Source organism: Lonchura striata, chromosome 29 (assembly GCF_050655825.1).
Source record: "Lonchura striata isolate lonStrDom1 chromosome 29, ASM5065582v1, whole genome shotgun sequence".
NCBI classification, from domain to species: Eukaryota; Metazoa; Chordata; class Aves; order Passeriformes; family Estrildidae; genus Lonchura; species Lonchura striata.
Genome location: NC_140731.1, coordinates 1,176,543 through 1,434,633, shown reverse-complemented (window position 1 = coordinate 1,434,633; position 258,091 = coordinate 1,176,543). Strand labels below are relative to the sequence as shown.

General features: G+C 63.8%; 14 protein-coding genes across 30 annotated transcripts; 7 read left to right on the top strand and 7 right to left on the bottom strand.

Annotated features, from left to right (window-relative positions):
• Positions 1 to 680: 680 nt before the first annotated feature.
• ITGA5 (integrin subunit alpha 5) lies at positions 681 to 27,906 on the bottom strand. Its single transcript, XM_085562770.1, has 30 exons — positions 27,646 to 27,906; positions 26,484 to 26,611; positions 25,534 to 25,646; positions 24,755 to 24,881; positions 24,179 to 24,240; positions 23,482 to 23,527; positions 22,727 to 22,852; positions 22,330 to 22,374; positions 22,152 to 22,195; positions 21,669 to 21,725; positions 21,282 to 21,334; positions 19,963 to 20,165; positions 17,760 to 17,951; positions 17,080 to 17,125; positions 16,462 to 16,569; positions 15,806 to 15,861; positions 15,204 to 15,373; positions 13,352 to 13,489; positions 12,885 to 12,952; positions 12,119 to 12,269; positions 11,653 to 11,745; positions 11,073 to 11,152; positions 10,434 to 10,514; positions 9,547 to 9,649; positions 8,328 to 8,480; positions 7,098 to 7,166; positions 6,523 to 6,636; positions 5,192 to 5,293; positions 3,159 to 3,281; positions 681 to 2,587 (listed from the first exon to the last, which is right to left on the bottom strand). The coding sequence occupies exons 1-30, from the start codon at positions 27,840 to 27,842 to the stop codon at positions 2,504 to 2,506; spliced, it is 3,132 nt and encodes a 1,043-aa protein (XP_085418896.1). The 5' UTR covers positions 27,843 to 27,906; the 3' UTR covers positions 681 to 2,503.
• Positions 27,907 to 35,725: 7,819 nt separating this feature from the next.
• GTSF1 (gametocyte specific factor 1) lies at positions 35,726 to 41,211 on the bottom strand. 3 transcript variants are annotated; one of them, XM_085562833.1, is made up of 5 exons: positions 39,654 to 41,205; positions 38,595 to 38,721; positions 37,401 to 37,481; positions 37,221 to 37,299; positions 35,728 to 36,115 (listed from the first exon to the last, which is right to left on the bottom strand). In XM_085562833.1, exons 1-5 carry the CDS (start codon positions 39,744 to 39,746, stop codon positions 35,845 to 35,847), a joined length of 651 nt encoding a protein of 216 aa, XP_085418959.1. In that variant the 5' UTR covers positions 39,747 to 41,205; the 3' UTR covers positions 35,728 to 35,844. The 3 variants fall into 3 exon arrangements, with proteins under 3 accessions (XP_085418957.1, XP_085418959.1, XP_085418958.1); XM_085562831.1 differs by having other exon boundaries at positions 35,726 to 36,115; positions 37,221 to 37,481; positions 38,344 to 38,721; positions 39,654 to 41,211; XM_085562832.1 differs by lacking the exon at positions 35,728 to 36,115 and having other exon boundaries at positions 36,187 to 37,299; positions 38,344 to 38,721; positions 39,654 to 41,209.
• A 963-nt stretch (positions 41,212 to 42,174) lies between these two features.
• On the top strand, positions 42,175 to 60,953 carry NCKAP1L (NCK associated protein 1 like). 3 transcript variants are annotated; one of them, XM_077788581.2, is made up of 31 exons: positions 42,175 to 42,360; positions 42,819 to 42,929; positions 43,504 to 43,596; positions 43,990 to 44,046; positions 44,418 to 44,560; positions 45,250 to 45,340; positions 45,417 to 45,554; positions 46,255 to 46,303; positions 47,091 to 47,244; positions 48,228 to 48,284; positions 48,733 to 48,829; positions 49,338 to 49,447; positions 50,530 to 50,662; positions 50,742 to 50,823; positions 51,121 to 51,179; positions 51,588 to 51,733; positions 52,080 to 52,212; positions 52,290 to 52,409; positions 52,926 to 53,065; positions 53,337 to 53,468; positions 53,598 to 53,816; positions 54,626 to 54,756; positions 54,840 to 54,937; positions 55,684 to 55,771; positions 55,868 to 55,950; positions 56,433 to 56,513; positions 56,599 to 56,692; positions 56,773 to 56,889; positions 58,329 to 58,438; positions 59,179 to 59,268; positions 60,148 to 60,953. In XM_077788581.2, the coding sequence occupies exons 1-31, from the start codon at positions 42,259 to 42,261 to the stop codon at positions 60,265 to 60,267; spliced, it is 3,378 nt and encodes a 1,125-aa protein (XP_077644707.1). In that variant the 5' UTR covers positions 42,175 to 42,258; the 3' UTR covers positions 60,268 to 60,953. The 3 variants fall into 3 exon arrangements, with proteins under 3 accessions (XP_077644707.1, XP_085418892.1, XP_085418893.1); XM_085562766.1 differs by having other exon boundaries at positions 42,179 to 42,360; positions 43,507 to 43,596; XM_085562767.1 differs by lacking the exons at positions 42,175 to 42,360; positions 42,819 to 42,929; positions 43,504 to 43,596; ... (1 more) ...; positions 44,418 to 44,560; positions 45,250 to 45,340 and adding an exon at positions 45,898 to 46,018 and having other exon boundaries at positions 45,467 to 45,554.
• A 3,457-nt stretch (positions 60,954 to 64,410) lies between these two features.
• On the top strand, positions 64,411 to 80,326 carry PDE1B (phosphodiesterase 1B). The gene is made up of 16 exons (XM_077788695.2): positions 64,411 to 64,560; positions 65,680 to 65,815; positions 68,562 to 68,675; positions 69,828 to 70,013; positions 70,993 to 71,059; positions 71,709 to 71,825; positions 72,608 to 72,748; positions 74,289 to 74,389; positions 75,209 to 75,334; positions 75,422 to 75,523; positions 75,619 to 75,739; positions 75,812 to 75,893; positions 75,981 to 76,107; positions 76,193 to 76,329; positions 76,969 to 77,082; positions 77,314 to 80,326. The coding sequence occupies exons 2-15, from the start codon at positions 65,685 to 65,687 to the stop codon at positions 77,064 to 77,066; spliced, it is 1,650 nt and encodes a 549-aa protein (XP_077644821.2). The 5' UTR covers positions 64,411 to 64,560; positions 65,680 to 65,684; the 3' UTR covers positions 77,067 to 77,082; positions 77,314 to 80,326.
• A 306-nt stretch (positions 80,327 to 80,632) lies between these two features.
• On the bottom strand, positions 80,633 to 87,037 carry PPP1R1A (protein phosphatase 1 regulatory inhibitor subunit 1A). Its single transcript, XM_077788598.2, has 7 exons — positions 86,877 to 87,037; positions 83,402 to 83,462; positions 82,953 to 82,990; positions 82,800 to 82,863; positions 82,259 to 82,408; positions 82,041 to 82,183; positions 80,633 to 81,366 (listed from the first exon to the last, which is right to left on the bottom strand). Exons 1-6 carry the CDS (start codon positions 86,955 to 86,957, stop codon positions 82,041 to 82,043), a joined length of 537 nt encoding a protein of 178 aa, XP_077644724.1. The 5' UTR covers positions 86,958 to 87,037; the 3' UTR covers positions 80,633 to 81,366.
• A 1,810-nt stretch (positions 87,038 to 88,847) lies between these two features.
• TESPA1 (thymocyte expressed, positive selection associated 1) lies at positions 88,848 to 96,322 on the top strand. Its single transcript, XM_085562743.1, has 9 exons — positions 88,848 to 90,828; positions 91,572 to 91,729; positions 93,098 to 93,308; positions 93,851 to 93,904; positions 94,282 to 94,318; positions 94,401 to 94,505; positions 94,593 to 94,801; positions 95,034 to 95,584; positions 95,876 to 96,322. Exons 3-9 carry the CDS (start codon positions 93,119 to 93,121, stop codon positions 96,320 to 96,322), a joined length of 1,593 nt encoding a protein of 530 aa, XP_085418869.1. The 5' UTR covers positions 88,848 to 90,828; positions 91,572 to 91,729; positions 93,098 to 93,118.
• A 3,510-nt stretch (positions 96,323 to 99,832) lies between these two features.
• On the top strand, positions 99,833 to 102,644 carry LOC110481650 (uncharacterized). Of its 2 annotated transcripts, none has more exons than XM_085562804.1 (4): positions 99,833 to 99,997; positions 100,224 to 101,477; positions 101,984 to 102,109; positions 102,237 to 102,644. In XM_085562804.1, the coding sequence occupies exons 1-4, from the start codon at positions 99,940 to 99,942 to the stop codon at positions 102,245 to 102,247; spliced, it is 1,449 nt and encodes a 482-aa protein (XP_085418930.1). In that variant the 5' UTR covers positions 99,833 to 99,939; the 3' UTR covers positions 102,248 to 102,644. The 2 variants fall into 2 exon arrangements, with proteins under 2 accessions (XP_085418930.1, XP_085418931.1); XM_085562805.1 differs by having other exon boundaries at positions 99,834 to 99,997; positions 101,984 to 102,077.
• An 8,581-nt stretch (positions 102,645 to 111,225) lies between these two features.
• Positions 111,226 to 116,226, top strand: NEUROD4 (neuronal differentiation 4). The gene is made up of 2 exons (XM_085562808.1): positions 111,226 to 112,055; positions 113,347 to 116,226. The coding sequence occupies exon 2, from the start codon at positions 113,376 to 113,378 to the stop codon at positions 114,333 to 114,335; it is 960 nt and encodes a 319-aa protein (XP_085418934.1). The 5' UTR covers positions 111,226 to 112,055; positions 113,347 to 113,375; the 3' UTR covers positions 114,336 to 116,226.
• Positions 116,227 to 127,604: 11,378 nt separating this feature from the next.
• On the bottom strand, positions 127,605 to 136,794 carry ENDOU (endonuclease, poly(U) specific). The gene is made up of 9 exons (XM_077788696.2): positions 136,707 to 136,794; positions 132,397 to 132,531; positions 132,220 to 132,255; positions 131,180 to 131,351; positions 130,897 to 131,096; positions 129,661 to 129,774; positions 129,477 to 129,583; positions 128,538 to 128,680; positions 127,605 to 128,016 (listed from the first exon to the last, which is right to left on the bottom strand). The coding sequence occupies exons 1-9, from the start codon at positions 136,762 to 136,764 to the stop codon at positions 127,902 to 127,904; spliced, it is 1,080 nt and encodes a 359-aa protein (XP_077644822.1). The 5' UTR covers positions 136,765 to 136,794; the 3' UTR covers positions 127,605 to 127,901.
• Positions 136,795 to 138,051: 1,257 nt separating this feature from the next.
• Positions 138,052 to 154,148, bottom strand: RAPGEF3 (Rap guanine nucleotide exchange factor 3). Of its 2 annotated transcripts, none has more exons than XM_021550371.3 (27): positions 153,897 to 154,148; positions 149,110 to 149,163; positions 148,786 to 148,892; positions 148,582 to 148,703; positions 148,318 to 148,492; positions 147,679 to 147,763; positions 147,406 to 147,466; positions 147,225 to 147,301; positions 146,019 to 146,165; positions 145,780 to 145,889; positions 145,388 to 145,479; positions 144,400 to 144,478; positions 143,844 to 143,994; positions 143,667 to 143,749; positions 143,005 to 143,044; positions 142,808 to 142,889; positions 142,593 to 142,739; positions 142,408 to 142,505; positions 142,153 to 142,278; positions 141,700 to 141,881; positions 141,388 to 141,478; positions 141,169 to 141,219; positions 140,846 to 140,933; positions 140,702 to 140,766; positions 140,480 to 140,534; positions 139,970 to 140,041; positions 138,052 to 139,552 (listed from the first exon to the last, which is right to left on the bottom strand). In XM_021550371.3, exons 1-27 carry the CDS (start codon positions 154,146 to 154,148, stop codon positions 139,434 to 139,436), a joined length of 2,811 nt encoding a protein of 936 aa, XP_021406046.1. In that variant the 3' UTR covers positions 138,052 to 139,433. The 2 variants fall into 2 exon arrangements, with proteins under 2 accessions (XP_021406046.1, XP_077644824.1); XM_077788698.2 differs by having other exon boundaries at positions 145,388 to 145,476.
• Positions 154,149 to 159,076: 4,928 nt separating this feature from the next.
• LOC146765003 (uncharacterized) lies at positions 159,077 to 164,477 on the bottom strand. Its single transcript, XM_085562793.1, has 2 exons — positions 162,440 to 164,477; positions 159,077 to 161,671 (listed from the first exon to the last, which is right to left on the bottom strand). Exon 1 carries the CDS (start codon positions 164,475 to 164,477, stop codon positions 162,522 to 162,524), a length of 1,956 nt encoding a protein of 651 aa, XP_085418919.1. The 3' UTR covers positions 159,077 to 161,671; positions 162,440 to 162,521.
• Positions 164,453 to 178,049, top strand: SLC48A1 (solute carrier family 48 member 1). 4 transcript variants are annotated; one of them, XM_021550376.4, is made up of 4 exons: positions 164,453 to 164,614; positions 170,231 to 170,398; positions 171,246 to 171,396; positions 177,910 to 178,049. In XM_021550376.4, the coding sequence occupies exons 1-3, from the start codon at positions 164,476 to 164,478 to the stop codon at positions 171,380 to 171,382; spliced, it is 444 nt and encodes a 147-aa protein (XP_021406051.1). In that variant the 5' UTR covers positions 164,453 to 164,475; the 3' UTR covers positions 171,383 to 171,396; positions 177,910 to 178,049. The 4 variants fall into 4 exon arrangements, with proteins under 4 accessions (XP_021406051.1, XP_085418962.1, XP_085418964.1 ...); XM_085562836.1 differs by having other exon boundaries at positions 164,453 to 164,697; positions 170,278 to 170,398; XM_085562838.1 differs by lacking the exon at positions 177,910 to 178,049 and having other exon boundaries at positions 171,246 to 172,296.
• Positions 177,382 to 253,967, bottom strand: HDAC7 (histone deacetylase 7). 8 transcript variants are annotated; one of them, XR_014950370.1, is made up of 26 exons: positions 236,182 to 236,334; positions 205,868 to 206,058; positions 204,434 to 204,524; positions 203,291 to 203,402; positions 203,081 to 203,196; positions 202,021 to 202,143; positions 201,424 to 201,533; positions 200,892 to 201,008; positions 200,077 to 200,275; positions 199,154 to 199,353; positions 196,802 to 197,005; positions 195,405 to 195,615; positions 194,700 to 194,833; positions 193,751 to 193,871; positions 193,565 to 193,614; positions 192,157 to 192,264; positions 191,314 to 191,369; positions 191,079 to 191,166; positions 190,741 to 190,860; positions 189,804 to 189,901; positions 189,579 to 189,697; positions 189,100 to 189,233; positions 188,590 to 188,674; positions 187,837 to 187,975; positions 186,627 to 187,346; positions 177,382 to 186,564 (listed from the first exon to the last, which is right to left on the bottom strand). XR_014950370.1 is itself a non-coding variant. In XM_085562758.1 (25 exons), exons 1-25 carry the CDS (start codon positions 253,682 to 253,684, stop codon positions 187,301 to 187,303), a joined length of 2,991 nt encoding a protein of 996 aa, XP_085418884.1. In that variant the 5' UTR covers positions 253,685 to 253,966; the 3' UTR covers positions 177,382 to 187,300. The 8 variants fall into 8 exon arrangements, 5 of the variants coding, with proteins under 5 accessions (XP_085418884.1, XP_077644823.2, XP_085418883.1 ...); XR_014950371.1 differs by having other exon boundaries at positions 177,382 to 186,545; XR_014950372.1 differs by having other exon boundaries at positions 177,382 to 186,647; positions 186,774 to 187,346.
• On the top strand, positions 178,061 to 184,401 carry LOC110481645 (twist-related protein 2). Its single transcript, XM_031507201.3, has 2 exons — positions 178,061 to 179,812; positions 184,260 to 184,401. Exon 1 carries the CDS (start codon positions 179,334 to 179,336, stop codon positions 179,805 to 179,807), a length of 474 nt encoding a protein of 157 aa, XP_031363061.2. The 5' UTR covers positions 178,061 to 179,333; the 3' UTR covers positions 179,808 to 179,812; positions 184,260 to 184,401.
• Positions 253,968 to 258,091: the final 4,124 nt, after the last annotated feature.

Here is a 258,091-nt window from a genome sequence, read left to right as displayed (position 1 = left end):
GTTTGTCCCCATGTGTGTCACCGTGTCCCTGTGCCCTGTCCTTGTGCGTGCCACCGTGTCCCCTGTCACCTGTCCGTGTGTGTGTCCCCCCATGTGTGTCACTGTGTGTGTCCCCCTGTCCGTGTGTCCCCCTATCCTCATGTCCCCATGTCCTTCTTGTCCTTGTGTCCCGGTGTCCCCACGTCTGTCCGACATCCCCATGAGTGTCCCCCTGTCCCCGAGTGTGCAGCAGGGACAGCCCTGGCCACCCCCTGCACCTCCCGATGTCCCCAGTGTCCCCTGGGTGTCCCTTGGGTGTCCCCAATGTCCCCAGTGTCCCCAATGCCCCCAGTGCCCCCAGTGCCCCCAGTGTCCCCAATGTCCCCAGTGCCCCCAGTGCCCCCAGTGTCCCCAATGTCCCCAGTGTCCCCTGGGTGTCCCTTGGGTGTCCCCAATGTCCCCAGTGTCCTCCAGTGTCCCCAATGCCCCCAGTGTCCCCAATGTCCCAGTGTCCCAAATATCCCCCAATGTCCCCAATGCCCCCAGTCCCCCCAGTGTCCCCAGTCCCCCCAGTGTCCCCAGTCCCCCCAGTGTCCCCAATGTCCCCAGTGTCCCCAATGCCCTCAGTGTCCCCAGTGTCCCCCTGTCCCCGCATGTGTCCCCCTGTCCCCGATTGTCCCCAGCTGTCCCCACGTCCCCTCGGGGTCAGACTCATTTATTGGGGGGCCCCGAGGCCGCCCCCCCCCCAATTAAATACAAACCGCAGCCGCCCCCCCACGCCCCCCGCCATAGTGCAAACCCCCCGTGACACCGGGGACACCCCTGGGACACCCCGGGGACACCCTGGGGACACCCGGGGACACCCTGGGGACACCCAGAGACACCCTGGGACACCCCGGGGACACCCTGGGGACACCCCGGGGACACCCTGGGGACACCCCTGGGACACCCTGGGACAGGGGATCGAGGCTGCCCCCCCAAACTCGGGGTCAGTGCAAAGTGAGGTGGGGGGGGGCAGTGCAGGGCGGTGGCATTTGGGGACAGCGGGTGGCAGCGGGTGGCAGCAGGAGCGGGTGGCAGCGTCCCCGGGTCGCGCTGGGACAGGGTGACACCGTGACACCGTGACACCGTGACACCGTGACACCGTGACACTGTGACACTGTGACACCGCCACCAGGTGCCAGTGGGGCGCGGTTTTCCCACCCACAGGTCCTGTCCCGGGGGAGGTGACAGCGCTGGGGACGTGTCCTGGTGTCCCACGGGTGTCCCACGGGTGTCCCACGGGTGTCCCCTGCGGTGGCCCGGTGTCCCAGCAGTGTCCCTTCAGTGTCCTGCCGGTGTCCCCTGCCGCGTCCGTGTCGGTGCCAGCTCGGTGTCACCCCACGTGCCAGCAGCTCCCGGTGCCGTGGTGACAATTCCCGGTCTGGAGGTGACAATTCCCAGTCCCATGGTGACAATTCCCACAGGTGACAGTTCCTGGTCTGGCGGTGACAATTCCCAGTCCCATGGTGGCAATTCCCACTGGTGACAATTCCCATTCCGGTGGTGACAGCTCCCATGGTGACAGTTCCCGCTGGTGACACATCTCGGGTTGTTCCCAGTCCGGGGGTTCCCAGTTTGGTGTCCCCAACCCGGTGGTGGCAGCTGTGCCTTGAGGACACATCCTGGTGGTTCCCCAGGGCGGTGACAGTTCTGTGACAGCGTCCCCAGGGCGGTGACAGTGTCCTGAGCCTGGTGACAGTTCTGTGACAGCCTGGGGACAGTTCCCGGGACAGTGTCCCCAGGGCGGTGACAGTTTTGGGACAGTGTCCCCAGCACAGTGACAGTTCTGTGACAGTGTCCCCAGGGCGGTGACAGTTTTGGGACAGTGTCCGCAGCACAGTGACAGTTCTGTGACAGTGTCCCCAGGGCGGTGGCAGTGTCCTGAGCCCGGTGACAGTTTTGGGACAGTGTCCCCAGGGCGGTGGCAGTGTCCTGAGCCCGGTGACAGTTCTGTGACAGTGTCCCCAGGGCGGTGGCAGTGTCCTGAGCCCGGTGACAGTTTTGGGACAGTGTCCCCAGAGTGGTGACAGTGTCCCCAACGCGGTGACAGTTCTGTGACAATGTCCTGAGCCCGGTGACAGTTCTGTGACAGTGTCCCCGGTGCGGTGACAGTTCTGTGACAATGTCCCCAGCGCGGTGGTGGCCGTGCCAGTGTGGGGATGGGCACCGTGGGTGTCCCGGGCCAGGGCTGTGGAGTGGGGGATGTCACCGAGGCGGGTGACACGGCCACGCAGGTGACATTGTCCTTGAGGGGGTCCCCAAGCTGTGGGGTATCTCCAGGCCACGGAGTGTCCCCAAACCATGGAGTGTCCCCAGGTCGTGGGGTGACCCCAAGCCCTGGGATCTCCTGAGGTTCTGGAGTGTCCCTCACTGTGGGTGTCCCCAAACTCTGGGATGTCCCCAGGCCCTGGGATGTCCCCAGCTCTGGGATGTCCCGCCGGGTGTCCCTGTCCCGCCGGGTGTCCCTGTCCCCGCCGGCCCCTCAGGCCTCGGAGGCCGCCTGGGGTTTCAGCTGCGCCTTCTCCATGGCGGTGCCGTAGGGCCCCGAGCGCTTGAAGAAGCCCAGCTGGGGGGACAGGGGGGTCAGGGGGACCCCAAAGTGTCCCCGGGACCCCCCGGTGCCACCCCAGTGTCCCCCAGTGCCTCCCAGTGCCCCCTTCAGTGTCCCTCCAGTGCCACCCCTGTGTCCCTGTGTGCTTCCCCAGTGTTCCCAGTGCCCCCCAGTGTCCCACCAGTGACTCCCCCGTCATCCCAGTGCCCCCCAGTTCCCTCCCAGTGCCCCCCAGTGCCACCCCTGTGTCCCTGTGCGCTCCCCCAGTGTCCCCAGTGCCTCCCCAGTGCCCCCCAGTTCCCCCCCAGTGCCCCCAGTGCCCCCCAGTGCCACCCCTGTGTCCCTGTGCGCTCCCCCAGTGTCCCCAGTGCCCCCCCAGTGTCCCACCAGTGACTCCCCCGTCCTCCCAGTGCCCCCCAGTTCTCCCCCAGTGCCCCCCAGTGCCACCGCAGGTCTCCCAACCCCCCAAGCTCCTCACCCCCACCATGCAGAGACCCCCCGACCCCTCTGAGCTCCCCCAAATCCCCCCCAAACCCCCCCAAATCCCCCCCCAGGCCCCCCAAACCCCCCCAGCCCCCCGGCCCACCTTGTAGAGGCCGTAGCAGAGGAGGCCGAGCAGGAGCAGCCCCAGCAGCACGGCCAGGACCACCGCCCACACCGGGACCCCCGCCCCCGCCTCGGGCCGCGCCCGCGCCAGCGCCGTCACCACCTGGGCAGGGACAGGGGCACCCAGTGTCACCCTGAGCCACCCTGTGTCACCCACAGTGTCACCCTGAGCCACCCTGTGCCACCCAGTGTCACCCTGTGTCACCCACAGTGTCACCGTGTGTCACCCACAGTGTCACCGTGTGTCACCCAGTGTCACCCTGAGCCACCCTGTGTCACCCTGAGCCACCCTGTGTCACCCACAGTGTCACCGTGTGTCACCCAGTGTCACCCTGAGCCACCCTGTGCCACCCAGTGTCACCCTGTGTCACCCACAGTGTCACCGTGTGTCACCCAGTGTCACCCTGAGCCACCCTGTGTCACCCACAGTGTCACCCTGAGCCACCCTGTGCCACCCAGTGTCACCCTGTGTCACCCACAGTGTCACCGTGTGTCACCCACAGTGTCACCGTGTGTCACCCAGTGTCACCCTGAGCCACCCTGTGTCACCCTGAGCCACCCTGTGTCACCCACAGTGTCACCGTGTGTCACCCAGTGTCACCCTGAGCCACCCTGTGCCACCCAGTGTCACCCTGTGTCACCCACAGTGTCACCCTGAGCCACCCTGTGTCACCCACAGTGTCACCGTGTGTCACCCAGTGTCACCCTGTGTCACCCACAGTGTCACTGTGTGCCACCCTGTGTCACCCAGTGTCACCCTGAGCCACCCTGTGTCACCCTGAGCCACCCTGTGTCACCCAGTGTCACCCTGTGTCACTCACAGTGTCACCGTGTGTCACCCAGTTTCACCCTGAGCCACCCTGTGCCACCCAGTGTCACCCTGTGTCACCCACAGTGTCACCCTGTGCCACCCTGTGTCACCCACAGTGTCACCGTGTGTCACCCAGTGTCACCCTGAGCCACCCTGTGTCACCCAGTGTCACCCTGTGTCACCCACAGTGTCACCCTGTGCCACCCTGTGTCACCCACAGTGTCACCGTGTGTCACCCAGTGTCACCCTGAGCCACTGCCCACACCGGGGCCCCCGCCCCGCCCGTGCCAGCGCTGTCACCACCTGGGCAGGGACAGGGGCACCCACAGTGTCACCGTGTGCCACCCTGTGTCACCCACAGTGTCACCCTGAGCCACCCTGTGTCACCCACAGTGTCACCGTGTGCCACCCTGTGTCACCCAGTGTCACCCTGAGCCACCCTGTGTCACCCACAGTGTCACCGTGTGCCACCCTGTGTCACCCAGTGTCACCCTGAGCCACCCTGTGTCACCCACAGTGTCACCGTGTGCCACCCTGTGTCACCCACAGTGTCACCCTGAGCCACCCTGTGTCACCCAGTGTCACCCTGTGCCACCGCCCACACTGGGACCCCCGCCTTCCTCGGGGCAGGACCGTGACAGCGCTGTCACCTCCTGCCACCCCCGACCTCAGCGTCACCCATGGTGTCCCCCCCATGTCCCCAGTGTCCCCAGTGTCCCCATTGTCCCCCCGGTGTCACCTGCAGCCGGTGGCGCGGCAGCCCCTCGGGCCGCAGGCGGTACGGCAGCCGTGTCACCCCCATGTCCCCCGTGTCCCCCGTGTCCCCCATTGTCCCCAGTGTCCCCCATTGTCCCCATTGTCCCCAGTGTCCCCAGTGTCCCCATTGTCCCCAGTGTCCCCAGTGTCCCCATTGTCCCCCCGGTGTCACCTGCAGCCGGTGGCGCGGCAGCCCCTCGGGCCGCAGGCGGTACGGGAGCCGTGTCACCCCCATGTCCCCCGTGTCCCCAGTGTCCCCCGTGTCCCCATTGTCCCCAGTGTCCCCATTGTCCCCCCGGTGTCACCTGCACCGGTGGCGCGGCAGCCCCTCGGGCCGCAGGCGGTACGGGAGCCGTGTCACCCCCATGTCCCCCGTGTCCCCCGTGTCCCATGTGTCCCCATTGTCCCCAGTGTCCCCAGTGTCCCCATTGTCCCCCCGGTGTCACCTGCAGCCGGTGGCGCGGCAGCCCCTCGGGCCGCAGGCGGTACGGGAGCTGCAGCACGCGGAACTCGGCGTCACAGCGCAGGGACAGCGGCCACGGCTGCGGCTGGAGGGGACACGGGGACACGGGGACACGGGGACAGCCTCAGTGACAGGGACACGGGGACACGGGACACGGGGACAGCCTCAGTGACACCCTCAATGACAGGGACACGGGGACAGGGGGACAGGGGGACAGCCTCAGTGACACTGTCAGTGACAGGGACACGGGGACACGGGGACAGGGGGCAGCCTCAGTGACAGGGACACGGGGACAGGGGGACACGGGGACAGCCTCAGTGACACCCTCAGTGACAGGGACACGGGGACAGCCTCAGTGACACCGTCAGTGACAGGGACACGGGGACACGGGGACAGGGGGACAGCCTCAGTGACAGGGACACGGGGACACGGGGACACGGGGACAGCCTCAGTGACACCCTCAGTGACAGGGACACGGGGACAGCCTCAGTGACACCGTCAGTGACAGGGACACGGGGACACGGGGACAGGGGGACAGCCTCAGTGACAGGGACACGGGGACACGGGGACACGGGGACAGCCTCAGTGACAGGGACACGGGGACACGGGGACAGCCTCAGTGACACCCTCAGTGACAGGGACACGGGGACACGGGGACACGGGGACACGGGGACACGGGGACAGCCTCAGTGACAGGGACACGGGGACACGGGACACGGGGACAGCCTCAGTGACACTGTCAGTGACAGGGATATGGGGACACGGGGACAGGGGGACATGGGGACAGCCTCAGTGACACCCTCAGTGACAGGGAACACAGGGACACAGGGACAGGGGGACACGGGGACAGGGGGACACGGGGACAGCCTCAGTGACACCCTCAGTGACAGGGACAGGGGACACGGGGACAGGGGGACACGGGGACAGGGGGACACGGGGACAGCCTCAGTGACACCCTCAGTGACACCGTCAGTGACAGGGACACAGGGACAGGGGGACACGGGGACACCCCTGAGTGCCACCAGGACACCCAGGGCACATGTGGGAACACAGGGGACACCCAAGGGCCACTCCTGGGGGGGGTCCCAGGGGATCCCGGGGGGTTCTGGGGTCCCGGGGCAGTTTTGTTGTCCCTGGGAGGGTCCCGGGGCAGTTTTGGGGTCCTGGGGCAGTTTCGGGGTCCTGGGACAGATTCGGGGTCCCGGGGCAGTTTTGGTGTCCCCAGGGCAGTTTTGGTGTCCCCAGGGCAGTTTCGGGGTCCCGGGGCAGTTTCGGGGTCCCCGGGGGGGTCCCGGGGCAGCCCGGGGGTCTCACCTGGCGCAGGGGGGGGGTCCGCAGGCGGAAGCTCAGCCGCAGCGTGACGCGCTGCTGCCGCTCCAGCCCCCCCGAGGGGCAGCTCAGGCGGAAACACTCGGCCTCGGGACAGCCCTGCGGCCACCGCGGGGTCACCGGGGTCACCTCGGGGTCACCGGGGTCACCGCGGGGTCACCGGGGTCACCGCGGGGTCACCACGGCCACCCCGGGGTCACCACGGCCACCCCCAGGGTCACCGGGGTCACCGCGGGGTCACCACGGCCACCCCGGGGTCACCACGGCCAGCCCCGGTCACCCCCCGTCACCTCCGGAGTCACCATGGTCACCCCGGGGTCACAACGGTCACCCCCAGCCACCCCCGGGGTCACCCCGGCCACCCCCAAGGTCACCATGGTCACCCGCGGCCATCCCCGGGGTCACCCCCAGGGTCACCATGGCCACCCCCAGGGTCACCATGGTCACCCCCGGCCACCCCCGGGGTCACCCCCGGGGTCACCGCGGCGCCCCCGCCTTGGGGACACTGTCGCGGCGGTGACAGGGGAGTGGCAGGGGGACAAGGGGACAGTGCCACTCACCAGCGTGTCCCCGGTGTCCCCGGTGTCCCGGCGCTGCAGGACATGCGGCCCGGGGCTCTGCTCCCGCTCCTGTGGGACAGAGGGACACGCTGGGGACAGGGGGACAGCGCTGGGGACAGGGGGGACACACTGGGGACAGCCCTGGCCACCCCCAGCACCTCCCGATGTCCCCAGTGTCCCCAGTGTCCCCACTGCCCCCAGTATCCCCAGCACCCCCATTGTCCCTGATGTCCCCAGTGTCCCCAATGTCCCCAGCACCCCCAATGCCCCAAGTTTCCTCAATGTCCCAGTATCCCCAATGTCCCAGTGTCCCCAATGTCCCAGTGTCCCCAGTGTCCCCAATGTCCCCAGTATTCCCAATGTCTCAGTGTCCCCAGTGTCCCCAGTGTCCCCAGTGTCCCCAGTCCCCCAGCGCCCCCAGCACCCCCAGTGTCCCATGTCCCCAGCACCCCCAATCCCCCTGGTCTCCCCGCTGTCCCCATGTCCCGGTCCCCCCATGTCCCATGTCCCGGTCCCCTCGTGTCCGTGTCCGTGTCCATGTCCGTGTCTGTGTCCATGTCCGTGTCCCATCCCCCCGTGTCCATGTCTATGTCCGTGTCCGTGCCCGTGTCTGTGTCCCGTCCCCCCGTGCCCGTGTCCATGTCTGTGCCCGTGTCCGTGTCCATGTCCCGTCCCCCCGTGTCCGTGTCCGTGTCCCGTCCCCCCGTGCCCGTGCCCGTGCCCGTGTCCGTGTCCGTGTCCCGTCCCCCCGTGTCCGTGCCCGTTCCCGTGCCCGTGTCCGTGTCCCGTCCCCCCGTGCCCGTGCCCGTGCCCGTGTCCGTGTCCGTGTCCCGTCCCCCCGTGTCCGTGCCCGTTCCCGTGCCCGTGTCCGTGTCCCGTCCCCCCGTGCCCGTGTCCGTGTCCGTGTCCGTGTCCCGTCCCCCCGTGTCCGTGCCCGTTCCCGGGCTCGTTCCCATGTCCGTGTCCCGTCCCCCCGTGCCCGTGCCCGTGTTCGTGTCCATGTCCGTGCTCGTTCCCGTGTCCGTGTCCCGTCCCCCCGTGCCCGTGCCCGTGTCCGTGTCCATGTCCGTGCTTGTTCCCGTGTCCGTGTCTGTGTCCGTGCCCGTGTCCGTGTCCATGTCCGTGCTTGTTCCCGTGTCCGTGTCTGTGTCCGTGCCCGTGCCCGTGCCCGTTCCCGTGCTCGTTCCCGTGTCCGTGTCCCGTCCCCCCGTGCCCGTGCCCGTGTCGCACCGCCAGGCGCAGCGGGTCGCTGCCGTGGCTGGCCGAGCAGTTGGGCAGCCCCGCGTGGCCGGTGACGTAGAGCAGGGGGTGGCCGCGGTGGCCCAGGGGACAGCGCAGCTCCAGCGTGCCCTGGCTGATGGCACCGGGACCCTCGTTCACCACCTGCCACACGGGGACACCGCGTGTGGGGACACCGCGTGTGGGGACACGGGGACACGGACAGGGGCGCTGGGGACACGGGGACATGGGGGGATACGGGGACACAGGGGACATGGGGGACACGGGGACACAGGGGACACAGGGGACACGGGGGGACACGGAGGGATATGGGGACACGGGGGACACGGGGGACACGGGGGACACGGGGGGATATGGGGACACGGGGGACATGGGGGACATGGGGACACGGGGGACATGGGGGACATGGGGACACGGGGGACACGGGGGGACATGGGGGGACAGGGGACATGGGGGACATGGGGACACGGGGGACACGGGGGATACGGGGGACACGGGGGACATGGGGGGACACGGGGGACACGGGGGGATATGGGGACACGGGGGACATGGGGGGACATGGGGGGACAGGGGACATGGGGGACATGGGGACACGGGGGACACGGGGGATACGGGGGACACGGGGGACATGGGGGGACACGGGGGACACAGGGGGATATGGGGACACGGGGGACACGGGGGACACGGGGACACAGGGGACACGGGGGACATGGGGGACACGGGGGACATGGGGGACACGGGGGGACACGGACAGGGGGTGGCATTGGGGACACGGGGGGACACGGGGGGGGACACGGGGACACAGGCACAGGGCACACTGGGGACACGGAGGACATGGGGGACACGGGGGACACGGGGGGGACACGGGGGGACACGGGGTCAGGACCTGGGGACCCCCAGGGCTCGGGGATGGGGGGACAGCCCCGATTTGGGGACACAGGGAGCCCAGGATTGGGGACATGGGGACCCCGGGGTTGGGGACACAGAGACCCCTGGCTGGGGACACGGGGGGGTGGGGACATGGGAACCCTGGGGTTGGGGACATGGGGGAACCCCAAAATTAGGGACATGAGATCCCAGGGCTGGGGACACGGAGATCCAAGGCCGGGGACATTGTGACACCAGCCCGGTGGCACTGTCACCCCAGCCCGGTGGCACTGTCACCCCAGGCCGGGGCCGTGTCCCCCGGGCCGTGTCACCGTGTCCCCACCTCGTAGACGTGCTCCACGGGTGGCCCCAGGTCCTGCAGCCGCTGGGGGGGGTCGGGTCCCCAGCCCCCCTCGGGGACGGTGACAACGTCGGGCCGGGACACCCTGAGGGGACACCGGGGTCAGCGCCGCGCGTGTCAGCTCCGTGTCAGCTCCGTGTCACCTCCGTGTCACCTCCGTGTCCCTGTGTGTCCCCTCTGTGCCCCCTGTGCGTCACCTGTGTGTCCCACCTCATGTCCCCTCGTGTCCCCTCCATGTCCCCTCTGTCACCCCAAGGCACCCGGGGGGGATGTGACAGCTCCCAGGGCCACCCTCGTGTCCCCATTGTCCCCAGGCTGTCCCCGTGGCCCCATTGTCACTCACCCCAGCATGGACACCCTGGCTGTCCCCATGTCCCCAGGCTGTCCCCTGTCCCCATGTCCCCAGTGTCCCCAATGTCCCCAGTGTCCCCAATGTCCCCAATGTCCCCAATGTCCCCTGTCACTCACCCCAGCATGGACACCCTGGCTGTCCCCATGTCCCCAATGTCCCCAATGTCCCCAGTGTCCCCAGTGTCCCCAATGTCCCCAATGTCCCCGTGTCCCCATGTCCCCATGTCCCCAATGTCCCCGTGTCCCCATGTCCCCAATGTCCCCAATGTCCCCGTGTCCCCATGTCCCCAATGTCCCCAATGTTCCCAGTGTCCCCATGTCCCCAATGTCCCCAATGTCCCCCCAATGTCCCCAATGTCCCCATGTCCCCGTGTCCCCTGTCACTCACCCCAGCACCGACACCCTGGCTGTCCCCAGTGTCCCCATGTCCCCAATGTCCCCATGTCCCCAGTGTCCCCAATGTCCCCATGTCCCCAGTGTCCCCATGTCCCCCTGTCCCCGTGTCCCCTGTCACTCACCCCAGCACCGACACCCTGGTGGCCGCCCTCACGGCCAGCGCCACGGCCACCACGGGGCTCTGCGAGTTGTTGGCGTTCTTGCTGCGGGGGGAGGGGGTCACGCCCGGGCACCCCGGGGACCCCCCCCACCTTGGGGACCCCCCCCACCGTGGGGACCCCCCCACCTTGGGGACCCCCCCACCGTGGGGACCCCCCCCACCTTGGGGACACCCCCACCGTGGGGACCCCCCCCACCTTGGGGACACCCCCACCTTGGGGACCCCCCCACCGTGGGGACACCCCCACCTTGGGGACCCCCCCCACCGTGGGGACACCCCAGCCCCACAAACCGGGGGTGCCACCCCCCTGTTCTCCTCCCAAGCCCCCAAAACGGGTTGCCAGCCCCTCCTGACCCCCCAAACTGGGGGTGCGCTCCATGCCCCCCAATGCCCCCCGTGCCCCCCGTGCCCCCCAATGCCCCCCGTGCCCCCCAATCCCCCCCGTGCCCCCCGTGCCCCCCGTGCCCCCCAATCCCCCCGTGACCCCGTGCCCCCCATGCCCCCAATCCCCCCCCGTGCCCCCCAATGCCCCCCGTGCCCCCCGTGCCCCCCATGCCCCCCGATGCCCCCCAATGCCCCCCGCGCCCCCCGCCCGCCCCACCTGCGGATCTGCAGCTCGAAGGTGACGCTGTCGCTGCTGTCGCTCAGGTGGGGGAGGGTGAAGCGCAGCCCCCCCCGGATCTGCGGCCGTGGGGACACGGGGGGGGGTCAGCCCGGACCCCCCCAGAGGCCCCCAAACCCCCCAGAGACCCCCAAACCCCCCAGAGACCCCCAAACCACCCAGAGACCCCCCAAACCACCCAGAGACCCCCAAACCACTCAGAGACCCCCTAAACCCACCCATAGCCCCCTAAACCCACCCACAGACCCCCAACCCCCCCAGAGACCCCCAAACACCCCCATAGCTCCCCAAACCCTCCCCAGCCTCCCCAAACCCACCAGAGCCCCCCAAAACCTCCCAAAATCCCCCAAAGCTCCCCCAGACTCTTCCAAAGCCCCCCAAACCCCTCCCAAATCCCCCCCCGGATCCCCCAAAACCCTGACAAACCCCTCCCAAAGCCCCCCAAAGCCCCCCAAAACCCTGACAAAACCCCCCAAACCCCTCCTAAATCCTCCCAAATCCCCCCCCGGATCCCCCAAACCCCTCCCAAATCCCCCCCAAAGCCCCCAGCCCCACTCACGCTGGCCCCCGCCTTCATGGGGTTGCCCAGGTCGCAGACCAGGGGGCTCGAGCCGTTGCCCCCCCCCAGCTCACAGCTCAGGGCCGAGAAATTCTGGGGGGGGGGGAGCGGTGGTGACCCCCCACCCATTCCTGGGGACCCCCCCAGGCGCTTCTGACCCCCCCCCAAGCCCCCAAAGCCCCCCCCCAACACCTCAGACCCCCTCCCCAGCCTCAGGGTGAGCCCTCAACCCCCCCAAGCCTTGTCCCCCATCCCCTCTAGCCCCTCCCCACCCCGGGGTGCCCCCAAACCCCCTTCCCCATCACCTTTAGCCCCCTCCCCACCCCGGGGTGCCCCCAAACCCCCTTCCCCACCCCCTCCCCACCCCGGGGTGCCCCCCAAGCCCCCTTCCCCACCCCCTGCCCACCCCGGGGTGCCCCCCAAGCCCCCTTCCCCACCCCCTGCCCACCCCGGGGTGCCCCCTCACCCCGTGGGGCCGCAGCACCCCCGAGTAGAGCGCGCCCGGGGGGGGCCGCAGCAGCAGCTCGGCCTCGTAGGCGCCGCCCTCGCCCACGTTCCGCGCCACGAAGGTGACGTTGAGGCTGTTCCTGTCCCCCAGGAACACGGCCCGGCGGTCCCTGGGGTGACATTGGGGTGACATCCATGGGGACATGGCCAGGGACACCCCAAATCCCCCCAAAACCCCCCCAGGAACACGGCCTGGCGGTCCCTGGGGTGACATTGGGGTGACATTGGGGTGACATCCATGGGGACATGGCCAGGGACACCCCAAATCCCCCCAAAACCCCCCCAGGAACACGGCCCGGCAGTCCCTAGGGTGACATTGGGGTGACATCCATGGGGACACCCCCAAAACCCCCCCAGGAACACGGCCCGGCGGTCCCTGGGGTGACATTGGGGTGACATCCATGGGGACATGGCCAGGGACACCCCAAATCCCCCCAAATCCCCCCAGGAACACGGCCCGGCGGTCCCTGGGGTGACATTGGGGTGACATTGGGGTGACATCCATGGGGACACCCCCAAAACCCCCCCAGGAACACGGCCCGGTGGTCCCTGGGGACATCGGGGTGACATTGGGGTGACATTGGGGACATCCATGCGGACACCCCCAGGACACCCTGGGCACGGCCACCCCTCCCCAGCCCCCCGGTGTCTCCGTGTCCCCCGATGTCCCCCCGTGTCCCCGTGTCCCCGTGTCCCCTGTCCCTGTCCCTGTCCCTGTCCCTTACGCGCTGGCCTCGAGCTGCAGGTCGGGGACGCAGACGTTGTCCTCGCCACAGTCCAGCTGGATGTGGGCCTGGGGACACAGGGGACATCAGGGGGACACTGGGGACACTGGGGACACTGGGGACACAGGGGACATCAGGGGGACACTGGGGACACTGGGGACACTGGGGACACTGGGGACATCAGGGGGACACTGGGGACACTGGGGACACTGGGGACACTGGGGACATCAGGGGGACACTGGGGACAGAGGTGACACAGGGGACAGCTGGGTGATGAGGGACACAGGGGACACCCAGACGACACTGGGTGACACACAGGTGACACAGAGGTGACACAGGTGACACACAGGTGACACAGGTGACACGGGTGACACAGGCAGCACGCAGAGGTGACACAGGTGATACAGGTGACACAGGTGACACACAGAGGTGACACATGTGACACGGGTGACACGGGTGGCGCTGACCTTGGCCTCCAGGCGTGTGCGCGTGGCCGGGGCCAGCAGCGGTGACAGCCCTGGGGGCGGAGGGGACACGGCCGGGTCCAGGGCCAGGCTCAGCGACACCGGGATGGGCGACAGCTTGTCCCGGAACTCGGACTCGTTCTGGGGACAGTGAGGGGACAGTGGGGACAGGGACAGGGACACCGCAGTGACAGCTTGTCCCGGAACTCGGACTCGTTCTGGGGACAGTGGGGACAGTGACAGTGGGGACAGGGACAGGGACACCGGGATGGGCGACAGCTTGTCCCGGAACTCGGACTCGTTCTGGGGACAGGGACAGTGACAGTGGGGACAGGGACAGGGACACCGCAGTGACAGCTTGTCCCGGAACTCGGACTCGTTCTGGGGACAGGGACAGTGACAGTGGGGACAGGGACAGGGACACCGCAGTGACAGCTTGTCCCGGAACTCGGACTCGTTCTGGGGACAGTGGGGACAGTGACAGTGGGGACAGGGACAGGGACACCGGGATGGGCGACAGCTTGTCCCGGAACTCGGACTCGTTCTGGGGACAGTGAGGGGACAGTGGGGACAGGGACAGGGACACCGCAGTGACAGCTTGTCCCGGAACTCGGACTCGTTCTGGGGACAGTGGGGACAGTGACAGTGGGGACAGGGACAGGGACACCGGGATGGGTGACAGCTTGTCCCGGAACTCGGACTCGTTCTGGGGACAGTGAGGGGACAGTGGGGACAGGGACAGGGACACCGCAGTGACAGTGGGGGACACCGTGGGGACAGCGAGGGGACACCCCAGGGGGACAGCTTGGGGCAGTTTCGGGTCAGTTTTGGGTCAGTTTCGGGTCAGTTTTGGGTCAGGTTTTGGGTCAGTTTTGGGTCAGTTTTTGGGGCAGTTTTGGGTCAGTTTTGGGTCAGTTTTGGGTCAGTTTTTGGGCAGTTTTGGGTCAGTTTTGGGTCAGTTTTGGAGCAGTTTTTGGGGCAGTTTTGGGTCAGTTTTTGGGTCAGTTTTGGGTCAGTTTTGGGTCAGTTTTGGGGCAGTTTCAGGTCACTTTTTGGGTCAGTTTTGGGTCAGTTTTTGGGTCAGTTCTGGGGCAGTTTTGGGGCAGTTTGGGAGCAGTTTGGGGTCAGGTTTTGGGTCAGTTTTGGGGCAGTTTTGGGGCAGTTTTTGGGCAGTTTTGGGTCAGTTTTGGGGCAGTTTTGGGGCAGTTTCAGGTCACTTTTTGGGTCAGTTTTTGGGGCAGTTTTGGGGCAGTTTCAGGTCACTTTTTGGGTCAGTTTTGGGCAGTTTCTGGTCACTTTTTTGGTCAGTTTCAGGTCAGTTTTGGGTCAGTTTTGGGTCAGTTTTGGGGCAGTTTTTGGGCAGTTTTGGGGCAGTTTTTGGGCAGTTTTGGGTCAGTTTTTGGGTCAGTTTTTGGGCAGTTTCGGGTCAGTTTTGGGGCAGTTTCAGGTCACTTTTTGGGTCAGTTTTTGGGTCAGTTTTTGGGTCAGTTTTGGGTCAGTTTTTGGGCAGTTTTTGGGTCAGTTTTGGGTCAGTTTTTGGGCAGTTTCAGGTCACTTTTTGGGTCAGTTTTTGGGTCAGTTTTCGGGTCAGTTTTGGGTCAGTTTTTGGGCAGTTTTTGGGTCAGTTTTGGGTCAGTTTTTGGGCAGTTTCGGGTCAGTTTTTGGGCAGTTTCGGGTCAGTTTTGGGGCAGTTTTGGGTCAGTTTTTGGGTCAGTTTTGGGTCAGTTTTTGGGTCAGTTTTGGGTCAGTTTTGGAGCAGTTTTTGGGTCAGTTTTTGGGTCAATTTTGGGCAGTTTCGGGTCAGTTTTTGGGTCAATTTTGGGCAGTTTCGGGTCGGTTTCGGGGTCCCCCTTACCCTGAGGAACACGGCCAGGGTTCGGCAGCGCGGGGTCCCCCCGTTGGGGACCTCCAGGGTCAGGTTCCGGGTGGGGGAGGGGGGCGCCCCCCCCGCGCCCCCCCCCAGGAACAGCGCGCGCCGCGCCCCCCCCGCCTTGGCCCCGTCCACGCTCAGCTCCAGCGCCAGCCCTGGGGACAGCGCGGGGACAGCGTGGGGACACGTCGGGGACACGTTGGGGACACGTCGGGGACACGTCGGGGACAGCCCCGGTGTCCCCTCCTGTCCCCAGGGCTGCAGTGCCACCCCCTGGGGACACGGGGACACGCGGGGGGCATCCCCGCTGTCCCCTGTCCCCCCCTCTGTCCCCTGTCCTGTCCCCTGTCCCCCTCTGTCCCCTGTCCCTCTCTGTCCCCTGTCCCCCCCCATCCCCTGTCCCCCCCTCTGTCCCCTGTCCTGTCCCCTGTCCCCTGTCCTGTCCCCTGTCCCCCCTCTGTCCCCGTCCCCCCCTCTGTCCCCTGTCCTGTCCCCTGTCCCCCTCTGTCCCCTGTCCCCCCCCATCCTCTGTCCCCCCTCTGTCCCCTGTCCTGTCCCCTGTCCCCCTCTGTCCCCTGTCCCCTCACCGATGGGCCCGGGCAGGTGACGTCCGGAGGCGTTGAGGCAGAAGGTGACATTGATGCTGGCGGGAGGTGACAATGAGGTGGCACCACGTGTCCCCTCAGTGTCCCCCCGGCCACCCCTGGCTGTCCCCAGCACTGTCCCCCTCGGTGTCCCCCCAGCAGGGACACCCAGGGACGCCGCAGTGTCCCCAGCGCTCCGTCCCCGTGTCCCCTTCCAGTGTCCCCCATCCCCTCTCCATTGTCCCTGCTCTGTCCCCCCGTGTCCCCGTGTCCCTGTGTCCGCTGTGTCCCCACTGTCCCCCCCGTGTCCCCTGTGTCCCCGCTGTCCCTGCTGTCCCCCTGTCCCCCCTGTCCTCGTGTCCCCGTGTCCCCCCGTGTCCCCACTGTCCCCCCCTGTCCCCTGTCCCCCCGTGTCCCCATGTCCCTGTGTTCCCCTGTCCCCCCGTGTCCCCCCTGTCCCCCGTGTCCCCGTGTCCCCGTGTCCCCCCGTGTCCCCCTGTCCCCCATGTCCCTGTGTCCCCCGTGTCCCCCCGTGTCCCCCCGTGTCCCCCTGTCCCCCCGTGTCCCCCCTGTCCCCCCTGTCCCCCCGTGTCCCCCGTGTCCCCCGTGTCCCCCCGTGTCCCCCGTGTCCCCCGTGTCCCCTGCGTGGTGCCACCCACCAGGCCACGTGCTGGCCGCTGCCCGGCAGGACGCAGCCGCGCTCCTCGGGGTTGAACATGGTGGGGACGATGGCCAGGCTGGCGCTGGCCTGGACAATGGGGCGGCCCCTGGGGGGACAGCGGGTCAGGGACCCCGGGACACCGGGACACCGGGACACCGGGATCCCCGGACACCGGGACACCGGGACCCCCGGGACACCGGGACACCGGGACCCCCGGGACCCCGGGACCCCGGGACACCGGGACACCGGGACCCCCGGGACACCGGGACACCGGGACCCCGGGACACCGGGACACCGGGACCCCCGGGACCCCGGGACACCGGGACCCCCGGGACCCCCGGGACCCCCGGGACACCGGGACCCCCGGGACACCGGGACACCGGGACACCGGGACACCGGGACCCCCGGGACCCCCGGGACACCGGGACACCGGGACACCGGGACACCGGGACACCGGGAGCCCCGGTGGCGCTGCTGACAGCAGGGACACGGAGACACGGGGACAGTGGGGACACGGGGACAGTGAAGACACGGGGGACACGGGGGACACGGGGGACAGGGGGACAGGGGGGGACACGAGGGGACACGGGGGGACACGGGGGACAGTGGCACTCACCTGTAAACCACGGCGGCGTCCGCCCCGAAGGCGCCAACCAGGAGATCTGTGGGGACAGCGGGGTCACTGGGGGGACACGGGGACACCGGGGGGACATGGGTGACACTGGGGGTGACACGGGGGGTGACAGGGTTGACACTGGGGGTGGCACGGGTGACACGGGGCTGACGGGGGTGGCACAGGTGACACGGGGGTCACACAGGTGACACGGGGGTGGCACAGGTGACACGGGGGTGGCACAGGGGGTGACACAGGTGACACGGCGGTGACACGGGGGTGACACGGGGGTGACGGGGCTGACGGGGGTGGCACAGGTGACACGGGGGTGGCACAGGGGTGGCACAGGTGACACGGGGGTGGCACAGGGGGTGACACGGGGGTGACACGGGGGTGACACGGGGGTGACACGGGGGTCACACAGGTGACACGGGGTGGCACAGGTGACACGGGGGTGGCACAGGGGGTGGCACAGGTGACACGGGGGTGGCACAGGGGGTGACACGGGGCTGACGGGGGTGGCACAGGTGACACGGGGGTGGCACAGGGGGTGACACAGGTGGCACAGGTGACACGGCGGTGACACGGGGCTGACGGGGGTGGCACAGGTGACACGGGGGTGGCACAGGGGGTGGCACAGGTGGCACAGGTGACACTGGGGGTGACACGGGGGTGGCCCTCACCCGGGTAGCCGTTGCCGTCCAGGTCGGTGGCCCCGCGCAGCGCGGCCCCGAAGAAGTCGGGCTGGCCGCGGGGCGCGCCCAGCCCCCGCAGCAGCTGCGCGGGCCGGGGCCGCAGCCCCGCGCCGCCGCCGCGGAAGATGAACACGAGCCCGCGGCGGCCCTCGGCCCCCAGCGGCGCCCCCACGGCCACGTCTGGGCACGGCGGTCAGCGGGGCGCCGGCGGCCCCGAGCTCCCCGTGCCCGGTAACGCCCCCGGAGCGCCCGGGGCCGCCGGTGCCCCCATGAACCCCCATGAACCCCCATGAACCCCCATGAACCCCCATGATCCCCCCATGAACCCCCATGAACCCCCAGGAACCCCCAGGAACCCCCATGAACCCCCCACGAACCCCCCACGAACCCCCATGATCCCCCCATGAACCCCCCACGAACCCCCATGAACCCCCATGAACCCCCATGAACCCCCATGAACCCCCCACGAACCCCCCACGAACCCCCATGATCCCCCCATGATCCCCCCATGAACCCCCCACGAACCCCCATGAACCCCCATGAACCCCCATGAACCCCCATGAACCCCCATGATCCCCCCATGAACCCCCCATGAACCCCCAGGAACCCCCATGAACCCCCCACGAACCCCCAGGAACCCCCATGAACCCCCATGAACCCCCCACGAACCCCCAGGAACCCCCATGATCCCCCCATGAACCCCCCATGAACCCCCATGAACCCCCCATGAACCCCCATGATCCCCCCATGAACCCCCCATGAACCCCCATGAACCCCCCATGAACCCCCATGATCCCCCCATGAACCCCCCACGAACCCCCCATGAACCCCCCATGATCCTCCCACGAACCCCCATGAACCCCCATGAACCCCCATGATCCCCCCATGAACCCCCCATGAACCCCCATGAACCCCCCACGAACCCCCCACGAACCCCCATGATCCCCCCATGAACCCCCATGAACCCCCAGGAACCCCCATGAACCCCCATGAACCCCCATGAACCCCCCACGAACCCCCCATGAACCCCCATGAACCCCCATGAACCCCCATGATCCCCCCATGATCCCCCCATGAACCCCCCACGAACCCCCAGGAACCCCCATGAACCCCCCATGAACCCCCCATGAACCCCCCATGAACCCCCCATGATCCTCCCACGAACCCCCATGAACCCCCATGAACCCCCATGAACCCCCCACGAACCCCCAGGAACCCCCATGATCCCCCCATGAACCCCCCATGAACCCCCATGAACCCCCCATGAACCCCCATGAACCCCCATGAACCCCCATGAACCCCCCACGAACCCCCATGAACCCCCATGAACCCCCATGAACCCCCATGATCCCCCCATGAACCCCCATGAACCCCCATGAACCCCCATGATCCCCCCATGAACCCCCATGAACCCCCATGATCCCCCCATGAACCCCCATGAACCCCCCATGAACCCCCATGAACCCCCATGAACCCCCCACGAACCCCCCACGAACCCCCACGAACCCCCATGAACCCCCATGATCCCCCCATGAACCCCCCACGAACCCCCATGAACCCCCATGAACCCCCATGATCCCCCCATGAACCCCCCATGAACCCCCATGAACCCCCACGAACCCCCCACGAACCCCCCACGAACCCCCCATGAACCCCCCACACCCCCGTTCCCCCCGGTCTCGTTCCCGGTACCATTGTACCCGTCCCGGTACCACCCGGTACCCCCGTTACCACCCCCCCCCCCCCGGTGTCTCCCCAGTGCCCCCCGTTCCTGGTACCCCCCGGTACCCTCCTTCCCGGTACCCCACATCCCGGTACCCCCGTTCTGAGTACCCCCGTCCCGGTACCCCATTCCGGTACCGTTGTACCTGTCCCGATACCCCCCGTTCCCGGTACCCCCATTCCCGGTACCCCCATTCCCGGTACCCCCGTTCCCCCCGCCCCGGTGCCCCGTTCCGGTACCGTTGTAGCCGTCCCGGTACCTCCCGTTCCAGTACCCCTGGTACCCCCGTTCCCGGTACCCCCGCTCCCCCCGCCCCGGTGCCCCGTTCCGGTACCGTTGTACCCGTCCCGGTACCCCCGTCCCGGTACCATTCCCCCCGCCCCGGTGCCCCGTTCCGGTACCGTTGTACCCGTCCCGGTACCCCCGTCCCGGTACCATTCCCCCCGCCCCGGTGCCCCGTTCCGGTACCGTTGTACCCGTCCCGGTCCAGGTCTCCGAGCGCGGCGATGGCGCTGCCGAAGCGGCCGAACTCGTGGGTGCCGGTGAGGGCGGCGGGCGCGGCGGGGCCCCGGTCCCGCTGCAGGAACACGTACACGCGGCCGAGCTCCCGCGCCCCGCCGCCGCCGCTGCGGGCCATGAACAGCGGAGCGCCCACCAGCAGGTCCGACAGCCTGGAACGGCACCGGGAACCGGTCACCGGGGAACCGGGAATGGGTCACCGGGGGAACCGGGAATGGGAACGGGAATGGGAACGGGACCGGGAACCGGTCACCGGGGAACCGGGAACGGGAACGGGACCCGGGAACGGGAACGGGAACGGGAACCGGGGAACCGGGAACGGGTCACCGGGGAACCGGGAACGGGAACGGGACCCGGGAACGGGAACGGGAACGGGAACCGGGGAACCGGGAACGGGTCACCAGAGGAACCGGGAACGGGAACGGGAATGGGACCTGGGAACGGGACCAGGAACGGGTCACCAGGGAACCGGGAACGGGAACGGGAACGGGTCACCGGGGGAACCGGCACCAGCACTGGGACCGGTCAGTGGGGGAATCGGCACTGGGAACGGGTCACCGGGGGAACCGGCACCGGCACCGGGACCGGTCAGTGGGGGAACCAGGACCGGCACCGGGAACGGGTCACCGGGGGAACCGGCATCGGGAACGGGACCCGGGAACGGGACCGGGAACGGGTCACCGGGGGAACCGGCACCGGGAACGGGAACCGGGAACGGGAATGGGAACGGGACCGGGGGAACCGGCACCGGGACCGGTCAGTGGGGGAATCGGCACTGGGAACGGGTCACCGGGGGAACCGGCACCGGGAACAGCACCGGGAACGGGACCGGGTCAGTGTGGGGAACCGGGACCAGCACCGGGAACCAGGTCAGTGGGGGAGAACCGGGACCGGGAACAGAACCAGGGCACCGGGGACACCGGGACCGGGAACGGAACCGTGTCAGTGTGGGGAAACCGGGACCGGCACCGGGAACCGGGTCAGGGTCAGGGAACTGGGAGCTGGGTCAGTTTGGGGGCACCGGGACCGGGAACCGGGGGGCACCGGGGGGCACCGGGGCACCGGGAGCACCGGGCACCGGCTCAGCGGGGATGTCCCATGGGGTTTCCCGGGGGGTTTTGGGGATCCCGGGGGGGTCCCGGTGGGGTTTCACGGGGGTCCCGGGGGTGCCGGGAGTCCCGGGAGGGTCCCGGGAGGGTCCCGGGGGGGTTTCACGGGGGTCCCGGGGGGGTTTCACGGGCGTCCCGGGGGTCCCGGGGGTCCCTCACCCGTCGTTGTTGACGTCGGTGGCGGCCACGGCGTAGCCGAAGTACGAGGCCATCTTGGGGGGGGGGACAAAACGGGGTGAGGGAGGTGAGGACCCCCCCAAATCCGTGCCCCCCCCACCCCTCCCTGAGGACCCCCCACCCCATTTAGAGCCCCTCCCCCATTTCCTCCCCCCCACCTCGGGTCCCTTCTGGGTACCCCCGGACCCCCCCAGACCCCCCCAAACCCCCCTGGGACCCCCCAGGACCCCTCCTGGAACCCCCAAAACCCCCAAGACCCCTCAGGATCCCCCCCAGACCCCTCCAGGACCCCCGGGACCCACCCAGGACCCCCCCAGACCCTCCCAAAACCCCCCCGGGCCCCCCCAAACCCCCCGGACCCGTCCCCACCTGCTCCCCCGAGAAGTTGTACAGGGACCTCATGTTGGTGCCATTGAGGATGGTGACCTGGGGACACCGAGGGGACACCCAGGGGACACTGAGCCAGCGGGGGGGGGACACGGGCACTGCCACCGCCCCGGTGCCCCCCGTGTCCCCTTTGTGTCCCCAGTGCCCCCCGTGCCCCCCGTGTCCCCTCCGTGTCCCCAGTGCCCCAGGATGGAGCCATTGTGTCCCTCCCCGTGTCCCCAATGTCCCCAGTGTCCCTTTTGTGTGTCCTTCCATGCCCCCCCATGTCCCCCCAGTGTCCCCTCTGTGTCCTCCCGTGTCCCCTTTGTGTCCCCTTTGTGTTCCCCACTTTGTGTCCCCCCGTGTCCCCCTGATGTCCCCTCTGTGTCCCCCCAGTGCCCCCTCTGTGTCCCTCCAGTGTCCCCCCATGTCCCCCCAGTGTCCCCTCTGTGTCCCCCCAGTGTCCCCTCTGTGTCCCCCCCTTACGTAGCCGTAGGTGAGGTTGCCCTTGGGGACACCGGCCACGAAGTCTGTGGGGACAAAGGGACAAAGGGACAGGGGGACAAAGGGACAGGGGGACTCTCTCAGGTGGCGGCCGGGGGTGGCTGTGTCACCCTCGGTGTCACCCTCGGTGTCACCCTGGGTGTCACCCGCTGTCACCCACCTTGTGTGTTGTCACCACTGAACTCCCCGACTGCCACCGAGTAGCCTGGGGGGAGAGAGAGTGTCACCTGGGTGTCACCTGGGTGTCACTGCCCATGTCCCCCATGTCCTCATGATGTCCCCATATCCCCGTGTCCCCATGTCCCCATGTCACCCATGTAGCTGTCCCCGTGTCCCCATGTCCCCATGATGTCCCCATGATGTCCCCGTGTCCCCATGATGTCCCCCTGTCACCCATGTAGCTGTCGTCGTGGCTGGGCTCCGCCTGCCGTGTCTGCAGCTGTCCCCGTGTCCCCATGATGTCCCCGTGTCCCCATGATGTCCCCGTGTCCCCATGATGTCCCCCTGTCCCCGTGTCCCCATGATGTCCCCGTGTCCCCATGATGTCCCCATGTCACCCATGTAGCTGTCGTCGTGGCTGGGCTCCGCCTGCCGTGTCTGCAGCTGTCCCGGCACCTCCTGGATCAGGTACTCGGGGAAGTTCCCGGCCGCGATCTGCGCCTGCGTGGCCGACAGCACCTGGCCTGGGCGGGGGACACGGGACATGGGACACGGAACACGGGACATGTGAGAACCTGGCCTGGGTGGGGGACACGGGACACGGGACACGGGACACGGGACATGTGAGAACCTGGCCTGGGCGGGGGACAGGGGACACGGGACATGGGACATGGGACAGGGGACTTGGGACAGGGGACATGGGACACAGGACATGGGACAGGGGACATGGGACATGGGACATGGGACACGGGACACGGGACATGGGACATGGGACATGGGACAGGGGACATGGGGACACCTCAGCGCCTGGCCTGGGACACGGGACATGGGCACACGGGACAGAGGACATGGGACATGGGGACACGGGACATGGGGACATGGGACACTGAGAACCTGGCATGGGACACAGGACATGGGGACATGGGGACATGGGGACATGGGGACATGGGGACATCTCAGCACTGCCTGGGGACAGGGACACCCCACTCCAGCTGGGGACACCACCCCAGGCACCACGGGACAGGGACAGAGGGGACAGGCAGGGCACACTGGGGACACAGGGGACACGGGTGACACAGGAGGTGACACAGGAGGTGACACGGGTGACACGGGTGACACGGGTGACACGGGTGACACGGGGCCAGGCTCTCACCTTGCCAGAAGAAGCTGCCCGGCCCCCCCAGCAGCACCCGGCCGGTCTGCAGAGACAGCGGGGACCCCTCAGCTGGGGCTGCACCCAAATCCGGGCACCCCAAAAACCCCAAAAAACCCAAAAAACCCCAACCCCGGCACCCCAAAAACCCAAAAACCCCAAAATCCCAAACCCCGGCACCCCAAAAACCCCAAAAACCCCAAAAAATCCCAAACCCCAGCACCCCAAAAACCCCAAATACCCCCAAAACCCCAACCCCAAACCCCGGGACCCCCCAAACCCCCCAAACCCCCGGGACCCCTCAATCCCCCCAAACCTCCCCAGGACCCCCCAGGACCCCCAAACCCCTGGGACCCCCCAAATTCCCCCAAACCCCCAGGACCCCCAAACCCCCAGGACCCCCAGGACCCCCCAATCCCCACAAATCCCCCCAATCCCCCCAAACTCCCAGGACCCCCCAATCCCCCCAAATTCCCCCAAACCCCCGGGACCCCCCAGGACCCCCAAACCCCCAGGACCCCTCAATCCCCCCAAACCTCCCCAGGACCCCCCAGGACCCCCAAACCCCTGGGACCCCCCAAAACCCCAGGACCCCCCAAAACCCCCAGGACCCCCAAACCCCCAGGACCCCCCAAAACCCCCAGGACCCCCAAACCCCCAGGACCCCCAAAGCCCGCCCCCCCGGCCCCGCGCCCACCTGGGTGAACTCGGCGCTGAAGCCGCCCTGGCAGAAGCCCTGCCCGGCCGCCGAGCTCAGGTCTGGGGGCACAGGGGGGGTTTTGGGGTTTTTTTGGGTTTTTTTGGGGTTTTTGGGGGTCCAGGGGGGCGGTTTGGGGTCCCACCCCCTCCCCACGGTTTGGGGGAGTCACCCTGGGGGTACCCGAGGGGTCTGGGGGCATCTTTGGGGGTCCTGGGGGATCCCGGTGGAGTTCTGGGGGTCTCGGGAGGGGTTTTGGGGGTCCCAGGCTGTTTTTGGGGTGGTTCTGGGGTCCCGGGGGTGTTTTTTGGGGTATTTTTTGGGGTGTTTTTGGGGGTATTTTTGAGGTTCCGGGGGTGTTTTTGGGGTATTTGTGGGGGTATTTGGGGGGTGTTTTGGGGGTATTTTTGGGGTATATTTGGGGTATTTTGGGGGTGTTTTTGGGGGTGTTTCTGGGGTGTTTTTGGGAATTTTTTGGGGGTATTTTTGGGGGTGTTTTTGGGGGTATTTTTGGGGGTGTTTCGGGGGTGTTTCTGGGGTGTTTTCGGGTTGTTTCGGGGTGTTTTGGGGTCCCACCTGAGCGGCAGGGCGCGTACTCCACGAACTTGGAGAAGTTGCCCAGCGAGAGGAAGCAGGAGCCCACCGGCTCCCGCGCCCCCCCCTCCTCCTTCGGGGGGCTCCAGCTGTACAGGGGGGCGCAGGCCTGGGCCGGGGGACACGGGGGGACACGGGGGACATGGGGTGACACCCCTGGGGTGCCCCCATCCTCCCAATGTCCCTCCAGTGTCCCCAATGTCCCCCCGTCCCCCGTCCCCCTGTCCCCCTGTCCCAAACCAGGATGGAGCCATTGTGTCCCCCCAGTGTCCCCCCTGTCCCCAGTGTCCCCCCTGTCCCCCTGTCCCCAATGTCCCCCTGTCCCCCTGTCCCCCTGTCCCAAACCAGGATGGAGCCATTGTGTCCCCCCAATGTCCCCCCTGTCCCCAGTGTCCCCCCTGTCCCCAATGTCCCCAATGTCCCCAATGTCCCCCTGTCCCCCTGTCCCAAACCAGGATGGAGCCATTGTGGGCCCCCAATGTCCCCCCTGTCCCCAATGTCCCCAGTGTCCCCAATGTCCCCCTGTCCCCCTGTCCTGTACCAGGATGGAGCCGTTGTGTCCCCCCAATGTCCCCCCTGTCCCCCTCTCCCCAATGTCCCCCCTGTCCCTCTGTCCCCCTGTCCCATACCAGGATGGAGCCATTGTGGGCCCCCAATGTCCCCCCTGTCCCCAGTGTCCCCAATGTCCCCCCTGTCCCCCCTGTCCCCCTGTCCCCCTGTCCCCAATGTCCCCCCTGTCCCCCTGTCCCCCCGTCCCGTACCAGGATGGAGCCGTTGTGGGCCCTCACGGTGGCCCCGAACCACTGCAGGGATTTGAACTCCACGGGCTCGGGGCCCTCGCTGCTGTTACCCCCAAAGTCGTGGGTGCGGGTCCCTGGGGGGACAGGGACAGGGACAGGGATGGGGACAGGGACAGGGACAGAGGGACGGGGACAGGGACAGGGATGGGGACAGGGAGAGGGGACAGGGACAGGGACAGGGATGGGGACAGGGAGAGGGGACAGGGACAGGGACAGGACAGGGATGGGACAGGGATGGGGATGGGGACAGGGACAGAGGGGACAGAGGGGACAGGGACAGGACAGGGGCAGGGACAGGGATGGGACAGGAACAGGGACGGGGTCAGGCCACCCCCCTGTCCCCCGGGGACCCCCCCGGCCCCCCCGGCCCCGGGGTTGATCATTAACGGGAGCCAAGGCCAGCGGGGGGATGGGGACAGGGACAGGGGACGGGGACACGGAGCTGCCCTGGGGGGCTCCTGGGTGTCCCCCGGGGGTGTCCCCATCCCTGTCCCCACATGCCTGGGGGGGGGTCTGTCCCCCCGTCCTGTGTCCCCATCCCTGTCCCCTGCCCATGTCCTGCTGCTGTCCCCGATCCTGGGGGTTGTCCCTGTCCCTGTCCCCATTCCTGGGGGGTTTGTCCCTGTCCCTGTCCCCATTCCTGGGGTTCCTGTCGCCACCGTGTCCCTGTCCCCATTCCTGGGGGGTTTGTCCCTGTCCCTGTCCCCATTCCTGGGGGGTTTGTCCCTGTCCCTGTCCCCATTCCTGGGGTTCCTGTCCCCACCGTGTCCCTGTCCCCATTCCTGGGGGGTTTGTCCCTGTCCCTGTCCCCATTCCTGGGGGGTTTGTCCCTGTCCCTATCCCCATTCCTGGGGGTCCTGTCCCCACCCCACACGTGTCCCCCCGTGTCCCCGTGTCCCCGTGCCCCTCACCGATGTGGTCGAAGGCGATGGGGGTGCAGCCGCCGCGGGGGGGCCAGGGGCAGTGGAACACGGCGCCCCCCTGGGTGACGTTGGGCTGGCTCGTGTTGGCCTTGGGGGCGCCCACCAGGATGCTGACACTGGGGGGGACGGGGGACTCGTCACCCACGGGGCACCCACGGGTGCTCCGGGACCCCTCCCGGCCCGGGGGGGGAGCACCGAGACCGGGAGGAGGGGGGGACACGGCCGGGGGGGGCCCCGGGACCCTCACCGGGCACTCCCCGGTTCGTCCCGGGACCCCCGTGGGGTCACACGTGGGGCTGGGGGGGCGGCAAGGCTGTGCGTGGGTCCCCCCCAGATGTTCGGGTCCCCCCCCAGATGTTTGGGTCCACCCCAGATGTTCGGGTCCCCCCCAGATGTTCGGGCCCCCAGATGTTCGGGTCCCCCCAGATGTTCGGGTCCCCCCGAGCCCCCCGGGGCAGCTCCCGGCTCCGGTTACAGGAAACGCTCCGGGCCCGGGGCAGCGGGGCCCCGGGACCCCCGGCGGGGCCGGCGCGGGGGGACCCCGGGGGACCCCGGGGGACACCGGGGACCGGGGCTCGGCCCCGCTCGGGACCCCCGGGCCGGACCCCCCCGGTTCCCGTTCCCCGGCCCCGCTTCCTGCTTCCCATCCCCGGTTCCCCGGCCCGGTGTCCTGGCCCAGTCCCCGGGACCTCCCCGTTGCCCGGGTCCCGCTCCCACTCCCCCGTCCCGCTTCCCGCTCCCGGTTCACACTTCCCGTTCCCTTTCCCGGATCCCGCCGCCCCCGCCCGCTGCCGTTCCCGGCGGCCCTTCTCCTTCCCGGTTCCCGCTGTCCCGTTCCCGTTATCCCGCTCCCGGTGCCCTCCCTCCGAGCCCCGCCCCGCTCCGCGGCCGCTCCCCGTCCCACCGGGCCGCTCCCCTCCCGGGCGGCCGCTCCCGGTGCCGGTGCCGGTGCCCGGTTCCCGTTCCCGGCGCCGGGACCGCTCCCCTCGCTCGGTCCCTCCGCTCCCGTCCCGCCGCCCTCCCCGCTCCCGGCGGCCGCCCCCGCCCCGTCCCGTCCCGGTGCGGTTCCCCGCGGGCGGTCCCGGTTCCCGGTGCGGTTCCCGGTGCGGTTCCCGGTGCCGTTCCCGGTTCCCGGCCCGGTTCCCGGTACCTGCGGGGCTCGGGCAGGTAAAAGTCCAGAGCGAAGCCGAAGAAGGAGCCGGGGGCCCCGCGGAAAACCTCGGGCCGCGACGCCTCCAGGTTGAAGGCAGCGACCGGCGGGAGCAGCAGCGGGAGCAGCACCGGCAGCGGCACCGGCAGCGGCAGCCGGGGCCGGGGGCGGCGCGGCGGGGCCGGGGCCGGGGCCATGGCGGTCGGGGCTGCCCGGGCTCGGCGCTGCTCCCGCTCCGAGTCCCCTCGGAAAGTGCCCGGGGGGGGCCCGGGGCCGCCCCGCCCCGCCGTGACTCACCGGGGAGGAGCCAGAGCCCCGCCGGGCACCGGCACCGGCACCGGGAGCGGCGGCGGGGAGCCCGGGGGGAGCGGGACAGAGGGACAGGGACACCCCCGGGACACCCTCGGGACACCACAGGGACACCACGGGGGCACCGGGACAGCGGGGACAGGGACACCCCCGGGACACCGGGACACCACGGGGACAGGGACACGGCCGGGACACCGGGACACCCCGGGGACAGCGGGACACAGCGGGGACAGGGACACCCCCGGGACACCGGGACACCACAGGGGCACCGGGACGCGGCGGGGACACCGGGACATCAGAGACAGGGACACCGGGACGCCCCCGGGCCACCGGACACAGGGACAGGGACACCCCGGGGACACAGGGACACCCCGGGGACACCGGGACATCCCGGGAACAGCGGTACAGAGGGACGGGAACACCCCGGGGACACCGGGACACCCTGGGGACAGAGGGACAGAGGGACAGGCACACCCCGGGGACATTGGGACACAGGGAATGGGACACTCGAGGGACGCCGGGACACTTCAAGGACACCGGGACAGACCGGGACAGCCCAGGGCCGTGGGGACATCAGGGGTGGGGACACCTGAAGGACACCCGGGGGACATCAGGGACACCCTGAGGGCGATGGGACAGAGGGGACGGGGACCCGAAAGGTGCCGGGACACCCTGGGACACCGGGACACCGGGACATTGGGACACCGGGACACCGGGACACCGGGACATAGGGACACCGGGACACCGGGACGTGAGGGACAGGGACACCGGGACACCGGGACACTGGGACACCGGGACATTGGGACACCGGGACACCGGGACACCGGGACGTGAGGGACAGGGACACCGGGACACCAGGACATTGGGAGACTGGGACACCGGGACACTGGGGGCACTGGGACATTTGGGGACATTGGGGGCATTGGGACACTGGGACACCGGGACACCGGGACACCGGGACACCGGGACACTGGGGGCACTGGGACATTTGGGGACATTGGGGGCACTGGGACACCGGGACACTGGGACGTGAGGGACACTGGGACACCGGGACACCGGGACACCGGGACACCGGGACACTGGGGGCACTGGGACATTTGGGGACATTGGGGGCACTGGGACACCGGGACACTGGGACACCGGGACACCGGGACACCGGGACACCGGGACACTGGGGGCACTGGGACATTTGGGGACACCGGCACACAGGACAGCACGTGGGACAGGCACAGGGGACATGGGGGGACATGCGTGACACTGCAGGACACGACACGGGGGGACAGGAGCGGGCCAGGCCAGGGGGTGGCAGGGCCGGGGACACCGCGGGAGGAAGGGGACACCGAGGGGGACACGGGGGAGGAAAGGGACACTGAGAGGGACATGAGGGGGAAGGGGACACGGCGGGGGAAGGGGACACCGCGGGGGAAGGGGACACGGCGGGGGACACGGGGGGGGGCCGGATCCCGGCGCCGCTTCCTGGAAGGGAAGAGCGGAAACGGGGCCGGGGCTGGAGCCGTTCCCACGGAGGGGCGGGACCCCCACGGGGGACACGGGGGGGCGGGACGGGACTCCCGGGGAGGGGACACCGGGGGGGACAGGACCCCCACGGGGGGACACGGCGCTGGCACCTCCGTGTGGGGACATGAGGGGACAGCAGGACCCCCCCAGGGGGACCCGGGGGGGGGTGCGGGGACACGCGTGTGCAGCCCCCCCCCCCCGGTGCTGGTGCAAAGGGGGGGACACGCGGGGACACGCGGGGACACCCCCTGGACCCGTGCGGGGCGCGCGGCCGCGTGTGCAAGGGGGGCCGGGGGCGTGCAAGGCGTGAGGGGCGTGCGGGGATTGTGCAAGGGGGTGGGGGGCGTGCAGAGGGGGGCAGGGACGTGCAAAGGGGGCGTGCAAAGGGGGCTGGGGGCGCGCAGGGGTGGGGGGCGTGCAAAGGGGGCTGGGGGCGCGCAGGGGTGGGGGGCGTGCAAAGGGGGCTGGGGGCGTTCAGAAGGGTGGGGGGCGTGCAAAGGGGGCTGGGGGCGTTCAGAAGGGTGGGGGGCGTGCAAAGGGGGCTGGGGTGGGGGGCGTGCAGAAGGGTGGGGGGCGTACAAAGGGGGCTGGGGTGGGGGGCGTGCAAAGGGGGCTGGGGGCGCGCAGGGGGCCGGGGTCGGGGGCCTCGCCCGCAGCCGCCGCATTCCAGCGCCGCTGATGCAACGGCGGCCGCGCAGCTGGGCCGGGCGGGGGGCTCGGGGGACTCGGGGGGCTCCGGGGGCTCGGGGGACCGTGGGGACACCCCCGGGGACACCCTCGGGACACCCCCGGGACACCCCCGGGACAGCACCGGGACACCCCCGGGGCAGCACCGGGGACACCCCCGGGACACCCCCGGGACACCCCCGGGACACCCCCGGGGCAGCACCGGGGACACCCCCGGGACACCCCCGGGACACCCCCGAGACACCCCCGGGACACCCCCGGGACACCCCCGAGACACCCCCGGGACACCCCCGGGACACCCCCGGGACAGCACCGGGGACACCCCCGGGACACCCCCGGGGCAGCACCGGGGACACCCCCGGGACACCCCCGGGACACCCCCGAGACACCCCCGGGACACCCCCGGGACACCCCCGAGACACCCCCGGGACACCCCCGGGACACCCCCGGGACAGCACCGGGGACACCCCCGGGACAGCCCCGGGGCAGCACCGGGGACACCCCCGGGACACCCCCGGGACACCCCCGGGACACCCCCGGGGCAGCAGCGGCCGCTCCCGGGGTGGGGGGCTCGGGGGGTGGCAGGGAGCGGGGGCCGGGTGTCCCCCCCGCGTGTCCCCGCGTGTCCCCGCGGGTGTGTGCCCGCCGTGCCCCCGTGGGGACAATGGGGACGTTTCCGTGGCCGGCGGGGAAGTGGCGGCGCGGGGGGGGGAACAATGCGCTGGCGCCGGGGCCTTTCCTGCCCCGCACCGGGACCGGGGGTGGCACCGGGGCCGGGGGTGGCACCGGGGCCGGGGGTGGTGGCACTGAGCTTGGTGCGGTGGCACCGGGACTGTGTGTGGTGACACCGCAGTCGCGGGTGGTGGCACCGGGATCGGTGACCGTGTGCCGCGACACCGTGCGGTGACACGGTGACCGTGTGCCCACGCGTGTCTGACACGGTGACCGTGTGTCCACACGTCCAGTGACACCGTGACCGTGTGCCCACGCATGTATGACACGGTGACCGTGTGCCCACACACGTGCAGTGACACGGTGACCGTGTGCCCACACGCGTGCAGTGACACCGTGACCGTGTGCCCACGCGTGCAGTGACATGGTGGCCACGGGCAGGCCTGGCACCGTCCCCTGGAGCACACGCGTGTCCTGGCTGTGTCCCCGTGTTCGTGCTCATCCCCGTGTCCCTCACACCCACAGCCCTGTGTCCCCGTGTCCCCAAAGCCCCAAATTCCCCAATTCCTGAATTCCCGAATCCTCAGATCCCCAAATCTCCAAACCCCCAAATCCCCCAATTCCTGAAACCATGAATTCTCAAATCCCCAAACCCCCCCAAATCCCCAATTCCTGAATCCCCGAATTCTCAAATCCCCAATTCACCAAACCCCAAAGTTCCCCAAATCCCGGAATCCCCAAATTCCCATATCCCTGTGTCCCCAAATTCCCCAATCCCCCAAACCCCCAAATTCCCCAATTCCCGAATCCCCAAATCCCCAACCCCTGCCCCTCACTGTGCCCCCCTCCCCCCGTGGGTGCCCCGTGGGTGCCCCCCTCCCCCGTGGGTGCCCCCCCGTGCCCCCCTCCCCCGTGGGTGCCCCGTGGGTGCCCCCCTCCCCCCGTGGGTGCCCCCTCCCCCGTGGGTGCCCCCCCGTGCCCGTGCCGGTCCCTGAGTCACCGGGGGGGCCCGGGGGGGCCGGGGCTGACTCACGGCGCCGCCAGCCCCGTATATAGCCCGGCCCGGCGGCGGGGCGCGGCCCCGGCCCCCCCGGGCTCCCCCGGGCCAACCGGGCCCCTCCGGGCCCCCCCCGGGACAACCGGGCCGCGCATGGGGGGTCCGGGGGCGCCGCGCCCCCCCCCGAGGGGCCGCTGCCCCGGTGTCCCCTCCTGTCCCCTCCCGTCCCCCCGGTGTCCCCCCGGTGTCCCCCCGGTGTCCCGGGGGGGTCGGGGCTGGCCGGGAGCCCGGGCGGGCGCGGGGGGGCGCGGGGGGGCCCCGGCAGCGGCGCTTCCCAAAAAGGAGCTGGAGGGTGCGGGGGGCGGGAGCGGGGCCGGGGGGACACGGGGGACACGGGGGGACAATGGGGGGGGGACATGGGGGGGACACCGGGGGACACGGGGGAACACGGGGGGGACACGGGGGGGGACACGGGGGGACAATGGGGATAGGGGGGACACGGGGGACACGGGGGGACACGGGGGGGGGACATGGGGGGGACACCGGGGGACACGGGGGACACGGGGGGACACGGGGGACACGGGGGGGACACGGGGGGACATGGGGGACACGGGGGGGCATGGGGGGGACACGGGGGACACGGGGGGACAATGGGGATAGGGGGGACACGGGGGGGGGACACGGGGGGACACGGGGGGGAAACGGGGGGGACACGGGGGACACGAGGGGGGACACGGGGGACACGGGGGGGACACGGCGGGGGACACGGGGGACACGGGGGGGACACGGGGGACACGGGGGGGACACGGCGGGGGACACGGGGGACACGGGGGGGCATGGGGGGGATACGGGGGGGACACGGGGGGACACGGGGGGACAATGGGGATAGGGGGGACACGGGGGGGGGACACGGGGGGACACGGGGGGGACACGAGGGGGATACGGGGGGACACCGGGGGACACGGGGGGGGGACACGGGGGGACACGGGGGGACACGGGGGGACACGGGGGACACGGGGGGGACACGGGGGGGGACACCGGGGGACACGGGGGGGATACGGGGGTACACGGGTGGGGAAACGGGGGGACACGGGGTGACAGCAGGGGGTTTGAGTGTGCCCGGACGTGCCGGGACAGGGACACGCCACACGCGTGTGCTGGCTGTGCCCGTGTCCCCATAACGCCGTGTCCCTGTGTCGCTGTGTCCCCATGTCCCTGTGGCCTCATGTCCCCATGTCCCCAAATCCTTGTGTCCCCATGTCCCCAAATCCTTGTGTCCCCGTATTCCCATGTCCCCGTGTCCCCATGTCCTCTCTTGGGGTCACCCCTCTTGTGACCCTTCCCACTGCCCCATTTGGGGTCACCGCGTGTCCCCCCGGCCCCATTTGGGGTCCCCCCCGCCATCCAGCGGGGCATTTTTGGGGCCAAACCCGGGATTTGGAGGGGATTTGGGGGTGCTCCCCCGTCGCTTTTTTGGGGTGGAAATGTTGGGGTTTGGGGGTGTTCCTTGTTTCCCCCACAAATCCCTGCCTCGGGCTCTTCTGGGGGTCCCGGCAGCCCCAAAATCCGGGATTTCGATCCCCGGCCATCAAAACCCCCCCGCAAGACCCCAAAAACCCGAGAAATCCCCCCAAAAGTACCACGGGCAGAATTCCCTCTGGATCTGGGGACAACGAAGGTGACAGCGGGGGGTGACAGAGATTTGGGGTGCCACCAGAACATTCCAGGCCCTCCCTGCCCAGGGAATTCCCGACCCGCGGGACAGGGGAAAGAAAATCGCCGTCAAAAATTGGTGGAAAAGCGGGAGCCGCCTGTTTTTTTCCCAGCCCATCCCGATTTTCCAGCCCCCGCCCGGATCCACCCTGGCAGGAAAAACACCGGGCCAGGCCCGGGACACGCAGGGAGCACTGGAAAAGCTGGGAAAATACAGGAAAAAATAGGGAAAAACTGGGTAAAATTGGGAAAAAATAGGAAAAATTGAGAAAAAAATGGGGGGAAATTGGGAAAAAGGGGGGGAAATGGGGGGGGGAATGGGGAAAAATGGGGGAAATATGGGAGAAATCTCTCCTGGAGCTGGGTGGGATTTGGGGGATCCCGCTTGGGGTGTAGGGGGGATTTGGGATGGGGCGAGCGGATAAATCCCGCTGGAGCGTCCTGGCGGAGCTGGGAGGGGTGGATAATTCCCCCCAAAAATAGGATTTGGGGGGATTTTGGGGGGAAATCCCGCGGGATGAAGCCGGGAAGGGAGATCGGGAATGGGAAAGGGACGGGCCGGCAGCGGCGGGGCCAGATGTTGGGATCGGGGCGGGGGCGGCGATCCCAAATCCCCGATCCCGCCCCGCAGCTGCGAGCCCGGAATTTCCACAATTCCAGAACCTTCCAGGCCCCCCCGGCGATCCCAGCGGGGGGAACCCCTGGGAAAAGGGGGGGAAAGGGATAAAAAGGAGATTTTCCCCCCAAAAATCCGGCGGGAGGGGAGGGGGGCGGGGGCCGGAGGCGGCGGTGACACAGAAATTCCCATTTCCACTTTTTCCGCCCCAAATCCGGCGGCTCCGAGCTGAGCTCAGCTCCCGGCGCGGGGGGAGGAGAGAAGAAATTTGAGGGGGGGGGGGTGGGGATCTCCCCATTCCTGGGGGTCCCGGGGGAGTCCCGGGGGGGATCCCGGGGTGGGGACAATTTTTGGGAGGGATTCCGAGGGTAGGGGGGTCGGGGGTCAAGGTGGGGTGTGTCCCCCCTCCCCAGGATGGGGACCCCCTCTGTTGTCCCCCCCTCAGGGTGGGGACCCCCCCCTGGTCCCCCCCACCAAGGGGGACCTTGCGCAAGATGCCCCAAAACGGCCCCGCCCGAGCCCAAAATTCCTCCTGGGAGCGGCGGATCGGAGGGAAAGGGAACGGGGGGGGACAGGGACACGGGGGGGACAGGGACACGGGTGGGGACAGGGACACGGGTGGGGACAGGGACACGGGGGGGACAGGGACACGGGTGGGGACAGGGACACGGGTGGGGACAGGGACACGGGGGGGACAGGGATAAGGACACGGGGGGGACAGGGACACGGGAGGGAAAGGGAACGGGGGGGACAGGGACACGGGTGGGGACTGGGACACGGGGGGGACAGGGACACGGGGGGGACAGGGACACGGGGGGGGACAGGGACACGGGGGGGGACAAGGACACGGGTGGGACAGGGACACGGGTGGGGACAGGGACACGGGTGGGGACAGGGACACGGGTGGGACAGGGATAAGGACACGGGGGGGACAGGGACACGGGAGGGAAAGGGAACGGGGGGGACAGGGACACGGGTGGGGACTGGGACACGGGGGGGACAGGGACACGGGTGGGACAGGGACACGGGTGGGGACAGGGACACGGGTGGGGACAGGGACACGGGTGGGACAGGGATAAGGACACGGGGGGGACAGGGACACGGGGGGGACAAGGACACGGGGGGGACAGGGATAAGGACACGGGGGGGACAGGGACACGGGGGGGACAGGGACACGGGGGGGACAGGGACACGGGTGGGGACAGGGACACGGGGGGGACAGGGACACGGGTGGGGACAGGGACACGGGGGGGACAAGGACACGGGGGGGACAGGGACACGGGGGGGGACAGGGACGGGGTGGGGGACAAGGACACGGATGGGGACAGGGACACGGGGGGGGACAGGGACACGGGGGGGGGACAGGGACACGGGGGGGACAGGGATGGGGACAGGGACACAGGGGGAGACAGGGATATTGGGGGGACAGGGACACGGGTGGGGACAGGGACACGGATGGGGACAGGGACACGGGGGGGACAGGGACACGGGGGGGTACAAGGACACGGATGGGGACAGGGACACGGGGGGGGGACAGGGACACGGGGGGGACAGGGACGCCGAGGAGGTGACACAACCCGCCCGAAGTGCGGTCCCTCCACATGGGGGTGGCACTGTCCCCAGCCCCGGGGCTGCGGGGACACGGCCACCAGCGCTGCGGGGACACCGCCAGGCCTCGGGGCCATTTTTATTTCCGCAAAAATTTAAAAGCCGGGGCGGCCCCTCCGGCTCCGAGCCCCCCCCGGGCCCCCGGGACCCCCCGGGTCCCCCCCGCCACCTCCGGCCAGGCTCCCGCTGTCCCCACGCGAGCTCCGGCTGTCCCCACGCGAGCTCCGGCTGTCCCCACGCGGGCTCTGGTTGTCCCCAGGCGCGCTCCCGCTGTCCCCAGGCGCGCTCCCGCTGTCGCCGGCCGCGGCTTCCTCGGGGACAGCCCCTCCGGGGGGGTGGCGGGGTCGGGGCTGGGGGACAGAGGGGGCGAGGGGGTCACTTCAGCTGTCCTGGGGGGGGACAGCTGAGGGTGGCACTTGGGGACACAGACACGGCTCAGGGTGGCACTTGGGGACACAGACACGGCTGAGGGTGGCACCTGGGGACAGTCACACACACACCTGGGGACAGTCCCACACCCCAGTGTGGCACTTGGGGACACACAGACACAGCTGTGACACCAGGGCACACTCCCACACCCGAGTGTGGCACTTGGGGACACAGACACGGCTCAGGGTGGCACTTGGGGACAGTCACACACACACCTGGGGTTCTGGTGGCACCTGGGGGCACGCACACGGCTGAGGGTGGCACTTGGGGACAGTCACACACACACCTGGGGTTCTGGTGGCACCTGGGGGCACGCACACGGCTGAGGGTGGCACTTGGGGACACACAGACACAGCTGTGACACCAGGGCACACTCCCACACCCGAGTGTGGCACTTGGGGACACAGACACGGCTCAGGGTGGCACTTGGGGACAGTCACACACACACCTGGGGTTCTGGTGGCACCTGGGGGCACGCACACGGCTGAGGGTGGCACTTGGGGACAGTCACACACACACCTGGGGTTCTGGTGGCACCTGGGGGCACGCACACGGCTGAGGGTGGCACTTGGGGACACACAGACACAGCTGTGACACCAGGGCACACTCCCACACCCCAGTGTGGCACTTGGGGACACAGACACGGCTGAGGGTGGCGCTTGGGGACAGTCACACACACACCAGGGCACACTCCCACACCCCAGGGTGGCACTTGGGGACACAGACACGGCTGAGGGTGGCGCTTGGGGACAGTCACACACACACCTGGGGTTCTGGTGGCACCTGGGGGCATGCACACGGCTGAGGGTGGCACTTGGGGACAGACACACAGACACAGCTGTGACACCAGGGCACACTCCCACACCCCAGTGTGGCACCTGGGGACACAGACACGGCTGAGGGTGGCACCTGGGGACAGTCACACACACACCAGGGCACACTCCCACACCCCAGGGTGGCACTTGGGGACACTCACACGCCCGAGTGGCCCTGCGGGTGGCACCCCTGTCGCTGTCCCCTCCCTACCTGCCGCAGGGGACGGGCAGGTCCCCCTTGGTGACGCGCAGGACGAACGGGGGCGGCTCCTGCTCCAGCTCGCCCAGCTCTGCACGGGGACACGGCGGGGACAGGATGGGGACACGGTGCGGACACAAAGGGGACACGGCGGGGACACGGGGACAGGGTGGGGACACCGCGGGACCTCACCTGCGTCCCAGTCCTCCCGGCACGGGGGGGGCTGCCAGGCCTGGGCGGGGGCCCAGGCTGGCCCGGCCGTGTCCTCGGGGTCTGCGGGGACACGGGACAGGTCAGGGGACACCTGGGGACAGCTGGGGACACCTGGGGACAGCTGGGGACACCTGGGGACGGATGGGGACACAACTGCGGATACAGCTGGGGACAGCTGGGGACACCTGGGGACGGATGGGGACACAACTGCGGATACAGCTGGGGACAGCTGGGGACAGCTGGGGACACCTGGGCACACCTGGGGGCAGCTCCAGGGGCAGCTTGTCGGGGCAGCAGCTGACACCTGGCAGTACCTGGGCACACCTGGGGGCACACCTGGCACAGCTGGCACACCTGGGGGCAGCTCGAGGGGCAACAGCTGACACCTGGCAGTACCTGGCCGTACCTGGGGGCACACCTGGCACACCTGGCACAGCTGGCATACCTGGGGGCAGCTCGAGGGGCAACAGCTGACACCTGGCAGTACCTGGCCGTACCTGGGGGCACACCTGGCACACCTGGCACAGCTGGCATACCCGGGGGCAGCTCGAGGAGCAGCTTGTCGGGGCAGCAGGTGACACCTGGCAGTACCTGGGCACACCTGGCAGTACCTGGCCATACCTGGGGGCACACCTGGCACAGCTGGCGTACCTGGGGGCAGCTCCAGGGGCAGCTTGTCGGGGCAGCAGCTGACACCTGGCAGTACCTGGCAGTACCTGGGCACACCTGGCCATACCTGGGCACACCTGGCAGTACCTGGCCATACCTGGGGGCACACCTGGCACAGCTGGCGTACCCGGGGGCAGCTCGAGGGGCAGCTTGTCGGGGCAGCAGCTGACACCTGGCAGTACCTGGGCACACCTGGCAGTACCTGGGCACACCTGGCCGTACCTGGGCACACCTGGGGGCACAGCTGGCGTACCTGGGGGCAGCTCGAGGGGCAGCTTGTCGGGGCAGCAGCTGACACCTGGCAGTACCTGGCAGTACCTGGGCACACCTGGCCGTACCTGGGCACACCTGGCAGTACCTGGCCATACCTGGGGGCACACCTGGCACAGCTGGCGTACCCGGGGGCAGCTCGAGGGGCAGCTTGTCGGGGCAGCAGCTGACACCTGGCAGTACCTGGGCACACCTGGCCGTACCTGGGCACACCTGGGGGCACAGCTGGCGTACCTGGGGGCAGCTCGAGGGGCAGCTTGTCGGGGCAGCAGCTGACGTGGCTGCGCAGGTGCCCGCGCGGGACGCGGTGCCGCGCGTTGAAGGGACAGGTGGCCAAGGCGCGCGACACCTGCGGGTTGTTCTGCCACCCGGACGGGGGTCAGGGACACCGGGGCCGAGCCCGGAGCCCCCAGACCCAATTCCCGCAGACCCCAATTCCCACAGACCCCAATTCCCACAGACCCCAGACCCAATTCCCGCAGAACCCAATTCCCACAGACCCCAGACCCAATTCCCACAGATCCCAATTCCCACAGACCCCAATTCCCGCAGACCCCAATTCCCGCAGACCCCAGACCCCAATTCCCGCACACCCCAGACCCCCGCAGACCCCAGACCCCAATTCCCGCAGACCCCAATTCCCGCAGACCCCAGACCCCAATTCCCGCAGAACCCAATTCCCACAGACCCCAGACCCCAATTTCCACAGATCCCAGACCCCAATTCCCGCAGACCCCAATTCCTGCAGACCCCAGACCCCCGGAGCCCCCCACCCCAATTCCCACAGACCCCAATTCCTGCAGACCCCAGACCCCCGCAGACCCCAGACCCCAATTCCCACAGTCCCCAGACCCCAATTCCCGCAGACCCCAGACCCCAATTCCCGCAGACCCCAATTCCCGCAGACCCCAGACCCCAATTCCCGCACACCCCAGACCCCCGCAGACCCCAGACCCCAATTCCCGCAGACCCCAGACCCCAATTCCCGCAGACCCCAATTCCCGCACACCCCAGACCCCCGCAGACCCCAGACCCCAATTCCCGCAGACCCCAATTCCCACAGACCCCAGACCCTTATGGTCTCCCCTGGCAGGTCCTGGACCCCAAAACCGAGGGACCCCTCACAGCTCCTGCTGTCCCCCCCCGTTCCCGGTGTCCCCCCGGTGTCCCCCCGTTCCCGGTGTCCCCTTCCATTCCCGGTGTCCCCCCGTTCCCGGCGTTCCCTCCCATTCCCGGTGTCCACCCCGTTCCCGGTGTCCCCCCGTGTCGCCCCGGTCCCGGTGTCCCGCGCACCTGCTGGCAGCGCACCAGGTGATACGGCAGCCGGGACACGCGCACCTGGTGGTTCCGGTCGTACGGGCACTGCACGAGCGCGTCGGGCTCCATAGCCGGTACCGGCGGGCACGGTTCGGTACCGGTTATGTCCCGCCGGGCACGGTTCAGTCCCGGTTCGGTCTCACCGGTCGTAGTCTGGTCCCAGCGGTCCCGGTTCGGTGCCGGTTCGGTGTCGGTTCGGTGTCGGTTCGGTCCCAGCAGTCCCGGTTCTGGCCCGGTCCGGTCCCAGCGGTGCCGGCCCGGTCCCACCGGTCCCGGTTCTGGCCCGGTCCGGTCCCGGCGGTGCCGGTCCGGTCCCGGTCCGGTCCCACCGGTCCCGGTTCTGGCCCGGTCCGGTCCCGGCGGTGCCGGTCCGGTGCCGGTCCGGTCCCGGCGGTGCCGGTTCTGCCCCGCTCCGGTCCCAGCGGTGCCGGTTCGGTCCCAGTCCCGTCCCACTGTCGCAGTCCGGTCCCAGAGGTCCCGGTGCTGTCCCGGTCCGGTCGCGCCGGTGCCGGTTCTGCTTTACGGCAGCGTCGCCGTTCCCATGGCAACGGGCGCCGCTCGCGTCCGCCGAGCCGCCGGGGGGCGCCGCGCGCCGTCGCCATGGCAACGCCCTGCCCGAGCTAAAAGATAAATCCCGAATTGATTAAAAATTAAAAGTTTTATCCCTAAGTTAAATGAAAAACTCATTGAAAACTCCAGATTAAAAGGCCTTAAAGTACAAGAGCCTGGCCGGGGCTCAACCCGAGCTGGTCACAAAATGGCCTAAAAAAAAATTTTTATTTTTGTGTTTTCACACTTTTCTAAGTTTTGGTTCATTTGCATATTGGGGTTGATTGTCTAATTACGGCTTTTGGGTTATGAAGCTCCATCCTCCTGCTTCGCTGTTGTTTACAGTTTTTGGGGTTGAGGCTCTTACAGTGTCCTTGGATTTGGGGATGGAAAGGGTTGTTTTGGTTAACTGAAAACATTTTATGAGTTAAAAATTACAGCATCGATGGCAACAGGGGAGAATTTGGGGTAAATGGGCCCAGATTAGGGTCAAAAAGACCCAAATTGGGGTTTTATGGGCCTGGTTTAGGCCATCTAGGCCCAAACTGGGGCAAAATGGGCCCAGATTGGGGTAAATAAGCCCAGATTGGGGTAAAATTGAACAAAATTGGGGTAAAAGGGCCCAGATTGGGGTAGAAGTGTCCAGATTGGGGTAAAATTGGACAAGATTGGGGGAAATGGGCCCAGATTGGAGTAAAATTGACAAGATTGGGGTGAAATTGGACAAGATTGGGGTAAATGGGCCCAGATTGGGGTAAAAGTGTCCAGATTGGGGTAAAATTGGACAAGATTAGGGTAAAAGGGCCCAGATTGGGGTGCCCTGAGTGGGGATAAATGAGACCAGTTTGGAGGTAAATGGGACCCTAAAGGGGGACAAATACGAGTGAATTTGGGTTCCACGGACCCGAATTGGTTCCATATAGGGCTGTGACCCCGGTTTAGGGCCCAGACCCCGGTTTAGGGCCCAGACCCTGGTTTAGCAATGTGACCCCGGTTTAGGGATGTGACCCCAATTTAGGGCCCAGACCCCAATTTAGGGCCCAGACCCCAATTTAGGGCCCATATCCTAATTTAGGGCCGTGACCCCGGTTTAGGACCATGACCCCAATTTAGCGCCCAGACCCCAATTTAGGGCCATGACCCCGGTTTAGGACCATGACCCCAATTTAGAGCCCAGACCCCAATTTAGGACTCAGACCCCAATTTAGGGCCCAGACCCAATTTAGGGTCCAGACCCCAATTTAGGGCCCAAACCCTAATTTAGGGCTGTGACCCCGGTTTAGGACCCAGACTCCAATTTAGGGTCCAGACCCCAATTTCAGGCCCAGACCCTGGTTTAGTACCCAGACCCCGGTTTAGGACCGTGACCCCAATTTAGGGTCCAGACCCCAATTTCAGGCCCAGACCCTGGTTTAGTACCCAGACCCCGGTTTAGGACCGTGACCCCAATTTAGGGCCCAGACCCCAATTAAGGACCATGACCCCGATTTAGGGCCCGGACCCAATTTAGGGCCCAAACCCTAATTTAGGACCGTGACCCCGGTTTAGGACCATGACCCCAATTTAGGGCCCAGACCGTGGTTTAGGGCCATGACCCTGGTTTAGGACCGTGACCCCAATTTCGGGATTAGACCCCATTTAGTACCCAGACCCCAGTTTAGGACCCAGACCCCAGTTTAGGACCCAGACCCCAATTTAGGGCCCAGACCCCAGTTTAGTACCCAGACCCCAGTTTAGGACCATGACCCCAATTTAGCGCCCAGACCCCAGTTAAGGACCATGACCCCAGTTTAGTACCCAGACCCCAGTTTAGGACCCAGACCCCGGTTTAGGACCCAGGCCCCGGTTTAACTCTGTGCCCCCTTTGGGTCCCCCTGTCCCCGCGGTGTCACGGGGTGCTGGCAGCTCCGTCACGTGGCCCCGGTGGCCCCGGCGCCGCCGGGCCCGGCCCAGGAAGGGGAAGTTGGGGTTTGGGGCCTTTCGGGGACTCTGGGGGTGCCACCGCCCAGTGCCGCCAGCGAGTGCCACCGCCATGTCCCTGCCCTCGGTGTACGGGGACAAACTGGCCGAGAAGCTGACGCTGCTCAACGAGCGGGGCCGGGGGGTCCTGGTGCGGGTCTACAACCTCAAAAAGGTCGGGGGACGCTCCTGGGGGACACCCGGGGGTCCCCAACACCGCCCGGCCCACGGGGAGCAGCCGAGGGCATCGGGGGAGAGAGGGACGGGGGGGTTTGGGGGATTTGGGGAGGGGGCACAGCCCAGGAAGGGTTTTAGGGGAGGTTTAGGGGGGCCCTGATCAGGGAGGGGCTTGGACAGGGGGGGTTTGGGGGGTCCCAGCCTTGAAGGAGAATTTTGGGGGGATCTGAGGAGGGGGAGGGCTCAGTTTTGGGGGGGGGGTTGGGGGTCCCAGCCTTAAGTGGGAATTTGGGGGTCCCAGCCCTGGGAGGTTTGGGGTGGGTGGGGTTTTGGGAAGGGTTTGGAGGGGATCTAAGGTTAGGGGGGGTCTCAGTTTTGGGGTTTTTTTGGGGGTGTCCCAGCCCTCAGAGGGGTTTTCGGGGTCATTTCGAGGGTTCTGATGCGGGGGTCCCCCAGACATTCTCGGACCCCCGTACGCGGCCACCCTTCCTCGGGGACAAGGCCATGGAGGCCTCGGCCAAGTTCATCCAGAAGAAATTCCCGCACCTGGACGTGCGGAGCTGCACCGTGAGCCACTGTCCCTGTGTCCCTGTGTCCCCGTGTCCCCGTGTCCCCATGTCCCCATCTCCCTGCTGTCCCTGTGTCCCTCTGTCCCCGTGTCCCTCTGTCCCCGTGTCCCTCTGTCCCCGGGTCCCCATCTCCCTGCTGTCCCTGTGTCACTCTGTCCCCGTGTCCCCGTGTCCCCGTGTCCCCGTGTCCCTCTGTCCCCATATTCCCGTGTCCCCGTGTCCCCGTGTCCCTCTGTCCCCATATTCCCGTGTCCCCGTGTCCCCGTGTCCCCGTATCCCCGTGTCCCCTTCTCCCTGCTGTCCCCATGTCCCCATGTCCCCATGTCTCTGTGTCCCTGTGTCCCTCTGTCCCCGTGTCCCCATCTCCCTGCTGTCCCCGTGTCCCCACTGTCCCCACCCCTGTGTCCCCACCCCCTGTGGGGATGTGCCACCCTACTCTGGGTGTCCCCATTGTCACCTCACCCTGGGTGTCCCCTCCTCGCACCCCTCCCCACTGTCCCCGGTGCCACCCTCTGTCCCCAGTGCCACCCCGCTGTCCTCTGGTGCCACCCCGCTGTCCCGTGTCCCCGCAGCAGCAGCTGGGCCCGGTGCACAGGGACAGAGGGGACATCGTGCGCGTGCTGGCACCGTTCTACCAAACCTTCCTGGACGTGCTGGAGTTCCGGGTGACCGCGACGGGACACCGGGAAACGGGGGGGACACCGGGGGGACACCGGGACACGGGGGGACACCGGGACACCGGGGGGACACCAGGACACGGGGGGACACCGGGACACCGGGGGGACACCGGGACACGGGGGGGACATAGGGGACAGGGGAACAAGGGGGACACCGGGGGGACATTGGGACACAGGGGGGACACTGGGGACAACGGGACACCGGGACACGGGGGGGACAGGGGGACAGGGGGACAGGGGACATAGAGGACACAGTGAACACAGGGGACACAGGGGACATGGGGGACACAGGGGACAGGCAGGGTCCCTCAGAGCCAGTGACACGGTGTGACATGGTGTGACACGGTGTGACACGGCGGTGACACGCGGCGCTGTCCCCAGGACCACGTGTACGAGCTGCTCAACACCATCGACGCCAGCCAGTGCTTCTTTGACATCGTGAGTGCCACCCCCTGTCCCCACGTCCCCTCTGTCCCCGTGTCCCCTCTGTCCCCTCTGTCCCCTCTGTCCCTGTGTCCCCTCTGTCCCCTCTGTCCCCGCTGTCCCCGCTGTCCCCTCTGTCCCCTCTGTCCCCGCTGTCCCCGCTGTCCCCTCTGTCCCCACTGTCCCCACTGTCCCCACTGTCCCCTCTGTCCCCACTGTCCCCACTGTCCCCACTGTCCCCTCTGTCCCCACTGTCCCCTCTGTCCCCTCTGTCCCCACTGTCCCCACTGTCCCCTCTGTCCACACTGTCCCCACTGTCCCCTCTGTCCCCTCTGTCCCCGCTGTCCCCGCTGTCCCCGCGGCCTCACGCTGTCCCCTCCCGCCAGCACATCAACCACGAGCTCACCAAGGCCTACCTGGACCTGGTTGTCACCTACGTGTCCCTGGTGCTGCTGCTGGCCCGCGCCGAGGAGCGGCGGCTGCTGCTGGGGCTCTACCACTGCGCGCACGAGATGAGCCACGGCGCCAGGTGCCACGCTGTGCCCACTGTGCCCGGTGTCCCCGGTGTCCCCGGTGTCCCCCGGTGTCCCCTGGTGTCCCCAGGGCGGTCCCTAGTGTGTCCCCAACACCACAACTGGCCCTGGGGCTGTCACCAGTGCCAGGGCTGTCCCCAGCGTGTCCCCAGTGCCAGGGCTGTCCCCAGTGTGTCCCCAGTGTGTCCTCAGTGCCAGGGTTGGCCCCAGCATGTCCCCAGTGCCAGTGTGGCCCCAGCGTGTCCCCAGTGCCGGGGTTGGCCCCAGCGTGTCCCCAGTGCCAGCGCTGTCCCCAGCGTGTCCCCAGCATGTCCCCAGCGTGTCCCCAGTGCCAGGGCTGGCCCCAGTGTGTCCCCAGCGTGTCCCCAGTGCCAGGGCTGGCCCCAGTGTGTCCCCAGTGTGTCCTCAGTGCCAGGGTCGGCCCCAGTGTGTCCCCAGTGCCAGTGTGGCCCCAGCGTGTCCCCAGCGTGTCCCCAGTGCCAGGGTCGGCCCCAGCGTGTCCCCAGTGCCAGGGCTGTCCCCAGCATGTCCCCAGCGTGTCCCCCAGTGCCAGGGCTGTCCCCAGCATGTCCCCAGCGTGTCCCCAGCGTGTCCCCCAGTGCCAGGGTCGGCCCCAGCGTGTCCCCAGCGTGTCCCCAGCGTGTCCCCAGCATGTCCCCGCCGTGTCCCCGCCGTGTCCCCGCAGCGAGCCCGGCTTCGCCCGCCTGGCGCAGATGGTGCTGGAGTACGAGCAGCCCCTGAAGAAGCTGCCCGAGGAGTTCGGGCCCCACACCAAGGTGGGTCGGGGGTCCCGCTGGGCGGCGGGGCCAGCGCGGCGGCCGGGCCGGTGTCCCCAGCGCTGGCTGTCCCCAGGCCGTGAGCAGCGCGCTGCTGTCCCTGCGGGCCCCGTTCGCGCGGCGCTGCCGGGACGCGGAGCTGTGGCGGCAGGAGCAGCTGCTGAGCCTGCTAGGACCCACGGGTGACCTGCTGAGCCCGGCCACGAGTGACAGCGTGAGTGACACGGGGATGGGGACATGGGGACAGGGACATGGGGACATGGGGACAGGGCTGGGACCCACGGGGGACAGGCTGAGCCTGGCCACAAGTGACAGTGTGAGTGATACGGGGACATGGGGACATGGGGACAGGGACATGGGGACATGGGGACAGGGCTGGGACCCACGGGTGACCTGCTGAGCCCGGCCACGAGTGACAGTGTGAGTGACACGGGGACGGGGACATGGAGACAGGGACATGGGGACATGGGGACAGGGCTGGGACCCACGGGGGACAGGCTGAGCCTGGCCACGAGTGACAGCGTGAGTGACACGGGGACATGGGGACATGGGGACAGGGCTGGGACCTGCTGGGGACACGCTGAGCCTGGCCACGAGTGACAGCATGAGTGACACGGGGACATGGGGACAGGGCTGGGACCCGCTGGGGACAGGCTGAGCCCGGCCACGAGTGACAGCGTGAGTGACACGGGGACGGGGACACAGGGACAGGGCTGGGACCCACGGGAGACAGGCTGAGCCCGGCCACGAGTGACACTGTGAGTGACACGGGGACGGGGACACGGGGACAGGGACATGGGGACATGGGGACACATGCCACGGGCACCGGGGTGTGCCAGCAGCCTGGGGATGGTGACACGGGGACACAGGGATGGGGACATGGGACAGTGGTGTGGTGGCACTGCTGTCCCCAGATGGCCTGTGAGTACCTGTCCCTGGAGGTGATGGAGCGCTGGATCATCTGTGAGTGCTGCCACCGCCCGGGTGTCCCCAAACCCTGGGCAGGGTCCCCAAACCCCCTGGGCAATGTCCCCAATCCCAGGCAGTGTCCCCAAACCCGTTGAGCAGTGTCCCCACACCCTGGGCAATGTCCCCAAACCCCCCGAGCAGTGTCCCCAAACCCCCTGGGCAATGTCCCCAATCCCAGGCAGTGTCCCCAAACCCGTTGAGCAGTGTCCCCACACCCTGGGCAATGTCCCCAAACCCCCTGAGCAATGTCCCCAAACCCCCTGGGCAGTGTCCCCACACCCTGGGCACTGTCCCAAACCCATGGTGCCCGTTTTGGGGTCCTTGGGTGTCCACTTTGGGGTCCCCGATGGGTGGGTGCACGTTCTGGGGTTCCTGGTGCCCTTTTGGGGTCCCTGAGGGTGGGTGCCCGTTTGGGGTCCCTGTGCCCGTTCCGGGTCCCCGTGCCCATTTTGGATCCCCGTGCCCATTTGGGGTCCCCGTGCCCATTCCGGGTCCCTGAGGGGTGGATGCCCGTTTTGGGGTCCCCGTGCCCGTTCCGGGTCCCTGAGGGTGGGTGCCCATTCCGGGTCCCCGTGCCCATTCCGGGTCCCCGTGCCCATTCCGGGTCCCCGTGCCCATTCCGGGTCCCCGTGCCCGTTCCGGGTCCCCGTGCCCATTCCGGGTCCCCGTGCCCGGTCCGGGTCCCCGTGCCCATTCCGGGTCCCCGTGCCTATTTGGGGTCCCCGTGCCCGTTCCGGGTCCCCGTGCCCGTTTGGGGTCCCTGAGGGGTGCGTGCCCCCAGTGGGGTTCCTGGTGTGCCCGGGGGCGCTGGCCGCCCCCCCGTGCCAGGAGCTGTGGCGCCAGGCGCTGCGCGGGTCCCTCGTGGTCACCCTGCTGCGCGACGAGGCCATCGCCGTGCACAAGGTCACCGAGGAGCTGCTGGGGGGGCTCAGGGGGTGAGCGGGGCACGGGGACACGGGGGACACGGGGGACACGGGGACACGGGGGGACACGGGGGACAGCGGGGACACGGGGGACACGGGGGACACGGGGGACACGGGGGAACACGGGGGGACACAGGGACACGGGGGACACGGGGGGACACGGGGGGACACGGGGGGACACGGGGGACACGGGGGACACGGGGGACAGCGGGGACACGGGGGACACGGGGGGACACGGGGACACGGGGGGACACGGGGGGACACGGGAACACGGGGACACGGGGGGACACGGGGGACACGGGGGGACAGCGGGGACACGGGGGGACACGGGGGGACACGGGGGGACATAGGGGACACGGGGGGACACGGGGACACGGGGGGACACGGGGGACACCGGGGGGACAGTGGGGGTGGCACTGCCCGGGGGGACACGGGGGGATAGTGGGGGCACGGGGGGGACAATGGGGGAATGGGGGTGGCACTGCCAGGGGGACAGTGGGGACACCGGGGGAGACAGTGCCAGGGTGGGGCTGGGGGTGTTCGGGGCACTTTGGGGGTGCCCGGGGGTCTCGGGGGTCTCGGGGTGCCCGGGGGGCTCGGGGGTCTCGGAGGTCTCGGGGGCCCCGGGGGTCTCGGGGGTCTCGGGGGTCTCGGGGTGCCCGGGGGTCTCGGGGTGCCCGGGGGGCTCGGGGGTCTCGGGGGTCTCGGGGTGCCCGGGGGTCTCGGGGGTCTCGGGGGTCTCGGGGGCCCCGGGGGTCTCGGGGGTCTCGGGGGGCCCGGGGGTCTCGGGGGTCTCGGGGGTCTCGGGGGGCCCGGGGGTCTCGGGGGTCTCGGGGTGCCCAGGGGTCTCGGGGGTCTCGGGGGGTCTCGGGGGCCCCGGGGGTCTCGGGGGTCTCGGGGGGCCCGGGGGTCTCGGGGGTCTCGGGGGTCTCGGGGGTCTCGGGGGGCCCGGGGGTCCCCCAGGGCCGTGCCAGGTGCCCGGTGCCCCTCGCCAGGTTCGGGAAACGCGTGGCCGACGTCAAGGAGTGCCGGGAGCACGCGGCGGCTCACAGGTCTGCAGGGGATTTTGGGGGTCCCGGGGGTTCGGGGGATCCCGGGGGTTTGGGGGAGCTGCGAGGTCCCAGAGCTCCCCAAAACCGGGGGGGGGGTCTCTGCCTCAGTTTCTCCCTCACCGCCCCCTTTGCCACACTCGCTGTCCCCTGGGGATGCCCGGGGGTTCGCGCGGGTTCTGGGGTGCCCGGGGGGGTCCCCGGGGTGACCCTGGCTGTGACCCCCCCCCTTATCCCCCCCTGCCCCCATCCTGAGCCCCCCAAATCCCCTCAACCCTCCCCCATCCCCATGGGGCCACCCCGGGGTCCTGCGGGGGGTTCTGCCCCCTCCCCCTGTCCCCCTCGGCTCCCCCCGAGACCCCGCGACCCCCGAGACCCTCAGGGACCCCCGGGGACCCCCCGAGACCCTCAGGGACCCCAAGGGTCCCCCCAAACCCGCCGTGCCCCCCAGCCCGGCGCTGCACCGGGGCCAGCGCTCGTTCCTGCGCGGGGCCGTGCGGGAGCTCGCGGCGCTGCTGGAGGATCAGCCCGGGCTGCTGGGACCCAAGGTGGGCTCCGGGGGGATTTGGGGGAGTTTGGGGGGGATTTGGGAAATTTTGAGGGGGTTTGAGGAGATTTGGGGGGGATTTTGAGGGGCATTTGAGAGATTCGGGGGGGGATTTGGGGAGATTTTGGAGAGATTTGGGGAGATTTTGGAGAGATTTTGGAGAGATTTTGGAGAGATTTTGGAGAGGTTTGGGGAGATTTTGGGGGGATTTTGGAATATTGCGGGGAGTTTAGAGGGAATTTTGGGGGATTTGGGGAGATTTTGGGAGGGCTTTGGGAGATTTGGAGATTTCGGGGAGTTTGGAGGGGATTCGAGAGATTTTGTGGGGTTTTTGGGAGATTTTGGGGGATTTTTAGGGGAATTTGAGAGATCTTGGGGAGATTTTGGAGATTTTGGCGGTTTTGGGGGGGGGGTTGAGAGATCTGGGGGGAATTTGAGAGATTTGGGGGATTTTGGAGGGGAATTTGGGGCGATGTGGGCGGTCCCGACCCCCTGTCCGTCCCCCCCAGGCCCTGCTGGTGTTCGTGGCGCTGTCGCTGTGTCGCGATGAGCTGAGCTGGCTGTCGCGACATGCCGAGCATGTGACCAAGAGCAAGAGCCCCGAGGACTTCAGCGACAGGTGGGGACAGAGGGGACAGAGGGGACACTGGGGACACTGGGGACATTGGGGGACAATGGGGACAGTGGGGATATTGGGGACACTGGGGAACATTGGGGACACTGGGGACAGGGGGGACATTGGGGACAGGGGGGACATTGGGGACAGGGGGGATATTGGGGACACTGGGGACATTGGGGACATTGGGGACAGGGGGGACATTGGGGACATTGGGGACAGGGGGGACATTGGGGGGACACTGGGGACAGGGGGGACAGGGGGGACAGGGGGGACATTGGGGACATTGGGGACACTGGCGACATTGGGGACATTGGGGGGTTGGAGACATTGGGGACATTGGGGACAGGGGAGACATTGGGGACATTGAGGACACTGGGGACATTGGGGACATTGGGGGGTTGGAGACATTGGGGACATTGGGGACAGGGGGGACATTGGGGACATTGGGGACACTGGGGAACATTGGGGACATTGGGGACATTGAGGACACTGGCGACATTGGGGACATTGGGGGGTTGGAGACATTGGGGACATTGGGGACAGGGGGGACATTGGGGACACTGGGGAACAATGGGGACATTGGGGACATTGAGGACACTGGGGACAGGGGGGACAGGGGGGACAGGGGGGACAGAGGGGACGGGGGGACACAGAGGACAGGAGGGGACAGAGGGGACATTGGGGACAGAGGGGACGGGAGGGACAGAGGGGACAGAGGGGACGGGAGGGACAGAGGAGACGGGGGGGACAGGAGTGGGGACCCCTCGAGTTTGGGGGGGTTTGGTGGTTTTTTGGGGGTGCCCCGGGAGTCCCTGGAATGGGCTCAGCAGTTTGGGGGTGCCCGGGGGACCCCTAGATGCGCTCAGCAGTTTGGGGGTGCCCGGGGGGAGCCCTAGATGCGCTCAGCAGTTTGGGGGTGCCCGGGGGGACCCCTAGATGCTCTCAGCAGTTTGGGGGTGCCCGGGAGGAGCCCTAGATGCGCTCAGCAGTTTGGGGGTGCCCGGGGGGAGCCCTAGATGCGCTCGGCAGTTTGGGGGTGCCGGGGGTCCCTGCCGGCCCGGGGGTCTGACCGCCCCGCTCAGCCGCATCGCGGAGCTGCTGTTCCTGCTGGAGCGGCTGCGGGCGCTGCTGCGGCGGCACCGGCGGCTCCTGCGCCGCTACCACCGGCACTTCCTGGCCCGCTTCGACGCCCTGGTGCTCAGCGACGTCGTGCAGGTACGGCACCGGGGCTGGCCCCGTCCCCCGAGCCCCCTCCGGGCCGGCGCCGTGCCCTGAGGCCGCCGTGTCCCCGCAGAACCTCCCGGTGTGTCCCGAGGAGGAGTCCGTGATCCTCTCGTCCTTCGTCAGCTCCCTCTCGGCGCTCTCGGCCAAGGAAGGTGCGGGGCTGTCCCCTCCCAGCTCGGGCTGTCACCTCCCGGCTGGAATTGTCCCCTCCCGGCCCGGGTTGTCACCTCCCAACTTGAATTGTCCCCCCTCAGCTCGAATTGTCACCTCCCAGATGGGATTATCCCCTCCCTGCCCGCATTGTCCCCTCCCAGCCCGAATGTCCCCTCACCGTGCCCCGCTGTCCCGGGAGCTCTGGGACAATCCCGGGCACCCCCAAGGGTGGTGGCTCCAGGGGGGTCCCCTGCGGTGGCACTGCCACCCCCAGCGCTGTCCCCGTGTCCCCACAGTCGATGACCAGGAGCAGTTTGACTTCACCGCGCTGCGCCTGGACTGGCTCCGGCTCCAGGTGGTGGCACTGTCCCTGTCCCTGTCCCTGTCCCTGTCCCTGTCCCCATCCCTGTCCCATCCCTGTCCCTGTGCCCATGTCCCCGTGTCCCTGTCCCTGTCCCATGTCCCTGTCCCTGTCCCATCCCTGTCCCTGTGCCCATGTCCCCGTGTCCCTGTCCCTGTCCCATGTCCCTGTCCCTGTCCCATCCCTGTCCCTGTGCCCATGTCCCCGTATCCCTGTCCCTGTCCCTGTTCCCATGTCCCCATCCCTGTCCCCATCCCTGTCCCATCCCTGTCCCTGTGCCCATGTCCCCGTGTCCCCATCCCCGTCCCTGTCCCTGTGTCCCCATCCCTGTCCCCGTGTCCCTGTCCCCATGTCCCCATCCCTGTCCCCCTGTCCCCATGTCCCCCTGTCCCCCTGTCCCAGGCCTACACCAGCGTGGCCAAGGCGCCGCTGCCGCTGGTGTCTCACGGGGACGTGGCGCGGGCCATGGGCCTGGTGGTGTTCCACACGCGCCTGCTGGACCAGCCCGAGGAGCTGCTGGAGGAGACCTCGGACCTGTCCCAGCTCTGGTGAGCCCGGCCGGGCCTGCTCCTTCCACCCCAGATCCCATATTCCCACCTTTTCCCACCCCAGATCCCATTTCTGCCCCTTCCACCCCAGATCCCATATTCCCACCTTTTCCCACCCCAGATCCCATTTTCTGCCCCTTCCACCCCAGATCCCATATTCCCACCTTTTCCCACCCCAGATCCCATTTTCTGCCCCTTCCACCCCAGATCCCATTTCCCCACCCTTTTCCACCCCAGATCCCATTTTGCTGCCCTTTTCCCATCCCAGATCCCATTTCCCCACCCCATAGCCCATTCCCACCCCGTATCCCATTTTTAACCCCTTTCCCACCCCGGCCCGGCGCAGTTTCCACGCGCGCTCCCTGGAGCGGATGTTCTCGGCGGCGCTGGACGAGCCGTCCATGCTGCGCTTCGCCATCGCCTTCCCGCTGCTCTGCGCCCACTTCTCGCGCTGCCCACACCCCATGTGCCCCGAGGAGGTGGGTGATGCCCGGGGGGGTCCGGGGGGTCCCCCGGCCCCGTCCCGGCTCTGAGGGGTCCCGGTGTCCCCCCCCAGTACCCCCAGCTGGAGGCGGCGGCGCTGGGGCTCTGCCACAAGTTCCTGGAGGAGCTGGCACGGGTGGGCAGCGCCTGTGTCCTGGACGCCTGCGCCGAGCAGCACAACCTGAGCCAGCAGGTCTGGGGGCCTCGGGGTCTGGAGGGTCTGGGGGGTCTGGGACCTTTGGGGGGCTTGGGAGAGTCGGGAGGATCTGGGACTTTTGGAGGGATTGGTGATCCCTGGGGCCTTCAGGACCTTTGGGGTCTTGGTGGCCTTTGGGGTCTCCAGGATCTTTGGGGTCTTGGTGAACTTTGGGGGTTTCAGGACCTTTGGGGGTTTCAGGATCTTTGGGGTCTTGGTGGCCTCTGGGGTCTCCAGGACCTCTGGGGTCTCTGTGGCCACTGGGGTCTCCGTGGCCTTTCTGTCCCCTCGTCCTCCTGTCCCCACCAAACCCTCGGGATGGGGAAGTTCCTCCATGGGGGCCAAACCTGCTGGGGCATCCCTTGTCCCAGCCTTGGGGACGGTGGCCTGTGGTCATGGTGGCCCCATTTGGGGTGTCCCCATGTCCCCATGTCCCCATGTCCCCATGTCCCCACGGCCCTGTCCCCATGTCCCCATGCCCCATGTCCCCATGGCCCTGTCCCCACCCCGCAGCTCCTGCCCAAGCACTGCGCGGCCACCATCAGCAGAGCCCGCGTCAAGAAAACCCCGAAGCAGCCGCCCCGCAAGGGGGACCCCCAAAGGGACAAGCCGGGCACAGAGAGCCAGCGGCGGGACCGGACCCTGACCACCAAGTGAGCGTCACCCAGGGCAGGGATTGTCCCCAGGGTCACGGGTCTGGGGACTTTGGTGGTCTGCAGAGCCTCTGGGGGCTTGGTGGCCTTTGGGGGCTTTGGGACCTTTTTGGGCTTGGTGGCTTTTGGTGGCTTCAGGAGCTCACCTGGAGCTACCAGAGCTTGGGTGTGGAGTGGAGACATGGTGTGATTGTCCCCATGGGACACAGATTGTCCCCCCGGGGTCACACTATGATTGTCCCCCTGGGGTCACACCACGATTGTCCCCCAGCATGGACAAGCTGCACCTGACCCTGTCCGAGCTGGCCCTGAGCTTCAACCACGTCCCCAACTTCACCGTGTTTGGGCACACGGTGACACCGGCCGAGTACCTGAGCAGCCACCTGGAGACACGCCTGACCAGGTGGGGACACGCCGGGGACACGCAGAGGACACACGGGGCCGGGGGGAAACACGGGGACCAGGGGACATGTGGGGGACACACGGGACTGAGGGGACAACGCCATGTCCCTCACCCCCTGTGTCCCCGCAGGGCCATTGTGGCCATGGCTGGCTACAGCCAGGCCACGCAGGAGGTGGCCCGGCCCTCGGAGGTGCTGGCCGGGCTGGTGGCCTACATGGGGCAGGTGCAGCGGCTGGGCCAGCTGGTGGCCCTGGACACGGGGCGGCTGCTGCGCGCCGTGCTGCTGCAGCAGAGCCAGCCCCGCGACGCCGGCGGGCAGCCCACGCTGGCTGCCATCTACACCGACTGGTCAGTGCCACCACGGGGGGACACGGGGACGGGCGGTGAGGGTCACCCATGGGGGGGACACGGGGACGGGCGGTGAGGGTCACCACGGGGGAGACATGGGGATGGTATGGTCAGTGACACCACGGGGGGACACGGGGACGGGCGGTGAGGGTCACCACGGGGGGACACAGGGACGGGTGGTCAGTGACACCACGGGGGGACACGGGGACGGGCGGTGAGGGTCACCACAGGGGAGACATGGGGATGGTATGGTCAGTGACACCATGGGGGGGACACGGGGACGGGCGGTGAGGGTCACCACGGGGGGACACGGGGACGGGTGGTGAGGGTCACCCATGGGGGGACATGGGGATGGTATGGTCAGTGACACCATGGGGGGGACACGGGGACGGGCGGTGAGGGTCACCATGGGGGGACATGGGGATGGGTGGTCAGTGACACCACTGGGGGTCACGGGGACAGGGTGGTCAGTGTCACCCATAGCTGGGGGACATGGGGACAGGGTGGTCAGTGTCGGGACGGGGTGGTCACGGTCACCCACAGGGAGTGGGGACACAGGGACGGGGTGGTGGCAGCAGGGACACGGGGATGGGGGTGGTGGTGGCAGCAGGGTGACGCTGCTGTGGGGTCATGGTGGCAATGCCGAGGGTGACACTGCCATGGGTGACAGTGCCAGTGCCATAGGTGACACTGCCATGGGTGACAGTGCCATGGGTGGCACTGCCATGGGTAACAGTGCCATGGGTGGCACTGCCATGGGTGGCACTGCCACGGGTGCCATGCCGCGGGTGCCAGTGCCGTGTCCCCAGGTACCTGGAGGCCCTGCTGCGCCAGGCCAGCACCGGCGCCGTGCTGCTGTCCCCAGCCCTGCAGGCCTTCACCACCGTGCCCCGCGAGGAGCAGCCCCCGTTCAGCGCCGCCGAGTTCTCCGACGTCTCAGGTGGGGTTGGGGGGCTCGGGGGGGCTGTCCCCACCTGTCCCCACCCTGTCCCCACCTGTCCCCACCTGTCCCTCCCACGGCAGAGCTGCGGGCGCTGGCCGAGCTGATCGGGCCCTACGGGATGCGGTTCCTGAGCGAGAACCTGATGTGGCACGTGGGGTCCCAGGTCACTGAGCTGAAGGTACCGCGGGGCTGGGACAGGGACGGGGACAGGGACAGGGACAGGGACAGGGACAGGGACAGGGACAGGGACGGGGACAGGGACGGGGATAGGGACGGGGACAGGGACGGGGACAGGGACAGGGACAGGGACAGGGACAGGGACAGGGGAGAGGGGACAGGGACAGGGACAGGGACAGGGACAGGGATGGGGACAGGGACAGAGACAGGGGAGAGGGGACAGGGACAGGGGAGAGGGGACAGGGACAGGGACAGGGACAGGGACAGGGACAGGGACAGGGGAGAGGGGACAGGAACAGAGACAGGACAGGGACAGGGACAGGGATGGGGACAGGGACAGGGACAGGGGAGAGGGGACAGGGACAGGGACAGAGACAGGGGAGAGGGGACAGGAACAGAGACAGGACGGGGACAGGGACAGGGACAGGGATGGGGACAGGGACAGGGACAGGGGAGAGGGGACAGGAACAGAGACAGGACAGGGACAGGGACAGGGACAGGGATGGGGACAGGGACAGGGACAGGGGAGAGGGGACAGGAACAGAGACAGGACAGGGACAGGGACAGGGACAGGGGCTGGGACAGGGGATGGGGCTGCTGGCACCATGACAGGGCAGGCAGGGCCACCCTGGTGCCACCCCAGCCCATCCCTGCACATCCCCTGGGCTCAGTGGGAGGGTTGGAGATGCCAGGTCCAGCTGTGTCCTCCAGTGTCCCCAGTGTCCCCGTGTCCCCGTGTCCCCGCAGAAGCTGGTGGCTGAGAACATGGACACGCTGGTGCAGCTGCGCTGCTGCAGGGCCGAGCAGAGGCCGGCGCTGCTGCCCCGCCTGAGCTGTGAGTGTCACCCAGGGGTGTCACCCAGGGGTGTCACCCACCCCCACTCGGGGGTGTCACACGTGTCACCCCGCTGCCCCTCGCGTGTCCCCGCAGCGGCTGAGAACGTGCTGAAGCGCATGACCATCATCGGGGAGATCCTGAGCTTCCGCGCCATGGCCCAGCAGGGCCTCCGGGAGGTGGGACCCCCGAACGGGGCACCCCCGGACCCTGGCACCCCCGAGACCCCCCAGGACACGCCCGGACCCTGGCACCCCCTGGGACCCCCCCAGGAAACTCCCGGACCTTGGGACCCCCGATCGGGGCACCCCCGGACCCTGGGACCCCCTGAGACCCTCCAGGACCCCCCAGACCCTGGGACCCCAGATCGGGGCACCCCCGGACCCTGGGACCCCTCGAGACCCCCCCAGCACACCCCTGGACCCTGGGTCCCCCCGAGACCCCCCAGGACACCCCCGGACCCTGGGACCCCCTGGGACCCCCCAGGGCACTCTGCACCCGGGACACCCCCAGACCTGGGACCTCCCTGGGACCCTCAATCCCCCCATTTGGGGACACAGGACCCCCCTCATTTGGGGACCCCAGACTCCCGTGACCCCCATTTGGGGGCCCCGGGCCCCATTTGGGGCCCCCGGCCCCCCGTGACCCCCCGGCCCCCCAGGTGTTCTCCCAGCACTGCCCCTTCCTGACGGGCCCCATCGAGTGCCTGGCGGAGCTGGTGACCCCCGACACCGACATCCAGGTGGGGACAGGGACACGGCCGTGGGGGTGGCGCCGCGTGGCACCGCGTGACACCGCATGTCCCCTGTCCCCGCGTGTGTCCCCAGGTCACCCTGAGCATCTTCGAGCTGGCCTCGGCCGCGGGGGTCCCGTGCGAGGTGGACCCGGCGCTGGTGGCCGCCCTGGCCAGCGGCAGGACAGGTGGGGGTGGCTCTGGGGACACGGCGGGGTGGCACTGTCACCCGGGTGGCGCTGTCACTGGCTGTCCCCTGTCCCTGCAGAGGGCTCGTCCCCCGAGGAGGAGTACAAGGTGTCCTGCCTGCTGCTGGTGTTCGTGGCCGTGTCCCTGCCGCTGCTGGCCGCGGACCCCGCGTCGCTCTACAGCCCCGAGCTGGACGGTGAGGGCTGTGTCACCGTCACTGTCACCGTCACTGTCACTGTCACTGTGTCACTGTGTCACTGTGTCCCCTCTAAAGCCCCGAGCTGGACGGTGTGGGCTGTGTCACCATCACTGTCACCGTCACTGTCACTGTCACTGTCACTGTCACTGTCACTGTCACTGTGTCCCCTCTACAGCCCTGAGCTGGACGGTGAGGGCTGTGTCACTGTCACTGTCACCGTCACTGTCACTGTCACTGTGTCACTGTGTCCCCTCTACAGCCCTGAGCTGGACGGTGAGGGCTGTGTCACTGTCACTGTCACCGTCACTGTCACTGTCACTGTGTCACTGTGTCCCTTCTACAGCCCTGAGCTGGACGGTGAGGGCTGTGTCACTGTCACCATCACCGTCACTGTCACTGTCACTGTCACCGTCACTGTCACTGTCACTGTGTCACTGTGTCCCCTCTACAGCCCTGAGCTGGACGGTGAGGGCTGTGTCACCGTCACCGTCACTGTCACTGTCACTGTCACTGTCACTGTCACTGTGTCACTGTGTCCCCTCTACAGCCCTGAGCTGGACGGTGAGGGCTGTGTCACCGTCACCATCACCGTCACTGTCACTGTCACTGTGTCACTGTGTCCCCTCTACAGCCCTGAGCTGGACGGTGAGGGCTGTGTCACCGTCACTGTCACTGTCACTGTCACTGTCACTGTGTCCCCTCTACAGCCTTGAGCTGGACGGTGAGGGCTGTGTCACCGTCACTGTCACCACCACTGTCACCACCACTGTCACTGTCACTGTGTGACTGTGTCCCCTCTACAGCCCTGAGCTGGACGGTGAGGGCTGTGTCACCGTCACTGTCACCGTCACTGTCACTGTCACTGTCACTGTCACTGTCACTGTCACTGTCACTGTCACTGTCACTGTCACTGTGTCCCCTCTACAGCCCTGAGCTGGACGGTGAGGGCTGTGTCACCGTCACTGTCACTGTCACTGTCACTGTCACTGTCACTGTCACTGTGTCACTGTGTCCCCTCTACAGCCCCGAGCTGGACGGTGAGGGCTGTGTCACTGTCACCGTCACTGTCACTGTGACTGTGTCACTGTGTCCCCTCTACAGCCCCGAGCTGGACGGTGAGGGCTGTGTCACTGTCACTGTGTCACTGTGTCATTGTGTTCCCTGTCCCTGTGTCCCTGTGTCACCGTGTCCCCACGTCCCCATGCTGGCCGTTCTCACCGTCCCATTGTCACAGCAGAGGGTTTGGTGGCACATGGGGACACCGGGTCTGTCACCGAGGCAGGTGGCACAGCGGAGACTCTGGGCTGTCCCCAACCCCCTCCTGTGTCCCCAACCCTCCCCTGTGTCCCCGGCCTTCCCGAACCCCCAGTCCCCCCAGTGCCACCTTTACTCACTGCCGTCCCCGCGTGTCCCCGCGTGTCCCCGCGTGTCCCCAGGCCACCAGAACAACGTGCACTGCCTGGCCAAGGCCATCGTGCAGCTCTCGGCCGCGCTCTTCACCGTGCACGGCAAGAACATCGAGACGCACCTGAAGGAGTTCCTGCTGGTGAGCCGGGCTGTCCCTGTCCCCTGTCACCTCCTGTCCCTGTCCCTGTCCCCTCTTGTCCCCTGTCCTGCTGGTGAGCCGGGCTGTCCCTGTCCCCTGTCACCTCCTGTCCCCTGTCCCTGTCCCCTGTCCTGCTGGTGAGCTGGGCTGTCCCTGTCCCCTGTCCCTGTCCCTGTCCCCTCCTGTCCCTGTCCTGCTGGTGAGCCGGGCTGTCCCTGTCCCCTGTCACCTCCTGTCCCTGTCCCCATGTCCCTGTCCCCATATCCCCAATATCCCCATGTCCCCATGTCCCCATGTCCCTGTCCCCTCTGTCACCTCCTGTCCCTGTCCCCATGTCCCTGTCCCCATATCCCCAATATCCCCCTGTCCCCATGTCCCCATGTCCCTGTCCCTGTCCCCTGTCACCTCCTGTCCCTGTCCCTGTCCCCATGTCCCCATGTCCCCATGTCCCACTGTCCCCATGTCCCCATGTCCCCACTGTCCCCATATCCCCAATATCCCCATGTCCCTGTCCCCTCTGTCACCTCCTGTCCCTGTCCCCATGTCCCTGTCCCCATATCCCCAATATCCCCCTGTCCCCATGTCCCCATGTCCCTGTCCCTGTCCCCTGTCACCTCCTGTCCCTGTCCCTGTCCCCATGTCCCCATGTCCCCCTGTCCCCATGTCCCCATGTCCCTGTCCCTGTCCCCTCTGTCACCTCCTGTCCCTGTCCCCATGTCCCCATGTCCCCATGTCCCCAGCTGGCCTCCAGCAGCCTCCTGCAGCTGGCCCAGGAGCCGGACAAGGCGCGGGCACGGAACCAGGACTCGGTCGTGCTGCTGCTGCACCTGGTGGGCACCGGGCACTGGGGGGCACCTGGGGGGCTCTGGGGGGGCATCTGGGACAATTGGGGGACACCTGGAGGACACCTGGGACACCTGGGGGGCTCTGGGGGAGCACCTGGGACAATTGGGGGACACCTGGAGGACACCTGGGACACCTGGGGGGCTCTGGGGGGGCACCTGGGACAATTGGGGGACACCTGGAGGACACCTGGGACACCTGGGGGGCACCTGGGGGACACCTGGAGGACACCTGGGGGGCTCTGGGGGGGCACCTGGGACAATTGGGGGACACCTGGGGGGCACCTGGGACACCTGGAGGACACCTGGGACACCTGGGGGGGCACCTGGGACAATTGGGGGGCACCTGGAGGACACCTGGGACACCTGGGGGGCACCTTGGCACAAGGGGGGCACCTGGGCAGCACCTGGGACACCTCGGGGCATGTGGAGGGACACCTGGGGACACCCGGGGACACCTGGGGGGGCTCTGGGGGCACCTGGAGGGCACCTGGGGGGGCTCTGGGGTGGCCCTGGGCCGTTCCCCATGTCCCCAGGACCATTCCAAATGTCCCCAGGACCATTCCCGATGTCCCCCGGCTGTGTCCCGCTGTCCCCGCGGGTGGGCTCAGGGATGTCCCCGAGCATCCTCCAGACCCCCCCCCCCGGGATTGTCATCCCGGGCCGGGCCGGCTCGGAGCAATTGAAATGCAAATATTTAAATATTTCAAATATTTATTGCAAATATTTCAAATATTTCAACCTGAGCCGGGCCGGGAGAGCCGCGAGGGGTCGGGAGGAGGAAGGGGGGGGGTCGGCAGGAGCGGGGGAGGGGTCGGGGGTCGGAAGGGGGGTGCTGATGGGTGCCCCCCTCCCCCCAAAATAAAGATCGTGGCCGAGTCGTCCTTCCTGACGCTGGACATGCTGGAGAGCTGCTTCCCCTACGTGCTGCTGCGCAACGCCTTCCGCCAGCTCTGCCGGGAGCCCCGGCCGGGACCCCCGCGCTGAGCGGGACCCCCGAGCCCCGGCCGGGACCCCCGAACCCCCCGATCCACACCGGGACCCCCCCGCACCGAGCGGGACCCCTGAGCTCCGGCCGGGACCCCCGAACCCCCCGATCCGCACCGGGACCCCCCCGCACCGAGCGGGACCCCCGGAGCCCCGGCCGGGACCCCCCCGCACCGAGCGGGACCCCCGAGCCCCGGCCGGGACCCCCGAACCCCCCGAGCCGCACCGGGACCCCCCCGCACCGAGCGGGACCCCCGAACCCCCCGATCCACACCGGGACCCCCCCGCACTGAGCGGGACCCCCGAGCCCCGGCCAGGACCCCCGAACCCCCCGATCCACACCGGGACCCCCCCGCACAGACCGCAGCCCTCAGACCCCCCCGATCCGCACCGGGACCCCCGTGTTCCACCCCGAGACCCCCGCGGGACCCCCGTGTCCCACCCCAAACTCCTTAACCCATCCCCCCCCCCGGAACCCCAAATCCCCTCCCCAAATCCCCCAACCCGACCCCCTCAGGACCCCCGACCCCAAATCCCCACCCCTGTCCTCCCCAGGACCCCCAAATCCCAAACCTGGCCCCCCAGGACCCCCGTGTCCCTCCCCAAATGTCCCCAAATGTCCCCAAATGTCCCCAGCTGTCCCCCCGCTGTCGCCGCTGCCACTAAAATCCTCTTTTCACCCCAAATTCACCTCTCGGGAATTTTTGGAGTCCGCAGGCGCCGCCCACCCCGGGACCACCCCGGGACCACCCCGGGATCACCCCGGGACCACCCCGGGACGTCCCGGGGGCTCTGGGGAGGGGGTCCGGGGTGTCTGGGGGTGTCCGGAGTGTCCGGGGGTGTCCGGTGATGTCCGGTGATATCCAGTGATGTCCGGGGGTGTCCGGGGGTGTCCGGGGGTGTCCGGGGATATTCAGAGTGTCCGGTCATGTCCGAGGCTGTCCGGGGGTGTCCGGAGTGTCCGGAGTGTGCCTCAGTTTCCCTCCTCCGTCTCAGCGCCGGGGCCGTTTCCAGGCACATCCTGAGCCCCCCCACGCCCCGCCGGGGTTTTTAATTTTATTTTTAATTTTCCCCCATCTCCTCGCGGTTTCATTTCCCTCCCGTGCGGCGTTTTTGGGGGATCCGCCCGGGGCGGCGGCGGCCGCGGCCGTTTCCATTCCGTGCACGGCGGCGGCTCCGGGCTGAGTCACCGGCACCGGCACCGGCACCGGCACCGGCACCGGCACCGGCACCGGCACCGGCACCGGCAGCGCCCCGGGACCCCCCCGCGACCCCGACCCCCCCCAAAACCCGGCCTTGGGGGGCGCCCAGAACGCGTCCTCCAAAAATCGCGATAAACGCAAAAAAACCCCAAAAAAAACCCCTAAAACAAAGCAAAGCGACCAAAAAAAACCCCAAAAATGACAATCAACCCTCCCCCCCCAGGCGGGGGAGGGGCGGAGCGGCCCCCCCGCCCCCGGCCGCGCTCCCGGGGGGCTCGGCCGCCCCCTCCCCGCTCCCGGCCCGGGTTTATTTCGGTCCCGTCGATCACGAGCCCGAATCGTTCCCAGCGAGCGCCCCCGACCCTCCCGAGCCCCCCGAATTCCCCAGAACCCCCCCAAATCCCCCCAACACCCCCCGAGCCCCCCCGAAACCCCCCGACCCCCCCCGAGCCCCCCCCAAACCCCCCCAACCCCCCCCAACCCCCCAACCCCCCCTCTCCTCCCGCTTTTGTCTCGCGCGCGCCCACGGACCCCCCCGGGACCACCCCCACCCCAAAACCCCGCCCCCCCCCCCCCCGCAACCCAAAGTTTCGGCAGAGAAAAGAGAAGATTTGGGGGAGAAAAGAGAAGATTTGGGGTTTTTTTTAATTTTTTGGGGGTTTTTTTTTTGGGTTTTTTTGAACCCCAAATTCGACTCGAGGAGCCCGAAACGAGCGGTTCGGGCACCCCGAAAGTGATTTTAGGGGCCCTAAAATTGGTTTGAGCAGCCCCAAAATGAGTTTGAGAGCGCCAAAATCAATTCGAGGACCCCCAAAATCACTTCGAGCACCCCCGAGTTTATTTGAAGACTCCCAAAATTAGTTTGAGCACCCCCAAAATGAGTTTGAGAGCCCTAAAATCAGGTCGAGGATCCCCAAATCGGTTTGAGAACCCCCAAAATGCGTTTGAGACCCCCAAAATCTGTCCAAGGAACCCAAAATCACTTTGAGGACCCCCGAGTTTCTTTGAAACCCCCCCCAAAAATGAGGGGGGGACCCCCCACGAGGGGCTGGAGGAGCCCAAATTTGGGCTTGGAGACCCTCAAGGTGTCCCCGGTGGTGCCCGGGGGGGGGTCTCGGCCCGGGGGGGGGCCCAAGGGTCCAAATCCGGGGGGGAGGGACCCCCAAACACATTTTGGGGGTTAAACAGAGGGACCCCCCCCGAATCAGCGGCTGCAGGGCCTGGGGGGGCTCTGGGGGCTCGGGGGGGCTCTGGGGGCTCGGGGGGGGCTCGGGGGGCTCGGGGGGCTCGGGGGGGCTCGGGGGGGCCCTGGGGGTGTCGGGGGGGCCCTGGGGGTGTCGGGGGGGCTCTGGAGGTGTCGGGGGGCTCAGGGGTTTCTGGGGGGGCTCGGGGGGCTCTGGGGATATCGGGGGGGCTCGGGGGGCTCTGGGGGTGTCGGGGGGCTCTGGGGGGGCTCGGGGGTTGTCGGGGGGGCTCGGGGGGGCTCTGGGGGTGTCGGGGGGGCTCGGGGGGTGTCGGGGGGCTCGGGGGGCTCGGGGGGCTCTGGGGATGTCGGGGGGGCTCGGGGGGCTCTGGGGGGGCTCGCGGGGGCTCGGGGGGCTCTGGGGGGGCTCGGGGGGGCTCCCCAGGGTGGGGCGGGGCCGCGGTGGGCGCTGCTCCCACCCACGCCGTTACATAAAGGCTGATGAATATTCCCGGGGGCGCGTGCCGGGGAGCCCGCGGGGGGGGTCCCGCACCCCAAAACCCCCCGGGACGGCCCGAGACCCCCCCCGGGCCCGCCATGGGGTCCCCGCACCCCAAAACCCCCCGGGACGGCCCGAGACCCCCCCCGGGTCCGCCATGGGGTCCCCGCACCCCAAAACCCCCCGGGGCAACCCGAGACCTCCCTGGGCCAACTCTGGGACCCCCCCCACGTTATCTCTGAGGTCCCCCCGCCCCAAAACCCCCGGCCCAGCTTGAGACCCCCCCCCGGGTCAGTCCTGAGACCCCCCCGGGCAAACCCTGAGGTCCCCGCGCCCCAAAACCGCCCCCCCGGGCCACCCCTGGGACCCCCCGGGCCATCTCTGGGACCCCCCGGACCACCCCTGGGACCCCCTGGGACATCTCTGGGACCCCCCGGGCCACCCCTGGGACCCCCCGGGCCACCCCTGGGACCCCCCGGGCCATCTCTGGGACCCCCCGGGCCACCCCTGGGACCCCCTGGGACATCTCTGGGACCCCCCCGGACCATCTCTGGGACCCCCCGGGCCAGCAGCGCCCCCGAGGGGCTCCAGGGGGGCTGGGGGCGCAGGGGCGGCACGGGGGGGGCCGGGGGTCCCCTCAAGCTCCAGGTGCCCCCCCCAGCCCCGGGGAGCGGCCGCGGATTTTGGGGGGGGGCTGCTGACCCCCCCTCCCGATGGGGAGGGGACAAAGGGGCACTGCCGGGGGTCGGGCACCGGGGGGCACCGGGGGGCACCGGGGGGGTCACGGCCCCTCCCTGGGGGTCACCGGGGGGCTCGGAGCCCTCCCCCCGCTGCCAAAAGCGGGGGCGCCCCCACAACCCCCCCGGGGGTCCCGGGGCGCCTCCGCCTCCCCCTGGGGGTCCTGACCCCCACCCCCCCCCCGGAGCTTCAGGTGGTTTTGGGGTCCCCTCCCTCCTATTGGGGTCCTGACCCCCCCCCCCGGAGCTTCGGGAGGTTTTGGGGTCCCCCCCCCATTGGGGTCCTGACCCCCCCCGGACCTTCAGGAGGTTTTGGGGTCCCCCATTGGGGTCCTGACCCCCCCCGGAGCTTCAGGAGGTTTTGGGGTCCCCCCCCATTGGGGTCCCCCCCGGAGGGGTCCCGGCTGCCCCCGGGGGGGTCCCGGGCCCCTCCCTCCCCCCGGGGGTCCCGGCGGCGCGCGGGGCTGGGCGGACCCCCGGCCCCCCCCGCTCCGGTCCCGGCCCCCGCCCCCGGCTCCCCCGCCCCGCCCCGCCCGCCGGTGCCGGTGCCGGTGCCGGCTCGCGGAAAGTTGCGGCGAGCCCCGGTCGGCGGCGGCTGAGCCGGCGGCGGCGGGGGACCGGGGCACGGCGGCGGCACCGGCGGCACCGGCGGCACCGGCCGAGCATCCCCCGGTAGGAGCGCGCAGCATCCCCGCTCCTCCGCTCCCCAGCCCGGTTCTTCCCCGCTTCCCCCCGGTCCCGGCGCTCCCGGTTCTCCCCTCCCGGTTCTCCCCTCCTTGTTCTTCCATCTCGGTTCTCCATTCCCGGTTCTCCATCCCCGGTTCTCCCCTCCCGGTTTTCCCATCCCGTTTCTCCATCTCAGGTTCTCCCATCCCGTTTCTCCATTCCCGGTTCTCCTCTCCCGTTTCTCCATTCCCGGTTCTCCTCTCCCGGTTCTCCACCCCGGTTCTCCGTTCCCGGCTCTCCGTCCCCGGCCCTCCCCGGTTCTCCATCGCGGTTCTCCGTTCCCGGCCCTCTCTTCCCGGCTCTCCCCGGTTCTCCCCCGCCGCCGCTCCCACCCCCGGTGCCCGGATCCATCTTGGCTCCGGTGCTGCCTGCGCAGCCGCCGGCTACCGGGGGGCGGGGGGAGGCCGGGCCGGGGGGGGCGGCCGCCGGGGCTGCGGCCGCTACCGGGGCCGGGGGAGCCACCGGGGCCGGGGAGCCGAGCACCGGGGCCGGGAGAACCGAGCACCGGGGCCGGGGGAGCCACCGGGGCCGGGGAGCCGAGCACCGGGGCCGGGGAGCCGAGCACCGGGGCCGGGGGAGCCACCGGGGCCGGGGGAACCGAGCACCGGGGCCGGGGGAGCCGAGCACCGGGGCCGGGAGAACCGAGCACCGGGGCCGGGGGAGCCGAGCACCGGGGCCGGGGGAGCCACCGGGGCCGGGGGAACCGAGCACCGGGGCCGGGGGCTCCGGGGTTAACGGGAGGCGCCGGGAACCGGCTCCGCGGAAAGCAGCGGCGGCGGCGGCGGGAGGGACCGGGGGCTACCGGAGGGACCGGGGGCTACGGGAAGGATCCAGGGGCTACCGGAGGGATCGGGGGCTACCGGAGGCACAGTGGGCTACCGGAGGCACAGCGGGCTACCGGAGGGACGGGGGGCTACGGGAAGGACCCGGGGGCGAGCGGCGGGACCCGGAGCGTACCGGAGGGACCCGGGGCGTACCGGAGGGACCCGGGGCGTACCGGAGGGACCCGCGGCGTACCGGAGGGACCCGCGGCCGGGCCGGGCTGAGCCGGCCGCCGGTGCCCAGGGGCGATGGAGCCGCCGCGGAGCCTCCCGGGGCTGGAGCGGGAGCGCGGCGCGCTGGACGCGGCCGGGGGCTGCCCGTCCCCGCTGGACACGCGCGCCCTGCCCGGCAGGAAGGTCTGGGTCAAGCTGCGGGCGCTGTGAGTGACCCCCGAGCGCGGGACCCCCAAACCCGGGAGGGACCCCTGAGAGCCCCCCAAACAAAGAGAGACCCCCAAACAGAGACACCCCCGAGCGCGGGACCCCCAAACCCGGGAGGGAGCCCTGAGAGACCCCCAAACAGAGACACCCCCAAACAGAGACACCCCCAAACAGAGACCCCCAAACAGAGACCCCCAAACCCGGGAGGGAGCCCTGAGAGACCCCCAAACAGAGACACCCCCAAACAGAGACACCCCCAAACAGAGACCCCCAAACCCGGGAGGGAGCCCAGAGAGACCCCCAAAGAGAGACCCCCAAACAGAGACACCTCCAAACAGAGACACCCCCAAAGCGGGACCCCCAAACCCGGGAGGGACCCCAGAGAGACCCCCAAACAAAGAGACACCCCCAAACAGAGACACCCCCAAAGCGGGACCCCCAAACCCGGGAGGGACCCCAGAGAGACCCCCAAACAGAGACACCCCCAAACAGAGACACCCCCCGAGCGCGGGACCCCCAAACCCGGGAGGGAGCCCTGAGAGACCCCCCCAAACAGAGACACCCCCAAACAGAGACACCCCAAACAGAGACACCCCCAAAGAGAGAACCCCCCAAACAGAGACCCCCAAAACCCTGGGAGAGCCCGGGAGGGACCCCAGAGAGACCCCCAAACAGAGACCCCAAACAGAGACACCCCCAAACAGAGACACCCCCCGGCCGCGGGACCCCCAAACCCGGGAGGGACCCCAGAGAGACCCCCAAACAGAGAGACCCCCAAACAGAGACACCCCAGAGAGAGACCCCCCCCAAACAGAGACCCCCCCCAACCCCCCAAAGCGCGACAGCCAAACCCCAACGCTGGGCCCACAAAGCGAGACCCCAAACCCCAAACCGGGACCCCAAACCCCAAACTGGGACCCCCAAACCCCAAACTGGGACCCCCAAACCCCAAACCGGGACCCCAAACCCCAAACCGGGACCCCCAAACCGGGACCCCCAAATCGGGACCCCAAATCCCATGCGAGGATCCCCCCCCCAGCCAAGCCCTGCCACCCCACTTTGGGGACCCCCACCCTCCTCTAGGACCCCCCCCCCAGCACCCCCGCCCCAAAAAGTCCCGCTGGGACCTCCGGGTGTCCCCAAGGACCCTGCGGGTGTCCCCAAGCCTCCATTTGGGACCCCTTGGGGACAGCCTTGAGGGTCCCCCTCCCCCCGCGTGGCACTCTGGGGGTGTCCCCCTCCCCCTGGGTGCCACCCTGGGGTGACACAGGTGTCCCCGAGCCCGTGGGGACGGCGCAGGCGCCGCAGGTGGCACCTGCGGGGGGGCAGCGGGGGGTGCCACCCCCTCACCTGTGTCGCGGGGAGCTCACGTGTCCCCGCGCCCACCTGCGGCACGTGCGTGGGGACACGCGTGGGGACACGTGTGGGACGCGGCGGGTGGGGGGGGGGGACAGGCGGGGCAGGGTGGCCGTGTGGCACACGCGGGTGACACACCTGGGCCGCGTGTGACACACCTGAGAGCGCCAGGGGACACGCGGGGGTGGCACTGCGGGGGTGTCACCCGGGGGGTGGCACTCCGGGGGTGTCCCACGCGTGTCCCCACGTGTCGCTCCCACACGTGGGTGACCCCTGTGTCCCCACAGTGGGGGCGGTCCCCTCCTGAACCCCCCCCCCTCCCCATTTCGAGGTCCCTGAGGCCACCCCGTCACCCGTGGGGTGGCCCTGGGGACACGGGGGTCACCGGCAGGGTGGCCCAGGGGGTGCCACCCGGCAGAGTGGCACAGCCCAACCCACCTTGTCCCCACGAGTGACACGGGGGTCCCCAGGGCTGGGGTCCCAGGGGGTGGCCGTCCCCGGGGGGGTCCCCGGGGGTCCCCAGGGGGGTGGCCGGTCGCGGGAAGGTGACAATCGCCATCCCCAAGGTCACCGCAGCGCTGGTGACGTCTGCGCCCCCCCGCTCCCCCCGGCCGCCCCGCTGTCACCGCGGCCACCGTCACTGTCGCTGTGACCGGGGGACGTGGTGGCCCCTCCCCGGCGAGTGGTGGCCGCGGTGGCCGCACGCGTGTCCTTGCGCTGTCACCACCGCGGGTGTCACCACCCTGTGCCACCTGTGCCAACCCCCCGTGCCGTTCCGTGCCACCTGTGCCACCCTTTGTGCCACCTGTGCCGCCCCTTGGTGCCACCCGTGCCAGCCCTGCGGGGGTGGCACTACCTGAGACCCCCTGTCCCCAGCCTGGGGGGGCTGTGACCCCTGTCCCCAACCTGGGGGCTGTCCCTGCTGTCCCCAGGGGTCAATGCCACCCTGTTCCCCCCCCCGGGGGTCAATGCCACCCTGTCCCCTCTGTCCCCAGAGGTCTCTGACCCCCTGTGTCCCCTCGGGGTGTCCCCCCGGGGGTCTGTGACCCCCTGTGTCCCCCCCGGGGCTGTTCCTTCTGTCCTGGGGGTCTCTGACCCGCTGCCCCCCGAGTCCCCCCGGGGGTCTCTGACCCCTGTGCCCCCCCGGGTCCCCCCGGGGGTCTCTGACCCCTGCCCCACCCCGGGCTGTCCCCCCGGGGGTCTCTGACCCGCTGCCCCCCGAGTCCCCCCGGGGGTCTCTGACCCCTGCCCCACCCCGGGCTGTCCCCCCGGGGGTCTCTGACCCCTGCCCCCCCTCGGGGTGTCCCCCCGGGGGTCTCTGACCCCTGCCCCACCCCGGGCTGTCCCCCCGGGGGTCTCTGATCCCCCGTGCCCCCCCGGGCCCCCCAGGCTGCGGTACCTGGTGAAGCAGCTGGAGTCGGGCGAGGTGAACGTGGAGGAGCTGCGGCGCAACCTGGAGTACGCGGCCTCGCTGCTCGAGGCGGTGTGCATCGACGAGACCAGGTGCGGGATAGCGGGGGACACGCGGGACGGGGGACACGCGGGGACACGCGGGGACAGCGCGGGGAACAGAGGGACACGCGGGGACAGCGTGGGGACAGTGTGGGGACAGCGTGGGGAACAGGGGGACACGCGGGGACAGCGTGGGGACAGTGTGGGGACAGCGTGGGGAACAGGGGGACACGCGGGGACAGCGCGGGGACAGTGTGGGGACAGCGTGGGGAACAGGGGGACACGCGGGGACAGCGCGGGGAACAGGGGACATGCGGGACGGGGGACACGCGGGGACAGCGCGGGGACAGCGTGGGGAACTGGGGGACACGTGGGGACAGCGTGGGGAACAGGGGACACGCGGGACGGGGGACACGCGGGGACAGCGCGGGGAACAGGGGGACACGTGGGGACAGCGCGGGGACAGTGTGGGGACAGCGTGGGGAACAGGGGGACACGCGGGGACAGCGCGGGGAACAGGGGACATGCGGGACGGGGGACACGCGGGGACAGCGCGGGGACAGCGTGGGGAACTGGGGGACACGTGGGGACAGCGTGGGGAACAGGGGACACGCGGGACGGGGGACACGCGGGGACAGCGCGGGGAACAGGGGGACACGTGGGGACAGCGCGGGGACAGCGTGGGGACAGCGCGACACGCGGGGACATTGGGACACGTGGGGATAGCCTGGGGACAACCCCGAGGGACAGCATGACACGTGGGGACAGCCCCTGGGGACAGCCCCGGGACAGCCCCAGGGACATGCGGGGACAGCCCCTGGGGACACGTGGGGACAGCGGGGACAGCCCCAGGGACACGTGGGGACAGCGGGGACTGCCCCGGGGACAGCGGGGACAGCCCCGGGGACACGCGGGGACACTGGGGACAGCGGGACACGCGGGGACAGCGGGGACAGCCCCTGGGGACAGCCCCGGGACAGCCCCAGGGACATGCGGGGACAGCCCCTGGGGACACGTGGGGACAGCGGGGACAGCCCCGGGGACACGCGGGGACAGCGGGGACTGCCCCGGGGACACTGGGGACAGCCCCGGGGACATGCGGGGACACCGGGGACAGCCCCGGGGACACTGGGGACAGCCCCGGGGGCACGCGGGGACACCGGGGACAGCCCGCGGCCCACTCCCAGCGTGGCGTGTCCCCAGGCAGGCGCTGGACACCGAGGACGAGCTGCGGGACATGGGCTCGGACGCGGCCGTGCCCTCCGAGGTGCGGGACTGGCTCGCCGCCACCTTCACGCAGCAGGCGCGGGCCAAGGGGCGCCGCGCCGAGGAAAAACCCAAATTCCGCAGCATCGTGCACGCCGTGCAGGCTGGCATCTTCGTGGAGAGGTGACACGGGGACACGGCCGGGGACGCGGCCGGAGGGGCACGGCGGGCACGGGGAGGGCACAGGGGGGACAGGGACACCCTGAGCAGGGTGCAGAGGGGACAGGGACACCCTGAGCAGGGCGCAGAGGGGACAGGGACACCCCGAGGAGGGCGCAGAGGGGACAGGGACACCCCGAGGAGGGCGCAGAGGGGACAGGGACACCCTGAGCTGGGCGCAGAGGGGACAGGGACACCCCGAGGAGGGCGCAGAGGGGACAGGGACACCCTGAGCTGGGCGCAGAGGGGACAGGGACACCCCGAGGAGGGCGCAGAGGGGACAGGGACACCCTGAGCTGGGCGCAGAGGGGACAGGGACACCCCGAGGAGGGCGCAGAGGGGACAGGGACACCCTGAGCTGGGCGCAGAGGGGACAGGGACACCCTGAGGAGGGCGCAGAGGGGACAGGGACACCCTGAGCTGGGCGCAGAGGGGACAGGGACACCCCGAGGAGGGCACAGAGGGGACAGGGACACCCTGAGAAGGGCACAGAGGGGACAGGGACACCTCGAGAAGGGCACAGAGGGGACAGGGACACCCTGAGGAGGACACAGAGGGGACAGGGGCACCCCGAGGAGGACACAGAGGGGATAGGGACACCCTCAGCTGGGTGCAGAGGGGACAGGGACACCCTGAACAGGGCACAGAGGGGACAGGGACACCCCGAGGAGGGCACAGAGGGGACAGGGACACCCTGAACAGGGCACAGAGGGGACAGGGACACCCTGAGAAGGGCACAGAGGGGACAGGGACACCCTGAGGAGGACACAGTGTGTCCCCAGTCCCCGTGGGTCCCCAGGGTGTCCCTGGGTGTGTCCCCAGGGTGTCCCCAGGGTGTCCCCAGCCCCGGGGTGTCCCCAGGGGTGTCCCCAGGATGTCCCCAGGGTGTCCCCAGCCCGGGGGTCCCCAGCCCCCCAGCCCCCCCAGCCCTGCCTCCCCCCAGGATGTTCCGCCGGACGTACACGGCCGTGGGGCCGAGCTACTCCTCCTCCGTGCTCAACTGCCTGAAGGTACCGGGGCGCCCCAGACACCCCAAACACCCCAAAAACAACCCCTAAACACCCCAAAACAGCCCAAACACCCCAAAACAACCCCAAACACTCCAAACCCAACCCCTAAAACAGCCCAAAACAGCCCAAACACCTCGAAACAGCCCAAAACACCCCCAAACAGCCCAAAACCAACCCCTAAAACAGTCCAAAACAGCCCAAACACCTCGAAACAGCACAAAACAGCCCAAAACAGCCCCAAACCAACCCCTAAAACAGCCCAATAACAACCCAAAAACCCTGGGGGGTTGCTGGGAGCCAGTGGAAATCTCTGGAAATCAACGGGAATAACTGGAAATCAATGGGAATCAGTCTCTGGGAATTACTGGGAATCACTGGCGTTTTACTGGGAATCTCTGGGCACCCCTGGGATTCCCGGGCACCCCCCAATGTCCCCGACATCCCCAATGTCCCCAATCCCCCTGATGCCCCCAGTGCCCCCAATCCCCCCAGTGTACCCCCAGTGTCCCCGGTGTCCCCAGTGTCCCCGGTGTCCCCAGTGTCCCCGGTGTCCCCAATCCCCTCAGTGTCCCCGGTGTCCCCAATCCCCCCAGTGTCCCCGGTGTCCCCGGTGTCCCCAGTGTCCCCGGTGTCCCCGGTGTCCCCGCAGGGCCTGGACCAGTGGTGCTTTGACGTGTTCTCTCTGCACCGCGCGGCCGAGGAGCACTCGCTGCGCACGGTGGTGTTCGAGCTCTTCACCCGCCACAACCTCAACAGCCGCTTCAAGGTGTGCCCAGGACCCCAAAACTCCCCAAAATACCCCAAAATAACCCCAAAATACCCCCACAACCTCAACAGCCGCTTCAAGGTGTGCCTGGGACCCCAAAACTCCCCAAAATACCCCAAAATAACCCCAAAATACTCCCACAATCTCAACAGCCAGTTCAAGGTGTGCCTGGGACCCCAAAACTTCCCAAAATACCCCCAAAATAACCCCAAAATACTCCCACAACCTCAACAGCCGCTTCAAGGTGTGCCTGGGACCCCAAAACTCCCCAAAATACCCCAAAATAACCCCAAAATACTCCCACAATCTCAACAGCCGGTTCAAGGTGTGCCTGGGACCCCAAAACTTCCCAAAATACCCCCAAAATAACCCCAAAATACTCCCACAACCTCAACAGCTGCCTCAAGGTGTGCCCAGGACCCCAGAATACCCCAAAATAACCCCAAAATACTCCCACAACCTCAACAGCCACTTCAAGGTGTGCCCAGGACCCCAAAACTTCCCAAAATAACCCCAAAATACCCTCAAAACACCCTCACAACCTGAACAGCTGCTTCAAGGTGTGACCTGACATCCAAAATCCCCCAAAACACCCCCCAAAATCCCAAAACAGCCCCAAAACTCCACCCCAGGACCCCCAAACTCCACCCCAGGACCCCAAACCTCCACCCCAGGACCCCAAACCTCCACCCCAGGCCCCCCAGACTCCCCAGGCCCTCGGGGACACCCCGGGGACCCCTCGGGGACGCCCCGGCGGTGTCACCGCGCTGTCCCCGCCGCAGATCCCCGGCGCGTTCCTGACGGCGCTGCTGGAGGCGCTGGAGGGCGGCTACGGAAAGTTCCGGAACCCCTACCACAACCAGGTGCACGCGGCCGACGTCACCCAGACCGTGCACTGCGTCCTGCTGCGCACCGGCATGCTGGTACGGACACGGACACAGACACGGACGCGGACACGGGACACGGACATGGACACGGACATGGACACGGACACAGACACGGGATATGGACACGGACATGGACACGGACATGGGACATGGACACGGACATGGACACGGACATGGGACAGGGGACAGGGGACACGGGACATGGACACAGACATGGGACAGGGGACAGGGGACACGGGACACGGACACGGACATGGACATGGACATGGACATGGACATGGACATGGACATGGACACGGACACGGACATGGACACGAACACGGACACGGGACATGGACACAGACATGGACAGGGACACGGACACGGACACGGACACGGACATGGACACGGACACGGATACGGACACGGACACGGACACGGACACGGACACAGACATGGACACGGGACATGGACACGGACATGGGACAGGGGACAGGGGACACGGGACATGGGACACAGGCACGGGACACAGGACACAGACACGGGACATGGGATAGGGGACATGGACACGGACATGGACATGGGACATGGGACAGGGGACACGGGACACGGGAAAGGGGACATGGGACATGGGACAGGGGATACGGGACAGGGGACATGGGACATGGGACGGGGGACACAGGACATGGGACACGGGATAGGGGGCATGGGGACACGGGAGAGGGGACAGGGGACAGGGGACACGGGACACAGGACAGGGGACACAGGACATGGGACACAGACACGGGACAGGGGACAGGGGACAGGGGGACATGGGGACATGGGGAGACAGTGACACTGGGACATGGGGACATGGGACACAGGGACCCAGGCACAGTCACCGAGGGTGGCACCGTGCCACCCACCTGGTCCCCAACACACCTGGAGGTGCCCGTTGCCATGGGAACGTCCCCAGGGTGGCCCTGGGCGTGGGGGACAGCTGGACACACACGGGGTGGCACCTGGGACGTGTCTGTGCCCAGTTGTCACATGCATGATGGCACCCGGCCCAGCTGGCCCCAGCTGGCTGCCACACGTGGGGTGGCACCTGGTGCACGTGCCGCCTGTTGTCCCCACGCTACGGCCACGGCACACCCGGGGTGTCACATTCACGGCGGGGGTGGCCCTGTCCCCATCTTTGTCCCTGGCCCTGACTTGTGGTCCAATCTCTGTCCTGTCCCTGTCCCCTCTGTCCCCTCTGTCCCCTCTGTCCCTGTCCCATCTGTCCCCTCTGTCCCTGTCCCTGTCCCCTCTGTCCGTGTCCCTGTCCCTGTCCCTGTCCCATCTGTCCCCTCTGTCCGTGTCCCTGTCCCTGTCCCATCCCTGTCCCTGTCCCATCCCTGTCCCTGTCCCCGTCCCTGTCCCATCCCTGTCCCTGTCCCCGTCCCTGTCCCTGTCCCTGTCCCCTCTGTCCGTGTCCCTGTCCCTGTCCCTGTCCCATCTGTCCCCTCTGTCCGTGTCCCTGTCCCTGTCCCATCCCTGTCCCTGTCCCTATCCCCTCTGTCCCCTCTGTCCCTGTCCCTGTCCCCTCTGTCCCCTGTGTCCCCTCTGTCCCCAGCACTGTCTCTCCGAGATCGAGCTCTTGGCCATCGTCTTCGCCGCCGCCATCCACGACTTCGAGCACACGGGGACAACCAACAGCTTCCACATCCAGACCAAGTGAGGGCACGGGGTGGCACGGGTGGCACAGCGTGGCACGGGGACACAGGGTGACACAGCATGGCACGGGGGACACGGCATGACACAGATGGCACAGCATGGCACGGGTGACACAGCAGATGTGACACAGCATGGCACAGCATGGGTGGCACAGTATGGCACAGATGGCACAGCATGGCACAGGTGACACAGCAGATGTGACACAGCATGGCACAGCATGGGTGGCACAGCATGGCACGGGTGACACAGCAGATGTGACACAGCATGGCACAGCATGGGTGGCACAGCATGGCACAGATGGCACAGCATGGCACAGGTGACACAGCAGATGTGGCACAGCACGGCACAGCATGGGTGGCACAGCATGGCACGGGTGACACAGCACGGCACAGGTGACACAGATGTGACACAGCATGGCACAGGGGACACAGCACGGCACAGGTGGCACAGCACGGGTGACACAGCACGGCATGGGTGACAGCACAGGTGACACAGCACGGCATGGGTGACAGCACAGGTGACACAGCATGGCACAGATGGCACAGCATGGCACGGGTGACACAGCAGATGTGGCACAGCACGGCACAGCATGGGTGGCACAGCACAGGTGACACGGCCTGGCCCGGGTGGCACCCACGCTGTGGTGGCATGGAGTGTCCCAGGCGGGGCTGCGCACCAGGGGGCAACTTGGAGACACCCGGGCAACCAACAGGGCCACCAACACAGCCGGGACACAGCTGTGCTGCCACCCCTCGCTCCGGGCTCCTGTCCCCATGCCCGGTGTCCCCATGCCCAGTGTCCTGGTGTCCCCGTGCCCAGGTCGGACACCGCCATCCTGTACAACGACCGCTCGGTGCTGGAGAACCACCACATCAGCGCCGTGTTCCGCCTGATGCAGGACGAGGAGCTCAACATCTTCGTCAACCTCACCAAGGACGAGTTCGCGTAAGGTCCCCCCGGCGCCGTCCCCGCTGTCCCCTCGCTGTCCCCTCGATGTCCCCTGCTGTCCCCTGAGCATGTCCCCTCCCACAGGGAGCTGCGGGCGCTGGTCATCGAGATGGTCCTGGCCACCGACATGTCCTGCCACTTCCAGCAGGTCAAGTCCATGAAGACGGCGCTGCAGCAGCTGGAGAGGTGGGTGGGGGTGGCGGAGGGGGAGGTCCCCGGCCCCCAGGCGTGTCCCCAGGGGTGGCTTTGGGGACAATCTGAGCGCCGGGCGCTGTCCCCAGGCTGGACAAGTCCAAGGTGCTGTCGCTGCTGCTGCACGCGGCCGACATCAGCCACCCCACCAAGCAGTGGGCGGTGCACAGCCGCTGGACCAAGGCGCTGATGGAGGAGTTCTTCCGGCAGGTAGGGCCGGGGCCGGGCGGGGGACGCGGGGCCACCCCGTGGGGACGCCGCCGATGTCCCTTGCCTTGCCAGGGGGACAAGGAGGCCGAGCTGGGGCTGCCCTTCTCGCCCCTCTGCGACCGCACCTCCACGCTGGTGGCCCAGTCGCAGATCGGTGAGTGCGGGGAGGTTCCCGTCCCCGTCCTGTCCCCGCGCGTCCCCGGCGCGTCCCCAGCCGCGCCGCGTCCCCTCCTGTCCCCAGGGTTCATCGACTTCATCGTGGAGCCGACCTTCTCGGTGCTCACCGACGTGGCCGAGAAGTTGGTGACGCCGCTGGCCGAGGACGGCTCCAAGGCCAAGGGCAACCCCGCGGCCACCCAGCAGCCCAGGTGGGTGTCCCCGTCCCCACGGTTCGTGCCCTGCGGTGGTGGCGGTGGCCCTGGCCCGCTGCCAGCTGTCCCCGTCGTCCCCCAGCTCGCAGTGGCGGCAGCCGTCCCTGGATGAGCACCTGGAGCTGGGGGACCTCAAAGCCGACCTGGCCGGGTTCCGCTCCACCTGGACCAAGCACATCCAGGAGAACAAGCAGAAGTGGAAGGAGAGGGCGGCCAGCGGTAGGGAATGGCCACCACGGCCACCACGGCCACCATGGCCACCATGGCCACCAGGGCCAATATGGCCTCCATGGACATTGTGGCCACTATGGTCACCACAGCCAGCATAGCCACTATGGCCACTGCGGCCAGTATGACCACCATGGCCACTGTGGCCAGTATGGCCACCATGGCCCTTGTGGCCACTATGGCCACCATGGTCAGTATGGCTACCATGGCCATAGTGGCCACTATGGTCATCACGTCCACCATGGCCACTATGGCCACCATGGTCCCCACAGCCACCATGGCCGGTATGGCCTCCATGGACATTGTGGCCACTATGGTCACCACAGCCACCATAGCCACTATGGCCACTGTGGCCAGTATGGCCACCATGACCACTACGGCCTCTATGGCCACCACCACCACTACAGCCTCCAGGGCCACCAGGGCCACCAGTGAGGGGCTGGGGACCACCGTGAACAGCTCAGGGCCAGCTCTGTCGCAGCGTCCCCAGACCGGAGGTGACACAAACGTGGCGCGGGTGGCACAGCCTGGGCTGGGCAGGGGGTGGCCCTGGGTGGGGACAGGAGTTCTGGGGTGTCCGTGGTGACCCTGGTGACCCGGTGACCCGGTGACCCCGGCCGTGTCCCCCAGGCATCACCAACCAGGCGTCCATCGATGAGCTGTCCCCGTCCCCGGGAGAGGAACCCGCGGCCACCGGGCCCCACAGCGAGAACGGGGACGTGGAATAGCGGCGGGAGGAGCGAGGTGGGGACACCGCAGGGGGTGTGGGGACACCGGGAGAGAGGTGGGGACACCGGAGTGAGGTGGGGACACTGGGATGGGAATGGGGACACCGGGAGAGAGGTGTGGACACTGGGAGAGGGGTGAGGACACCGGGAGAGAGGTGGGGACACCGGGATGGGAATGGGGACACTGAGAGGGGTGGGGACACCGGGAGGGAGTGGGGACACGGCGGTGACTGTCCCGTCCCAGCAGGTCCTTGTCTGACCCAGTGACACCGTCTCGTCTTCGATGCCATCGAGTTCAGCACCATCCGCAGGGCAGGAGCCCCCGGGCCGGGCTCGGATCGGTGTCACCCCCGTGCCAGGACCGGTGTCACCCCCGTGCCGGGACCGGTGTCACCACCATGCCAGGACCAGTGTCACCCCCGTGGCAGGACCGGTGTCAACCCCGTGCCGGGACCGGTGTCACCGCCATGCCGGGACCGGTGTCACCTCTGTGCCAGGAGCCCCCCAGGCCGGGATTGGATCGGTGTCACCCCCGTGGCAGGACCGGTGTCACCTCTGTGCCAAGATCGGTGTCACCCCTGTGCCAGGACTGGTGTCACCCCTGTGCCAAGATCGGTGTCACCGCCGTGCCAGGACCGGTGTCACCTCTGTGCCAAGATTGGTGTCACCGCCGTGCCAGGAGCCCCCCGGGCTGTCCCCTCTGCCACCGGTGCCACCGGTCCCTCACTGCCACCCGGCCGGGCTCGGTCCTTCGGGATTTTTAGAAACGCTTTTCCCGCTCGGGAGGGGCTGGGGTGGGGACAGTGGCGCTGGGGACAGCCCGGGGGGACACGATGGCACCGCCAGGGCCACCGCGCTCCCCTCGGTGCCCGCGGGGTCTGGCTGGTGACACCGTGAGGGTGGCACTGTGCCCTGTCCCCATCCCGCGTGGGGACGGGGACAAGAGAGGGACAGGAGGGGGACAGGAGAGGGGACAGGGACGGGTACGGGGACGGGGACAAGGACAGAAAGTGGGGACAGGGACAGGGACAGGGACAGGGACAGGGATGGGGACGGGGACAGGGACAGGGACAGGGATGGGGACGGGGACAGGGACAGGAGAGGGGACAGGGACAGAAGGTGGGGACAGGAGAGGGGACAAGAGAGGGGACAGGGACAGAGAGGTCCCCGCGGGGTCCCGGCCGGCGCGGCGCGGGTGGCGCTGGGGACACGGAGCGGCGGGACAGGGACAGATCCCGCTCCGGTGTCCCCCGGCTCCAGGACCGGAATGTCCCCACTTCCTGCGACATCCGGGAATGCTCGGGAATGCTCGGGGATGCTCGGGAACGCTCCCACACCCCGCTCCAGCCGCCTCGGGACCCCAGAATGTTTGGGGCATCCCAGAATGTTTGGGGCACTCTGGGGAATCCCGGAATGTTTGGGGCATCCTCGGGAACCCCGGAATGTTTGGGGAACCCCGGAATGTTCGGGGCCCCCTCTGGCCCCCGCCCCGTGCCTTGGGAACCCGCGCGCATCCCGGATCATTCCCGCCGGGGATCCCGGATCATTCCCGCCGGGAATCCCGGATCATTCCTGCCCGGGAATCCTGGATCATTCCTGCCCGGGAATCCTGGATCATTCCCGCCCGGGAATCCCGGATCATTCCCGCCCGGGAATCCTGGATCATTCCCGCCGGGGATCCCGGATCATTCCCGCCCGGGAATCCTGGATCATTCCCGCCCGGGAATCCCGGATCATTCCCGCCCGGGAATCCCGGATCATTCCCGCCCGGGGATCCCGGATCATTCCCGCCCGGGAATCCCAGATCATTCCCGCCGGGGATCCCGGATCATTCCCCCCCGGGGATCCCGGATCATTCCCGCCCGGGAATCCCGGATCATTCCCGCCCGGGAATCCTGGATCATTCCCGCCGGGGATCCCGGATCATTCCCGCCCGGGAATCCTGGATCATTCCCGCCCGGGAATCCTGGATCATTCCCGCCCGGGATCCCGGATCATTCCCGCCCGGGAATCCTGGATCATTCCCGCACGGGAATCCCGGATCATTCCCGCCCGGGGATCCCGGATCATTCCTGCCCGGGGATCCCGCAGGATCCTGGATCCACCCTCAGGAACGTTCCAGGATCCTGAATCCACCCTCAGGAATGTTCCAGGATCCCGAATCCAGGCTTGGGATCTTCCAGGATCCTGGATCCAGCCTCGTGAACATTCCAGAATCTCGGATCCGATCTTGGGATCTCCCAGAATCCCAGAGCCAGCCTTGGGAATGTTCCAGAATCCCAGATCCAGCCTTGGGAATCTCCAGGATCCGAAATCCACTCTCGGGAATGTTCCAGAATCCCGGATCCGCCGCCCCTTGAGCACCACCACACCCTCACCCCAAAATCCTGGATTCCCTCCGGCTGCCCCGAGCCCTGGGAATGTTCTGGAACGTCCCCGGGAATGCTCGGGAATGTTCTGGAACACCCGGACCATTCTCCCCACCCGCTCCGGCCCTGGCTCCTGGCACACCCCCCATTTGTATTTTTGTCCCCCGTGTCCCCCCGTGTCCCTCCATGTCCCCCCATGTCCCCCCCGTGTCCCCCGTGTCCCCCCGTGTCCCCCGTGTCCCCCCGTGTCCCACCCGTGTCCCCCCGTGTCCCCCCCGTGTCCCCCCGTGTCCCACCCGTGTCCCACCCGTGTCCCCCCGTGTCCCCCCGTGTCCCCCTATGTCCCCCCGTGTCCCCCCGTGTCCCCCGTGTCCCCCCGTGTCCCCCCCGTGTCCCCCGTGTCTCCCCATGTCCCACCCGTGTCCCCCGTGTCCCCCTATGTCCCCCCGTGTCCCCCCGTGTCCCCCCGTGTCCCCCCGTGTCCCCCCCGTGTTCCCCGTGTCCCCCGTGTCCCCCGTGTCCCCCGTGTCCCCCCGTGTCCCCCCGTGTCCCCCGTGTCCCCCCGTGTCCCCCCGTGTCCCCCCGTGTCCCCCCGTGTCCCACCCGTGTCCCCCGTGTCCCCCTATGTCCCCCCGTGTCCCCCCGTGTCCCCCCGTGTCCCCCGTGTCCCCCCGTGTCCCCCCGTGTCCCCCGTGTCCCCCGTGTCCCCCGTGTCCCCCCGTGTCCCCCCGTGTCCCCCGTGTCCCTCCGTGTCCCCCCGTGTCCCCCCCTCGGTCACCGCTGCCAGAGCTCCTGCCCGCCCCCCCCGCATGTGTCCCCCCCGCGCCGCCGCTAACGAGCAATTCATTAATTAATTAATGAGTTAATTAATAAACGCCGCCGCCACCACCACGGCCGCGCTCCGGCCACTGCGGGGGGTAGAATTTGGGGAGGGGGCAGAACCCGGCATGGGGCGGCCCCAGAGGGGGTCAGGGGTCTCTTTGGGGGGGTCCTGGAGCCCCCCCAGCACCCAAAAGGGAGTCCTGGAACCCCCCACCCCAAAAATGGGGTCCTGAACCCCTCCCCCAGCACCCACAAAGGGGTCTCGGGTCCTCCAGCACCGACTGGGGGGGGGTCCTGGAGCCCCCCAAAAAGGGTTTTGGACCCCCCCCCAAAGAGGGGATCCCCCCCACCCCCGGCGCAGCCCAAGCAGGAGGCGGGGGGGGAAAGGATCCCTTTAATTCCGGCTGGGGGGGTCCCCGCGCCCCCCGTGTCCCCGTCCCCACCCCCCGTGTCCGTGTGCACGCGCGTGTCCCTGTCCCCTCCCCTGTCCCCTCCCCTGTCCCCTCCCCGTGCCCAGGTGTCCCCCCAGGTGTGCACGGGGTGGGGGGGGGCCCAGGGGACACCCCGAGGGTGGCAGTGACGGGGGGGGGGGCGTGGGCTGGGTGTCCCCAGTGTCACCCGCCCTGGGGACCCGGGGGTGGCAGTGCGGGTGGGGGGCACGCAGGGTGTCCCCAGTGTCACCCAAGGGTGACAGTGAGGGGGTGGGGGGTGTGTGGCACTTGTCACCTGCCCTGGGGAGCCCGAGGGGGTGGCAGTGAGGGGGGGTCTGCTCAGTGTCCCCAGTGTCACCTGCCCTGAGGTCCCCAGGGGAAGGGGACATCCCAGGTTGGGGGTTCCCAGACCCTTCCCCCCTCCCCACCGGTGGGGACATGCCCATGGGAATAAAATAAAATATAAAATAAAATAAAATAAAAAATAAAATAAAATAAAAAATAAAATAAAATATAAAATTAAATTTAAAAAATAAAATAAAAAATAAAATAAAATAAAATAAAATAAAATAAAATAAAATAAAATAATAAAATAAAACATCCCAAAATCGTTCTGGGCAGCCCCAAAATCTTAGAAAATGGAATAAAAAAGTCTCCGCTGGGCAGCTGCGGCCACACCTGGGGACAAGGGACAGTGCTGGGCACCGGGGAGGGGACACCCCTGTCCCTGTCCCTGTGCCAGCAGTGCCACCCTGGCCCTGCCACTGTCCCCGTCCCTGGAGAGTGGCGGGAGTGTCCCGGTGACATCCCAGTGACATCCAGGAACATCCAGGGACATCCCAGTGACATCCAGGAACATCCAGGGACATCCCAGGACATCCCAGGGACATCCCAGGGACATCCAGGAACATCCCAGTGACATCCAGGAACATCCAGGGACATCCCAGTGACATCCCAGGGACATCCAGGAACATCCCAGTGTCCCCAGTCCCCCAGCACCCCCAATGTCCCCCCCTGCCCCCAGTGTCCCCACTGTCCCCAATCCCCCCATTGTCCCCAGCACCCCCGGTGTCCCCAATCCCCCCACTGTCCTCAATCCCCCCGGTGTCCCCAGTCCCCCTGGTGCCCCCATTGTCCCCAGTCCCCCCGGTGTCCCCACTGTCCCCAGTCCCCCCGGTGTCCCCAATCCCCCCACTGTCCCCAATCTCCCCGGTGTCCCCATTGTCCCCAGTCCCCCCGGTGTCCCCAATCCCCCCGGTGCCCCCATTGTCCCCAGTCCCCCCGGTGTCCCCAATCCCCCCGGTGCCCCCACTGTCCCCAATCCCCCCGCTGTCCCCGTGTCCCAGCCGTACCTAGTGGCCGCTGCCCGCGCTGTCCCCAGGCTCTATATGGGTCCCGTCCTCGGCCCGGCCGCGCCGCACGGTCCCGGGGGTCCCGGCCCGGGGGGTCCCGGCCTGGGGGGTCCCGGCTTGGGGGGTGCCATCGCCGGGTGTCCCTGCGGGTGTCCCAGCACAGGGGTGACCCCAGAGCCCCCCAGCGCCCCGTGCCCCCATCCCGAGCCCCGACTCACGGTGGCCGCCCAGGCCGGGGCAGGAGCCGCCGGGGCTGTGCCGGTGCCCGGGCTCGCCGCGGGGGCAGCGGGCGGCGGCCGCCGCCTCGTCGTCGTCGTCGGCGCCCTGCGCCTGCTTGCACAGGTGGTGCTCCACCATGGTCTGCAGCTCTGCGGGGCGGCAGCGACGCTGGGGGGGCTGTCACCGCCCCGTGTCCCCCCCGTGTCCCCCCGTGTCCCCCCTGTGCCCCCTCATGTCCCTGTGTGCCCCCATATGACCCTAATGTCACCTCCCCGTGCCCCTCCGTGTCCTCCCGTGTCCTCCCGTGTCGCCCCGTGTCCCTCCGTGTCCTCCCGTGTCCCCCCATGTTCCCCGTGTCTCTCCGTGTCCTCCCGTGTCCCCCCGTGTCCCCCCGTGTCCCCCTTGTGTCCCCCCTGTGCCCCCTCATGTCCCCGTGTCCCCCCATATGCCCCTAATGTTACCTCCCCGTGTCCCCCCGTGTCCCCCATGTCCCCCCGTGTCCCCCCCGTGTCCCCCCGTGTCCCCCGTGTCCCCCCGTACCTTTCATGGTGGGGGTGCTCCTGGCCACCTTCTTCCTCTGCCGGGGGGACATGGCCAGGCCGGACTGGGGGGACAGCGGGGCTCAGGGGGGGGTCCCCCAGCTTTGGGGGGGTCCCTCCTGTCCCCCCGTGTCCCCCTGGCAGTGTCACCTACCTTCAGCAGGGGGTTGGGCAGCCGGTCCTCATCGATCTCTGGGGTGGGGGGGGCAGGAGGTCAGCAGAGGGTGGGGGGCTCATCCTGCGCCCCCCCTTGTCAATCCAGCCCCATGGGGGGGTCTCTGTCCCCTGGGGATGCCATGGGGACAGTGCCACCACCCCCACCCCCCCCTCATTGTCAGGGGGATTTGGGGTCCCACCCGCCCCATGTGTGGGGGTCCTGAGCATCGAGGGGGGGCTGGAATGTGGGGAGGGGGGCTGAGCATCATGTGGGGGGCGCTGAGCATTTTTGGGAGGTCCCTGAGCACGTGGAGGGGCCCCTGAGTCATTTAGGGGGTCCCTGAGTAATTCTGGGGGTCCCTGAGCCCCTTGGGGGGTCCCGAGTGCCCTGGGGTGCCCTGGGTGGGCCGGGGCCGGGGGTGACGCGGGGACACCGCTCGGACCCACCTGGGGACGATTGGTCACTGCTCAGGACAAGGTTGGCCGGAGTCGGCCGACGCCGCCGGATCTGGGGGGACAGAGGAGAGAACTGGGACCCCGAACTGGGACCCCAAACTGGGACCTCGGGACATGGAACTGGAACCCCGAACTGGGACCCCGAACTGGGACCCCAAACTGGGACCCCAAACTGGGACCCCGAACTGGGACCCCAAACTGGGACCCTGGGACACGGAACTGGGACCCCGAACTGGGACCCTGGGACACGGAACTGGGACCCCGAACTGGGACCCTTGGACACGGAACTGGGACCCTGAACTGGGCCCCCAAACTGGGACCCCGAACTGGGACCCTGGGACACGGAACTGGGACCCTGAACTGGGCCCCCAAACTGGGACCCCGAACTGGGACCCTGGGACACGGAACTGGGACCCTGAACTGGGACCCTGGGACACAGAACTGGGACCCTGAACTGGGACCCTGGGACACAGAACTGGGACCCCAAACTGGAACCCCGAACTGGGACCCTCGGACCCCGAACTGGGACCCCGAACTGGGACCCTCAGCTGTGCCCCAGCCCCGCTGGCCCCGAGCCCGCCGTGTCCCCGAGCTCAGGGTGGTGGTGGCCCTTGGGGACAGCGGTGGCCGGACACGCGTGGCTTTTCCATCTGGAGCTAATTGTACCCGCGTGGGGACAGCGACACCGGGACAGCGACACGGGGACAGCGACACGGGGACAGCGACACGGGGACAGCGACACGGGGACAGAGACACGGGGACAGGGACACGGGGACAGCGACACGGGGACAGCGACACGGGGACAGAGGCACGGGGACAGCGACATGGGGACAGAGACACCGGGACAGCGACACGGGGACAGAGACACGGGGACAGCGACACGGGGACAGTGGAGGGGCCCTGCCCTTCCTCCGCGGCCGCTGTCCTTGCCCAAGGTCACCTGGAGCCACTTCGGCCCCGCCGCGGCCTTTTGGGGGGGTTGGTGGCCGCGGAGTGGCCGTGGTGGGGACCGTGGGGACAGCGGTGGCATTGGGGACAGCGGTGGCACTGGGGACAGCGGTGGCACTGGGGACAGCGGTGGCATTGGGGACAGCGGTGGCCGTGGGGACAGCGGTGGCCGAGGGGACAGCGGTGGCATTGGGGACAGCGCTGACCCCGCGCCCCCTTTCCCCGCTGACCCAGTAACTGAGCGCCGCCGGAAAATGGATTTCCCAGCGAGGATTCCCTAATGAGGCGGGCTGCCTAATGAGATGCTAATGAGATGCTAATGAGGCGGGCGAGCGGCCGGCAGCTCCGCACCTCCCCCGGCCCCTGCCCACCCCCGGCCCCCGGCGCATCCTCCCGTGCCGGCCCCGTTGCCGTGGAAACGCGGCTGGATGTTGAACGGAGATTAGCGGGAACCGGGAATCGCCGGGAATCGCCGGGAATCGCCCCGGCCCCGCCGGCCGTCCACGGGCGACCCCCCCACTTTGGGGCCGGGGTCCCCCCGTCTGCCCCCTCCCCACCCCGCGATGGGGCTGGGAGGGTTCGGGGTCCCCCGGGGCCCCGCAGCTCCGGGAGGGGCCCCGCGGAGCCGCGGCCCCCCCGGGACGCTGCCGCCCCTCCGGAGCCCCCCGGGGGTGGGGGGCGAGGCCGTGCCCACCCCCCCAACACCCCGGGCGCGACCCCCGGGGCGGGGATGGGGAGGGGACAGCGGCACCACCTGCTCAAGGTGACCCAGGTGGAGCCGAGCGCCGCCGGCTGAGCCGCCCCCTCCCCGAATTCCGGGGGTCCGGGGAGGGCGGGGGGATCCCGGTGCTCCGGGGAGGGGATGCGCCGGTCCTCCCCCCCCCCCCCGGCCGCTCGCTCCCTCCCTCCGTCCTCCCCTCCCTCCTCCCTCCTCCATCCCCCATCCCTCCTCCATCCCTCCATCCCTGCCTCCCTCCCGGCGCTATTTTTAGATCAATCTCCAGCATCGATTAAGGGCGAGCGGCGCGATCCGGGGGCAGCCGGGACGGGGCCGCCTCCGGCACCGGGAGCGGGCACCGGGAGGGGGACCGGGAGCGGGCACCGGGCGGGAGCGGGAGGGGCCCGGCTCGGCTCGGCCCGGCCCGGCCCAGCAAAACCCCCCCGGGATGGTCCCCGCGGCCCCGGGGACACGCGCGGGGGGAGTCGGGGACACGGGCAGAGTGCGGGACAAAGGCCTGGGCCGGGCCTGGCACCGGGGGGCACCGGGGGGCACCGGGGGGCACCGGGGGGCTCAGCTGAGATGGGGGTGAGGGGGCTGCCGGACCTGCGGGGGGGACACGGCGGGGACACGGGGGGGACACGGGGGGACGAGGTCCTGCGGGAGGGTGGGGCTGGACGGGTTTGGGGACGGCCCCGCAGGACACAGGGACACCGCGGTGCCACCCGGAGCGGGGTGGCACGGCCGAGCCCCCCGTCGCTGCGAGGGGACACCCCAAAAAAAGGAGCGGGAGGGGGACATCGGCAGTGTCACCTGCTGCCACCGCACGGGGCCGGGGTCGCCCCCGGCTCAGGGCGCTGAGAGGTGCCGGGTGAGACCCCCCCGGCAGGGGAAACTGAGGCAGGGCAGGGCAGGGGGGTCCCCGGGCTGGGCAGTGCCCAAGCCCGACTGCGATGGGGACGGGCTGGGGGTGTCCCTTGCTGGGTGCTGGGGGGCTCGTGCCCCCCTCCCCCGCCGGTCTCCCTCTCTCTCCTGGGGACCCCCAAACTCTCCCCCTCCCTGCTGGGGACCCCCGCTGCTGCCACCGAGCCGGGTGGTGGCCCCAGATGGGCACAGGCAGTGACAGTGCCACACTCGGCCCCGCTCCGTTGGCACCGGGGGGTCCTGGCCCCCCACCCCAGGACTCCCAGCTGGGGGGACACGGAAGGGACCCCCCCTCTTCTCCTCACCCCCCTCAAGCCCCCGCGGTGGGGCCGAGGGGTCCCCCCAGAGCCCTCCTGTGCCCTGCAGCCCCGGGGCCGGGGGGAGGTGGCAGGAGGGGCTCGGGGTGCCCGGGGGTCCCCGGCCGCGTCCCCGCGGGGTCACCCCGTGCCCGGGGCCGTCCCGGGACCGGCTCTGACGGGAGCAGGGCCCGGGGGTCCCGGGGTGGCCCCGGGGTGGCCCCGGTGGCGTCGCGCAGAGCCGGCACATGGCCCCGGCACTGCCACCCCCCGCCCCACGGCCCTGCGGGGCTCTGGGGCAGCGGCGGCCGCTCCGCGCGGGTGGCCCCGGCACCGGGCGGCTGCAGCCTCCGGTCGCCGCTGTCCCCGCGTCACCCCCGGCCCCGGCGGTGCCACCCCCGGGCCCCCAGCCCGGGCCGTGCCCCCGCCGTGCCCGCAGCCCTCCGGAGCCCGCCCGGCTCGCTCCTCCGCGCGGCCCCGCCGCCCCCCCGGTGCCGCCCCGGTGTCGCCCCGGTGTCCCCCCGGTGTCCCCCCGGTGTCCCCGCGGTGCCGCCCCGGTGTCCCCGCGGTGTCCCCGCACCTGCTCGGCCGCCTCCGGGTCCAGGTGCGGCTCCAGCAGCGGGACCGTGAACTGGATCTTGCGGGGGCTGTTGGGCTCCATCGCGGGCGCGGCGGCTCCGGCGGCTCCGGCGGCTCCGAGCGGCCACGCCCCGGCCACGCCCCGGCCACGCCCCGGCCACGCCCCGGCCACGCCCCGGCCACGCCCCGGCCACGCCCCGGCCACGCCCCGCGGAGGCCGCGCCTCGCCCCGGGCCCCGCGCGCGGGACACGGGGATGGACAGAGGGACAGACACGGGGATGGACAGACACAGGGATGGACAGAGGGAACAGACAGACACGGGAACACAGGGATGGACAGAGGGACAGACACGGGGACACGGGGATGGACAGACACAGGGACACGGGGATGGACAGACACAGGGATGGACAGAGGGACAGACATGGGGATGGACAGATGGACAGACACGGGGACATGAGGATGGACAGAGGGACAGACACAGGAACATGGGGATGGACACAGGGACAGACACGGGAACATGGGGATGGACACAGGGACATGGGGACAGACAGACAGGCACAGGGACATGGGGACAGACACAGGGACATGGGGACAGACACATGGACAGAGTCAGGAGTGTGGGACAGAGCCTGGGACATGGGGACAGACACAGGGACACGGGGACAGACACATGGACAGAGTCAGGAGTGTGGGACAGAGCCTGGGACATGGGGACAGACACAGGGACACGCAGACAGACATGGGGACACAGGGATGCACATGCAGGGGGACCCTGAGACATGGGGACAGACAAACAGACACAAGGATGGACTCCAGGCCGCAGGGACAGACGTGTGGACAGAGCCAGGATGAAGGGACAGACAGAGGGACACGAGTACAGAAACAGGGATGGACCCTGGGACATGGGGACAGACAGACACAAGGACAGACTCGGGAACACTTGGGATGGGGATGGGAATGGGGACAGGGACAGGGACAGGGACAGGGATGGGGACAGGGACAGGGATGGGACAGGGACAGGGACAGGGACAGGGACAGGGATGGGGACAGGGACGGGGACAGGGACGGGGATGGGACAGGGATGGGACAGGGATGGGGACAGGGACAGGACAGGGACAGGGATGGGACAGGGATGGGGACAGGGACAGGGACAGGGACAGGACAGGGACAGGGACAGGGACAGGGACAGGGACAGGGACATGGACAGGGACAGGGACAGGGACAGGGACAGGGACAGGGATGGGGACAGGGACGGGGACAGGGACGGGGATGGGACAGGACAGGGATGGGGACAGGGACGGGAACAGGGACAGGAACGGGGACAGGGGCAATGGCACCATCGATCCCCCCTGGCTCCAGGACAAGGGGACAAGGCCAGCACTTGGGGACTGTCCAGCAGAGCCCGGACACGTGGGGGACACCCCAGAACCCCTAAACCGGCACATTTGGGAGTGGGGCTGGGAGGGTTGTGGGGCAGGAGGAGTTTGGGGACTGGGGGGGTTGTGGGCTCGGGGGGGTTCCGGGCGCGGGGCTGGGGTGGTTTTGGGGCTGGGGGGGGTTGTGGGGTCGGGGATTGTGAGGCCAAGGGGGTTCCAAGTGTGGGGCTGGGGGGGTCTGAGGACTGTGGGGGCTGTGGGGCAGGGGGATTTGTGGGGCTGGGGGGTTTGTGGGGCCGGGGCTTGCGGGCCGGGGCCCCCCCGCGCAGCCCCGAGTGCGTGCCCCATCACTTATTCATGGAGCCGGGAGCCCGGGCGGCTGCGGGATCTGCCGGCAGGGATCCGCTAAGTAGGTCAGGCGGGGGGGGCCCGCCCGAGCCCCGCCGAGCCCCCCCGCCAGCCCCGGGGGTCCCGCCCGAGCCCCTCCTCCAGCCCCGGGGGTCCCGCCCGAGCCCCCCGGCAGCACCGGGGGTCCCGCCCGAGCCCCCCCGCCAGCCCCGGGGGTCCCGCCCGAGCCCCCCCGCCAGCCCCGGGGGTCCCGCCCGAGCCCCCCCGCCAGCCCCGGGGGTCCCGTCCGAGCCCCCCGCCAGCCCCGGGGGTCCCGCCCGAGCCCCCCCGCCAGCCCCGGGGGTCCCGGGGGGGCACCGGGGGCAACGCTGGGGCACCTCGTGGGTGCCGGGGGTCGGGATAAAGGTGCTGGTGGTTTTGGGGGAGGGGGCGTCCCCAGCTTTGGACCCTCCCCCCGAAGTCCGGCGTGACGCCCCCAGCCCCATCCCGGGGGTCCCCGGGAATTTTTGGTGGGAAAGGCCCCTCGATCCCCCCTCAGCCTCCCCTGCGCTTCCCGAGGGAACGTGGGTGGGGATGGGACTGAGGGGACACCGGGGGGGTCGTGCAGTGACAGTGGCCAGGCCGTGGTGGCACTGAGGGTCCCCTGGCTGTGCCGCAGCCACGGACACCCCTGGGGACATCCTGGGGACATCTCGGGGACATCCCTGGGGACATCCCTGGGGACATCCGTGGGGACACGCTCGGGGCCGGCCGTGTGCAGGGTGTGACGGCGGGGACAGGACGGGGCCAGCGAGGGGCGAGCCCGGAGGGGTCTGCCCAGGGCTGTGTCCGTCCGTCCTGGGGATGTCCGTCCGTCCTGGGGATGTGTCTGTCCGTCCCTCCTGGGGGATCTGTCCGTCCTTCCAGGGCTCTTCCTACCCTTCCCCGGAATATTCCCGTCCTTCCCAGGGCTCTCCCCATCCTTCCAGGGCTCTTCCCGTCCTTCCCAGGAATGTTCTTATCCTCCCAGGGGGTATTCCCGTTCTTCCGGGGGTATTCCCGTTCTCCCCGGTGGTATTCCCACCCTCCCGGGGGTATTCCCGTTCTCCCCAGCGGTATTCCCGTTCTCCCCGGTGGTATTCCCACCCTCCCGGTGGTATTCCCACCCTCCCGGTGGTATTTCCACCCTCCCGGGGGTATTCCCGTTCTCCCCGGTGGTATTCCCGTTCTCCCCGGGGGTATTCCCGTTCTCCCCAGCGGTATTCCCGTTCTCCCCGGTGGTATTCCCACCCTCCCGGTGGTATTCCCGTTCTCCCGGTGGTATTCCCGTCCTTCCCGGGGGTATTCCCGTTCTCCCGGTGGTATTCCCACCTCCCGGTGGTATTCCCACCCTCCCGGGGGGCTCCCGTCCTGCCCGGTACTGCCCCCCCGCCCGGGCCGCCTGAAGGAACGCTTAATTCGGGGCTTTATCCACAAACACTCCCGGGCTAAAAATATCCCGGCGGAGCGGGCGCGGCGCTCCCGGCCGGAGCTGCTTTGCCTTTTTTGACGGATCCCGGCCGGGGCAGCGCCGGGGCTCCCGCTCCGAGCCCCGCGTGCCACCCGGAGCCGGGACACAAGGCCCGGGGACCCGGATCCCGGCTGCCCGGAGCCTGGGAATTCCAGAGCCTGGGAATTCCAGATCCTGAGATCCCCAGAGACTGGGAATTCCAGAGCCTGGGAATTCCAGAGCCTGGGAATTCCAGATCCTGAGATCCCCAGAGACTGGGAATTCCAGAGCCTGGGAATTCCAGAGCCTGGGAATTCCAGATCCTGAGATCCCCAGAGACTGGGAATTCCAGAGCCTGGGAATCCAGAGCCTGAGATCCCCAGAGCCTGGGAATCCAGAGCCTGGGAATCCAGATCCTGAGATCCCCAGAGCCTGGGAATTCCAGAGCCTGGGAATTCCAGAGCCTGGGAATTCCAGATCCTGGGGATTCCAGATCCTGGGAATTCCAGCTCCTGGGTTCCTCAGCTCCTTGGAATTCTAGCACTCAGGATCCCCAACTCCTGGAGATTCCACATCCTGGGAATTCCAGCACTTGGGGTACCCAACTCCAAGGAATTCCAGCTCCTGGGGGATCCAACTCCTGGAGATTTCAGCTCCTGGGGTCCCAAACTCCTGGGAATTCCAGCTCCTGGAGATTCCAGCTCCTTGGGGACCCGTTGGAATGGATGAGGGGCCAGGGGGGCACCTCAGTGGCCGTGAGGTGAGTGCTGTCCCCACTCTGGGGATGTCCCCACTCAGGGGACACCTGGGGACGCCTTGGGAGGGTTTGGAACCCTTTGGGAAGGTTGGAGACACCTCGGGAACGTTTGGGACACCTTGGGAGGGTTGGAGACACCTAGGAAGGTTGGGGACACCTTGGGAGGGTTGGAGACACCTCGGGAAGATCAGGGACCATTTGGGAAGGTTGGGGACATCTCAGGAAGGTTTGGGACTCCTTGGGAGGGTTGGGGACACCCAGGAAGGTTGGGGACACCTTGAGAGGGTTGGAGACACCTCGGGAAGATCAGGGACCATTTGGGAAGGTTGGGGACATCTCAGGAAGGTTTGGGACTCCTTGGGAGGGTTGGGGACACCCAGGAAGGTTGGGGACATCTCAGGAAGGTTTGGGACACCTTGAGAGGGTTTGGGGTCACCTCGGGAAGATCAGGGACCCTTTGGGAAGGTTGGGGACATCTCAGGAAGGTTTGGGACTCCTTGGGAGGGTTTGGGATCCTTCGGGGTGGTTGAGGACACCTTGAGAGGGTTGGGGACACCTCAGAAAAGTTGGGGACCCCTTGGGAGGGTTGGGGACCCCCGGGAAGGTGGCGGGGGGTGCCCGGGCCGCTCTCAGCCCCCGCTGGGCTGGCACGGAGCTTTTCCCGTGGCGCTGGCGGATGTGGGGCAACGTTTGAGGTTCGGGCTGGTGATTTTTGTTTTTAATTTTTTTTAATTTCCTCTTCCAAGCCGATGAGGTTCCTCCCGCTGCGCTGACGGACGGGGCCGGGCGGGGCGCGGGGGGCAGGAGGCCGCTGCCCGCGGCTCCGGGTGGCCGCAGGGAGCTGCCCGGTGGTGCCCGGTGCCGGTCAGTGCCGCAGGGAGCTGCCCGGCGGTGCCCGGTGCCGGTCAGTGCCAGGGAGCCGCCGGTGGGCACGGAGGGATGCGAGGGGAGCGAGCTGGGGGGCACGGGGACCGGGGCCCGGGGGGGTGGGGGCACCGGGAGAGGGGATTCCAGAGCCCGGAGCTGGGGGGAAACAGCGGGAGGGGCAGGGGGGTGAGGAGGAGGAGGATGAGAAGGAGGAGGAGGAGGAGGAGGAGGAAGAGGAGGATGAGGAGGAAGAGGAGTAGGAGAATGAGGAGGAGGAGGAGGAGGAAGAGGAGGATAAGGAGGAAGAGGAGGAGGAGGAGGAAGAGGAGGAGGAGGAGGATGAGGAGGAACAGGAGGATGAGGAAGATGAGGAGGAGAAGGATGAGGAGGAACAGGAGGATGAGGAGGATGAAGAGGAGGAGGATGAGGAGGAACAGGAGGATGAGGAAGATGAGGGGGAACAGGAGGGTGAGGAGGGAAAGGAGGATGAGGAGGAGGAGGAGGAACAGGAGGATGAGGAGGAAGAGCAGGATGGGGCTGGGGGTGCTCTGAGACACGAGCCCTGCTGGGGACCCCCCCCACATTTCCAATGCCAGGCCCAGCCGGGGAGGGGTCCCCGGGAGCCGGGCCGGGGGTCCCGGGGTTGGAGGTGGCCTCGATGGGAGGTGGCACCGGAGGTGACATCCCCGCCCTGGGCATCCCGGGGGAGCCGGGCTGGTCCTGCCAGCCCATCCCGGAGCTTTCCCGGTGGGATTGGTGCCGGGGGCGCCGCGGGGTGGGCGAGGGGCGTCCCCTCCCCCGGGGAACCACGGGAGCGGGCCGGTCCCGTGCTCGGGGGATGGCCGGGCTGGGACATTCCCGGTGGGAATCTCGTCCCGGGGGGAGCCCCGGGAGATCCGCAGCCCTCGCTCCGCCCCGTGGGGCAGCGCCACGCGTTTATCTCGGCTCCGCATCTCTTCCGCCCCTCCGGCAGCTCCGGGCCCGTCCCACTCCGCCCCTCGGCGCCCACTGGCACCGGGAAATCGCCGGGGAGGGGGCGGAGAACCCCCGGGATGGCCCGAGCCCACCCTGGGATGGCCCGAGCCCACCCTGAACAGCCCCAAGCCCACCCTGGGATGTCCCAAGCCCACCCTGAACTGCCCTGAGCCCACCCTGGGATGTCTCAGGACCACTCCAAGATGTCCCGAGCCCAACCTGGGATGTCCCAAGCCCACCCTGAACAGCCCCAAGCCCACCCTGGGATGGCCCGAGCCCACCCTGAACAGCCCCAAGCCCACCCTGGGATGGCCCGAGCCCACCCTGGGATGTCCCAAGCCCACCCTGGGCACCTGCCCGTGGAACCCCCGGTGGCCCCCAGCACCCCTGGGTCCCTTACGTCCCCCTCACGTCCCCGCTGTCCCCGCAGGACCCCCCCGGCCCCCCGGCCATGGAGGGCGCCCCGGTTCTCGGGCCCTGCTCGTGGCACAAGCGGCAGAGCCGTGGTTGGTGCGGCCCCGCGGGGCAGGAGCAGGAGGAGGAAGAGGAGGAGGAGGAGGAGGATGAGGAAGAGGAGGAGGAGGAGGAGGTGGCCGCTGTCCCCCAGGAGCCACCACAGCCGGACCCCGCTGTCCCACAAGGTCAGGGCCACCCCAGGGTGCGGGGGCACCCCCGGGCCGGGTCCCTCACAGCCTTTGTGTCCCCCCAGGCGGCCTCGGCAGCGAGGACGTGGCTGCGGGACTGCGGGTGAGGGGGACCCGGGGGTCCCGGGGGGTCCCCAGGGCTGGGCTGGGGTGGGGGCACCGTCCCCCCTCACGCCTCGGGGGTCTCAGGGGCGTCGGGGGTCCCTGGGGTTGGGGATGTGCCAAAAATGAGCAGAGCCACCGCCTGTCCCCACCCCGCCGTGCTCTGCTGTCCTGTGCCACCTCCGCTCCCCCGGGACGGGCTCGGGGTCGGGTTTGGGCTCGGGGTCAGGGCTCGGGGTCAGGGGTCAGGGGTCAGGGGTCAGGGGTCAGGGGCCGTGACCGGGGCCGTGCTCTGGCGCAGGGCGGCAGCGCCGGACGAGCCGGGATTGCCGGGCCCCTGCCGTACGTCAGCTTTGTCCCCTCGCTGTCCCCAGGGGCCACGGGGCGGTGGTCCCGGGGGTCCCCGGCGATGTCACAGTGTCCCCTCCCTCTCGCAGCGTGCGGCAGCAGCGGGACGAGCCGCGAGGACGAGCTGGCCCTGGGAGCTGAAGGTACCGGTGCCACCGGCACGGCCCGAGGGGACAGCGGGATGGGGACAGCGGGATGGGGACAGGGAGATGGGGACAGCAGGAAGGGAACAGCGGGATTGGGGACAGTGAGACTGGGGACAGGGGGATGGGGACAGCGGGATGGGGACAGGGGGATGGGGACAGGGGGGATGGGGACAGCGGGATGGGGACAGCGGGAAGGGAACAGCGTGATTTGGGACAGCGGGGCCGGGGACAGCCACCATCAGCTCCCCCAGGAGGGGTTCGGTGTGGTGGGGCTGTCCTCAAGCTCTGCGTCCCCCCGGAGCTGTGACAAGAGCAGGACATGTCCCCAAAGCAGCGCGAGTCACCCGCTGTTGTCCCCCCGCTCCTTTTTCCAGCTCTGCTGCTCCCGGGGAGCCCCCAGGCCGCGGGCAGGTGAGATTTGGGGTCCCGGGGGAGGCTGGCGGGGCGGGGGACACTGTCCCCGTGTGTCCCGCTGGCACTGTCCCCTCCCCAGTACGGCTCAGCGGGACCGGCGGCTCAGCCCTGGGGACAGCGTGGCTTTGAGTGTCCCCTCCGGTGTCCCCTGCGGTGTCCCCTCCGGTGTCCCCAGCAGCTCCAGGTAGGGGCACACCGCTCGGGGACCCGCGTCCCCGCCGCCCCCGGTGTCGCCGCGGCGGGGCTGAGGCGGGGCTGTCCCCTCCCGCAGCCTGGCCGCGGCGCTGGCCTGCTGGCAGTCGGACGCCGAGGAGATCCTGCACAGCCTGGGCTTCGTGGGCAGCGAGGCGGGGGTCGCGTCGCGTGTCCCCCCCCGCTTCCTCTCGGCCCCGTCCCGCGCCAGCGGCATCGACCTCGGGCTCTTCCTGCGGGCCCAAGCGCGGCGCCTGGAGATGGAGGACCCCTGCCTGCTGCTGGCCAGTGCGTGTCCCCGCTGTCCCCGCTGTCCCCGCTGTCCCCGGCCCGCCAGCCGCCCTCTGCCGGGGATGGGAAACGCTCGCCTGCCTCAGTTTCCCCGGGCGGGAACTGTGGGGTGGGACGCGCTAACTGCTCCTATCGGCGGTGGGAAACCGCGGCCGTGCCTCAGTTTCCCCAGGAGGGAGCTGGGAGGACCCTCCCCGAGCCCCCCCGACCCCCCGCATGTGGCCCGCAGGTCGCTTCCAGCAGGTCCAGGCCCTGGCTGCCACCGCCGACGCTTTCTTCTGCCTCTACTCCCACGTGTCGCGGACCCCCGTGCGGCGCATCGCAGCCCCCCTGCCCTGTCGCGACATCGCCGACAGCGCCGAGCGGCCCGGGGAGCGCCTGAAGCGCGCCGTGTCCTCGCTGTGCCTCCACACTGGGGGGGGACACGGCGACACCGGCCCCGGGCGGTGCCCGTGGTCCCCGGGGCCGCCCCCGGCGTGGGGACACCCCGAGCGCTCCCGGTTCCACGGACGGGGGGTTCGGGGGCGCGGGGGGGCTCCGTGCCCGGCGAGAGCAGCGCGGGGGGACACGGGGGACACGCGGGGCGATGTCGCCGTGTCCCCCCCACGCGCCGGCGGGGTCGGGGTCACCCCCGAGCGCCCCGCGGGGCCGCGACCCCCGAGCGGCTCCGGCCGCGGCTCTCGGGGCCGCCCCGGGGTCGCCGCGGGGCTGCAGCCCCCCGGGAGGGTCCCCGAGGCCCCCGAGCCCCCAGGAGCGGCGGAGGCCTTGGAGCTGGAGGAGGTGAGGAGGAGGAGGAGGAGGAGGAAGGGCGAGGAAGGCCCCCCCGGCTGGCGCGGGGAAGGAGCTGGAGCGGGAAATGTCCCCGGAGCTCCGCAGGCTTTTAAGGTTTAAATGATTCAGAGGCTCGGGCGGGGCCGGCCCGGGGCGAGCCGGGGGGAGCCGCGGGCTCAGTCACGCACAGGCCGGGCCGGGTCACGCGTGGGGACACGAGGGACACGCGGGGGCGGTGCCACACCTTTGTCGCCGCAGCGGTGACACGCTCAGCCCCGCACCCACCCCCTGCCCCCGCAGGTGCTGAGCGAGGAGGAGGAGGACGGTGATGACGATGATGAGGAGGATGATGATGATGCTCCCCATCTCTCCCTCAGGATCCCAAGGAGTGAGTTGGGGTCTTCCCCACCCTCCTGGGGGGCACGGCTGCTCGGTGCCAGCGTGTCCCAACCTTGTCCACCGTGTCCCCCCCGTGTCCCCTCCGTGTCCCCCCTGTGTCCCCCCTGTGTCCCCCCCGTGTCCCCTCTGTGTCCCCTCTGTGTCTCCCCGTGTCCCCTCTGTGTCCCCCCCGTGTCCCCCCTGTGTCCCCTCTGTGTCCCCTCCATATCCCCTCTGTGTCCCCTCTGTGTCTCCCCGTGTCCCCTCCATGTCCCCCCTGCAGGCTCCGTGCTCCGTGGGCGCTCCAGCAGCAGCGGCTCCGGGGAGGAGCCGCTCCCCACCTCGGCACCCCCGGCTCCCACTGGGTGACCGGAGGCCACCTCAGGAGGAGGTGGCACCTTGGCCGGGTGTCCCACGGACGTTTTGGACACGCGTGTGACACGTGTGCGTGTGTGGGTGTGCACGTGTGGCTGTTTGGCACAGAAAAACCTCCAGGCCTCGGGATTTTGTCCCAGTTTTTGTCCCTCCCTTGTCCCCCGGCCCTGCGGCTCGCTCAGGGCCTGTGGCGGGGATGTGTCCCAGCCCTTGGGAACGTGTCCCCAGCCCTTGGAAACGTGTCCCCAGTCCTTGGAGACATGTCCCCAACCCTTGGGGATGTGTCCCAGCCCCTGGGGATGTGTCCCCAACCCTTGGGGGACATGTCGCCAACCCTTGGGGACGTGTCCCAGCCCCTGGGGACGTGTCCCCAACCCTTGGGGAATGTGTCCCCAGCCCCTGGGGATGTGTCCCCAACCCTTGGGGACGTGTCCCAGTCCTTGGGGGATGTGTCTCCATGTGTCCCCAGCCCTTGGGGACGTCACTTGCACTTTGGTCGCTTGCACTAGAAGGGGGTGGGGACACAATAAAGTCCCTGAAGGGATGACGGTGGCTTTGTCCCTGCTGGGGGGTGGCATCCCGTTCCCGTTCCCATTCCCGTTCCCGTTCCCATTCCCGTTCCAGCCCTGGCTCTGCCTGGCCCTGGCTTGGCCCAGGAATAAACCCGGGAGTAGCTGGGAGAGCCTGGAGGGGGCTGTGGACACCTGAGCTGAGCTCAGGGACCACCCCTGGAGGTGTCACCCACCCCTGGCAGATGTCACCCACCCCTGGGGGTGTCACCAACCCCTGGGACACCCGGGGCCGGTCCCATCCCACTGGGAACCAGACTGGGACAGGGATGGGGTTGGGGACACGCTGGGACATCTTCCTCCAGCTCTCCACAGGGACATCAGCAGCTCCAGCACATTCCATGGACACCCCGGAGCCCGCGGTGCTTCCCAGGAGGGTTTTAGGGGGATTCTGGGCCCATTTAGGATTAATGAATCAGTGGGATGAGGAACCTGTGGCTGCTGGAGCAGCACAAAGAGGTCCCTCATGCCATGAGGTGTTTCTGCCTCCCCACGGGGGCGTTTGGGGATTATCTCCCTGATCCAGGATCCCAATCCCTTCCTGGGGGCTCTGGCTCTGTCTCCCGGATCTGGCTGCCCCAAATCCCTGCCCGGGGCACGGCTGGGCCCTCCTCACCCTCCTCGTCCCAGCGGGAATGAACGGGGCCCTCTGAGCCACCAGGAACAGGCGGGAAGGTGGCACAAATCCTCCCTCGGGCGCTGGGATGATGGAAAACACCCAGGATTCATCCCTCGCCTCGGCAGCCAAGAGGAAGGACGTGGCCAAGCCGTGGGAGCCGCTTCCCACGGGGAGCAGGAGCTGCCGGGGGGCAGGGAAGGGCTGGGGGAGCTGCCACGGGGCCCCGAGTCCTGCATTTGGGGCTGGCTTTGTGCGGGGTGCTCGACCCCCTGGCACCAATTCCAGCCCCGTCCACATCCAGCCCCAATTCCAGCCCCAATTCCAGCTCCAATTCCAGCTCCAATTCCAGCCCCAATTCCAGCCCCGTCCACATCCAGCCCCAATTCCAGCCCCAATTCCAGCCCCAATTCCAGCCCCATCTACATCCAGCCCCAATTCCAGCCCCAGTTCTAGCCCCAGTTCCAGCCCCAAATCCAGCCCCAATTCCAGCCCCAATTCCAGCCCCAATTCCAGCTCCAATTCCAGCCCCAATTCCAGCCCCAATCCCAGTCCCAATTCCAGCCCAAATTCCAGCCCCGTCCACATCCAGCCCCAATTCCAGCCCCAATTCCAGCCCCAATTCCAGCTCCAATTCCAGCTCCAATTCCAGCCCCAATCCCAGCCCCAATTCCAGCCCAAATTCCAGCCCCGTCCACATCCAGCCCCAATTCCAGCCCCAATTCCAGCCCCAATTCCAGCCCCAATTCCAGCCCCAATTCCAGCTCCAATTCCAGCCCCAATTCCAGCCCCGTCCACATCCAGCCCCAATTCCAGCCCCAATTCCAGCTCCAATTCCAGCCCCAGTTCCAGCCCCAATTCCAGCCCCAGTTCTAGCCCCAGTTCCAGCCCCAAATCCAGCCCCAATTCCAGCCCCAATTCCAGCCCCAATCCCAGCCCCAATTCCAGCCCAAATTCCAGCCCCGTCCACATCCAGCCCCAATTCCAGCCCCAATTCCAGCCCCAATTCCAGCCCCAATTCCAGCTCCAATTCCAGCCCCAATTCCAGCCCCGTCCACATCCAGCCCCAATTCCAGCCCCAATTCCAGCTCCAATTCCAGCCCCAGTTCCAGCCCCAATTCCAGCCCCAATTCCAGCCCCATCTACATCCAGCCCCAATTCCAGCCCCAGTTCTAGCCCCAGTTCCAGCCCCAAATCCAGCCCCAATTCCAGCCCCAATTCCAGCCCCAGTTCCAGCCCCAGTTCCAGCCCCAATTCCAGCCCCAGTTCCAGCCCCAGTTCCAGCCCCAGTTCCATCCCCAAATCCAGCCCCAATTCCAGCCCCAATTCCATCCCCAATTCTAGCCCAAATCCCATTTCCATCCACATCCAGCCCCAATTCCATCCTTACCTCACCCATCCCCAGTTGTATCCCCAATCCCAAAGGGAACAGGGATGTTCTGCCCCATCCCAAAGGGAACAGGGATGTTCCTGTCCCATCCCAAAGGGAACAGGGATGTTCCTGCCCCATCCCAAAGGAACAGGGATGTTCCTGTCCCATCCCAAAGGAACAGGGATGTTCTGCCCCATCCCAAGGGAACAGGGATGTTCCTGTCCCATCCCAAAGGAACAGGGATGTTCCTGTCCCATCCCAAAAGGAACAGGGATGTTCCTGTCCCATCCCAAAGGGAACAGGGCTGCTCTGCCCCATCCCAAGGGAACAGGGATGTTCCTGCCCCATCCCAAGGGAACAGGGATGTTCCTGTCCCATCCCAAAAGGAACAGGGATGTTCCTGTCCCATCCCAAAGGGCACAGGGATGTTCCTGTCCCATCCCAAAGGGAACAGGGCTGCTCTGCCCCATCCCAAAGGGAACAGGGATGTTCCTGCCCCATCCCAAAGGGAACAGGGATGTTCCTGTCCCATCCCAAAGGGAACAGGGCTGCTCTGCCCCAGCTCCCCAAGCAGAGCCACGCTCCCGTGGTGCTCCAGTGGGACAATTCCCATCACCTGCCCCCCAGATATCCCCACCAGGGCTGGGACTGGGTTGGCTTCACACCCCCCGTCCCCCTGTCCCTCCCTGTCCCCAGATGTCCCCCAATGTCCCCTCCTGTCCTTTTCCCATCAGTGTCACTGCAAACCCAGCGCTGGGGCGGGGCTGCGTGGGGTCACCGGGGTGCCCTGGGCACTCTGGGGTGCTCCGGGCTGCTCTGGAGTGGGGGATCCTGATCTGGGGGGGCAGGAACTGCTCCGGGCTGGGGCTGGGCCGGCCGGGGGGGCTGCGGGGCTAATCCGGGCTAATCCCGGCCTGGCACGGGCACCTGGCCACACCTGGAAAATCGCACAGGTGCCCGAGCCCTGCCCCGGTCCCTTCATAAGGGGCAGAGCCCGGGCCGGGCTCATCCCGTGCTCTCCGCTCGCCATCCGTGCCCCGAACCCGCCGCGAGGATGAAGCTCTGGGCAGCGCTGCTGCTGGCCGGGCTCGTGGGCAGCCTGGCCGCTGCCCGTGAGCCGGGGACACGGGTGGCACCGGGGTGGCACGGGGGTGGCACCGGGGTGGTACTGTGGGTGGTACTGCGGGTGGCACTGGGGTGGTACTGTGGGTGGCACCGGGAAGGTCCTGGTGGGTGCGGGAGGGGGGTCAGGGTGTCCCGGGTGTCCCCCAGACTGGGGGGGGGTCCTGGGGCTCCCTGCCCAGGTGGGCGATGCCAGCTCTCCTCTTCCTCCCACAGTCCCCGTGGAGAAGGTGGATTTCGAGGGGCTCCTGAAGGAGCTCGGCAAACTGCTGGACCCCGATGAGGGACCCCAGGAGCTGGAGGAGCCCAAGGAGAAACCCCAGGAGCTGTTCTGGCTGCTGGACCCCGATGAGGAACCCCAGGAACAACCCTTGGTAAGAGCTGCAGAGCCCGAGGATCCTGAGGAGAGCCCAGAGGAGCCCAAGGAGAGCCCTGAGGAGTCTGAGGAGTCAGAAGATCCCACAGAGAGCCCTGAAGAGTCTGAGGATCCTGAGGAAAGTCCTGAGGAGTCGGAAGATCCCAAAGAGAGCCCTGAGGAGTCAGAAGATCCCAAAGAGAGCCCTGAAGAGCCTGAGGATCCTGAGGAGTCAGAAGATCCCACAGAGAGCCCTGAGGAGTCTGAGGATCCTGAGGAAAGTCCTGAGGAGTCGGAAGATCCCAAAGATAGCCCTGAAGAGCCTGAGGATCCTGAGGAGTCAGAAGATCCCAAAGAGAGCCCTGAGGAATCTGAGGATCCTGAGGAAAGTCCTGAGGAGTCAGAAGATCCCACAGAGAGCCCTGAGGAGTCTGAGGATCCTGAGGAAAGTCCTGAGGAGTCGGAAGATCCCAAAGAGAGCCCTGAGGAGTCAGAAGATCCCACAGAGAGCCCTGAAGAGCCTGAGGATCCTGAAGAGAGCCCTGAGGAGTCTGAGGATCCTGAGGAGAGCTCTGAGGAATCTGAGGATCCCGAGGAGAGCCTGGAGGAGTCAGAAGATCCCAAAGAGAACTCTGAGGATTCTGAAGATCCTGAAGAGAGCCCCGATGAGTCTGAAGATCCTGAAGCAAACCCAGAAGAGCCCGAGGATCCTGAAGAGAGCCCTGAGGAATCCGAGGATCCCGAGGAGAACCCTGAGGAGTCTGAGGATCCTGAAGAGAGCCTGGAGGAGTCAGCAGACCCTGAAGAGAGCCCTGAGGAGTCTGAGGATTCCAAAGAGAGCCCAGAGGAGTCTGAAGACCCTGAAGAAAACCCTGAGGAATCTGAGGATCCCGAAGAGAGCTCCGCTGAGTCAGAAGATCCTGAAGAGAGCCCTGAGGAATCCGAGGATCCTGAAGCAAACCCAGAAGAGTCAGAAGACCCTGAAGAAAGCCTGGAGGAGTCAGAAGACCCCAAAGAGAACCCCGAGGAGTCCGAGGATCCTGAAGAGAGCCCTGAGGAGTCGGAGATCAGGTTGGATCCGAATGTCCTGGTGGAACTGGCAGACAAACTCAAAGGTTTGCAACCCCCCCAAACCCCCCGAACCTCCCAGGGAAGGGCAGATCTGGTTTGGGACCCCCCGGACCCCCAGGGAAGGGCAGATCTGGTTTGGGACCCCCCAGACCCCCAGAGAAGGGCAGATCTGGTTTGGGACCCCCCGGACCCCCAGGGAAGGGCAGATCTGGTTTGGGACCCCCCAGACCCCCAGGGAAGGGTGGACTTTTGGGTTCTGTCTCTGTTCCAAGGTGGGGTTGGTGCTGCCGGGTCAGTTTGCTCCCGAGGGTTGGGAACGATCCCAAATCCCTGTCCCGGCTCCGAGCGGGAGGGAATGGGGGGCTCGGACCCCCCCGAGGCACAGACAGAGCCAGGACAGGGGACGGCGGCGCCGCCGGGCGTCACACGGGGGGTCAGGACGTGCCAGCGCCAGCGCTTTGGGTGGGGGGGACCCCGAGGAGAGGGCGAGGAGCCCCTCGGGGTGCTGGAGCCCCCCGGGGTGCTGGAGCCCCCCGGTTTTACCCCGCAGAGGCGCAGGAAGGCAAGAGGAACGAGGGGGTCCTGTCTCTCGTGATGGACGCGATTAACTGGCTGGTGACCCATCTGAGCAACCACATCTTCGGGTGCGCACGGGGGCTCGGGCGGCCGCCCCGAGGTCAGCGCCCCAAAACGGCTCCCGGGCCCTCCCCGCGCCTGGGGGGTGGGGGGGCGGCCGGGGGGTCCCAAGGTGGGATGGGGGGGCTGGGCCGGGGCTGAGCTCCGCTGTGTTTGCTCTTTTCCAGGTGAGCAGTGAGCGCCCTGAGCGCCCTCAGCACCCTGAGCACCCTGAGCGCCCTGAGCACCCTGAGCACCCTGAGCGCCCTGAGCGCCCTGAGCACCCTGAGCACCCTGAGCGCCCTCAGCACCCTGAGCGCCCTGAGCACCCTGAGCACCCTGAGCACCCTGAGCGCCCTCAGCACCCTGAGCGCCCTGAGCGCCCTGAGCGCCCTGAGCGCCCTGAGCGCTCTGAGCACCCTGAGCGCTCTGAGCACCCTGAGCACCCTGAGCACCCTGAGCGCCCTCAGCACCCTGAGCGCTCCCCCCAGGGCCGGGACACGGATCCCGCTCCCCCCGCTGAGCTCCGGCTCGTCCCGCGGCTTTCCCCGCTCCACGCACCCCGCACATCCCAAATAAAGCCGGTCCCAAACGCTGCCCGTCGTGTCCTGCCGGCTCCTCCGGGGGCGGGGGAAATGGGGCCGGGGGCGGGGGGAAATGGGGCTGGGGGCGGGGGAAATGGGGCTGGGGGCGGGGGAAATGGGGCCGGGGGCGGGGGGAAATGGGGCCGGGGGCGGGGGGAAATGGGGCTGGGGGCGAGGGGAAATGGGGCCGGGGGCGGGGGGAAATGGGGCTGGGGGCGAGGGGAAATGGGGCCGGGGGCGGGGGGAAATGGGGCTGGGGGAAATGGGGCCGGGGGCGGGGGGAAATGGGGCTGGGGGCGGGGGGAAATGAGGCCGGGGACTGTGCTGGGGCCCACCACAATGAACCCAGGACCCCCCACCCCATCCCGCTGCCCGTTTTTGGGGTCTTCAGCCGTGTCTTCCATCCTCATCCATCCCGGAGAGCCTCCTGCTGCTCCGCAGGGATGGGGGCACCCCTCCAGCTGTGCCCAGCTGTGCCCAGCTGTGCCCAGCTGTGCCTCCGGGTCCTGCAAACGCCAGAACCGCAGACCCCAACCCCCAGCCCCCCTTCCCGCTCCCCAAATTCTCTGTCCCAGCCCGGAGCTGGGCCCGGCTCTCCTTAGGGGTGCTGGGGGGGGGGGTCGCTCTCTCCCGAGACTCTCCCAGGATGGGCAGGAACAGCTCGGGGGTCCCCACGGGGGTCCCCAGCTCACTGGGGGCGGCACGCGGGGACCCTTGGGTGGCCGGGGAGTGGCGGGGGACAGCCTGGTGCCCTGTGCCACCCCCAACACCCCCGTCCTCGTCCCTTTCCCGTCTCTCCTCCCTGCGGGGCTGACCGCCACCCTTTGGGGGGGGGGTCCCAGACAATCCCCGGGGGTGTCCCCGGTGCCACGGCCGGTCCCATCCCCCCGGCACGGGTGTCCTGTTGGATTGGCAGCTCTGGCACCCCCGGCTGTGCCAGAGCCGTGCCCGGGGGGGCGGGGGGCTGCGGTTTCCATGGCGATGGCGATGAGGTGGCAGCTCCGTGGGAAGCGGGAGATCGGGGGAGGAAGGCTGGGGGGGGCTGAGGGGAGAAGCTCCGCGTCTTGCGGGAGCCGCGGGACCCTCCCGAGGGACCCCGGCCCCGCCCGGGATCAGCCCGGTCCCGGTTCCGTGAAGTCCTTGGGGTTGTTCCCCCCCAAAAACCGCACACGGGCCCAGGGCAGGCGGCTGAACTGGCGCCCACTGGTTCCCAGTTTGGAGCCCAGCAAAGAACGTCGCGTGGCTCCGTGTCCCCTCTCTGCTCACCCCCAGCTCACTCAGCTCTCCGAGAGCAGGAGAACACCCCAAATTTCTGATTTTCCCCTCAATAAATCCCGTCTAGGAACAAACGCGGCCCCTCCCGGCGCAGGGGATGCCTCATCCCGGTGTGAAGAGCTGCCTCATCCTCATCCTCATCCTCATCCTCATCCTCATCCTCATCCTCATCCTCCTCCTCCTCCTCTCTGGCTGGCATCTCACCGCGCCTCCTCCCACCGCTGCCGGGCAGCTTTTCGCCAAACCTGCCGCTTTTTTGGGCCGTTTTTCCCCAGGGAAAGGCTGGGGGGGATGCAGAGCCCCGCTGGGAGCCAGCCCAAGGGACGCCGAGGAGGCGGAAAAATGAATTCGGTGCGAGCTCCCAGCGCAGGTGAGAGAATTCACAGCTTCACAAAAATCTGCTTTTCCGGCTGCTTTGGGGTGGTTTTTTTCTCTTTTTTTTTCCCCGGAAAGAAGCTGTCGGCGAGCAGAGCCGGGCTCTGAGTGGGATGTCCCCGGGGAGGTGGCACAAGTCGTTCCCGACAGCTCCTGGCGCTGTCACTGTCCCCGAGGGGGAATGGAGCGAGGTTTGGGGCTGCAGCGGGGTTGGGATCAGGCTCCGGCCGCTGGGACCCAGCCGGGTGGGGCCACCGGTGTGGAAATGTCACCTGCGGCCACCTGGGCGCGGGCCGGGCGTGACAATGTCCCCAAAGCGCGGGAATTGACCCCAAATAAAGGACGGAGCGGAAAAACGGAGCCGGGGACCCCGCAGAGTTTTGGGATCAGCAGGGTGGTGACGTGAGGTGACGTCATCAGCTGGCAGGTGTTGACGTATGTGACGTCATCGGCTACCAGGCGGTGACGTCATCAGCTGCCAGGTGGGGACACCCAAACGTGTCACCTCCTGCTGGCTCCCGGGATGTCCCCGTCCGGAGCGGGGCCCCGAAAGGCCGCGATGTCCCCAGGGAAGGGAGTGGGGGGCACGGGGGCACGGGGGGCACGGGGGGCACGGGGGGCACGGGGGCACGGGGGGCACGGGGGGCACGGGGAGCACGGGGGGCACGGGGGGCACGGGGGGCACGGGGAGCACGGGGGGCACGGGGGGCACGGGGGGCACGGGGGGCACGGGGGGCACGGGGGGCACGGGGGGCACGGGGAGCACGGGGGGCACGGGGTTCCAGGCCCCATCCCACACCTGCGAGACAAGGGAAGGTTTTTCCTGGCTCTGAAGGCCGGGATGGGGATCGGATGGAGGGATGGGGATGGGGATGGGGATGGGGATGGGGATGGGATGGGGATGGGATGGGGATGGGGATGGGATGGGGATGGGGATGGGGATGGGGATGGGGATGGGGATGGGGATGGGGATGGGGATGGGGATGGGGATGAGGATGGGGATGGGATGGAGGGATGGGATGGGGATGGGGATGGGATGGAGGGATGGGGATGGGGATGGGGATGGGGATGGGGATGGGGATGGGGATGGGGATGGGGATGGGATGGAGGGATGGGATGGAGGGATGGGATGGGGATGGGGATGGGATGGAGGGATGGGGATGGGGATGGGGATGGGGATGGGGATGGGGATGGGGATGGGGATGGGGATGGAGGGATGGGGATGGGGATGGGGATGGGGATGGGGATGGGGATGGGGATGGGATGGAGGGATGGGATGGGGATGGGGATGGGGATGGGGATGGGGATGGGGATGGGGATGGGGATGGGGATGGGGATGGGGATGGGATGGAGGGATGGGATGGGGATGGGGATGGGGATGGAGGGATGGGGATGGGGATGGAGGGATGGGGATGGGGATGGGATGGGGATGGAGGGATGGGGATGGGGATGGGATGGAGGGATGGGGATGGGGATGGGATGGAGGGATGGGGATGGGGATGGGGGCGGGGATGGGATGGAGGGATGGGGATGGGGGCGGCTCTGGGGCCGCTCGCGGGGGTCCCTCGGAAGGAGCGGGGACAAGGAGCCCCCCGCGATGTCCCCTGCACCCCCGTCCCCTCGGGAGCACCCCCGGATCCGCCGGGATGTGGATCCTGGAGCCGGAGCCTCGGCCGGATGCAAGGACGCGACTCGGAGCAGCCGCGCTTGGAGGATCCGATCCTAATTAATTTCGGTTCATCGAGTAATTAATGGATTTGCCTGGGAAGGCTCGGGAAATCCCCGTTCCCTGCGCGGAGCTGCGCGGGGGGCCGGGGGTCCCCCGGGATCTCTGCCTCGACCCTGGCAAAGGCCCCCAAGCGCCCCCCGGGGTCGGCGGAGGGGCCGGGGCCGCTCATCCCGAGCGATTTTCCGCGGAGCTGGCGCGGATCCCCCGCTCCCTCCGGGAGCGCCGGCGCGGCCCCGCGCCTGGGTCGGGGCCAGGCCGGCCCAGGTGCCGCCGCGGGCCCCGGGGGACACCGGGGCCGTTCCGGGGGGGTTCGGCAGCCCCGGCTGCGGAGCCGCGGGACAGGGGCGGCAGCTGGGCGAGGACGCTGCCAAACGGGCAAAGCCGTGCCCGCAGCTCAACATCTGGGGCCCGCGGTCGCCGTCCAGCCAGCAGTGCCCCCGCCTGTGCCAAGGCCGCCTGCTCCTCCTCCTCCTCCTCCTCCTCCTCCTCCTCCTCCTCCTCCTCCTCCTCCGAGCCCGGCCGGGGGCGGCGCGGCTGGGGAGGAACCTTCTCCATGCCCTGGGAATGTTGCGACAGGCGCCGGGAGCCTCTCCAAACCCCCCGGCAGAGCCGAACCCCAAATCCCGACTCTCCAACCCCCCGGCAGTGCCGAACCCCAAATCCCGACTCTCCAAACCCCCCGGCAGTGCCGAACCCCAAATCCCGGCTCTCCAAATCCCCCCAGCGATGTGCCAAACCCCAAATCCGCCCCGGCAGTGCCGAACCCCAAATCCCGACTCTCCAAATCCCCCGGCAGTGCCGAACCCCAAATCCCGACTCTCCAAACCCCCCCAGCGATGTGCCAAACCCCAAATCCGCCCCGGCAGTGCCAAACCCCAAATCCCGACTCTCCAACTCCCCCGGCAGTGCCGAACCCCAAATCCCGACTCTCCAAATCCCTCCAGAGATGTGCCAAACCCCAAATCCCCCCCGGCAGTGCCGAACCCCAAATCCCGGCTCTCCAACCCCCCCGGCAGTGCCGAACCCCAAATCCTGACTCTCCAACCCCCCCGGCAGTGCCGACCTCAAACCCCCCCGGCAGAGGCCGCCCAGCCCCTCTGGGCCCCCCGCCCGCGGATCCCAGCCCGGACAATCCCGGCTGCCCCAAATCCCCGCTCGGGCCGGGATGGGGGCGCCGGGGACCCCCGAGCGGGCCGGGGACCCCCGGGGGGGCTCGGCCGCTGAGTCCCGCCAGCAGAGGTCAGCTCCGGCCCGGGGATGCGGGAGCCGCTGCGGGCGGACCCGGGCGCGGCTCCGCGGCGATTCCCGGCCTGATTCCAGGGTGATTCCCGGCCTGATTCCATGTGCAGCTCCATGGATGATTCCTGGCCTGATTCCCTGGGATTCCATGGGTGATTCTCTGTGATTCCATGGGTGATTCTCTGTGATTCCATGGATGATTCCATGTGTGATTCCGGGTCTGATTCCATGTGTGGCTCTGAGGGTGATTCCCGGTCTGATTCCAGGGTTATTCCCAGTCTGATTCCATGTGATTCCATGGGTGATACCCTGTCTGATTCCCTGTGATTCCATGGGTGATTCTCTGTGATTCCATGGGTGATTCTCTGTGATTCCATGGATGATTCCATGTGTGATTCCCAGTCTGATTCCATGTAATTCCATGTGCACCTCCATGGGTGATTCCCGGTCTGATTCCAGGGTTATTCCCAGTCTGATTCCAGGGTTATTCCCGGTCTGATTCCATGGGTGATTCCTGGTCTGATTCCAGGGTTATTCCCAGTCTGATTGCATGTGATTCCATGTGCGGTTCCATGTGTGATTTCCTGTGACTCCCTGTGCCATTCCATGTGCAATTCCCAGTCTGATTCCATGTGAAATTCCCGGTCTGATTCCACGGGTAATTCCCTGAGATTCCACGGGCAATTCCCTGAGATTCCACGGATAATTCCCCGTGATTCCATGTGAAATTCCATGTGAAATTCTCAGTCTGATTTCAGGTGGTTCCCTGTGCGATTCCCTGCGCAATTCCATGAGTGATTCCCTGAGATTCCCTGTGGGATCCCTGTGATTCCATGGATGATTCCCTGTGTGATTCCTGATTGCTGCCACCTCCCCTCGGGGGGTGACAAAGGCGCCCCAGCCCACCCAGGACCCCCCCATGATCCGTGTTTCCAGCAGGAAAATCCCCTCTCCGGGGGTTCAGTTCCAAAAAGTTCTTTTCTCCCTGCCCCTTTCCCCACCTCCTTCCCAGCTCTGGGAAACTGGAGCAGGAAAATGGGGAAGGGGAAACTGAGGCAGGGGAAACTGAGGCAGGAGCCATGTAAGAGGCTCACCCCGCACATGTTAGGTGCCCCCCCACTTTTCCACCCACACCCGGAGGTTTTGGGGGGCCAGGAGATCCCCCCCGAGCGTCCCCAGCCCTGACGTGTCCCTTCTGCAGCGCCAGCACTTCCACAATTTCCACCGGCGTGGGGAAATTCCCCCCGGAGCCCCCGGGACCCCGCGGTTGGGGGGTTTGGGGACCCCAAAACTCAGCCCGGGGGGACCCCGGGACAGCGTCCCTTTGTCCCCGCCGCCCCCGCGCCACCTCTGCCGGTGCCACCATCGCTCAAAGTGACAACCACGGGTCACCGAGCGCCGGCCGCACCCCCCGGCCCCCAGCCCGGGCCCCCCGAACCCTCATTTCTCCCTAATTGCATTCCCCAGTGTTATGCAAATGAGGCGGCCCGGGCGCAGCTGCCGGGATTAAATTAGACCCCGTTAATACGCGCTAATTGCGCTTCCGCGCGGGCCCAGGAATTCCAGGCGGGCCGCGGGGGCCTCTCCCAATATTTACTCTGGAAATTACCCCCCCCACGCCAGGCCGCGGCCCCCCGGGGGCACCGGGGGCACCGGGCCGGGGGCACCGGGGGCACCGGGCCGGGATGAGCTTCCCTCGCTCTCCCCCGCCCCAAACCCGGCTCAGTCCGCGCCTTGGGGCGGCTCCATCCCTTTTCCAGCTGCAGCATCCCGGGGTGGAGCTGCATCACCCAGCTGGAGCATCCCGAATTTTCTGGAATTTTTGGGAGGCTCCACGTGCCCCGAAATCCCGGCGGAGCTGTCCGTGTGCCCCGCGGCTGAGGAGGAGGCTGAGGATGAGGATGATGATGATTTTGATGATTTCGGGGGGTTTTCCTGGGGAAGGGTCACGCTCTGGGGGATATTTCGGGAGGGACAAGCTCAGGACAGGCCACACCTTCCCTGGGGGGCACTGCCCATCCCTGGGGGTCCGCAGTGCCCGGCCCCCCCGGCAGAGAGGGGCACCGGGGCTGGGGGTGTCACCAGTGCCAGGGGATGAGGGGGAGACCCCCGAGAGAGGGAAGGGTTAAATGGGGTGGGGGAGGATGGGAAGGGGGGACGCGGGAGGTGGGGGATCCCCCATCCTTGTGGGGGTCCCCAGGAGTGGGAGCGCTCTGGGGAGGAGCTGGGCGGCTCCTGGGGTGGGCACAGCTGGAGATTTGGGGACCCCCAGCCCTGGCACGGGTGGCACGGGTGGCACGGGTGGCACGGGTGGCACGGGTGGCACGGGTGGCACGGGTGGCACTTCCCGGCTGGCCGCAGCGGGGACCCCCCAGCGCCCACCCGGGCAGGGCTGGGGGGGCTCTGCCCGTTCCTGGGGGTGGGAGGGGAGAAGGAAAAGGAAGGGGGAAAAGAAAAAAGGGGAAGGGATAAGGAAAGGAAAGAGGAAATGAAGGGGGAAGAAGAAAGGAAGGAGAAGGAAGAGAAAGGGGGTAATGGAAGGGAAAGGGAAAAAAGAAAGAAAGGAAAGGGAGAAAAGAAGGAGAAGGGAATAATGGAAGGGAAAGAGGAAGAAGAAAGGAAAGAGAAGGGAAGGGGATAAAGGAAGGAAAGGGGAAGGGGAAGAAAGGATGGAGAAGGGGATAAGGGAAGGGAAGGAAGAAAGGAAGGAGAAGAAGGGGATAAGGGAAGGAAGGGAAGGGGATAAAAGAAAAAAGGGGAAGGGGAAGAAGAAGGGAAGGGGATAAAAGAAAAAAGGGGAAGGGGAAGAAGAAGGGAAGGAGAAGAAGGGGACAAGGAAGGGAAGGGAAGGGACAAGGAAGGGAAGGGAAGGGAAGGGAAGGGAAGGGAAGGGAAGGGAAGGGAACATCTTTGCCGAGCGCTCCCGGGGGGCCGCGGCCGCCGTAACCCCAACAGTTGCGGGGCCCCGCACAATGGGCGCGGACAATGCCCCGCAGCCCCCGGGGGTCCCGCGGCCCCGGGGGAGCCCGGGCCGTGTCCCCCCTCGCCCGGGGCGCCCACCGGCCCCTTTGTGCGGGTGCCGGGACCTGTTGGAGCCATCTGGCAGGGGGGGCCCGCAACAGGCAGATTTATCGGCCGCAATCTGTTCTGCCGCCCGGGCCGCGCGCCGCGAAGGGAGCCGCGGAGCCGACTAATGAATTAATTAGTATTCCCCGTAATCCCGGCCTGCCGCCGCCGCGCTTCCCGGCGCTCCCGGGCAGCGGGGAAGGCTCCCGCGGGGCTGCCGGGGATTTTGGGGGCAGCGGGTGGATGAGGAGGGGGTCAGGGGGATGATTTTTGGGGGGCTCACCGCTGTCCCCCCTTCCAGCTCCTGCCCCACGGTGGGGCAACCCCAGGTCCGGGGGGCTCCCCCAGTCCCCAGACGAAGTAAAACGACCCAGGACCCCCGGGATTTCGGGGGGGGGGTCTTTTTCTGCCCCTCTCTCTCCCTTCCCGGGGGCTGCTGAGCCCCGAGGTGCCTTCCCCTGCCTGTCCCCAGCCCGGCCGGGCCCCTTCTGGCTCTGCCGAGCGCTAATTACTCCCCCTCGCTCTCTCATTACCGCCGCGAGGGGCTCGCAGCCCCCGCGCCCACCCCCAGCAGCCGGGCGGGAGCCGGTGTCACCCTGGGTGTCACCCTGGGTGTCACCCTGGGTGTCACCCTGGGTGCCCAGCGAGGGGGGCGGCGGGTGAGGACACCCCCAGGCCTGTGGCGCTGGTGGCACTGTCACACCGTGTCCGGGGGAATGGGGACCGAGTGCCGGGGGTGTCCTGGGGCTGGGTGAACTGGGGGGGACATCCGGGGGGCTCCATCCGGGGGTTCCAACCATGGGGGTCCATTCAGGGGCGCATCCAGAGGGATCCATCCAAGGGGGCCCGTCCAGGGGTTCCCGAGAACCGGGGGTGTCCCCGAGTCCCCTCCCGGGGGTTCCCAAGAACCGGGGGTGCCCCCGAGTCCCCACCCGGGGGTTCCCGAGAACCGGGGGTGCCCCCGAGTCCCCTCCCGGGGGTTCCCAAGAACCGGGGGTGTCCCCGAGTCCCCACCCGGGGGTTCCCAAGAACCGGGGGTGCCCCCGAGTCCCCTCCCGGGGGTTCCCAAGAACCGGGGGTGTCCCCGAGTCCCCTCCCGGGGGTTCCCGAGAACCGGGGGTGCCCCCGAGTCCCCACCCGGGGGTTCCCGAGAACCGGGGGTGTCCCCGAGTCCCCTCCCGGGGGTTCCCGAGAACCGGGGGTGTCCCCGAGTCCCCTCCCGGGGGTTCCCAAGAACCGGGGGTGCCCCCGAGACCCCTCCCGGGGGTTCCCGAGAACCGGGGGTGTCCCCGAGTCCCCTCCCGGGGGTTCCCGAGAACCGGGGGTGTCCCAGAGTCCCCACCCGGGGCACCCAAGAACCGGGGGTGTCCCCGAGTCCCCTCCCGGGGGTTCCCGAGAACCGGGGGTGTCCCCCCCGCCAGTGCCCAGCCCCGGGACGCTCGGGCGCCGCCGCCGGGGTCCCGGTGGGGCCGCGGGAGGAGCCGGGCCCGGTCACTCCGCCCCGTGGGAGGAGCCACGCGGGACCCGCGGCCGGGCAGGAGCCGCGGGCAGCGCGGAGCTCTCAAAACCGCCCGAGCGCGGAGCCGCCGGTGCCCGCTGCGCTCCCGGTGCGCTCCCGGTGCGCTCCCGGTGCGCTCCCGGCGCCGCTCGGCGGGAGCTGCCCGCGCCCCCGGGGCTGACCCCGCCATGTCCCCGGGCGAGTGACACAGGTGACAGCGGGGACTCGCTGCGGTGCCCAGGTAAGGGCGGACCGGGACTCCGGGGTCCCGGTACTCCGGTGCCCCCGCCGGGGCTCCGCGGCCGCTCGGTGCTCCCGGTGGCCCCGGGAAGGCGCGGGGGGCTCTGCCCCGACGGCGGAGCGGCGGGACCCCGGCACGGGGGGCTTGAGGGGCGGGATGGGGTCACAGCCGCTCCCCCGGTACCGCTGGGGACGGAGCCGCGGTCCCGGGGCCGGCGGGGACACGCGAGGGTTCGGGGAGCCCCGGGCGCGGCGGGGATGGAGGCGATGGAAGCGATTTCCTCAGGCAATTCCCTCTTGGTGTAATTCCTTGTTTATTATTTTGAAATCAATATTCTGTAGAAAGAAAGTAAAATCCCCTTAAAAATCCCGACGGGACTTGCAGAGAGAGCTTTTCCCTGGAGAAGGGAGCCCCAAACTCGGGGATTTACTCTCGGGATCCCGGGAGCAGCGAGGAGAAGGAGGATCCCCGAGGATGGGGGAAAGGGACCCCCGGCTGCAGCCTGGGGTGGTTTTGGGGCAGATTTGCAGCGTTTTGGGGCAAATCTGCAGCGATTTGGGGCAGATTTGCAGCGTTTTGGGGCAGACCTGCAGCGTTTTGGGGCCGATCTCAACGTGGCCATCCCCTCATCCCACCAGAGGGAATCGGGACCAGCCGGACCCATCCCCTCGCCCCAAAACCGATCCTTCCCCGCCCTCGCCCTCCGCGATTTGCCATCCTCCGCCAGGAGTTAATTGGGGCCGCGTGGTCCTTTGGGGATAGGACAGCAATTAACACCCTAATCCCGGCCGGGAGCCCCATCACGCATATTAAAAGTGGGATTTTCCGCGTGGGATGCTCGGGAAAGGGGAGCAGCGGCTCGGGCAGCACTTCCAGCAAAGCTGCTTAGGGGCTAAAGCTTTATGGAATGAGCCGGGGCGGTGATGGGATTTGGGGGGGCCGATTAACGGGGACCCGGGGCCGCCACCGAGGGCTCGGGGAAGGAAAATCTCCGACCGGGAATTGCCAGCCGCCTTTTGTCACCCCCAGTGTGACAGTCGGGGTGGAGGGTGTGGCGAGAAGGGATTCAGGAGTGGGAATCACCCCGAAACGGATGGTTGGAAGCTCCGGGAATGTGGCCGGAGCTCAGGGAGAGGCATCTCCCAGATAAAATTCAACATCTCCCGAATAAAACCCACTGGAAATGGAGAGGGAAATAAGTGGGAAAAAGGAATCGGTAGGTGCTGGTGTGTCTGGAGGGAGATGCTCCCGGCGTGCTGAGGATTCTCGCTCTGGGGTCCCTCCCTTGCAGGTGCCCCAGGCCTGCGGCCACCCCCGGCCATGGCCGAGCTGGGCAGCGGCCAGGCCTGGCTGCAGGAACCGCCGGCAGCCGGGGCCGGGCTGAAGGAGGACAACGCCGCGGCCGCTCCCTTCGCGCTGCTGCCGGCCCTGCCCGAGGAGCGCGACAGCGTGGAGGAGGAGGAGGAGGAGGAGGAGGAAGAGGACGGTGAGAAGCCCAAGCGGAGAGGCCCCAAGAAGAAGAAGATGACCAAGGCCAGGCTGGAGCGGTTCCGGGCGCGGCGGGTCAAGGCCAACGCCCGGGAGCGCACGAGGATGCACGGCCTGAACGACGCCCTGGACAACCTGCGCAGGGTCATGCCCTGCTACTCCAAAACCCAGAAGCTCTCCAAGATCGAGACGCTGCGGCTGGCCAGGAACTACATCTGGGCCCTATCCGAGGTGCTGGAGACGGGGCAGACGCCCGAGGGGAAGAGCTTCGTGGAGATGCTCTGCAAGGGGCTGTCGCAGCCCACCAGCAACCTGGTGGCCGGCTGCCTGCAGCTGGGCCCGCAGCCGCTCTTCGTGGAGAAGCACGAGGAGAAGCCCTGCGAGCCGGCCCTGCCCGGCCACTCCTTCGGCTACCAGGGGCTGCCCAGCCCGCCCTACGGCTCCATGGAGTCCCACCTGCTGCACCTGAAGCCGCCGGCCTTCAAGAGCCTGGTGGACGCCTCCTTCGGGAGCCACCCCTCTGAGTGCTCCACGCCGCCCTACGAGGGGCCCCTGACGCCGCCCCTGAGCATCAGCGGGAACTTCTCCCTGAAGCAGGACGGGTCCCCGGAGCTGGAGAAGCCCTACCCCTTCATGGCCCACTACCCCTCGGGCAGCCTGGCCGGGGGCCACGGACACGGCTCCCACTTCCAGAGCCCCGTGCCCCGCTACGAGATCCCGCTGGACGTCGCCTTCGAGTCCTTCCCGCCCCACGTGGCCGGGCCCCAGCTCGGTGCCATCTTCAACGAGTAGCGGGGCCGGGCGCGGGTTTGGGGTGGGGAGAGGTCGGGCCTGGAGCCGTCCCCGGGACGGGCAGGGCTGGGTGAGGGACCTCGAGCATCTCCGCAGGACGTGACCCTGGAGGTGGCCGGTGTCACCGCGCCGCTGTCCCGGCTGTCCCCAGGAGCCACGGGGACCCTCCTGGGCTCTGAGTGTCACTGCTGCGTCCCCCAGAGATGCTCCCGAAGGTGTTTCTGCCTCCAGGATGTCCGTTCTGACACCAGGTCCAGCCCTGGGATTGTCCATCCTCCCCCTGTCCCCCCTGGTGTGGGGACACAGCCCCTCCTGCCACTTGGGGTGAGCGCTGTCCCTTCCCCGAGCTCCAGTGGGGTCATGGATTTCCCAGTCCAGCAGTGGCCGGGTGGGAATGAGCCGGACACTTGTGGGAAACCAGCACGAAAATTCCCACCCCAGGGAGAACCTTCTCCTTCTGCCATCACGAATGGGGGGACAGCGTCCAGGGATGGGGGGACAGTGTCCAGGGATAGGGGGACAACGTCCAGGGATGGAGGGACAATGTCCAGGGATGGTGGGACAATGTCCAGGGATGGGGGGACAATGTCCAGGGATGGGGGACAGCGTCCAGGGATGGGGGGACAGTGTCCAGGGATGGGGGACAGCGTCCAGGGATGGGGGGACAGTGTCCAGGGATGGTGGGACAATGTCCAGGGATGGGGGACAGCGTCCAGGGATGGAGGGACAGCGTCCAGGGATGGGGGGACAGCGTCCAGGGATGGGGGGACAGCGTCCAGGGATGGAGGGACAGTGTCCAGGGATAGGGGGACAACGTCCAGGGATGGAGGGACAGTGTCCAGGGATGGAGGGACAATGTCCAGGGATGGGGGGACAGTGGCCCATTGTCCTGTGGCCCTCCCTCCACTGCTCCCCTCCCCAAACTCATCTCCCCTGTGCCCCACAACAGCCCTGGGAACCTCGGATGGGATCCCACTGATCCCTCCCAGAATCCCAGTGGGATTGGGATTGGTCTGGATGGGATCCCATTGATCTGGATGGGATCCAGCTGATCTGGGTGGGATTCCCACTGGTCTGGGTGGGATCCCACTGGTCTGGGTAAAATCCCGCTGATCTGGGTAAAATCCTGCTGGTCTGGACTGGGATCCCACTGATCCCTCCCACAATCCCAACTGGAACAGGAGCCACCGACCCCCTCTCCCTTCTTGGTTCACATTTTCCCCTCCCCTGCTCCGAGTCCTGATCGCCAACAAAAACCTTAATTCCCTGCTTTATTTATTAATTAATCACTGTGTGTGAGGAATCCTAATTTATTTCCTCCCGTTTTCCATGGAAATCTGGGATGTGCCCAAGGTTTTTCCCCCTCTGCCTTCCAGGCTCGTAGTGGGAATTCCCGGCTTGGAGACCTCGTGGTTTTTGCCGTGCTGGCACTCCAGGGTTATTTATTAGCCATTATTTATTTAATTTATTTCCCTCACCACCTGTTTTGGTTCTTTTTCTCGTGATAAACCCCAATATTTCCAATATTTCCATGTTTAACTCCGTATTTAACGGGTGTTCCAAGGATTTGGGGTCCTGCCAACAGCTCCCAACTCCTCTGAGCATTTTGAGATGAGCAATAACTTTTAAATGCTATGCAACGATTTTATTTTGTTTCGCAAAGAAAATCCAAGCAACTATTTTTGATGCCCCACTGGCCTCGCGAGCCCAGCTGGCCAAATCTCCCTGGTTTTGTATAAAGTTGGGAATTTGGAGATGATTTGAGGTCCCTGCCCAGCCCCCGGGTCCTGGGGCTTCTTCCCTTTTGTACTGAAAATGTTTTATCCTTTTGTAAAGAGAACAGATTTGGGGTTTTTAGCTCAAATAAAGTCGTGGTCTTGTTTCAAGCTTCTCCCTGGAGCTGTTTGTCTTTTTTGGGAGGCTGGGGTGAGGGTGGGGGGCTGCCAGAGGATCTGAGCCCCCTGTGCTGGGGTCCAGCCGGGATCCCAGACCTTGGAGTGGGGCTCGGTGGGACTGGGGAGATTTGGGGTCCCAGGAATGGGGTAGAGAAGGGTACTGGGGGGATTTGGGGTGCCAGGAATGGGGTAGAGCAGAGCCCTGAGGGTGCTGGTGGGATCTGGGGTCCGAGGAATGGGGCAGAGCAGAGCCCTGAGGGTGCTGGTGGGATTTGGGGTCCAAGGAACGGGGGCAGAGCAGAGCTCTGGGAATACTGGGGGGATTTGGGATCCCAGAAATGCGGTAGAGAAGGGTGCTGGTGGGATTTGGGGTCCAAGGAATGGGGCAGAGCAGAGCCCTGAGGGTGCTGGTGGGATTTGGGGTGCCAGGAATGGGGCAGAGCAGAGCCCTGAGGGTGCTGGTGGGATTTGGGGTCCGAGGAATGGGGCAGAGCAGAGCCCTGAGGGTGCTGGTGGGATTTGGGGTCCAAGGAACGGGGGCAGAGCAGAGCCCTGGGAATACTGGGGGGATTTGGGGTCCCAGAAATGCGGTAGAGAAGGGTGCTGGTGGGATTTGGGGTCCAAGGAATGGGGCAGAGCAGAGCTCTGAGGGTGCTGGTGGGATTTGGGGTGCCAGGAATGGGGCAGAGCAGAGCCCTGAGGGTGCTGGTGGGATTTGGGGTGCCAGGAATGGGGCAGAGCAGAGCCCTGAGGGTGCTGGTGGGATCTGGGGTCCAAGGAACGGGGGCAGAGCAGAGCCCTGAGGGTGCTGGTGGGATTTGGGGTCCGAGGAATGGGGCAGAGCAGAGCCCTGAGGGTGCTGGCGGGATTTGGAGTCCCACAAAATGGGGCACAGCACAGTCCCGGGGTCCCAGGACCGATTTGGCCTCCCAGAAACTGGGGTGCAGGACAGCCCCGGGGGTACCGAGGGGATGTGGGGAGCTGAGCTCTGCCCCAGCCGCTCCACGGAGGGGACACGGCCGTCCTGACTTCACCCCGTCTCCTCCCCCGCAGCACCCCCGGGCTCCCTCCGTCCCTCCCCAGCTGTGCCCCGATCCCCGGCAGCGTCTGGCGGCCTTGGGGGCGCGTCCCCCCCGCGTCCCCCGGCGCGGGGACCCCGCTCCGCGCGTCCCCCGGCCCCGCGCCGGCTGCGCCGAGCCCGGGGGAGCCGCCGCCGCTCGGCCCCGCAAGCTGCGCCCGGCTCGGGCAGCGGGCGGGGGGCTCTCCCGGGGCCCCCGCAGCTGCAGCCGGGCCGGGGGGGCCCTGCGGGACCGCTCCGAGCGAGAAGCGGGCCGGGAACGGGCGGGGGGCGGGGGGGACCTCGTGTGTCCCCAGAAAAAGGGATTTAGGGACAGGGATGCGCCGGGAGGGGATGGAGCTGCCTGGGAGGGACCCACCTGGGCGGGATTTACCTGGGAGGGGGCTCAACCTGCCCCGCGCCGGGGGAGGGGAGGGGGAGCGGGCGACATCAACGCGTCACCCAGCCGCGAGTGCACGGAGGGACACAAATAGAGGGGTGGGACACAAATAGAGGAGTGGGACACAAATAGAGGGGTGGGACACAAATAGAGGGGTGGGACACAAATAGAGGGGTGGGACGCAAATAGAGGAGTGGGACACAAATAGAGGGGTGGGACACAAATAGAGGGGTGGGACACAAATAGAGGGGTGGGACACAAATAGAGGGGTGGGACACAAATAGAGGAGTGGGACGCAAATAGAGGGGTGGGACGCAAATAGAGGGGTGGGACACAAATAGAGGAGTGGGACGCAAATAGAGGGGTGGGACGCAAATAGAGGGGTGGGACACAAATAGAGGAGTGGGACGCAAATAGAGGGGTGGGACACAAATAGAGGAGTGGGACACAAATAGAGGGGTGGGACACAAATAGAGGAGTGGGACACAAATAGAGGGGTGGGACGCAAATAGAGGGGTGGGACGCAAATAGAGGAGTGGGACACAAATAGAGGGGTGCGACACCAGCACCGGGCTGGGGCAGAAACAGAGATTTGTGACACTAACAGAGGGGTGTGACACAAACCCCGGGCTGTGACACAAACCCCGGGCTGGGACACAAACCCCGAGCTGGGACAGAAACAGGGACTGGGACAGAAACAGGGGCTGGGACACAAACCCCGGACAGAAACAGGGGCTGGGACAGAAACAGGGGCTGGGACACAAACCCCGGGCTGGGACAGAAACAGGGACGGGGACAGAAACGGGCTGTGACACAAACCCCGGGCTGTGACACAAACCCCGGGCTGGGACACAAACCCCGGGCGGGGACACCCCCTGAGCCCCACACGCCCCCACGGCTCCGTGCCAGGCGCCCCCACGCCCCCTCGCACCCCCCCAGTGGCATCGGGACCCCCCCAGCCATGCCCTGGCCGGGGCCAGCGGCCGGGCCGAGGGTCCAGCTGTGCCCCGGCCCCGCTGCGCTGGCCGCTGGCCAAAGCCCGCTCGGTGCCAGCTCCCCCGGGCACGTGTGCGCCCTCGCAGCGGCCCCGGCCCGTGCCAGCAGGGCAGGAGCCGTGCCAGGCCCGCGCTGCCAGGGCACAGCTGGCCCCGGCTCGCGTGGGGAGGGGGCGCGGGGCACCCGGGGGTGGGGGCGGCCCCCGTGTCCCCGCAGGACGCCAGGACGGGGGGGTGGCACTGCTGAGGATGGGCAGCTCGCTGTGCCCAGCCCGGGGCCGTGGGGAGGGTCCCGCGTCCCCTCTGGGGGTCTCTGGACAACCCAGAGCCCCCCCAGGGGTCCCACGGGCGGGGGGACATGGGGCAGGTGGGGTGGGGGGGCAGCTTCCCATCCCACCCCACCTGGGGAATTATTGGGGGGGTTTGAGGGGTCCAGCCCTGGCCAAAGCCAAAGGAGGGGACACTGACCCATGGAGGGGACAGGAGGGGACATTGACCCCCGGAGGGACTCCCTGACCCACAGAGGGACACCCTGACCCACAGAGGGACTCCCTGACCCACAGAGGGACTCCCTGACCCCCGGAGGGACACCCTGACCCAAAGAGGGACTCCCTGACCCATGGAGGGGACATTGACCCCCGGAGGGACACCCTGACCCATGGAGGGACTCCCTGACCCACAGAGGGACGCCCTGACCCACAGAGGGACTCCCTGACCCACAGAGGGACACCCTGACCCACAGAGGGGACACCCTGACCCACAGAGGGACTCCCTGACCCACAGAGGGACTCCCTGACCCACAGAGGGACACCCTGACCCATGGAGGGACTCCCTGACCCACGGAGGGGACATTGACCCCCGGAGGGACACCCTGACCCACAGAGGGACACCCTGACCCCCGGAGGGACTCCCTGACCCACGGAGGGACTCCCTGACCCCCGGAGGGACACCCTGACCCACAGAGGGGACTCCCTGACCCACAGAGGGACTCCCTGACCCACGGAGGGACTCCCTGACCCACAGAGGGACTCCGTGACCCACGGAGGGACTCCCTGACCCATGGAGGGGACACCCTGACCCATGGAGGGACTCCCTGACCCCTGGAGGGACACCCTGACCCCCGGAGGGACTCCCTGACCCATGGAGGGGACACCCTGACCCACAGAGGGACACCCTGACCCACGGAGGGACACCCTGACCCACGGAGGGACTCCCTGACCCACAGAGGGACACCCTGACCCACGGAGGGACTCTCTGTCCCACCCCCCAGCCCCGGGGGTCAGCGTTTGGGGCCGCCCTGGTTTCCCTGGCAGGGTGGGGCTGCCCAGGGCTGGATAATTGCTCATCCCCCCTAAAGCCCGGCTCTCAGGGCTGTAATTCTGATATTTGTCTGTAATCTGATAACGCCGCCGGCCAGGAGCTCCTAATGTGCCCGGCTCGGGAACCCACGCGGATTTTCCCACTAAGCCGGGATATCAGGCTGTGGGGTCTCCACTTAATCGTCTTTTCCCTCCTGGGGACGGCGGATTTCGGCAAACGAACTTTCCCTGCTGAGCGGAGCGGGGAGAGGAGCCGGGAGGATGGAGGTGGTGGCACGCTGGTGGCCCGGGGAGGCAGGGGTTAAATGGGGCCGTGCAGGGCCGCGACCCCCGGGTGCAGAACCCCTGTCAGTGCCACCCTGGGGAGGTGCCAGTGCCACCCTGGGGAGGTGCCAGTGCCACCCTCGGGAGGTGCCAGTGCCACCCTGGTGGCCTCGGGAGCAGCTCCTGCTCTCCGCCAGCCCCAGGGGCTGGTCCTGCATGAGGCTGTGAGGGTGGGGGGCTCCTGGGTGGGGTGTCCCATCCCTGCGGTGTCATCCGTCCGTCTGTCCACCCATGGGTTCTGTCCATCCATCCATAGGTTCTGTGCATCGATGGTTCTGTCCGTCTGTCCATCCATCCATGGGTTCTGTCCATCTGTCCGTCTGTCCATCCATCCATGGTTCTATCTGTCCATCTGTCCATCCATCCATGGGTTCTGTCCATCCATCCATGGTTCTGTCCATCTGTCCGTCTGTCCATCCATCCATGGGTTCTGTCCATCCATCCATGGTTCTGTCCATCTGTCCGTCTGTCCATCCATCCATGGGTTCTGCCCATCTGTTCGTCCATCCATGGGTCCTATCCATCCATCCATCTGTCCATCCATGGATTCTATCCATTCGTCTGTCTGTCTGTCCAACTGTCATCCATCCATCCGTCTGTCCATCTGTCCATTCTACCATCCATCCATGGATTCATCCATCCACCTGTCTGTTTGTCCATCCATCCATCCATCCATCCATCCATCCATCCATCCATCCATCCATCCATCCGTCCCTGTGTCCATCCATCCATCCATCCATCCATCCATCCCCTGCACATTCCCTGGCCAGGGCAGGAGCTGTGCCCTGCAATGCCACCGAGGGCTGGGAACACCGGGAACACCGGGAACTGGGAATACTGGGAACTGGGAATACTGGGAACACCAGGAACACCAGGAATGCTGGGAACACTGGGAACACCGGGGAAACTGGAAACACCGGGAACACCGGGAGCCGTCCCCAAGGCCGGCCGGGCGGCGATGGCACCGGGGCCGTTCTCCCCGTGCCGGGCGATCCCCGGAGCCCTCCTGGGAGGCTCCGGGAATCCCACCCAGCCCCTTGCCGGCAGCTGCCGAGGCAAACTCTCACAAACCCCAGCTTTGGTTCTTTTTTTCCCGTTCTAAAGCAAGTTCAGGGAGCTCCCGGCTTAATCCGCACCAGATAAACCAACAGCGCGGAGATTTGGGGTTATTGACGGAGTCTCTGCTCGGGCGAGATTAGAGCTCGGCTTAGCGACGTTGCAGGAGGGTTTGGGGCCGGTTTAATCAGAATTTGTACAGCAATAATCCCATCTTTAAACTCGTCCCCGGGCCAATCCCTCCCACGTTGCAGTCGGGGGGGAGATGAGGAGGTCTCGGGGGGGAGATGAGGAGGTCTCGGGGGGGAGATGAGGAGGTCTCGGGGGTGTTTCCAGCCCAAATGAGTCGGGGGGAGTTCACAGGGCAGAGAGGAGATTTAGGGGGGCGTCGGGGAGAAATTCCTGCCTGTGAGGGTGGGGAGGGCCTGGCACAGGGTGCCCAGAGGAGCTGGGGATCCCTGCAAGTGTCTGAAGGGGGTTTGGAGCAGGCAGGGACAAGGGGAGGTGGCCCTGTGGCCCTGCCGGGGTGGCACGGGCTGGGCTTTGAGTCCCTCCAGCCCAACCCGGTCTGGGTTCGAGCATGTTCGAGCATCCCCGCCTTCGATTCTTCCACGGAATCCCTGCACCAAACCCCATAAATCAAAACCGAGCCGCGAACTCAAACCAGCACCGAGCCCCGGCTCTGCCATCCCCCCCCCCCCCCCAAAACCCTCCACGAGCTCCTCTCCCGTGCCTCAGTTTCCCCCCGGGGAATCACCGAAACGTCGCCCGGCGGGGCCGCGGCGGCTTTTGTGGCTCCGCGGCGCTTTCAGGGAGCACAAAGGGGCCCCGGCGGCACAGATGGAGCCTTTCAGAGGGGAGCCGGGCTCCTTTCGCCGTCTGCCGCCGGGCGCTGCCTCCCGCCGCAATCCCCCTTAATTGAATCCACACTTTCATAGCTCATTACCCCCCTGATGGATTGGATTAGCGGGGGCTGCGCCCGCCGGCCCCGCCGGGGAACAGTTGGCAGCTCCGCGCCGCTCCGCGCTGCTCCGCGTCCCCGCGGGCGGCGACACGAGGGGGCCGGGGGGCCCGGGGGTCCTGGCCACGGGCAGCAGCGCGGGGGCGACGGGCGCGACCCCGGTTTGGGTCCCCAGCGGGCCGGGCCAGCTGCGGGCCAGCGGTGCTGGCATCACCTGGGCATCCCCGAGACCCCCTGGGCATCCCAGAGACCCCCTGGGCATCCCCAAAACCCCCTCGGCATCCCTGGAACCCCCTGGGCATCCCCAAGACCCCCTCGGCATCCCTGGAACCCCCTGGGCATCCCTGAGACCCCCTCGGCATCCCTGGAACCCCCTGGGAATCCCTGGAACCCCCTGGGCATCCCCAAAACCCCCTCGGCATCCCTGGAACCCCCTGGGCATCCCCGAGACCCCCTGGGCATCCCCGAGACCCCCTGGGCATCCCCAAAACCCCCTCGGCATCCCTGGAACCCCCTAGGCATCCCTGGAACCCCCTGGGCATCCCTGAGACCACCTCGGCATCCCTGGAACCCCCTGGGCATCCCCGAGACCACCTGGGCATCACTGAGACCCCCTGGGCATCCCTGAGACCCCCTGGGCATCCCTGGAACACCCTGGGCATCCCCGAGACCTCCTGGGCATCCCTGAGACACCCTGGGCATCCCCGAGACCCCCTCAGCATCCCCGAGACCCCCTGGGCATCCCCGAGACCCCCTGGGCATCCCCGAGACCCCCTGGGCATCCCTGAAACCCCCTGAGCATCCCCGAGACCCCCTGGGCATCCTCGAAATCCTCTCAGCAGCCCCAAAACCCCCTGGACATCCCCGAGACCCCCTGAGAATCCCCAGCACCCCCTCAGCACCCCCATGGCATCTGCAGCACCCCCTCACCCGGGGGACCCCTCAGAGGATGCGCTGTGGGGCATCAGAGCCCTTGAGGGGCAAATCTGGGGTGCTGGATCCCCCGGAGAACGAAATTTGGGGTGTTTGGGCCCCTGAGGACAAGGTGTGGGGTGCTGGATCCTCCGGGAAATGAAATTTGGGGGTGTTGGGGCACCCGGGGACAGGCTTGGGGTGCTGGAAGCCCCCAGGGTTTGGTTTTGTGAGTGGTCGATCCTTGGAACAAGCCCTGGCAAGGGAGGGATGAGGGAGGGGGGGATCAGCGCCCTCCCCCCGCCCCTCGGGGGGCTCGAGGAGGGGGTGGGGGGTGGGTTCGGCCTCCCCCCGCCCCAAAACGGGGGCAGGAGCCGCCCCCTCCCCATCCCCGGGTCCATATGGGCCCAACGGCCCTGCCTCAGTGACCCCTGCCCCGGGCGGGACCCCCGGCCCAGCTGCCAGCGGGGCTGGGGGGTCCCGGGGGGCTCGGCTCTGCTCTCCCCCACCCCTCCGTGCCCGGGCTAAATCCCTGGATTTGCCATCCCAAAAAACCTTCCCGGGCCCGAGCCCCTCCCCGGTGCGCCCCTGGGCTGGGGGATGCTTCGGGGGTCCCTCCCCAGCTCACGGACACCGGGGTTGGGATTTTGGGGTCGGTTTTCCCTTCCTTTGGTGCTCGGGGCTGCGCCGGAGGGTGCTGAGACTCTTGGGGTGCTCCCAAACGCAGGAATCCCCACGGGGCTTTTTGGGATTGGCCCAGTGATTTTTTGGGATCAGCTCAGTGTTTTTTTTGGGATTGGCCCAGTGGTTTTTTTTGGGATCAGCTCAGTGGTTTTTTTTTGGATTGGCCCAATGGTTTTTTTTGGGATCAGCTCAGTGTTTTTCTTGGGATGTGCCCAGTGTTTTTTTGGGATTGTCCCAGCAGTTTTTTTGGGATTGGCCCAGTGATTTTTTGGGATCAGCTCAGTGGGTTTTTTTTGGGATTGGCCCAGTGGTTTTTTGGGATCTGCTCAGCAGTTTTCTGGGATCAGCTCAGTGGTTTTTTGGGATCGGCCCAGTGGTTTTTTTTGGGATGTGCCCAGCAGATTTTTGGGATGTGCCCAGTGGTTTTTTGGGATTGTCCCAGCAGTTTTTTTGGGATTGGCCCAGTGGTTTTTTTGGGATGTGCCCAACAGATTTTTGGGATGTGTCCAGTGGTTTCTTGCGATGTGCCTAGCAGTTTTTTAGGATCGGCCCAGCGGTGATTCTCTGGGGCTGGCTCCAGCTGCAGATCCCGTCCCGACCGCCGTGGATGAGGAGCTGCAGGGCTCTAAAGGGTTTAACAAATGCCCATCCTCATCCTCATCCTCATCCTCATGCTCATCCTCATCCTCTTAGGCCGCTCTGGAGCTCCCGGAGCAGCTGTGGCCGGAGCCCATCGGGGCAGTTAGGGCCGGATCGGTTACGGGGGGATTAGGGAGGCTCCGCTCCCCGGGGCCGCTCGGATTAGGGCCGAAAGCCGCCCTGGCGGGGGCTCAGCTGCAGCCAGAACCCTCCTCATCCTCACCGGCTGCGGGGCTGAATCCCGCGGGGATCCCCCGGGGAGCCGGAGCCGAGGCGGGACCAGGGACGGGAGGGGGACAGAGCCCGAATGTTCCGCACCCATCCTAAAATCCATCGGGGGTCTCTCCTTCTCTGGGGTCTCTCATTCTCTGGGGTCTCTCATTTTCTGGGGTCTCTCATTCTCTGGGGTCTCTCATTCTCTGGGGTCTCTCATTCTCTGGGGTCTCTCATTCTCTGGGGTCTCTCATTTTCTGGGGTCTCTCCTGTTTCTCTGGGGTCCCCCGGGGAGCCGGAGCCGAGGCGGGACCAGGGACGGGAGGGGGACAGAGCCCGAATATTCCACACCCGTCCTAAAAACCATCGGGGGTCTCTCAATTTCTGGGGTCTCTCATTCTCTGGGGTCTCTCCTGTTTCTCTGGGGTCCCCCGGGGAGCCGGAGCCGAGGCGGGACCAGGGACGGGAGGGGGACAGAGCCCGAATATTCTGCACCCATCCTAAAATCCATCGGGGGTCTCTCATTTTCTGGGGTCTCTCAGGAGCTGGACCCAAGGTGGGACCCAGCAGAGGATTTGGGGAGCGTTTCCTCCTCCCGGGACCCAAAATATTCTGCACCCATCCTAAAAACCATCGGAAAACCATCGGGGGTCTCTCATTTTCTGGGGTCTCTCATTTTCTGGGATCTCTCCTGTTTCTCTGGGGTCCCTCGGGGAGCTGGACCCAAGGTGGGACCCAGCAGAAGATTTGGGGAGCGTTTCCTCCTCCCGGGACCCCGAATATTCCTCACCCATCCTAAAAACCATCGGGGGTCTCTCATTCTCTGGGGTTTCTCAGGGGTCTCCCTGAGAGGGAGGGGATGATCCCCGGATTCCGTGGCAGAGCACGGGAAACGCGGGGGAAAACAGGGAGAAAAGCCAAGAAAACAAGGGGGGAAATAACCCAAGAAAACATGAGGGAAACAGGGAAAAAGTCCAAGAAAGCATGGGGGAAACAGGGAAAATGGGGAACAAACGTATTATATATAATAATATATAATATATAATATATAATATATAATATATAATATATAATATATAATATACTATATTTAATACTATATTTAAATATAAGATACTCTAATATATATTAATATACTTTATGAATGTATATATATACGTTTTAATATACTGTATATGCATCTATATATTAAAAAGTAACTTTACATATATAAAGTATATCTATAAAGTATATATATAAAGTGTATATATCAGTGTTATATATGAGTATCATATATATTTTATATATAAAGATACTTTTTAATATACATATGTGTATATATATGTTTTAATATACTTTATATATATATTTATATTTATATACATAAAGGTACTTTAAAATATACATATATGGTTTATATAACCCAGGACGCCCTGAGCACCCTCCCAGTGCCCACCCACCCTCGGGGCACACCAGGACCCCCTGAGCACCCTCATTGTGCCCACCCACCCTCGGGGCACCCCCTGAGCACCCTCCCAGTGCCCACCCACCCCCGGGGCACCCCCTGAGCACCCTCCCAGTGCCCACCCACCCCCGGGGCACCCCAGGACCCCCTGAGCACCCTCCCAGCGCCCAGCACCCACCCCCGGGGCACCCCAGGACCCCCTGAGCACCCTCCCAGCGCCCAGCACCCACCCCCGGGGCACCCCCTGAGCACCCTCATTGTGCCCACCCACCCCCGGGGCACCCCAGGACCCCCTGAGCACCCTCCCAGTGCCCAGTGCCCACCCCCGGGGCACCCCCAGGAGCCCTGAGCACCCTCCCAGCGCCCACCCACCCCCGGGGCAGCCCCTGAGCACCCTCATTGTGCCCACCCACCCCCGGGGCACCCCCAGGACCCTCCCCGGGATGGGCTCGGAAAGCGCCGGAGGCCGCGGGCGCGGGGCTCTGTGTGAACCTGGGGGCACCGGGGACCTTCGGCGTAGCCAGGCCGGGATTTGGCACCCGGGAGGCGGCGGGAGCCGAGGAGGCGGCTCCGGTGCCAGGCGGGCGGGGGCACCGCTGCCCGCCGCTCCCGGCCGGGCACCGGAGCCGCCTGGAGCATCCCCGGTGCCCGCAGCCGGTCACCCCGCGTCCGCCCGGCTGCGGGGGACACCCCGCGTCCCCCCAAACCGCGCTCCCCCCAGTTCCCAGCGCATTTCTATAAATCAAGCTCTGGCATGCCCCCTCCCCCCGGCGGGGTTTGGGGGTCACCCGTGACCCCGGCAGATGGCGCGGGGCTCGCAGGAGCCGCCGCGGCCGGACCATCTGTCAGAGCTCCGAGCGCCCGGCCCCGCCGCCCCGGGACCCCCGGGAGCCCCCCGAGCGCGGCCCCGGGGCTGAGGAGGAGGGGACGGGGCAGCGCGGGGAGCTGGGGGCTGTCGCCCCCCTCCCGGGACCCCCCAAATCCGGGGGTGCTGCGTGGCCTCGGTCGTGTCCCGGGAGCGGGGAGTCATCCTCACGGCCCGGCCCGCAGAAAGGGCCTGGGGGTCCCGGGGGGTCCCGCTGCCCCCCGGGCTCTGCGCTGTGCCCCTGAGGGCGCTGCCGGAGCAGCTGGAGCCCCGAGCAGCCCCAGCTCGGGGGATTTGGGGGTCCCCGGGGAGCCGCGGCCCTCGGGGAGAGCTCAGCTGGAAGGGGTCGGGGAGGCACCGAATTCCCGGGGAGGGGCTCCAGGGGATGGAGCCCCCGGGACCGGCGGTGTCCGGGGGGGACAAGGCCTCGGGGGTGGCTCAGAGGGGGGGCGGGAGGACAAACGGAGGGAGAAATGGGGTGCGGGGCTGGATAAAGGGGCGCTGCTGCACCCAGAGCCCAGCGCTCCTCCAGCCAGGGCAGCGTTTATTCCGCTCAGCGTCCTCCTTTCCGTGCCAAACCCTTCCCTTCCCGCCGCTCTTCTGCCGAGCCCGGGCCCGCCACACGCGGCGGGGTCTGGGGGTGTCCCCTGCTCCCCTCCCCGCAGGGTTCGGTCCCCGCCGCCCCTCCCAGGCCCCTCCGGGCCCCCGGGCCGGGCCCGCGGTGCCGCCGCTCCCGTCCCGCGGCCGGAGCGGCCCGAGCAGCGCGGGGACGGCCCCGGAGCTCGCCCACCGCCGAGCCCCCTCAGGTCGACATCACGTAGGCGGTGGCGATGAACCTCCTGCCGCCGCCGTAGGTGGATTTGGTCCAGGGGTAGGTCTGGATGCTGAGGCGGTGCCCGCCCAGGCTCAGGTGGCATCTGTGGGGGCACCGCCTGTCACCGCCCTGCTCCGTGCCTGGGACCTCTCTTGGTGTCCCCACAGCCGCGGGGCCCCAGCCCTGAGCCCCTCATCCCACAATCCCATCTCCAGGATGCTCTTGGTGTCCCCAGGCAATGCTGTCCCATCCCATCCCCATTTCCATCCCATCCCATCCCCATTTCCATCCCATTTCCATCCCCATTTCCATCCCATCCCATCCCCATTTCCATCCCATCCCATCCCCATTTCCATCCCATCCCCATCCCCATTTCCATCCCATCCCCATTTCCATCCAATCCCATCCCCATCCCCATCCCCATTTCCATCCCATCCCATCCCACCCCAAATTCAGGGCCAGCCTCAGCTCTGATGGGGCTCAGGGAGGTCCCGCTGCCCCCAGGACCAGGCTTGGGATGGACAGAAGGACACGGGGTGGACAGAAGGACACGGGGTGGACACAGGGACTCAGGATGGACAGAGGGACTCAGGATGGACAGACAGACACAGGGTCAGCACTCACGCCCGGCCGGGCCGTGCGAGGAAGCAGAGGGAGTAGAGGCCGAACTCGAACTCGGGGCTGCAGCCGATGAAAGCCGAGCCCACCTCCTTGTAGAAGCCGTCCCAGCTGAACTGGAGCCCCAGCACGTCGGGGTACGAGTCCCACTGGGGCCGGAGCAGGGTTTGGGCTCAGCAGGGTGGGGATCCATGGCCAGCACGGCCAGGAACCCTCAGAGCCCCACCAGGGTGGGAATCCACACCCAGCCTGGCCAGGAACCCTCACTCCAGGGAGGGAATTCACACCCAGCCCAGCCAGGAACCCTCACTCCAGGGAGGGAATCCACACCCAGCCCGGCCAGGAACCCTCAGAGCCCCTCCAGGGAGGGAATCCACACCCAGCCCAGCCAGGAACCCTCATTCCAGGGAGGGAATCCACACCCAGCCCGGCCAGGAACCCTCACTCCAGGGTGGGAATTCACACCCAGCCCGGCCAGGAACCCTCACAGCCCCTCCAGGGTGGGAATCCACACCCAGCCCGGCCAGGAACCCTCACTCCAGGGAGGGAATTCACACCCAGCCCGGCCAGGAACCCTCACAGCCCCTCCAGGGAGGGAATCCACACCCAGCCCAGCCAGGAACCCTCACTCCAGGGAGGGAATCCACACCCAGCCCAGCTAGAACCCTCACTCCAGGGAGGGAATTCACACCCAGCCCGGCCAGGAACCCTCACAGCCCCTCCAGGGAGGATCCAGAGCAGCTCCCGGCCAGGCTGAGGGGTCCCAGCAGAGCCCCCCAGCCTCAAACCTCTGGCTCATGGCTTGGGGGAGGGATTGTCCCTGGCACTGTGGGTTCTGGCCCACCCCACCCCGCAGCAGGGATGGGGCAGGGGCAGCACCCCGATGCTGTGGGTTCACCCCCGTGGGCTGAATTCGGGGTGCCCCGGCCCCCCAGGAGCTCTCACCGGCCCGTTGAAGTTGTGGCTGAAGTAGTTGACGACCCCCTGCTTTTCCAGGAGGTAGAAGCGGATCCAGTTGTGAAATCCAGACACTTTCCCCTTTTTCACCTCCCCTAAAACAGCAGAGGAGAGGCCGGGATGAGCCCCCGGGGCCGGCGCTGCCCCGGCCCGGCCCCGGCGGGGGCTGTACCTGAGAAAACGTGCTCGAAGCCGCTGGAGTCGCGCTCTCCGTCCCCTCGGGAGTACAGCCCGAACCACATCTGCGCCAGGTCCTGCAGGAACTCCTGCTCCGAGCCGTAGCGATCTGCAGGGAAAGGTGGGAGCACAGGGAGAGGCGGAGCTGGGGCTCTGCTGCAGCTCCGGGGGCTGAGAAATTTGGATTTTCTGTGCTGACAGCCTCTGACCCCCAGGAGAACGCTGCATTTGACCTCAGGCCGTGGAGAAGGCTTCTAAAATTGATCGATAGTGCTGGGATTGTGGGTGTGTGATGTCAGACTTTAGGGTTTTAGAATATAGGAAAAGGAGGCTGGTCCTTCATCTTCCCTTTTTTCTTCATGGGTTTTGGGTGGTGTTTTGTAATTGAACAGAAAAATCCGCACTGAGGACTTTGAGGGGTTAGTTATTGGGTTAAAAGTGAAATAATTTAGGTGTCATTCCTTAATTGGAACCTTAAAACACCTCGTAACAAGAGGTAGTGAACCATTTTGTGCCTGGTTAATGAGGGACTGCAGAACTCACTGCTGTGAGACTGTAACATGGAAAAGGAATGATAAACACCTGAGTGTGAATGTGAAATATCCTGACATGGAAAAGAAATTACAGACATCTGAGTGGGAATGTGAAATATCGTGATAAAAAATAATAAACGCCTGAGTGTGAATGTGAAATATCCTGACATGGAAAAGAAATAATAAACACCTGAGTCTGAATGTGAAATGTCATCTCAAGTGCCTGAAATCCTGACCTCGAAAAAGGAAGCTGAGAACCAGCGGGGTTCCCCCATCCCTTCCCTGCTCCTGTCCCTCGGGAATTCTCCCAGGAAGTTTTCCAGTGACTTCTGACAGCCAAGGAGAAGGAGAAGTTTGAGAATAGGATCCACGTTTAGCCCTGAGAGAATTTCCTACCATGGTCGTTGACACAGAAACCAAGAAAGAAAAAGAGAAATCAGAGAAAGCTGGTCAGAAAAGGAGAAATCACAGAAACCTGACCAGAAAAGGAGAAATCACAGAAACCTGCAGCTGCCTGTTCCAACGAGCACTTTTGTTTGTCTCTCCTGACCAAAGTGTAAATGTAGGAGATTTGTAAGAATGTATAAAAAGCATGAATGATAAAGTAAAAACAGGTTTGAAGCCTTCTGGAAATGGAGCGTGCAGCCTTGGATCGTCTCCCTTTGGGGTCCCCCGGCCCTGCCCTGCCCCACACTCACTTTTTCCCTGCAGGAACACGAAGAGTTTCTTCATGAGCTCCGTTTTCATCACCTCCTCCAGGAAACGCTCCTGCTCCTGCAGCTCCTCGGCCGTCACCTCCTCCTCCCTGCCCGTGGCCCTCTGGTAATTATCCAGCAGCTTAATGAAGCTGGCGTAGGTGGGCTTGGAGAAGAGCTCCTCGTTCACGTATTTGTAGAGCCTGGGGGAGAATTCCTGGAATTGCAGCTCCCTTCCCGCAGCCAGCCCGGCTCGGGTGGCCGTCCCTGCCCCGGGGCCACTCACGGCTGCGGGGACCGGTCCTGCTTGTCCCCGGTCTCCTCGGGGCCCGCCAGGTGCTGGGGGTTGATGGCGATGTCGCCGGGCCGGGCTTTGTTGTGATCCAGCCCGTAAAGCTGCTCCGAGAGCTCCAGCAGCTCCTGCTCCGTGATGGCATCGCTGCTGCGGGAGGACCCGGCTGTGGGGACAGGCAGGGGCTGGGGACAGCGCTGGGATCCACGGGGAGGGAGTGGGACCCAGGGGATCCATGGAAAGGGAGTGGGAATCCAGCTGGGTCCATGGAAAGGGAGTGGGACCCAGGGGATCCATGGAAAGGGAGTGGGAATCCAGCTGGGTCCATGGAAAGGGAGTGGGAATCCAGAGAATCCATGGAAAAGGGAGTGGGATCCAGCTGGATTCATGAAAAAGGGAGTGGGATCCAGAAGATCCATGGAAAGGGAGTGGGATCCAGCTGGATTCATGGAAAGGGAGTGGGATCCAGAGGATCTATGGAAAGGGAGTGGGATCCAGCTGGATTAATGGAAAAGGGACTGGAATCCAGAGGATCCATGGAAAAGGGAGTGGGGTCCAGAGGATCCATGGAAAAGGGAACTGGATCCAGAGGATCCATGGAAAAGGGAGTGGGAATCCAGCTGGGTCCATGGAAAGGGAGTGGGAATCCAGAGGATCCATGGAAAAGGGAGTGGGATCCAGCTGGATTCATGGAAAAGGGAGTGGGATCCAGAGGATCCATGGAAAAGCGAGGATGTCCCTGTGGGGACAGGCAGGGGTTGCGAGTGACACCCGAGGAATGGGGGGACACCCAAGGCACAGGGGGACACCCGAGGAGTGGGGGATACCCGAGGAATTGGGGGACACCCGAGGAATGGGGGACACCCGAGGAATGGGGGGACACCCGAGGAATGGGGGACACCCCGAGGCACAGGAGGACACCCGAGGAATTGGGGGACACCCGAGGAGTGGGGGACACCCGAGGAATTGGGGGACACCCGAGGAATTGGGGGACACTCGAGGCACCCGGGGCCGCTCTGCCCCTCCCGACTCACCGCGGCTTCGAGCTCCATCCTCGGCGCCTTCGGCACCTGCGGAGCAGAGAGGAAAGGGAGCTCAGGGGGATGGGGACACCCTGGGGACACCCTGGGGACACCTCAGAGGCTCGGGACCAAGCCCCGGCCCCCTCGGCAGGGGTGGGGACACCCAAATCCCTGTGGCCGGGCGCTCACCGGGCCCGCAGTGCCTCTCGTGGTCCTCGCAGCAGTTGTTGTGTGCCACGCACTCGGGGTGACAGTGACACTCGTCCTCCTCGCTGAAGGGCTCCCCGCAGCGGCCCTCGCACGAGTCGGGGGCTGTGTACAGATCTGTGGGGGCACAGAGAGGGGGCGACCCTCAGGAGGGGCTGAGTGCGGCCACCCCACCCCGGAGCACCCCCAGGCCCACCTCTGTCCCCTCCGGGCCAGCCCCCGGCAGCGCGGCAGCCACCGGGGATTTTTGTCACCAGGGTCGCTCCCGGGATGAGCCCAGCGCCCCGGGACCCCGGGACTGCTCCCCGTGATTCACCCCGGAATGAGCCCCAGGACCCCGGGATGATCCCGGAATGAGCCCGGGACTGCTCCCTGTGATTCACCCCTGGATCTCGGGATGATCGCGGAATGATCCCCGGGCCCCCGGGACTCCTCCCTGTGATTCACCCCTGGATGAGCCTGAGCACCCCGGGGCCCCGGGCCTGCTGCCCGTGATTGAGCCCGGGATTCCGGGATGATCCCGGGATGATCCCAGCCCCGGGCCCCGCCGGAGGAGCTGCCGCATTCCAGGCAGCGCTCGTGTCCTGCCTGGGAAACTGGGAGCACTGGGAAATCTCCTTCCCCGGCTGTTCCTAAGGAACGAGCTGCTGGGCGCCCGCTCTGGGAGCGAAGCAGAGCTGAAAACTGCAGCGCTGAGGCTTTGAAGGGGACAAGGGACACTCTCAGAGGGACAAGGGACACTTGTCACCGAGCAGTGAGGAGCTGGAGGTCACCAAGGGGTTGGGATTGTCCTGGGAAAATCCCAAAATGAAAGAATTCAATAGAAAGCAAACTAGTATTTTTTAAAAACACAAAAATGTGTTTTGTTCCTTCTGCTTTGTTTCTTCTTCTTATTTTATATTATATGACCAATTATTTTAGAAATAATTGATCTGAATTTCAGCCTTGGGTTACATGTGAAGGCACAGAACAGTCTGGCTTTATCCAACACCAGTTTTGGTGGAATTTGGTGTTTTTCACAGTGGCTCCACGTTGATTTCTGTACTTTAAAGGGTTTCTCACGCTGTCCTGTGCTGAAACGTGGAACTACAGATCACCAAAATCATTTGGGGTTGGGATTGTCCTGGGACAGCCCCGAGGAAGGAGCTCCTGCTCCTCACCAGCTCCTGACCGGAGGAATGGCACAGAAAGAGCCAAAAAAACACCTCAGAGGGAGGGTGGCACTGTCCCGGCAGGGTGACACTGTCCAGCAGGGTGACACTGTCCCGGCAGGGTGGCACTGTCCAGCAGGGTGACACTGTCCCGGCAGGGTGGCACCGTGCCCAGCCGTGCCAGCAGCCCCGTCCCAGCAGGGTGGCACTGTCCGGGCAGGGTGGCCCTGTCCCAGCAGGGTGGCACCGTGCCCAGCCGTGCCAGCAGCCCTGTCCGGGCAGGGTGGCACTGTCCTGAAGGGTGGCACCGTCCCAGCAGGGTGGCACCGTGCCCAGCCGTGCCAGCAGCCCCGGCCTGCCCGCAAACGCAGCCCTGGAGGATCGGGCGTTGCCCTCGCTGGCAGAGCCGCAATCTCCGGGCGGCTGAGGCACCGCGGGCTCGCCCAGCTCGGCTGAAAGGTGGCCCCGGGGCAAATCCTGCTGCGGCACGTCCTGCCCAGGCGGTGACAGCGCCATCCGGGCCGGGAGGGTGGCATCAAACGGCTGGTTTGTCCCCTTTGTCACTTCTCGCCGATTATTTGTGCCCGGTGATGTCACCCAGGCCCTGCGGGTGCTGGGGGACCCCTTGGCTCCCCTCGGCCCCCCAAATCCCAGCTCCTGGGGGTGTCCTTGCCTTGGTTTTCCCTCTTGGCTTCCCATTCCCTGCAAACCCACTTTAATCAGGAGGATTTTAGCAGCGGGAGGGTCTCGATGTTCTCCCGAAGCCCCCGAGAAGAGCTGGAGGAACTCCCAGGGCAGGGACATCCCATGGATGGGTCGCTCCCAGTCCGACCAGCCCAGCCCAGCGCCGTTCCCGGGCGCTGGGATAAACCCCCCGGGATCCCCCACGCTCCTTTTCCAGCCGCACTCGCGGGGGTTGTGCAAGGCGGGAGCTGCCCACGCTCCCCGCCACCGCCGAGCCCGTCCCGCTGCCGGTCCCGCGGGCCCGGGGGTGTCGCGGCGGCCCCGGCGTGTCCCGGCAGGGCCCGAGCCTGACTCAGCCCTCGGAGGGGCGGGCTCAGCATCATCCCGAATCCCCGGTCCCGAATTCCCAGTGCCACGGGGCTCCTGAGCGGACTTAGGACACGAGAACGGCTCCTCCTCCTCCTCCTCACTCAGACACGACCCTAAATCGACCCTAAACGACCCTAAATCAGCGCAGGGTTCTCAGCTGTCCCTGGTGGGGCGATCAGAGGCTCAGCATCATCCCAAATCCCAAATTCCCAGAGCCACGGGGCTCCTGAGCAGTCCCAGGGCAGGGGAAGGCTCCTCCTCCTCACTCAGACCCCAAATCGACCCTCAATCACTGCAGGGCTCTCAGCTGTCCCTGGTGGGGCGATCAGAGGCTCAGCATCATCCCAAATCCCAAATTCCCAGAGCCACGGGGCTCCTGAGCGGTCCCCTGCTCCAGCCAGTGAAGATTTTTTTGGCTGGTCCTGCCCCAGGATTTTCTCTGGCTGCACAAAGCACAGAAATATTTCTCCTTCTCAGGGACCAGACCTCTCCCTCCGCTCCCAAACTCGGTTTGCCTTTGCCAAAGTGGCCTCGTGGCCGAGGGAAGGGGATTGTTCCCTGCCCAGCTCCGTCCTCCGAGCAGTGGGGAGGTGCCGGAGCTCTCCCAGTGCTCCCAGTTTGGTTTCGGGCACGGGGATGAGTCAGCTCAGCCAGAGCCGCGTCCTCAAGCCCCTGGCCTGACTCAGGCCCTCGTTCCTCCAGGAAAACGCGGATCCAAACCCAGCCCAGGCTCCAGAAGGGACAATTTGAGGGACAAATGAGCCTGGAGCAGAACTATGGACAGCCTGAGCTCCCCAAAGCCTCAGCTCCTGTCCCAGAGCCCCGGCTGTGGGACAGGGAACATCTCCTGCTGCCCACGCGAGGAGAAGTGAGGAGGCTCCAGGCCACCAGACAGGTCCTGCAGGTGGCCAGGGCTGACCACGAGGCAGCCGAGCTCCTCAGCCACCTTCACCACGGGTTTTCCTTTGGAACAGCTCGGGACTCACGTGGAAAGTTTGGAACTCAGGACTCACACGGGAAATTTGGGAGCTCAGGATTCACATGGGAATTTGGGAGCCCAGGACTCACACGGGGGTTTGGGAACTCAGGACTCACACGGGAAATTTGGGAGCCCAGGACTCACACAGGAGCTTGGGAAATCCTGCTCCCAGCCCCACGCTGGGTTTGCAGCTTCTCCTGGGAGCTGGCCTTGCAAAACTCCTCATCTTTCATCCCGAGGGGACTCATCCTCTCCTGGGACATCAGATACGAGCTCCTGGCAGCGTCGGGGCTGATGAAATCCTGTCCTTGGTGCCAGTGGATCACGCTTTGTGCAAGAATTTGGCACTGCCAGCACCTCCTCACCCCCGTGGCTGCCAAATCCTGGTGGCCCCGAGCTCATCCCTACAGCCGGGGCTCCTCTCCCTCGCCCACCTCGAGCCTCTCGTGGGCACCTCGGGGCCGGGAGGGGTGGCACAGCCCGGCCCGTGCTGCCTTTGCCACCTGAGCTGCCCCAGTGGCCACGGAGGGAAGGTGGGTACGGGATGGGGACTGGAGAATTCCCAAAGCTGGTTTTCCATGGATAAATGGGAAGGAGGAGCCAGAGGAGAGTTCCCTGTGCTTTGCAGGACCGGCACAGGCTCAGAGCCACCAGGAACCCACTGCTGGGCCAGGCTGCGGAGCAGGGAATTCGGACAGTCCATCCCCAGCCCGGGCTGGTTTTCCAGCAGGGAATTCGGGCAGTTTCCAGCAGGGAATATTGACAGTCCATCCCCAGCTCGGGCTGGTTTTCCAGCAGGGAATTCGGACAGTTTCCAGCAGGGAATTCGGACAGTCCATCCCCAGCCCGGGCTGATTTCCAGCAGGGAATTCCAGCAGGGAATATTGACAGTCCCTCCCCAGCCCGGGCTGGTTTTCCAGCAGGGAATTCCAGCAGGGAATTCGGACAGTCCCTCCCCAGCCCGGGCTGGTTTTCCAGCAGGGAATTCCAGCAGGGAATATTGACAGTCCCTCCCCAGCCCGGGCTGGTTTAAAGCCCCCGCTCCATCCCAGCTGCCCCAGCGGAGCCCAGCTCCCGGTGGAAGGTCCCCGCTCCCCGCTGCTACTCACGGCCGGCCGCGCAGCCCAGGGCGGTGGCGGCGCCGAGCAGGAGGATCCAGCGCTCCATGGTGCCCCGGCAGCGGCGGGCAGTGCCCGAGCTGCCCGAGCTCCCGGCTATTTGTGCGGGGAGCGAGGGAGGGGCGTGATGGCAGCGAGGGCTCCGCGGGCGGGCTGCACCCAAACTTCCCCAAAACTCATTAAGAGCGCGGCTAATTACAGGCTGCCCGCAGTGGGAGGAGGGCTGGTAAATCCAGAATCCCGGGCTTGCGCCACGGCTCCCGGGCCTGACCCCCGGGGGAGGCCGGGGCTGCGGGGCGAGGGTCCCGGGGGGGCTTTGCCCACCCCCAGAAGCGGCACCGGGGGCACAGCCGGGTCCCTGACCGGGCATCGCGCTCGGGGAGGCTGCTGCGAACTGGGAGCAGCGTTAATTGGGGTAATGAGCTCCCCTAACTCACCTGGGAGGTTGTGACCCCCCCCCTCAGCACGGATCCTTGGAGCCTCCGGGTGCTCCAGGACAACCCGAAACTCCACCGCAACCCCGGGGTGAGGTTTTGGGGTTACTCCAGCCTGGTCCCACTCCCGGGGTGAGCCCAGAGCTGCTCCAGGGACCCTCCAAGGTCCTGGGGGGCTCCGGCCAGGCCTGGGGGGTCCCAGCCCCTTCCCTGCCCCGGCTCAGCCCCGCCAGCCCCGATGGGAAACGTTCCTGGAGCCTGCCCGGCGCTGAGCAGGGGCTTTGCCAGGGAAATCGTGAAGCACCAGCAAGGTCCCTCTTGGGCACCACCGGGCTCTGCCTCCTCTTCCTCACCCCCTGGCAGGTATTCCCACAAAACCGCATCCCAAAGCCGCAGGGTTTGCTCCAAACAGCCCAGGGTGGCCAAGAGCGGCTGCTCCTGGTGGCCCAGGTCCCTCTGGCTTGCCCCGGGGCAATTCCAGGCAGGGTCAGCGTTTGGGGGGTCCTGGGGCAGCCCCTGGCACATGGCCCCGGTGCTTTGGGATCCGCCACGGCCCCAGGACAGCGTGTCCCCCACCCAAGGGGAGGCTCACACCCCGTGCCCCACACCTGGGCAGGTGAGACCCGACCCCAAAGAGCCCCCGAGGAGCCGGGGCGATCCCCGGGATCCCTCCCGGGGCAGGGAGCGGTGCCTGCTGTGCCCAGGCGGTGCCAGCTGGCACGGGAGCGGCGTTTGGTGTAATAAGGGCCGGGTTTGGCTTCTCCCTCAGCCCTCAGTCATTTCCTGACCCGTCCCCTGCTGCTGCCAGCGCTGTGTCACCTCCCCTGGGGCTGCTGCAGTCACACTGGGGGTGCAGGAGCAGGGGCTGACCCCGAGCTCGGGGAAGAACAGGAGCGCAGCCGTGAGTACAAAAATACCTCTATTGCTCCACCCTCACCTGCCCGCAGCTCACCGGGGCTCGGCTGCCCACGGGGTCGGGTGTGAGTCCATGGCCGAGCTCTGGGTGGCTCCAGCAGAGCTTGGGGCAGGGTCTGAGTCCATGGCCGAGCTCTGGGGCAGCTCCAGCAGAGCCCTGAGCCCATGGCCGAGCTCTGGGGCAGCTCCAGCAGAGCTTGGGGCAGGGTCTGAGTCCATGGCCGAGCTCTGGGGAGGCTCCAGCAGAGCCCTGAGCCCATGGCTGAGCTCTGGGGCAGCTCCAGCAGAGCTTGGGGCAGGGTCTGAGTCCATGGCCGAGCTCTGGGGCAGCTCCAGCAGAACCTGGGGCTGGATCTGAGCCCATGGCCGAGCTCTGGGTGGCTCCAGCAGAGCCCTGAGCCCATGGCCGAGCTCTGGGGCGGCTCCAGCAGAGCCCTGAGCCCATGGCCGAGCTCTGGGGTGGCTCCAGCAGAGCTCTGAGTCCATGGCCGAGCTCTGGGGCAGCTCCAGCAGAGCCCTGAGTCCATGGCCGAGCTCTGGGGAGGCTCCAGCAGAACCTGGGGCTGGATCTGAGTCCATGGCCGAGCTCTGGGGCAGCTCCAGCAGAACCTGGGGCTGGATCTGAGCCCATGGCTGAGCTCTGGGTGGCTCCAGCAGAGCCCTGAGCCCATGGCCGAGCTCTGGGTGGCTCCAGCAGAGCCCTGAGCCCATGGCCGAGCTCTGGGGAGGCTCCAGCAGAACCTGGGGCTGGATCTGAGTCCATGGCCGAGCTCTGGGGGGGCTCCAGCAGAACCCGGGGCTGGATCTGAGCCCATGGCCGAGCTCTGGGTGGCTCCAGCAGAGCCCTGAGCCCATGGCCGAGCTCTGGGGCAGCTCCAGCAGAACCCGGGGCTGGATCTGAGTCCATGGCCGAGCTCTGGGTGGCTCCAGCACAGCCTGTGGCACTGGGAGCAGAGCCAGGGGCTGCCCCGCTGCCAGCAGCCAGGCCCCCATCCTCGCTCTAGGCCCCCATCCTAATTCTGGTGTCCCATCCCCATTCTGGACCCCCATCCTCTCTTTGGGCTCCCATCCTCGTTCCTGACCCCCATCCCCATTCTGGGCCCCCATCCCCCCTCTGGTCCCTCATCCTCAGGACTCCCATGGGAAATTTGGGAACCCATCTTTGCTCCAGACCCCCATCCTCACTCCAGGTCCCCATCCCCATTCTGGGTACTCAGCCCCGCTCTGGACCCCCGTCCTCACTCCGGACCCCTGTTCCTGCTTTGGGTCCCATCCCCATCCCGGGCCCCCATCCCCATTCCGAACCCCGTCCCCTCTCTGCTCCTCCATCCTCTCCTGGGGCCCCCATCCCCGCTCCAGCCCCGCTCCCTCAGGGCTCCAGCTCCCGGGAGAGCCTCAGCAGCTCCTTCTGGCTGTCGATGGCCCTCAGGTGCTGCAGGTAGGCCCAGGTGGACACGGGGCTCCGCGCGCTCAGCGACTGCTCCGAGCCTGCGGGGAGGGATGAGCTCGAGGCTGGGGTCCCCTCCGTGCCCCCAGCACAGCATCCTGAGCCCCTCCATCCCTGCAGGACCACCCCCGCCTCCCCCTGTGTCCCCCCAAACCTCCCCAGCACCCAGCACAGCATCCTGAGTCCCTCCATCCCTGCAGGACCACCCCCACCTCCCCCCGTGTCCCCCCAAACTTCCCCAGTGCCCAGCACAGCCTCCTGAGCCCCTCCATCCCTGCAGGACCACCCCCGCCTCCCCCCGTGTCCCCCCAAACCTCCCCACCACCCAGCACTGGCTGCTGGGTCCCTCCATGGATTCTCTGTCTCCATCCCCTCTCCCTCAGCTCGGGGACCCCCCCAGAGGGTTGGGGGTCCCCTGGAACCAGAGGAGGGGTGGGATTGAGGAACTCCAGACGCACACGTGGAGATCCTGACGGCCTTGGCGTCCTCGGGCCGGTGCGGGGAGCGGCTCCGCAGTGGGGACAGAGGTGCTGGGGGGACAGAGAGAGCGGGGCTCAGGCGTGTCCCCCTGTCCCCAGGGACTGAGCCCTGTCCCTGTCCCTGTCCCCAGGGACTCAGCCCTGTCCCCAGTGGCTCAGCCCCATCCCCAGGGGTTCAGCCCCATCCCCAGGGACTGAGCCCTGTCCCTGTCCCTGTCCCCAGGGGCTCAGCCGTGTCCCCGTGTCCCCGAGGCCCAGCCGTGTCCCCGTGTCCCCGAGGCCCAGCTGTGTCCCCGTGTCCCCGAGGCCCAGCTGTGTCCCCGTGTCCCCGAGGCTCAGCCCTGTCCCTGTCCCCAGGGGCTCAGCCGTGTCCCCGAGGCCCAGCCGTGTCCCCGTGTCCCCGAGGCCCAGCCGTGTCCTCATGTCCCCGAGGCCCAGCCGTGTCCCCAGGCCCTCTCCAGGACCCCCCCGGCTCCCCGCAGCGCTCACCGTGCGCGTGGCCCCGGCAGCGCTGCAGGACTCGCACGGTCTTGGCCATCATGTGCTGCAGGTGAGGCACAGAGGTCACCTGCTGCCACCTGGCCCCGCCTGGATCCCCAAAAACTCTGTCCCTGCCACGGCCGTGACCGTGCCGGGACCCCCCTGGTGGTTCCAGCGGCAGAGCTCCGCGTGCCGGGGCACGGGGGCACAGCAGGTCACCACCCCGCTCACCATCTTCTCAAAGTTGATGAGGTTCTCGGCCAGGGTGCGGTTGCCCTCGTGGATGAAGGTCATGTCTGGAGGGGTTTAGGGGTCAGAGCGGGGCCCCTGGGAGGGCTGGACACACCCAGAGGGTCCCCAAAAGCCGACACCCACCTTTGAGCAGCAGGGGCACAAAGGGGATGATGGGGGGGCTCAGCTTGGCCACGGCCAGGCGATAGACACGGTGGTTCCACGAGGGGTCCTGGGGACAGGCAGGGACACGGGGATGGAGGGGACAGGGGGGACAGTGCCACCCCCTCCCCATTGCCCCAGGGGCAAATCCCACAGGGAAGGGGGACACGGGGAGGGGCAGGGGACACAGGGAAGGGAAGGGGACATGGGGAAGGAAAGGGGGACACGGGGTGGGAAGGGGACATGGGGAAGGAAAGGGGGACACGGGGTGGGAAGGGGACACGGGCAGGGTGGGCTGCGCTCACCAGCATCCTCTCCAGGGCCGAGTGCAGCTTCCGAATCTTGTGGGGCAGCCTCTGTGCAGGGACGGGATCACGGGGCTGGTACCTGCCTGTCCCACCCAGAGACCCCCGGCTGCCCCTCCCCAGAGACCCCCGGCTGCCACTCCCCAGAGACCCCCGGCTGCCACTCCCCAGGGGCTGTTTCCCCCTCCCGTGACCCCCCTGCTGTCCCCCCGCTGTCACCTCCCAGGTCTTGGCCAGGCGAGTCACGGCCGTGTTGCTCACACCGAACATCACCGCGAAGAAGGAATTCAGGTTCTTCTGCTCCTTGAGGCTGCAGGCGGGGACGGGACGGGTCAGTGATGGGGACACGGGGACAGGGACAGTGATGGGGACACGGGGACAGGGACAGTGACGGGGACACGGGGATGGGGACAGTGATGGGGACATGGGGACAGGGACAGCGATGGGGACACGGGGACAGGGTCAGTGATGGGGACACGGGGACGGGTCAGCCATGGGGACACGGGGACGGGGACAGCGATGGGGACTCACTGCGCCGCCAGCTTGATGAACTTGCGCAGGAGCTGCGCCCTCCGCCCCAGCTCGGGGCACAGGCACAGCTCGGTGGCCACCCAGAACTGCAGCTCGTTGAAGCGCCGCATCACCCGCGCCAGGTTGGCCGTGGCGACCTCGTGGGACTTGTGCGGCCCCACGATGTAGTGAATCATCTCCACCTGCGAGAGGAGGCAGGTGAGGGGCGCCCCGAACCCCCCAGCCCGCCGCGCTCCCGGGGACACCCGGTGGATGTCCCCCACCTGGTGGGTGTCCCCCTACCTGGTGCATGTCCCCCCACCCAGTGGATGTCCCCCCACCTGGTGGGTGTCCCCCTACCTGGTGCATGTCCACCCATCTGGTGGGTGTCCCCCCATCTGGTGCATGTCCCCCCACCCAGTGGATGTCCCCCCACCTGGTGAATGTCCCCCCACACGGTGGATGTCTCCCCACCTGGTGGATGCTCTTGAAGAGGTTCCAGTCGTAGTCGGTCAGGTGGCTGGCCAGCTCCTTGGAGCTGATCAGGTCCAGGGTGTCCGAGGAGCCGGCGTGGGGTCCCAGCTGCTCAGGGTGGGGGGTCTGGGCACAGCACAGGACCCCTGACCCCTCCTGCCCTCAGGAGGGGCAGACGCCCCAAACCGAGGCACCCCCCAACCCCTCTGGGGGCCCGCCCGGTGCTGCCCACCCCGGCCCTCACCCCGCGCTCACCAGGCTGCCCAGCTCGTCCGTGCTGACCACGAAGAGCCTCTCGTTGAGGCCCAGCGCCGTGAACACCCCCACGGCGTCCTGCGGCAGCACCGCTCGCTCTGCGGGCAGGGAAGGGCGGGCGGCATGGAGCGGGGACAGACCCTGGCTGGCCACGGGGACAAGGCCACCCCGGGGGAGTCCCTCACCTCCGGCCGAGTTCACCTTGACCAGGACGTGCTCCCGGTCCCGGCGCAGCCGCGGCGCCAGGGCCCGCAGCACGTCCCGCACCGCGGCGTTCACGGGCAGCACCGGCGCCACGCACGAGTGGTCGGCCCTGAAGATCTCGTAGGGCACTGCGAGGGGACAGAGGGACCTCAGCGTCCCCGCGCCGCGGGGTGCATCCCCTCCGTGGGGGCACTACCTTTGTCCTGGGCTCTCAGGGCGCAGCCGCTGTCCGGGATCGCCTCCTCGGGGCTCCCGAGCCACATCCCCGAGCTCCGGGCCTGCCGGGGGGGACAGGCGGGAGGACGCGGCCGCTGCCACCGGCCCGCTGTGGCGCGTCCCCAAAGGGCACAGGGGACCCCCAGCCTGCCCCATACCCCCTCCGGGGCTCCCTACCTTGGGCTGGGGGGACACGCTGCCGTCTCCGTTCTCCAGCCTGCGGGAGGGGATGGGGGACGGTGGAGCCGCCGCTCCCGGTGGGAACAGAACCGGGACCGGCCACTCCGGGGGCTGTGGTCACTCCGGGGACTGTGGTCACTGCGGGGGCTGTGGTCACTCCGGGGGCTGTGGCCACTCCGGGGGCTGTGGCCACTCCCGGGGACTGTGGTCACTCCGGGGGCTGTGGCCACCTCCGAGCCCCCCTGTCCCACCCGGCTGCCCGTGCCACCCTCCCCACGGCCGGGGACACCCACACCGGGGACAAGGTGGCACCAGAGCCGCGCCAAAAGCTCCTCCCCAGGGAAGCGCCGCCCGCGGTGGCACCCGGGGACACCGGGGGGACAGCAGGGGGACACTGGGGGGACACGAGGGGACACGAGGGGACACGTGGGGACACGAGGGGACACCAGGGGGACACTGGGGGGACACGAGAGGACACGAGGGGACACCAGGGGGACACTGGGGGGACACGAGGGGACACCAGGGGGACACTGGGGGGACACCAGGGGACACCAGGGGACACCAGGGGGACACTGGGGGGACACGAGGGGACACGAGGGGACACCGGGGGGACACGAGGGGACACCGGGGGGACACGAGGGGACACCGGGGGGACTCACGGCCGGGGTCGCCGCCGCTCCTGGCCCTGCTCCTGGCCCAGCCCGCCCAGCTGGGGGTCCCGGCTCGCCAGGTCCGCCAGGTTCTGCGGGGACAGGGGCGCGGGGGTGAGCGCGGGGCGGTCCCGCCGTGTCACCGTGTCACCGTGTCACCGTGTCGCCGTGTCGCCCTGGCCGTACCTGCAGCAGCGCCGTGGTGCTGCGGTCACCCTGCAGCAGCCGCCCGTAGAGCAGCACCCACTGGCTGACGAGCCGCAGGATTTTCCGCCGCTTCCGCAGGGAATAGGCGGCCTTGTCCTGCTCCGAGCCCTCCAGCGGCTCCGCGCGGAAACTGGCACCAGTCAAGGGCACCAGAAAAACGTGGAGAGGGGTGGGGAACCCCCAGGGATGTCACCCCGGGAGATGGGGATGCGCCCGCGAGCATTAAAAGGGGACGTGGGGCTCCCCACGAGGTGACAGGGACAGTTCTGAGCGTGTCCCCAGCCCCAGGGATGTCACCCCGGGAGATGGGGATGCACCTGACAGCACTAAAAGGGGATGTGGGGCTCCCCACGAAGTGACAGGGACAGGGCTGAGCGTGTCCCCAGCCCCAGGGATGTCACCCCGGGAGATGGGGATGTGCCCACGAGCACTGAAAGGGGACGTGGGGCTCCCCACGAGGTGACAGGGACAGTTCTGAGCGTGTCCCCAGCCTGCGGCGGAGCCCAGTCCCCCCAGTTCCCGCTCCGAAGGATACTGGTGCAGCAGGGCCCGGCAGAGCTGCGAGGTCGGCATGAACACGGTGTAGGTGAGCAGGAAATCCCCGAGCAGCGTGTCTGAGCGGGACCGGGGCACCGTCACTGCTGTCCCCAGCGCCTGGGGACACGGGCACCCAGCCAAGGACCCCCCCGTGCCCTGCCTGGGGTGGCCCCAGGGTGGCCCGGGGTGTCCCCACCGCGGGGACCCCGCTGCTGGCGGGGCAGATTCTGTTCCTAAAGCCCACGGGAGGGGCCGGATCGCAGACCCCGGGGATGCAGGGAGGGATCGCAGATCCCGGGGAGGGAATGCAAAACCCAGGGATCCAGATTGCAAATCCTGGGGACCCAGGGAAGGAGCGCAGATCCCGGGGATCCAGATTGCAAATCCCGGGGATGCAGGGAGGGGTCACAAATCCCGGGGAGGGAATGCAAATCCCGGGGATGCAGATTGGAAATCCCGGGGACCCAGGGAGGGAGCGCCGTTCCCGGGGATGCAGGGAGGGATCACAAATCCCAGGGAGGGATCGCAGATCCCGGGGACCCAGGGAGGGAGCGCAGATCCCGGGGAGGGAATGCAAATCCCGGGGATGCAGATTGCAAATCCCGGGGACCCAGGGAGGGAGCGCAGATCCCGGGGATCGGCTCCCAGGCAGCGCCGGTGTCCCCGGCCGGGATGTGTGACCCGCTGGGGACATCTCCTGGCTCCCGGCTCGCCCGGGTTTCTCCTCTCGAAGGCAGAGGGAGACCGAGAGGCGCGGCGGAGCGGCCGCTCCCCGCCCCGGAGCTGCCGCCCTCTCCCGGCCTCGGCTTTTGGGCTTTTAGCGATCCCAGGGTGGCACGAGCGGGATTTGGGGTTGGACACCGGGAATGAGGAGCCCCGCTCGGTGCCACCGCCCCGTCTGTCCCCTCTCGGTGGCTCTGGGACGGTCCCCGGCGCAGGGGGACACCCCCACCCAGGGGGGACACAGGGGGGACACCCCCACCTACCCACGGGGTCGTAGAGGGTGGCATCGAGCCTCATGAACTCCAGCAGGTGCTCCAGGATCTTCTCGGGCGTCCCGGCCATCACCAGGTACCTGCTGGGGACAGGAGGGGCCGAGGTGACACCTGGTGCCAGCGGTGCCACCACGGGCTGGTGCCACCACGGGCTGGTGCCACCACGGGCCGGTGTCCCTGCTCCTCATCCCCTTGTTCCTCCCCAAAACTGCCCCGAGAGAGGCTGGAAAGGGCAGAGGGGGAGGCTCAGGGGACAGGGGTGACACCTGCCACAAGGACAGGGACACGAGTGTCACCTGCCACAAGGACAGGGACACGGGTGGCACCTGCCACAAGGACAGGGACACGGGTGGCACCTGCCACGGGGGGCACAGCGGTGTCACCTGCTGCTCCGCGCCGAGGCCGCCTGGCCGCTGCCCCCCTGCAGGTCCTTCTGCAGCACCAGCACCACCTTGCCGTGCTCCTTCAGCCGCACCGTGTTGGCCTCCACGTCCTGGGGGGCGATCCCGCCGTCAGCCCGGCCGGGAGTCCCCAAAATCCCCCCTAAAATCCCCCCTAAAATCCCCCCAAAATCTCCCCAAAATCCCCCCGAACCGGCGGGGAACGGAGCCCCCGGGCCCACCTTGAGGATGCGGTTGAAGTCCTGCTTGTCCACGCGCAGGAAGTGACAATTGTCCTCGCGCAGGAGGATGGTGGCCGCCCGCGGGGCGTCGTTCACCAGCGCCAGCTGCCCGAAGTCGTCCCCCTCGTGCAGGGTGGCCACCAAGCCCTGGGGACAGCACGGGGTGTGAGGGGTGGTGGCACTGGGGTGTCCCCGGGGTGTCCCAGCAGTTCAAGGTGGCCACCAAGCCCTGGGGACAGCATGGGGCGTGAGGGGTGGTGACATTGGGGTGTCCCCGGGGTGTCCCCACAGTTCAGGGTGGCCACCAAGCCCTGGGGGAGTGAGGGATGGTGGCACTGGGGTGTCCCTGAGGTGTCCCCAGGGTGTTCCCGCAGTTCAGGGTGGCCACCAAGCCCTGGGGACAGCCCGGGGGGTGAGGGATGGTGGCACTGGGGTGTCCCCGGGGTGTCCCCACAGTTCAGGGTAGCCACCAAGCCCTGGGGGGATGAGGGTTGGTGGCACTGGGGTGTCCCTGAGGTGTCCCCAGGGTGTTCCCGCAGTTCAGGGTGGCCACCAAGCCCTGGGGACAGCACGGGGTGTGAGGGGTGGTGACATTGGGGTGTCCCCGGGGTGTCCCCGCAGTTCAAGGTGGCCACCAAGCCCTGGGGACAGCACGGGGTGTGAGGGGTGGTGACATTGGGGTGTCCCCGGGGTGTCCCCGCAGTTCAAGGTGGCCACCAAGCCCTGGGGGGATGAGGGTTGGTGACACTGGGGTGTCCCCGGGGTGTCCCCAGGGTGTCCCCCTCGTGCAGGGTGGCCACCAAGCCCTGGGGGGATGAGGATTGGTAGCACTGGGGTGTCCCCGGGGTGTCCCCGCAGTTCAAGGTGGCCACCAAGCCCTGGGGACAGCATGGGGCGTGAGGGGTGGTGACATTGGGGTGTCCCCGGGGTGTCCCCCTCATGCAGGGTGGCCACCAAGCCCTGGGGGGATGAGGGTTGGTGACACTGGGGTGTCCCCGGGGTGTCCCCAGGGTGTCCCCACAGTTCAGGGTGGCCACCAAGCCCTGTGGAGGTGAGGGTTGGTGACACTGGGGTGTCCCCGGGGTGTCCCCAGGGTGTCCCCCTCATGCAGGGTGGCCACCAAGCCCTGGGGGGATGAGGGTTGGTGACACTGGGGTGTCCCCGGGGTGTCCCCAGGGTGTCCCTCCGGCGCGGGGACAAACCCACCTTGCCGTGGGTCACCACGTTGACCGAGCCCTTCCAGATGATGTACCAGGAGGTGCCTTTGTCACCTTGGCTGAACACTGGGACAGCGCCCGGGAAAAGACGGGGGGGAGGGAAATCCACGATTTTGGGAACGGCCCCGGTGCCCCCAGGCCGGGGACCCCGGGCGCCCCCGGTGACTCACGGACGGTGCCCGCACGCTGGTGCCCCTCGAACATCAGCACGGCCGCCAGCTCCCGCTTCACCTGCGCCAGGGGACAGCGCTGTCACCCGGCTGGGCCAGCGGGGACAGGCAGCGGCGGGGAGGGCCCCAGGGAGGAGCAGGAACATCGGGAGGAGATGCTCGGAAAGGAAGCAAAGGGGTGCAGAAGGATTTGGGGAGGAAGCCAGGACAGGAATCGATGGGCGTCAGGAGGATTTGGGGCCCAGGGGACGTCCCAAACCCGGCGGCTCTCACCGAGTTGGAGAGATGAGCCACGGCTTTGATGTGAAGCAGCTCCTCAAAGATCAGCTCCAGCTCGTCCTGCGTGCGCTGGGCAGGCCTGGGGGGGCCGGGGGCTCAGCGGCTCCCTGCGCCCCCCAGCCGCGCTGATTTTGGGTTCATTTTAGGATCTTTTGGGGTTGGTTTTTGGAGTAGTTTCGGGGCTGCTTTGGGGTGATTTGGGTGTTGGTTCTTGGGTGATTTGGGTTTGACTTTGGGGTTGTTTGGGGGCTGATTTTGGGCTGAATTTGGGGTGATTGCACAGTGATTTTTGGGGCAGTTTGGGGATGGTTTTTGGGGTGATTTTGGCTGATTTTGGGTTTGAATCTGGGCTGATTTGGGATGAATTTGGGGGTGATTTCGGGGTGATTTTGGGGCTGATTTGGGGTCTGTTTTGAGGTTGATTTTGGCTGATTTTGGGGTTGGTTTTTGGAGTAGTTTTGGGGCTGCTTTGGGGTTGATTTTGGGGTGTGTTTTTTGGAGCCCAGCCCCTTTCCCTCCTCGGCTGGCATCGCTGGCTCACCCAGCGCAGCAGCCCCGCGGCTGCTCCAGAGCCCCCAGCAGGGGCCAGGAAGGTTCCAGAAGGTGCAAAAAGGAGCCCCCCGGGGCACTCACGGCTTGCGCAGGGCCATGGAGAGCAGAGCGTCGGGGCCCAGCTGGGCCAGGAACCCCAAAGCCTCCAGCAGCTCCTCGGGGTCCCGCGGCCCCGCGCCGGGCTCGGGGCTCAGCTCCAGCTCGGCGAAGCGATAAAACTGCGTCTCCTTGTCCTGGAAGTGCCACTCCTGCCTCACTGCGGGGCACAGCGGCTGTCAGCTGGGCTCTGCGCCCCCCGAGCCCCCCAGAGCACTCCTGAGACCCCCAGAGCCCCCCCAGCCTCACCGTGCGTCAGGACCCCCCCGTCCAGCAGCACCTGCCCGATGCCCACGGCCTGGCCGCGCGTCTGCACGGCCGCGCCGGCGCCCAGCAGCCAGTCCACCAAGTCCTTCCCCGAGCAGCAGCGCCTGGAGGGGGGGACAGGGGGTGAGAACCCCCCCGGGACAGCACCCCCGGAGCCCCCCGGGGGTCCCCCAGCTCCCGTCGCACCGGTGGTGCCGCAGGTGGTGCTTGTGGTCGCGGATGAGGCCGGGCCGGGAGCTGCTGAGGTGGGCCAAGAGGAGTTTGCCAGCGCGCCGGATCCTCTCCGGGGATGCCTGGGGGTGCCAGGGGGACAATGGGGTCGTGGGTGGGGGGCTGGGGTGTCACCCGTCCCCCCCCCAACTCCAAGCCCTGGCATCGCCGTCACCCACCCCAGCAACGGCCGAGCCCAAGGAGCATCGCGATGGTGCCGGGATGTCGGGGTGCTCCGTCCCTTCACCCCCCCCCCGCCTCCCCAAATTCGGTCCCCGGGGGCTTCCCCGGCCCCCCCACCTGGGTGATGCTGTGGCCGCAGTCCAGGCTGGATTCCGAGTCCAGGAGAGGGGTCTGGGAAAGCAAAGGGGAGGGGGTTGGGGGCTGTGGGGGCTCTGCTGTGTCCCCATCACCCCACACAGCCGGGGGGGGTCTGGCACCCCCAGAGCAGCCCCAGCTCTGCAGCAGGTGAGGGGCAGCACCCAAATCCTGAACCCAGCACCCAAATCCTGAACCCAGCACCCAAATCCAGCAGCCAGATCCTGAACCAGCACCCAAATCCTGAACCCAGCACCTAGATCCTGAACCAGCACCCAAATCCAGCACCCAGATCCTGAACCCAGCACCCAGATCCTGAATCCAGAACCCAAATCCTGAATCCAGCAGCCAAATCCTGAATCCAGAACCCAAATCCAGCACCCAGATCCTGAACCCAGCATCCAATTCGTGAACCCAGCAGCCAAATCCTGAATCCAGCAGCCAAATCCTGAATCCAGCAGCCAAATCCTGACCCCAGCACCAATTTCCTGACCCCAGCACCCATTTCCTGACTCCAGCTCCCCTCTCCAGCTCATTTTTTCCCCTCTCCAGCTCATTTTTCTCCCAGCTGTCTCACTCGGAGATGCTCCAGGTAAAAAAACAAAGGCGCGGAGGGACGAGCCGCGGTCCCCGCGGCCCCGCCCGGACCGGGGGGCAAAGGCCGGGCCCCGGTGCCGGCGCTGCCCGCAGGGACCGGGGCACCCGAGCTCCCTCCTGGCACGGCCCTGGACAAACAAGCCGGGCCCGACCCGTCAGACCAGTTCCCGGCACCGGGAGCGCTCACCCGGCACGGGGCACGGCCGCCCCTCCGCGGGACACCCACCCGCTCGGGGGGCGCCCCCGGGGGGATTCCGGGGTCCCCTCCGGGTATTCCCGGCTCTGGGGGCCCCGCAGCTCCCGGGAGGGCACCCAAAAAGCGGCCGCAGGGATCCCCCCGGGGTCCGCGGGCTCCGGGCGGGGGAGGTTGGAGCGGTCCCAGCGCAGGGGGACGGTCCGGATGGATTTCCAATTAAGGAGGGCAGAAGTTAATTAGCGCAGGAACTAATAAGCGCCGGATCGGCGAGGCTGAGCCTCTCCCCGCTCCCAGCACTCGGCAGCGGGCTCGGGGTGATTCGAGGAGCCGGTGGGAAACGAGCGGCTCTGGGACCGCTGCAGGTCCCGGGGGATTGTGCCACCCGGCCGCGGTGTCACCAAAGCTGGGCCTCAGTGTCCCCGGGCAGGGACACGGTGACTCAGGTGCTCTGCAAACTCTGCCGAGCCCCGTGACGGCCGCGGGGAGCGGGAACCGCTCCGAGCAAATGTTTGCGAACGGAGCCGGAGGCGGCCGGGGCGTGGGGCTGCTCCGGGGACACGGAGGTGGCACCCGTGGGGGCCAGAGGGCCCTGTCACCCGTGGGTGCAGGAGATCTGTGTCACCCCGTGGGGGCCAGAGGGCCCTGTCACCCGTGGGAGCAGGAGATCTGTGTCACCCCGTGGGGGCCAGAGGGCCCTGTCACCCGTGGGTGCAGGAGATCTGTGTCACCCCATGGGTGAAGGATGTTCCTGTCACCCGTGGGTGCAGGAGATCTGTGTCACCCCGTGGGAGCCAGAGGGCCCCGTCACCCGTGGGAGCAGGAGATCCCTTTCACTCAATGGGAGCAGGAGATCTGTGTCACCCCATGGGTGAAGGATGTTCCTGTCACCCGTGGGAGCAGGAGATCTGTGTCACCCCGTGGGGGCCAGATGTACCTGTCACCTGTGGGTACAGGATGTCCCTGGCACCTCTGTGGGAGCACACCTGTGGGTGCAGGAGGTCCCTGTCACCCGTGGGAGCAGGAGATCCGTGTCGGTGCAGTAGGTCCCTGGCACCCCTGGGTGCAGCAGGTTCGTGCCACCCCGCGGGTCCAGGTGTCACCCCGCGGGTCCAGGTGTCACCCCGCGGGTCCCGCTGCCCAGGTCCCCAAGGGCCTCTGCTGTCCCCCGGCAGCGAGCTCTGTCCTTGGGGCACAGAGCCAGGCTGTGCCCCGGGCCACGCTCCAAGGACACCGAGAGAGGCACAAAAACCCCGCTCAAGGATCAGCTTCCTCCTTCCCGGGGGTTCCTCAGAGCCGGGACAGCTCTGGGATCACCCAAACCCTCCCGCTGTCCCCACAGCCCCTCCCTGCAGGGGTCGGGACCGGCAGGACGACCCCGACCCCCCCTCCTTGTCACGGCCTGGCTCCAAGCAGCTTCCTAAGGAGTTGCCTTTTCCATCTTCCTGCCCACGGGCCACGCCGGGATCCTGCCTTTCTCCAGGATTCCGGCAGCGCCGGGCGCCCGGCCAAGGCCGCCGCCGGCCGTTCCGCGCTCGCGGCCGCTTTTGTTTGGGATCCCGAGGAAAACAAGCGCGGCTATTTCGGGCCTCACGGCTCCGGAGAAAGTCCTCGCCCATCCGCAGCCTCCGCAGCCTCCGCAGGCGCGGCCGCCGGCCGGGGCTCGGTGTCCTCCGGGAAGGGGCTCGGCACTCCCGGGAAGGGACTCGGTACCCCCGGGATTGATCTTGGCTCCCCCGGGAAGGGGCTCGGCACTCCTGGGAAGGGGCTCGGTACCCCCGGGATTGATCTCGGCTCCCCCGGGAAGGGGCTCGGTACTCCCGGGATTGATCTCGGCTCCCGGGAAGGGGCTTGGTACCCCCGGGATTGATCTCGGCTCCCGGGAAGGGGCTCGGTACTCCCGGGAAGGGGCTCGGCACTCCCGGGATTGATCTTGGCTCCCCCGGGAAGGGGCTCGGCATTCCTGGGAAGGGGCTCGGTACTCCCGGGATTGATCTTGGCTCCCCCGAGAAGGGGCTCGGTACTCCCGGGAAGGGGCTCGGTACCCCCGGGATTGATCTCGGCTCCCGGGAAGGGGCTCGGTAGCCCCGGGATTGATCTCGGCTCCCGGGAAGGGGCTCGGTACCCCCGGGATTGATCTCGGCTCCCGGGAAGGGGCTCGGTAGCCCCAGGATTGATCCTGGGACGGGGCTCGGGGACCCGCTCCGGCTCTGCTGTCCTCGCCAGGGACACGGCGGGGGCTGGCCCGCTGGCACTTGTGGCTGGCCCGGTGGCACTTGTGGCTGGCCCGGTGGCACTTGTGGCTGGCACGGTGGCACTTGTCCCGGGGCAAGGACGGAGCCGCCTGGGGACAGCGCTGTGCTTCGGTGCCGGGAGGGATTTGCTGGCGCTGGGATCAGATCCCCCAGGGGGATGAGAAGGAGCCAGGACGCCGGGAGGAGTTTCCAGGACAAGGGACAATAGGTGGCTCCTGAGGCACTGCCCTGCTGCTCACCTGCCCCAGGAACGGCTGTGCTGGACAAATTCCCCCTTTCCCTGCTGGCTCCAGTCCCCTTGATCCCCGGGTGTCCCTGGCAGAGGGGACACTCCTGCCACGCCGCAGGTGCCACTGCTGCCAGGGCTGCTGGGACTGATCCCAGTTTATCCCAGGGATGCTCCAGGCCTGCTGCTCGCCCGGCTTCCCACGCTTAGTGCCCCTCAAAAGCCCTCCCCAAAGTCCATTCCTAAAGGTTTTGGAGAGAAAAATAAATCGGGACCAAGAGGAAAAAGCAAGGAAAGCTCTTATCTGGGAAGGAGCCTCTGTGCTGCACGGAAATGCCCAAAGGGGAGCTATCCCCTAAAATAATTCCACTTTTTTCTTGAAAAGTGTCCCAGGTCAAGCAGCATGGGAAGGGGAAGGACGCAAAGCTCCGGAAGCTCTGCAGGACTCCAGGGTCACCTCCCTGCCTAGAGGGGACAACGAGGGGCCAGGAGCAGGGCCCGGGACCCCCGGGACCCCCCAGCTCCCGGGGCCAGCGGGGAGGACGTGATGCCGGGGGATGAATCCCTGCAGTGGGAGCTGGGGAACGCTCCCGGGAATGTCCCCCTGGGAATGTCCCCCCGGGAATGTCCCACTGGGAATGTCACCCCAGGAATGTCCCCCAAGGAATGTCCCACCGGGAATATCACCCCAGGAATGTCCCACCAGGAATGTCACCCCAGGAATGTCCCCCAAGGAATGTCCCACCAGGAATGTCACCCCAGGAATGTGCCCCCAGGAATGTCCCACCAGGAATGTCCTTCCTGCTGGGATGCGCCGCCGGGCACCTGGCACCGGGCTCCCTTCACGCCTGGCCGCTCGTTCCGTTCCGCTCCGCCCGGGGCGGGCGGCTGGGGAAGTGCGCAGCCTGCGCAGCTCACCTGCATCCTCACCTGCCCCTCGTGCCCTCACCTGTCCCCTCGTGCCCTCACCTGTCCCCTCGTGCCCTCACCTGGCCCCTCGTGCCCTCACCTGGCCCCTCGTGCCCTCACCTGGCTCCCTGCACACCCGGATTCACTCCCTGTGCCCTCACCTGGTTCCTGCTTCCCTCCCTTCCTCACCTGGCTCCTCGTACCCTCACCTGCACGCCCGGATTCACTCCCTGTGTCCTCACCTGGCTCCTTCCACCCTCACCTGGCTCCCTGCACGCCTGGATTCAGTCCCCTCCTCTTATCCCCGGATTCCCGGTGCTGGGGTGACCCCGGCCCCACTCACCCCGCGGATTTGGGGACACGCTCCCCGCTCTCCCCACTCACCCCGCGGATTTGGGGACACGCTCCCCGCTCTCCCCACTCACCCAGCGGATTTGAGGACACGCTCCCCGCTCTCCCCACTCACCCAGCGGATTTGGGGACACGCTCCCCGCTCTCCCCACTCACCCCGCGGATTTGGGGACACGCTCCCCGCTCTCCCCACTCACCCCGCGGATTTGGGGACACGCTCCCCGCTCTCCCCACTCACCCAGCGGATTCCCTGGATGCGGGGCAGGCTCCCCCCGGCCCCCTCCAGCCGCACCTCGTAGCTGGAGCTCCGGAACAAGTGCATCTTCCTGAGCAGCCCCGAGAGCCGGGCTCCGTCCGCACCGGGACCCCCGGGGGGCTGCGGGGGGGCGGCGGCGGCGCCGCTTCCCGGCTCCGGCCGCGCTCGCCCCGGCCCCGCGCCCCTCCGCGCCCCCCCGGCCGCTGCCCCGGGCCCGGCCCCGCGCACCTTCATGCGGCGGCGGCGGCGGGGGGGGGCGAGCCCATCGCGGCCGCGGCGCCGGGGCTGCTCCGCCGCTCCTCGGGACGGGGCCGGGCTCGGGAGCGGCTCCGCCGCCGCCGCCGCCGCGCCGGGCCCGCCCCGGGCACGGCAGCTCCGCCCGCGGCCCCTCCCCGGCTCCCACGGCCCCGCACCGGGACCCCGCGGCTGCGGGGGCAGGCACAGCCCCCAGCCCCGCGACCCCCCGGACCCACGGGACCCGCGGAATCCCCGGGAACCCCCGGCACCCCCGCGACCCCCGGGACCCCCGGGACCCGCGGGATCCCCGGGACCCCCGGGACCCCCGGGACCCCCGGGACCCCCGGAATCCCCGGGACCCCCGGGACCCCCGGGACCCGCGGCACCCCCGGAACCCCCGGGACCCGCGGCACCCCCGAGACCCCCGGGCCTGGGTTTTGGTCTTCTCCAGGGGTCTCTGAGCACCTCAAACCTGGGGTTTGGGTGGTCACAGGGGGCTCCCCTGCCCTGCTCAGCCCGGTTGGGGAAAACGGGAGCCAGAAGGGCTGGGAAGAGGGAGGGGGGTTCGTGCTGGGAATGGTTCAGACTGGGAATGGTTTGCACTGGGAATGCTTTGCACTGGGAATGGTTCAGACTGGGAATGGTTTGCACTGGGAATGCTTTGCACTGGGAATGGTTCAGACTGGGAATGGTTCAGACTGGGAATGGTTTGCACTGGGAATGGTTCAGACTGGAAAAGGTTCAGACTGGGAATGGTTCAGACTGGGAATGGTTCAGACTGGGAATGGTTTGCACTGGGAATGCTTTGCACTGGGAATGGTTCAGACTGGGAATGGTTTGCACTGGGAATGGCTCAGACTGGAAAAGGTTCAGACTGGGAATGGTTCAGACTGGGAATGGTTTGCACTGGGAATTGTTCAGACTGGGAATGGCTCAGACTGGGAATGGTTTGCACTGGGAATGGTTCAGACTGGGAATGGTTTGTACTGGGAATGGTTTGCACTAGGAATGGTTCAGACTGGGAATGGTTTGCACTGGGAATGGCTCAGACTGGAAAAGGTTCAGACTGGGAATGGTTTGTACTGGGAATGGTTTGCACTAGGAATGGTTCAGACTGGGAATGGTTTGCACTGGGAATGGCTCAGACTGGAAAAGGTTCAGACTGGGAATGGTTCAGACTGGGAATGGTTTGTACTGGGAGGTGGCCCCACCCTCAGCCAGAGCAGCAAAGCTGGAGCGAGGCCCAGCGGTCCTGGGAGAGCTTTTGCTGGGCTTTTTGGCAAAAAAGGAAAGGTGTTTCTGCCAAAAAGAGCCTTCACTTCTGAATGAAATCCCAATTTTTAAAATTCAAACCTGCCTTTAAATCGGCCCCCACGCCAGCTAGAGCAGGGATGGGAAACATCAGCTGGATTCGAGGAATTCGGGGAAAGAGCCTTGAGCCTCCCTTGCTGCCCCTCCTGCCCAGGCACCCCAGGGGCTCTGGGGGTCACATCGGGGTCCCAGATCCATCCTTCCAGGACAGGATCGTGATCCTGATCCTTCCTCCCCCCGATCCCTCCCGCTGCTGCCTCTGCGAGCGCCCGGAGGCCGGGGGGGCTTTTCCCGGGATTCCTGGAGGCTCCGGGGCCGCAGGAACCTCCCGGGCTGGGGAAGCCCCGGAGCATCCCCGTGGCCCCGGAGCTGCTCCGGGGCTCTCCCCTCGGTCCCGGGCGCGGGATCCCGGCCGTGCACAGACACGTCCCCCCATGCAAATCAGGGCTCATTAGGAGAAGGAGGAAGAGGCCTGAGGAAGGCAGCAGCTCCCGGAGCCCGGGCAGCCGCACCCCGGCCGCCGAAGGGGAGGCACCGGGCCTGGCCCCGCGGGGGGACCGCGGGCGGTTCCTGTCCTGGCTGGGGCTTCCACCGCCCCGTTCCAATCCCGTTCCTGTCCCGGCCCCGTCCCATCCCAGCCTACCGCATTCCATTTTATCCCACCCTACCCCATCCCAAACTATCCCAACCCTATGCCAATCCCATCCCTATCCCATTTTATCCCACTTTATCCTGTCCTATCCCACCCTTTCCTATGCCAATCCCATCCTAATCCCATTTTTTCCTACCCTACCCTATCCCTCCCTTTCCCATCCCATTTCCAATCCAAATCGCATCCCATCCCACCCTTTGCACTCCCAATCCCAATCCCAATCCCAGCCCACCCCTCCCCATCCCATTTCAGACCCAGCAATGATATATAATGTAATGTAATGTAATATAATGTAATGTAATGTAGTGTAATGTAGTGTAATGTAATATAATGTAATGTAATGTAGTGTAATGTAGTGTAATGTAATGTAATGTAATGTAATGTAATGTAATGTAATGTAATGTAATAATATAATATAATATAATATAATATAATATAATATAATATAATATAATATAATATAATATAATATAATATAATATAATATAATATAATATAATATAATATAATATAATATATATTTAGAATGTTAATATTGAACATATTTTGCCTTTAATTTTTATATTTTAAATATTATATAGCTATATAATGATATATATATACTACTATGTCTCATAGGATAATTATATAATTATAACACATATATATATATATAATTATAACACATAAGCACTTCTTGGCCCATCAAATTTCCTACAAATCCATTTCCCACATCCCTGAGGAGTCCCTGGGGTGTCCCTGAGCCCGCTGGTCCCTGCTCCCGCTCCAGGCAGGAGAATCCCACCGCTCCCGGTGCCCCCGCTGCCCTCCGGGGCCCGGGAGCCGCGGCCGTGCCCGCTGCGGGCGCGGGGTCACCGATCCCGGCCGTTGGCAGCGGCCGCTCCGCCTGCCCGGCTCCGGATCTCCGGGAGCAGCCGCTCCTGCCCCCCACCTCTGCCTTATCAGCCTCTTATCGCTCCTTTGGCTCGCGCGTGGACAATCATTAATTAATCCCGCGCGCTTGGACAATCATTAATTAATCCCGCCGCCCTGCCCAGCTCCGCGGGGTTTTGGGGCAGCTCTGGCCTCACCACCCTCCTGGGCAGGAAGCTCTTCCCGAAATCCCGAATCCTAAAGTGGATTTGCAGAATCCCCTCAAATGCAGAATGAAGTGAAATTGGAGTTAAATCCCAATATTTTCACTCCATCTCCTATTTCGGCTCCGTTTGCTGGAAATCAGCGGCCGGGTCTCGTCCCTTGGCGCGGCCGAAATTCCAGGAGGAAGCTGGGAATGTTCTCGGTGTCCCCCAGGAGGGTTTGGCTGGCAGGTGGAGGTGCAGGAAATATTCCATATTTATCCTCTCCCCGGTTCGCCAGGACACGGCCACAAATCAGCCCCGAAAATCCAATCCTGGGGAAAGCGGTTGGGAATTTACAGCGCTCCAAACACCGCGGGTTTATCCTTTAATGCTGCTGCTTTATGTATTTCTCTCCCTCCAACCCTATTTATTTCCTGTTTATTGGCCCAGCCTCCCCTAATTTATGTTTTCATTACTTTGATTAACGCTCCTGCTCCCCTGACATCGTTATTCCGGCGCAGCTTCCCCGAGTGTCTTCCCGAAACCCTCGGTGTTAAATAATCCTCGGATTTAGCCGGGATGATTTGTAATTTAATAAGCGGCTCCACCGCCGTGTTTTATCTCCTAATTGGGCCGGAATTAGCAGCAATTCCGGAATTAACACAAATTATGGGCTACCCCTTGCTATTACGCCGGGTTTTATTGGGTTGGAACAACAGCTGTAGGAATTATCCGAGCCACATTCCCCAATTCTGGGTGTGATTCATTTCTGGATCACCCACGGGCGATAGCTCAGGCAGGAATCGCTGCCGTGGAGGGGATGCTGCTCCCGAGGAAGGGAGGGAGGGAGGAAGGAGAGTTTTGGTCTCCCAGGTGCTTTAATTTCATTCCCTCATTATCATTTGGGGAACGTGATGTGTCTTGTTCTCCCGGTCTTTCCGTGCCCGCTCGGCTTCTTCCTGAAACAATTCCCAGATTTGCGTCTCCGAGGAGCTGCAGACGCCTCAGATCTGAGTCCAGCAAGAGCTGAGCGCCCAGAAAATCATGGAAAAGTGGAATTGTTCAGGTTGGAAAAGCCCGCTAGGGTCACTGAGTCCCACCAGTAACCCAGAGAGGGGAGAAAGAAAAGCAATGTTTTCCCAAAGGTGGGATTTGCTTTTCCCAAAGATAGTATTTGTTTCTTTTACCCAAAGGTGGGATTTGCCTTTCCTAAAGATGGGATTTATTTATTTTTCCTAAAGATGGGATTTTTTTCCCCAAAAATGGGATTTGTTTTTTCCCAAAGATGAGATTTGTTTTTCCCAAAGATGGGATATGTTTTTTTCCCAAAGACAGGGTTTGTTTTTCCCAAAAATGGGATTTTTTCCCCAAGGATGAGATTTGTTTTTCCCAAGGATGGGATTTGTGACCTTTCCTAGCACCAGGACGGGCTGGGACCTCCCCTTTTCCTCAACTTTTCCTTCTTCCTTTCCCCTTTGGGTCTCTGACGTTTCTGGGGTGTCGATCCCAGTTCTTCCCACGGCTGAAACGTTCCTTCAAAAGGGGGAAAACAAAAAGGCCTCAAGGACAAACCCTCAGGACAAAACTCCAGGCTGTTCCCAGCTCTCGGGAAACAAACAGGGCTGTCCCCATCCCGGATGATTTTCCTCCTTTTGTTCCTAGCTCCAGCCCCCAGGAGGGAGGAGGAGGAGGAGGAGGAGGAGGAGGAGGAAGGATCCCTCATCCGGTAAATCCGGCTGTTTCCCAGCTGTTCCCGAGGCTCTGGGGCAGGAGCAAGAACCAGGAAAACGACTCCGCTCTGGGCAACCTGGCCACCAGGTGCTGGGGAACGGGGCCAAGGTCCAGAGCTCTGCAAAATCCAGGTGTCACCTGGAGCTGCTGCGGAGGTGGGCAGTGCCGAGGGGCTGGGAAGCCAATTTTGGGTCAAAAAGTGAAAAACCAGGGTGGGAACTGCAGGTGGAGGAGCAGGAATGTTGCTGTTCCCACCTGGAGTGGTTCCTTCTCCTCTTCTCCCTGTCCTCATTTCCATCCCATCCACCTCTGGAAAATCCAGGTGTCACCTGGAGCTGCTGCCTGAGGTGGGCAGTGCTGAGGGGCTGGGAAGCAAATTTTGGGTCCCTCCTCAGCAGGAGTGGCTCCTCCTCCTCCTCCTCTCCCTGTCCTCATTTCCATCCCATCCATCTTCTCCTGACAGAGAGAGGGCCACCCATGGCCCATTGGGGCGAGGATTTGGGGTGGGATTCCATCCCCATGAGGATTTGGGGTGGAATTCCATCCCCATGAGGATGGTGAGGGTCTGGGATGAGGATGAGGATGGTGAGGGCCTGGGGCAAGGATTTGGGGTGAAATTCCATCCCTGTGAGTATCTGGGGAGGAATTCCATCCCCATGAGGATGGTGAGGGTCTGGGATGAGGATGAGGATGGTGAGGGCCTGGGGCAAGGATTTGGGGTGAAATTCCATCCCTGTGAGTATCTGGGGAGGAATTCCATCCCCATGAGGATGGTGGGGGCCTGGGGCAAGGACCTGGGGTGAAATTCCATCCCTGTGAGTATTTGGGGTGGAATTCCATCCCCTGGAGGACGGTGAGGGCCTGGGATGGAATTCCCAGAGCAGCCGTGGCTGCCACATCCCTGGGAGTAGCCACCCCTCAAACCCCTCCATTTATTTTATCACCTTAAAATCATTCTGGGTGAATTTCTGCTGATCTTGCCTAAATTTGAACTTTGATTAAAAAAAAAAAAAAAAACCAACAAAACCCAAACCAAACAAACAAAAAAAAAACCCCACAAAATGCAACCAACCAACCAAAAAATCCAAAAAAACAACTGTCATGGTTTGACACTGGCACAATGCCAGTGCCCCCATGAAAATGCAATCTCTCAATTGAATGCTGTGAAATGGAATCGAGAACAGAGCAAAGCAGGCCTAAGCTTAATAACAGGAAAAAACTTTCTTAAGCTACTACTACAAAACAAAGAAAGGAAAAAAGAAAAAAAAACCCACACAAAGATCAAAATGAAGACCTTGCAAAGCATTCCTACTCCCACCACCCAACTCCAACAAACCACAGTGAGACACAACCTGGACCCCAATCAGGTTTCCACCCTCCAAACAATCGATACTCAGTCCATCGGGGGAACAGAGTCTCTCCTGTGCCACAGACCCCCCAAGAAAACACAGCTCCACATCCTGTGTTTCCATGTCACCGCCCGGAGAAGAGTTTGCCATGGTGACCCTTCTCCTTTCCATGCACAGTGCTCTCACCACCAATGCATGGATGGACAGACTGCTTTTAGGATTTTCCCTTTCAAGGATGTCCTGCCAAGAGGGGAGAAAACAACAGTTCAGTTTTTCATTGTTTGGGACCACAGTCTCCCCATTTTCCCCTGGGGCCGAGGGTCCAAGAACAGAGATCTTCCTCTCCTTCTTTTGAGGACAGGGGGCACCACCACAAACCCCCTAACTTTTTCTCTGTTCACTCCACTTCTGTCTTTCCCCAGCTGAAGCAGGTCTCGACTCACTGTCATCCTCCCAAAACACGGTCTCTCTTGGAGGAGAAGACTGATTTCAGTTGGTGGCTACCAAGGAAAAAGTCCAGCTAAAAGCCACTCCTTGTCCCCCTCCCATCTAGAATTTCTCCTTCTAACATCCCAGGGTCCAAGGTGTCCCTCTTCCTCTCTTTCAAACCGAGGAGGGGAAAAAGAAATTCCCAAAGCTTTCATTTCTCAAGGAAGGGTTGAGTGTCCTGACTCTCAAGGATGGCTCTCTGCCCAGGCTCCAACTCCCACTCCTCCTTCCCCACGGTGGAATTGCTGACAGAACTGCCGATGTCTCCTTCTCTCTCCCTCTCGGGAGAGAAACTCTGGGGGGGGAACGGAGACATCCCAGATTTTCTCCACCCTTCCATCTGCAGGGGTTCCAGTTCCTCCACCCTTCGTCCTACCTCCGTCAGGCCATGGGCCTTCCCCTCCCTCACCCAGCTCGTGGCTGGGCAGGGAAGAGGCTGCACTGGACCCTGACCAGAACCAAAAAGAGCGAGTTCTCCTGGGAATTCTGCTTTTAACCCTCTGTGTTCTCAGAGGCGTGTCTACCTTCAATTGGTCAATATCCAAATTGACCTCTTCCTTCCGGAAAAAATTCTTTTTCCGTGTCGAACCACGACAACAACAAAAAACCCAAACTAACCAAACAAACAAAAAATAGAAAAACAAAAGAAACCACCCTAAAACAAACCCCAAAAAATCCTAAGAAAACCCCCCCCAAAAAAAAAATAACCCAATAAAGACAAAAAAAAAACCCAAAAAAAACCCAAAAAAGAACAAACCCCCCCCCAAGAGCTGACTTCACCTGCTGCCGCTTGTTACGCTCCGGGAGCCGAATTCCTGCAGCAACAACAGGAAATGGAATTTCTTTTTTTTTTTTTAATTATTTTTTGGGGTTTTTTTGCTGCTCTCGAGGTTTTTACGCTTCAAATCCCACGGCAGCCACGCCTCACCCCTGCAAGATGGGAGCTGTGAGTCCTTGGGCAAGGACAGCCGGGATTTTTGGGGTTTCACGGGGTTTTTGGGATGTCACTGGGTTTTTGGGATTTCACTGGGGTTATTTTTGGGGGGGGATTTTGGGTCAAATTGGGGGGGAGTTTTGGGTCAAATTGAGGAGGAGTTTTGAGTGAAATTGGGGGGAAAATTTGGGTCAAAATGAAGGGGAATTTTAAGTCAATTGGGAGGAATTTTGGGTGAAATTGAGGGGAATTTGGGTTCAAATTGGGGTGGAATTTTGGGTCAAATTGGAGGGGAGTTTTGTTTCAAATTGGGGTGGAATTTTGGGTGAAATTGAGGGGAATTTTTGGTCCTTCAGCAGGGTGGGAGCTGCGGGCTGGGGTGCAGGAGCAGGAACGTTGTCCCCTTCCAAGGACAGGGATAATTCCACCGCCCCAAGGTGCTCCAAGCCCCGTCCAACCCCTGCAAAACCTGAATTCCACGGGGGAACACCGAGGGTGGAGGAGGAGGAGGGGTGGGGAGGTAGATGAAGAGCGGGGAATGTGCTTGGGCAAGGAAGGAGGCTGCTGCCATCTAGAGCAGCCCAGCCGAGCTTCCCCATTCCCAAAAATCCTCTGGGAAGAGGCTGAAACTGGGAAATTTCGGGAAAAGCCGAATTGCCAGGCTCGGGGAGCGCCTCAGTCCCCGCGGCGCTCGCAGGACAATTAATTAATGGTGAGAAATATGAATTAATGATGAGAAATAGGTCGGAAAATCCCATTCTCACCCAATCCTCACTGGAAATTTCTGTCCCCGCCGATGAAGCAGAGCCGGAGCCAGCCGAGGGCTCAGAAAGGGGAAGAATGTTTTTAAAAAATTGAATAAATGTTAAAAAGGAAGGCAGAAAAAAGGGAACGGGAAAGCCCCAAAAAGTCTTCGAGGATTTCGATGAGGTGTCCCCAGACCGCAATCCCACAGGATGGGCCGGGGGGAAGCGAAAGCCATCGGAGATGTCCCCAACCCACAGTGTCCCCACCCGAGCCCCGTGTCCCGCGGGATCGCGGTGTCCCCACGTTCCTCGGTGTTTTCCGTGTCCCCCCGTGTCTCCCCGGTGTTTCCCGTGTCCCTGGTGTTCTCTTTGTCCCACCCCGTGTCTCCCCGGTGTCTCCCCGGTGTTTCCCGTGTCCCTGGTGTTCTCTTTGTCCCACCCCGTGTCTCCCCGGTGTCTCCCCGGTGTTTCCCGTGTCCCTGGTGTTCTCTTTGTCCCACCCCGTGTCTCCCCGGTGTCTCCCCGGTGTTTCCCGTGTCCCTGGTGTTCTCTTTGTCCCACCCCGTGTCTCCCCGGTGTCTCCCCGGTGTTTCCCGTGTCCCTGGTGTTCTCTTTGTCCCACCCCATGTCTCCCCGGTGTCCCCCGTGTCCCTGGTGTTCTCTTTATCCCACCCCGTGTCTCCCCGGTGTCTCCCCGGTGTTTCCCGTGTCCCTGGTGTTCTCTTTGTCCCAACCCCGTGTCTCCCCGGTGTCTCCCCGGTGTCCCCCGTGTCCCCCCGCCGTGTCCCCGTCCCTTCGCGTCCCCTCCTCGGTCCTCCCGCCCGCCAGGGGGCGCGCTGGTGTGGGGCGGGGCCAGGGGCGTGTCCCGGTCCCGGTGGGCGTGTCCCAGTGCCTGTGGGCGTGTCCCGGTCTGGATCCCGGTCCCGGTGGACGGGGCCATGTGCCGGTGCCGTGTCCCTGTCCCGAGCGTGTCCTGTTCCCGGAGTGTGTCCCGTTCCCGGGGCGTGTCCCGGTGCCGTGTCTCGCCGCCGTTCCTGAGTGTGTCCCGTCCCCGTCCCCGTCCCCGTCCCCGTTCCCGGGGCGTGTCCCGTCCCTGTTCCCGCCGCCGTTCCCGGTGCCGTTTCCCGTCCCCGTTCCCGTTCCCGGGGCATGTCCTGCCGCCGTTCCCGGGGCGTGTCCCGGTGCCGAGTCCCGTTCCCGTCCCCGTTCCCGGGGCGTGTCCCGCTGCCGTGTCCCGGCTCCGTCCCCATTCCCGGGGTGTGTCCCGGCCCCGTTCCCGTCCCCGTTCCCGGGCCGTTTCCCAGTGCCGTGTCCCGTCCCCGTTCCCGTTCCCGTTGCCGGGGCGTATCCCGGTGCCGAGTCCCGTCCCTGTCCCCATCCCCGTCCCCGGGGCGTGTCCCGCTGCCGTGTCCCGTGTCCCGTGTCCCGTCCCCGTCCCCGGGGCGTGTCCCGGCCCCGTCCCCGTCCCCGGGGCGTGTCCCGGTGCCGTGTCCCATCCCCGTCCCCATCCCCGTTCCCGGGGCGTGTCCCGGTCCCGTGTCCCGGTCCCGTGTCCCGTCCCCGGGGCGTGTCCCGGTGCCGTGTCCCGTGTCCCGTCCCCGGGGCGTGTCCCGGTCCCGTGTCCCGGTCCCGTGTCCCGGTCCCGGGGCGTGTCCCGCTGCCGTGTCCCGGCCCCGGCCCCGTTCCCGGGGTGTGTCCCAGTGCCGTGTCCCATCCCCGTTCCCATCCCCGTCCCCGGGGCGTTTCTCGCTGCCGTGTCCCGTGTCCCGTGTCCCGTGTCCCGTGTCCCGTCCCCGGGGCGTGTCCCGGTCCCGTGTCCCGGCCCCGTCCCCGTTCCCGGGGCGTGTCCCGGTCCCGTGTCCCGTGTCCCGGCCCCGTCCCCGTTCCCGGGGCGTGTCCCGGTCCCGTGTCCCGGCCCCGGCCCCGGCCCCGGGGCGTGTCCCGGTGCCGTGTCCCGTCCCCGTTCCCGGGGCGTGTCCCGGTCCCGTGTCCCGGCCCCGGCCCCGTCCCCGGGGCGTGTCCCGGTGCCGTGGGCGGGCCGCGCCGAGGCCGCCATGGCGCTGAGCGGGGCCCTGGCGCTCCGTGTTGCTTACGCGTCCTTCGGTGCCCTGAGCGGCCTCTCGGCCTTCTGCGCCTGGAGCGCCGTGCCCGCGCTGCGCCAGCCCGGCACGGCCGCGGCCGGCGGCCTCTCGGGTACGGACCGGGCCGGGACACCGGGCGGGGCCGGGACACCGGGCCGGGGCCGGGACACCGGGCTGGGCCGGCGGGGCGATCGGGTACGGACCGGGGCGGGGACACCGGGACCGAGGGGACACCGGGCCGGGCCCGGCGGGCCGGAGGGGATCGGGGACCGGGGGGATCGGGGCTGGGCCTGAGGGAGCGGTCAGGGCGGCGATGGGGCGAGGAGCCCCTTCCTCAGCCGTGAGGGGACTGAGGAGCCCCTTCCTCATGGGTCCGGGGGCTGTGAGGGCTGGGGGGGAGTGAGGAGCCCCTTCCTCAGCCATGAGGGGATGAGGAGCCCCTTCCCAATGGCTAAGGGGTGTGAGGAGCCCCTTCCCAATGGCTGAGGGGTGTGAGGAGCCCCTTCCTCAGCCGGGAAGGAGGCTTGAGGGGAGTGAGGGGCTGAGGAGCTCCTTCCCGAGGGGTGAGGGGTGTGAGGAGCCCCTTCCTCATGGCTCCGGGGGCTGTGAGGACTGAGGGGCAGTGAGGAGCCCCTTTCCAATGGCTGAGGGGTGTGAGGAGCCCCTTCCTCAGCCGGGAAGGAGGTGTGAGGGGAGTGAGGGGATGAGGAGCTCCTTCCCAATGGCTGAGGGGTGTGAGGAGCTCCTTCCCGAGGGGTGAGGGGAGTGAGGGGTGTGAGGAGCCCCTTCCCAATGGCTAAGGGGTGTGAGGAGCCCCTTCCTCAGCCGTGAGGGGATGAGGAGCCCCTTCCCAATGGCTGAGGGGTGTGAGGAGCCCCTTCCTCAGCCATGAAGGAATGAGGAGCCCCTTCCCAATGGCTAAGGGGTGTGAGGAGCTCCTTCCTCATGGCTCCGGGGGCTGTGAGGACTGAGGGGCAGTGAGGAGCCCCTTTCCAATGGCTGAGGGGTGTGAGGAGCCCCTTCCTCAGCCGGGAAGGAGGTGTGAGGGGAGTGAGGGGATGAGGAGCTCCTTCCCAATGGCTGAGGGGAGTGAGGGCAGTGAGGAGCCCCTTCCTCAGCCGTGAGGGAAGTGTGAGGGGCGAGGGGAATGAGAAGCCCCTTCCCCGTGGCTAAGGGAGCTGTGAGGAGCCCCTTCCTCAGCCCTGAGGGGAGTGAGGGGTCTGTGAGGTCTGAGAGGAGAGTGAGGAGCCCCTTCCTGATTCCTGAGGGGGCCGTGAGGGGCGAGATAGGATTGAGGAGCCCTTTCTCTATGGCTCAGGGAGAGGTTTGAGCGGGGATCTCAGGGCTGAGGGGGAATTTGGGGGGTGTCAGGGCAGTATTTGGGGGGGTGTCAGGGCAGTATTTGGGGGGTGTCAGGGCTGAGGAGGTGTCAGCAGCATTTGGGGGGTGTCGGCAGCATTTGGGGGTTGTCAGGGCTGAGGGGATGTCAGGGCAGTATTTGGGGGTGTCAGGGCAGCAATGGGGCTGAGGAGCCCTTTCCTTGGGGCTGAGGCTTTCAGGGAAGCAAAGAAATCCTCCCGATTTCCCCAGATGCTGGAAGCAGACCCTCTGGAAGAGGGGTTTGGGCCGCAGGGATAAAACTGCATCCGATGTGCCCAAAAATCTGTGAGATTTGGGGGTTTGTGGCTCTGGGTTGGAGCAGGACAGAGTCCTGCAGCTCCAGGGCTTCCCTGGCTGAATTCCTGGAGGAACAGTACAAAGTTAAAATTTAGAAAGGATCTAGGGGTGAGGTGCAGGGCTGGGCTTTTCTATGCTTCCTTTCCCTCAAAAAATAAAAAAAAAATAAAATAAAAAAAAGCTTTTAATTCCAGCTGGAGCTGGGATTCAGCAGAGAATTCCCACACTTTGCTTTGCTGGGTGGCACAAAACTGGGAGGATCTTGACCAGAAATGCAGGAGGAAGAGCAAATGAAGGCATTTTCTGCTGTGCTTGTGTTCAGGGATGAATTTTGACCGTGAAATTTTGACAGAGGAATTTTGACAGCAGAATTTGCGGATCCTCATTAAAGTGCCCTGATTAAACCAAGCTCTGCCTGTTGGTCCGTGTTTATCTGGTTTTTAATGCCTCTGCTGTGCCTTTGGATCTGTGTTTGAGGATGTTTATCCACAGGCTTCCTGGCTGGAAGAATTCCTCCTGGTTCTGAGGGATCTCCAGCTTTGTCTCTGCAATCTGTTTGTTGATATTTTTCCCTTATCTCCCAGAGAACCTTTCCTGCTTGGGAATTAGCTCTAAATGTCACTCATTCCCTGTTACCTACAGTCAAAACTTCATTTGATCCAGGTCTGAAGTTCCATGGAGGGGAAACGAGGCTGGGGCTGGATAAATGGAATTAAATCCCTTATGTCCCAGGGATTTAATTCCATTCCCCACCCAGTCACAGGGGCTTTGGAGACTCCTGGAGAATTTTAAAAACACCTGAGAAGTGGAAGGAGTGGGAGCTGAACACGGGATCTGGTACAACACCAGAATATTCCAAAGGTTCCTCTCCTTCCAGAGCTGTTTTCCTAAAATATCTCAGTGTGTATCCCCAGCAGTTTTGGCAGGAAAATCCCCCCATTTTTGACCTATTCCAAACCCAGCTGAGGCTCCCGGGTTCCCCCAGGAGAGGCAAAGTTTGGCAAACGTGGAAATGGCAAAATTTCACTTGGCAAAGCTGCAGCTCCTGTTGGAATGGGGATTTCAGCTCGTTCCAGCTGATGCTGCAGCTGGAGTGGATAAAAGGGGATTGTTTAGCTGGAAAAGGACTGAAGGCTTTGTAAACACCCAGAAAAATCCAGTCTTGGAATTGGTCACCGTTTTCAGGGAGTTTTTAATGTTACTTTTCATTTTTACCCTCTTTTTCTTTGCCATCACCCCACATTTGGAGCTGGAATTGGGATGCTCCTTGCAGGAATGCTGGAGTCAGGGGACTTCTTGCGGAATAAATCTGGATTTTTTGTGTTTGTTTGGGGATTTTTTTTTTTTTGGCCTTTGCTGCAGATTTGTTGTTTTTCCCGGGATTTCCATGTGAGACACATGGAACATTCCCAAAAAAACTTTCCCTGGGGTTGAATGATCCCTCCAGGAGGAGCAGGAGGCTGACAAAACCATGTGTTTGTCCCAGTTTTTGTTTGGATGTTTGCAGAGAGGGAAAGCTCGTTTCCCTTGAGCTCAAACAGCCCAAATATTATCCAAATATTTGGATCTGATGGAGGAGGATCATTCCCCTTCTTCCAGCCCAGCTTTGAAATTCTGGGATTTATTTCAGCTCCTTCCAAGGGTGCTGGGAGGCTTTTTGTGTTTTTGTATCCTGGGATAATTTGGGTTGGATTCCCTGTGGGAAGTCCTTGGGTTGTGTCTGACGGAGCAGCTCCTGCTCCAGGGCTGCTGCAGCCCTTGGGTTTGGGGTAAATCCAGAGGGATTTGTGTTTTTATGGAGGGGTTTGGGTGCTGTTTGAGCCCAGGGTGGGACTGGAGCTGTCTGGGCTCTGCTGCTCTGGGTTTGGGGTAAATCCAGGGGGATTTGTGTTTTTATGGAGGGGTTTGGGTGCTGTTTGAACCCAGGGTGGGACCAGGGTGGGACTGGAGCTGTCTGGGCCCTGCTGCTGCTGTGGGGTTTTGTCCCCTGGCTCAGGGTTTATGGACAAAGTGCTTTAGGGCAGGAGGGCTGGGTTTGGGGGAGTCCCTGAGGTGAAAACCTGCAGCTCCTGCACTCAATCACCCCAAGCTTTCAACAAGTCACAACTTGTATTTAATTTCCCCATAAAAACGGTTTCAAAGCCAGAGTTTTTCAGGTGATGTTTGGGCCCAGAGCTGCCTCTGGAGAGCTGGGCCAGGGCTTGGATCAGGTTTGGATCGGTGTTTGGATCAGGGCTTGGATCAGGGCTTGGAGTAGGGTTTAGATCAAGACTTTGGTCAGGGCTTGGATCAGGGTTTGACTCAAGGCTTGGATCAGAATTGGACTGGATTTGGGTCAGGGCTTGTATCAGGATCTGGGTCAGGGTTTGACTCAGGTTTGGATCAGGATTTGGGTCAGGGTTTGACTCAGGTTTGGATCAGGATTTGGGTCAGGTTTGGATCAGGTTTTGGAGTGCCATTGGATCAGAGTTTGGATTGGAATTGGATCTGGTTTGGATCAGGGCTTGGATCAGGGTTTGGGTCAGGGTTTGGATCAGAATTGAATCAGGGTTTGGGTCAGGGTTTGGGTCAGGGTTTGGATCAGGGTTTGGGTCAGGTTTGGGTCAGGTTTTGGAGTGGCATTGGATCAGGGTTTGGATTGGAATTGGATCTGGTTTGGATCAAGGCTTGGATCAGGGCTTGGATCAGGGTTTGGGTCAGGGTTTGGATCAGAATTGAATCAGGATTTGGGTCAGGGTTTGACTCAGGTTTGGATCAGGATTTGGGTCAGGTTTGGATCAGGTTTTGGAGTGCCATTGGATCAGAGTTTGGATTGGAATTGGATCTGGTTTGGATCAGGGCTTGGATCAGGGTTTGGGTCAGGGTTTGGATCAGAATTGAATCAGGGTTTGGGTCAGGGTTTGGGTCAGGGTTTGGATCAGGGTTTGGGTCAGGTTTGGGTCAGGTTTTGGAGTGGCATTGGATCAGGGTTTGGATTGGAATTGGATCTGGTTTGGATCAAGGCTTGGATCAGGGCTTGGATCAGGGTTTGGGTCAGGGTTTGGATCAGAATTGAATCAGGGTTTGGGTCAGGGTTTGGATCAGGGTTTGGATCAGGGTTTGGGTCAGGTTTGGGTCAGGTTTTGGAGTGGCATTGGATCAGGGTTTGGATTGGAATTGGATCTGGTTTGGATCAAGGCTTGGATCAGGGTCTGGATCAGAGCTGGATCAGGGTTTGGATCAGAATTGGATCTGGTTTGGATCAGGGCTTGGATCAGGGTTTGGGTCAGGGTTTGGATCAGAATTGGATCAGGGCTTGGATCAGGTTTGGATCAGAACTTGTATCAGGTTTTGGGTCAGGGTTGGGATCAGCATTGGATCAGGTTTTGGGTCAGGGTTGGGATCAGGGTTTGGATTAGAATTGGATCAGTGTTTGGGTCAGGATTTGGGTCAGGGCTTGGACTGGGGGGCTCGAGGGGAACTCGAGGGACTCTGCTGCTGCTCTCCCCGTGCAGAGCTCGTGGCCGCAGCAGCAGCAGCAGTTTTGGGATGGGAACAGCAAACCTTGACTCAGCATTCAGGGCACTTCTGCTGAGTCATCGGGCGGGCTCAGCAGGGAGCAGCTTTTTGCTGACTCCAAACCCCCAGTTCCCCATTTCTGTCCAAAATGTGGGCTGGAAGCGCTGGGCCCCGGGGCAGCAGGAAGTGGGGGAGGCGGATTTTGGGGAAGTCGAGGCTCAGCTCTGTCACCAGACCCTGGGACAGCGTTTGGGGTGCAATGACTCTGCAGCTGCGGCCACGGGACCCCCAGCACGGGGGGATTGGTCATGGGGTGTCCATGGGGAGGTCCTGGCGTGGGAATCCAGCCTGTCCTGAGCAGGGAATGTGGGCAGGGGGGCAGCAGGTCCTGGCAGCTGCAGGGATGGGTTGGGCAGGAGGGGCTGAGGAGCCGATCTGATGTCCCTGCTGTCACCTGGGCAGGTGTCCTGCTGTTCCCAGGTGTTCTGGGGGGTTCAGCTATACTTTACCTGTCCATGGGTGCCTTTCTGATGTCCCTGCTGTCACTGCACAGGTGTGCTGGCGCTCTGGGCCCTAATCACGCATGTGATGTACCTGCAGGATTACTGGAGGACCTGGTTAAAAGGGCTGAGGTTCTTCCTCTCCGTCGGGATCCTCTTCTCCGCCCTCTCCGGGCTGGGCTTCTGCGCCTTCCTGGCCCTGGCCATCACCCAGCACCAGTGTGAGTACTGGGAGGGACTGGGAATACTGGGGGAGGGTTGGGGACAGAGCAGGGCTGGGGATGCTCCTGCCACCTTCTCTTTTGGGGACAGCCTGCAGGGTTGTCACAGCATTTCCCTGCCCTGCTGAGACATCCAAAAAGCCTGGAATTACCTCATTTCCATGACAAAGTCCGAAAAAAACCTGGGAATTTCCTCATTTCCATGACAAAGCCTCCCCAAAAGACTGGGAATTTTGTCATTTCCATTACAAAGCCCCAAAAAACCTGGGAATTTCCTCATTTCCATGACAAAGCCTCCCCAAAAAACTGGAAATTTTGTCATTTCCATTACAAAGTTCCCAAAAACCTGGGAATTTCCTCATTTCCATGACAAAGTCCCCCCAAAAAACCTGGGAATGTTCTCATTTCCATGACAATGGTCACATCCATCCCTCTTGGAACAGCTTCAAGGCTTCAATCCCCACAAATCCTGAAATCTCCACAGTCCAGGAATCCCCATGATCTAGGAATCCCCACAATCCAGAGATCCCCCAAATCCTGGAATCCCCCCTAAAACCCAGAACCCCCACAAATCCCAGAATCCTCACAATCCAGGAATCCCCCCAGTCCAGGAATTCCCCCAATCCAGGAATCCCCACAAACACAGGAATCCCCACAAATCCCAGAATCCCCCCCCAAATCCTGGAATCCCCACAAATGCAGGAATCCCCACAATTCCCATCCCTGAACCAGGCGAGTTCGGGTTGGGGGTGGCAGAGCCGGGGCAATCATCCCACTCTGGTGGAATCCAGGGAATCCAGAGCTCCTGGGGGCTGGAATTCCCAAATCCCTGTTTTTCCCCCGACAGCCCTGACTGACCCCAAGAGTTACTACCTGTCGTGCGTGTGGAGCTTCATGGCGCTGAAGTGGGCGCTGCTGCTGAGCCTCTACTCGCACCGGTACCGGGCCGAGTTCGCCGACATCAGCATCCTCAGCGACTTCTGAGCCTGCCGGGAAAGGTGTGAGAGGCGGGGCACGGAGCAGGGAGCCCCTCCCGGCACCCCGGGGCTGCCTGTCTGTCTGTCTGGCTGGCTGGCTGTCCGCACAGAGGGGCTTTGCCTGCTGGCTTTTCCTCGCTCATCGTGGCAGGTTCCAGGAGGAGGGAGGGACAGGAAGGACTCCCGGAGTGCTCCAGGGGGTGGCAGTCCCCTGCCTTTGTCACTGCCCTGCTCCTGTGTCACCTCTCTGCTCCTGTGTCACCTCTCTGCTCCTTTGTGGGTGAGCACAGCTCATCCCAAAGTGTTCAGGGATGGGAATGCCGCCTCTACCAGAGCACAGCTCATCCCAAAGCTCATCCCAAAGATCCCAGGGAGGGGATGCTACCCCTGGCAGAGCACAGCTCATCCCAAAGCTCATCCCAAAGCTCCCAGGGATGGGAATGCTGCCCCTGGCTGCTCCCCGGGCTGGTTTTTAAAAGGAATGGGATCCTGTGTTTAACCATAAATGCCGTATTTAACGCTTGAAGTTGCAGCAGCAGGTGTGTGGGGAAAAGGTGTTTGGTGGAAAGGGGTGCAGGGCCTCTCCCCTGAGCCCCAGGGAGAGGATTCCTGGGGAAAAAATAAAGAAAAAAATGTTTCTGTGGAATCAGGAGGAGAGGGGAGGGGAGAGGGGCTGCTCAGGTGACCCCATGGATTGAGGATCACCTTTGGGGTGAGGCTGTGACCTGCTGGAGTCCCTAAACCGAGCCCCTGGGCCACGTTCTAATCCTGGAGTTCCCACCTCAGCTTTTTAAAGGTTCCTGTGTGTAAATATTCTCTATTTTTACATGGATTCCTCCTGGTTTGCACCTCGGGGGTGCTGGGGTCGGTGCCACCCTTGCTGTCACCCTGTGGCACCACAAATACAGCCCTCCCTCACCAGCCTGGCTGCACTGGAATTCCCTGGCATCCTGGGGAGGACGGGCGGGAATGGCACTTTTTGGGGTGGTGGGGAGGGTTTAACTCCTCACTTCCTCCTCCACAGGGAGTCTGAGCTGGATTTTCCCCTCACAAATCCTTCGGGATTCGGGGATTTCAGCCCAAAGGAATTTTGGGGGAAGTGGTGGTGATTCCATGGATGAGGTGCAGGGGGGCTTCAAGGGGGATTTGGGGTCAGCCTCAAGCGAGTTTCCATTCCCAGCCCATCCCAATCCCATCACTGGCCATGGGATGGGGTCCAGGGCAGGGGACACCCCGGGGACACCCCGGGACCCCCGGGACCCCCGGGTGCAGGGCCCGCAGCAGCCGCCAGAGGGCGGCAGTGGCACAGCCCAGGCTGGGGAGGGGGCACGAGCGAGACCCCAAAACCACCCGGGACACCCCAAAAACCAGGGACATCCCCAGGCCAGGGACATCCCTGTGCCCGGGGGCCACCGAGGAGCTCAGCGTGGCCCCGCAGGGGAGACCCGAGTCCCCACAAGGACCCAGCCCTGCGGTCCGAGGGAAGGATCCCAGCTGGAATTCCTGTCCCCTGGCACTGGGACAGGCGAGCACAGAGATCCTGGTGCTCCAACGAATTCCCAGGAGACTCAAAGCCATCCCCTCGCCCTGACCCCTTCTCTCCCCACAGCCCCCACAAAGTCCCAGCCACCTCACCGCATTCTCTGGCTGCAGCAGCCTTTCCCAGCCCCATTTTTCATAGAATTTTTCCCTTTGCAGCATTCCTCACTCCCTAGCACTGGGCAGCCTGAGGAATCTTCAGGAATTGGGGAGCCTCTGCTGGATTTTGAGAGATGTTTAGGGTCATGGAGGACCCCTATGGCTCTCACTGGGTCCCTTTGTGGGGGTGGTCTTGGCACCTCCTGAGGGTCCGGCAGAGGCCCCAGTCCCACTTTTCCTGCCCGTGGAGGGATTCAGAGGCACCCGAAGGAAAAGCACAGATTTTTTGCATTTTCCCAATCTGCTCTCAAGATGTGGCGAGGGCGGAAGCGGCGCCTCAAAGGCTCCGGATGAGCCTCGTGGGGCTGGGGACCCTCCAGGTGGCTTTGGGGGAGGGAGGTGCTGGGGACACTGTCCTCGTGTGCAGGGACACAAATCCCAGCTGGGTGTCCCCAGCGTGGCTCTGGGGGTGTCCCTCAGCTCCGGGGTGGGGCAGGGCTGCAGCAGAGGGGTCCTGGGGCTTCCAGAGGGTGATGCTGGCCTTGGGGACAGGCTGGGCTTGGGGACAGAGCTGGAGGGACCTGCAGGGGGGTCTGGACTTGGGGACAGAGCTGGAGGGACCTGCAGGAGGCTCTGGGCTTGGGGACAGAGCTGGAGGGACCTGCAGGAGGGTCTGGGCTTGGGGACAGAGCTGGAGGGACCTGCAGGAGGGTCTGGGCTTGGGGACAGAGCTGGAGGGACCTGCAGGAGGCTCTGGGCTTGGGGACAGAACTGGAGGGACCTGCAGGTCCCTGTTCCCAGGGGAATCCTTCCCCTGGAAGTCCGTGGGGGAAGTGGGGGCTAGGTGGGTGAGGCACAGGCACGGACAGGAGCATGTCCCAAACCTTCCAGGACACGGAGATGTCACCACACGTGTTGTCCCTGCTCCCTGGACACGGCACTGGCTCAGCTTGGGTTTGCCCTTTGTTCCCCAGCTGGGAAAAATCAGAAAATCCCCCAAATTCCACCTCACTCACGGCATCCTGGGCATCTGGAAGAGTCCCTGAGGAAGAGCTTGGGGCTGGAGCCAGGAATCCCAAAGGAGTGTCCTGGCTCCCAGGGGCCGTGTCCAGCTGGACAAACGGACACGAGCCCAGTCCTGCTGCCATCCCCCAGGGAATCCTCGTGCTCCAGCCAGGGCTTTGGGTGAGAAGCAGCCAAATTAAAGATCCCCAACGGAGCCGTTTTGGTGTCGGGATGAACTCACCGGAGCTGGGGGAGCTGGGACAGAGCCAGGCGCTGGGAGAGGGGGGAGAACATCACACACAGAACTGGGAATGGTTATTTTTAGGACAATTCTCAGCTTGGAGAGCAACCAAGGGAATAAAACGGTTCAATATGGGCCCAGTGCTTAACGAGGAGGCTGAAAATCCCCAGGCTGGGAGAGCTGGGAAGAGCCTTGGGGATGGGCTTTGGGGTTTGTGGAGAGCCCCAAGGGGCCGAGGCAAAGGGGTCATTAGGGGGTCCCAACCCCTCCGAGGGTCCCTCTGCTCCTTCCCAGCCTGGAGCTGGGCTGGAACCACTTCCCATGGAAGGGTCACTGCTTCCCTTCCTCCTCAGCTGGGAGTGGGAGAGAAGGACGTGGGGAATGGGCTGGAATAATGACCAGGGGGAAGCTGCTCCTCCGGCCTGTCCCTTGGGATGGCTCTGCCTCACTTTTAAGTGGCTTTTACCCCTTTTATAGGCTGATAAATCCCAAAATCCATCCCTTCCAGCCCTAGGGAAACCCCAAATTCCGCAAGACCCCGTGGTCCCCCTGAGAACCCCAGCCTCCCACAACACTGGGACATTTCCCTTCTCCAGCCTGGAAAAACCCCATTTTATTCCTGGTGCTGGAGGGGGTGAGGAGCTGTAGGATTCCCCTTCCCTGATGGAGAGGGGAGAGGAAAACCGGGAGAGGAGGAGGCTCCATCCCTTCCTCCTCCACCTTTTCACAAACCCCCAAAATTCAACTCCCCATTCTGCAGCCGTGAAATCCCGGGACCTTTGAGCCGCTTCGTAAACCCCATAAAGCCCCCACAACTGGAGAGAAACCAACCCCACTGCGGCCTCCCCCCACCCGCTCCGCGCAGATCAAACGCCTTTTAATCGGAATAGAATTTCCTGGGACGAAATGAGGAAAATCTGTCGCTCGCATCCGCCCGGCAGCCGCTCCCCTGCCCCGGGCTCATCTTGGAGGAGCTTTTCCCTCCCCATCCCACTGCCCCTCATCCCCCCCAGCCCACGGAGCATCCCAGGAGCCCCTCGGGGAGCCCGGAGCCCTCTCAGGCCGGGAATGTGTGGTGGAGTCCCTCTGGAAAGGCGGCGCAGGAAATGGGCCCCTGCGGCCCCGCTCCGGAGCACCGGGAACTCGTTCCAGCCGCCGAGGGAGAGTTTTCCTTTCATCTCCGGCCAGGAGTTGAGCCGGGCCTTTCGTCTCTCCCCAGACACGGCTTTGAAGGCTCCGGGGGTGTCCCACATGTGCTGCTGTGGGGCTGGGAGGGGCTGGGGGCGGCTCTGGGGTCGGGAGAGCTCTGGGAGAGCCAGGTCCTTCCCTCTGCCCCTGCCAAGCACCCCCACCCTGCATGGTCTGAGGGGCTGGGGACACCCAGGCCTCGGGGACATCCGTGGGCGGTGGCTCCAGGTGTGGCTTGCAGCTCCAGGGGCTTTTCCGAGCCCCCTTTGGGCTCCGGTTTGGCCCAGCAGAGAGGCAGGAACTGAAGTCAGCTCTGAGGGATCTCAGCCGCTCACACAAAAATAATTTTGTGTTCTCTGGGAGGCAGTTCCATCCATCTGTCTGTCTGTCTATCCAGCCCTCCATCCCTCCTTCCATCCATGGATCCATCCATCCATGGATCCATCCTTGCATCCATGGATCCATTCATGGATCCATCCTTCCATCCATCCATCCATGGATCCATTCATGGATCCATCCTTCCATCCATCCATCCATGGATCCATTCATCCTTGGATCCATCCATGGATCCATCCATCCATCTATCCATTTATCTATGGATCCATTCATGGATCCATCCCTCCATCCATCCCTCCATCCATCCATCCCTGTGTCCATCCCTCCCGAGGGGCCGAGCCGGGGCTGATCCCAACATTCCCAACATTCCCAACATTCCCAACATTCCCAGCTCCGTGTTGGGAGAACTCAGGACAGCTCCCAGCAGCGAGCCGCGATCCGGCGCTTCGCTGCTTGGATGGCCAGATGGGAGCAGACGGGGGAGAAAAGGGGAGAAGAAACTTCCAGTGTTGGAATTACGTGGAACAGGATGGGCCCAGCCCGGGGATGGGGGAGCGGCACCCTCGGGGTCCCTCTCTCGCCTCATCCCAACCCCATCCCGCAGGAAAACACCGGGATCGCTCGCGGTGCCCCCAGGAACCCCCTGCACCCCCCGGGACCCCCTGACCCCGCGTTCCGCCCCAGATCCCGGCGCGTTCCAGGGACGCGAGGTCACCGCGCCGGGGAAGGAGATCGCGGGGCCATCCATCAGCCCGCCATCAAAGGGCCCCGAATTCCCGCGGGGTTCCCTTCCCATCCTCTCCCGGCGCCCCGAATTCCCGCGGGGTTCCCTTCCCATCCTCTCCCGGCGCCCTGAATTCCCGCGGGGTTCCCTTCCCATCCTCTCCCGGCGCCCCGAATTCCCGCGGGGTCCCCTTCCCACCTGCTCCCGGCGCCCCGAATTCCCGCGGGGTTCCCTTCCCACCCGCTCCCAGCACCCCAAATTCCCGCGGGGTTCCCTTCCCACCCGCTCCTGGCGCCCCGAATTCCCGCGGGGTTCCCTTCCTGCCCACTCTGGGCACCCTGAATTCCCGCGGGGTCCCCTTCCCACCCGCTCCCGGAGCCCCAAATTCCTGCGGGGTCCCCTTCCCACCCGCTCCCGGCGCCCCGAATTCCCGCGGGGTTCCCTTCCCACCCGCTCCCGGCGCCCCGAATTCCCGCGGGGTTCCCTTCCCACCCGCTCCCGGCGCCCCGAATTCCCGCGGGGTCCCCTTCCTGCCCGCTCCCAGCGCCCCGAATTCCCGCGGGGTCCCCTTCCCATCCTCTCCCGGCGCCCCGAATTCCCGCGGAGTTCCCTTCCCATCCTCTCCCGGCACCCCGAATTCCCGCGGGGTTCCCTTCCTGCCCGCTCCCGGCGCCCCGAATTCCCGCGGTTGCTGTGGAAACCACACGCGGCGCGGATGCTCCGCGTTTTTGGCCGTCCCGCAGCTGTTTCCACTCGAGGCCGCCGTAAGTGGAAAAACCTGCGGGTCTGAAGGCGCTTCCCGGCCTCCAGGGGCAGCGGCTATTCCCGGCTCCCTTTCATCTTCCCCGTTTATCAGCGTTATCCTCTTTCTTTCTTTCTTTTTTTTTTTTTTTCTTTGCACGAAATGAAACAGGGAATATTTTTGTCCTCTGGAACAAAGAAAAAGAGCTTGGAAAGAAAATCCCAAAACAAAGCAACCCAAAACCTTCTGAGAGCACCAAACGCTTCCCCACCACTGCCAAGGCCACCCTGACCATGTCCCCAAGTGCCACCTCCGCTTTTGAATCCCCTCAGGAAGGGGGACCCACACCCCTGCCCTGGGCTGGAGGGTCCTGCCCAGGAGGAATTTTCCCAAAATCCAACCTGAACCTTCCGTGGCACCACTCGAGGCTGTTTCCTGCTGTGCTGCCCCTTGTCCCCTGTGAGGAGATTCCCCCAAAAACCCCCCAAATCCTCCTGGGAGGTGATGGATGTGAGGGGTGAGGGGAAACCAGGAGGAGACGTGTCCAGAGGGGTCAGGAATTGGTGGGAATCGGGAATTCAAATCTCCCATCCGGTGACTTCTCCCTGAGTCAAGCTGGGCTTGGCTGAGTGGTTTTGTTTTTTTTTTTTTTTCTTTAAGGCTTGAAATTTTCCCCGATGTGTCAAAAGCAGCACCAGAAAAACCCCCAGCGAGCTGGAGGAGTTACTGAAACCACTTTGGTGCCTCGTGACCTTTCCATGAGAAGTTTGGATGAATATCCTCCCAGAAAAACACTCACTGAAAGAACAAATTGAAATGTTTGAGGGAAAAGCCACAGACCCTCCAAATGTGGGGACAAAAGCCCCTTGGGGTGTGGGGCTGCTCCTTCCTGCACTTCAAAGCTCATTGTGTTCCTCCCTTGGCTCCGGGATCCCAGCCCCGATCCCAAACCTCCCCTCCCCCGGCCAGAACCCTTCTCCTGGTGAAATTCAATTCAATTTTCTTTTATTTTAAAAGGAAAACAATAAAAAACAAAACAAAAAAACCCACATTGATTAAGGAATAAAGGCCAGGCACAGGCCGAGCCTCAGCTGGAGCTGGTGGCAGCTCCTCAGCCCTCGGCAGCCGAAGGCTCCGGATCCGGCCTCAATCCCGTCCTCCTGGGGGATTTCCAGAGAGGTCCTGCCCTTCTCCTTCCCCTTCCTCTTCTTCCTCTTCCTTTTCCCTTCCTCCTCCACCCAGGAGCTGCTGGATTTACTTGACAGGAATTTGGTGATGGGTGAGGGAGATGAGGATGATGAGGGAGATGAGGGTGATGAGGGATGCTGGGAATGGAGGCAGGGGAAGGAGGGATGGAAGGATGGAGGGATGATGGATGGATGGATGGATGGATGGATGGATGGATGGATGGATGGATGGATGGAGGGATGGATGGATGGCCTGCCAGATGGACAAATGGACACAAACTCAAGCTCATTTTGACCAAAGCATTTCCTCAAGATCCCTATGGATGCCGATATTCCTTTGGTTGCTTCTTCCTCTGGATTTTGGGAGTTCCTGACCCGCTCATTGCAACCCCAGTGGCTCCACATCCCCATCTGGCTCCCTCACAGGTGAAAGTCTCCTCCTCCACCCCAAACAAGGGGATAATTCCTTTTTGAGGTCAACTGGGTTGAAAAATCACTTTAAATAAACCCCAAAACCACCGCTGAGCTCCATGGCTGGGGCTCCCTTGGCACCGAGACCGTCCCTGACATCCGGGCGGCAGCCGGAGCATCTGTGCCGGAGGGCTCGGGGTGGCGGTGGGGAGGGAGAGAGGAAATCTGGAACCCATAAGCTCCAGAGCCGCTGGCGTTCCCCTGCATTGGTCTGCGCCTGGTCCGCCCCCGGCCCGCTCGCCCTATCAGCAGGAGCCGTTCCCGAAGTCATCCCAGCGCCCTCCTCTCCTGGCCCAAAGGAGAAGCCAAGGAGCTCCTTGGAGGGCTCTGCGGGCTTGGGGCGCCCGGGGAGCCCCGAGGGCGAATGCTCCGGGCCTCGCCTCGGGAGCCACCGCCGGCTCCTCCGCAGCCCAGCGAGCCGAGGAGATGAAGGAGGAAAACCTCTCCCCGGACTCCCCCGAGGGCAGCGTGGCCACCAGCGAGGACGAGGCCGAGCGGCCACCCAGGAAAAGCGGCCGCAAGCGTGGGCAAGGCCCCGGCGGAGCCCCCTCGCCGCACGGCAAGCGCAGCCGGCGCAGCCCGGCCCCGCAGCCCCCCGAGGACGCCCACGCCCAGCGCGTCATCGCCAACGTGCGGGAGCGCCAGCGCACCCAGTCCCTCAACGACGCCTTCGCCGAGCTGCGCAAGATCATCCCCACGCTGCCCTCGGACAAGCTCAGCAAGATCCAGACGCTCAAGTTGGCCGCTCGCTACATCGACTTCTTGTGCCAGGTGCTGCAGAGCGACGAGCTGGACCACAAGGTCGCCACCAGCTGCAACTTCCTGGCCCACGAGAGGCTCAGCTACGCCTTCTCCGTCTGGAGGATGGAGGGCGCCTGGTCCATGTCGGCGTCCCACTGAGACGGGTACGTGTGGCCGTGTCACCGCCGTGTCCCCACCGTGTCCCCGCCGTGTCCCCATGGCCTCCAGACGTGTCCCAGCTTGATCCCACCATGGTCACGGCCGCCCCTCCTGGCGCTCCGGGGACGAGGGATTTGTCCCACCGGACCCCAGAGCGGGAGGAGCTGCTCTGGAGCGGCTGATCCCGCTCAGCTGGGGTGGGAAAGGTTTAAAAGGGGGTTTTAAAAATCTGGTTTATTCCCAAAAACCCCATCCTGGCCTTGCTGGAGCTGCTGAGGTGTCAAACCCGCCCTGCCCTGGGGTGGCTTCGTGTCCTCCAGCCTGCCTGGCTTCCCCCTGCTCCTCTCCCGGAGCTCTGCAGACAGGATGGGATCCGTGATCCCATCGGATCCACGGGAATCCTGCACTGTGTGGAGAATTCTGAGGGACTCAGCTCCGTCCTGAGCGTCCCTCAGGATGCTGGGAGGGGGATAATCCAAAATTCAGAGCTTTAGGGCTGGGAGGAACCGGGAACAGGAGGAGCGGGGTCGACAAGGCGCCGGCACTTCCCGCAGAGCAGGAGCAGAAAGTTCCAGAGGACATTCCTAAGCCAGGAGCTCCAGGGACACCTCATGGGACCCTGACTCCTGAGAGGCCCCACTGTCCAGCAGGGCTCCTCCTGCCTCTCCTCGGGCACTGAACACCCCCAAATTCGAGGCCATGCAGGTGCCAGCGCTGGCTCAGGGTGCCGAGCACCTCCCAGGGGATTTCCTTTCAGGATGGGCCACCTTGAAACTCCCTTTCCCAGCCAGATCCCTCCCAGCCAGCAGGAAATCTGACATTTTGCTAAATTTATATATCAATTTTGGGGGGCAGGCCCTGCTGTTTCAGACATTAAATCCTGTCCTTGCCGGGTCACCTCCCCTCGGGGCCAGCCAGAGGAGGAGCGGGTGGCCCCGAGATGGGATGCCCAAAATCTGCCAGGCCCAGTCGGGATGCTGAGACCCCCGTGCCCCCCGGATCCCTCACCCTCTTCTGGGCACCCCCTTTTGGGTTTGGCACTTTGGGGTTGGATTCTCCAGTTTTGGGGCTGTTGTGGGGGCGCTCCCCAAAGGCAGGGAAGCTGCTTGGCACGGCTTCATCCCGAATTTTGCAAAGCTTGTCTAAAATCCCTTTGCCCAGCACCCCCAGACCCATTTTTGCTCCTCAGTGTGCAGAACCCGCCGCGGCTCCGGCTCCGAGTGCCGGAGCTGTTTATTTAAGGCGAGTTCTTGGCAGAACCGAGGGATAACCAGGGGGATTAAAGCCCCTTCCGTCACTTTGGAGAGCTCCCGTGAGCGCGGCGGGATCATCATTCCCTTAAAATCCACCCGAGCGGCTCCGCGCCTGCATCCCCCAGCCGGGGAGGGAATCGCCCTCCCCGGGCCCAGCTGCGGCTCCGGGGTCCCGGGAACGATCCCAGCCGGGCGGGGAGGGAGAGGGACGGGGATTGTCCCGGCAAAGCCCCAAAAGCAGCGAAGAGCCGCGGGCGAACCGTGCCGGGCTGGGGAGCGTCTCCCTCCCGGCAGGGAACGAACGCCGCGCTCGCAACGGGGCCGGGATTTCCTAATGGAAAGCAGCCCCTGGATGCTGGAACTCAGCCGATTAAATATCAAAGCGGGCAGGAAGAGCTGGATGTGCCCTTGTTAACCGGGAGACACCAGCCGGGGAAAAAAGAGGGATGGAGCCCTCAGGCAACAGAAATCACGTTTGAAGTTCCCCCAGCTCAGCTTTTCTCGGCAGTCTTGAGCGCTTTAAAATGGTTTCTTTCCCTGCTGGAGGAGAAAATGAGGCTGGAAGCTGGAACTGCCGGGGGGGAGAGGCTGAGGGCTGATGTTCCTTGCCCTTCATTTGTCTCCCTGGATTTATCGCCTCTCTCGCGTTGCCCTCACTTAATTGTCTCTCCTGGAAGACCTTGGATAAATCTTCCCTTTGGGGACTGTTGCTCTCGCCTGGAATCGGCTTTGTCTGGCGGCTGCTTCATTTGCTTTTATTTATAAACACTTCTCGCTGCTCCGGGGCACTGGGGGAGCTCGGGAACAGCTCCCATCCCTATTCCCTATTCCCTATTCCCTATTATGATTTCCCTGCTCAGGAAATCCATCTCGAGCTGCTTTAAAATCTCCCAGATCCCTCTGCAGCCCGGCAGGAGAGCAGGGATCCCTTCCTACCCCAAGTCAGTCCCTTCAAAGCAGATTCAGCCCCTGGTTAAAGGGCTCAGGGTGGTCCAGGAGTCCCGGTTTGGGGCTGGGTTCTCAGGAGGGGTGAGGAGCTGCTGAAATCCTGGGAAATCTCTTCCTGGGTGGTTCCTGGGATTTTCTCCTGGAACGGAGCAGGTTTGGAGGTCGGAGGGCTCCCCAAAATCTGCTCTTCCCGGAGCTGCGGTTTTCACTCGGGGTGGAAGGGGAAGTGTTGGAGGGGCAGAAGGAGCTGCCCTGCTTTGGGGTGTGGGACATTCCCCAAAATCCCCCCAACTGTCACAGGCATGACCAGAGCTGCTGCATTCAAAACCCTCCACATTTTCATTAAAAATAAAAAAAAACACCCAGGGGGACTGAGCTGCTCTCCATGGCAGAGTCCCCGCACTGCTCAGGATTAGTTAAAATTAATCCAGACATAAAATTGCGGATCCAGCCCTCGGGAATGAGGAAATATCTCCGGGTTTATGGCCCCTGCAAGGAGCTCGCTGGAGCTGCCTCGGCCCCGGGAATGCCGCTGGAACGAGCCCGTTTTTCATCCCGGCTGTCGGGGAAAGCTCCCGCAGCTGAGGGGGAGCGAGGAGCTGCGGGACCCCCGAGGAACTGTGGGACCCCCGAGGGGCTGCGGGACCCCTAAGGAGCTGCGGGACCCCCGAGGAGCTGCGGAACCCCCGAGGAGCTGCGGGACCCCCGAGGAGCTGCGGAACCCCTGAGGAGCTGCGGGACCCCCGAGGGGCTGTGGGACCCCCGAGGAGCTGCGGGACCCCTGAGGAGCTGCGGGACCCCTGAGGAGCTGTGGGACCCCCGAGGAGCTGTGGGACCCCCGAGGAGCTGCGGGACCCCCGAGGAGCTGTGGGACCCCCGAGGAGCTGCGGGACCCCCGAGGAGCTGTGGGACCCCCGAGGAGCTGTGGGACCCCCGAGGAGCTGTGGGACCCCCGAGGAGCTGTGGGACCCCCGAGGAGCTGCGGGACCACCCGTGCCCGGCTGCAGCTCCCGTTCCTGGGGTGCTGGAGGGAGCAGGGAGCTCCGTGAGCTTCTCCATCCCAAATCCTGCAGGTCCAAGCTCCTCCGGAGGCTCCCGCAGCCCTTGGGCAGCCCTGGAATCTCCCCGTGAGGGTTTTTTGGTGTTAAATCTTGTCCAACCCTGTGGAGGATCCCAAAATCCCACCGGGAACGCGTTTTTTTGGGATCAGGCCTCACTGAGCTGATCCGTTTTTCCATGGGCTGGGTTGAGATGGTCCCACCTGGCCGTGACTCCAAAATTTTGGCTGCCTGTTGTCCTCCAGCCCCGGATGTGCCCATCATCCATCCCAAGGGCTCAGCCATGGGACACATCGGCCTTTGGGGGATTTTCCCTTCTGTCCCCACCCCCTGCACGACCTCAGTCCTTCCCGGGGCTGAATTCCTGGAGGATTTGATTTATCCTCCCCAGGCTCCTCTCCAGAGAGGGGAAGCTCTCGGTGAGGAGGAAACAAAGCGGGAGGGAATGGAATAAATTTGGAAAAAGCCTTGGAAGTGCCGGGAATGCCAGGGCTGGGATCCCACAGGGATCGATCCCAGGAGCCGATTCCCTGCTCCATCCTCCAACCTCTGCCCCAGGAGGGCTCCCAAAGGGCTCCCTGAGATCTGATCTGCGGGAAAAGCTGGGATTTGGGTGGTTTTAATTCCCGGCCTCAGGTGTGGGGACGTTTCCCGGCACATCCCTCGTGGCTCTGGGCAAATCCGGGAATGCGAAACTCCAGAGGCAGCGGCCGGGGGCGGCTCTGCCCCGCTGTTTCCAGGGCATGGATCTGTAGGATTTTGGGAAGCCGAGCCCAGATTGACCTGCTGTTTCCAGGGCATGGATCTGTAGGATTTTGGGGAGCCGAGCCCAGATTGACCCGCTGTTTCCAGGGCATGGATCTGTAGGATTTTGGGGAGCCGAGCCCAGATTGACCCGCTGTTTCCAGGGCATGGATCTGTAGGATTTTGGGGAGCCGAGCCCAGATTGACCCGCTGTTTCCAGGGCATGGATCTGTAGGATTTTGGGGAGCCGAGCCCAGATTGACCCGCTGTTTCCAGGGCATGGATCTGTAGGATTTTGGGGAGCCGAGCCCAGATTGACCCGCTGTTTCCAGGGCATGGATCTGTAGGATTTTGGGGAGCCGAGCCCAGATTGACCCGCTGTTTCCAGGGCATGGATCTGTAGGATTTTGGGAAGCTGAGCCCGACGTGACCCCGCTGTCTCCCCCCAGGTCTCCACCTCGATGGAAGCAGCTCCAGCACCCCACAGAAACCTCCCCGGAGATCAGAGGGAACGACCCCCCAACCCCCCGACAGCCCCGGGGACCCCAAAAACTGCAGGAACGTGCCCGAGGGAGCCGCAGCAGGAGCTGGTTTGAGCTGGAGGAGCTCGGGGCTGTAATTTATTGTGGGCAGGTAAGGAACCATCCCAATTTCCTCCTCCGGGACTGCCGGGACGCCGAGCCCTTCCCGGAGCTGCCTGGAGCCGGGACCGCCAGGAAAATTCCTCCAGGATGAGGGGAAAGGGAAGGGCTGGAGCCCCTCAGGAGCCCTCCAAGGACCTCGGGGGTCCCCCCGTTTTTATCCTGCTCCGAAGGCTCCACGTTCCCATGGATGAGGATTCGGGGGGATCTGGGGGCTGCTGACCCCCCCCCAGGGCACCCCCAGGCACTCCTGCCCCGCGGATGGGACCTCAGAATGTCCTGGTGGAAACTCCCAATCCTTTGGGATTTATTTGGGATCCAGGAACGCCCTGCTGGGAGCTCCCAATCATTTGGGATTTATTTGGGATCCAGGAACGCCCTGCTGGGAGCTCCCAATCCTTTGGGATTTTTTGGGAACCCAGGAAAACGCTGCTGGGAGTTCCCAATCCATTGGAATTTATTGGAAACCCAGGAAAACCCTGCTGGGAGCTCCCAATCCTTCGGGATTTATTGGGAACCCAGGAAAACCCTGCTGGGAGCTCCCAATCCTTTGGGATTTATTGGGAATCGAGGCTGGAGACGGAGGGGAAGGGCCCATGGAGGTGTTGGGGTGACCAAAACAACCCCAATAAAGCCCAGGGGGAATTTTCCAGGGTTCAATCCATGTTTTTCCTATGGACATAGTGTTGCCTCTGCACCTCCCTCAGCTGGGCTGCTTTTATTGGAATCAGGCAAAAAAAAAAAAAAAAAAAAAAAAAAAAAAAAAAAAATCAGATTTTTTGTGCCTGTTATGGTAGAAAAAGAAGGAGAAAAATCCCTTCCAGGGAGGCTGCAACAGGTCTGAGCCCCCAAATATTCCATGGGAGAGGAATTCCTGCTGTGTGCACCAGAGAATCCACGGAGGAGCCACAGGAAAGCCCAGAGTGACTTTTTCTACCCAATTCTCAATTTTTACGTGCAGTGGGAATGGATTTCCTGCTCCGGGGAGTCGACTGCAGCCTTCAAAAAATCCTGGAGGTGCTTAAAAAAACCGAAAATTCTGTTAAAAACGGGGCTGTGGTGGCTTCGTTCGGCGCCTCACGGGAAGGATTTTGCAGCTGGGAAACAAAACTGGCATCAGAAGTTAAAATTTTCTTACAAAAAAGAATCAATTGTGTTTGAAAAATAAAGGGCAAAAACTTATCTGTGGAGTGAGACTCCAGCTTCCAACCAAATTCTTTTTCAAAAAGGTGAAATATATTTTTAAAAAAATATTTTCAAGTATTTTGGTGCGTCTCATTTGTTAAAAAAAAAAAATCCCTGCATTTTACATGAGCAAAAAAAAAACTTTTAAATGAGCCAAAAACCCTTAAAATGAGGAAAATGTCATCCTGATGACCCTTCTGACCCATTTTTTTGGGGGGGAATCCCCCAAAATCCATGCATGGTGTTTTTTTCCTGGTACAATCCAGCAGGATGGAGCTTGGGAGGTCCCTCCATCCCCCTCTGGGGACCCCCACCCTGGGCCACACAAAGGGTTTTGATTCATTTTTTTTTTATTTTTAAATTTCTTTCTTTGTTTTTTTTTTGTTGTTTTGTTTTTTTGGGTTTTTTTTTATACAAAATCTCCTCCCTCCTCCGCGGCCGGAGCCGTCCCCACCCCCAGCTCAGCCGGGGCTGTGTCCCCTCTGTCCCCAGAGCCCCGGGACAGCGCCTGGTCCTGCTGGGAAACCCTCGGGGTGCAGGGAAGGCTCTGGGGAAATGGGAAAAGGGAATTCGGGGAGGAAGCCTCGGCCTGGAGGCTCTGCACATGCCCCCAGGACAGGGAATTTGGGATTTTGGGATCCCCGGGGAGCCGCGGCTGGGGAGGGGCTCAGGGGCTGCACCCACACCCAGCCGGGGCCCCGGGGTGCTGCCAGGGGCTCGAGGCACCTCGGGAAGAGGGGGAAGGTTCCCAAAATTCCCCCGGGAAGAGGAGTCGGGTTCACATTAGCGCTGGCAGGGTCCATAGTGCAAATCAGCGAGGGCAGGAGGGACCCCCGGGCACTGCCCGCGCCCCGGCCTCGCTCTGCCCTCGCCGGGGGTGCCCCAAACCTTCCTCGGGGGGCTCCAAATCTTCCTGGGATCCCCAAATCTTCCTTGGGGGGCTCCAAACCTTCCTCGGGGGGCTCCAAACCTTCCTGGGATGCCCCAAACCTTCCTCGGGGGGCTCCAAATCTTCCTCGGGGGGCTCCAAAGCCTCCTTGGGTGGCTCCAAATCTTCCTCAGGGAGCTCCAAACCTTCCTGGGATGCCCCAAACCTTCCTCAGGGGGCTCCAAATCCTCCTTGGGGAGGCTCCAAACCTTCCTGGGGATGCTCCACATCTTCCTTGAGAAGCCCCAAATCTTCCTGGGGAGCTCCAAACCTTGCTGGGGATGCTCCGAGCCCTCCCGAGCTCCCGGCCCCGTCACTGCTGCTCCATCCCCGTGCCCCAGCAGGGCGAGGGGAGCCAGGGAACCTCTGGAGAAGGTGCAGAGATCCAGTCCCACCCAGCAAACCCCGGGATGCTCCTCGCAGGCTCTGGGAGCCGTTCCCAGGGTGGTCCGAGCGTCCATCCCAACGTCCGGCCCTTCCCGCTGAGGAGGGTCCCGGGATCGGGGGGTCAGTGCCGCAGGGCTGGGGGGGTTCCACCCCACTCGAGGGGTCCCAAAACGGGGGGGAGGGGGCTGCAGGCACGGTCCGGGCTCGGGCTGTCCGTGGTCCCATCCATTGGATGCGGGAATGTCCCTTCCAAGAGTCCTGGCCCGCCCAGGGCCTCGGGAGCGAGGGGGACAAACGGGGATCGGGATCTTCGGGGGCTCCGGCCACGCCTGGGGACCGTCCCCAAGTGTCACTGGGTCATGGGCTCCTCCTGCTCCATCGGCTCCTCCTGTGCCCTGCGGACACGGCAGAGGCCCGCGGGTCACATCCCGCTCCTGCGGGGACCCTGAGAAGGGAGGGGACAGGAGGGGACCCTGCAGCAGAGCCGACACCCCCCACCCCCAGGCGGGAGGGTTTGGTTGGGATTCACCCAGGAAGAGCCCAGCACGGGGTTCCCAGGAGGATTTGGTTGGGATTCACCCAGGAAGAGCCCAGCACGGGGTTCCCAGGAGGATTTAGTCTGATTTCCATTTGGGAAGTGCCCAGCACGGGGTTCCCAAGAGGATTTGGTTTGGTTTCCATTTCGGAAGAGCCCAGCACGGGGTTTGGTCTGGGTTTCACTCAGGAAAAGCCCAGCACAGGGTTCCCAGGAGGATTTGGTCTGATTTCCATTTGGGACCAGCCCAGCACGGGGATCCCACGGGGAGCCCAGAACCTCCTCCAGGGTGGGGGACACTGCCCTGCCCGCTGCCACCCCCTGGCACAGGGGAATCCCGGGAATGTCACCTCTTCTCCACCATCACGGCCACCGAGAGCGACGCCAGGGCCGTCACCGTCTCCACCTCGTCGGCCTCGTGGTGCTGGGCCTCGAGGAAGGAGCAGCCCAGCTTGGAGGCGAAGCGCTGCACGGCCACCCAGTATTTACCTGCGGGAGGGACAGCGGGGCTGGGGACACCGGCAAGGCTGGCCCGGGACAGTGGCCCGGGACAGGGTGGCCCGGGACAGGGTGGCCCGGGACAGGGATAACCCAGGACAGGGATAGCCAAGGGCAGGGATAACCTGGGACAGGGATAACCATGGACAGGGATAACCCGGGACAGGGATAGCCCAGGACAGGGATAACCCGGGAGAGGGATAGCCCAGGACAGGGATAACCCGGGACAGGGATAACCACGGACAGGGATAGCCCGGGACAGGGATAACCTGGGACAGGGATAGCCCGGGAGAGGGATAGCCCGGGACAGGGATAACCCGGGACAGGGATAACCCGGGACAGGGATAGCCCGGGACAGGGATAGCCCGGGACAGGGATAACCCGGGACAGGGATAGCCCGGGACAGGGATAACCCGGGACAGGGATAGCCCAGGACAGGGATAACCCGGGACAGGGATAACCTGGGACAGGGATAACCCGGGACAGGGATAGCCCGGGACAGGGATAACCCGGGACAGGGATAACCACGGACAGGGATAACCCGGGACAGGGATAACCCGGGACAGGGATAACCCGGGACAGGGATAGCCCAGGCTGGCACTCACTCTGGACCTGGATCACGGCCTCCAGCGAGCGCACGGCGTTGGCGTTGGGCTTCTGCCTTAGGCTGTCCTCGGGGAGCGGCTCCGGCTGGAGGGGACACGGGGGGACACGGGGGGACACGGGGGGAAGGTCATGGGGTGGTGGCACCAGGGGACACGGGGGGACACAGGGGTTCATAGGGGGTGGTGGCACTGGGGGACACGGGGAGCTCACAGGGGGCTGTGCCAGGGCTGGGGTGGTGGCACTGGGGGGAACGAGCAGGGCATGGGGGTGGTGGCACCAGGGAACACAGGGGGGACATGGGGGTTGGTGGCACTGGGGGACACAGGGGGGACATGGGGGGCTCTGCCTGGGCTGTGGTGGTGGCACTGGGGACACGTGGCATCCAGCTGTGCCCAGTGAGGTGGCACTGGGGACACGTGGCATCCAGCCGTGCCCAGTGAGGTGGCACTGGGGACACGTGGCATCCAGCCGTGCCCGGGCCGGGGCAGAGGCACAGGTGCCAGTCTCACCTCGTGGCCCAGCAGGGCGGACACGCAGGCCTCGGAGGCGTCACAAATGGCCGTGAGGTCGTGGCCCCCCTCCAGCGCCAGCACCACGGCCCCCCCGGCCAGGCTCATCAGCTGCTTGGTCATGTAGCCAAAACCTGGGGGACACCCCGGGAACGTCACCTACCCCTGCCCAAAGCCAACCCCAAAACTCTCCTGAGGCTCCCCCAGGAGGGGCTGCTCCTTCCTGGGGGTCCCAGCTCGGGTGGGAGGGGAACATCCCACCCCAAACGGGGACATCCCACCCCAAATGGGGACATCCCACCCCAAACGGGGACATCCCACCCCAAAGGGGGACATCCCACCCCAAACAGGGATACCCCACCCCAAAGGGGGACATCCCACCCCAAACGGGGACATCCCACCCCAAAGGGGGACATCCCACCCCAAAGGGGGACATCCCACCCCAAACAGGGACACCCCACCCCAAGCCACCTCCTTACACTTGGCAGAGACTTTGTAGCCCCCCAGGGGGGGCGGGTGGCCCTCGGCTGCGTCGAAGCCGGCCGACACCAGCACCACGTCGGGGCAGAACTCGTGGGCGATGGGCATCACCACGGTCCTGGGGGAAAGGGTGGGGAGTGGGGTCAGCCCAAAATGGGGTAAAAAGGGGATGAAGAACGGCATCAGCCCCACCCAGAGAGGGCACACGGGCACGGGGGCAGTACCTGAAGGCAGCCAGGTACTCGGGGTCCCCCATGGGCGGGTCGAGCCCTCCAGCCCAGGCCACGTTGACGTTGAAGCCCTCGCCGGGGCCAGCGCCCACCTGTGAGGGAGAAAGGGCAGGGTGAGGCTCTGGGGGAACCAGGTGGGGGTCCCAGCCCCCCGTTCTGTGCCACAGGAGGGTGTCTGGGGGTCCCAGCCCCCCGTTCTGTGCCACAGGAGGGTGTCTGGGGGTCCCAGCCCCATGTTCTGTGTCACAGGAGGGTGTCTGGGGGTCCCAGCCCCATGTTCTGTGTCACAGGAGGGTGTCTGGGGGTCCCAGCCCCATGTTCTGTGCCACAGGAGGGTGTCTGGGGGTCCCAGCCCCATGTTCTGTGCCACAGGAGGGTGTCTGGGGGTCCCAGCCCCATGTTCTGTGCCACAGGAGGGTGTCTGGGGGTCCCAGCCCCCCGTTCTGTGCCACAGGAGGGTGTCTGGGGGTCCCAGCCCCCCGTTCTGTGCCACAGGAGGGTGTCTGGGGGTCCCAGCCCCATGTTCTGTGTCACAGGAGGGTGTCTGGGGGTCCCAGCCCCATGTTCTGTGTCACAGGAGGGTGTCTGGGGGTCCCAGCCCCATGTTCTGTGCCACAGGAGGGTGTCTGGGGGTCCCAGCCCCATGTTCTGTGCCACAGGAGGGTGTCTGGGGGTCCCAGCCCCCCGTTCTGTGCCACAGGAGGGTGTCTGGGGGTCCCAGCCCCCCGTTCTGTGCCACAGGAGGGTCAGGACCAGAGGGGTTTTCCTGCTTTCCATCAATCTCCATCCCTGTGCTGGGTGACCCAGGGGTGGGAAAGGAGCCCCCAGGGCACTGTCCCTGCTCAGCCCCCGTGTCCTGCAGTGTCCTGCAATGTCCTGCTGTCCCCTGCTGTCCCCTGCTGTCCCCTTTGTCCCCCGGGCCCCCTCCCACCTCGTCGGCGGCGCCGCTGCCCGGGAAGAAGTTGCCGTCGTCGTGGCGGTGCAGGGAGATGTAGAGAACCTCGGGGTCCCTGTAGAAAATCTGCTGGGTCCCGTTACCGTGGTGAACGTCCTGCAGGGATACCCAGAGAGGATTTTGGCAGCTGCTGGGTGGCCCCAGAACCCCAGGGAGCCCAAACCAGGCGGGTCTGGGTCCCCCAGCCGAGGATCTGCTCCCACTCCCCAATCCTGAGCACACTGGGGGGGTTCCAGCCACGTTCCCACCAGGAGCTGGAGCAGGAACCGGCCCTGGGGACATCCTGGGGATGTCCTGGGGATGGGGCGACTCACCCAGTCCACGATGAGGATCTTGCTGAGCTTCCCCTTCTGCTGCAGCTGCCTGGCAGCGATGGCCACCGAGTTAAAGAAGCAGAACCCCCTGGGAAGAGGGGTGGGAGTCACCTCCAGGCCCTTCCCGAGCTCGCCCTGGGCAGGGGAGGCTCCCAGGGGGTTTTTTGGGGGTGGTTTTGAGCCCTGGAGCTGCTCCTGGGGCTCCCCAGGTGCCTCGGGGAGGGAGGGGCCTTACATGGCCGTGGAAGGGTCCGCGTGGTGTCCGGGCGGCCGCACCACGGCGAAGCCGTTCTGGGGACAGAGCAGAGCCAGGGGTCAGAGCTGCCACCCCCAGGGGGACACACCCCCCGTGTCCCCAGTGCCACACAGCCCTGGCACCCCTGGCCACGGGGGCACACAGCCATGGGACCCCCAGGAACGGGGTGACGCCACTCAGGGACACCCAGCCAAGGGGTTGCACCATTCTGGGACCCCAGACCATGGGGTGACACAACCCAAGGACCCCCAGGAATGGAGTGACACAGCCCTGGGACCCCAAACCATGGGGTGACACAACTCAAGGACCCCCAGGAATGGAGTGACACGGCCCTGGGACCCCTGGCCATGGGGTGACACAGCCCTGGGACCCCAAACCATGAGGTGACACAACTCAAGGACCCCCAGGAAGAATGACACAGCCCTGGGACCCCAAACCATGGGGTGACATAGACCTGGGACCCCAAACCATGGGGTGACACAACTCAGAGACCACCCAGCCATGGGGTGACACAGCCCTGGGACCCCAAACCATGAGGTGACACAACTCAAGGACCCCCAGGAATGGAGTGACACGGCCCTGGGACCCCAAACCATGGGGTGACATAGACCTGGGACCCCAAACCATGAGGTGACACAACTCAAGGACCCCCAGGAATGGAGTGACACGGCCCTGGGACCCCAAACCATGGGGTGACATAGACCTGGGACCCCAAACCATGAGGTGACACAACTCAAGGACCCCCAGGAATGGAGTGACATGGCCCTGGGACCCCTGGCCATGGGGTGACACAGCCCTGGGACCCCCCAGGCCACCCCCTACCTTCAGCTCCCTGGTGGCCACCTTGAAGGCCAGCTCGGTGACACTGCCGGCGGCCCAGCGGGCAGCGTTGGACGAGTGCAGCTCGTTCCAGATGGTGTCACTGTCCACCTGCCAGGGGACATGGGTCACACAGGGGACACAGCACCAGGGGACGGGAGCCACGGCCTCACCCAGCCTGGGTTGGTGTCCTGTGCCAGCCGAGGGTGACACTGGGCCACCCCCCGTTCTCCTCCCTGCCCAGCGCCCTCCTTTACCTGATTTCTCTTATTTTAGCGTTTAACCAAACATCTTGCTGTGATCAGCACCAGGCAGAGGCGGGAAACTCAAAAATCTCTTCTGCTGGGGGCCAGCGGGGAGCTCCCCGTGCCCGGGGGGGCAGAGCAGGGAAAGGAGGCAGAGCAGGGAAAGCAGAGCTGGTGCCCAGCACGGGGGCAAGGAGAGGAGCAGAACCAGAAGAGGCAGCAGGAAAGGCAGCGAGGGAGCCCCTTCCTGAAAGAGAGACAGAGAGACAGGACAGGGACAGGACAGGGACAGGACAGGGACAGGACAGGGACAGGGACAGGACAGAGGAGAAGGCACTGAATGCTGAATGCAGAGAAACCAGGAGGGAAAGCTGGGAATGGAGAGGCTGAGCTGCTGTCCCCGTGTCCCTGCTGCCCTCCCTCAGCAGGAAAGGGGTGACCCCACTCAGAGACCCCCAGCCGTGGGGTGACACAGGCCTGGGACCCCCCGGAATGGGGTGACACAGCCCTGGGACCCCCAGCCATGGGGTGACACAGCCCTGGGACCCCCAGCCGTGGGGTGACACAGCCCTGGGACCCCCAGCCGTGGGGTGACACAACTCCCAGGCAGCCCCGAGACCCTGAGGGGCCAAAATGGAACAGCCCCGTGCAAAGGGCAGAGCAGGGATGGAGCAGTGACCCCAAAACCTGGAGCAGGGATGGAGCAGTGACCCCAATACCTGGAGCAGGGATGGGGCAGTGATCTCACACCCCAAAACCCGGAGCAGTGACCCCAAAACCCAGAGCAGTTACCCCAAAACCTGGAGCAGGGATGGAGCAGTGACCTCACACCCCAAAACCCAGAGCACTGACCCCAAAACCCAGAGCAGGGATGGAACAGTGACCCCAAAACCCAGAGCAGGGATGGAGCAGTGACCCCAATACCTGGAGCAGGGATGGGGCAGTGATCTCACACCCCAAAACCAGGAGCAGGGATGGAGCAGTGACCCCAAAACCTAGAACAGTTACCCCAAAACCCGGAGCAGGGATGGAGCAGTGACCCCAAAACCCGGAGCAGTGACCCCAAAACCTAGAACAGTTACCCCAAAACCCGGAGCAGGGATGGAGCAGTGACCCCAATACCCAGAGCAGTTACCCCAAAACCCAGAGCAGGGATGGACACTCACCCCCACCCCTCCGCAGGGCAGCATCACGAACGTCCTCTGCGACAGGATCCCTGCGGACAGAGGGGCAGCGGCACCTCAGGGCTGGGCAAGCAGGACCGGGCTGGGACCAGGCTGTGCCCAGCACCCGGGACAACTGCTGGGAGCCATCCCCAGCGCCAGGGCACGGCTGGCACGGCGGGCACCCACCTGCCAGCTTGCCATTGTCCAGCTTGAGGCGGCTGAGGGGGTTGGTGCCGTAGAGGAGGACGTGGCGCTCGCTGTGGACGCTCTGCAGCTCCTCCAGGGTGGCCTTGCGGCCCCGCAGGCACTGGGGGGACACGGCCGTGACCGGGGGGGACACGCGGGGGATGCCCCCCGTCCTGGTGTCCCCCTCCTGCAGCCACGGCTGGTGGCGGGGGCAGGACCGCGGGTGGGGAACCCGAGCACCCCCAGATTGCAGAGCGGGGTTTTACTGGGCCGGGCTGGGCTGGGCTGGGGGATCAGCCCCTGCCCGGGCCCAGAGCCCGAATCCCGCGGGAGGTGGAGGGAACGAACCCAGGGAAGGGCGATAAACAGCGGGAGGAGGGGTGGATGGGACCGGGAGGGGTGGGATGGGACCGGGAGGGGTGGGATGGGTTAAGGATGGATGGAATGGGTTAAGGATGGATGCAGGTGGGATCAGGAGGGGTGGAATGGGATCGGGAAGGGTGGGATGGGATCGGGAGGAATAGGATGGGTTTAGGAGGGGTGGGATGGGTTCAGGAGGGACGGAATTGGATCAGGAGGGATGGGATGGGTTCAGGAAGGATGGGATGGGCTCAGGAGGGATGGGATGGGTTCAGGAGGGATGGGATGGGCTCAGGAGGGATGGGATGGGTTCAGGAGGGATGGGATGGGCTCAGGAGGGATGGGATGGGCTCAGGAGGGATGGGATGGGTTCAGTGGGACGGGATGGGCTCAGGAGGGACGGAATTGGATCAGGAGGGACGGGATGGGTTCAGGAGGGACGGGATGGGCTCAGGAGGGATGGGATGGGCTCAGGAGGGATGGGATGGGTTCAGGAGGGACGGGATGGGTTCAGGAGGGACGGGATGGGCTCAGGAGGGACGGGATGGGTTCAGTGGGATGGAGGCGGGCCCAGCCCCTCCCAGCTCACCTCGCAGCGGCTCCGCAGGCCCCGCTCCTGCAGCCGGGACCAGATGCTCTGGATCCTCCCGGCGTGCTCGGGGTGGTTGCTGTTGTCCCCGCAGGAGCATTGGTGCTTCAGCATCACCGAATCGTAAACCAGCCCTGCCAGGCAAAGCCAGAGCTGCACCCCCAGTTCCTCTGCAGGGGGCTCCGAGACCCCAAATATTTACCAACATTTCCCCCAAACCATGGGAGATTCTGTCCCCAAACATGGGAGATCCTGCTCCAAACCATGGGAGATTCTGTCCCCAAACCTGAGAGATTCTGCCCAAAACCATGGGAGATTCTGCTCCAAACATGGGAGATCCTGCTCCAAACCATGGGAGATTCTGTCCCCAAACCTGAGAGATTCTGCCCCAAACCACGGGAGATTCTGTCCCCAAACCTGAGAGATTCTGCCCAAAACCATGGGAGATTCTGCTCCAAACATGGGAGATTCTCCCCCAAACCTGTGAGATTCTTCCCCAAACTCCAGGAATGCAGCCAGGGCCAGGTGAGCAAACCTGCCTGGAAAAGCCCCCCAAGACAAGGAGAAGGATTCCCCCACCCTCCCCGGGTCTCTCCTGGCGCTCCCAAATCCGGGATGCCCAGGATGGAAGTGCAGCCTCCCGGGACACCCCCAGGTCCCCTCCTGTCCCCGCCTGGGGTGACAGCCCCGCAGGTGCGGCCATACCTGTGGTGAAGTGCGGCTGGGGCGGCTGCTCCTGCACGGGCAGGGCCAGCGCCTTGGTGTCCTGGGCAGGGAGGGACACGGTGGCCGTGGCCGGGGACGACTGAGCCCTGGACAGCGGCCGGTGGCCGGGGGGGAGCACGGGGGGGTCGGCCAAGGGCTGGCGCTTGAGGAGCTGCTGCTGCACCCGCTGGAAGGAGTCCCAGAGCAGGGCCTGGGGACACAGGACACCCTCAGGGGACAGGCCAGTGTCCCCAGCACGGGGGACAGGGGACAGAGCCCTGCTCGGCGTGTACAGGGCTGGATCCAGCGGCTGTGCCAGCCTCAGAGCTGGGACAGGACAGGAGAGGATGGGACAGGATGGGACAGGACAGGATGGGACAGGATGGGACAGGATGGGACAGGACAAGCAGGACAGGACAAGCAGGACAAGCAGGACAAGCAGGACAAGCAGGACAGGCAGGACAGGACTGTCCCAGCATCTGCTGTTCCTTGCCGGCTCAGCCCTGCAGTGACAGCAGCGATGGGACACAGCCCGGCAATTTGGGGACAAACCCCAGCAATTTGGGGACACAGCCTGACAATCTGGGGACAAACCCCAGCAATTTGGAAACAACACCTGGCTGTGCTGACACCAGTGGTGACTGCAGCTCTGCCCCCCAACCACAGGAGATTCTGCTCCCAAACCTGGGAGATTCTGCCCCCAAACCTGGGAGATTCTGCCCCCAAACCTGGGAGATTCTGCTCCCAAACCTGGGAGATTCTGCCCCCTAACCTGGGAGATTCTGCTCCCAAACCTGGGAGATTCTGCCCCAAACCTGGGAGATTCTGCCCCCAAACCTGGGAGATTCTGCCCCCAAACCTGGGAGATTCTGCCCCTAACCTGGGAGATTCTGCTCCCAAACCTGGGAGATTCTGTCCCCTAACCTGGGAGATTCTGCCCCTAACCTGGGAGATTCTGCCCCCAAATCTGGGAGATTCTGCCCCCAAACCTGGGAGATTCTGCCCCCTAACCTGGGAGATTCTGCTCCCAAACCTGGGAGATTCTGCCCCCTAACCTGGGAGATTCTGCTCCCAAACCTGGGAGATTCTGCTCCCAAACCTGCAAGATTCTGCCCCCTAACCTGGGAGATTCTGTCCCCAAACCTGGCAGATTCTGTTCCCAAACCTGGGAGATTCTGCTCCCAAACCTGGGAGATTCTGCCCCTAACCTGGGAGATTCTGCCCCCAAACCTGGGAGATTCTGCCCCCTAACCTGGGAGATTCTGCCCCCAAAGCTGGGAGATTCTGCCCCCAAATCTGGGAGATTCTTCCCCCAAATCTGGCAGATTCCACCCCAAATCTGCGAGATCGTCCCAGGCGAGGCACAGCGCGGTCCCGCGTCCCCAGCCCTCCCGTACCTGCTGCAGGAGCAGCTCCTCCGGGGGCTGCCCCATCTTCTGCGTCCTCTCGGGCTCCTTGGCGCTGCTGCCGGGCCGGGGGGGCTCCGCCCGTGCCCGGCTGGGGTCCCCGGGCTCGGCCTCCGGGAGGGTCCCCTCGGCCTCCATGTCCTCCGAGGAGGGGATCTGCCGCAGCCGCGGCTTCTCGCTGGGCTTGGCCGCGCGCTGCGCCGGGGACAGCGAGCGGGGCGTGAGAAATGCATTTCTAGAAAGTTCTTCACGCCTAACGAACGGCTGACCGCGTGTATGTTTGTGCACAAACTTCTATTTGTGTATCTATATATGAATATATGCTGAGGGGACAGCGAGCGGGGCGTGAGAAATGCATTTCTAGAAAGTTCTTCACACCTAACGAATGGCTCAGCGCGTGTATGTTTGTGTATTAACTTCTATTTGTGTATCTATATATATGTATATATGAATATATGCTGAGGGGACAGCGAGCAGGGCGTGAGAAATGCATTTCTAGAAAGTTCTTCACGCCTAACGAACGGCTGACAGCGTGTATGTTTGTGCACAAACTTCAATTTGTGTATCTATATATATGTATATATGAATATATGCTGAGGGGACAGCGAGCGGGGCGTGAGAAATGCATTTCTAGAAAGTTCTTCACACCTAACGAACGGCTCACTGCGTGTATGTTTGTGCACAAACTTCAATTTGTGTATCTATATATATGTATATATGAATATATGCTGAGGGGACAGCGAGCGGGGCGTGAGAAATGCATTTCTAGAAAGTTCTTCACGCCTAACAAAGAGCTCACCAAGTATAGGTTTGTGAATTCATTTCTCTTTGTTTATATATATATATATATATATATATATATATATATAATATATATAGACGTATGTATGTATGCATGTATGTATGCTGAGGGGACAGTGAGCAGGGATGTGAAAAATAGATTTCTAGAAAGTTCTTCACGCCTAACAAAAGGCTCATGGAGTATTTGTATATACACTTCTATTTGTGTGTATATATATATTTATGTGTGTGTGTGTGTATGTATATATATATGTATATGTGTGTATATAAACATATATATTTATATATATTTGTATATAAGGAGATAAAAAAGACTTACTTAGAAATGTTATAGAATAAGACATTGTTGAGAGGAAAATGGAACTAAAACCAAGTCTATAATATATAATATATAATATATAATATATAATATATAATATATAATATATAATATATAATATATAATATATAATATATAATATATAATATATAATGTATAATGTATAATATATAATATAATATTATATATTATCATCTATTATCTATTATTTATTATCTATTATCTATTATCATATATTATATAACATATATTATATAATATATAATATATAATATATTATATATTATATATTATATATAAGATAGATATAAGATATAAGATATAAGATACAATATTATAATCTATTATCTATTATCTATTATAATATATTATATATTATATATTATATATTATATATTATATATTATATATTATATATTATATTTCATAATGCATATAGTCTATATTATATATTATATATCTGAGGTGCATATAGTATATATTTTATATATAGTATATTACATATAATATGTTATCTATTATCTATTATATATAAAAAACAAAATAGAAGTTTTAAAGCAGAATCTAGTCCTTCTCCTTCCCCTTCTCCTCCAGCGCTTTAAGCAGTATTTTGCAGCTGGACACAAACGCAGCCCAGCGACGTTCCCCTCTCATTTTGCAGCTGGACACAAACCCAGCCCAGCAACGTTCCCCTCTCATTTTGCAGCTGGACACAAACCCAGCCCGGCGATGTTTCCCCTCTCACTTTGGAACTGGACACAAACCCAGCCCGGCGATGTTTCCCCTCTCACTTTGGAACTGGACACAAACCCAGCCCGGCGACGTTCCCCTCTCACTTTGGAACTGGACACAAACCCAGCCCGGCGACGTTCCCCTCTCATTTTGGAGCTGGACACAAACCCAGCCCGGCGATGTTCCCCTCTCATTTTGCAGCTGGACACAAACCCAGCCCGGCGACGTTCCCCTCTCACTTTGCAGCTGGACACAAACCCAGCCCGGCGACGTTCCCCTCTCATTTTGGAGCTGGACACAAACCCAGCCCGGCGATGTTCCCCTCTCATTTTGCAGCTGGACACAAACCCAGCCCGGAGACGTTTCCCCCTGACTTTGCAGCTGGACACAAACCCAGCCCAGTGATGTTTCCCCTCTCATTTTGGAGCTGGACACAAACCCAGCCCGGCGACGTCCCCCTCTCCCTGCCCTCCTTCCCGCCGGGCTCTCACCTTGCCCAGGTGCGGCTGCTGGCGCAGGAAATGCGCGTGGTGCTGCTGGAAGAGCAGGTGCTGCTGCACGGCCCGCGGGCTGGGCGGCAGCGGCTCCGAGCGGGTCCTGCCCAGCGGCTTGTGCTGGCCCGGCAGCGCCAGGCGCTCCGCGGGCACCAGCGACGGCGCCAGCGACAAGGGCACGGTGCCCAGGCCCGGCACTGCACGGTGCAGAGGGGATGTGGCGCAGGAAGGTCGGGAAACAGAAAAAAAAAAAAAAAATTAAAATAATGGGTTTTAAAAATAAAAAATAAAAATAGCATAAATAATATACATGTTAATAATAATATATTTGATTGTATTCATAATATAAATATTAATATAACTATTAATAATAATATATTGAATTATATTAAGAATATAAATATGTCTGTCTGCCAGCCTGGTTGTCACTGTCACAGTCACTGTCATGGTCACTGTCCCCACACCTGGCTGTCACTGTCACAGTCACTGTACCCACACCTGGCTGTCATTGTCACAGTCACTGTCGCTGTCCCCACTCCTGGCTGTCACTGTCACTGTCCCCACACCTGGCTGTCACTGTCACTGTCACTGTCCCCACTCCTGGCTGTCACTGTCACTGTCACTGTCACTGTCACTGTCACTGTCCGCACACCTGGCTGTCATTGTCACAGTCACTGTACCCACACCTGGCTGTCACTGTTACAGTCAGTGTCACTTCACTGTACCCACACCTTGTTGTCACTGTCCCCACACCTGGCTGTCATTGTCACAGTCACTGTCGCTGTCCCCACACCTGGCTGTCACTGTCACTCACAGTCAGTGGCACTGTCACTGTCCGCACACCTGGCTGTCATTGTCACAGTCACTGTCGCTGTCCCCACTCCTGGCTGTCACCGCCACTGTCCCCTGGGGACACTCACCCGCCACCAGCGGAGCGTGGGTGACCGAGGGCTCGAGGATGATGACGGGCTGCAGCCGAGGGGACAGGGCACTGCCCGCCTCGTGCTGCTCCAGGCCGGCCGGGATGAAGACGGGCGAGTGCGTGCCCGGGAGCACCGGCCCGTTCAGCACCGGCACCCGGTGAGCCAGGCCGGGCAGCGCCCGGCGCTCCGCATCGCCCTGGGGGGACGGGACAGGGATGGGACAGGGACAAGGATGGGGACAGGGACAGGGATGGGACAGGGATGGGGACAGGGACAGGGATGGGACAGGGACGGGACAGGGATGGAACAGGGATGGGACAGGGATGGAGACAGGGATGGGGATGGGACAGGGACAGGGATGGGACAGACGTGGGACAGGGACAGGGATGGGAACAGGGATGGGACAGGGATGGGACAGGGACAGGGATGGGACAGAAGTGGGACAGGGACAGGGATGGGACAGGGATGGGACAGGGATGGGGATGGGACAGGGATGGGACAGGGAAAGGGACAGGGACAGGGAAAGGACAGGGATAGAATAAGGATGGGGACAGGGACAGGGACAGGGTCAGGGATGGGGATGGGGACAGGGATGGGGATGGGGACAGGGATGGGGATGGGGACAGGGATGGGGACAAGGACAGGAACACGGTCAGGGACAGGGATGGGACAGGGACAGGCTCAATCACAGGGAGCAGCACCAGGAGGACACAGGATTGTCCCCACCGTGCCCATGGGCAGCACCAGGAACCCCAAACCCCAGGGGAAGCCCCACAGGGACCCGGCGCTGGGGGTACAACGTGGCCACCTACCCTGGCACCGGTGGTGGCCGGCAGGCCCAGGGTGATGGCCGGCAGCGAGGCCGCGCTCTGCAGGGCAAACTGGGCCAGGGAGCTCTCCTGCATCATCAGCCGCTGGGCCAGGGGCGTCTGCAGCACACGGAGCCATCAGAGCCCTGCCCAGCCAGGGACCCGCACCAGGGACATGGGGACAGCCCTGGGGACACCCCCACGGCACAGGACAGCGCTGGGAGAGGGGAAATGCACCCGGGAGGAGAGGTGGGGCTGGGAGAAGTGCTGGGCTGGGAGGAGCATCCCAGAGCAGGAATTCCAGGGCATTCCAGGGAATCCTCAGGGCATCTCAGAGTATCCCAGGGTATCCCAGAGCATCCCAGGGCATTCCAGGGAATCCTCAGGGCATCCCAGAGCATCCCAGGGCATCCCAGAGCATCCCAGAGCGGGGAATTCCAGAGCATCCCAGAACATCTCAGGGCACTCCAGGGCACCCCAGCACGCAGGGAGGGGCAGCTCCAGGCAGGGGGTCCCCAAAAGCAGCAGGGCTCACCTCGTGGGCCACGCCCGGGGCGGCGGGCAGCGCCGCGTGCTCGGCGGGCAGGCTGTCGTTGGGAGAGCTGCAGCCCGACACCGGGGTGCTGCTGCTGCTGGGGGACGAGTCTGGGGGGGCATGGATGGGGGTGAGGGCAGAGCCACCCCCCAGCCCCTCCAACCACTGCCCCCCACCCTTCTGGGGCTGAATCCCCCTCGGAAGGCACCGCTCGATGGTGGGATCCTCCACGCTGGACCCGGGGCATTTCCAGCCCTGCAGGTCCATCCTGGGCCCCAGAAGCAGCAGGAGCAGCTGCACCAGCACCTCCAGGCTCCCCAGTCCCACACCAGCACCCCCATCCCAAACCAGCACCCCGGTCCCACACCAGCACCCCCATCCCAAACCAGCACCCCCATCCCAAACCAGCAGCTCCCAGTCTCCCCATCCCACACCACCCCAGCCTAGCCCCTGGGGAGGACACACCAAACCCCGGTGTCATTGTCCCCAAGCTGAGGTGACACAGGACCTTCCTTGTTCTCCTGTCCTGCCTGTCCCCTCCTGCTGTCCCCTCCTGCTGTCCCCTCTTTCTTGTCCCCTCCTGCTGTCCCCCCTCACCGATGGCGTCGGGCGGGCGCCTCTTCAGCGAGGGGGGAGCGCTCTCCTTGCGGGTCAGGGGGTTCTTGCGCCGGTCCAGGCACTTCCTGGGCTTGCACCGAACCTTCAGGTTGGGCTCGGACGCTGCGGAGACAGGGGTCAGTCCTGGCCACGCCTGGGGGGCTCTGTGGGGCCACCCCCAGCTCCAGACGGGGACATGGGGACAGTCCCGAGGCACAGAGGGACACGGGGACATTCCCAAGGCTTTGAGGACATGGGGACATTCCCAAATCCTTGAGGGACACAGGGACATTCCCAAATCCCAGAGGGACACAGGGACATTCCCAAATCCCTGAGGGACACGGGGACATTCCCAAATCCTTGAGGGACACAGGGACATTCCCAAATCATTGAGGGACACAGGGACATTCCCGAGGCCCTGAGGGACATGGGGACATTCCCAAATCCGTGAGGGACATGGGGGCATTCCCAAATCCTTGAGGGACACGGGGACATTCCCAAATCCCAGAGGGACATGGGGACACTCCCAAATCCCTGAGGGACACGGGGACATTCCCAAATCCCTGAGGGACACGGGGACATTCCCAAATCTGTGAGGGACACGGGGACATTCCCAAATCATTGAGGGACACAGGGACACTCCCAAATCCCTGAGGGACACAGGGACATTCCCAAATCCCTGAGGGACACGGGGACATTCCCAAATCCCAGAGGGACACAGGGACATTCCCAAATCCCTGAGGGACACGGGGACATTCCCAAATCATTGAGGGACACAGGGACATTCCCAAATCCCTGAGGGACACGGGGACATTCCCAAATCATTGAGGGACACAGGGACATTCCCAAATCCCTGAGGGACACGGGGACACTCCCAAATCCATGAGGGACACAGGGACATTCCCAAATCCCTGAGGGACACGGGGACATTCCCAAATCATTGAGGGACACAGGGACATTCCCAAATCCCTGAGGGACACGGGGACACTCCCAAATCCGTGAGGGACACGGGGACATTCCCAACTCCCTGAGGGACACGGGGACATTCCCGAGGCCGTACCTGTTTTCCGCAGCGGGAAATGCTCGGGGGTGTCGAGAGCCGTGCTGGGCACGGGGGACAGGAACGTGCTGAGCATGGCAGGGGAGGGACCCTCGGGCTCCAGAGGCTCCAGGGACCTGCGGGGAGAAGCCGGAGCCCCTTCCCAGCTGTCCCTGAGCAGGTTTGGGCAGGGGCGGGTCCCTGTGGGGGCCGAGGGTGCCGATGCTTTACCTGTAGGGCAGGGCTGCAGCGGGGGCGTTGCTGGTCCTCTCCAGAGCCGCCTGCTGCTTCTTCAGGATGACCTCGGCCAACTTCTGCTTCACCACCGTGCTGGCCACGGCACCTGCAGGGTGACCATGGTGAGCGACCACGGGGACCCCAGGGGGCTCAGAGCCCTCCTGAAGGGTCCCCGCGGGCAGGATCCCGACCCCGGGAGTGCCACCAGGATGGTTGGAGACCCCCGAGAGGCGCAGCTGGCTCTGCTCCCATCCCGACCCCTTCTGTCTGCGCCAGCAGGAAGCTCCACGGATCTGTGCCAGCATTCGGCACCTCCGAGCACGAGTTCATTAACTAAGTTATAATTAATTAGGTGCGATGCGGAGCCCTGAGCATCCCAAAATTGGGAGCGAGCCCCTGGCAGCTCCTCCAGCGCCGGCACCAGAGGGCGCCGAGAGACCGCGGCTGGGAGGGGGCCGCACCCCAGCCCGGGGGGCTGCAAACCCAGTTTGGGGGGCTGAAATCCCAGTCTGGGGGGCTGAAAACCCAGCCCGGGGGTCCCAGAGGGGTCTGTCACCTGAACGGGGTCCATAACCCAGCCCGGGGGGCTGCAAACCCAGTCTGGGGGTCTAAAAACGCAGCCCGGGGGTCCCACTAGGGTCTGGCGGATGAGTGGGGGTTGCAACCCCAGTCTGAGGGACACCAAACCCAGCCCAGGGGCCTGAAAACCCAGCCCAGGGGTCCCACTGGGGTCTGTCACCTGAATGGGGTCCATAACCCAGCCTGGGGGTCCCAGCAGGGTCCATAACCCAGCCCGGGGGTCCCAGACGGGTCTGTCACCTGAATGGGGTCCATAACCCAGCCTGGGGGTCCCAGCAGGGTCCATAACCCAGCCCAGGGGTCCCACTGGGGTCTGTCACCTGAATGGGGTCCATAACCCAGCCCGGGGGTCCCAGGGGGTCCATAACCCAGCCCGGGGGTCCCAGCAGGGTCCGTACCCCAGCCCGGGGACCCAGCGGGGTCTGCAGCCCCGCTCTGCGGATGCTCTCCCACCCGTTTCCCCCCGGGAAGGCAGAGCCGGGTCTGGGTAAGGGCAGAGCCCCCCGAGCCCCCTCCCCAAAGCCCCTCTGGTGCCCGCCGGGCGCAGGCAGCCCTTACTGCGCTTGCTCTTGTCCTTGTTGAGGATCTGCCGCAGCTCCTGCTCCTGCTGGCCCGGCTCAGCCTCGCGGTGCGGGGACTCCATGGCCACCTGTGGGACAGGGACACCGGGACGTGGGCAGGGACCCCAGCCCCACCTGAGCCCTCTGACCCCCAGGCAGGGGGACACGGGGCACAGAGCTCGCCTGGGACAGTCCCCGGTGTCACCCCGGCTGATGGGAACCCGTGAAATTGCTCCATCACAACAAACCGGACGCGTTTCGGTCTCCAGGGATGCTTTGCTCTCCCCGGGGACATCATAAAAGTCAAAACCTGTCTGTTCCTACTCGCTGCCTCCTCTCAGGGTGTTTGGACACGTCTGGGTGTTGCAACGCGGCAAAAAATAAAAATCTTTGTTGAGTACAAAAGGAAAAAAAGATCCATGATCGGAAATCCCAGCTGATCCACGGAACTGGCTCCTGCCCCGAGCCCAGAGCAGCCCTGGGGACAGGCAGGGGGATCTCGGTGCCTGAAGATGGTCACACATCCCTGGACATGGTCACAACTGCCTGGATGTGGTCACACCTCCCTGGACAGGGTCACACCTGCCTGGACGTGGTCACACCTCCCTGGACACAATCACAGCTCCCTGGACATGATCACACATCCCTGGACAGGATCACACCTCCCAGGATGTGATCACACCTCCCTGGACGTGGTCACAACTCCCTGGACACAATTGCAACTCCCTGGATGTGGTCACACCTCACTGGGCATGGTCACATCCCCCTGGACACGATGACAACTCTCTGGACAAGGTCACAATTCCCTGAACATGGTCACAGCTCCCTGGACGTGTCCTCCCACCTGCCTCCCTCTGAAGCCTCCCGGAGGAGCCATCCCCGGGACTGGAGGAGCCATCCCCACCAAATCCCGCTGGTTTCTTGTGCCAATGGAACCTGGCAGTGCCCCTGTGTAGGGCAGGAGCTGCAGGTGGCACCAGAGCTCGGTGACACTTCCCAAAAAACCACTTGCCGAGCAGGGGCAGCTCCCGGCCCGCAGGGATCCCCTGCAGCTGCTCTGGCTCCTGCTCTGCCCGTGCTGGACACGCTGGGAGGCTCCAGCTCTGGAATTTGGCCTGGAATTGAGACACAACCCCTCCACCTGCCTCCCCGAGCAGCCTCCTTGCGTCACAGAGGTCCCTGGGCTGGCTGGAAACCCCTCCAGATGTTCCAGCTCAGGGAAGATCAGGAATTCACCTGGGAATGTCATTTTGGCATTGGGATTTCCAGCCTTTTCCTCTGAATCCCTGCCCAGAGAGGGGAACTCAAAGCCAGCCCCGATTCTGCCAGCGCTGTTGCGCTCTGGGGGCAAAATTCACCTTCCAAAGTGCCCGATCCTGCCCCAAACCCTGCCAAAAATGGGGTGTGGGCCCCCCCATGCCCTGCCCCATACCCTGACGTGCTGGTGGGCGAGCTGCTCCACTTGCTGCTGGTGCAGGCTGGCCAGGAAGAGCTGGTGCTGCAGCTGCTGCTGCTTCAGGGCCAGCAGCGCCGAGTCCTGGGGCTTGACCACGCGCTGCCCGATCCGCAGGTCCATGGGCACGGCCTGGGGCACCCGTGGGGAGGTGCACGGGCTCACGGCAGCTGCGGGGACACAAAGGGACACAGCTCGGACGCGGCAGCTGGGGCAGGAGATTCCTGGAAATGCCACTGCTCTGCAGAGGCTCCTGGGGGCTGCAGGCGCCTCTGCCCGGCGCCGCGGTGGAGAAGGGCTCTGAAGATGCTCCCTGAGGGGTGAAACCCCAGCGCCGTGGGGACACCAAACCAGTGCCAGTTACACACCAGAAATTATACATAACCCACCCAAACCAGTGCCAGTTACGCACCAGAAATTATACATAACCCACCCAAAACATGCCAGTTACACACCAGAAATTATACATTACACACCAAACCAGTGCCAGTTACACACCAGAAATTATACATAACACACCCAAAACATGCCGGTTACACACCAGAAATTATACATAGCACACCCAAACCAGTGCCAGTTACACACCAGAAATTATACATAACACACCCAAAACATGCCGGTTACACACCAGAAATTATACATAACACACCCAAAACATGCCGGTTACACACCAGAAATTATACATTACACACCAAACCAGTGCCAGTTACACACCAGAAATTATACATAACACACCCAAACCAGTGCCGGTTACACACCAGAAATTATACATTACACACCAAACCAGTGCCAGTTACACACCAGAAATTATACATAACACACCCAAAACATGCCAGTTATACACCTGAAATTATACATAACACACCCAAACCAGTGCCAGTTACACACCTGAAATTATACATAGCACACCCAAACCAGTGCCAGTTACACACCAGAAATTGTCCATTACACATCTGAAATTATCAATTACACATCCAAAACAGTGCCAGTTACAGACCAGAAATTATACATAGCACACCCAAACCAGTGCCAGTTACACACCAGAAATTATACATAACACACCCAAAACATGCCGGTTACACACCAGAAATTATACATAACACACCCAAACCAGTGCCAGTTACACACCTGAAATTATACATAGCACACCCAAACCAGTGCCAGTTACACACCTGAAATTGTCCATTACACATCTGAAATTATCAATTACACATCCAAACCAGTGCCAGTTACACACCAGAAATTATACAAAAACCCCTATCCAAAACATGCCGGTTACACACCTGAAATGATACATTACACACTTGAAATTATCAATTACACGCCCAAACCAGCCCCAGTTACACACCTGAAATCGTCCCTTACACCCCCAAAACCGCTCCATTTTTTCACTGATCATGGAGCACCCACTGCCGCAGAGGATTTCCCCCTCACAGAAACACCCTCGACCTCAGGCCATGAAAAACCCCACCAGGAAACCTCACCCCACTCTCCATCTCCTGATAACGGCCTGGCACTTCATTAGTGGCCAGTTAATTGGCTCTAATTGCACCCCGGGACAGGGAGGCTGATGGAGATCAGCAACCCCAGCCTTGGGAAGGTGCCCCTGCCTCGGGGCTCCCCAAAACCGGGCTGAGCATCCGCGATTTTGGAGGATGCAGTGACAAGTGGGGTTGTCCCCTCCTTCTTGTCTTCTCCTTCTTTTCCCCTCGTTTTTGTCCCCTCCTGCCTGTCCCCTGCTGTCCCCTCCTGGCTGTCCCCTCCTGTCCCGTCCTGCCATCTTTCCCTCCATCTTTCTTGTCCCGTCCTTCTTGTCTTCTCCTTCTTTTCCCCTCGTTTTTGTCCCCTCCTGCCTGTCCCCTGCTGTCCCCTGCTGTCCCCTGCTGACCCCTCCTGCCATCTTTCCCTCCATCTTTCTTGTCCCCTCCTTCTTTTCCCCTCGTTTTTGTCCCCCCCTGCCTGTCCCCTCCAGCCTGACCCCTCCTGGTTGTTCTCTCCTGTCTGCTCCGGCCTGTCCACTGATGTCCCCTGGTGTCCCCTGGTGTCCCCTGGTGTCCCCTCCTGTCCCCCCCGTCCCCTGGTGTCCCCTCCTGTCCCCTCCTGTCCCTCCTGTCCCCCGGTGTCCCCTCCTGTCCCCTCCTGTCCCCCCCTGTCCCCTGGTGTTCCCTCCTGTCCCCTGGTGTCCCCCGGTGTCCCCTCCTGTCCCCTCCTGTCCCTCCTGTCCCCCGGTGTCCCCTCCTGTCCCCTGCTGTCCCCTCCTGTCCCCTCCTGTCCCCCGGTGTCCCCTCCTGTCCCCTGGTGTCCCCTGGTGTCCCCTCCTGTCCCCTCCTGTCCCCTGGTGTCCCCTGGTGTCCCCTCCTGTCCCCTCCTGTCCCCTCCTGTCCCCTGGTGTCCCCTCCTGTCCCTCCTGTCCCCCGCTGTCCCCCGCTGTCCCCTCGCCGCTCAGGACGCGGGAGCAGGGCTGGCAGCGGCGGTGGCACACGGGCTGCTGGCAGGGGGACAAGGACAGGCTGGCACCGCCACATCCCGGGATGGCAGCCGGGCCCCGGGACGCCGCCGGTGTGCGGGAACTCGGCCGTGCCCGTCCATGTCACCGCACGAGGGGTGTGCGACAGCCGGGACGCTGCCGGGGGCTGTGTTCGGGATCATCACTCCAGTGGGAACGGGGTACCAGGGGAAGGAGCAGCCCAGCCAGGCACGGCTGGTGGCACCCCAAGAGTTGTCCCAGCCTTTCTCTGCTCCCTAAAAATGCCCACGGGAAGATCCGGGGTTTGGCGTGAGCTGCCCATGGTGGCCCAGCACAGCCTCATGATGCCCCTTCCCGGGAAAAATGGGGTGGGAAGGGATTGGGGGGAAATGGGGTGGGAAGAGATTGGGGAGGAAAAATGGGGTGGGAAGGGATTGGGGAGGAAAAATGCAGTGGAAGGGATTGGAGGAAAAATGGGGTGGGAAGGGATTGGGGGGAAAATGGGGTGGGAAGGGATTGGGGGGAAAAAAGGGATGGGAAGGGTTTGGGGAGGAAAACTGGGGTGGGAAGGGATTGGAGGGATAAAAAGGGTGGAAAGGGATGGTGGGGGAAAGGAGTGGGAAGCGATTGGGGCACCCCAGGTGAAGGAGGGGCTGCTCCAGACACCTCCAGGAGGGAGCAGAGCCGAGGGGAAGCTCTGGTGGGGGCTCTGGGAATCTCTCTCTGCATCATTTGTTTCAATCCCTGTAAAAACAAACTGTGAGGCGGCGGAAGCGGAGCAGGGAGGGATGGGGGCTGCTGGGGGAGAGGGAGGCCGGGCAGCAGCCAGAAAAACAAAACAACTCCTCACCACTCGCCTGGAGCCAGGAAAAAGCTGTCGAGCATCCCCAGGGCCAAGAGGCTCTGGAGCCAGGGAAGAAGAGGCTGCGTGGAGCCCGCTCCTGCCGCGGCCCCCAGCTCTGCCCACCCCGCGCTGGGGATGCCCGAGTGGATTTTCAGAGGCTGGGATGAGAAGAGGCGCCCTGGGAGCAGGACCTGGCCTGGCGTGCCCCGGGGTGACACTGGCGTCCCAGCCCCGGTGCTCGCGGCCAGGATGAGGCCACCAAACTCGGGGCGGTTTTGCAGAGCTGGGAAACAAAACGTCCCGTGCTGGGTGCCAGGGCGGCGCGGGACCAGGGCTGGTGGCACTGGGAGACAAACCCGGGCTCTGGCCAGGAGCCACTGTCCCCATGAGGGGACCCTCGGGGGTGAGGGCCCTGCACATGGCACCTCCTCAGGGATGCTCCCCAGCCCTGAGCTCCGGACCCCCCGGCAAAGCCCCTCCTGCCCCGGGAGCTGCTTGTGACCTCCCTGTGCAGCTTGAATTCATTTGGGGTTTGCTGCCGGGCCCTGGGCCAGGAGTTACAGTAAACAACCCCCTCCCGCATGATCCAGGGGCCGGCGGCCAAGCCCGCGCCTCCTCCCCTTCCCCCCGCCCCAAAAAAGCCAAAAGTGAAGTGCCAGCGCGGCTCCTGGGGGTTTGTCCCTGTCCCCAACCCAGCCTGGCTCCTGCTGCTGCCCAGTGGACCCTCAGGAGCTGGGACTGGGAGGCACAATTTGGGACTGGGATGCAGAGTTTGGGACTGGGAGGCACAATTTGGGACTGGGATGCAGAGTTTGGGATCAGGATCACAGTTTGAGACCAGGATCACAGTCTGGGACTGGGATGCACGGACTGGGACCGGGATCACAGTCTGGGACTGGGACCACAGTCTGGGACTGGGATCACAGTTTGGGACTGGAATCATAGTTTAGGACCAGGATCACAGTTTGGGACTGGAATCACAGTTTAGGACCGGGATCACAGTCTGGGACTGGAATCACAGTTTAGGACCAGGATCACAGTTTGGGACCGGGATCACAGTTTAGGACCAGGATCACAGTCTGGGACCGGGATCACAGTTTAGGACCAGGATCACAGTTTGGGACCGGAATCACAGATTAGGACCGGGATCACAGTTTGGGACCGGAATCACAGATTAGGACCGGGATCACAGTTTGGGACCGGGATCGCAGTTTAGGACCAGGATCACAGTTTGGGACTGGAATCACAGATTAGGACCGGGATCACAGTCTGGGACCGCAGTTTGGGACTGGGACAGCCGCGGGGCCAGGAGCCCATCGCACAAACCATCCCTGTGCCGGCAGCTGCAGACCCAGCCCGTGGATCCTCCGTGGGAAGGGCAGGTTGTGACTCGGAGCCTCCCCGCGGGCCCTGGGAAAGCCGCGGCCGGGCATGAATGAGGGCTCTGTGCTCCGGGCCCGGCACGCCTGACCAGCATTTTCCAGGCTGCCGGCACGGAACGGAGCAGGGAACGCAGCCGAGGGGCCACGGGCTCGGCCACGAGGTGGGACAGGCACAGAGGGAGGGCCGGGACAGCCAGGGCACGCTGGGGAGCCCCACTTTGCCCTGCAGCACCTCCCAGGCTGCTGAGCAGCTTTGGGACGGGGGGAATCTGGAGGCAGCGAGTTGCCCGGGCTGGGGGTGGCAGTGCTGGGTTGGTGTCACTTGGACACCACCACGCTGCTCCCAGCCAGCCATCCCGGAAAAGAGAAAAAATCCAGCACAGAAAACTTTGCTTTGGCATTTCCTGATTGTTTTTAAAGAGGCAAATCAGCCGTCCACAGAGCTGGGCTTACATAAGAGGGAAATAAAGCAAGAGGCAAACAAAGCAGGGCAGGAAGGTCACTGAGGAGCAAAGCAGTGGCATCGCAGCTCTGCTGTTCTGTGCATCCCTGCCTGCATCCCCTGTTTATCCCTGCCTGAATCCCAGTCTATCCCTGCCCTTATCCTTGCCCGAATCCCAGTCTATCCCTGCCTGCACCTCTGCCTGTATCCCTGTTCATCCCTGCCTGCATCCCTATTTATCCCCACCTGTATCCTTGTTTATCCCCACCTGTATCCCTGTTTATCCCCACCTGTATCCCTGTCTATCCCTGTCCTAATCCCTTCCCTCATCCCTGCCCGCCCACAGCTCGCCCTGAGGTGGAGCAGCAGTTAAATCCAGGCTGGGTTTTTCCAATAAACCATCTTCCTTTATAAAAGCGTTTCCCATCTTATGCTGATCTGCTGAGAAAGGTTCAGAGTTCAGGCGGGTTGAAGAATGCGGGTGATTAAAAACATTCCTCTCTAAATAAAAGGGAAAAGGTCTTCTCCAGAGCCCTGCACAAGGAGCAGGAATGAGCTGGAGGGAGCTCGCTCAAATTAAAAACACTTAAATAAGAAACCACACCAAAAGGGCCGTGTTGAAAGAACGCGAAGATCACAAAGGGAGGACTCGAGAAATAGGAAATCCCGGGGCTGGGGTGCCTCGTTTAACCCCGCCGGGCCCCGGGGCGCTGGCTTTAATTAGGGACCAAACTCTGCCCCCCGGAACAACAGAGAAACATCACCAAACCCACCCAGCCCAGCTTTTGGGGGGACAGTGGGGACCCCCAACAGGTGCCCAGGCGTCCCTTTGTCCCCTACCTCCATCTCGTGTGTCCCCGAGGGGTTTCCTCACAGGATGCCACAAAATCCCAGCGTTTGGGGCATTTTCCTCTTTCCTCTCCTTAGCACAGAGATCCAGGGGTGGGAGATCCAAGGGTGGGAGCTCCAGGAGCTCCAGGGAAAGCTGCTCCGGGGAAAGCTGCTCCGGGGAAAGCCCTGCACCACCTCAGCTATCCCCGCACGCAGAGAGCACCGGCCACGTCCCGCAGGAGCCATAAGAGAGCAGATGATGCTCAGGGAAGATGTAATGTTTGGAGCAGCCGGGTGCCAAGTTCTGATAACTCTTTCTGGAGCTCATGGAGTGGGAGTTTCAGGGGCTTTACGCCTCAGCCAGATGTGGGTGGGTCCCTCCCCTCCCCACCAGACAGCAAATTCCTGCTCCAAAACGAGAAGAGGCGGATGCTGCTCCAAGAAAAGCCCCCTGAGAGTTTTTCCACCAGGGTAAACCCAAATTTTTCTGCTCTGATTCTTGCAAACTTCCTTCTGCAGAAAGTTTCCAGAAAAAAAAAAAAACAAAAACTGAGACAGACGATGATTAAAGTTTGGCAAAGCCACCAGAACAGCACAAAACCCTTCCCACAACCAAAGGCACGAACCAGGATTCAGCCACACACCCAACCATGCCGTGCACCTGTGAGCAGAGCAGTTATTTAGGCATTCCAAGCACAAAAATGGGAATTTTCCCTGCTGGAGCCTAGAAACGAGCCCCACATCAGGCCTGGGGAGACAGATCAGGGCGAGCTGCTTCCTCTGATTGCTCTCCCTGGTTATTTGCAGCTCGTGACCTTTGAGTCAGACATTTAATAGCCCTCCCTGGAATTTTCTCCCCACAAATGTGCACATTTCCTTTTGAAACTCATGGCTCCGGGACCCAAAAACCTCGGGGCCAGCCCAGAGTCCGGGGACGGGGAGGAAACACCTTTGGGCCTGGATGTGCTGCTGGTTTTAACATTCCCTGTTCCAGCCCAAATCCCGGTTCTGCTGTTCCCATCCCACCCGAGGGGACCACGGGGAGGACAGGGCAGGATTCCTGGGAGAGGCACAGGGAACTCTCCCGGGCTAAGTCAGACACCCCTGGAGGCGAGCCAGGTCTGTGTTCCAAGGCAGGTTTTCCACATGCTCTCAAATCCATTGGCCCTGGATTTTTGCCTCCAGGGCGAGGATCCCAAGGTGACCCCACATCCACTGAATTACCCCAAAGCCCCAAACCTTAACAGTGGACACAAACTTCACCTCAGGCACTGCCCAAACCACCAAACAACTTCTTTCCTGTTCCTTCCTGCTCCCAGAGGAGCTGGAGGGATTTGCAGGAGTTCCCTGGATGCTGCCCCTCTCCCAGGGATGAGCTTTGAAAGCCTTCAGAGCACCTCAGTGCTGAGGCAAAACCCACCAGCAAAATCTTCTGAGCCTAAATTTGAGATCTCAGGGACATCCAGGTACTAAACCACAGGAAATTCTGGGCACAGGCAGGACGGAGCTGCCTCACGGGTCCCACAAGATGTGGTTTGAGCGTGGGCAGCAGCAGGGACAAGGGGGGATCAAAGGGCTCGCTCATCTCCTGCAGCCGCAGCCGGGCCAGGGGAGAGGACGGCCAGCGAGTGGCTCCAGCCCCACCGCAGCCCTGGCACAGCTGGAAACCTCTGGCAGTCATTTCCTGCACCCTCCCACCCGCACGGGTCACCCAGCCCATCCCAAAGAGCGGAGGAGGGAGAGGTGTCCCCAGGAAACCTCGCAGCGACCGCGGCTTCCTGAGGAGCCCCGGGAAAGCCGCGGGGGCTCCGAGGGGCAGCCAAGGCAGCGCCCGGTGCTCCCCGGAGCGGCGCAGGCAGCCTCGAACCACAGCAGCTCCCGAGATTTGGGGGAAATCCTCCCTTCCCAGGAGAGAAACATCCCCCAGAGCGCATCCCGTCCCGCTGGGTCCCTCCCTGCCCAGCCCGGCCGGGATCTGCCGGCTCCTCCCGGCTCTGGGGAGCCCCAGACATCGCCCTGTCCCTGCGGGGAGGCAAATCTGCCCCTCCCGATGCTCCCGCGGGGCCTTTCCCTGCAGCAAACACCCTGCAGGGAGCTGCTGCTCCTCCGCACCGCCCAGCTCCTCTCCTTGAGGGGTTCCTGGGTGAAAAAAGCTCCAACACCGCCCGGAGCCGCAGGCAGGGACGGATCGGGACACAGGCTCCAGGCTGGCAAAGCCAGGGATGGACTGGGACACAGGCTCCAGGCTGGCAAAGCCAGGGATGGATCGGGACACAGGCTCCAGGCTGGCAAAGCCAGGGATGGATCGGGACACAGGCTCCAGGCTGGCAAAGCCAGGGATGGATCGGGACACAGGCTCCAGGCTGGCAAAGCCAGGGATGGATTGAGATGAAGGCTCCAGGCTGGCAAAGCCGGGGATGGACTGGGACACAGGCTCCAGGCTGGCAAAGCCAGGGATGGATCGGGACACAGGCTCCAGGCTGGCAAAGCCAGGGATGGATCGGGACACAGGCTCCAGGCTGGCAAAGCCGGGGATGGATCGGGATGAAGGCTCCAGGCTGGCAAAGCCAGGGATGGATTGAGATGAAGGCTCCAGGCTGGCAAAGCCGGGGATGGATCGGGATGAAGGCTCCAGGCTGGCAAAGCCAGGGATGGATTGAGATGAAGGCTCCAGGCTGGCAAAGCCGGGGATGGATCGGGACACAGGCTCCAGGCTGGCAAAGCCAGGGATAGATCGGGATGAAGGTTCCAGGCTGGCAAAGCCGGGGATGGATCGGGACACAGGCTCCAGGCTGGCAAAGCCAGGGATGGACTGGGACACAGGCTCCAGGCTGGCAAAGCCAGGGATGGACTGGGACACAGGCTCCAGGCTGGCAAAGCCGGGGATGGATCGGGATGAAGGCTCCAGGCTGGCAAAGCCGGGGATGGATCGGGATGAAGGCTCCAGGCTGGCAAAGCCGGGGATGGATCGGGATGAAGGCTCCAGGCTGGCAAAGCCAGGGATGGATTGAGATGAAGGCTCCAGGCTGGCAAAGCCGGGGATGGATTGAGATGAAGGCTCCAGGCTGGCAAAGCCAGGGATGGATTGAGATGAAGGCTCCAGGCTGGCAAAGCCGGGGATGGACCGGGACACAGGCTCCAGGCTGGCAAAGCCCGCGGCTCTGGAGGAGCTGGAACCCCCCAGGGCCCTCCAGCAGCCTCGTCTCCCCCTCCAGGCTCCCGGCAAGGGGCACCCAGAGCTCGGCATCCCCTCCTGCCCGCGGAGCTGCTCTGGGGAGAGGCTCTGGCCCCGCTCCCGGCGGGACGAGCTCTCCGTTGTCCCGGCAGGACGATGCCAGCGGGGCCGAGCAGCCGCGGGGAGCCGGGGAAGCGCCCCGGGGCTCTTCCCGCAGCCGCTCCGGTTCCATCAGCGCGGGAGGATGCGGCCGCCGCGCCAGGGGAAGCAGAGGAGACATCAAACGGCTGCAGAACCTCTCTCTCCTCGCTTACCCAAGCGCAGGAGAACGCTCCCGACCGGTTTGGAAGGAGGGCTCGGCGGCTCCTCCCGCCCCGCTGCCCCCGAGCCCTTCCCGGGGCATCCACCCGGAGCTGCTCCGGCACCAGCACCGATTTATTCTTTGGATTGCTGCGTGCAAGAGCCCAGCTTGAGTCACAACCCCCCGGGGGAGGCTCAGCGCTGCCCGAAGCGGCTTCGTGCTTGATCTGGAAGCGCTGAGACAAAAAAAAAAGCTGGAATCACTCAATACCCACTCCCGGCAAGGCGACCTGCCCGTTAATTAGAGCCTCCCAGCGAGATGCAGGGTAGGAAATCCCTTTGGCAAACGCTGGTCGAGGTCCAGGGCTGGGTTGAAGGGCAGAACAGAAAATTTAAGGAAAAAACCCGAAGCTCAGGAGAAGCAGAAGGAGCTGGGAGAAGCAGGAGCAGCCCCAGCTCCATGGGCACAAAGGGGAAAGAGGCACAAACTCAATTCCCTGTGCAATCCTTGGGCTGCTCCACCTCCACTAGCCAGGGCTCACCCCAAACCTGCCCTGTGCTGACCCTCGGGTGTCTGAGAAGGAGCCGCCGAGGAGCTCCCCAGGGCAGACCTGGGGCCCAGCGTGAGTTATTTCTGTCACAGGGAGGAAGCCACAACATTTTCAGTTTCCTGCACAAACACACTTCGTCTGCCCTTCCCCATGGGTGCTGCCTCCCCCCGCGGGTGCTCAGGAAGAAGCTGGGAAAGCTCAGGGTTGGCATCAGCGAGGCTGGGAAAGGTGCAGGTGTCCAAATCCTCGGTGCAGGGGAGGATGAAACCTGCCTGGATCTGAGGAGCCACACCTGGGGACAGCGGGGACAGCGGGGACAGCCACCCTGGGACAAACCTGGCTTGGTGCCGGGGCTTGCGGACAGCTGTGGGGAGATGCTGGGAATTCCATCCGGGATGGAGAAGCTGCAGGAAAGGCAGCAGGCAGGATTTCTGGCTGGAGGAAATGCCAGGAGCACATGGAGTCCCAAAGAGCCGGGAGAAGCCTTGGAGGAGGCCGAGGCTCCAGCAGAACTGAGGCTGCAGGTGGGTGTGTGAGTGCTCCACACGCATGGAGCAACTCTGCCCTGGGGGTTTAACCCAGAAAGAGGAGCTGCTGCTGCTCCTGCTGAACTGTCCAGAAATGGGAAAAGGAGAAAGAATCAGCAGAGAAACTCCCGGTGAGCCCAGCGCAGCCGCAGTGACTCGGACACCGAGGAATCAGTGCTCATGGCGGGGACTGAGCCCTCAGAACCTTTCACAGCTCAGCACAACCCCAGACACATCCAGCCCCTTAAAGCTCACCTGGCACCCAAAGAACCGGGCACAGGCCCGGACCCCCCGTGGGCCCGGCTGCAGGTGCACGCCAACCCGCCCGGCACACTCACCCACGGCTGGCATTGCGTCCCCGTGGCTCCTCGGGGTCCCCGTGCCCACCGAGGCCGTGGGAGGAGCGGCCAGATCCGCGATCCCGGGCGCGGCCGCCACCACACCCTTGCAGTTCTCACGGGCAGATTCGAGCCTTGGCAAAGCCCTCGCTGGCAGCCGGCCTCGTCAGGCTGATTAAGTGCAATTAAAGCAGAGCGGGCATCCCTCCCCCCATCTCGCCCCTCTGGGGGATATTTTGCTTTTAGACAAAATAAACAAGGAGGTTTTGCGTGGGCTCGGGCAGGTGCTGGCAGCGGGCAGCAGCAGCAGGTGGAAATGCCGAGGTCTCTCGGGGGAAGCCACGGTGAATCAGCGTCCAGCCCCAATTCCAGCCCTCCTCCTGCTCCCAAGCCAACCTCCCTGGCCCGGAGAGAAGCACCAGACCCTCTCCCCTTTGCAAACAGCAACATGGAATAGGATAAACTCTAAGGAAGCTGCCCCTCCCCACCCCACCTCACCACTCTCGCTGGGATTTTAAAACCACGGGGTTTAAAATTCCAACCTAAAGTGGAATTTTATTGCAGCAGCTCCTCCAGCATCACTTGAAGCTGGATACAGAACTGCTGCTCCTCCACGGCCACAGCCCCAGACCTGGGAGAAGGGAGAGCACAGCACAACTTCCCAGCGCCCTCCTCCTTCCACGCCATCCCTGGGGACCCCGGCAGGGCCAAACCCCACCCAGGACAGACACTGGGGAGGTTTAAACCACGCAGAGCATCAGCCCAAGCCCCGGGGGCCGTCACGAGGCCACAGCCCAGCCGAGATTTTGCCTCGCACGCAGGAACGGCCCTGACGCCGCCGAGGCGTTGCTCCATCGCCCTGGCACTGCCGGACACCTCCTGTCAGCAGCGAAATCCTCCAGCTCCGGGTGCTCCTGGCGGCTTCCAGGGGCTGGCCCTGACCCTGGGGTTTGTCAGAAAGCTCCGGAGCAGGGTAGGGAGGGAGTCCCAGGGACCCAAGCGCGGCCGGTGCTGCTCGAGGAGGATAAAACAGCCCCGCTCCATCCTCATCCACTCTGGGACAAAGGAAAAGCCAAAAGGGATCCTTAAAACGTTCTGCTGCCCCATGGAAAAATCAGCTGGAGCTGTCCCAGGGCAGACTCGATGCCAGCACATGCGAGAGCTGGGTTTGGACTCCTGTGGCTGTCCCAGGCTGATCCTGGCTCAGCGGGGATCCGGGTCACTCAGAGATGGGCATTTCCCAGTCTGGCTCCTGCCAGGAAGCACCAACAGCACCAGTGAGACTGGGAAGGCTCTGCCACCCAGACAAACCCCCGAGATGGGTCACGGCCACTTCTGAGGCGTGGCCATGCCCCGACTGGGAGCTTTGCTTCAGATGTTTGGGGTTTACTGCTGCTAAAGGGATTTAGCCAGAACAAATTAAGATCATTTCCCGTCTTAATTAATTCTGCTTTCACTTCCTGGCACGTGGGAGCTCGGCCTCCTCACGGTGAGGAGCCTCAACTCTGCCCCACCAACAGCAGCAGGAGCTGTGCAAAAAGCCAGGAGGGGCTTTGCAGCATTCCTTTGTCACCATCCGAGCCCTGTCCACACTAAAAAATCCCCAAAAGCCAGAATTCCCTTTGTTGTCTGCATTTCTCCATCGCAGAGCAAGAAGAGATTTTCCCCTCCTTCCTCCCACCTCTCCTCAGTCAGAGGAGCTTCGAGGAGCAGCGATTTTGCCTCTTGCACAACAAATCCCCTGCTCTCCCTGCCCGCCCCACGTCCCTTTGGGGCAGAGAGGAAGCAGGCTGGAGACATCCTTCCTGTGCCACGGACAATGCGCTGGAAATAGCCCGGGAGGAGCAGAGCGGCCGCGGGAGCCGCACGCGGTCCCGGCTTCCGCCCATTGTCCGGCCAGGAGCGGCCCGGGAGCTGCAGCCAGAACCCCCTCTGCGCCCCAGACCCAAACCCGCCCCATCCGCCTTCACCCAGCACCCCTCGCAAGGAAGGGATTTTGGATTTCAACCCGAAATCCGCCGTGGGCACGCCGAGGTCACTGCTCGGCCTCGGCAACCAGGGATGTCACAGCAGCGCAAAAGCCGCCCCAAAAGCCTGGCAGGGTTTTCCACTGCAGGGAAAACCCCCAGGACACTCAGATGGCAGAAGATGCTTTCTCCAGACCCAGCCCTGAGGGTGAAGCGAAGACCCCGGGGAGCGGGTTCCGCCCTCAATCCCCATTTTCTCCTCCAGATGGGAGGTGCAGGAGTTGAGCTGCTCCAGCTCACGTCAGCAGCTGGAAAAGCCTGCGAGGACCCACGCAAGCCTGGCCTGCCAAGGACGCTGCTGACGGCAGCTGAGCAGGGCAGGGTGGCAGCAGCAGAACCGCTCACCAACCGGCCCCCAAATTTGGGGTTGCCGCTCAAGTCGGTGCCGGTTTCGGTATTCACCTCCCATTTCTGAGGGCTCTGGGAGAGCAAGTTATCACTTGCAGTCCTACCATGATCAAGGTGGTGACAGAAGCTGTTTTCCTTTAAAAACACCCCAAAACCACACATATTTTCAAGGTCTGAGGTGGTTTTAGGCCCGGGATTTCAGGAGTGGCAACACCTGGATGAGCAGCACAGAGCTATGGCCAGAGCCACACTTCCAGAGGGAGGGAAAAGGGAGGAAGAGGGGGATGGTCAATGCCACTTGTCCCGTGTCACAGGACCTGCCACCAGCCCCTGAGCTCCTTGGAGCAGGGGGACCCTCCCAGCACAGCCTGGCCCCTCTTTACAGGCCCGAAAGTGGGGCCAGTTCCTCTCCGAGCTGCTGGTCCGGGGCTGCTCTGCTCCCTGAACATTCCCAAGTGCATTTCTGCCCTGCTGATGGGTTAAAAATAGAAACCATCAGTATTATTGTCCTGCAAGCAAATATAGAAAGATCACATCCTCCCTGCAGAAAAACGACACAGCAGGGACCTCTTGGAACACAGGCACAGGGCAGAGCTCTATTTCGGGAGTGGGGAACTTGGGAAGTTAGAACAGAATCCCGAAATTTGTGATGTCGACGCACTGCAGTGTTAAACATCCATGGAAAACTCGCCTTTCCCCTCCTCTCCCGGCTTCCCTGGGGTTTTGTTCAAACTTTCAGGCTCGAGGAGGGTGCTCGGGCTTGCACGGCACTCCCAGCGAGGAGCGAGGAACGAGCTGCCCCAGTGCTGCCCTCGCAGATGGGAACGGCCCCGATCCAGCCTGGGAGTGGTCTTGTCACCAGCGTCCCCATTAACGCTTCCTTGCTCCCATCCTTTTCCCTCTTTCCTTCCCCATTTCACTGCTCCCATCCTCATTTCCCTGCTCCCATCCCCATTTCCCTGCTCCCATTCCTTTCCCTGCTCCTTTTCCCTGCTCCCATCTCCTTTTCCCTGTTCCCATCCCTTTTGCCTATTCCCATCCCTTTCTCTGTTCCCTGCTCCTTTTTCCTGCTCCCATCCCTTTCCCTGCTGCTTTTCCCTGTTCCCATCCCTTTCCCTGCTCTCATCCCCTTTCCCTGCTCCCTTTCCCTTCTCCAGTTCCCCTCTCCCTGCCGGCTCCAGAGGGAGGGGTGCCTCAGCCTGAACCTCGTTTTTTTTTTTGGAAAAGGAAGATTTCTACGCCAGCCCGGCCTTTCCGTGAGTGTTTGTGCTCAAGGCACGGGGCCGCTCCCACCCAGCTGGGAGCCGGCCCCAGCCCCAGCCTGATTCCCCAGCAGATCCCCGGGGAGAGGAGAGGAATGCGGCAGGGTCACATCCAGCTGCGCCCGGGAATCCTGCAAGGGAGGGGGAGATGCACGGCCGAGGGGATGGATGCCTGTCCCTGCAGCAGCGCCCTGGGGACGGCTCTGAAGTGGGGGTGCAGCACCAGGACCCCAAACCACGCCGGCTCTGAACCCCAAACTGACCCCAAGCAGCACCCCGGGGACCGCTCCCCTCCCAAACCAAACGTGCCCGAGCAGCCCCGGCAGGAGCTGGGGTGCTGAGGTCGCTCCAGCACCCCAAAAGTCTCCCCCCATCCCCACCGAGACCCTCAGTCCCCCCAGGATGGGGGAAACGCACAGAGCAGAACTCACTGCACCCCCTCCCCTCTCCCCAAAACAAAACACACACCCAGAAACAGAAGGGAAGCGGTCAGGAAAAAGCTCCACAACAATTCCAGGCAGCTCCGTCCCCAGGAGGAGCCTCTGCCCTCATCCCCCCTCCAGCAGAGCCCCTCGGTGATCCCGGCCAGGTGCCCCGGGCCAGCCCCGGGGGCCATTCCCTCATTTCATTCCGTGCACATCCCAGCTGGCATTTCAGCCCCCAGCCAGTGCCAGATTTCTCTCTGCTGAGCCAATGCACTTGGAAATACATGACGACTTCAGCAGATTAATTGGAAACACAGCCTGGGTGTTGCAATCCCAGGCATGACTCCAATTTCAGGAACAAATGTTTTCATAGAATCGCAGAATCATAGAATATTCTGAGTGGGAAGGGACCCACAAGGATCATCCAGTCCAACCCCTGGCCCTGCACAGACAGCCCAAAAATCCCACCCTGTGCATCCCTGGGAGCATTTTCCAAATTCCCCCGGAGAATTTGGCATAACTTCATCAGTTTGCTGAACATTTCCAGCTAAACTGGGACAGACTCCACTCACACCTGGGATTATCCTTTTAGTGTGGCGTGCTCCAATTAAAAACCTTCTCAAGAAGATTTAAGGCACACCACGGAAGAAGAGGCAAGAAGAACAATTTCATTTTGCTCTGTAAATCTCCTCTTAAAACCTCAGTGGTTCTGAGCGTCCCAGGGCTCCTCTCAGCCCCTCTGCAAAACCAGACCCAAACTGTTCCACCAAGATCCTGAAAACCCACCAGGGCTGGGAGATGGAGGAGGGGTGCAGGAGGGTTCCCCAGATGGAAATAATTCCTGTGCTTCCATACTTCCCACCCCTCCACAGCAAAACCTCTCCCCTTGCAGGGGTTTCAGCATCAGTCAGCCCTTTCTCTGCTCATCCCCGTTTGCTGCCAACCTCTTGCAGCCATTGCAACCCTTCAGAGGCTGCACCTGATGATACTGGAGGGTCTTTTCTCACCTTAACAATTCCACGATTCTCCCCGTGCTGCCAAGAACTCAAAACCCCTTTCGTGGCCGGCAGCTGTGCAGCAGCTTCCCCAGTGCCCAAGCTCAGGGTGATAAGGGAAGGAGAAAAGCTGGTCTATCCACCCTCAGAGCCTGGCAGGGAGCTCTGCTTTGGCACCCCGCTGCCAGGGCTCCTGCAACCCAACCAAAAAAACCTGTGTGGGATGTGGAGGGAAAACGGGGAGCCCAAGCTCGGCTCCGAGGGTTGGAATGGCTGCAGAGGTTGGCAGCAGAAAGGGATGAGCAGGGAAAGGGATGAGCAGGGAAAGGGATGAGCAGGGAAGGGGATGAGCAGGGAAAGGGATGAGCAGGGAAGGGGATGAGCAGGGAAGGGGATGAGCAGGGAAAGGGATGAGCAGGGAAAGGGATGAGCAGGGAAGGGGATGAGCAGGGAAAGGGATGAGCAGGGAAAGGAATGAGCAGGGAAAGGACTGACTCATGCTGAAGGAGAAAAATTTTGCTGTGGAGGGGTGGGAAATATGGAAGCACAGGAATGGTTTCCATCCAGGGAACCCTCCTCCATCACCATCCCTCTCCCAGCCCTGGTGGGTTTTCAGGATTTCGGGTGAAAGAAGGGGTTCTGGAGGGAGGGACTGGCTCTGGAGGGGCTGTGGCTGCTTCTTCAGAGCCCTGTGGCTGCTGCAGCCACGGGGCAGTGCCCGGGTGCATTCCTGCTTTGGCAGAGCTGGAGGGGTCTGCAGCGAGGAGCGCAGCCCCTGCCTCGCAGGCCCCCGTGGAGGCCACGATTCCAGCGAGATAAAACACATCTGAATCTTCCCAGAGAAATCAGCTCCCACAGGCCTGGCTCCCGGAGCTGCACCTCCTCTCTCCCCCAGCTGTTTGGCTGCTCCTCTCAGCCCAGCCCTGCCAGAGCTGGAGCCCGAGCCAGGAGCAGCACAAACCCTCCCCGGAGCCCCCCCTGCCCCACTCCAGGCTTAAATCCACCCAAATCCCAGCCCCAAACCCAATTCCCTGCTTAGCCTTTGCCTCACGGAGCTCTTCTTTTCCTGCACGAAAGCCACAATTCCCAGCGAGACCTTCGGGGTGTGATTCCTCCTCCCTGCCATGAAGTCAACCTAAGTCAGAGTGTTCCTGCCATTCATTTGGGTAATCTGACAAAATAAAAACCACCAGGTTTTGTGGTGAGACGTCACTTTGGGAGCTTTGCTCATCCCAGAGATCTTTGGAGTGTCCCCATCCCCATGACTGGGAGATCCATGGGCTGATGCTGAGCACATCCAAAAAGTGCCCAGCATGGGGATGGGGATGGGAACCTCTGCTCTGAGCTGGGCTGTGGGGTCAGGCTGGCTGGTCAGCGGGAGAGCTCCGGCCAAGCCTCATCTCTCGTTCCCAGGGTCAGGAATGTGCAAGAGCTGCTGCGAGGGGATGACCACAGAAGCCACGTGGACAGAGGGAATGTGGCGGGGTTTTGCAAGGATCTGCTCCAGCCTCCCCCTGCAAGCCAGGAGATCCAGGAGGAGCAGGGAGGACGCAGGGATTCGTGCAGATCCAGCACACGCCCCAGCTCCAACCAAGCTGAGCCCACAAATCCTTCTGCAAGTTTCTCTGTCCCACCTCCAGATGTGCCAGCACCCCGTCCTACACCCTGCGCCCCTCCCAGGCACACCCTGCACCCTCTGGGCTCTCCTGGCACCGCGTCCCAGGCGCGTCCGTGTGGGGCTGGGCTGGTTGGGCTGCGCTGGAGCTGGCGTCCCCCCGTGCCAGCGCCCGGCTCCCCCAGCCCAGCCCCATCCCTGCTCCCCAGTGCCGATCCAGCCCGGCCCCGGCTGGGACAGAACCTCCACCCAGGCCCGGTTGCTGTGACTAAACCAGCCAGACACCCCGAGAATCCAGCTCTGACAGCAAGGTCCCACCAAGGCAAAAACAATTCCAACCCTCCCAGTTCCCTGCTCCCTTTCAAGGGCTCGTCATCGGCACTGATAGAGATCCACACCTCGGAGCACAAACAAGGAGGCGGCCAAGGAACCCGCGGGAACGGCAACCGAGACTTGTGGAGCCCTGGCCAGGGCCAGAGCCGACTGCAGATGCTTCTCCAGGGACTCCCTGGGCTGTGATTTGACACGAGCACTGATCAGATGAGGTGTTGTTCACGCAGGAAGGACGAGGCCAACGCACAAACCACAGCTCAACCCCTGCCTCCAACACGTCCTGCTCTGCTCCAGCCGCCAAAGGAGCCGAGCCCTCGAGTGTTCCCAGCCCAACCAGCCAGCCTGGGCTCCACCATCGCCTCTCCCTGCAAGGCAGGGCCGCCTTTCTGCAGCTTTTTGAGCCTTTCTGCAGTGAGGAGTACAGTGCTGACACTGCATTAAGAGCATCAAAGTCACCAGTCCTTACTCCTACCTGATGTCCCATTTCCTCACTCCTACCTGATGTCCCATTTCCTCACTCCCACCTGATGCTTTTTGGCACCACCCAAAAGCACAGACTCAGCAGAGGTTCAGTCCTGCAGGGATTTTGGAGGTGTCCCAGGTGCTCTGTGTCCCTACAGGAGCTCTGTGTCCCTACAGGGGCTCTGTGTCCCTATAGATGTTTGGTGTCTCTGCAGGAGGGGAACCAGCTGCTCTCACACCACCAGAGCATCTGGAGAGCTCCGTCCTCCCAGGTCCAGCCCTCCCAGACATCTCCAAAAAGAGCACAGGGGGAAGGATTCCCAGCCCCCCTCTGAATGCCCCAGGACATTTCATTTTTCACAACAGCAGGACCCTGACTCAGGGCCGGCTCCCCCAGCTGGTCCCCACCATCCTGGGCAGCTCCTCCTGCCCAAACCAGCTCCAGCTCTGCTCTCCCCTCACCCTGGGCTCAGCCCTGGACCTGCTCAGGTGAGGGCACCGAGAAACTCCTCTGGCAGGGCAGAGCTCTGTGCTCGTGGCCCCGGTGCAGCCTCGATGCAGAGCTCAGCTCTGGGGAAACCTCAGCTCTGGAAAGGCTGTGCTGCCCATGACAACCTGGGAAACTCTGGCCATCCCTGGCTGTTCCAAGGGGATGAGGTGGAGGAACCAGCCTGATTTAGGAGCTGATCCTAAACCCCACCTCCAAGGAACCAGCCTGGTTTAGGAGCTGACCCTAAACTATAATCCCACACCTGATGAACCAGCCTGGTTTAGGGGATGATCCTAACCCATAACCCCACCCCTGAGGATCCAGCCTGGTTTAGGGGCTGATCCTAACCCATAACCCCACCTCCAAGGATCCAGCCTGGTTTAGGAGCTGACCCTAAACCACAACCCCACCTCCCTTCCTCTCCCTCCCCCACAGCCCCGGGCCCTTTGCTCACACGGTTCCTGCAGTTCCTGGCCCTCGGCTTCTTCGAGGCTTCCGCCACCATCTGGGCTCCATTTAGGGGAGCTGATGTTTTTCACAGGGCTGTAATCTAAACTTTGGGATTGAGTTTACATCTCGCATACCAGCGTCTCACCGCCGGGCCTGGCTACGCACCGGGGGCTGGCGGTTGCCAGCCCTGTGCCGGCGGCTCCGGGCACCTGGGAACGGCGCAGGGTCGGTGCAGGGATCCCAAACCAGGGATCCAGCCACCACCCACCTCTGGATCCAGCCAGGCACTGTCCCTGCAGTGGGTGAGAGCTGGGAGAGCCCAAGGAGCTGGGAATCAGCTCAGCTCGCCCCGGGAGGCTGCGATGGGAGACAAAGCCCCACATCAGCTTTGCCATCCATCGCCAGCAGCAGGAAATTCCCCAGCCCGGGCAGCTGGAGATGCGAGCGCAGGAAGGAGAAGCAATTTGGGAGCAGGGATGTGGAGAGGCAGGTCCAGCCCTGCTTGTGCTCAAAGCCCAGGGTGACAGACCCACCTCTGGGCACAGCAAGGCTCCTGACCCAGCCCTCAGGTGACAACTGGCACCCCCAAATCCCTGCCACCTTCCTCCACCCTCCTCGCCGGCTGCAAGGTGGGCAGAGCCACAGGCAGTGTCCAGAGGCAGCCAAGGTGGCTCGATCCCAGCAATCCACGAGGCTCAGCCAAACCCAAAAAATAATGTTTTCATACTTTGACTTTTCAGGCAGGATTTAGTCATTTGTGGACACGAGGCCTTGGCAGGGCCGCGCTGCCTCCACTCACCTACCCCAGCCTGTGGCTGTTTACGGCAGCAGAGCCTTGGAAGGAGAGGGAAGATTTGTGGTTTAATCCAGGTGAATTATTCCTGCTCGCTTCTATGGAGCCTGCAGCTGGTGGGGAAGGGGGGATTCAGCATCCCCACAGCAGGAGAAGAGGCGTCACAACACAGCCCAGCCCCACAGCTCCACAAACCCTGCCTGGACAAACCCAGCAGGACTTTTGCCCCGTCCACCTAAAGGCTAAAAAATGAGTTAAGGGCAGAGAAGCCAAGCCCTGGCTGAGCACACTCGTGGTAAAAGCAGAGTGGCTGAGAGCTGCTCTGCCATAGGAGAAAAGCAGGTTCCACCCCAGCCTCGTGGGGCTGTGCAGGCTCTGTGTGCTCAGCCCGGCACGGGGCACTCGGAGCTGCCAGGGGGAGGAGAAGGGCTGATGGATCCAGGCCCCCGGTGGCTGCCAGGGTGTCCCTCAGGAGCCCTCCGTGCCCAGGATCCAGCACGAGCTCCTCGCCTCGGTGTCAGATCCAAACTTCCCAGGCACGAGCCCAAGGATTTATCTGCCTTTGTCCCCTCCCTCCTCCCACATTTGTAATTAAACATTTGTTATTTGTTATTAAACTATGGCCGCTTATCTGCAAATCCTGCCTCTTAAACCAGCAAAGCCACGCCACAGCTCCTGAGCGCCACGCTCTGTCCCACAGCCCGGGGGACACCAGGAGATCATCGCCACACACCCTGTCTGCCCTCAAAGCTCACCCACCATGAGGATCCCACCATGACCAGGATCCCACCAGATGAGGATCCCACCAGGATGAGGATCCCACCACGACCAGGATCCCACCAGGATGAAGATCCCATCATGACCAGGATCCCACCAGATGAGGATCCCACCAGGATGTGGATCCCATCATGACCAGGATCCCACCACGACCAGGATCCCATCAGGGTGAGGATCCCACCATGACCAGGATCCCACCAGGATGAGGATCCCACCAGGGATGAGGATCCCACCATGACCAGGATCCCACCATGACCAAGATCCCACCAGGATGTGGCTCCCACAACGACGCTTCTGCATTTTCACCCAGCGACCAAACCACCCAAAGCAACCTCGAGGCCGAAGCAGCCAAGAGGATCAAGTCCTCAAGGAAAGGAGCCATTCCAGAGGGACAAGTCCTCAAGGAAAGGAGCCATTCCAGAGAGGAGCTTCACCACCAAGCGTGGGATAGAGCCGGGAGACAGGAAGGATTCGCTGAGGCAGCCCTGGCATCAGCAGCACAAACCCACTGAGGCCGGCCAGGGGCAGGAGGAGCTCTCTGAGGAGCCTCCGTGCCCTCCAGGCGCTCCAGCAGAAGTTGCACAGCTGTCCCGGCTGGGGAGGACAGATAAGGCTCCAATGATTCATTCAGTGTAAACCTTTATTTGCTCTTGCTCACCCAGAGCAGCCAGCAGCTGCTAGCGCTAAACTGGGCCGGCTCCCAAGCACAGACAAAGGCCTGCAAAAATGGCTTTAAGGAGGAACTGACTGTTCAGAAAAGCAATCCTAGAAGAGGGAGTTAGAAAGAGGGAGTGCAGCGCGGCGCAGGAGGAAGAGGAAGCCAGAGAGCACCTAAAAATAAATTTTAAAAAAAGCAGCGAGGCGCAGGACAAAGGCCTCGCGCGCACGTGACCGCTCCCCGCAGCGGAGGCAGGATGCGAGCTCGGAACACAACACTCCCTCCCCAGCAACCCCACGTACAGAGCCCCAAGCACCTCCCAGCTCAGCCAAAGCCACCACCAGCACCTTTCTCACCCAGTTTGGGCTTTTTCCCCCCTGCCATAAATCCCCCAGGTGCAGGATGCTGGCCGTGCCCCAAGCTGGGCATGACCAACACCAGGGTGGAAATGCACCCAACCCAGCAAGGCTGGAGGCAGAATAGCTTGAAAATGTTAAAGGAGTTGAAAGGAAATCTGGAAAATGAGGTTCCTCCCAAGAAGAACCCTCAAAAAGAGGCAAAATCCTGCAGAAGCATTACCCCTTCATCCCCCCAGGCAGTGCCTTCACCAGATCTGAGCAGAGCTGGTGGGAAACTCGTGAGTTTGCTCTGGAGCAGCCAGAAAATGCAGCTGACAGAGGAGCCTCTCCTGTGCCTGCTGCTGCAGCTGGGACGGGCGCTGTGGCTCCCGTCCCGTGGCTCCAAGGCTGCAGAACGACCCGAGCTGGGACATCAACCCCCAGTGCCCTGAGCCTGAGCCAGCCCCGCTGGTGGCTGGTCCCATCCACCCTCAGTTTCCTGAGCCAGCCCATCCATCCCCAGTGCCCTGAGCCAGCCTCGCTGGTGGCTGGTCCCATCTACCCTCAGTTTCCTGAGCCAGCCCATCCATCCCCAGTGCCCTGAGCCAGCCTGGCTGGTGGCCATGGCCACCGGACCACCCCAGGAGCTCCACTCCAGGCCCAGGAGCGAACCCGGCCTTGTTCCCTCTCCGTGCGCATCCTGAAGGATGCTCCCTCCACACCTTCCCCCAGCCCCGCCGGGGCTCACAGCCGTGCAGGGAAGGAACAAACGCCCAGGGATGGGAGAGGCACTTACAGGACGGGCTGAACATCACCAGCGTGGTGGAGATCTCCAACCCTGAGAACATCCAGCGAGTTTCGCTCCCGGGAAGCCGCGGCTCCGCATCCCACATTCACTTCTGCTTCATCCCTGCCGCCCACCCGCTCCTCGGCGCAGCGGGGAGAGCAGCTGAGCCGTGCCGAGCTGGGTCAGACACAACCCAGGCCGCCGCTCAGAACCAACGCATCCCGTCCCGGTCCCGGAGCGGCTCGGGCTCCGCCGGGAGCGCGGTGGCTCCGGCAGCACTTATTTCATGCCCACCCCGGGGTCTCAGAGCCCGCAGCCGTGCGGCTGCCGAGCCGGGCTGTGCCCACAGTGTCCCCTCGGAGCCACCCCGGGCCAGCAGGAGCCCTGCATGGCACTCGCCGCTGCTCCTCACGCCGCGCTCCCTGAGCTCATGACTGAGTAACGCCGGCGAGCCAAGAATAGAGACCTTGAAGTGAAACCTCCCGGGATTGGCAGCTATTTCGGGCGCGCTCAGCCGCCGGGGCTGCGTGACATAAGAGGATATAAAAGAGGAAACTCTGCACAACAACTCTCACCTCACCGAGAGAGACCCGGGTCGCAGCAGGTAGGGCTGCTGCGAGCGCCCTTGGGGCGAAGCCAATGCTGGGACAGCCCCCGAGGCCACCTCCGGCAGCATCGGGACCCCGAGGTGGCTGTCCCCAGCCCCAGAGTTCCCCGAGCATCCCCAGGGCTGAGCTGCAGCCCAGCGTGGCCACGGCTGCTCCGTGCTGGGATGAGGCCAAGCCCCAGCACAAACCACCTCGAGCCCACGTCGAGCCGAGCCTGTTGCCACAGGTCCAGCCCGCCCAGGCACCTCCGTGGAGCTGGAGTTGCAGAGATGCTGCTGTGGCCAAAGGAGCCTCAAAGGGAGCCGGCAGGACCGAGGCACCCGGAGCACCCCAAATCCCAAAGCTCAGATCCCAAATCCCAAAGCCCAGCTCTGCCCAAGCAGCTCCTCACAGCTCCTGGCTCAGCTCCCCCCTGGGAGGAAGGGCTGGGATTGCACCCAGCCACCAGATGTGGGGAGGAAAGATCTGGTCCTGGTTAATAACCAGCATCAAGATTAATGCAGGGAAATTTAAATGGCAATTCTAGGAGCATGTTGATTAGGACCCTTAGGTACACAAGCTGCAGTTTCTGGAGATCAAACTCAGCACCTGAAACCAGTCCCTGCCAGTTCCCAGCGTGTCCATCCCGTCAGCAGCTGCATTTGAATACTCGTGATGCCACTGTGCTCTGCCAGCTCGCTCACATCCCAGAAATGTGCTTCCTCCTGGCTTTTTTGTCAGGAGTAAGTCACCAGCACAGCATCTACATTGCTAATTGGGAAGAAATTCCTCCCTATGAGCGCGGTGAGGCCCTGGCACAGGTTGCCCAGAGCAGCTGGGGTTGCCCCTGAATTACTGGAAGTGTCCAAGGCCAGGCTGGACAGGGTTTGGAGCACCCTGGGACAGGGGAAGGTGACCCTGCCATGGCAGGGGTGGCACTGGATGAGCTTTAAGGAACCTCCCGTCCTAAACCACCCTATGATTCTATGAAATAACTGAATTCCCCAAATTCTCTCTGTTCTAAAAACACCCTCCAAAACGTACCCAGGGCATGAGGGGGAACAGGGCACCTCTGATTCCATCCCTCACCCAGACAGTGACGGCCAGTTAGGGCCCTCCAGTTAAACCCAGCTTCCAAAGGCTGAATAACCACAAGCCACAGATCTGCTTAACGTGCAGTTCAATTATCCCAGAGCTGCTGTCCCCGTGCCAGCAGGTGACAGGGCCCAGACAAACCGTGGCCGGGACTGTCCCTTGGCATGGGGACCCTCCCACCTCCACTGCATGCCCAGCACTGCAGCGAGGGGTTGGCGCAGTCCTGGAAGGAGGAAAAGGCCGAGGCAGGGGCGATGCCGAGCTCAGCAGAGGCTCCTGCAGCCAGGACTTCTGTGGTGCCTCCATCCTGGGACAGCAAGGAGCCAGTGCCAGGCTGCCACGCAGGGCAGAGGGGACACATGGGTGACAGGAAGGACACGGCAAAACCCAGGAGTGAGCAAGGCAAGGGCATGGGAGAAGGGACAGAGCCCACCTCGGAGACAGCTCTGCTGTGAATGTTCCCACCCTCGGCCACTGAGGAGAACCCTGGCAGCAGCTGCTTCCAGCAGCCGCCCTGCAGGCAGCAGGATGGGGCAAAGAGGCCAAGGCAGGAGCAGAAGAGACAGTTTTCCAATTTTCATGTGGAAGTTGCACCCCCAGGTTACAAATGAAAGTTATCGTCAGCGCATGCAGCCCTGGGCACACCTGGGCAATTTACATAAGCCTTGAAGTTGAGGAAAGCATAAAAGGAAGAAAGAAATCGAGGGAGCAATCCTGGCTTTGTCTCCAGCATTGCGAGGAAGTTCTTCACATTTTCTGGGCTGCCCAAGGCTCCCCTTACGCAACAGCAGCTTATGAAAAAGCAGCCTCAGCATCAAGAGTTTTCCCCTCCCTCGTGTAAGAGATCCTCCTTCCACGGGAGATCCTCCTTCCATTGGAGATCCTCCTTCCATGGGAGATCCTCCTTCCACCAGAGATCCTCCTTCCACCAGAGATCCTCCCTTCATGGGAGATCCTCCCTCCATGGGAGACCCTCCCTCTCTGAAGTCTCAAGAACATCCCCAAAGAGCCGATCCCAGCACCACATCCCGACTCCTTCCTGCAGCATCAGGGAGCCGCTCCTCCTGCGAGAACTGCCCGGCTCCCACCTCTCTGGAGCTTCCAGGCACTTCCAGGGCTGCAGGAAGCTCCAGAGGCTCCTTGGACACGCTGCTTTCTTTCAGAGCAGCACATCTCCCAAGTGAAACAGGGAGAACCCGGGGAAACACTGCGAGGATGCTCCACCACTGACAGGGACACCCCACACACGTTAAAACTCTCTCCATGAGGAGAAACCTCTGTCCTCCTGTTCCCCACTTTTGGTCCCACCTTTCAGCGTGGAGCAGAGCGTGCCCAGCTCAGCAGGGTTTGTTTTGCACTGGTGTGAGCCGTGTTTTGATCCAGCTCTGCAATGCAGCCCTGCGGAAGAGCCAATTCTCCTGCTGGCACCGTTCCTGCTCCTGGAGAACAACAGCTCACGGGACAAAGCCCGATGGATCCGGGTGTCAGGGTGGATTCCCACTCTGCTGAGGGGCAGGGCAGCCAGGGAAAGCCCCACAAACACCTTCTGAATTCTCCTTCCAGCAACCCTACACCACACTTGAGACTGAAGGTTTGGGTTGAGGAAACCAACAAAGTTGGGCTGGATGTGTGCAGGGATCACAAAAAAAACCCAAAAGTGGGCTGGATGTGTGCAGGGATCACAAAAAAAACCCAAAAGTGGGCTGGATGTGTGCAGGGATCACAGACAAACCCAAAAGTGGGCTGGATGTGTGCAGGGATCACAAAAAAAACCCCAAAGTGGGCTGGATGTGTGCAGGGATCACAGACAGACCCAAAAGTGGGCTGGATGTGTGCAGGGATCACAGACAAACCCAGAGGTGGGCTGGATGTGTGCAGGGATCACAGACAAACCCAAAAGTGGGCTGGATGTGTGCAGGGATCACAAAGAGACCCAAAAGTGGGCTGGATGTGTGCAGGGATCACAGACAAACCCAGAGGTGGGCTGGATGTGTGCAGGGATCACAAACAGACCCAAAAGTGGGCTGGATGTGTGCAGGGATCACAGACAAACCCAGAGGTGGGCTGGATGTGTGCAGGGATCACAGACAGACCCAAAAGAGGGCTGGATGTGTGCAGGGATCACAGACAGACCCAGAGGTGGGCTGGATGTGTGCAGGGATCACAAACAGACCCAAGGGTGGGCTGGATGTGTGCAGGGATCACAGACAGACCCAAGGGTGGGCTGGATGTGTGCAGGGATCACAAACAGACCCAAGGGTGGGCTGGATGTGTGCAGGGATCACAAACAGACCCAAGGGTGGGCTGGATGTGTGCAGGGATCACAAACAGACCCAAGGGTGGGCTGGATGTGTGCAGGGATCACAGACAGACCCAAGGGTGGGCTGGATGTGTGCAGACAAACCCAAAGGTGGGCTGGATGTGTGCAGGGATCAGATGTGAGGCCTCTGCCCCACTCCAGCCCTTCTGTGGGGCCGGGACCCCCATGAAGACCCACCCTTAGGATGTCCCTCCCTGCTGGAGGCCTCCCTGGCTGACAGCGTGGTGCTGACTCAAGGCTCTTTCCTCAGCATCCTCGCACGTTGCCCAAGAGGCACCACCACGGTGACAGGGACGTGTGGCACCCACAGCTCTGCCACCTCAGCGACGCTGAGCCGCCTCCAAGGTGAGCCTGGGAAAGCTCCAAATTCCCTCCAACGGGCACTTGGGCCCTGTTTGCTATTTACAGTGAGACAACTGGCTGGGACAGTGCCACCCAGGCTCCTGGCTCTGCCCAAACTCCAAGCCAAGCGGCCGAATCCCACTCGGCGCTGCCGGAATTCGGCACATTCATTCAGAGTTAGCAACTGCTGCTATATCGGGAGGCAGCTTCAAGGGAAGGCAGAGCTCTCCAAGAGAGAGAAAGAAAACAAATCCCCAGTCTGCAGGCCAGCACTGCTCTCCTAAATTTCCTTGGCTCAGCTTAACAAGACCCGGGTTTTTCTGCTAAAAAGTGAACATTTACCAGCCCTGCACGCCCCTGAACTCTGCACACCCCTTAATGACTCCATCACATCAAAGAGCAAATGTGCCAATTCAGACCTCCCCTGAGTGACAGAATTGTCCCGAACAAACCCTGGCCCAGCCCTGCCCTTCGGGAATGGCACCTGGAGCAGAGCAGTGCAAGGAGCTGGGTGTGGGGTGACCAGAACCAAACCCCGTGCGTGAAGGCACCAACAAAGGCAGGAAAACATCCCGGCCGCTGGCGGGGCTGCTCCCAGCAGGGCTTCCCGAGGTATTTTTAGGGCACTGAGAGCCGCAGACAAGGACCGGCCGTGCCAGGCGGGAGCCGGAGCCGCGGCCACAGGGGCTGGACACCCACTCAGGACGGGCAGGACACGCCGCTGTGCCCGGGTGTCCCCGCCCGGCAGGGCACACGAGTCAGCAGAGAAGCAGAGAAGCAGAGAAGCAGAGAAGCAGAGAAGCAGAGAAGCAGAGAAGCGGAGAAGCAGAGAAGCGGAGAAGCAGAGAAGCAGAGAAGCAGAGAAGCCGTTCATGGGGAGCCGGCAGAGCCCGAACGGGACGGGACGGACGCATTCCTGCCCTCGGGGAGCATAGCGAGGCGATGAGACAGCCACGGCAGCTCCGGCTCCGGGACTGCCTCACCTCCCTCCTGCGCTGTCCCAGAGAGCGGCTGGATGGAGATCAAAAGGTAATAAATCAGATGGGAACAACTCAGGTTTGATGTTTGAACCAGAGATGGAAGAGCAGATTCGCCACCTCCCCTGCTGGAGTCGGGCAGCGGGGCAGAAGGAGCTGCCTGGATTCGGAGCTTTGCCAACACACTTGTTTGTTTTTTCCCCTCCTCAAGGTCCCAGCTGTTAAATCCATGATTGCAGGATTTCCCAGACTCACTGAAAAAGCACGTATGCCATTGTGTCCCGCTGCTGGAACAGGAAAAAGCCTGAAAATCAGAGCCACAGACTCCAAACACACAAGGTCTCCTTACAACTGACGTTTTCAAACCTCATTTTTCTTTCAACAGTTTCTAAATGGTTCCGACTTTTGCAGCACTGCCTTTCAGCTTCCCCAGAATTGTTCCTATCCCAGTGTCCCACGGTGGAGGAATTTTTTTGGCATCAAGTGTCCCAAATCCATTGATGTGGCCACTCACATCCCCAGAGCCTCAGAGGACTTTGGGCCACCAGCCTCCAACTCCTGATGGAAGCTGGGTTTAACTCCAATTCCCATCCAGCCAAACGTGAAGACAGAAGCCAGGGCCAGTCACTTGTGCTCCAGCCACCCGAATTCCGCATCTCTCAACTCAAACCCAGGCCCTCAGTCGCAGGAGGACGCGGAGTTTCTCTCTCTGCTGCTCCACAGAGAGCACGGTGTCGCACTGAAACGCCCCTGCCAGCTCAGAGCCGCCCAGGACAGCAGCCAGCACCCAGCCAAAGCCTCTCCCTGCCCCGGGGAGGTTCCCAATGAAGCCATTTAATAACTGCAGGAAAAGACACGCTCCTGTGTGCCTGTCCACGCTCACCTCATCCCTGCTACGCTGCTGCAGGATGAGACTCACTCTGGGACCAGCCCTGACATGGGGACCTGTCCCTTCCCAAAGGACACGCCTGAAGGGTTCAGGACCCTGCTCAGGACAGGTGTAACCACCCCACAAGCTCCCTGCTGAGCTTCCAGCCCCACTGCGAGAGCCTCTGCTGCCATTTTCATGCTCCCACTTCCTGCTCACATCAGGCAGAGAGTAGGAAGTGCTGAAATCCTCCGACCCTCGCTGCAAACCAGGAAGCGCCTGAGATCCCCTGAGAAAGGCTGAGATTTCAGGCTGGAACCCTCTGCAAACATCTGCTCAGAGGCATCGCATCCGGACCCTCGGAGCGGGGCCCACACTCCCCATCCTCCGGGGCTCCATCTGCTGGAACAAACCCGGGGCAGGACCACTCACGGCTCATCCTGTCGGGAAAACGCTAATGCAGAATCCAAAGCCTGCGGCCACTCGCTTCCCTCCCTCTGCCGCGAGTGACGCCTCATCTCTCCTGGCCGAGCCATGTGCAGCACATCCCGCACCTCCTCCGCAGGAGTGTCCCAACATCCCAGTACTCAGCAAACCTCCAGACCACAGATAACACCTTTACCATGGAAAAAGGTGTGGGAAGCTGCTTTTTGGGATTGCCAGCACAGGGCAAACCTTGGATGGCGCACAAATCTGTGGGCTGCACTGGCTTGTGCCTCTGGCAGAGGGATCTGGTGTATTTGGGGCATCCAAAACTCTTTTCCCATTTGGAGAGAGAGAGAGGTGCCCTTGCAGCAAATGCACCGAGGGCAAAGGCAGCAGCGCTGCTGCTCCTCTGCCCTCACACTCCCTCCACGCGCCGCCGGCCCTTCGGAAGGGAAAGGCAACAGGATTAGCACAAAAACATTCCAGCAAACCACAGGCTCGGCTTTGCCACATCTGAGCACTTGCTCTCCGAGGCAGCGGCGGGTCCGCGGGTCTCGCTGGACCCGGTGAGTCGGGGACTCGAGAGCCCGAGCTCTCTCCCTCAGCGCTGGCAGCCGCTCCGGGCTGAGCCCCGCACCACACGCGCACATCCCGCGGGTTCTGGATCAGCTGCTCCGGGAATCGCCATCCCCCGGTGCTTCCCGCGGCACCGGCACAGCCCCGCCGCTCCCGGGGGCGACAGTCCGGCCAGCAGCGGCCACCGGCACCCCAGCGAGCCCCGGCTGGAGCTGCAGACCCCAGGCAGGCACTGCCGGGATCCGGCACCCCGGGACGGGCTGCACCCGCTGCCAGGGCTACACGGGGCAGCCCGTCCCAGGAGCCAGCTGCGGGAGCGGCGGTGCAGCACCTGGGGAGGGGCCGAGCGGAGCCGCTGGGGAACGGAGCCGAGAGGGGACGGGCACCCCACAACCCCCGGGGGTGACAGACCCGCGACTGCCCCTGGCCGGTGTCCCCTTGTCCGGTGTCCCGGTGTCCCGGTGTCCCGGTGTCCCGGCGCCTACCTTGTGCTGGCGGCGGCGACCGGGGCGATGCCGGAGCGTTCTCGGGCGGGGGCGGCGGAGCGGGGGCGGCCCCGGCCGGGCCGCGCGGGGACTCCGCGGGCTCCGGCTCCACCTGCGCCGCCGCTCCGGAACCGGGCGGGCGGAGCGGGGCGGCCCCGGCGGGAGCTGCGGGCGGTGCCGCTCCGCCCCCGGGACGGGCCGGGACCGGACGGGCCGGGTCAGAGCTCCGCGACTCGAGGGACCGGGAGAGGCGACTTCCAGCGGCTGGAGAGACTCGCGCAGCGGGGATCGGGGCCGAGCACTGGGCGCTGGATGCCAAACCTGACCCCCAGCCCGTCCATCCCGGGTGATGGGGGAGCCACCAAAGTGCTGGGAAAGGGGCGGCAGAACGGGCGAGCCTGGGGAGAGCTCCGTGCACCGAATTAGAGCCGAGCACTTCCACCTGGGGTCTTGCTCCCTGCCCGGGCTCCTCCATCGCCCGGGGGACCGGGACGGGGCAGTTCCCACCGCACCGGGGCGAGCGGGGGTGAGCCGGGAGCAGGAGAGAGGGAGCATCCCTCGGGATGAACTGAGCACAGGACAGAGGGAACATCCTGCGGGATGAGCACAGGACAGAGGGAACATCCCTCGAGGTGAGCACAGGACAGGACAGGACACCGGGAACATCTGAAACCCCTGAGCACAGGACAGGCAGGAACATCCCCACGCAGACACCAGGGGAGCCGAGAACCACAAAGAAAGAAATGGAACCGAGCTCAGAGCGAAGGAGGAAGGTGCCCCTGTGCTCAGGGGCTTCAAATTCTGTCCAAAAGCACACCGAGACCCCGAGGTTCCCTCGCTGCCAGTGGGGGAGCAGGCTGGGAGGGAACAGCTTCTTTTCCAGGAACTCCAAAGCGCAGGGGGATTCTCCAACCACAGAATTACACTTCTCCTTTCCAAGGAAGAAATCACTTCAGAGCCAGAGCAAAGCCCTGCCTGGTGCCAGGGTGAGGAGCCCTGCTCAGCTGCACCCCGGAGTCTCTGGGGTCAGTGGGTGCAGTGAGACAGCACTGAAACACGGGTGGGCAGGGATGTGCTTTTGCTGAGCTATTTTGCTCGCTTTTATGATACCAAAACAGCTCTGGGAAGTTACACATCGAGCCCAGGGGCCGGCACATTTCTAACCCTGCTTACAGAGTGGTTATTTTCGGCACCCGCTGAAGCTGGGAGGTTTCAGGGTGCATCTCACCCACCTCCAGGGCTTTCTCTTTCACTTTAATTTATGCCCGTTCTCTTCGCGATCAGCCTTTCCTTCCCTTTCATTTCCAAAGGCTCGTTGATCCACAGTGAAACTTCACGTGAGGAGAGGCACAGCCCTCAAGCAGCACCTGGCAGTTCAGCCCAGAGCAGTGGCAGCAGCTTTTTAAATAACTCAGAATCACCGGGGTTACACTTAATGCTCTCTGATTTGGAAAATAGCACCAGGACAGAAGTCTCGGCCCAGGTCCCTTCAGAGCCCCAGCAAACCTGAATTGCCCTGACAAGGTTTTTCTGACTAACAGTTCATTCTGAGAACAGTCAATAACTTCACAACTAAGTCCCAGCGGGCTCTGCTCTGCATAAATTTGCATATTACTGAGTGGAGCCAGCCAGAGGTGAGTGGTGGGGACCATTCTATGAACAGCAGCTGCAGAAGGGGATTCATCCTCCCCATCGAGTTCTTTCTGCTGTCCAGTGCTCTGAATTCCCCTGAATTCATCATTCCAAAGGCTCAGACTCATCAGGAAGGACAGGCTGGGCTCAGCCAGCCCCAGAATTCCTGCAGATCATTCCAGTCTGGGGCAGAATCATGGAAAGGAACCATGGAACAGCCTGAGTGGGAAGGAGACACATGGATCATCCAGTTCAACCTCTGTCTCTGCACAGGGCACCCCCAAAAACCACACCACAACCCATGGGAATCTACCCCAGCACATCCTGGAGGAAACTTGTGGTTTTCCCCTACAAATTAACAGATCGGATTTGGGACGGGTTGGAAAACCAGAATTTTCCTGGTCCCTGTATTCAACTTTGAAATCTGTGTATTTTTCCCAATCCCGTTTTGAACTAGAAGCAGTGGAAGGAGCAGCAGCCTGGCTTCTCCCATCAATCCCATTCAAATCCCATTCAAAAATTATGTGAACACCAAGGGCCAAACCTGCCTCCAACAGCAAACAGATCCCACCGAGACCTTCCTCCATCGGGGTGAGGAGCTCAGGCTGAATTGCTGGGGAATTTCAGCAGCCAGCAGCCCTGGGGGGCAACGGAGATCACTGAGCTGAGATTATTTTGGAAGCACAGCTGGTATTTTTAGCCTGGAAAACGAGGCACTGCTTCCCTTTCTGGAGTCCCTCCTCCCGTGGCCGGCCAGGCGCGGCTCTGCTGTGCCAGGCAGGGGGGATATTGCAGAACCCGCTGCCGGTTGGGAAAGAAGGGGTTCTTTTGATCCGTGGAGATGGATGTGCTTCACCCCCACACGTTGTGCAACCCTCAAAGGCGCTCGAGGCTGCCCGGGCTCGTCCGGGCCCCCAGAGCCAGCCCCGGGCGAGCGGGGAGGCTCCCGCAGCCCCCCGAGAGCTCAGCCCTGACAGAAGGGGTGGACGAGAGTCAGGAGAGGGGCTCGGGCTGCCTGGGAGGGGGAGAATGGGTGGGCAAGGGTGGTGGTTTCCCACCTAAGACTTTTCTCTGCTTTGCCAGTCCCCACCCCTGCTCCTGAGTGGAGCTGGAGGGCTGGAGAACGCAAGGATAAAGCTGCTGATGTCTGCAGGGCTGACAAAAAGGCAGGAGACAAAAGCCTCCCAAAGGGGCAGGAGACACAAAGATACACCAGGGGATGACCCAGGCATGGGGGGCACCGGCAGCCTTGTGCTCAGCAGCTCTTCCAACACTCATCCCCCATCCAGGAGCCTCTCAGAGACCCCCGGGCACCCCCCTGAGCTCTGATCCACCTCACTCCCCTTCCAAGGCTTCCCCTTCCCACTGCAAACGGGAGCATCTGGAGCAGAAGAGGCCACGCAGGTGGTGGCAGCGGCAGGTGAGGAGTGACTCGGTTTCGGTCAGACGGGATCGCAGCGTGGCTGGCCCGCCCAGATTTATAGAGCTGGGAAGTTTGGGCTGCAGCCAGCGAGCTCCTGGCACGGGGCTGGTGCACCTGGAGCTCTGGGAACAGGGAGGTGATGGACCTGACCCACCTGGAGCTCTGGGAACAGGGAGGTGACAGGGCTGACCCACCTGGAGCTCTGGGAACAGGGAGGTGATGGACCTGACCCACCTGGAGCTCTGGGAACAGGGAGGTGACAGGGCTGACCCACCTGGAGCTCTGGGAACAGGGAGGTGATGGACCTGACCCACCTGGAGCTCTGGGAACAGGGAGGTGATGGACCTGACCCACCTGGAGCTCTGGGAACAGGGAGGTGCCCGGGATCTCCCCACCAGGCAGAGGTGACCAGGACAACACCTGGATGTTGAACTGGAGGCACTGAGAGCCCTGCATGGCACTGCCTGGCATCCCCCTGCCAAAAGACTTCACCAAAGAGCACCAAGAGCCCTCCTGGTGCCCAGGCAGGGATTAACACGCTCCTGCCAACCTCCACCTTCCCAGCACGGGCTTCCTCCTTTTCCCCTCCGTATTTTCCTTGCTGGGAACAGAATTTGGGATGCTTGGAGGCCAAGCTGCTGATCCTGCCAGGCTCAGCAGTGGCATGGGCTGGCCCAGCAGGCAGGTGGGCGAGTTGCTGATTGGGGCACAAGAGAGCTTGGTGCCTTTTTTAATTTGCTGATGTACGAAAGGAGAGGAACAGCTCACACCCTGTGTTGGGCAACACACGGGAGGAGACGCTCGGATCCTGAGCACCGAGGGGTTTGTGCCACCTCCCAGGGGCTCAGCACGGCTCTGAGCAAGGAAATGGGGCCAAAGCAGCACTGAGCAGGTCCTGGCCACGCTGGACAAGCATTAGCCCACTCCTGGTGGTTTTTAGCCCCAGCTGCATCTTGCCTGAAAACACGGCTGCTGAGCCACCACTCAGCATTAAAACTTCCTGACTTTCATTCAGCAAAAGTCAAATTATTCCTATTTCAATGCAAATCTGGGAGCGTGCTGACGCTCTGCATACAGGAACTTGAAAAATAAATGGGTTTTCTCCTTGTCTTGCTCCACCTCCACCCATGCCACGGTGGGTCCACCCTCCGTGGGGACGTGGAGACCTCCAGCACCCTCAGACAGCCCAAGTGGCTCTGCGGGCTGCCACCAGCCACCCATTTCCCCACGAGCCCCATCCTCTGCTTTGAACTGAGGGGTAACAAGTGCTCAGCGGCCCAAAAGTTTGTTTTAAATAGACACTCCTTGAATAAGACCTACAAAAATACCCCCATGTCCTGCTGCCAGCCGTGAAACCACAGCACGGCAAAGAGGAACCGTCAGCTTCAAAAAATAGAAATAAACACACTTCTGCCTCCTTCACCCTCCTGCTGCCACTGTTGCACCAAGAGAATGGAGATGGGAGGGAAGGGGCGATGCCAGGGGGTGGGGGGCTCATCCCGGGTGTGGAGCCCCCCGGGGTCTCTCAAAGTCCAGAGCCCCCTGGGGTCTTTTAAAGTCTGGAGACCCCAAGGTCTCTCAAGATCCGGAGCCCCTCAAGGTATCTCAAAGTCTGGAGCCCCCCGGGCTCTCTCAAGGTCCGGAGCCCCCCGGGCACCTTCCCCCGCTGTGTTCGCGGGGCTTCGGTTACGTCCCCAGAGGAGAGAAAAACATTTGCTTTAAAAACAGGAAAATGTGATTGTCAAACCACAACAATGGGCCGGGAAGGGGCCGCGGCAGCTCCGAATTTCGCTCCAAAACACCCAGTGAGTGACTCAAAGTTTCTGCGCCGAGCCCGGGTGGCCCCGCGCCCCCTCCCGGCCCAGCGGGACTCGGTGGCCTTTAATGAGCTTTTCATTAAGGTTTCCCTGATAACGGGGTTCCAAATTCACCCCCAAAGCATCCCCAAAGCACAGAAGAACCTGGCGGGCTCCTCTCTGCACCCTCAGCAAGGCACAGCCCGACTTGGAGAGGCTTTTCCCGAGTGCGGGAGTGACAGCGCAGGGGGAATCACTTTGTACTGACAGGGAGCAGATTTAGATGGGTTATTAGGGAGAAATTCCTCCCTGTGATGGTGCTGAGGGCTGCTCAGAGAAGATGGGGCTGCCCTTGGGTCCCTGGATCCCAAGGCCAGGTTAGACAGGGCTTATACTGGGTTTTTATAGATTTCTGCCTTTTTAATATAACCTAAAAGCAGCTCCCACATGGCAAAGCCAGGGAAGTCCATCACACCTGCACATTGACCACTCCCTCCTCTTCCTCACCTGTTTCTTTGGAGAAACCCAGACCAAACAGTTCCACTGAGAGGGGTTGTAGAAGCTCTGCAAGTGTCACTGGGAATTATTTCCCTTTGTTTAAAGCCCAGAGAAGGGAAGAATAACCGGCAAAGCTCTGTTTTTCTAAACACCAGGAGAAGGAACGAAAGCATCTGGCGCGCTCCGGGCGCTGCTGGGCACGCTGGCAGCAGAGGCTGTCACCCCCCAGGTGTGACACAACCTCCTCGGCCACCTCCAGAGTCCCCCACGGACCCTGCTGCCCCTCCTGTGCTTTGAAACAGGAGGAAAATGGGGAGGAAAGAGACTCGGCTGCATCTCCTCTGCCCCTCCCAAACGGCTGTGATTGACCCTAATCTGCACTAATTGCTGGCCACCACCGGGTTCCCATCTGCTGCTGTTCCCAGCTGTTGAGAACAGCCCTGGAGGTGTTTTCTCAGCCTAGAAGCAGCTGTAGGAACCTTGGGACTGAAAGTTTTCCTGTCACAGTCTATGAAGTGCCTCCCCTTTCTCCCCCTGAGCATCCCAGGACAGGCTCAGTTCTTGTGCTGTGTCCTTCCCTCTCCTCCCCTTCCCTCTCTGTCCCTCAAACCAGGGATGAGGTGCTCGAAACAGATCTGCTGCCAAGCCAAGCCTCCAAAACTCACGGGCATCTGCAGGCAGAGGTCTGCAGGCCACGGGACTCAGCTCTAGGGTGCCAGTCTCCAGTTCACGTCCTGGTTTCTGAGCCAGGGCCCTCAAACCTGAGCTCAGCTTTCTCGACAGTCCAGACAACCAAAACCAGTTGAGTTTAGCTGGAAATTCCCAGGAGAGGGTGTGGGAGCATTTCAGCACTTTTGAGATAGGACAAAACTCGACAAATTCATCACAGCATCCCTCCCTGAGCCGAGGTGTCAGGAGCTGCACTTCTCTGCCTTGAAGTAATTTCCCACCCATCCACAAAAAGAGCCAGGGAGTGCCAGGGGTGGCACGAGAAGGGACAAAAGCTGGGTCAGGAGTTCCAGGTGTCTCTGAGGAAGCAGAGATGCCGCCCATGCCCCAGCTCCAGTGGGTGAGGGGAGCTGGGTGAGGAGACAGCCACTCAGAGAAACCAGCGGTGATAATGAGCAACAGCCACCTGCCCTGTCACCCATCCCCTTCCTGGTGTCACCCAGATATCCAAATCCAGCCCTTCACTGTCCAGCAGAGCATCTCACAGCTGCCTAAAATACCAAAGAGGACAGGGACGTTGGGCTGTGCAGACTCTTGCCTGCACAGCCCAGTGAAGGTCCCTAAATCCCTGGTTGATTTTTGAGGTCCCTTCCAACCCAAACCCTCTCACAATGAAGGTCCTTAAATCCCTGGGTGATCTTAGAGGTCCCTTCCAGCCCCAATCCTCCTGCAATGAAGGTCCCTAAATCCCTACGTGCTCTGGGCAGGGCATGGTCCAGTTCCCCGGTGCGGGAGCCACGGGCACAGTGCCCGTGTCACCTGGCAAAGGGCACCCAGGCCCTCGGGCGGGCAGAAAAGAGAGTGAACAGCACCCCAACAACCCACCAGAGCCTCCTCCTCTCCAAACCCTCACTCCCCTCCACCTCCACATCTCCTCGGCCTCCAGAGAAGGTCAGGCCTGCAGGTGCCCAAACCCCCAGGAGATGGAGGGCAGAGGACAGAGATGCTCAGGAGAGAGCAGAGGATAAAGAGACTCCCCAGAAACACCTGAACACAAGAGGTGGGGTGGGTGAGGAGAGCCTGGAGAGGACTCCACAGAAACACCTGAACACAAGAGGTGCGTCGGACCTGGAGAGAATCCCCCAGAGATACAAGAGATGAGGTGGACAAGGGGAACCTGGAGAGGACTCCACAGGGACACAAGAGCTGGGGTGGATGAAGAGAACCTGGACAGGGCTCCCCAGGGACACAAGAGGTGGGGTGGATGAGGAGAACCTGGACAGGACAGGTCGTTTGTCGGTACCTTTGTCGTCACCGCTCATCGGCCCGGTCAGAGCCACCACTGCCCTCGAGGCTCCCGTCGCTCTCCCGTGGCCACACGTGACCGTCCCCAGGCAGAGCCACTCTCTGGCGTGCTCGGTGCGTGTGTGGCGAGGAGCCCGAGCGCTGCTCTCGAGCTTTTCTCCCCGGCACAGTTTCCATGCCTGGTTTCAGAATGACAGGCCCTGGCGCGGCTGCCCTCGCTCGCTGCACCGGCGCCTTTATCTCGCATCCTTTCGTTTTACTCTCACACCCAGCTGGGGACTGACTGGTTTCAAAATAAAATGAAGCTGCCAGAAGCTCCTGGGGCTCTACCAGCTTTTTGCAAAGGCTTGGAGCTGCCACAGGAAAAAAAAAAAAAAAATGGGCTGTTTCCATGAACGCTCCCGCTGGCACAATCGGCCACCTGGGGATTCCCAGACAATGAACATCCCAGGAGCAGATGAGAGAAGATGCCCAGTTTAACATCTGGGTGCTGTGGGGAGGCTAAAATTGGAGCAGCCTCAGAGCCACCCACAGTCACCCAGGAAGGGAAAAATCCCTCCGTTTGAGAAGTCCAGCTCAGATTTCCCACATCCACCACCCGGACCAGGAATGGTTCCAATTCCTGAGACAAGGAAGGAGAAAGGGGTCACTGTCCCCCCAGTTCTGCAAGGGTGGGCGTGAAGGGTTTCCTCAAAGGCACCAGGGGAGGCTGGAACAGAGCAGGAATCATCCCAGCTCTCCTTGCTGCAGGAGGAGAACCTGGGCCAGTCCTTCTGCTGGCAGGACCCCGTGGCTCAGACAATGGGGCCGTGTCTGTCCCCCACCACGCTGGTGGAGATTGGTTTTCTCCCTGTAATTGTCCTTCTGTTCACAAACACTAATGTGTGCTTTCAGTCTAAATAACTTTTAGTTTAGGTTAAAGGCAAATGGCAAATCAGGAGAGAGCCCAAGGGAAGCTGCCACAAGGCACAAGACTCATCTGTCTCTCCTGCCATGAAATTAATTCACTCCCACTCAGGAACAGCTCTTCCCTAGGAAAGACCTGCACTTGGAAGTGGCCCCAGGGCCATTAGTCCAGGGCTGATCTCTACATGAGCTGAGATGGTTCCAAATTGTCCCTGCAGTCCATCCCTGCATCCCATTCCTGGAGTGTTCCCCACTGCTGTGTTTATTGCCCAAGGGCAAAAGTAACCTGGTGCATGAAGAGAGCGGGAGAAATTAAAGGCACAAACAGCGAGGGAGCTGCTCTTGTTCTGGGGATAAAACTCACAAGGTTTTGTGTGAAGGAAGACCCAAATCCAACCCCACCTCCAAGAAAACTCAGGGATTCACCCTCACAGCGAGACAAGCTGTAGAGTTGTCCTTCATTTTATATCTCCAGGTACATGAGAGGCAGATGAAAGACAGCCCCCAACAACAACAATAAAATAAAAAAAAAAGGTTTTAAGAAACACAGGGTCAAATTATCTTCTTATGCAACACCACTGCAACCTAGAAAATCTAAAGCTGCAGGACATAAATCAACCACCAACTGCCTGGGGTTAAAGAGAAACTTCCTCTGGTAACAGCCTATTGCATAAGTGCCTTAACGGGAGCTCTGCCTTCCCAAATCTCTGTCAGGAAGGGGTCACTGGGCTGCAGGGCTGCCTCTGGAGGATTCTTTCTGTGCCCTTTTGCTCTGACCCATCTTTTGTCTCTTCCTCCAGCCCACGGGCACTGGGGAGAGGCACAAAAGGCAGCAGGGCCCAGCTTTGGGCTGGGGTGACAGCAAAGCTCAGCTCAGGCTGAGCTCGGACCCTTTCTGAGCCCTGCACCAAGCACCAGGGACCAAAATGAAATATTTGAAAGATATTTGAAAGAAATTCCTCCATATGAGAGTGGCTCGGCCCTGGCACAGAGAAGCTGTGGCTGCCCCATTCTTGAAGAGTCCAAGGCCAGGCTGGACAGGGCACCCTGGGACAGGGGAAGGTGACCCTGCCCATGGCAGGGGTGGCACTGGGTGAGCTTTAAAGGTTCCTCCCAACCCAAACCATCCTGTTCTATGATTCCCTGCCTTTAGCACCTTCCCCTTCCCCAGCTCTGACTCAGGCCCTGGAAAATTTCAGCCTCCCTGGAGCTGGCCATGACCACACGTGTCCAGCCAGCCACTGGACACCAGAGCTGCCCCGCAAAGCCCCGTCCCTGAGCAGCTGCTCCTGCCTCACTTCCCACCCACCCCAGCCCTTCAAGGAGCTCAACTGATTCCCAACAGCCACTTCTGGCTGAAACTCTGATTATTCACATTTTAACCCTTGCCTTACTCCCTCCCCTCGCACAAATAAGAGAGAAACCAAGAGAAATCACTGCGAGGGGCATGCACCAGCACGGGGAGCACCAGCAAACACCCCGGGGCTGGGGGATGGAGAGCTGGAATTTGGGTGTGGAGCTGCGGGGTCCGAGCGGCCGGAGCCGCCGCAGTGTTTGGTGACTGCTCTGCCTCGGTTATTTTTAGCTGCTGACGCCCGGGGTATTTCGCTTCGGGACGTCCGGTCTGAGCTTCTTTCTGGGAATCCCACGTTCTCTAATTGTAAACAGCCCCATTCAGGCGCTCCCGAGCGCGAGAGGCCCCGGCTTGTGTCAGGTGTGAGTCAAACAGGAAACTGCTGCTGCTGCTGAGCAGGAGAGGGCTCAGCACCCAAAAGTGCCCAGGATGAGCTGGCAGCACCCGGCCCCGCAGCCCTGCCCTGCCCGAGGCATTGACCCGCTCAGGATGCTGCCCAGGGGATGCTGCCCACGCCAGGGTTTGGCCCTGCAGCTCCCTCCTCCTCCTCGGAGAAGGCTTCCCATGAAGTTTAAATATTTTTTTTTTCTTGGAACTCTGAAAAATACTTAAAATGGTGAGATAACGTTAGGTTAAATGATGAAGTTAATGTAAGGACTAGCTAGAGGGCTGACTTAAGAGATGTTTTAGAAGTTAGAGAAAAAAAAACCCTGCAGGGCCCAGCAGTGCCTGTGCCACCCCCTCTGAAAAATGAGATTTGGCTGATTATTATTCTGATTTGGCTGATTCAGGCCCCAGCTGCTGCTTTTGAATGTGCTGACGCTGTGGGAAAAGGGCTCTGGGGCATCAGAAAGCTCCAGCCCAGGTTGGACAGGGCTTGGAGCAACCTTGGAGCGTGGAAGGGAAGATCTAAGACCTGGGGTGGTCCCTGCCCATGGCAGGAGGTGGCACAGGATGAACTTTAAGGTCCCTTCCAACCCAAACCTTTCCATGGTTCCGTGGCTGGGACAGGATTAACAGCAGGGATTTCCAAAAAGGGGCTGAGGGTTGGGTGCTGCAGAGCATCCAAGTCTGGTAGGAACGTGAGTTCCATGGAGCATCCCCAGGGACTGGGACATGCAGGACCCCTCAGCACACAGCAAAAGCTCCGGGGAGGGAGCAGCAGCCCCGGCACCAGCGCAGGGCAACGTGCACGTTGTGCCCATCTCTTATCTGACTCATTTCAGTGTCTCAGGGGAAACCCTGGCACTGATAAACAGCTCCTGCTCCCTGCCTCCGCCTTTACCAACCGAAATCTGGAGTCTATTTTTAACCCCAAAACACCCACTGCAAGGGGGGGAGGCTGCAGCGGGGCCAGGGTCGGTTGGCACCGCGGGGACGGGAGGGTGGCACTGCCAGCCGCGCTCTGGAGCCCGAGCTGGCTCCTGGTGCCACTCACTGGGGTGATCCGGCTGTGGCACTGCCAAATCTTCAGCCAAAGTGAGACCAGAACGAGCCCTGCAGGCACTTGCCATGCCCAGCACCCTCCGTGCCCCACACAGGGTGTGCAAAACCAAAGGGCTCCGAATTCTCATTTGCCAGCACATGCCCCAAACCTGAGCCTGGCCAAACAAAGGCTGCGGGAACAGCAGCGTCCCATCCCTGCCACGGAACCACACCCGAGCTTTCCTTCCCAAAGCCCCCACACCAAAGGTCTGTGAGGCCTTTGTTTCCACCAGTTCTGGGACAGCTTTAGGAACATCTCTGTGGCCAGGACTCCCAAATATTTTTGGATTCTCCCTGCACGTCATGGTCCCTCCAAAGGCAGTGTGAGCCCCAGCTCAGGTGTGAGCAGGGTTTGAGTCTCCCACTGCTCCACTGTGAGCTCCTGGAGACCTTTCCCCACATTTTCTGCCTGTCCTCTGCTCCTCACACAGATTCTCTGCCTCTCCCCAAAATGCACAAAGTCACAGCATGGGTCGGGTCGGAAGGGACCTTAAAGCTCCCATTTCACCCCATGCCATGGGCAGGGACACCTTCCACTATTCCAGGTTGCTCCAAACCCCATCCAACTTGGCCTTGGACACTTCCAGGGATCCAGGGGCACTCACATCTTCTCTGGCCACCCTGCCCACCCTCCCAGGGAGGAATTTGCCTCTCCTAGGGGTGTTCCAGCCCACAGCAGCAAGCTCAGAGACCAGAAATAACTCAGGAGACACAAAGCAGCCTCGTAACCCCACGAAGCAGGTCCCCGTGTCCCCAGCAGGGAGTCCCAGGCCAGCAGCCGTGGCCAGGGGGGTTCTGCCGGTGCCGGGGCTGCGGTTCCTGCTCCGGCTGTTTCTGCTCCGCTGCAGAGATGTGCTATAAAACCTTCATTTCCTGACACACATGGGATGAGGCCAAGGGGTCGTGTTTTGGACAACCTGGCTTTTCCATGGCAACCGGCGGTGATGTCACCGACGTGCAATGATCCGGAGGGGCCTTGGGAACGGAGAGCTCTCCAGGAATGGGGCAGGAGAGGGGGCTGAGGTGACGGGGGACACGCTTGCACAGGGCTGGGGCTGCATGAGAGCAGCCCAAGCAAAGTTTTCCTTGGATGGCTCCGAGCACAAGTCGTGGCACAACTGCTGCGGGGCTGGAGCAGCTGCAGCCGGGAGCGTCCTGCCCTCTCCCTCCTCCTGCAGCTCCCAGCCCTCCCTCTGTGCATCCCCAGCCCTTTCATCCTCCTGCAGCCAAAAGGCCCCAGCCAGCTGCTCTTGCACAACTCTGGCTAAACCCTCTGACCATCTCCTCTGCTGACTGTCCCCTCTCCTGGCCATCCCCGCTCCGGGTGGGCCATTTGCAGGATTTGGGGGCTGTGAGCATCTCTGCTCCCCCTTCCCCAGCCTTTCCCCTCCCTGCTTTGCTCCTGCAGCCGCTGCTTCTTCCCCTACAAACCCCCTCCCCACAGGGGAGCCCCTTTACAACAGCCAGTTGATAATTAAAACCTCGGGCAGAGAAGTTCTTTCTGCTCGTGGTCACATCTGCTGCCCTGGGGCTCCCACGGCTCTCGTGCTGCAGTGTCTGTCTGTCTGTCCTGTCTGTCCGGGCTTCCTGTGGCTGGAGCCATCTGATACTGCAGCACTTCACCTCTGGGCAGGGTGCTGAGTGAGTGAGAGCCTGTCTGGGTTTGCTGCTGGAGGATAAACACGCTGAGTAACAACATCCCCGTGTGCGGGGAGCTGCCAAGGAGCCGTGGCTCCTCCTCTTTGGGATTCCTGAGGATTCCTGTGGGAAAACCTGTGTCTCTTTTCCACCCTGGAAACAGCTACACAGGTGTGGGACCTCGGCTCGAGCCCCATCCCTGACTCCTCTCTGATGGTTTGTGGGACTGACCTGGGCATGTGGGTAGAAGGGACCTTAAAAACCGTTCCTGCCATGAGCAGGGACACCTCCCATCATCTCAGGTTGCTCCAAGCCCTGTCCAACCTGGCTTTGAACACTCCCAGGGATGGGGCAGCCACGTCCTGTGCCAGGGCAACCTGTGCCAGGGCCTTACCAGCCCTCACAGGAAGGAATTCCTTCCCAAAATCCCCTCTAACCCTGTCCTCTGGCAGTTTAAAGCCATTCTCCCATGTCCTGGCACTCCAGGTCTCTCTCCATCATTCCTGCAGCTCCTTCAGGGTCTGGAAAGCCACAGCCAGGTGACCCCAAATCGTCTGTTCTCTGGGATGAACAACCCCAATTGTGCCTAAAGGTCCTCCAGCACAGCAAGGACATGAGCAGGTGAAGCTGGCAGGGGTGGGCCAGGTGTGGTTTAACTCCTTGTCCTGCCCTGAGCCTCCATGTGACAACAGTCAAGTGGTTTGAATGACCTGGGACAAACACGCCTTCCTGGGCAGTGCTCCCCCCAACAAACACAACAAAAAAAAAAGGTTCAGTTCAAGGTGAACCAACCAACTTCTCAACAGAACTGAAAGATGTGAGGCTAAATGACCCATTTTCATCAAACAGCATCCCCAACCTGCTGAGCGAGCGCTGACTCCAGGCTCTCCACGTGTCCTTCCCACAGGGACCCAGCACCACCAGCGCCGCTCACAGGGGAAGGGGGAAAAAAAAAGAAAAAAGAGAAAAAAACCAAAACAACACCACGTAAAACCTTCCAGAAATGCTGCACGAAAAGTGGCCACTCAGCAGAGCGAGGTTTCCTGAGCAGTGAGAGTTGGCCGGGGACAGAACAGGAAATCACTGCTTCCTGCCTGCAGAGGAAGCGCCTATCTCATGCCCGTGATCAAAAACAAACAGCACTTCAATTAAACAAACAAAGGACCGAAAACTTCAACAGCTCCAGCCTGGGTCGGCTCCAGCCGCGGGGAAACGCGTCCAAAAATAAGAGGTTTGTAACCTTGAAAAGGCCCTTCATCCCCTTCCCCTCGCTGCGCATGGGCAGCAGGAGGGACCCGGCACCTCCGGGCTGGGGTGCCACTCCAGGCATGTGGCAGAGGGTCCCACTCTTGGGTTTGGGGGAGGAGCATGTCCGTCTGTCTGTCTATCCACAGATCCATCCCCATGTCTATCCATGGATCCATCCCTGTGTGCATTCATCCCCATGTTGATCCATCCATGGATCCATCCGTCCATCCATGGATCCATCCCCATGTCCATCCATCCATGGATCCATCCCTCCATCCATCCCCTTGTCCATCCATGGATCCACCCCCATGTCCATCCATCCCTCCCTGTGTCCATCCCTCCATCCATGGATCCATCCATCCATCCCTGGGTCCCCCAGGCCGAGCCCCAAAGCCCCAGCACTGCTCATTCCCCACGTGGCCACTGCTCTGGGCTTTTCCAAAAACTGCCCTCCCAGCATGGAAGTGAGCACAGAAGGAAAGACCTGGAAAAGCCAAGGTTGTCCTGGGACTGTGTTTGCATCTCTCCATCCCCCAAGCAGCACCTGGTGACCCCCGAGGCTCCATCTCCTCCTGCTCCCCTCTCAATCCAGGGGTGCAAGGGCAGCCCCTCAAACCCCACCTGGCTCTGCTGTAGGTTTGCACTAGGATGGGTTTTACAGGCACGAGGAATTCTTCTCCCATGAGTTTTGCATTTAAAAGTTGCCAAAACAACAGCAAAGCAGACCCAGTTCCAGGCTGAGGGAATAACTATTCCAGAATCACCCACAGTCCCGCGATGTCTTGGACAGCCAGTTCCAAGGATGGGGGAATGCGTGTGGCCACGAGGGTCTTTCTGTGTGGCCACCACACAAAACCTCATTATTTAGAAGTTTGCTGGTGATCTGAGAACCATCAGGTGTAGCCACCACCAAAGGCTGAGCTCAGACACGATTCTTGTTGCCTCACCCTTTGCCTGGTTTGTTCGGGCAATAAATAACCTTACCTGTTTCCTGGCTCTACGGCTGCTTGCTGGTTTTATTTGCTTTGAAAGTAAACTTCCTGATGAATTAGCCAAGCCTAATTAATATTTATTTAAAGTGCATCGTCCTGATGATGCAAACTCAAAGTGTGGCTGTGTCTGTCCCAAAGAGAGAGGCCGAGGGGCAGATGGAAATAAGGCCAAGGAATGATTTAGGTTGGAAAAGGCCCCTGAGAGTCCAGGGGTTGATGTCACAGCTGGGCAGCTGTTGCCTCCTATCCTGTGCACCATGAGGGTGGTCAGACACCTCCTGTCACCTCAATCTCAGCTCCAGGTGGCCATTCCAAGCGTTTTGTCCCCATTTCCCATCCACATGTGACAGCCCCAAGCTCAGCCTCACCACGGGGATGTGGCCGAAAAGCCAGGACACAAATGACAAAATCCCTGCAGTCCTTCAAGATGCCAAGAAGCTCCCCCAGGTGTTCCCCAAGTGTTCCCAGGGGTGGGGAGCCCAGCAGGGACAGCACCCGAGGCCCAAGCACCAGGACAGGGTTTGAACCCAGAGCTGCTGCGCCCCTGGGGTGTTTGCCCTCTGGACACTCATCTGAGGCTTCCCAAACCCTGCCTGGTCCTTCTTCTGCAGCACCTCAGCCCTGGCCTGGTGGATCCAAGTGTGGCTGATGCTGTTCCACCCCTTGCTGGAAAATCCATGCAACATCCCTGGAAAGTTGATTGCTAATATGGAAATGCTGGCCCATTTCCTTGTTGTGTGAGTGCCAGCAGCACGGATGGGCTCCTGGAGGCTGCCAGGAGGGGACCAGGGCACAGAGGTGGGGGCACTTTCAGTGGTGGTGAAGTTCTCGTTGCCTCCCAAAAAGCGAGGGAGCAGAATTCTATCTCTGAAAAGCTCTGTTAAATCTGAAGGTTTCATCTACATTTATATTAACATGAGTCAGTTCCTGCTGGAGAAATTCCCATCCCAGCAGGAGCACAACGGTTTTGGAGGGTTCCTCCAGCCATGGACCTGAGCTCTGTTCAGTGACAAACCTGGACACACTCATTTCACCCACCTCATTCTGCAATTTTAAAGCTCAATTTTATCCACGTCCTTCAGCTTAGTCCATGGGATTTAAGGTCAACCTGTCATGCTCACCTGAAATCCCACAACACCTTGTCCGTTGTCAGAGAAACCAGAGACCTGCCCAAAACTGCTGGATTTAGCAGCGATCAGGAACAAGTGATACAAACAAACAGAGCTGCACTGGGACAGAAGGAACTGGTCCCAGTTAGATCAGAAATGGGATTTTATGGAGGGAAAAAACTCAGAACTCTATCAAACCTACTCTGAGCTGCCCCATGACAGACTGCACAGGCTCTCTAAGGACTTTGCACAAACCATGAGCTCTGCAGGTCTCCTGAAGGACTTCCAGTCGTGTTTTGAGCAGTTTTGTGCTGCAGAACACGGGAGAATTTTTCCATTTGCACTACAAGAACATGCTGTGCTCCAGCAGCTACCTGAACCGACACAGAGCCCCAGACGGTCTTAGTGAAGCCCTAACGAGCAATAAAAATGTTCTTTTATGCCTTGTTTGATCATTCCCTGTTTACGAGGCCCAGGATCCTGTGAATCATGTTTTATCCCGGCCAGCAGACACTCGAGACACACGGGATGAAGAGGAGAAACTCGAAGGCGGGGGGGCCACCAGATAACAACATCTGGGCTGAGTTTGGCTGCATGAAATTCCCTCTTCAGCGCGGGGCGCATCCCACTCGGGCTGTGTGAGCCACCAGCACACCACAGGCCCCCATGTGAACCAGTTCCATTTTCCTGGGAGGGTAAAGGGTGGGATCCTGTCCTGGGAGATGCACATCCAGCAGCAGCTTCATCACTTGTCCCGAATCCCCTTCATTAACACGCGCCACGCTCCTGCCGAGCTGTCCCGGATTTTGCCTCCCGCTTTTTGCGCATGTGACGATCCAAGCAGATCCCCAGAGCAAAGCCAGACCCCACGGCACACGCTGCGCCCCCACCCTCCTTCTGCACCCCAGAACCCACGCGAAGCCGCCCGAGATGTCTCCCCCTCAGCGCCTTCCCAAATTCCATTCCAGCATCCCCGGAGTGCGCAGCCCTGAAGGCGCGGGGAAGATCTTCCTCCCGCAGCCCAGCTCAGTCACGCCTGATTGCATCATGTTTGTTTTTCTTTGCCTTTGAGGTCAGGATTCCTCCCACCTTACCCAGAGCCAGGTTTTGCCCGGTCTCACACGGCGGGGAGCCTGTCTCACACGCTGTGGTGACCCAAATCCAGGGACGCGGCTGGGTGGCAAAGCCTTCTCCAGCACGGGTTTGCTGGGAACAGCATCCATGGGGAACAGCGGCCGTGGGGCCAGCGCCAGCACTTCCCCGGGCGGTGGTGGATGGGTCTGGGGGGATTTTACACTCGCAGCATCTCCTCCTGCACTACCTGATCCCTCCGGAGCCGGGGACAGCGAGAGGAGCTGGCGCTGCGGGGACGGACACCGGGAACGGCCGCAGATGCGGGGAGCGGCAGAGCCACCAGCAGGCTACTCACCCTGGCTTTGTCCTTGCATCCAGAGGAATTAAAGCCCTTGCAGAGGAGGTCTCATTGTTCAAGCTGTGCTTAAGGGAGGCAGCTGCTTTCTTTATATCTCAAGATTCACTAAAGTTCAGGAAGAGAGAGAGAGAGAAAGAGAGGGGACGGCAAAGGGGAGGGACTGAGCGCAGGGCCCAGAGGCCGTATAGAATGACAATGGAAGGAAATGCTTTATCAAACCTAGAAAGCCAACCCTGCCCTGGGAACACAGAGGGAGAAAAAAAAAAACAACCAAAAAAAAAAAAAAAAAAAAAGAAGAAAGAAAAAACTTGCAGAAGAAAAGTGAGTTCAGCTGCCCCGGGTCCCTCCCTTGGCAGCAGAGCCCTCCCCCCCCCAGCCCCTCACTCTCAAACACAATGAGAGCGCCGGTGGAAATCGTCAGGCTCAAACTTTTTGTTTTGTTTTGTTTTTTTCATTAAACAGAGAGAAGTTTCAGTTCTTAAAAAAAAAAAAAAATTAAAAAAAAGAAATCCGACAACCAAACCCTGCCCGGGAATGGGAATGTGACGCTCTTCCCCCTCCCCCGGCTGCAGCCGTCCAAGTTTCTATGAGTCAAACGTTTGCAATGTGTTACCGAAATGTTACCAAGCTGGAATGCAGCATCCAGAGGGTTCAGCTCATAAAACTTTTGTTTGTTGGCCGGGAGAAAGTGTCACCGGCACAGAATTCGCTTCTTCCTCTTCTTCCTTTTGTTTTCCCCATCCCGGAGAGGGTTAAGTGGTTGTGCAGCGCTGACACCCGACGACGGCGGCATTAACCCAGCGCTCCCGGTCCCAGTGGGAAGGGAAATTGTGCTGTTTGCTGAGAAACGAAGGGAAACGGGGCAGTCTGAGGGAGCAGGTGGGAAATGAGAGAAATAAAACCGCACAGACACAAAATTCCAGAATGGTTTGGGTTGGAAGGGGCCTTTAAAGCTCAGCTTGTTCCACCCCTGTCATGGGCAGGGACACCTTCCATTAAATCAGGTTCCTCCAAACCCCATCCCAGGGCACAGCCAGGGACAGACCTCAGATCCTGAAGCACAACTTCCCAACGAGCCTTGGGATTTTGGGGCCAGAAAAGTGCTGTATCCTCATCTGACAGTCCTGAGGGTCAGCTCAGGATGAGAATTTCCACCCAAGACAGCAACATCTCGGCCCAACTTCTTCCAGCAGCATCTACTCTGGATCTGCAGAAGTGCTGAGGGACAGGGACACAGCATCATCTGCTGGATCTGAAACGCTGAGGGACAGGGACACAGCATCATCTGCTGGATCTGAAATGCTGAGGGACAGGGACACAGCATCATCTGCTGGATCTGAAATGCTGAGGGACAGGGACACAGCATCATCTGCTGGATCTGATGGGAGCTGGGGCCACAGCTCTGAGCTTTGGTCTCATGGTGGGAGCACAACCTGGCAGAGCTCCTGAGGATGATGAGTGCAGGAAGGAAAGCAGGAGAGAGGGGAGGAAGCCGAGGACTGTCCTGCAGTGCTTGCAAGCCTGAGTTTTTCCAGGAGGTGGCTCCTATCACCTGGAATTCCCACCCCAAAACCTTCCCAGGGGTGTAACCTTCGCCTTGATGAAGGACCTTCAGGGTTCAGCTCCAGGAGGAGATGGTGATGCTCTTCCTGCCTCACCCAGCCCCGTCCAACAGCAGCAGCTGGCTTCATGTGGGGCTGGCTGCAGGTTTTACCTCTGTCCGAGGGAAGGAAAAGCTGCAGCAGCCAGGAGGATCCTCCCAGGAGCCTTCCAGAGGGATGGACTCCACCTCATCCGCTGAGGCTGCCCTGCTTTGTGCAGAGAGCACAGAAACTCTCCTGGGAGAGGAGCTGGGCTCCCCGCCCCGCTCCCGGGCTGGAGAATCACAGACAACCTGTCCTGGCCAATTTCCAGCCCAAGCACTAATTATCTTTTCATGCCAACGGGAACAATGGCAGTGGAAAAGGAGGACCCTGGTCATCCTTCTCCAAATTCTAAAAGCCAAGTGATGCCAGCCCTGCAGGAGTCCCACGGGTGAAAAAAATTGTTTGTGGCGTTTTTATGATGCTGTTCCCAGATAAAAGAACCTGGTATTCTGAAACAGGAGGGGAAAAAAAGATAAAATAAAGATCCCAGGGAAAGATCTGAGGGGAAAGGCAATGGCCGTGGGCAAGATGTGCTGAGGAGAGAGTTTGGCCACCAGCCACGCAGGACAGAGTGCCCAGGACAGGGTCACTCCTCTCCAGGGCTGAGCCAGCTCCTATAATGAGCTACAAACTTTTGCCTAGTTGGACCTTTGCATCATTTGCATGTTAGGTGTAAGGAGAGGCAGGAACTGCCAAAAGCAGAGCTGCTCAAAGGCCAGGAGGAGATAAGAGACACTGCCCTGCTTCACAAAGAGACATTTCCAGACCTGAGGAAGTGAGGCAATCCTAGCTAATTAAGATGCCTGACCGAAGTCTCCCAGGAGGAAGAAAGAAGGTGAAAGATGAAAATCTTTGTGTTTCAAAGGTGAAGAGACCAGGAAAGCTCACCTGGGAAGGTGGGAGGTGTCCCTACCTGTGGCAGGGGGTGGGACTGGCTGGGCCTTCAGGTCCCTTCCAACCCAAACCGTTCTGTGATGAGCAGGTGGAAAATCCTGGCTGCTATTCCTGTCACCAGCCAGGCCACAGCAGGTCCCAGGTGGTGTTTAGGAACATAAAGCGGCAGGATTTTGGAAAACCTTTGGGTAACAGTTTGAGCTTTGCTGAAAACCCCAAATCTCCTTCAGAACCTGCTCCCTCCCAGTCCAGGCACAAGGACCAAGATGTGCTGCTGGGTGCCAGGGTCCCGAGCCCCATCAGACCCTCCCATGTGCTGGCAAGAGCCCAGTCCTGGCTCCCAGCAGCCACAATCCTCCTCTCCCATCCCCTGAGATCCCCTCCCTGCCCGGGGAGAAGGGAGCTGCCAGCCGTGCCCTCAGACACAAAGCAGAGCTGGAGAAGCTGGAGGAGCGGCAGCGAGGGCAGCAGATGCCCGAGGCAGGGAAGGGGAGCTGCCTGCAGCCACATCTCTCCATAGAAGGCAGGGAAGGAGCAGGTTTGTTTCTGCAGGAGGAGAAGAGTTATGGCTGTGAGAAACGGTGGCTAAAAATACCCCGAGGACCAGGGAGGTCACTTGGGAGAGACCCAGACCCGTTGCATGTCTGGGGCAAAGGTGGCAGTGCCACACGTGTGGCACTGTGGCCTCCTGCCAGCCACTGTGAGGAGGATGCTCAGGGCACCCAAGGGGGAGAACTGGGGGGCCAGACCCACAAACAGAGCCCTGCCCTGTGCCCCTGGTTTAGGGCCTGAAGGCAGCAGCCTGGCCCAGCCTCTCTGCTGGGAATTAGGGCACAATTTAAGCTCTGCAGGTGCTGCACACCAGTGTTGGGATTGTGCAGAGAACGGAGATATCGACGCCCAGGGGACTCTCAGGGTGCCCCTGAGCTCAGCAAAGGGCTCAGCTGTCCCCAGCCCCTGTCCATGTGACAAACACCTGGAAGATTTTGGATATAAGATGTCCTTGTCCCTCACACCTCTGACCCCAGAGACCTTCTCAGAGGGATGCACTCTTTCCTGGTGGGATTCTCCCACTGGCAGCTGTTCAGCCACCAGGAGTCCCAGAGGGGAGCACATCCAGGTCAAACTCACCTGTTCTCCCAGCTCTGAGCTTCTAAGGATGGAGGAGGCATCACCAACATCCAGTCCAGCACTGCCCTGGAGACCTCACCCACCAGATCTGCTTGAACCATTTCCCATCTCAAGTTTCAGCCAGAGAAAAGGCATTTCAAATAATTTCTCCTCTTTTGAAGGGGCTGGTCCCTGTGGACGACTCTGCAGCGAGGGCGTGAGGAGGATCATGCCTGGCCTGGGTCCCAGTAAATCACAGTTCAGAGACAGCTGAACTCCATTTTATGATTATTAACCCCAGCCCTGCTCATTTGTTTGGCCTGTCTGAGGCTATATTTAGTGATGGGTGCAGGCATGGCCAGGGGGGAATTGTGTGCAGCTGTTAAACACAGACCCCTACCTTCCCCAAAAAAAAAAAGAAAAAAAAAAAGCTAACAAAACAGGAAGACTATGCTTGGAAAATGAGAAGCAGCTGTGAAGAGGAGGGATGAGGTGTCATACAGGGAGGACTGACTTCAAACCTTGCAGGAAATGTATGAGAAATTTCCCAGCAACTTTTGTAATCCATCATCCCCCCTGTGTCCCGTGGTGGCTCTTGGCTCCTGTCACAGGCTGTGAGTGCCAGGGCCAGGAGCATCTCAGGCTGGACTCAGCAGGAACAGCCACAGAAGTGGTTGTTTGCTCTTGCATTGCCATCAACAATGTCCTGCTGTGCCTTTGTGACAGTCCCAAATCACCACAGATGGATTAAATGTCACCAACAGGCAGGTGCA

Bases quoted from the DNA above. Each gene is read 5' to 3' on its own strand.
- ITGA5 (XM_085562770.1), bottom strand. From the start codon at position 27,842: ATGGCCCCGGCCCCGGCCCCGCCGCGCCGCCCCCGGCCCCGGCTGCCG. The intron at 26,612-27,645 runs GTACCGGGAACC...CGTCCCCCCCAG, and splicing joins TACCTGCCCGAGCCCCGCAG to TGTCAGCATCCTGGTGGGCG. The intron at 13,490-15,203 runs GTAAGGGGGACC...CACTGTCCCCAG, and splicing joins CCCTGGCCGTGTTCCTCAGG to AACGAGTCCGAGTTCCGGGA.
- GTSF1 (XM_085562831.1), bottom strand. From the start codon at position 39,746: ATGGAGCCCGACGCGCTCGTGCAGTGCCCGTACGACCGGAACCACCAG. The intron at 38,722-39,653 runs GTGCGCGGGACA...TCCGGGTGGCAG, and splicing joins ACCTGGTGCGCTGCCAGCAG to AACAACCCGCAGGTGTCGCG. The intron at 37,482-38,343 runs GTACGCCAGCTG...GTGTCCCCGCAG, and splicing joins GCCCCTCGAGCTGCCCCCAG to ACCCCGAGGACACGGCCGGG.
- NCKAP1L (XM_077788581.2), top strand. From the start codon at position 42,259: ATGTCCCTGCCCTCGGTGTACGGGGACAAACTGGCCGAGAAGCTGACG. The intron at 53,066-53,336 runs GTGAGCGTCACC...ATTGTCCCCCAG, and splicing joins GACCGGACCCTGACCACCAA to CATGGACAAGCTGCACCTGA. The intron at 54,757-54,839 runs GTGGGGTTGGGG...CTCCCACGGCAG, and splicing joins CGAGTTCTCCGACGTCTCAG to AGCTGCGGGCGCTGGCCGAG.
- PDE1B (XM_077788695.2), top strand. From the start codon at position 65,685: ATGGAGCCGCCGCGGAGCCTCCCGGGGCTGGAGCGGGAGCGCGGCGCG. The intron at 65,816-68,561 runs GTGAGTGACCCC...CGGGCCCCCCAG, and splicing joins TGGGTCAAGCTGCGGGCGCT to GCTGCGGTACCTGGTGAAGC. The intron at 76,330-76,968 runs GTAGGGAATGGC...CGTGTCCCCCAG, and splicing joins GAAGGAGAGGGCGGCCAGCG to GCATCACCAACCAGGCGTCC.
- PPP1R1A (XM_077788598.2), bottom strand. From the start codon at position 86,957: ATGGAGCCCAACAGCCCCCGCAAGATCCAGTTCACGGTCCCGCTGCTG. The intron at 82,864-82,952 runs GTAGGTGACACT...CTGTCCCCCCAG, and splicing joins TGCCCAACCCCCTGCTGAAG to TCCGGCCTGGCCATGTCCCC. The intron at 82,409-82,799 runs GTACGGGGGGAC...GCCGCCCCGCAG, and splicing joins GAGCACCCCCACCATGAAAG to AGCTGCAGACCATGGTGGAG.
- TESPA1 (XM_085562743.1), top strand. From the start codon at position 93,119: ATGGAGGGCGCCCCGGTTCTCGGGCCCTGCTCGTGGCACAAGCGGCAG. The intron at 93,905-94,281 runs GTACCGGTGCCA...TCCTTTTTCCAG, and splicing joins GCTGGCCCTGGGAGCTGAAG to CTCTGCTGCTCCCGGGGAGC. The intron at 94,802-95,033 runs GTGCGTGTCCCC...TGTGGCCCGCAG, and splicing joins CCCCTGCCTGCTGCTGGCCA to GTCGCTTCCAGCAGGTCCAG.
- LOC110481650 (XM_085562804.1), top strand. From the start codon at position 99,940: ATGAAGCTCTGGGCAGCGCTGCTGCTGGCCGGGCTCGTGGGCAGCCTG. The intron at 99,998-100,223 runs GTGAGCCGGGGA...TTCCTCCCACAG, and splicing joins GGGCAGCCTGGCCGCTGCCC to TCCCCGTGGAGAAGGTGGAT. The intron at 101,478-101,983 runs GTTTGCAACCCC...TTTACCCCGCAG, and splicing joins ACTGGCAGACAAACTCAAAG to AGGCGCAGGAAGGCAAGAGG.
- NEUROD4 (XM_085562808.1), top strand. From the start codon at position 113,376: ATGGCCGAGCTGGGCAGCGGCCAGGCCTGGCTGCAGGAACCGCCGGCA.
- ENDOU (XM_077788696.2), bottom strand. From the start codon at position 136,764: ATGGAGCGCTGGATCCTCCTGCTCGGCGCCGCCACCGCCCTGGGCTGC. The intron at 132,256-132,396 runs GTGAGCGCCCGG...TCTGCTCCGCAG, and splicing joins CGAGAGGCACTGCGGGCCCG to GTGCCGAAGGCGCCGAGGAT. The intron at 129,584-129,660 runs GTACAGCCCCCG...CTGCTGTTTTAG, and splicing joins CTTCGAGCACGTTTTCTCAG to GGGAGGTGAAAAAGGGGAAA.
- RAPGEF3 (XM_021550371.3), bottom strand. From the start codon at position 154,148: ATGAAGGTGCGCGGGGCCGGGCCCGGGGCAGCGGCCGGGGGGGCGCGG. The intron at 148,893-149,109 runs GTGGGGGGGCCG...TGGCACCCCCAG, and splicing joins GCGGCCACAGCATCACCCAG to GCATCCCCGGAGAGGATCCG. The intron at 140,767-140,845 runs GTGGGTGTCGGC...AAACCCCTCCAG, and splicing joins TGTGCCCCTGCTGCTCAAAG to ACATGACCTTCATCCACGAG.
- SLC48A1 (XM_085562836.1), top strand. From the start codon at position 164,476: ATGGCGCTGAGCGGGGCCCTGGCGCTCCGTGTTGCTTACGCGTCCTTC. The intron at 164,698-170,277 runs GTACGGACCGGG...ATGTACCTGCAG, and splicing joins TGGGCCGGCGGGGCGATCGG to GATTACTGGAGGACCTGGTT. The intron at 170,399-171,245 runs GTGAGTACTGGG...TTCCCCCGACAG, and splicing joins GGCCATCACCCAGCACCAGT to CCCTGACTGACCCCAAGAGT.
- LOC146765003 (XM_085562793.1), bottom strand. From the start codon at position 164,477: ATGGCGGCCTCGGCGCGGCCCGCCCACGGCACCGGGACACGCCCCGGG.
- LOC110481645 (XM_031507201.3), top strand. From the start codon at position 179,334: ATGAAGGAGGAAAACCTCTCCCCGGACTCCCCCGAGGGCAGCGTGGCC.
- HDAC7 (XM_085562757.1), bottom strand. From the start codon at position 228,611: ATGTGGGATGCGGAGCCGCGGCTTCCCGGGAGCGAAACTCGCTGGATG. The intron at 197,006-199,153 runs GTGAGAGCCCGG...TCCCCGGCGCAG, and splicing joins AGCAGCCGCACCTGGGCAAG to CGCGCGGCCAAGCCCAGCGA. The intron at 189,902-190,740 runs GTGGGAGGGGGC...TCTCCCTCACAG, and splicing joins GCAGCGGCGCCGCCGACGAG to GTGGGCGCTGGCCCCGGCGA.